The sequence below is a fragment of the Podarcis melisellensis genome (genome assembly GCF_964234715.1).
Source record: "Podarcis melisellensis genome assembly, chromosome: 5".
NCBI classification, from domain to species: Eukaryota; Metazoa; Chordata; class Lepidosauria; order Squamata; family Lacertidae; genus Podarcis; species Podarcis melisellensis.
Genome location: NC_138537.1, coordinates 41,376,731 through 41,592,473, shown reverse-complemented (window position 1 = coordinate 41,592,473; position 215,743 = coordinate 41,376,731). Strand labels below are relative to the sequence as shown.

The 215,743-nt window shown below is 46.8% G+C and overlaps 10 protein-coding genes and 1 long non-coding RNA gene across 18 annotated transcripts; 5 read left to right on the top strand and 6 right to left on the bottom strand.

The window, feature by feature from the left end:
• The first annotated feature begins 8,384 nt into the window (after positions 1-8,384).
• CNNM1 (cyclin and CBS domain divalent metal cation transport mediator 1) lies at positions 8,385-26,461 on the top strand. 2 transcript variants are annotated; one of them, XM_081912381.1, is made up of 13 exons: positions 8,410-9,976; positions 13,219-13,362; positions 14,213-14,353; positions 14,761-14,930; positions 16,100-16,199; positions 17,692-17,739; positions 19,022-19,084; positions 21,848-22,014; positions 23,071-23,239; positions 23,553-23,669; positions 23,765-23,881; positions 24,180-24,288; positions 25,811-26,461. In XM_081912381.1, the coding sequence occupies exons 1-12, from the start codon at positions 8,461-8,463 to the stop codon at positions 24,257-24,259; spliced, it is 2,832 nt and encodes a 943-aa protein (XP_081768507.1). In that variant the 5' UTR covers positions 8,410-8,460; the 3' UTR covers positions 24,260-24,288; positions 25,811-26,461. The 2 variants fall into 2 exon arrangements, with proteins under 2 accessions (XP_081768508.1, XP_081768507.1); XM_081912382.1 differs by lacking the exon at positions 19,022-19,084 and having other exon boundaries at positions 8,385-9,976.
• Positions 26,462-28,370: 1,909 nt separating this feature from the next.
• On the bottom strand, positions 28,371-37,794 carry GOT1 (glutamic-oxaloacetic transaminase 1). The gene is made up of 9 exons (XM_081911959.1): positions 37,555-37,794; positions 34,268-34,449; positions 33,812-33,935; positions 32,862-32,974; positions 31,836-31,940; positions 30,828-30,978; positions 30,385-30,550; positions 29,742-29,884; positions 28,371-29,356 (listed from the first exon to the last, which is right to left on the bottom strand). The coding sequence occupies exons 1-9, from the start codon at positions 37,676-37,678 to the stop codon at positions 29,217-29,219; spliced, it is 1,248 nt and encodes a 415-aa protein (XP_081768085.1). The 5' UTR covers positions 37,679-37,794; the 3' UTR covers positions 28,371-29,216.
• Positions 37,795-80,715: 42,921 nt separating this feature from the next.
• On the bottom strand, positions 80,716-81,942 carry LOC309370965. The gene is made up of 2 exons (XR_014168769.1): positions 81,716-81,942; positions 80,716-80,872 (listed from the first exon to the last, which is right to left on the bottom strand). It is a non-coding gene; the product is annotated as an uncharacterized lncRNA (long non-coding RNA).
• A 65-nt stretch (positions 81,943-82,007) lies between these two features.
• On the top strand, positions 82,008-85,374 carry NKX2-3 (NK2 homeobox 3). The gene is made up of 2 exons (XM_081913237.1): positions 82,008-82,488; positions 84,521-85,374. The coding sequence occupies exons 1-2, from the start codon at positions 82,161-82,163 to the stop codon at positions 85,138-85,140; spliced, it is 948 nt and encodes a 315-aa protein (XP_081769363.1). The 5' UTR covers positions 82,008-82,160; the 3' UTR covers positions 85,141-85,374.
• A 6,796-nt stretch (positions 85,375-92,170) lies between these two features.
• On the bottom strand, positions 92,171-96,310 carry SLC25A28 (solute carrier family 25 member 28). The gene is made up of 4 exons (XM_081911560.1): positions 95,855-96,310; positions 94,893-95,121; positions 93,677-93,733; positions 92,171-93,124 (listed from the first exon to the last, which is right to left on the bottom strand). Exons 1-4 carry the CDS (start codon positions 96,293-96,295, stop codon positions 92,607-92,609), a joined length of 1,245 nt encoding a protein of 414 aa, XP_081767686.1. The 5' UTR covers positions 96,296-96,310; the 3' UTR covers positions 92,171-92,606.
• A 129-nt stretch (positions 96,311-96,439) lies between these two features.
• ENTPD7 (ectonucleoside triphosphate diphosphohydrolase 7) lies at positions 96,440-108,912 on the top strand. Of its 2 annotated transcripts, XM_081911551.1 has the most exons (13): positions 96,440-97,035; positions 97,297-97,398; positions 98,631-98,810; positions 102,784-102,989; positions 103,116-103,266; positions 104,592-104,695; positions 105,191-105,247; positions 105,621-105,769; positions 105,872-106,038; positions 106,318-106,642; positions 106,724-106,809; positions 106,979-107,140; positions 107,849-108,912. In XM_081911551.1, exons 2-13 carry the CDS (start codon positions 97,391-97,393, stop codon positions 108,075-108,077), a joined length of 1,824 nt encoding a protein of 607 aa, XP_081767677.1. In that variant the 5' UTR covers positions 96,440-97,035; positions 97,297-97,390; the 3' UTR covers positions 108,078-108,912. The 2 variants fall into 2 exon arrangements, with proteins under 2 accessions (XP_081767677.1, XP_081767678.1); XM_081911552.1 differs by lacking the exons at positions 96,440-97,035; positions 97,297-97,398; positions 98,631-98,810 and adding an exon at positions 100,432-100,656.
• A 394-nt stretch (positions 108,913-109,306) lies between these two features.
• Positions 109,307-112,191, bottom strand: ATP6V0E2 (ATPase H+ transporting V0 subunit e2). Its single transcript, XM_081911583.1, has 4 exons — positions 111,942-112,191; positions 111,124-111,171; positions 110,322-110,443; positions 109,307-109,828 (listed from the first exon to the last, which is right to left on the bottom strand). Exons 1-3 carry the CDS (start codon positions 112,043-112,045, stop codon positions 110,350-110,352), a joined length of 246 nt encoding a protein of 81 aa, XP_081767709.1. The 5' UTR covers positions 112,046-112,191; the 3' UTR covers positions 109,307-109,828; positions 110,322-110,349.
• A 1,514-nt stretch (positions 112,192-113,705) lies between these two features.
• Positions 113,706-120,147, bottom strand: COX15 (cytochrome c oxidase assembly homolog COX15). Its single transcript, XM_081911562.1, has 9 exons — positions 120,007-120,147; positions 118,635-118,822; positions 117,947-118,069; positions 117,541-117,727; positions 117,085-117,252; positions 115,977-116,058; positions 115,534-115,688; positions 114,954-115,067; positions 113,706-114,383 (listed from the first exon to the last, which is right to left on the bottom strand). Exons 1-9 carry the CDS (start codon positions 120,076-120,078, stop codon positions 114,252-114,254), a joined length of 1,221 nt encoding a protein of 406 aa, XP_081767688.1. The 5' UTR covers positions 120,079-120,147; the 3' UTR covers positions 113,706-114,251.
• On the top strand, positions 120,121-128,428 carry CUTC (cutC copper transporter). 5 transcript variants are annotated; one of them, XM_081911566.1, is made up of 9 exons: positions 120,121-120,190; positions 122,341-122,412; positions 123,428-123,487; positions 124,114-124,323; positions 125,541-125,576; positions 125,908-126,044; positions 126,816-126,843; positions 127,571-127,676; positions 128,015-128,428. In XM_081911566.1, exons 2-9 carry the CDS (start codon positions 122,343-122,345, stop codon positions 128,124-128,126), a joined length of 759 nt encoding a protein of 252 aa, XP_081767692.1. In that variant the 5' UTR covers positions 120,121-120,190; positions 122,341-122,342; the 3' UTR covers positions 128,127-128,428. The 5 variants fall into 5 exon arrangements, with proteins under 5 accessions (XP_081767692.1, XP_081767690.1, XP_081767694.1 ...); XM_081911564.1 differs by lacking the exon at positions 120,121-120,190 and adding an exon at positions 120,197-120,383; XM_081911565.1 differs by lacking the exon at positions 120,121-120,190 and adding an exon at positions 120,199-120,383 and having other exon boundaries at positions 125,911-126,044.
• Positions 128,429-130,160: 1,732 nt separating this feature from the next.
• Positions 130,161-162,185, top strand: ABCC2 (ATP binding cassette subfamily C member 2). The gene is made up of 32 exons (XM_081911530.1): positions 130,161-130,942; positions 134,987-135,160; positions 135,814-135,960; positions 137,552-137,686; positions 137,990-138,112; positions 138,443-138,498; positions 139,794-140,028; positions 140,562-140,737; positions 141,564-141,741; positions 142,259-142,513; positions 143,106-143,171; positions 143,587-143,724; positions 143,810-143,956; positions 144,511-144,595; positions 144,764-144,830; positions 145,112-145,238; positions 145,357-145,533; positions 146,312-146,479; positions 147,924-148,110; positions 148,890-149,016; positions 149,954-150,077; positions 150,654-150,873; positions 151,492-151,646; positions 153,545-153,700; positions 155,232-155,431; positions 156,197-156,323; positions 157,143-157,244; positions 157,340-157,483; positions 157,838-157,996; positions 159,129-159,295; positions 159,433-159,627; positions 161,257-162,185. The coding sequence occupies exons 1-32, from the start codon at positions 130,901-130,903 to the stop codon at positions 161,384-161,386; spliced, it is 4,689 nt and encodes a 1,562-aa protein (XP_081767656.1). The 5' UTR covers positions 130,161-130,900; the 3' UTR covers positions 161,387-162,185.
• Positions 162,186-162,544: 359 nt separating this feature from the next.
• On the bottom strand, positions 162,545-211,583 carry DNMBP (dynamin binding protein). Of its 2 annotated transcripts, XM_081911534.1 has the most exons (17): positions 211,464-211,583; positions 196,263-196,416; positions 193,938-194,060; positions 191,672-193,537; positions 172,754-172,947; positions 171,695-171,794; positions 170,046-170,193; positions 169,589-169,606; positions 168,623-168,822; positions 167,938-168,068; positions 167,746-167,850; positions 167,423-167,551; positions 166,598-166,930; positions 165,584-165,766; positions 165,220-165,418; positions 164,278-164,708; positions 162,545-163,697 (listed from the first exon to the last, which is right to left on the bottom strand). In XM_081911534.1, exons 2-17 carry the CDS (start codon positions 196,408-196,410, stop codon positions 163,512-163,514), a joined length of 4,494 nt encoding a protein of 1,497 aa, XP_081767660.1. In that variant the 5' UTR covers positions 196,411-196,416; positions 211,464-211,583; the 3' UTR covers positions 162,545-163,511. The 2 variants fall into 2 exon arrangements, with proteins under 2 accessions (XP_081767660.1, XP_081767661.1); XM_081911535.1 differs by lacking the exons at positions 191,672-193,537; positions 193,938-194,060; positions 196,263-196,416; positions 211,464-211,583 and adding an exon at positions 187,048-188,115.
• Between the last annotated feature and the right edge of the window lie 4,160 nt (positions 211,584-215,743).

The following is a 215,743-nucleotide window of genomic DNA, read 5'->3' as shown; positions in this document are numbered from 1 at the left end:
GCAGGGCTGTGTGTGTGTGTGTGTGTGTGTGTGTTTACACAATGTGGCAAAACAAGTCCCCAGTGACAGATGAATGCCAGATACTTTGAGTGTTATATGTGGAAGGAGAGAAAGCAGAAAGGCCAAGCATTGGCAGGATGGAAGGCATGGCAGAGCCAAGCTAGCAAGCCAAATGTCTCTGGGCACAGATCTCATGAAGAAACTGGCATCTACAGTAAGCCATAAGCCAGAAATCCCAAACTAACAGTTAAAAGAAAAAAGAAGGGGAGGTACCAACAACACTCCCTCCCCAAAATCCCAGGCAGTTTGGGTGGGATTGTGCTCTTGTTCACTTGGAGCAAGGGATGAGCATTGCTTACAGCTGACCCAAGCATAAGATGGAGATTCTTGATCCATCACCAGAAGGTTTCCTGTCCATGCAAAAAGATTGTGGAAGTGAACATGAACACATACGCATAATGACAAAATTATGCACCGTGAGAAAGATTCTCTGTCGGGTCATAAACCTCATTAAAACCACAGGGTGTAGTTTACCTCCAGGAATTGACCTGGTATGGTGTATTAACACTAGTAAGCATTCAGGATTGTGGTCACATGAGTTCACATATCCGTCACTGCTGTTCACTAATGAGATTATTGAAGGTAGAAGCTATCCTCCCCTCTCCTCCATCATGGATAGCAGTTGTTGATCAGTGATTTCATGTGCTTGGACTGAAGCAGTGATGACAAAGTGCAAAATGACCTATGGAAACTTGCAAATATTATCCCTGAGACCCCTTTTGCAATCCTATGCATGCTTACCTGGGAGTTAGCAGTACAGAACATAGTGGAACTTACAAGTAAACATGCATAGGAATATTTTGTATAAGTAACAGTCAAGTCTGCAGTGGGCAATTTACTTGAATTCTTGTATGGGAAAGATTAAGCCCCTTTCGGGGGACAAGAACTTAATTTGCCCATTCTGTAGCTCTAGGGCAAGCTCTAAGGCACCATAGATTCTAGGAGTAGATTTATTTACATTTTTAATCAGCAAACCAACATGTAATCATATTCACATTTACTCAGAAGTAAGTCCCACCAAGATCAGTAGGACTTACTTCAAGGTAAGGTAGCGTAGGATTGTGCCATAAATAAGTTTTTATAGATCATAAGTCTGACACACACTATATAATATACAACTTTGTTCAGCAGAAAAATATTATGAAGTCATTGCATTACAGGAATTCACACTTCTTCACATATGTTTGCTGTGCATTTATTAATGCATAGTGTATGGGGTTTTGTTTTGCTTTTTGCACAATCTATCTGATATGTGGTCTTCTCCAGTACAGCAGAGTAGTAATCCCAGAGGATGTATGAAAAATGATGCAACCATTCCTGCGAAGCAAGGAAAAAGCTTTTTAGCTGAGAATAGTAAAGAAATTCAGATGGCAAAAGTCAAAGGAAAAGTAAGACAGATTGAATGTTTTCAGCACTGGGATCTTAAATATGTTATCTGGATGTAAGTTCCATTGTTTTCAGCAGGACACACTTTCATGTAGTGTGTTTAGTTCTAGACATTGATACTCTTCCACAGTTTTTTTAGTTTTCCAGTTAGGGAAGACTTCTGTGAGCAACGTAACATCACTCTATTACTAATTTAATTGGTTTAAGCCTGCAGAGGCAGTACCATACTGCAATGTATTGCTGAATTAAAGCCAGAGCACTGTTTTCAATCACCCTCTGAGGACAGAAAGTAAAACTTAATTCCATTGATTTCAGTGTATCTTTTCTGAATGTGACTTGCTTACGTATCACCCAGTGAGTTTAAGTTAGCTCTTTAGTAGTTTGGTGGCTGTCCTTGTATTTGAGTTCTTACAAACCACACACAAAAACCCCAACACATCACTTCAAATGGCTCCAGTGTTATTACTATGACTTTTCCAGGCAACCTGTTTATTGAGCATTCATCCTGATTTCCTTGCACAAAGCCGATGCAAAGGTTAGATTATTTTGAATTGGTTTAGTAGGAGGTTATGTGACAATGAGCATTCATCCTGGTTTGCTTGCAGGGTGATTATATGTCTTTTTATTAAGGATTTTATTAAGCAAGGAAATCATCCCAAACTTTTCAGGGCATCTCCTCATCACTACTATCTGCCAGAAGTTAGTTAAGTTTTTCCTTTTATTTTTAAGTGGATTTGTTGTGCTAGGACAACAGAGCATTTAATGTACTTTAAGTGCACAAACCTAAATTTCTGGTATGTGTGTGAATCGCTCCTGGAAAATTCTGACAGCCTGGAGGCACCCTATGCATCCCTAACAATATTAATCTGAATTAGAACCTAAAGTCACTGTTGTGACCAATCACAGTCACTGCCATGGATCCACAGATTGTCAAGGCAGGTAGCAGCAGTTGCCAATAACTATTTTCTGTGCTTGTCTCTCCTTGAAAGGAGATGCATCACCACACCTGCCTTCCTAGGTCTTGAGAGCTCCTGTGTCTGTCCACAGGAGGGTGGGAGTGCAGGCCTTTGGCTAATTAAACCACCTATGACCTTTTAAACTGGATGTGTTAGTTATAGTTTTGTTAGTTATTATGTTATTTATTTTTGTGTTTTGTACTGTAAACAACCCTGTGATCTTTGGATGAAGGGCAGTATATAAATTTAATAAATAAAAATGAAAAATAGAGCACGGAGAGCTGTACAAATTGAGCTGTCTAAAGCTGCTTGATGGGAGGGAAGCTGAGATAGTGCACAATACACATGGAACATAGCTGTTACTGCAAACTGCTGTACGTGCAACATGGCCCATACTCTGTACCTCTGCCCCAGATGTAAAGGTTTCACCACCACAATCCCTTCCAGCACAAAAGAATATAGATGGAAATCTAATTAACTGTACACATTAGATACTGCTCTCTATTGGTCATCTTTCTTGGCTGTTGATATCCCGAGGCAAGGGCAACATGTCTGGAAAAGTTTGTATCCTGGGCTGTGGGCACAGTGGAAAGGTGATCTGTTTAACTTGTTGTTCAGGCTATTTACTTTTTGGTATGTGCAAAATGTTAAATTGTACAATAGCCCCTTCTGCAGTTAGCATTACCATCTGTCACTGATTATATATTTAAATTGTAGAACTAAATGAAACCCCACAATTTCCTCTCCTTAACTTCCCTATGAGAACAGACTGCCCTTGGCCACTGTCCCAGATCTGCCCCACAACTTGTAAGGCACTGCCCAGAGGACTTCCAGATAAACTGCACTGCAGCTCAGTCCAAACAACAAAAAAGATTTTGGAATGTGCATTCAGGAAGCTTCCCTTTCTGGGGATGTCTGTTTCAATCTGCTCCCTAAAATAATCCTTACACTAGGGGCAAGCAGAAGTTAGATTGAGATCTGCTAAAACGCTGGGTAATTTGCAGTAAGGGTTTGTGACCCCCAATTGCTTATTGTTTTAATTTTAAAAAGGGTTAGGGTTGTTTTCTCCTAAATTAAGTTGGCAAAACTAAGAGTTTGGGAGGAAAACAGCCGTAGACTTTTTGAAAGGAGCAGGAGCTCAGTTTATCCTGCTGAGCTTGCGCTCTGAGGCATCCCATTATCTATTCCAAGCTTGTGTTTCCCTCACCTACACTTTTCCACCTGGCTTTGATGGAACTTGAGATTCCAGCAAAAGATAAAGTAGATATTGCAAACTGCTCACCCCTGCTATGCACTGTTCCTCTGAGTCATCTACAGAGTTTAAAAGAAAAAGCAAACACATGCCAAAGAAAGAGAGGGCGTAAGTTGTTTATCCCATGTAGAGGAGAGATCTCATCTAGTGGAAGGAAGGTGTTCAAAAACTATTTCCCATCTTGTTTTGTTATACAAGGCTGGAAATACTGCTGTCACAGAGCTGGCGGTATTTTGATACCTCAACAGGAGCCTTGATCACATTGATGCTGTGGACTGACAGGCAATTGTGAGCAGTTGGTATTTCATTAGTACTTGCACTACATTGCATTCTGCAAGGAGATGGTTTATTACAAAGTCTCTTTAGCTATGAAGGGTATTAAGACAATGAAATACTTGAGCTGTGCTGATTGTCAGGACAAACTAAGGCTATGAGTGACGTGCTCTAATGAAGATCATTTTTTCCATCTCAAGTCCCTGAGAAGAAGGGATATAGCTTAGTGGGCATGCTCCATAGACTTTCCTGTGTCCCATATTAAAACACTTTTTTCTTTTTTGGCCAGAATTTCCTATTCTCTGCCCTCATACTTCATTGCCTCCTTGTAAATACCTTTAAAGTACTTCTTTTGTGGGCAGTTTCATAAAATGAATTGTCACTTTTCAGTAGATAAGTACTGATTCCTTTGGGAAAAGGTACTGCACACTCTGTGTTAGTTCAGCTTCTTCTTTTCCCCAAGTGTGGGTTATCTGATGGGGAATTTGTGCAGTTGGAAAATCTGCCATTAAAAACCCCTGAATCTTCATTATTTATATATATTGCTGCCATGAAAAACATTACTTTCCTTATACACAGAGAGAGATGAATGCAGGCAAGGATCAACCACAGCTTTTTGGTTCTGCAGACACTCTTATTTTTATTGATTTTTCCTGTAAAGACTCAGCCACAATGGAAAATTATTCTCTTCAACACAAGCATCACAACAGTTGCTAATCAGGCTCCCTAAAGAACTTCACAGCCCACTCTTTGAAAACCACCAGATCTGCAGAGTCTGTGTTATGGAGAAAGGGGGCCACCTTATGGTTATTCCAGCTATTTTCAATATACAGAGTGGGAAAGGGAGGCCAGAATAAAGGCTCAAAGAAGGGAAGGGGCAAATGTTAAAGCGCAGCCCATATCTTTTAAAAAAGGGAATGCAGCATCAATAAACTCTAGTACAGCTGCCATTATATTGAATGTAAAGCTGCATCTTGTACATTCAGCAATACATTCCAATAACAAAACCTGTGGTGTTGCTGTAAACTATGCAGCAAAAATTATTTTTGGACCAAAAAAGTTTTTTTCTCCACCTCCCCCCCCCAAATACTTCACCCAACATACATCCTCATGACGAGTTCTGGCAGATTCAAAAAGCTTGCTCCCTAATTTGTGACAATTTGGTTGGTCCTAACAAAGGGACAAAACAGAAACGATTTAATCCATTGTCATGCATGCAACCTCTGCTTAGCTTACCTGGTGGGTTTCCCTCCAATAAAAACTTATCAGCTACATAGGTCAGGTAAAGGCAAAGATAAATGACCCCTGGTTGGTTAAGTCCAGTCAAGAGCAATTATGGGGTACAGCACTCATCTCGCTGCAGGCTGAGAGAGCCAGCGTCTGTCCACAGACAGCTTTCCAGGTCATGTGACCAGCATGACTAAACTGCTTCTGGTGCGGAAGCCAGAGAGCACAAAAACGCTGTTTACCATCCCACCACAGTGGTACCTATCTATCTACTTGCGCTAGTGTGCTTTTGTACTGCTAGGTTGGCAGAAGCTGGGGCAGAGCAACGGGAGCTCACCACCATCGCACGGATTTGAACTGCCAACCTTCGATCGGCAAGCCCAAGAGGCTCAGTGGTTTAGACCAGAGTGCCACCTGTTTCCCTATGTACAGAAGTAGCAAATGACACTCCAGGAGATGGTATTGTTGTCACAGCAGTGAAATTAGCAGTGGTGCTTTACTCTGCTCATCCCTGCTCCACTATACCACTGAGCTGACCTGAAGGCAAGTCGCGTGTCACTCATTTCCAAAGATTCTGGTAAACTGCAGTGGTGCCTTGTAATTCATCAGGTATCCTAAAAATAAATAGCATTATCTTATCTTAAGGAAAGAGGTCCAACTAAATAACTTAGGGTGGCATTCAATTACATTTTTTTGAGCTAGCACAAGGATTAGGAATAGTGCAAGGAGAATTCCACCCCCTCCCTCGTGCACACCCCGCACCATTCCATAATCTGCTCTGGAGGGTTGGGGGGGGGAATCCCAGAACAGATTGAGGGGGGTACAGGGGAAGGAGAGGGGAAGATCATTCCATTGCTCAAGGAGAAATCCTTGCACTCACCAGTGATCTGCTTGACACTACACTGAATACATCCCCTAATGTCTCTCCTTGTTCCATGGATTCTCTAAAAACTAAAGTAATCAGCAATACAAATTCACTGATTTGTGTAACTGCATTGGGAACACCAAAGATTGTGCCCTGGCCCAGGTAAACAACTGCAGTATGTGGATGTATGCATTGGCTCTGGTCTTGTCTGAACTTTTCACTCCCCACTGTGTCAGGTGCACTGTCTAATTAAGTAGACATAGCTTTAGTTACAGATAGGTAGCCGTGTTGGTCTGCCATAGTCAAAACAAATTTAAAAAATGAAGTGTGCATGCACACAAAAGCTCATACCAATAACAAACTTGTGAGCTCCTGTTGTTCGGTTCCTGCTCCTGCCAACCTAGCAGTTCGAAAGCACATCAAAGTGCAAGTAGATAAATAGGTATCGCTCCGGCGGGAAGGTAAACGGCATTTCTGTGCGCTGCTCTGGTTCGCCAGAAGCGGCTTAGTCATGCTGGCCACATGACCCGGAAGCTGTACACTGGCTCCCTTGGCCAATAAAGCGAGTTGAGCGCCGCAACCCCAGAGTTGGCCACGACTGGACCTAATGGTCAGGGGTCCCTTTATCTTTACCTTAAGGTGCTACTGGAAGGAACTTTTTTATTTTGTTTAGACATAGCTTGTCATGTTTCCCTGCTCTGCCCTAAGTAGTGGCTACATAAAGATGCAGCCCTAAACAGGGCAGAATGCCATTCCCCTCCACTAATAATAATAAAATGGTCTAACAAGATGGTATTGCAATACGTTGAGGTATTTCTTTGTTTTTGTATTTACAATTATGTAGTATATTATGAAAAATAAAGGGTTTTCTTCCTAGGAAAAATAATTAAATTGTACCCTGATCTTAAGCATCTTAACTTGGAAGTATTCCTATTAAATTCAGTGAAACTTACTTCTAAACACTTATATTAAATCCTGGAGATTTAGAAAGACGGGGACAGATTTAGTCTAACCAGATTAGAGATTAAACTGATTTCATAATACCAGCAAAGGATTGAGGCTATAGTGAATCATCTAAACTAACATGTTTTTCACAAATGTGAATTTTTGTTAGCAAGACAGAATAACTTCACAAAGGACTTTGCCAGATATATATCTTTCCTAAGGGTGAGCTAGTAATACAATTCTCTCTTGGCACTTTACTGGCAGTAGCATTTCAAGCAATGCCCTCTTTTCCTTAGCTGCTAGGGGAAATGGCACACCTACAAGTAAAAACATGTAATTATATAAGGTGTCACTTTAGCACTATTTATCTATTTCCTTACATCTGTATCCCACCCTTTCTTCCATCCCAAGATGGCAAAAATGAGTTCACCAGAGAAAATGAGCTCGCAGTTTCCAAAAAGAAAGGGACCATTAGAGAGAGACAGTGGCTGAAGGTGCCTGTAATGTCCTGGCATCCAAATGGCGCAAGCAGATTGTGAAGTAGGACCTCGGATGTGCTTCATGTCTGAGCTTTTATAGCCTCTTTGTAGTATTTGCCTTATTAACAGCAAAGCACAGGAATAGATCAAGTCACACCATTGGTGGGGTACAGTTAAGGCTATGGTTTTCCCAGTAGTGATGTATGGAAGTGAGAGCTGGACCATAAAGAAGGCTGATCGCCGAAGAATTGATGCTTTTGAATTATGGTGCTGGGGGAGACTCTTGAGAGTCCCATGGACTGCAAGAAGATCAAAACTATACATTCTTAAGGAAATCAGCCCTGAGTGCTCACTGGAAGGACAGATCCTGAGGCTGAGGCTCCAATACTTTGGCCACCTCATGAGAAGAGAAGACTCCCTGGAAAAGACCCTGATGTTGGGAAAGATGGAGGGCACAAGGAGAAGGGGACAACAGAGGAGGAGATGGTTGGATAGTGTTCTGGAAGCTACCAGCATGAGTTTGACCAAACTGCAGGAGGCAGTGGAAGACAGAAGTGCCTGGCGTGCTCTGGTCCATGGGGTCACGAAGAGTAGCAGCAGAGATCCACGGCACCTGTACTTTTGCTGTACACCAAGACGCCTTCTTAGACGGCCAAATGAACTCCTTGGACAACGCCCTCCCTTGCCCCGCGACGTCACAAGGGACCAGGCCAACGGATGACGGACGGAATTTCGAACTCCGACTCGAAGTCAACGATTTGCATCCGCCTGAATCCAGAGAGCGCCGAGCAATCTGCACGCCTCCCGCCTCGCCCGCGCACGCTCTCGGTCCTGGACAGCGCGGGGGGCCGTGGGCGGGCTAGCCGGGCGCCGCTCGGCCAATGAGACACCCCGAAGGGCTGGCCGGCCCGCCCCGCGCCCACGTGGCCCGCCAGCCCCCCCCCCGCGCCGTCGCTGCAGTATCACGTGCGGCCGGTGGCTGCCCTTCGGAGCCCTGCTCGGAGCCGCGCGCCCGGGATGCTGAGGATGGTGGGCCAGGCTTGGAGCCGCTTGGGGCCCGCGCTGGAGCGCCGCAGCGCCTGCTGCTGGGGCCGGAGCCGAGGCGCGGTGCTGCTGCTCTTCTTCTCGCTGTCGCCGCGGCCCCCTGGCGGAGCGGCGTGGCTGCTGGGGCTACGGCCGGAGAGCACGGCGCCGGGGCGCGTGTGGCTCGAAGGGGGAGCGCTGCGGGCCGTGGAGGGCTCCCGCTTCTTGCTCCGCGTCTATTTCCAGCCGGCGGCCGAAGGCAACGCCAGCGACGGCGGCCCGCGGCAGGAGAGCGAGCGACGGCTGGTCTTCGTGGAGCAGCCGACCAAGGCGGAGCGCTGCCCGGAGCGCAGCGCCTGGGCCTCGGATGTGGAGGTGCTGGGCCCTTTGCTCCCCGGAGGCTCGGCCGGCTCGGCTTTGGCCGAGGTGAGGGTCCGGGAGCCGCGCAAGGGCGAGTCGGGCGCCGGGCCCGAGGGGCGCCGCTTCTCGCTGTGCGCCTGGGACGGGCGCGCGTGGCAGCTGCACGGCGCGCGAGGCGGCTTCGTGCTGCAAGTGCAGGCGCCGGCGGCGGGCTTGTCGGCGGGCTTGGTGCCGCTGCCCGCCGAGGGGTGGCTGCGGGTGCTGGGCGCGCTGGTGCTGCTGGCTCTGTCGGCGCTCTTCAGCGGCCTCCGCTTGGCGGTGCTGTCGCTCGACCCGATGGAGCTGCGCGTGCTGCGCAACAGCGGCTCGGCGGCCGAGCGCGAGCAGGCGCGCAAGGTGGAGGCGGCGCGCGGCCGCGGCGGGAGCGGCACTTACCTCCTGTGCACGCTGCTGCTCGGCCAGGCCGGCGCCAACGCCGCGCTGGCGGGCTGGTTGTGCGCCTCGCTGCAGGCCGTGCACAGCCCCTTGCCCGAGGCGAGCCAAGGCGTGCCCTGGCTGCCGGTGCTCATCTGCACCGGGGTCGTTTTCCTGGGCGGGGAGGTGTTGCCCTACTCGGTGTGTTCCCGCCACGGGCTCGCCATCGCGGCGCACACGCTCTTCCTCACCCGCCTGCTCATGGCCGCCACCTTCCCGATCTGCTACCCGCTCAGCCGCCTTCTGGACTGGGCCTTGCGCCAGGAGCTGAGCATCTTCTCCACTCGGGAGCGCCTGCTGGAGACCCTGCGCGCCGCGGAGCCCCATGACCTGGTGAGCGAGGAGCTGGCCATGGTGCAAGGGGCCCTGGAGCTGCGCACCAAGATGGTGGAGGACATCCTGACGCCCCTCAGTGACTGCTTTATGTTGCACTCGGATGCCATTCTGGACTTTGCCACCATTTCCGAGATCCTGCGCTCAGGCTACACGCGCATCCCGGTCTACGAAGGCGAGCGGCGCGACAACATTGTCGACTTGCTGTTCGTCAAGGACTTGGCCTTTGTGGATCCCGATGACTGCACCCCACTGCAGACGGTCACCCGCTTCTACCGCCGCCCGCTGCACTGTGTCTTCCATGACACTCGCCTAGATGCGCTGCTCAAGGAGTTCAAGACGGGTGAGGGCCCGGGGCCCCAGCCGCTCGCCTCCCGCCAGCATCACATGCCTCTCTGCTCCCTGCGTGCCCTGCTTGCGAGGTACCCTGGGACTCCACATTGCCCCCTCCTGCACTGGCCTGCCCTCTTGTCTTAGCTTAGTCTTGTCCTGCCTAGGTAATGTGGCTGGACTCCTGGGAGAGGTGCAAGGGTGTGTGTGTGTCTGTTTCTGTGTTCTTGTCATGCATGGCTCATGCAATCCTAATATTCCCTAGATCTAACTGAGTAAGCAATGCTCTCCTGGAGCTGCTTGAGAGGGAATGCATTGCTGTGTAGGCCTAAGGCCCTCCCCCCAAAAAAACTCCTGCACCCAGTGTGCATAAACTCATATGTATTGAATATTCTGCTCTTAGCTGAGTGATTCATGCATTTGCCATTTAGCCCTCCTTTCACAGAAGCCTGAACCTGGTCTGCCAGTTCTTTGCCTTCAGCAGCTCTTGTAAGGAAGATGACTGTGCTATAATCTGCCTATTCCAGCTGAGTGTTAGGAATATAGCATGATATACTTGCTGTGGGCATATGAAGCTACCAAGTCAGACTTTGGGTCTATCTAGGTTGGTACTGGTGGCGGTTCCCCAGGATCTTGGATAGGGTTCTTTATGGGCCGGTTCTCAACAGAGAGTCTACTGAAAATAGCCCCTCCCATGTCATCTGTGCGCATGCCTGCAGTTGCAGTTGCAAGATAGCTGCAAAGCAAATAACCCAGCCCTGGCTTCTCTTAACACCAATTTAAAATATAACAGAGAACAGCACCTCTCATATCATATACAGATCCACACCAGGCGTTTAAGGCATATTTGGTCCACATTTCAAGGACATGACTTCCCTCAAAGAATCCTGGGAACTGTAGTTGGCTAAGGGTTCTGAAAATTGTATCCATGAGGGGAAAGCTACAGTAGGAATCTGCAGCTTGCTAGATACCAGGTTGTTAGAGGGAAAACAGAACAGACAAAGGTGCAAGAAACAGTAGGGAACAATACAGCCAGTAATCCAATGTGGTGCTCCAAATGCTGTTGGACTTCAGTTCCCATCAGCCCCAGCAAGGGCGGCCGATAGTCAAGGATCATGGGAACTGTAGTCCAACAAACATCTGGAGGACCACAGATTTCCCATCCCAAGTATAGATTGTCCAGCTAAATGAAAAAGATGGGCCAAATATCACTGGACTTAACTGGGATTGTGGATGAGTAGGTGGCATCCTGTCAGTGCCCAAAACTATAACTTATCTTCCTGATAACTTTTCAAGACATAGAGCCCATAGTCCCTTGCTTTTGCTTCGTAACATGGTTGATTGTGCCATGGGTGTGCAGTGCTGCTGTTAGGAAGAGAGAACAAAGGTTATAGTTTTACCATATAAACATCGCATCAGACAACTTATTTTGTATTCAATACCTCTCATCAGTTAGCATTGTGCACCTTAATTGTTAGGGATATGTGAGCACACTGAACCAGAGTAATACCATGTTTAAGATTTGCCCGGTGGTGGTTCTACTTAGTCATCCCTGAGTGATGCTAGGGGTCACTTGGCTGAGTTGCATCTGGTTGTGCCAGACACAGGCAATCTAAAGCAGCTGCCCTTTTGAAAGGCAGGGAGTTTTATGTTTGGTCTTGAATTTGGCTTATTTAATCTCCAGGTGTGCAGTACAGGCTCCCCTGATGCTGTTCAGCTTTGCTCTGGCCATATGGAAATCATTAATACCCATTGATGTTGTTCAGGGTCACCAGCATTCACAATTTTATTGTGAACCTTGTGATATCTGGTGCCAAAGCTGCAGCAGCTGAAATTGTGGGAATTTTGCCCTATATGTTTTTTTTTGTTTTGCTTTTTTAAGTAGCATTTTTTTAGATGTTGCCTCTGCAGTACAGCTGAAGAAGTTCAGAAGCCTTGGAGCAAACAGCAATAACTGCTTCTCTCAAAAACTGATGAGGGGTTTGGTACATACATACATTGAAATGTACCCAGTTGTCTGAGCAGATGGAATGAACTCAAAGGAATCCTCACACTTAAGTTAGTATTAAAACAAATAGGCACACAGTGGAAGCTGCACCTTTGAATGTTGTCGTGTTGGTGATCAGAAAGCATCAGGGTGGGTAGGAAAAGCTTAACAGACCCAGTCTTAACAGATAATGGGTCTGCACTGCTTAACAGCAAAGAGACCAAGGCTAAGCATTTATTAGATCTATGCATCTTGGCTCTCATTCACATCCACTTTGCTGAGAAATATTTGAAAGCAGCTTCCAGAACTACCCACAGTATGGAAGCTAAGATGCAGCCAATGCGAAATATGACATCTCATGGCCTGTCTTCATTGTTCCTTTTGATGAAGCTGAGCACAATCTTGCTGAGTCATGTTCAGCTTGCTTTCCTCTCAGTAGTGCTACTTCCTAGCAAATTATTCCCCATTTAGATGCTTTGAATGTTCTCAAAGCACCATGCATGGAAAAGAGCAGCTGCCAGCATTTTCTTAGAGTTAGGCGCAATGCTCTGGGGGAAGAGAATCATATAGAAAATGAGAGGTAAGTCTAGAACCTGTTGTGTTTCTTCCCATGATCATTGAAGCCTACGTTCTTTGTTTCAGTGCTCAGGCCCTGTTAAAAATGGAACGTCAGGGTTTGTTTTTTAATCACATTAAAATAAAAATCATATGATTAGCTGTTTCACACGCCTTCTGAAGTAGGAAGCGTAGTCAGTTCCCAAAGCATCTTCCTGGGCACCCATAATGGTTCCATGGTTGTTTATTGAAGAGTTCTTGAATTAATGGCCTTTTCTGTAATACTTTAATCTTGATTTCAGTGTAAAAATAGGATGGGGCATCGGGTTGGTTCATTGCTGAAGGGCACCTGATTGTATGTTTTGTATTGTCACAGAATCAGTGTTTCCTTGACATTACTCTTTTCCTTCACACCATTATGGACCTCTCACCTGTACCAACTATCATGACACCTTCCCATTCAGGTCACAGCCCTTTCATTCCACAGCAAATAAGATGTATTCCCTAGACCTACATTGCTTACCTGTCCTTGGCACGAATGGGATAAAATGGAGTGCTTTTGCTTTGCATACTCATTTCAGGAGAGGATTGCTACCCAACTGAGCACTTGAGTCAACGGGCCCTCAAATATTCTAACTCCTTTTTGTTGGGTGCAGTGGGGCAGTTCACTCGAACTACTGCTCAGCCTGCTTGTGTTCATTCTCTCATTGCAGGTAAATCACACCTGGCAATTGTGCAGCGGGTGAATAATGAAGGGGAAGGAGACCCCTTCTATGAAGTGATGGGAATCGTCACGCTTGAGGACGTTATTGAAGAGATAATCAAATCTGAGATTCTGGATGAGACAGACCTCTACAGTGAGTATTTGGAAGCACAGAGGTGACTGCTCCCCTAACCCTCAAACAAGCATCTAGAAAGAAGCAACTTCAGTCAGAACCAGTTTTAATTTTCTCACTGTGATTTTATGAATTACTGATTTCGCTGCGTGACAGAAAGTGGAGCTGCTGCTTCCCACAAAGGTCTGAGGCAATGTTCCTGCATCATAACTGTTTGGCTAAAGGGTGGTCTACTAAGGGCTTAAGTAATGAAACACTGGGAAAGAGCTGTAGGTGGTCAAGGAAGCCATGTCTTCAGACTTTGTTTCAATGTCATGATTCAGCTCTGAGGCACAGAGGAATTAACAGATAGCTCCTGAGGTTGTACAGAATGCCTTCATCTCGCCACAACTAGTTTCTGCACTTCTGTGCTTTCATGATGTGCATCTTGTCAGACATTATAAAATAACCACTCTGTGTTGCACTTGAGAAGAAACATTGGAATGGAACATCTTATGTAGTGGGAACTCCTCAGTGTGCAGAGCCGGGCAAATGTGTGTCTGCATTTTACTGGTCATTGCCATATAAAAATATCAAGATGGCTCAAGAAATCCACAAATGTCACCAGTCTTTGGAACTCTTTGAGTTTGCAGACAGGAGGTTCCAGTTTCAGAACTCCACCCCCCCCCCCCATCATGTACTCAACAAATAAAAGATTTGAGGAAAAGGAAGAGGAGTTGCATACACTTGAAATCTTCTAGCTGTCTATCTAGAGTCTCAGAAATCATCAGTTTTGTTTTGCTTCCAGGTTCAGGGGAAGAAGAGATGGAAACAGGGCACCATTTGTAGATGAGCAGTGCCGTAACTCTGTTTTTGCTATCCTGACTTTCAGCTGACAATCGGAAGAAGGAACGGGCTCCCCACCGGGGTCGGAAACCTCATGACTTCTCCATTTTCCGACTTTCGGATAGTGAGATGAAGGTGAAGATCTCCCCGCAGCTGCTACTGGCCACCCACCGCTTCATGGCCACAGGTACCCAGCCCTTCCAAAGCACTTTTAATGATGAGGGTCCAGTCCTTGCCTTGAGCCAGTGCTGTCAGCAGCCATGATGCCTTTATACCTCAAGGAGCTATACTCAGCTTTCCCAGCTCAAGATTCGGCCTGCTTTATGGTACAGTGGAAATTATTTGAGCTTCCATTTTTTTAATCTGGAGAGAGAAGTTGATGGGTGCAGGGCACAAATTTTGCCATGGCTAGCAGCCTCCCTGATAAAACTAAGCCAAACCTGCACCACCTGAACTGGAGAATTCCCTCTCTCTCCTTGAGTTTCCATGGCAGCCTTGGTCACCATTTTGGGTTGTCATTGGCAGGTCATAGAAGGTGTAAAGCCTGACCACACTAACCCCGAAATGCTTTCCTTTCCCATTGTTCCCTTGCAGAGGTCGAGCCCTTCAAGCCCCCCTATCTCTCAGAGAAGATCCTGCTGCGGCTGCTCAAACACCCAAACGTCATCCAAGAGATGAAGTTTGACCACAAGAACAGGCGAGCCCCTGAACATTACCTCTTCCAGCGCAATCGGCCAGTTGACTACTTCGTGCTCATCCTACAGGTTGGTCAAACATTCCTTGAGAACCCATAGTCCCAGAGGGACGATAGCACAGCTATAGTATAGCACAGCTACACCCACCCTTGGATCTCCAAGGCCTTACTTCCCCAGCTGGATTTTAAAAGTACTGCAGCCTAGATCAAGGAATAAGGCGTTGGATTCCAGTTCTTTTGCACTAAAGTTGACAATGCTCTAAATTTGCTACCGGCGAACCACCCGTAGGAAGTCCTCTTAAACATGGGCGTAGCAGGATTTATTTGGGGGGGGGGGCAGAGCCCAGTTATCTGCAATGCAATTGGTAAGTTAAGTATTTTTATTTATTTACTTGATTGGGGGCAGCTCCCCCGCACCCCCTGGCTACGCCCATGGTCATACAGTTACACTGAGTCATTAGATCAGTATTACACTGGTTGGCAGTGACTCTCCAGGGTTTAAAGCAGGAGTCTGTCCCAGCCCTACCTGGATATGTCGGGGATTGAACCAGAGACCTTCTGTGTCCAAGGCAAATGGCTCTACCACTGAGCCACAACCCTTCCCCACACTTTCATCTGCATATTCAGCCTCATCTATAATAGGTGGCAAGTTTAGTGATGTTTGTAAGGTGGGTAGAAAACCAGCATGCCAGAGCCTCGCCAACAGGTAATACTTACCTCTTCTCTCTGTTTTAATAATGTTGTTTACAAATCAATATTGGGGGGAAACAAACATCTTGTTAGCTTGAGCTAGGCTTATGGCAGCCAACCACTAGATACTCCAGTATACTTTTCTCCCTGCCCAAGGCTGGCTTTTATCCTTAACCCCCAACCCTGGAATCATTCTTCCTGTGTCCTTTCTGTTGATGCTTCAGACTCCTATCAGGCAGTCACTCCAAACCTATCAGGTATGGACTCTCCTAGTTTGTCCAGGGGCCCTCACTCCCAGCTTTTATGTGTCTCCCATTATCCTGTGTTTTTTCCTACTGATGCCCCAATAGCCTTGGCTCATACCTTCTGCTACCTACTTTTATGAAGGAACACCCACACGTATTTGAGTAAACAGCCTTTGTTTTGGTTCAAAGTAGTTTTGCTAAGATGCACTGGCTTTGTTTTTCTTTGTCTTTTTTTTTTAATGAATGGCCAAAGATTGTGAGGACAAGGGTTGAAGTGCCTTTCCATTGTTTTATGCTTCTTCAGGGGAAGGTGGAGGTGGAAGTGGGGAAGGAAGGCCTGCGTTTTGAGAATGGAGCCTTCACGTACTACGGAGTCCCAGCTATCATGGCTGTTGTCTGCTCAGGTAAAAATCTAGAGCCAGCCACAGAATGAGTTGAGGGAAGCTCCAAGGAAGGGGCTTTTGCTGATGGCTGCGTTTGGCTTTTCACAGAAATGCAGAATTAGCAAATTGTAGTAGGGCAGAAAGCGAACAAAGGAAGAGGGGGAATGCAAAGGTCTGAAAGTAGAGCAGAAGTAATGGAGAAGTCTTGGTAACTGTGCTAAACAAGCCTGGGGGCCAGCCAGAGTCCTCCCAGCCTGTCTACCTGGCCTGTTAGGATTCTTCCCCAGATAGCACCCTCCTTGAGGGTCCCTGCTTGGCTGCAGTGCTTCCTTGAACTCTGATAATGCCTCTTGCTTCCCCAGATGGAGGAGAGAGAGAGGTGGAGGAATGTGTGCAGAAACTAGCCTACTGCACAAGGGTGAAATTTAGGTTCATTGCTCTGCCCTCTGTTGAAAGGCAGTACCCCCACCCCTGCTGAACTTGGCAGCCTTTCATTTCTGGCCCTTGCCCTGAGCTTTTTGGAGCCGCTAAGCCCACACCGTTGAATGCTCTTCTCCATAAGGCCTAAACGCTTTTTCCAAGTACAGTGTTTTGACTTCAGGTACTCATGAACTCTAATTCTGTGTTGCCCTTTAATTCTGTGCTGCAGCCACCTGAGCATGTACAGTTTGAACAGCCTTGCCAGAGGGAAATGGTCAGTGGTGAAGTGGAAGTCACTGAGCTTCTGGACCACTGAGCTTCCTGTTCACATGGTTGGCAGCAATCTATATGGCTTCTCATGTAGATGTGGAAGAACAAGCCCCTCCCCTCATAACATTTTTGGAACTGCAGTATGGGAAACAGTAATGGAAAGTCAGAAGGAGCAGTGTCTGTGAGATGGGTCCTTTCTTATCCTTGTAAGCTGGCAGACTTTGTGAGATACATTAAAAGCATCGCTGTAGCAGGGACTGCCAATCTCTGGCCAGTCCAGGCAGGCTGCAGCTGCTATGGCTTTCCATTGTTGGGATGCGTCCAAGGAAACGGGGGCAATTTGCAGGCCCCCAGCTGGCTCCAGCCCACCAGCCGGTAGCCGGGCGATCTCCAGTCCTTGGCACAGCATAAATCAGCGACCCACAGCTTCAGAACTCTTCAGAAGCTGGAGCACACTCTAATCAGCAGAGTAATTAACTCTTCGCGACGGAAGGGCGGACAGAGGCATATGTAAAGCATATTTACAAGCAGTTTATTCAGCATAGATCAAGACAAAGAAAACATGTCTGCTCTCCTTCATATCTAAGAGCAGGAGGCACTAAGCAAAAGCTATACACAAAAGTTCCCAGCAGGCTGTGCTGGAATGTAAACAGGCATGTGACATACAACAATCCACATATCTGTTTCTCTTAGGTGAAACGGAACATCGATATCCTAACATCCATACCCTTCAGAGAAAGGGTGTCTTCCCTGTACTGTGTAGGGCTGGTACTACAAAACTCTGACTTGAGACTCACCTTCCATCTGCCTCCTGTATTTTCAGATAACGACGTGCGCAAAATGAGCAGCCTGGCCGGGTCGTCTTTCTTGTGTACGTATTTTCTCCCTGACCTAATTTTTTGCTGATGTGGGTGGAATGGGACTGCTCAGGCAGGACATCCCTGAAACACCCAGTCTGGATAGAAGACTGGACCTCCTACCACTCCTCCCTGTCACATCCCCTGCCCCTTTTCACCATCCCCCTTCCCAGCCCAGAATAGGCAGTCCTTGTTTTCCCAAGCTGCACCCAGAGACTCTGCTGGCCATTATTTTCAAGGGTCATAACCTCAGCCGCATCCAGCTCTTCATCCCACCTTCCTATCTCTTCATTCTCTTCCTCTGCCTCTACAGCCAATCAAGAGGCAACGAAGGGGAGGAACCCAAAGCCCCTCCTGCCCACATCTCTCCTGTTCTGGATTCAGAAAAAGCTGGAGCTGGTCCTGCACATACTTAATATGTGTGGTAACTTGATCAAGTATGCATGCATTGTGTGTGCATAACAAATATCCCTGCTCACATGCAGAACACCCACCGTCTCCCTCATGATAGTAATGCTCCACGCAAATAAGGAAAAACGGTAGGAATAATAGTTATAGCCCCTAACCTTGGGTCCATAATCTCTTTTGAATGCCCAGAAACAGTCCTCCTCCTGTCAGCATACCATAATATATATTTTTGGTGCCGCCCAGTGGTGACTGGCGGAGTTGCATCATGGTTCTATAACAAATGCTCATGACGTATTTATTAAAACCTCTTTTTCCATTTGTCCCATTATTTCAAATCATGGGTTCAAGAGGGTTGTTGCTTCTTCTTTTTCTGGTCCCACCAGCTTTACCCAGAATTGGAACAAATGTCAATCTGCAGATTCAGCAAACAAACAAAACCCCTCTAGCACCTATGATTTGAAATCGCAGAGCAAACAGAAGTGTGGCTGGGCCCTAATTATGATGTTAGGTGAGGCATTGTGTCTGTGAAATAATATTGGTAGCATACGGAGTGAAATCTCTTTTCAGGGTCCTTGTTCTGGATATACTCTCCCCCCCCCCCCCGTCCCAGTCTGGAGAGGGTTCTCCATAATATAACCCTACAATACTACGGATACCTAGGCCCTGATCTAGATCTGGCAGTTTGCCTGCCAGACCTTCCTACCTGTTCACTTTATAAATAGCTGCAGGAAAGTCAGTTCCACTCTATATCTGTGAGCAGCTTGCAACTTTTCGAGCTGTAATACTGTCGTGTGTCCAGCCTAGTTCTTTTCTGTTCCTTCTAAACCCTTTCCCTTGCTCCTTCCCCTGCCCCCTGGTTTTTGTCTCCTGATTCTGGCCCCCCTCTAGTGCCTGTGTCCGTGTCTCGTACCTTCGCCTTCAGCAGAGGGGAATCTCTGGCTGGCTCCCCAGGTAACTGTATACATAGCACCCAGCAAGAGTTTCCATGCTGCTGCCTGCTGATCCTTTTTCCAGCCCTGCACATTGGAGTATGGAAGAATACACACTACACTATCCTGCAACCTCATGATTCTGTGCTTAAATGCGAACCCTTCCTCTAATTCCACATATCGGCATATACTCTGCATGCATGCAAAAATGAACACTCTTCATATTTTTGCATGTGCTGTGCTTCTCCACAACTGTTACCTATTTGCCTGTGCTGAGTGGTGATCTACATCAAAGGCTGCACATAAAACACCAGGGATAGCCCATTTCCCATAATTTATCATACACAAAGAGGAGCTGCAAACAATAAATATTGCATACAAATATGCATGTGTGCATATACAGAATATGTTCATACAGATCCATATACAAATGTGTGCATATGCAGAAATGTGTTGTATATGTTTCTAGAGATTCCAAGGAATACGCTCAATTGGCCAGTTCCAAAATTAGGGTCTAGGGACATACCTCCTTACTAGATGGGTTGTGTTCTCACTATTGCAGCTGAGCTGTGCATGCTTTCACGCTTTGACAATAGAATTTCAAAAAATGTGCATGGTGCCCAAATTAAGAGGGACCTTCTTACATGGGGGAAATGAGCTAAGAAAGTGCCAGTCAAAGAAGAGGGGAAAAGCATGGATTGCATGTGAAAATGGTAAATATGCATTTCCTGTGTAAATCTTACACAAACAGCAGTTAAAATATTAGGAAATTGGGATTGCAGGGAGCTGTTATAGGGAAATTTTGTGGAAGCAGAAAGGTGCCTTTTTTTAAGTCACTGTTAGAGACATTTCTGCATCTGATGATGTAGACTCTAGTCTCTGAAAGCTCTTGCCATAAATACTCATTAAGGGCCACAAATCTCTTCTTACTGGAGTAGGTATCCTACAAGGTGTTTGATGTGCTATGGCTTGCAAGAAAGGGAAGGGAAGGGAAAGGAAAGGAAATCAAAGAGACAAGAAAGATTAGGATCAAGGGAATTAGAAAAGTGGAGAACTTGACATGAAATGTTGCAAGATAAAATGGTCAAAAGACAGGGTGGGGGTAATGCTGCAGAAAACACGAAGCTAAAAATATGAATCTTAGCTAGTGGAGAGAATGAAAGAATATAGTGTTAACCAGCTTTGTCAGTAATAAAACAGGAAAGTGTGGTGTTGGCAGTGTTGTAGAGGAAAATGATAGTAACAAAGGATATTGAAGGAAACTCCAATGCTATAGGCTGGTGCTCTTCATAGGCAGGAGAAACACAATCTTAAATAGGGTGTAGGCATTGCTTTTTTTCACCTCTCAGGTGGGTTCCATTACCATTCATAAACAAGGGAGAAGTTCATGGTGAGCTCTCCTCCCTGTACTGCACAGGGAAGTCTGAGGAGTGAGTGGAAGAGGAGAGAGGATGCTTCCTTTTCAACTTTCAGAAACCTCCCTCCTTAATACATTGTAATAAGTTGCTCAGTTTGGCAGCTGATCACCAATGCCTAAACCAGCCCCTTAAGCACCATAAAGCAGTATGGAGGGAAGGTTTCATCATGGAGTAGGAAAAGGTCTCCTCTGAACAGTACTAGCAGGTTCCTGTTCCAGGCTGACTGGAGCCCTGGTTAAAGACACTTCTCTTAGCATGTGGGGATCACACACCTCAACATGTTGATGGGTGCCTGCTAAAACAGGCAGAACTTCCACTGAGGTGCCCGAATTTCTACCAGGAGAAGAAATTAAGCAGATCAACAACCCACTTCTTGTTCTCAGAACTGCTCAATGCTGCCCAAACTGCTGTAGACAAAGGTGCCACTCAAATCTGCAAAGTGTTGTGTTTATGTTATCTATAAAAGCCATCCATTCAGTGACTCAATAGGAAGCAACACTGTTACGTGCTCTCAGGCTCATTTGGAAAACCTGAGAGGGTTTCTGTTCCTTGTCAAGCAAGAGAGAGCCAGCAGTTTCTCCAGTTTTTACTTCAATCTCTTTCTCTATTCCCCATCAAGCCTGCTTATTTTTGAAGCAGGCAGAGCTACAGTGGTGACCTGAATCCACATCATGTGAATAATCCCTCAAATTTTCCTCTTGCTAATATCCTCTCTGCGTAGTCTTGCAGCAAATCAGCTTGAGAGGCATGGTGTGGGCTTGCGTGCTGTTGGCTTTTTTGAAAGAGCAGATGTTGGTTTAAAGCAGAGGTGGATGGGGGCAAAATCCTTCAGTAAGCAAGCTGCTCTCTCCAACCCTGCTGCCTGTTGTATTTATTATCTGCCGTGTCCCATCCCAGCTCAGCATTCTTTCTCCTTGAGCAAGTCTGTGACATTAACCCCAGAAGCTACCCTGGTCAGGCCAGCCCCATTGTTAGGCAAAGTGAGGCAGTTACTTCGGGTAGCAGAATGGAGTGGAGAGCTGTTCCTCCTAAGTTGCCCAGCCATTCCCATCTGCATGCACTTCATGAAGCCTGCTGCTTCAGGGCCAATAGAGGACCCTGATCACATCACCATGATTTGAAGATTCAGCTGTCAGCCTAGTTGACAGCTGTATGGAAACAGAGAGGGTACATTTTGTCCTCCGCCAGCAAAATCTTTTGGGCTGAGACTACCCTGGATTTCATGGCTGGAGGTGATTGTGGCCAAATTTACATGCCAGACTTGAGGAGGGACTTGAGAAATGCTTCCCCGAGAGCCTGCACATTAGCCATTGCCTCTTCGCTGTGAGGGATAATAGTTTTGCTCACTGCTTCCTCTTTGTCTCTAGTGAACCAGTCACCATCCCGCTGCAGTGGATTGAACCGCTCGGGCGAGTCCCCCATCCGAGAGCGCAATGACTATGGAGGCAGCAGTACCCAGCTCTACAGCAGCAGCAACAACATCTACACGCCAGATTACTCCGTGCACATCCTCTGTGATGTGCAGTTTGTCAAGGTATCTGCTGGGCTGGGCGACTGGAGCAAGTGCAGACTCCTTGCCGCTTCTTTGGGCATTTTGTGGTACAAGGCTATTCTGTATGTGAAAGCTGTTCATTAGTTGAACAGTCAAGTAGCATCGACAGCGTGCAGAACAGAGAGCTGATGCCTGGTGAGATTTCAGTCTTGAATTAGGTGGACGGAAATGAAAAGGCAGAGCAATAACAACAACAACAACAACAACAACAACAACAACAACAACAACAATAATAATAATTTATTCCACCCATCTGGGCAGCTTCCAGCAAAATATTAAAATACAGTAATTCATCAGATATTAAAAGATTCCCTAAACAAGGCTGATAAAGGATGCAGGTGGCATTGTGTTAAACCATAGAGCCTAGGACTTGCCGAACAGAAGGTTCGCAGTTCGAATCCCCACAACGGGGTGAGCTCCCGTTGCTTGGACCCTGCTCCTGTCAACCTAGCAGTTTGAAAGCATGTCAAAGTGCAAGTAGATAAATACCGGTAGGTACCGCTCCAGCGAGGAGATAAACGGCGTTTCCGTGCGCTGCTCTGGTTTGCCGACGACTGGACCTAATGGTAAGGGGTCCCCTTACCTTTAAACAAGGCTGATAAAGGTTTGATAAAGAAACAAAGATGGAAGGGAGAGGGTTGACGAATAGCACATCACACAGAACCTGCAAGGCTCTGGGCTTCTGTAGACCCATTTGTTTTGAGGCAGGTTCGGGCATCCTTGTAATCCTTTGGTTGCTGAGACACAGCTGTCTTTCCCTGAGGATGGATGCTGCTGGACCAGACCAAAGATCTGCCTAGTCCCAACACCCAGTTTCCTACCAGGTGCCAATGGGAAAGCCACTAGCAGGGCATGAAGGTGGCACAGTTTTAAAGATAGCGAAGGCAGAGGAGATGTTGCAGTGAAATGGAAGAACTTCCAGTAGTTGAGTTGCAAAGGGATGTGGACATGGGTTGTAGCAGAAGATGTAAGGTGGATTTTGGAGATGATGAACAAAAATGAGTCATCTGAATATGGGTCGCTCTCTCCCATGCCCAGATCACACGGCAGCAGTACCAGAATGCGCTGGCTGCCAGCCACATGGATAGCTCACCCCAGACCCCTGACATGGAGGTTTTCAATGATGCCGATTCCACAAAGGCACCCACCGTCAGAGGCACTCCACAGACCCCCAAGGACGACCCTGCCATCCTCCTGCACGAGAGAAGTAGGTACAGCTTGAGGCATGTTCTGACCTTGCGATGGTGTACAGTAATGAACACCGTGGTAGATCACATTCACTGCCGATTTTGACAAATTCTGCATGTGTAAATTGCTTGTGCGCCCATCCTGGAGCAAAGGCTCAGTGTGAATTAAAACCAGGTCAAATGGGAGAAAGCTACATTAACTGATAACAGCCCACCTTTGACTTTATCCCTGGTCACCCTTCACTGAATTGTTGCCACCAAGTACCCCACACTTAAAATGTACACTTGTCCTGACACACTTGCTGTGGTGGTTTCTCCTTCTGAACCCTGCAGTTAGCCACTCAGACCTGCATCTTAAGAGCCCGACAGACTCCGTGTTCCTGCACATGGAGGGAATCCCTCACATCCAGGAGGAAGTGGCAGGCTGCCTAGAGACCGGCACGCAGCAGAGTAAGTATGTTGGGAGCACGGTGGCATTTAGGTGGGTCAGGAACAGGGAGAGAAGAGTGTTGTTGTACCTTATCTTGGATATTGTTGCCTTACAGAAAACGAGGGCTGCCTTTTCAGGCTGGAACCTGAAACTTCAAACAGAGAAATGGAGATGAGCATATCTCCAAGTGGCCCAGAGGAGCCCCTGGGAAAGAAGTTACTCCGGACCCTAAGTAAGTCACATCGAAGACCCTGGAGGGGGTAAATGGGGGGGGTAGTTGACACAGCTGTGCAGTTATGACCACTTGAGTGTAGACCGGCTCACCACTGGGGAGGGATCGTTGGTTGCAGGTCCTAGGGAGGAAGCTACTGAGAGGGTGTAGATTCACCAGCCACCAATCTGCTTGAAATTCCCTGAGCCTGTGAAGTTGCGCGCGATGTGTTAGGCCTGAAGAGTCTTGTACCCTCCCATTAACATTGCCATTTAAAGCTGGGCGCTGGTCTGCAACAGTGTACTCCTTGACATTGCAGGTGGGAGGAGGAGAAAACCGTCAGCAGATAGCGAAAAGAGTGCAGATGATAATTCCAACTTCACACCTCTCATCACATGAGTGGCAACATGGCCTTGCCCCGCCCACAGGTGAGTGGCATGTGTTGCTGTGTTCTTGGCACTGCTGGTCTCTCATGAAGCTATGTACATCAGCTGTGAGCTAGGCACACAAGTCTCTGCATGTGTGTGTGCACACACACACACACAAATACCATTCTGTTAACTTATTGGTATATGGGATTTTTCTATTTCTGCAGTACTTCACCCCTTTGCTGTGCAATCCCAGTACTGAAGCTCTGTTGTGCGGTGGTGTTTTTTTTGTTTTGTTTTGGTTTTTTAAAATAGCATGTCTCATTTCATGAATGTGTACTTTGGTGGTGTTTTAAAGAAGTATGTTAATTGTGCAATTCTGTGCTGTGCAAAACCAGTTAGTGTTCATTCAGTTCCATGTATTCTTGAGAGGGAGAAATTGGCTTTATGATAGTATCACATTAAGAATATGTGGACCAACCACAAAATGTGTTTCCCCAACCCCTAAAGGGGAATTGTCTTGTCCATGGCTCCAGATATCTGAAAGAGGAGTTATTATATTTTAATGGTTATATTTTATATGAGCACCCATTATCACTGGTCAGCCTTCTCCCTGCTGTCCTATATTGCTCTAGCAGCTGCCAGCTCCAGAACTGAGTCCTTTAAAGCCGGAGTTCCCAAAGTGTGGTCTGCAAGTTTCAATAAGGTAGTCGACAACATCTGTAGATTGTGGTTGAAGATGGGAGACGGCATATCTATCACGTTAAATATTCCTATTGCTTTCGATTGATTTTTCATTGCTGCTTTTACTGTTTATATTGTATTATATTTTGTACATTCTGAAACCGTACAAAAGCAGCAGTGAAAATGCAGATTTAAATTATACATCATCTAACATATCATATTACACTTATTGCAACAAGTAGAAAAACCAGGTTTTTCAAGACCCTTAGCAATTTTGTAGTGGTCTGTGGGGTAAATAAGTTTGGGAACCTGTTTTTGTTTTATGGGAGGCACTCAATTCTGGAGGTGGTGAAGGCATTTCCTCCCCCTTCCCTTCCATATGAGCTGTCAGGTGTTTGAGCAAGTGAATAATTTCCCCCTTTCCTCCATTTCTTTTCTGCCCCATCCCCAATTCACACATGGACATTCCACGTCTTGAGGTGCTCTCATTAGCGCTTTAGAAATTTCCTTTCTCCAATCTCTCCTTTTTAGGCTCAGCTACCATCAGCATTCTGCAAGCTCAAGTTATTCTTGGGTGGTGGTGATGGTTTTTAATGTACTTCCCATTCACCAGCTTTTATAGTTCTACAGACCTTTATATCATTCTCAAGAACCTGTAAGCCGCCATGTTGTTTTTGGAGTGGCCACATTTTACTTCAAAACCAACAGGCACTTGAGAGGAATGTGCTTAGGGCACACTTGGCTCTGTGCGCAATGGCCCTGTGCTTTTTCCCAAGTGCTGGCCCTGGCCCTGAATTATCACATAAATACAAGGGGCTGCATGAAACACTGTGCTAGAGGTTCCCTGCCTCTAGTTTACTGTGCTGAAAAGCTGCTGTTGTTTTTCCTCCTCTCTCAGGTCTGCAGCATGACAGCCGACTGTGACAAGATCCATGTGTGCGTGATGGCACCTGCTTCTCTGTCTCACATCAACTATCCCCTACCTCCAGGGCTTGCGGTTCAGATGGCAGCCCTTTAAGCTTGAGAGGTGGCGCCAAAACGCGGAGAAAGCTGAGCAAGGAAGGCCCAGCAAAAGAGGTGGAAACGAGAAGGCGACCGCGAAGTGGTGGTGCGTGTGGCTCCCTGTGGGTCGTCCTAGCAGGGCAACGTCCTCACCATCTCAAATCCTACTTTCATGGGGTAATGCCCAGAGGGAGGGGGTGCCACACGGTCAATCCCCCTTCCTGCTGGAAGTGCCTACCCTTCCTTATGCATGGTCCAGCACAGGGGGCCCCAGTGCATGTTTGTGCAGCCAACAGCATCGTACCATCTGCTCCCTCTTGTATTCATGTCTGTCTGGTCATTATCCCAGATCTGTTGTTCCAGACCCGTTGCTGTTTGTAACCAGCACCAGCTGGCTTTGGGCTGGCAGTCCGAAGGGCAGGTTAGCGCACTGCTCACCTGTCACCTGTGCACACTGAGCAATCTTGTCCTCCAGGTTCAGACAAAAAAATGTTTTGACATCAAGCGTCTGTCAGGGAGAAATAAAATGTTCTTGTTTTACATTAAATCAGCCCCTTTCATGTGTAGCTTTTGAGTATGTCTTTGAGAAAGGGGCAAATGTACATTAAAGGTTCTGGTGTGAGGGGGCACCAAAAGCCCTGGTCTTAACATTCCTGATGTTTAGTGGTCAAGCTAGAGATCTGAGTCTAGCAGGAGCCATTTTCAAGCAGGTTTTGTAAGTGCAGTATTTAACTGGCGAAGAAGTGTGGCTGGCACCACACAGGTTTGGAACGATTTGCCTTTTTTCCCCCGTGTCCAGGCATCTGGGGTGACAATTCCCTAGCTCCTCCTTATAGCCTTTTGTTTCCAAGTGAGAAGTGGCTTTTCATGCTAACTCCAGGTCTTGGGCAAGGCAAAAGCATGGAAAACAGGACTGCACTGCCTTTGCTGTAGCCAGGAAAGCATTGCTTCATTCTCTTAAATAACTGCCCTACTTCTCCTTGCTTATCATAATCCCAAGGGACACCCTTTGTCTTCCTCTAAAGCTTGTATACTATCTGTTAAATTTCTGCTCTGAAGAATACCAGAGTTTCCTTTGCTTTATCTCTAGGTCAATACATTAAAATACTCAGTTCCATTAACTCTTTGCAAAGCAACACTTTGGGAACCTCAATCCCAGGGGCCAGTTGTGGGCTCTAGTCCTTGGAATTCTCCCCAGGTCACACCCTGTCCTCAGCCATATCTCTTACCAGCCCTGCTTTGAACCCTCCTTCAGTGCCTTTTGCCTAGCTGAAATGTGTTCCTCAACTCTGATAATGCCTATTTGCTTGCTTAGAGGGTGGGTGGGTGTAAGTAGCCTATTGCAGCAGTTAAAAGGGAGCAGCCTGCTTGCTGCAGGATTCACCTTAGCTACTCTGCTTGCTTTTACCTCCGACTCTGCCCACCAGTGACATGTGCCACCCATCCCCACCATTGCCCAGAAGGGAATGCTGCTCTCAGGCAGGAAAAGGCTTTTCACCCCTAGAGTGCAGGTAAATTCTCATCCTACATCATTTCATACTCAGTTTGGTTAATGCCAACTTTTGCAGTCAAGGTACCAAGATGTTCTGCTCTCCTCTAGTTTTCTCAAACTGGAATATATCCTTTATTGTAGCTATTATTTTGTAGAATTATAGAGTTGGAAGGGACCATAGGGGCCATCTAGTCCAACCCGCTGCAATACAGGAACCTTCTGTCCAAGGTGGGACTCGAACCCAGTTCTAGTATAGAGTGGGGCTAACTTGGCGGAGCAGGAAAATGGCTTTGGTAGGAACAGAGGGATGGTTGCAGCCATACAAAGATGGAAAAGCAAATATGATCATTATGTTCTTCCCACTGAAAAAGAGCCGTTGAAAGATTTTTCAAAGTAGAAGGATCAAATTTAGGAACTTTTGGAACAATGGGCAAAGATAGTGTGCTCCTCTAGAGCAGCAGAGAGCTGCACACACACAAACATTCCATGTCTCAAGGTTCAAAGCCTGCCTCTTCACTCAGTTTTGCTGAAGCAAAGGCAGCAGTGGCACCAGCTCTCTTTGCAGATCATCCCATGCCTCAGTTTGTATGGCAGAAAGAAGCTTCAGGTGCTGTAGACAAGGATCAGGAGTTTGTGGACTCTGAGCATCACCCTCACCCACTACGTCAGCAGTAACATCACCCTTCCCTTCTAGCAAACTACACTCCTGATAGTCCATTCATCAAGGTTTCCAGGCAGAGTATCTCGTTTCAGAGCTACCACAAGAGACTCACCTCTTAATCTGACAACTGGAGAGACTGAGGCAGGGAAAGGTCATTTCAAGTCAAGTGGAGGGTAAGAATAGGTGCCTGGATACAGTAATGGGTTGTTCCAATGGAGGTCGAGGATCAAATACAGTTTTGTACACAACAAACAGCTCTGTTCCTTTCTCCACAGCAGCCCCAAGTTGACCAAAAAACAGGTATGGCATGAAGAGATGTTTTATTGGTTGTACAGACAGAAAAGGTGGTTCTTAAGATTACAATCTTTGCTTGTGCAAGGCTGGAAACCAGGAAAGCAGCACCAGCCTTGCTCCCTGAAGTAACCCGCGCAGCTCATACGAGGAGACCAGTCATTTTTGGTACATATCCCACAATGCCCAACCCTTCTACTGGAGCAGGCATGGGCCAGAGAGGATTGGTTACATAAAGTGCAAACGGAGATGCAGACAAGGCCATGTGCTTGGATTCCAGAGTTAGGTGCTGTTAATACCAAGTGGACCCCAAGAAGGAAAATTCCCACTGCCACCTGCTCACACACACAAACCGAGGGCCATTTAAAAGACAGGAAGAAGCTATACAGACAAAAGTGCTGTTCTCAATCCATATTGAGCAAAGAGGTATGGGAGATTAGCTCCGTTGGTGGAACAGACAAACTACGTGTTACAGTATGGAGGGATTCAGTTTTTCTTGTTTCATAGGGCCAAACTAGATGTTACATGCAGTTGTGTGTTTCTTTCTTCCACTGTTTTGGGTTTTTCAAAAACTTAGGGATGCTGGGGGGGGGGGGGAGCAGCTTAACCCTTTCTCACTCCACAGCCACCTTTCTACTCCATTCTCTCTAGCCAAAGGAAGAAATGGACACTGTTCTCCCACACTGAGGCAGTGGGAAGGGGGCTGGTAGCAGCTTCAGAGAGTGGTAGAATTTTAACCAGAAAAGTGGCAAGAGGCAAGAGGTGTTCTGTTTCTTTGCCTAAAACTCCCACTTTCCAAAGGCTGCTGTTGGTTTTAAAACAACCCAAAACGTAGGGGGAAAGTTACATGCAACCGATTTACTGGATCGTGGTGACGGCCTCGTGGATGGAGCTGGCAACGTAATCCAGGTTCTTCGTGGTCAGGCCACACATGTTTATGCGGCCGCTGGCCATCAGGTAGATGTGTTTCTCCTTGATCATGAATTGTACTTGCTTAGCTGGAGAAAGAGCAAAAGGAAAAATGGTGTCAGGCATCTCATCAGGTACCCAGAGCAGCCTTTACTAAGGTTTGCCGGCTGCAGCCAAGGTCATAGCAGGAAACGATGCTGGTAAGCAACCAGAAAGTGGATGCAATGTGAAGAGATCCTGTGAACTGATCGATAAAGGAAATGCACAGGTAGATCTCTTCATAGTGGAGAGCTGTGTAAAGATGGTTGCTTGGACTTGCAGTGGAGGGCAAGGAGGTACTATTGAAGCCAGAACCATTTTTGTTAGATCACCACAAGCAAAGTCAGGAAAGCTGCTTCATTCCGTGCACCACACCCCCTCCTTCCTGCCCAGGCTCTTCCGATGTATCTCTACACTGCCCACAGCTGTACTCACGATTGAGGCCAGTGAAGCTAAACATGCCGATCTGCTCCGTGATGTGATTCCAGGTGCCCGGTGTCTGCAGCTTCTCAAGACGAGACCTGAGCTCTGCCCGCATCAGCAAGACTCGATCTGCCATGGTCTTCACATTCCCCTTCCTGTCGCAAGGGGAAAGCATTAGTTCAGTCCAGCACCAGTTTTTTTTAAATGGCTGGAATAGGGAAGTGCTGGGCAGTAAACGGGGCCCATGATCACGGCAGGGATCAACTTAACCCCTCCACTTCTTGCTGTTCCTTAGGTAAAGGGGACCCCTGACCATTAGGTCCAGTCGTGGCCGACAGGGGTTGCGGTGCTCATCTCGCTTTACTGGCCCAGGGAGCAGGCATACAGCTTCTGGGTCATGTGGCCAGCATGACTAAGCCGCTTCTGGTGAACCAGAGCAGCGCACGGAAACACTGTTTACCTTTCTGCCGGAGCAGTACGTATTTATCTACTTGCACTTTGACGTGCTTTTGAACTGCTAGGTTGGCAGGAGCAGGAACCGAGCAACGGGAGCTCACGCCGTCGCGGGGATTCGAACCACCGACCTTCTGATCAGCAAGTCCTAGGCTCTGTGGTTTAACCCACAGCGCCATCCGCATTCCTTGCTGTTCCTTACCACTCATCAAAAAGCTCTGGAGTCGTGAGTGTCGTAGCCACAATACGTGCGCCCTGCGAGGGGGGGTTTGACCAGGTGGTGCGGACAATCTTCTCCATCTGAGACAAGGTGCGCTGCACATTGTCGGCATCCTTCGCAACAACAGTCAAGTTCCCCACGCGCTCATCTGAGAGAAAAGAAAGGAAAGTCAAGCCATAAGCCTTAGGCCCGGTGCAATAGCCCACAGGGCGAAAGGAAATTCTTACTACCCTTTATCTGAATCTTTACTTAGTTATATCCCACCTTGTAGTTCTCCAACAACAACAACAGGTTCTCATAGTGGCATGAAACAGCAAAACCATACAATGCAATAATTGTTCTTTTACAGGCCAAAATAAGAAAGCAGCTTAACATTAGAGCAGAACAAAATCCGAGAAGCAGGGAAGTTAAAAGAATATACGCACTGTACAGGCCAAAGTTTTTGGAGAAGGACTGAGCACAGAAGAGTTCGAAGCCTTCAGAAACGAAGTAGCGGACAGCCCAGGCATCTTTGTCCAGAGAACCCGAGGCAAAGCCTTGGTAGGCAGAGTCAAAGAAGGGGAACAGGAACCGGCGCTGCAAGGAATGAATAATTAAGGGGAGAAGATTGGTCTTTGGCACTAACTTCAGGGCAGTGGCGTAGCGTGGGGGGTGCAGGGGGGGCCGGCCGCACCGGGCGCAACATCTGGGGGTTAGGGAAATCCACTTGTTAGGGGGCGCAAATCCACGGGTTAGGGGGCGCAAATTACTTGCCTTGCCCCGGGTGCTGATAACCCACCCTACGCCACTGCTTCAGGGCATCCTCAACTGCCATCCCTGAAAGCACATGGCTGCCAAAGACCCGGCCTTCTCAGTGATGGTGCTCTCTCTCCCCAGACAGGTTTCCTCAGCACCTACTTTATTGCCCTTTTGGGGCTTCCCAGGCTTTTCATTTTTACATTTACATTTTCATTGTTTTCTTCTTTTTCTAACCTGCCCTGGGAATAGGATTAAAGTGAGGTATTAAAACACTTAACAGAGGAAACCAAAACCACTGGTTCCACACACTCCTTCACTCAGCAGTATGGAACCTAGTGTATTTGTGGCTATAAAGAAACCTATTTAAATTTATTTTAAAAATTAAAAGTTGTTTCCTGGCGGTGTCTACTGGTTAGGGTGTCAGTAGGTCTGGCGAGATATAGATATAAATCCCCTCTCAGCTGCAGAGCTTACTGGGCAGCCTTGAATCAATCGCTGTCTCTCGGCATCCCCAATCTCATAAAGTGGTTGTAAAATTAAAACTGCTGGTGGGGAAACTATGTACCATTTAGCTGAGCTTCCTGGTAGGAGAGCAGGATAAAATGTAACAGTACTAATAAATTAATTCAAAAACGCCCAGAAATATGGCTTTGGGCACAGACTCTGGGAGTACCTTGTTGCAGAATTGCTAATACCTTCATAACGGCAGCAATTTGTTTCCATTGCTCCTGTGTGGGGTCTGTGCCAGTTGGGTTATGAGCACAAGCATGGATGACGAAGATGGAGAATTCTGGAGCTTTCTGGGTAGTGAGAGAGAATAAAACCCAGTCTATTATTATTATTATTATTATTATTATTATTATTATTATTATTATTATTATTATTTTGTATGCTGCCCATCTGACTGGGTGGCCCCAGCCACTCTGGGTGGCTCCCAGCAGAATAGCAAAAACATGATAAACATAAAACATTAAAAATTACCCTAAACATCAAGTGGCACTAGCCATTTATGTTTGAGACTCACTGATGGGACTGTACAATAAAGAGCCAGATAGAAGATGCTGCTTTCCAGATGAACACAGAATTGTAGAATTGCAAGGGACCACAAGGGTCATCTAGTCCAACCCCCTTCAATGCAGGACTCTTTAGCCCAACGTGGGGCTCAAACCCATGACCCTCAGATTAAGAGTCTCATGCTCTACCAACTGACCTACTCTATATTATGGATAAGACTGATATTCTATGTATATAAAATAGACACTAACAAGACAAGGCACCCTCACATAGAACACTGCCACCTACAATGACACACATACACTTTTACAAGACTAGCGTGGGCTGTGATTCAAAGAACTCCACACACATCAGGCTTTCCAAGCTCTCCAGATTTCCCCTTCCAGCTGCAGCTCTATAAAGGGCCCCCTGTTTGGAATGACTGTTCAGGAGGCATGAACAGATGTGGTAGGCAAAGCATCAGATCCACACAGGGAGATCCCCCCACAGCTCTCTGAATCCCACTGAGTGAGAAGATGGGATTTCTGCATGGTGCTGCCTTGCAGTCAAGAGACACAGACTATCCTAGCAAACGTTTGGCTAGCCAGATGTTAAATCCAATATTACAATAGGCTAGAAATGTTGCTCCCGTAGAACATCTACACAGTCCCTATTCAGATTTCCTTCTAGGTTATGTTACACCCAATCCGTAAGGACATCTGGCTCACCTCCAAGTCCTCCAGGAATCCCTGGATGTCCAGACCCCTGTTTGCAGCATCCCAGTAGCGATAGGTTCGGATGTCCTTGAACCCAGCATCCGTGAAAACAGAGTTGTGGTTCTCTGGGGGGAAAGAAGAGAAGCATTCATCATTCAGCCAAAGCTCAAGCTGTTCAGGATTAGAAGGGATTCTTTAAAAAATGCCCCAGATCTGTTTCTTTAGAATTGCCCACCAGGGCTAGGAAAAAAGTATCTCACCTATCCTGTCCTTCACCCTATAAATTGTAGCCTCCACATCTGCTCCCCTTTCCTACCTTGAGAGAGAAATACTGTGTTTCTAGATCTGTGTTTGGCTTCTTACCTTCATGCAAGGGGCAGGGGCGCTGCGTTTTAGAAGCCACCCTCAGGTCCTCCCTAATCCACTTGCACATGACTCAGGCCTAGTCTGCAATGTGAGCCGAGGGGGCGGAAAACAGACTAGCAGGCTTCAAGCAGCACTGTATTTCTGTCAAAACTGCTTGATGCCTCCCCCTTCCCCGTTCCTCCCCCTCCTTCTCTGGTGCCCTGTGTGCTTTCTTCTCCTTCTGTATTGTGTGTATTAGTTTAGTCATGGTTACAATTATTTAGCCAATTCTTCCAAACCAAAGGAGTGTGTGAGTGTGGGGGGGGGGGAGAGAGAGAGTGAGTGTTGGGCTTTCCCTACTGCCATAAGAGAAGTGCTGAATATTTTCATTCTATGTGTGTGTATCAATAAACACCCTCATTTTAAGGCCTATGTGAGTTCCTGGGTAAATCTACTAAGATGTGCTATTGCAACTGTCTAAAGCTTCACAAGACTCCTAGAACATGAATGTGTAACACATGTCTACTGAGGAGGCTTGCAAACAATGGGGAGCCCAGCTTCCCCTCTCTCTCTACCCCAAACCATGCCAAAAGTGCCAGCCAGGCCTTGGCACTCACCCCAGGAAGGAGAAGAGATGTAGACAGGGGTTGCGGTGTTGTTGGTTCCATTGTACCAGCGTCTCAAGAACTCTGCTCCAATACGGAGAGCCCCTGTGCCCCCCAAGGACTGGACACCCCCCACCTGGAACAAAGAGAAAGCAATAATTAGAAGGCAGGTGCTATTTTCAGCAAGATGCCTGGACATCCTATAAGCAAGAATCTAGTTTCCTATAATAGCTTCATTGAACTATACTGAGATCCTTACCTGTCCCCAAATTCCTCTGTTCCAATCAAATCCCAGTTTCTACATATGTGTGTGTGAGCGAGTGAGGGAGAGTGAGAGAAAGAGATTATAAGCCCCAGTGCCAACCTATTCCCACCCTACCTCTTCCATGCCATCAAGCTCTTCTGTGTTCAATAAGGCTTAACTTGCACGGATGAAGTTCATAATAGGAGTTTCCTCTTCAGGCTCACCCTGTTCTCCTTGATGGCTGGGCTGTCGTCTCCTAGGGCAATTCGTGAGGAATTGGAACAAAATTCTGGCAGGCCCAGGATGGGCAGGTACTCATGGTTCAAGCTGAGGTCCTTGTTAATCATCTGCTCCACTTTCCGAACCACTGGCAGGACCCATGGCTGCCCCTCATCTGTGCGATAGGCTGCAAGGTGGAAAGGAAGGGAATTGTTCTAGATACAGACACACATCTCTTGGCCTAACCCTACCTCTCAGGGTTGTTGAGAAGATGGAAGGGGTAGAGACATGTGCCGTGCCTTGAGTTTCTCAGAGGAGAGGTATGGTACAAAATAAAAGGATGGACCAAAAAGGCTTACTGCAGACAGTTTGTTCTCTCTCTTACTCCTTCCAGTCTCGCTTGCCAATTTTCACTTTATCCTTTTGCAACGGGATGCCTATCTCACACAGGAGGTCTCCAATGCAAGCGCCATTCCCACAACCCCTTTGCTTACATATTCAAATCCAAGCACTTTATTCCAATTGGAAAAAAAAAACTATCAAATATGACAGTTTGGTCACTGCACCTAGCAAGATTGGAGGCTCAGGTACGTCGAGAGCTTAATGGGATCTTCAGGCCAAGAACATGGAGAGTATGCCTGAAGGCAGCAAAAGGGCTAGCATGGCCCATTAAAGAGAGTAGACTTCAAATCCTGAGCATGAGCTGCAGAGCACAGGTAAGAGAGACCACAAACAACAACCGACAAGTATTCCAGAGGATACTGGCAAAGAGGGAACTGGCAAGCTGGCTTCTAATTAGTTTGCTGAGGGTCAAGCTTTGAGCTATTCACCTGCAGGAGGTGCAGGGACTTTGGGGCAAAGGGGAACCAGGCAACCATAGATTTTACAACTTGGGAGCAAAGGGTAATGCTTTAGAAACTGCAGGACTGGCAGGTAACTAAACACTACACTCAGCCTGGTCTCTGCTGCTTAAGGGCAGAGTCCCTTTTCCAGTTCCTGCAAGGCCCCGGCATTAACTTGCTCAAGGTCGTGTGCTTCACCCAAGCAGAACATGGGCACCGGCCCAGATCTCCTGACAGCTGTAGCCCAGTCATAAGAACATCAGGTGCCAAAAGTCTAGGCAACATCACAGTCCCCTACCTGAGGGAAGCCAATCAGTAGCAACTGTAGAAAGTACTGGGGAAAGAAGCCCAAAATAAAGGATACACCGAGATTGTCACAGGACGCAGAATAGAGATGAAAGAAGAAAGGGGGAAATGAATGCAGGAGGGACAGTGCAGGTAAAAAAAGGGGTAAAGATCCAAAAAAGTCCTGGATCTGACAACATTAGATTAAGAAAGAGACAACAATTCCTTTTATCTCCACAATCAGCCTGACCCATTTCCTTGTTTTTATCTTCACGGCTTTAATTTGTTTCCATCTGTCATTATTGGACTTCTGACTATAAACCAGGGTACATAGCTTCATTAGCAATATTGCTTCAACATTTCCAGTATTGGTAGAAGTCCCCCTTTTAGGCACTGATCCTTGTAATACACAGCCCCTTTGCTAGTAGCTCTACCTCTTTCTGAATGGCTCTCTCAGATCAAAGTATCAACAGCAGAACAGTGCCCATATCCATATGAGTCTTTAACACCTATCAAAAGCATCAATTTTGGCACCATCCTTTTGTATTCTGCAGATCTGCTATGATCAACCATAGAACCCCATGTTAATATTTATAAATGGTACAGACAAAGATCTGCAGGTGAGATGAAATACAAATACAATTTCCGTAAACTGAACTTGGCTGTGAGAAATTACATGCCATAAAGTATAAGCAGTATTTAAAGATACAGAGCATTCTTCTGTCTGCCTGCAAATAAAAGCGTACAAATCTTCCATTCAGGCAAAACAAATTATATGTGCAGAACCCTATAACCACAACCCAATCATTACATGTAGTTTCCTGCTGAACTTTCTCAGATGTTCCTTCATGAATCCAATGGCAAAGGCATGAGAATAAGAAAGGGTGCAAATTGCAGGAGGCTAGTCTCTCATCCCCACAACCTACCAGGGTGATTATCTTTAGGGGTGCTTCCAGACAACCTGATTTATCCGGATTTGGTTGCAGGGAGATTAGAAGACATGATTAGTTGACACTGCATCAAAAGCCAGTGTTATTCTTTACTTTCCAGTGCTTTCCCCCAGCACACTCCTTATCACAAACAGTCTAATATTTTGGGGAAGCATGTTTGTGGCACAAAACCTCCCAATCAAACTATAAATGTGCAATCTCAATTTGCCAATATGTGATCAAATCTTTCTTGAAAATAATGATAGTCTAGAAGCACCTTGGATTTCAACTGTGTGCTCTGCAGATCAGGGATCATTGAGTGTTAGCCATTTTTTATCTACAGAATTGGAAAGTATTCTGATGCGCATTTTTCCCTGCTAAGCCTGAAAGCCATCAAGAGAAGTAAAGAATTTTTCCAGAGGTTGCACAGATGGTCCCAAGGAGTTCAGATCATCAATGTAATTAAAATTGTAAACACACACCAATGCATGTTCAACTGAAAGCATAAGGGCTTTTTCAGTAATGGTCCCTTCTACTAGTGCTCTTACCATTTGATGGCCAATGCTGTTTTATGGTTGCTATGCACATAATCATTGCAGTTTTGTGCTGCTGATAATATTGTTGCAATGTTATACTGCTTTACAATTTTGCATGTTTTTAAATTGTTGAGAGTCACATAGAGACCATTTGGTATTAGGCAAGGAACAAAACGAATCAAACAACAACAGATCAACAGAAGCTAGATTCTCTAGAGTCTAGACTTTATGCAGGATTTTGAAAGTATAGAAAATATGTCTGAATCAGTTGATTGTGAAACATTCATACAAATAACAAATTGTTTTCATCGCTGCCCCCAATTGTCAGATTCTTGCATCCTTCTCAGATTCCCATCGATTTCTTTTCAGACAGAGCTCTTCTGTGCCTCTTTGACAGATGGGTGGTAGGCAGAAATTCAACAAGTGCAAAGGTTCCCTGGCACGGAGCTGCCATTGTAGAGAGGCCATCAGCTGATGGATTTCTGCCTGTCTCACAGCTGCTCAAAGGCTCAGGAGGACCCCTCTTTAAAAGGACAGGTCGGTGATGGGCACCCTGCCTCAGAGAACGATAGCTCCCGTCTCCCCAGGGCTCCTTGGGATCAGATTTAGGTCCTTGACCCCCCCCTCCAAGTTCAACCACCCGTTTCCGCCCAGGAGCCGCATCCACGCGTGCTTCCCTCCTCCCGCCCTGCTCTCTTACCTCCCACTCCCAGGTTGACCTTGCGCGGGTCCCCATCGGCGCGGAAATCCGCCGTGAGCTGGAACACAGCCACGGGCGGGGCCTGCGGGACGCTGGTGAACACGGATTTCGCTCCGGGAGACATTGCGGGACAATATCAAAGCTGGAACCCCCCGAACGCCGCTGCCTGGAGGAGACGGAGAGTGTCACCTTCACCGCAGACGGAGGCAGAGAGAGAGAGAGAGATGGGGAGAGCGAATCCCCGCTCCCCAATAGCAGGGAGGCGCGCCCTCCCGCCAATCGGAGAGCCGCTTTCGAGGGGGGCGAGGCGGGACAGCCAATCGCACGAATTTTGAGATTGCCGGCTAATGGAATACCGCATACGAGGGAAGCCCCTGAAGGGTAGCCAACCACTGCCTTCGAGAGGCGGGACAAAGCTACGAATAACCAATCCCTCCGGGGTAGGAGAAGGAGTCATAAAGCCTATTGTAGAAACGGAATAGGTCGGGTTCTCATAAGGCCCAGCTGCAGCCAGATGCTCTGCCGCTAGGAAAGGTGGGAGCGCGGGGTTTGGTTCGGAGCGAGGCGGGGTGCAAAAACCACCTGGAAAGCTCCCCAAATAGTGGAGGGTCAACTGTGTTTGCTCTTGGGAGATTATGTGGGCCGAGGAGAAGGCGCTTGTTTTATTAATTAAACAAACTAGTATTATTGTAATAAAAGCCCTAAGCGGGTTACGAGAAATGTTAAAGTTATCAATTAAAAAACAGTTACAAACCTCACTTTCCCGAGAGGAGTTGAACCCATTGTAAAGTTACAGCCCCTACTGTGGCTGTAGAGACCAATACAGGAGAGACATGTTTTGATGCAGCTTGTGCTGATGCAGGTATACCATGGTGTTTCTTCTCTCTGTGCTCCTCCCAGAGGAGCGGTCATTTCTCCTCTAGTCACTGCTGTGAATACACGACATGACCATTTCCAGACACTCCAGTTGTCTGCAAGGGATTCCCACACAGCGAGGTTAAGGTTGCCAGCCTTCCTGTCACTTTTGCAGACATCTTTGTAACAGAGTTGGTCTGCCAACAGGCCCATATAGCACATCCTTGGGGATCCTGCCATCTTCCATTCTATGGACATTACCAATCCCGCATAGATGTCACTGAGCCAGAAGAAGCACAAACATGTTGGGAAGGTGGGCTTGAGAGAGCACATCTTTCTTTGAGACTCTGTCCTGCCATGTGATGCCCAAATTCTTCCTGGCGCAGCACATATGGAAAGCATTGGGGTGTCTCTCCTAGTGGGTGTAAGTTGCCCATGACTCACTCCCATAAAGCAGTGTGCTCAACACACAAGCTTGGTAGATGTTCATGGTATCAACTGTTAGCATCACATTGCTCCATACTCTTTTGGAGAGAAGAGCCATAGCTGCCTTACCAATATGCTAGTCTAGCTCAGCGTTGGTGGAAAGGTTGCTGGTTATGATGGAGCCCAGGTAGACAAAATAATCTTCCACCTCAAGCATGCGGTCACCAGTGCTGATGTGTGGTGTGCTGGAGATGTCCTAACCCAGGATGTTGGTCTTCGTCACACTGATGGTGACGCTGAACCATTCTCAGCAAGCACCAAAAAGAACACCATGAAAGTACATGTCTAGTGTCAACAACTGCCACCTGCAAGGAAAGGAAACTCAATCTACCACGTTTATCTTTTAAAACTTCTTTAGCAGTTGTATCTTAAGGGCTTTGGGGGCTATTCTGTGTGCACCTGTGACTGACAATTGTGCAGCACTCTCACACACCATATTCCACTATGTTTCTCTAACCATTTGAGTGTACAAGACAATTATTTTAACTATGATCATGTACATTCCCTGCTTCCCAATCCATTTTCCTTTTCTGTTGCAGCTTTTTCAATTATAAACCTGAGGGCAGGGATTGTCTTGTCTGTAGTGAATCGTAAGCTTCCCTGGGAGCCCTTTTTGTCTGAAGAGCAGGATAAAAATTATGTCAATAAATAAAATATTTGTTTCTCAGAAAGCAATATTTATGGGATAAAAATAATTACATATATTGATTGTTTGTTTGCTTATGTATTATTTAACAATTATGAAGCACCTGATATCATCAAAAGACGTGGCATCCCTGCTCTCAATCTTAGTCTTGTAGATACAATATAACCGTAGTCTAGTAGATACAATACAACCGTAATAAATATTTGGGTGGACAATGTGTTCACCAGAACTCTTCATTCGGCTGGATGTCAGGCAAAGCAGGATGGGGGGGGGGAGGTATTGAAGCCACAAAGTCTGCATTTATAAGCCTTAAAGTGTAGCAAGTGATAGTAAATTTAGAGTGCAATATTACAGCCTCTTAACCTAGACTTCTGAATAGACACGTATAGGATTGCACTGCAAAATGGATTATACTATACTAGGTGCTTTTCAGGTTACACCTAGGACTACTGGGTAAATAAGCAAATGTCCACTTTTTGTAACTATAGGACTCAGCTATAAACAACATGATGCAAAGCCAGGGTTCTGTTCATATAGAGTTATCTCCGTAAGGTCACTAGGGGGAGCTGCTGTACCATCTTTACTGCATCAGGACTGCTACAACATTCAAAGCAAATGCTGTATAATAACCCCTTTTTATTTCAATTTATTTCTATGTTGTTATTAAATAGTGATTTTATTTCTATAGCAGCTCTCAATTCTTGCTAAACAAGAGCCAGATAATGCTCATGTTCATTATAAATACTAACCAAAATTAAACAATTAGATTTTTCATGCCATACTCAGTCTATCAGAAGAGGCAGATTCTAGCTTCCTTTTGGAGTTGAAAGTAAATCTTTCAGCAAGTTGGCCTCTATCTGCTACTTTTGTTGCTTGTTATCCCCAGGCTTGATCTAATTAACAACATGCATATCTTAACTAGATCTGGAACATTAATCCGCATTTCCTGGAAGCAGATTATCCCCTACTCCTTTAAAAGTAGAATTTTTTTTCCTTTCCAAAGCAAAGTGAATTCCAACTAGCAGTATTCCAGGACACAATCATTAAACCACGGCTATGCACAATGGTATTTTGTTTTTGTTTAGTGGGGATGGTGTCAGTTACTGTGAATTTGATGTTCTTTTTGTTTGCTCAGGTCTATACTAAGCACTTGCCACATTATCTATAGAGCCCTGAAATTCAGTTATATCTACTAACTTTTGGGAAAGATCAGTTTGAGAGTGATACATGAAATATTTCAGTTTAAAGTGGAACACCTACCCTTTGTTAACCCCCTGCTTATTGACATCATACAGGACCCTTCAGTGTGTTCTTTTCAGTGCCAGATTAAAACATTTTTGTTTAGGCAAGCCTATCCAGACAAGTATATGCTGATATGTTTTAATCTGATTTAGTTTACTGCTAGTTTTAACTGTTTTAATTAGATGACCATAGAATGGTAAGAGTTGTAAGGTACCCTGAGGCTCATCTAGCCTGACCTCCTGCTGTGCAGGAATCTCAGCTAAAGCATCCATGACAGACGGTTTTCCAACCTCTTATTAAAAATCTCCAAGGAAGGAGAGTCCACCACCTTCCAAGGGATTCCATTCCACTGTCAAAGTTCTTCCTGATGTTTAGTCAGAATCTCCTTCCTTGTACAGTGGTACCTCAGGTTAAGAACTTAATTCGTTCTGGAGGTCCGTTCTTAACCTGAAACTGTTCTTAACCTGAGGTACCACTTTAGCTAATGGGGCCAACCGCTGCTGCCGTGCCACCAGAGCACGATTTCTGTTCTCTTCCTGAAGCAAAGTTCTTAACCCAAGGTACTATTTCTGGGTTAGCAGAGTCTGTAACCTGAAGTGTCTGTAACCCGAGTTACCACTGTAATTTGAAGTCACTGGTCTGGGTCCTACCCTCTGGAGCCAGAGAAAAGAAGCTTGCTCCATCTTCCATGTGACAGCTCTTTAGATATTTGAAGATGGCCATTCTATCTCCTCTTAGTCTCCTCTTATCTAAGCTAAACATACCCATCTCCCAATTATTTGCTTTTAAGTGTGTTTATTGAGAAGTTTAATATTTCTTGTAAGCTGCTGAGAAGTTTTGTGACAATCAAGCAGTACATAAATTTTGTTAAATGAAAAAAAGGAATGAAGTAATCCAGTAGTATACCTTTTCTATGTTAAAAATAGTATCCTGCTAATTGAGTTAGTAAAGTCATGCTCATTGCTGCTTCTGAAAGACTGAGCCACCAACTCCAGGTTCTGCCAACACATTAGATTTTACATTAGTATTGTGGTTCTTTGTCACCTAAAATCTAACATGTTGGCACATTATTCTTAATAAAAGTTTAAAAATTATTATTATTATTTTAATCCTGCTACAAAAAGTTTGGACACATGAGGAGCACAGATCCTGCAATAAACAAGGGAGGGAATGGACCAAATATAAATTATTAAGCTTGTGGCATCTTTAAGGAACCCTAAGAATTACATTAAGAATTTAAGAAGCTGGGATCTGGTACTTTGACACATCAGTCTAAAACTAGGTTTGAAGAAAAGGGAAAGGATGTTGTAAAAAAAAAAAAGTTTGAGCCTGTGGTTTAAAGTTTAAAGGTTTAAAGTGTTAACAGAATATTTAAAATTGTGTAAGTATTTAAGATTCCAAATTGTAAGTGCCTAATTATCTATTACTTGTGGAAGTGGTTTTTCATAGAAATAATAATAATGTCTACTAATTTTTTAACGGATAGAAGTATTTCCATTGACTGGTTTTACCTCCACCCCTATAACCATGGCGTACTAGAAAGAGAATCAAACTTGGATTCTTACAAAACTCTTCTTTCCACAAAGTTGTGCATGTTTCTATAAAACAAACATGCATCTAAAAATAGTTTCAGATGAATCCAAATTAAGATTATATCTTCTGTTCCTGGGAGTTTTCTCAGAGACTTGATACACAGAACGTAACACAAGCTTCTGTGATTAAAATTCAATCTCCCATTCCCAGAGAGATAATCCCAATTATGGACTGGCCCTTGGTTCTTAAAAAAGAAAAGAAAAAAACTCTCAACAAGAGATTACAGCTTTGTAAGACCAAGCTCTTTTATAAGATCCATCCTCTTTGCCCATATTTTTGTTTCCAAATATTTTTTTGACAGACTGGAAACCATAATTTAGTCTCCTTGCTACTTCTTTTGCAAGTTGAAGGAAAATCCTAACACACCAAATCATGCTAAATGAAAATGTAGCTTAGGAAGTTTCTTTACCCTTCTATTCATATCCTCTGCTGCTTAATCAACACATCATGGAACCTCACAATGAAATTATGTAAAATTTGGGAAGTGCCTTTGTCAGGAAGGCCAGCATGGTGTAGTGGTTAGTGTTGGACTAGGACCTGGAATTATATTGGGAAAAAGCCCTGAATGTAATAATAAATAAGGTGAGGAAAATACCTCCACTGGTTGTGCTTGTTTAAAACTTGGGGGTCCCCACTACTCTCAGTGATACCCTCAAGATACGGAAAGAAAAATGTTGGGATCCTGCCCTGCAGTCAATCTATTGTTCTCTTTTCTGCATACCAGGAGAGAATCACCAGGCTCTACAGATCATTTGCAAGGGAGATCCCTAGATCCATATTTTGTGTAGACTGATAGAAGTCTTTAAATTGTAGCCTTTGCCAAGACTGTTGCAGAAACTAATTATATTACCTTCTTATAACAATAAGTACCCAATTTATTTCAGTACCTTATAAATATGCTTCCTTGAGCTAACTGAATATTATAAACCCATCATGAACTTTGGGTGGTAACCAATATTGCTTGCAATATTCAATAAGCTTAATCTTATGAGCCATGAAATATCCTGTCTTTGTTTTTGTTCTTTCAGTGATGTAATATGTTAGTTTAGCTATTATAGCAAACTCCCACACTTACTCAATCCACTCACTAATAGATGGTATTGTTATTAATCTCCATTTCTTTGCATATAAGATTCTGGCTGCTGCCAGCATATGAGAAGCCAGTTCCTCATGTTCTTGCTTCATTCAGTAAAAATAACAATGGCTCTAGCAATCCTTCTTCAGTATTACTTTTTCTCCTCCCCACCTTGAAAAAAAAAGCCTCCTCACAATTCCAGCACATCTTGGGGGAGGCGGAACCTCTTTCCTTTTCCTGACATTTCCAACACGTATACAGGTGATTCTGATTGATATTACGTATTTTATAATATACCACCTACTCAGCAGCTTATAACAATTCTCTCTTAACTGGCATATAGTGGTACCTCGGGTTACATATGCTTCAGGTGACATACGCTTCAGGTTACAGACTCCGCTAACCCAGAAATAGTACCTCGGGTTAAGAACTTTGCTTCAGGATGAGAACAGAAATTGTGTTTCGGCGGTGCGGCGGCAGCAGGAGGCCCCATTAGCTAAAGTAGTGCTTCAGGTTAAGAACAGTTTCAGGTTAAGAACGGACCTCTGGAACGAATTAAGTACTTAAGCCGAGGTACTACTGTATTCAAATAAAATGTATATGCTTTCATCCATAAATTTATCCAAATCTCAAATGGAATATTTGCTCTCAGGCTTTGAGCCCATTTCACCATGTAAATTAATTACCAACAATGACAACAACCATCTTAGCGGTTCCTCACTTTAGAACCAGGTGTAGTTGCTAGGATATTAAGACAGTACTGGAGGAAACACATACGCAGGTCCCCCCCAAACTAGAGGCATTTAGGCCCTCCGGTAATGATGCATGTGGCAGTTTGCTGCAAGAACTATCATTCCCTACCCCTCAAGCTCCCCACCCACTGTACTTTAATCTCGCACTCGTACACAAAGGCTGCCATGGAAAAGTTTGTAAAAAGAGAAAACATAGAAAGAGGCCCGGAGGCACCTCTGCCCCATAATCTCTTGACTATGATTGACGCAGAGAAATGACCTGCCAGTCAACGTGAGCATTCATATACCTGAGCCGAGAGAGAGGGAGACCCTCCCCCCCACCCCACACACTTACAGAGCCCCACCCTGCAGCAATGCCCTGGCAGGGAATCCATGTTTTCACATCCACCATGGAGGCTGTGGAGAGAGACTCCCCACAGAGTGGAGAGGGGGCCCAGAAGAGGAGAACTGGGTGTAGATGCAAGCTCTCTAGAAAGCAGTTTCTGGTTTGTCACAGTTGGTCAAACCTGCAAGGACATATGAAGCACCTGCTGGATCAGGCCAATGGCCCATCTAAGTCCAGTATCCTGCTCTCACAGTGGCCAGGCAGATGCCTGTGGGAAACCTGCAAAGAGGACCTGAGCACAAGAGTGCTATTTCCTCCTGGGGTTTCCAGCGACTGTCATTCAGAAACATTACAGCCCCTAATTGGTGAAACAAAATAAAATAAAATAAAATAATTCCTTCCAGTAGCACCTTACAGACCAACTAAGTTTGTTATTGGTATGAGCTTTCGTGTGCATGCACTAAGGTCTCTAAGGTGCTACAGGAAGGAATTTGTTGTTGTTGTTGTTTCGACTACGGCAGACCAACATGGCTACCTACCTGTAACTCCAATTGTGGACACAGAGCATAGGTATCATGGCTAACTCCACTTCCCGCAAAGCACACCATTTCCATCTTCAGGTTAAATTGCAATGACAGCATTATTATTTACCTGTAGCATTTGCCTGACCTGAAGCTTTACGGAAAAGCCATCCATGCAGATTCTTGTTGCCACTGCCAGCGATTCCAGGTAGCATCCATCGAGCCAATCTCCCAAGTTGTGACTTCCAAGCAGACCACAGGCAGATCCACACCACAGATTTAAAGCATAGCCAATGCACATTTAAAACACATGGCTCCCCCCCCCCCAAAAAATACTGGGAACTGTAGTCAGTTAAGGGTGCTGAAAATTATAGCTCTGTGAAGGGGAAATTACAGACCCCCAGGTTCTTGGCAGATGTTATGTCATTTAAATGTGCTTAAAGTTAGCTCTTAAATCAAAAGCTGCAGACACTTTTTGTAACTGGGAGACAGCTTCAGCAGCACCTTAGCAGTGAAATGTTCCGAATTAGGATTCCCATACTGATGCTCCAAATAGTCCTTGTTCACAACAGGTGGGGAATGGACTAAAGTCCAGCCTGCTGCACAAGGCACAGACAAAGATGGGAGATTGAACCAGTGTCACATCAGGGCAAGGGCCACTCTTTCTGAATAGCAGCTCACAGTCTCAGCCATAGGTGGTGCTTCCAGATCAGGAATTGGCAACTGTGCTTTCTTTGGACCCAGTGAGTCAATCTCCTGGTCCTTCCCGAGAAACTTCAAAGGAAGCAGGGGCAGCCCAATATATTTTGTTGCCTGAAGGGCCAGAAAATGACAAAATGGCAGCACCTCCCAACCACACAGAGAAACCAACTGGACCATCAGTTGACTCTTAACACTAGTGACAGGATAGCATCCTCCGCTGCACTCTACGGCAAAGCAGGCCAGATTAGGAGGCCGGGGAGAAGCCATGTGGCTGTCAATTGAGCACCTGCAGCCTGAGGTGGTGGTTGCTTAACTCTGCCAAATGGTAGAGCCGGTCCTGGAGCTCTATAATTTTGCCAGGGTAGTGTTGCCCTGTCCTCTCTGCCCCAGCCTCTCTCAGTTGTTTCCTGTCCTGGGGTTACATTACTTGTAGTCATTATCCTCTCTTGACAGCTCCGAGGTAGCTGCGTTTCTTCAGAATCTGGGTGACATTAGCATTCCTCTGACCACAGCTGTTTTCTGGCAGATGGGTCCAGACTAAGAAGAGTGGGCTGTCTTCATTCTCAGACCCCAAGGTCAGGTCAGGAAGCTTTTTCTGCTGCGATTCCCCAGATTAGCTGATCCCTAACAACATGTCCAGATCTGCAGCATTAACCCTTGGTTGCCACACGCACACCCGCTAACCCAAGATTTTATTGAAAGCCTCAACTTTTGCATGAGACGGGGATCAGAGATGCTAGTATACCGAAAGGAAAAGTACTGCGAAGGGATGGTTAGGGAAGGCCTTTGAAAACACAATGAGTTCCTAGATAACATAGAGGGGGGGCATTCTTGTGCACTTCATCCATGTACCATCTTTTACAATAATTATGGCATAATTGGGATACCAAAGGATGTAACTCTTCTTCGATGTGTCCCCATGACCGAGCATCACATAATGTGCTGTATTGGGGGAGGAAAACAGGGGAGGACAGTTCTGGAACTTCTTCTGTGTAGAAGTGGTGATGTCCTCTGCTAGAGTGCCAGAGTAACTGATGCCCTTGCTCTGGCAAGTGAATGGGGTTTTGAGTTTTACTATTGTTTGTGCCGTATCAGTACAAAGTCGGAAAATAAGGTCATATGGGCACACACATATACATACCTATGTATGTATGTCCCTGCATTTTGGGGGTGGGGCTAAGGGGCTACCATGATGAGCTCCTGCATGCCATTTTTACCACTACACCACTGATCACAATGGTTAACAGGGAGGGGGAATACCAAGGAGATCTCGGGTTCAAACCCTGGTATGTCTACCTAAGAGAGCAAGCAAAAGGCCTCTGCCTTGGGCTCTGGCAAAGCATTCGTATGGAACCTTTTAGGTTTCCAGGTGCATTGTGGCCTGTTTCTTCCAACCTGCAGAGTAGGGAACTTACATGTTTTTGCAGCTGGGGGAACTGACTCTGCAAGACAGTAGCTTGCCACCGAATGCCACCCAAATGAGTCCATGAACTATGAGGCTTTGACACCTGTTTGGGTAGAAGACCACATCATGAAGAATTTGTATCTGGTATCTGGGTTACGGTCAGAGCTCAGTGGTAGAGCACCTGCCTGGCATGTAGAAGGTCCCAGGTTCAAATCTAGGGTTGTCATATTTCAAGAAGTATAAATCCAGACACAGCTGCCGAGCTTTTTTCCAGTGATCATCGAAAGTTGTTAATCAACTCCTAGTGCTGTCTCAATACAGTTGCATGCTTCCATTGTGGGGCTCCATTGAAAACAGCTTCTGCACATCAACCAGGAAATGATCTCTCCAGACAAGGGAACAACTCTTCTTACCTGTGCTGCTGCGATCTGCTGGCTGATGCAGGCAGTTGAATGAGCGTGCATACTCTTTCTATTTCCCTCCCTCCCACCCCCTTTGCATGGCCCGGGGTACTGGCAACCCACACTACACCACTGCACTGAGATGGCTGTGCTTTTGAACATTGCCACCACGTGAGCAAAATATCAGCTGCATGTGGGAAGTTCTTCTCAGCTGTGCCACCCCTGCGGGTCACTTGCTGCAAGCCAGCTGACAACTAACACGCTAGCTAACCTTGATGTATTTCACCCCACACTTGTTAACCCAGACTTTTAGCAACAAAATTACTTGTGCACAAGGATAACCATGATTTTTGTGTGTGCTTAAGGAGGGAATTATATATTAGATCAAAGAGGGGAGAGTTAAAATGAGGAGCAAAAGTGTCGCTCTCAAGCAGCTGAATAGTGGCACACTTTAAGAATTCTCCGGCAAGAACTCATTTTATGGTCTCAGACAAGTCACTTACTTGGCAGCTTTGCGTCAGACGAGCACAGCAAACAAGATGCATGTCCTGCCATCCAAGTTGGCCATAAATATGTTACAAAGCACGGAGCTGCCTCAATTTTTGAGCATACGTGACATTCTCATTTGTCATGAGCGCTATATAAATAAGCAAATAACTCAGATGCATGGAGAGTTATGTCTGCTGTGTAAATAGTTACTTACATCATAATTGTTTCCTGTTTTATGATAATGAGTATGATAAAAACTGTTCTGATGTTAATACCATTAATTCAGCGGTGGGCAGAAGATACACTGGGATCTACTGGTAGATGTCTGCATGATTTGCAGTAGATGTTTCTGACTCCCAGCTGTCATCCCCCACCCCGCACAAATAATTCTGGGCCCTGTGGTTTGTTAAGGGTTGCTGTGAGGAATAAACGACAGTACCCATAATTCTTTGAGGTGGGAAATGTGCTTTAAATGTGCTTTAAAGGTATAGTGTGTATGCAGCCTAGTAAATGATAGTCCACTGCCTTCTGAAACAATCTGTTGGACTACCACATGTATAGTATCATCCGGACGTTATTCTTATCGTTTAGTCAAAATCCCCTCACTTCTCATTTGAACCCATTGGTTCAGGCCCTACTCACACCTGAGCAGCAGAAAACAAATTTGCTTCACCATCTTCATCCTTTCAGATATTTGAAGATGGCCATCATATTGACTCATAACTGACTCTTCTCCACGTTAAACATACCCAACTCCTTCAAACTTACATCAACTGATTTGTTCTGCAAGAATGCATCTCTCAAGGTTATTCCTGGTTCCTTTTCCTTAACTCTGATGCCATGGTGACATTCTCTTTATACTGTGGCTGCAGTAGGACTCCAATGCTCAATGAAGACCAAACTTTGAACCAAACAGATGCCCACTCAGATTGGAGCTCTTAAGTTCTTATGCCAATGGAGGCCTGTGCCATAAGTTCTTTTAGCTCTCCTTCTTGGAAACTCAAGACATAGAAGAAGGCTACGGGTCCCTCACTCCTGATGAGTTTCTTGGGGAAGAGACCTTCCCCATCCTCAAGGGTTATTGTGTTTGAAGTAGGAAATGGCTAGGTGGGTTTCTAACAAGGTGAGCACGGGCACCTCTAACAAGGTGGCAGCAAGCATTTGCAGAAGGATGCCCTTAGCAGACTAGGCCAATCTCCACAGCTGTCTTTCCTCAGAACTAGCAGTCCAAAGGCAGGCCAAGGCAGGCCATGCTTGGGATAGAAATGGAGGAGCGAGAGCTCCATTGTCCAGGATTCCTCATTTGTATATGCCTGCTCCAGGACAAGAACCAGAGACTCAAAGAGAGCAAAGCTCCAATGTGTTTACATTCCTCTGCCTGCAAGTACTTTCTCTGTGAAAAGGGAAGGGTGGGGAGAGATGGAAGCCACTTCTGTGGAAAATGATCATTCAGGATAAAAGAACCCCCTGATCTGGGAATGAAGCAACCTTGTGGTTTTGCGTGCAATGGCAAATATTTCAGTAGTGGCTGCATACACCACTTATATCAGTGGAAGTTATTCCCCCAATATGAGCCCATGGCCAGCCCCACTCTTAAACTAAGTGAAACGCCTGTGTCAGGTGACAGATATAGACCATCATTTCTTAAGTTGTTGTTGTTAATTCACAAATATGTTACATATAAAAACTACTAGAATTTTTTTTAAATAATGTTTTAACACTTTTTCAAATGCATTGCTTTGGATTTGTTTGCAAACCTGGGCTCCTTCAGGAGGAAGGGCAGTATGTAAATTCATCAATAATAAAATAAGTAAATATGTGTGATATTCAAATTTGCAGTTCAGAGCCTCCCTTCATTTTATCATTTACTTCTTTCTCTATCTAACTAACTAGAGTTATATAATGCTTATTCCACAGAAACTGCCAATTAATTTACATAAAACAACATAAGACATTCATTAAAATATACTGAGAAAACCAAGCATTAAAAACAAGTTGACCATAAAATTTGTAAATAAAATTAGCAGGGGTTTTTTTTTTAAAAAACCCAAAGTTACATTAAAAACTACATCTTCTAGTTGAAAACAAACAAACCTTAAGTTATAAATTGCCAGACAAAAAAAATCCAAGTTTAAAAAATCGTTTTAAAACCCTTCGGTTTTGCCCGTGATTTCATAGGTTTCTATTTGAATGCTGTATTTGAAAGGTTCAAAAGAATGTTCAAACTTGATTCATAAGTAAGAAGCTTTATTCAAACTTTTTTGTCTTCTGCTAGTGACTGGACTGTGTCTACAGTTAACACATAAGAAACAGGAGGAGTAAAAACAGACAAGCAGAGAATTGAGATGATTAGATAGCTGAGTGTATCAGCAGGGGGATAGACAGTGACTGGAAATATGAGCATATAACAAGCCAATGAAGAAAACTGGCGGATAAGGAAGAATCAGGAGTTTCCAGGCCAAGGCTGCACTGGATCCCAGGATTTGTCTGTCATCGCTTGAGGGTGATGATAGCTCAAAGGGTTTACAGAAGCTGCAAGACTTGGAGGCAGTGACTAGAGCTGAAACAATAAGCAATCTTGTGTGTTTTTTCTCTATCTCTGTTTAAGCCACTGCAGGAACCTAACCAACTGGCTCTTTGGCTTTTCCATACTGAAAGTTGAATCCACTTGAATGGAGTACTCAGAAGATCACCCAATGTTAATGGTATTTTTTCCAGCACTGCAGAGTTAAACTTGATCTGATGTGATAGATACTGGTAAATAAAATGGCTGCGAATCAGAAGTGAGGAAAGTGCTGTTACACTCATGTCCTGCATGCAAGTTTCCCCATGGCATCTGATTGGCCACAGTGAGAACTGGTTGCTGGACTAGATGGGCCTTTAGTCTGACGAAGCAGGGCTTTTCTTATGCTTCTATGAAGCTGATGTCTTCCTGGAATCTCCTGATGGAAAAGAACAAGCAATGTTGACTTAAGGGCAAAGAGAAAGGTCAGGATCTATTGCAAACAATTTTCTTTCCCATGCACCTGGAATCAAGGGTCAGAAGACAGGGTGGGGGTTACATGTTTTCTCAAATTTTCTGGGGGTGTTTTCCTCATCTTTTTGGGACAAATAAGGAAAAATTGGAACCAAATTGGTTTCCCCCAGTGTTTCCATTTCCTCACATCTCTAGTGTGGGTGAGGTAGAGTTTTGATGCACTAAAGCTACAGGTGCTTTAATCCACTTTAGTTGGGAATTTCTAAATTTCCTTGTATATGCTGGAATCTCTGCCACAAAATACTGACAGACTGGAGGCACCCTATGCATTCCTAAAAATATTAATCTGATCCTAAGGTGAGCATTATAACCAAGCACTGCCTTGGATGCACAGACAATAGCAGTTGCTGAAAATTACCCCCACTTTATCCAATAGCCAATTCCTCCTTTGTCACAACCTTGCTGCCCAGTCTCCCATGTGAGGTCTGACATCGTCTGTGGATGATCCCTGAATAGCACACCCAAATCCTTATAGGTAGAGCAGGCAAGAGAGGGAGCAGAAAAAACGACCAGGGAAGGAACTGGCGGCAGAAGCTGCAGCTTGCCTCATGTTCGACATCCTTGGTAGTTTCAAAGCTTCAGTGCGGTTCTCTGGCGTGAAACCTGCAAACATTAGAGAGACCAATATATGCTCGGGGGGGGGGGGATCTCTGAAGGGTCCAGGAGAAAACTGGGGGTTCTTTCAGAAGCTCAGCTGAGGATTCCAGAGCTGGTGCTGGGAAAAGAGATGTCGAGGCCTTACTGAAACTAAGACTGCACATGGTTTATATAGTATTAAAAATAAAATACCCACATCCCCTTGTTTGGGCAGAATCAGCCCAAGCATTTAGTCATCCAGGAATTCAAACAAAAGTAGCCTTGCCCTTCTAGGGGGTCGGGCCGTGGGTGGCCATGTCCATCTAGGCTCACAAGCCATGCTGGGGTCATTCACAGGCCTCATGACATGGCGTCACCAATTATTTACCAGAAATGTTGGAGCAGGACATACAAAGGGTTTTGACATGCAGAGGCATCTGGGGAAATAGCAGTCACTCTGAGACTAAGGGATGGGGCCCTCCACAGACTTTGAATATTCCCATTTCTTGGACTGGACACAAGGTATATATTGAGGTCTAGAGGCAACCTGTGGCTTACCAGTAATTCCCTTATTAGGAACTGGAATGGTGGAAAGCATTTGATGCTAGAATGATTCCATTGCACATCACAACGATGTTTTTTATGTGTTGGTGGTTTATAAATACATTTATAAACAAAAATTAATTTAGAATAAAATAAAATGTATTTTGCTTATTCTGGTCCTGGCACAAAGCTGGCACCACGCTAGTTTGGATGACCCCTAGCTTTGCATTAAAGGATCGGGGAAACGCATCATAGCTCCAGATCAATGGATTCCTGCTGAGCTCTATTTCATCTGGAGATATTCTGCAGCCTACTTTGCCACAAAGAGAACACACTTCGTGATCTTAGGAGCAATGGGAAGCCATCTGCAAGTGAAGATTCCTCACCCTAGAGCTACTGCTAGTTCCCGGGGGTCCTTTGGCAAGATGCTCTCAGTAGGCACCCCTCACCTGCTCTTCCTTGCCACTGCTGTCACAGCACATTCCCTTCCTTCCCTCTCTCTCTCTCTGGCCCAACTGGCACCACCAATGGGTGTTTCCTGGTCTACCTCCTCACTCCTCTTACTGCTCACTAGGAAAGGCAAGTGAACCAGCAGTAGAAGCAAGGATATGGGCACAGCAGAGCCAAGAGGCTCTGGGGACTGGCAGTGCCCCCCCCCAAAAGAGCACTATAGGCTTTCCCTGATGCAGGCCCTGCCTAAAATTATTCTCCTGGGCAGTGCTGGGGGGGGCACTCTGGCTACCCAATATGAAGAAATACTGCCTGCTGAAAAGTGAAGGAACCCTGCAATTGAGACAGTGCTGGTGTGGAACTGGAAATGCATGAAGGAAACAGATGAATTTCAGCCTCCCTCCCCTCTCCCCCCAGCCCAGTCTCATATTCCCTTATGGGTGGGGGGTGGGACTGCATTGTGTGCTGTTGCCACTGCATAGAGGTTGAGAAGTTTGAGAGCCGCTTGGCTCTGGAGAAGCCTGTTCCTGTGTTTTCAGAAAACAAAGAGGTGTAGCATGACCCAGGAAACCTGGTGAGATCCCATGAGATAAACTCCTGCTGGAATACAAAAGCACTGACATGTCCCTCCCTCCGAGGCTGCCACATTCCCACAAACACAGCAATGCTTTGCTGGCAGGAAAGTGCAGTCCATGTTCCCGAAAGCCAAGGGCTAGTTATCTCCACAAACACCTGCCATGCACTGCCTAGATGCCAAACTGATCCTTGACATTCATCTCTACTCAGGAGGTTTGCTATGTTTGGATATTTTTTAAAAGTTCCCAGCACGAGCTGAGAGTCTCAGAACATGTGAAGAGTTCCTATCCTTAATAAAGAGAAACCTGGCTGTGTGAGTGGACCAGGTGTGTGCAATGAGGTTTCTCAGCAGAGGGGAGAATGCACAAAATACTTTAAAGACCGAAATTTTTTGACACCATCAATAGAAATGTATAAAACCTATAAGCACAATATTTGGCAGAGTGTTTTACACATTGCAGACTATAGCTTGCCTTCCAGTCCTTCAGCCATATTCACAAGATTCTAAAATGTGGTAGTTAAGCACTTTTCTGACTCCCAATGGTTTGGACGAGTGAATAAAAAACACAGGCTAAAATCCCTCCCATTTAAATACATGGGATTAGAAAGTGCTTATCTTTGACTAGGTTATCCTCAAAGATGTAGAACTAAATGATTAACAAAGCTATAATTATGATAGTCAAATTGGAAAAGGAAGGAACTTTTGCAAGTTAAGGATTTGTTTAGGCCAATTCATGTTTCAGAGAAATTGTCTTCTGAAACACCCTAGAATCATGGTTTTACAATATCACAGCAGTGGAGAATGGGAAGGTGCATGTAACAATTACCGTAAGCTTTAAATTATTTATTTTTTAAGCTATGTTCCTGCTCCGTCTGCTGCCCAGGTGCTAAGTATTTCTGGGCAACTCCAAAAACCCTGTCCTTCCTTCTTAGGGTTCTTTATCTTCACCCCAAATTTGGACCTAGACAGACTTTCAAATAGAAGATGCCTTCAAATAGAGAACACCCCTCTATAAAGTAGGACACATAGCCTACTGCGTGTGTGTGAAACAAAAAGAGGTTGACAGTTTGGAAGATGAGAGTCGGCTGAAGGTCTCTCTGGGGACTTTATGGAGAGTAGAAGCTTCTTCCTTGAAGGAGCCCCTCTTTGCCTTCACTTATGCTTGTTGGTTTCTAAACAAAGCAATTGTTACAAGCAGGGCTTTTTTCAGCCATAGCTCAGCTCTGGCATCTCTCAGGTGGATGCCATTGTCATTCTAAGAGAACAAAAAAGTTCATTGTGAGCTCTGGCACCTCTTTTGTTAGAAGATTAGCACTGATTACAAGCACATCTTAATTTTCCAATGCTGTCTTCCATCCAACGGGAAATTACCCCAGTAGCCCTGCCCCTAGAACGTCTCACCAGATGGGAAAGTGGGGCACATGTAGCAATAGGCATGGTAGCCATGAGCCTAACTGATGGGTGTAGGACTGTGAATCCTACACAAGCTTTGCCTGAGATCCTAGTGGGAGAGGATGAGCCAGATGGTGAGTGTCTGACATCTCTCCCATGTCCCCTAATAAAATCACGTCACAAATACTCGGGAAAGATCTCAGTAAACACCAGAAGAAAAATGAAACCATGAACCATAAGCAGGATGGGGACTGTAAATAACAGACCAGGCCAAAGAAAACAAGCAACAACTGTTTGGGAGATAATGTCAAGATTATTGAGGGAAGGGACCCACCAGCTGTTTGGGAGGCAGCCCAGTGCACACATACACCCCTGGCTGCTCTGCATCACACATGGATTCTGAAGAGCACATTCTGGAAGATGTTTGACTGGTTAGCTACAAACTGAGCCGCTGCTTCCAAGAACACCTTCCCTTCAGGGACCATGCATAGGTGCTTCTGAAGTTCTCCCCCTACCAACCATTATACAGTGGTACCTCTGGTTACAAACTTAATTCGTCCTGGAGGTCAGTTCTTAACCTGTTCTCATCTTGAGGTAAAGTTCTTAACCCGAGGTACTACTTCTGGGTTAGCAGAGTCTGTAACCCAAAGTGTTTGTAACCCAAGGTATCACTGTACCCTACACAGGCTGTTTTTATGAGATTGCAAAGAGGAAACATGATCGTTCCACCATGCAGAGCTGTTAGAGCTGCAATCCATGTGCAAACTTTGTAGGGAGAAGAATATGGGAACATGACGACCTTAGCACTTGAAGATAATTCAAAACATGTTCTATTGTTATTCTCCATAATACAGTAATAGACTTGCTGAGAGTAGAAGGGGCTATCTCATTGCATGTAAAGCACAGCATATTTCTGTTAATTCTTGGATTGCCACCATTTGTCACAACTGTTTGGAAGAACTACTTTGAAACTAGCCCTCTCCAGATGTCCTTTTCTAAACATGTAAAGGAGTCAGTGGGAACGTTGGGAGTTAGCCCCACCTCTTTGATGATGGTGGTGATGATGATGACGACGCCGCACATGCCGGCAATGCTCCACAGTCAATGCAATATAGGCTTGATCAGAACAAGGCCACTTCAATATGTGTAGGGTTTTCTCCATTGAGACAGAAACCCTGACCAGTTAGGGTTCACATTCTCATGTTTGAAACCCTACATGTGTAGAAGATGTCCAGCTTCAGGCTAAGTCAACCGCATACCTCTCATTTTTATGCTTTAAAATTTTTATTAAATTTGATTTTTTAAAATTGTTGTAAGTCTTCCTGGGTGGTTCCAATGCATTAAGAAAGAAAGGGGTATCCTCAGTAAGTAGCTAGAAAATTGAGGAGCTTGCTTCAAAACACATCCTCACTTCTCTGATAGAGAAGCATCAGAAAAGCAAAATATTCTTACCTTTTTTCTGAATGTGAATCTTTCAGAGAACTGTAGGTAGGACCTGGGAGTCATATTTTCCTAAAACATGGATGATGCACAAGTCCTCTGGAACTCTTTGGTCCACATCCCTCTTTCTGTATACCTGAAGGAGCGCCTCCACCCCCATCGTTCAGCCCGGACACTGAGATCCAGCGCCGAGGGCCTTCTGGCGGTTCCCTCATTGTGAGAAGTAAGGTTACAGGGAACCAGGCAGAGGGCCTTCTCGGTGGAATGCCCTCCCAGCAGATGTCAAGGCAATAAACAACTATTTTACTTTTAAAAGACAACTGAAGGCAGCCCTCTTTAGGGAAGTTTTTAATGTCTAATGCTGTATTGTTTTTAATATTCAGTTGGAAGCCGCCCAGAGTGGCTGGGGAAATTATTATTATTATTATTATTATTATTATTATTCTGCACTGGGGAATGTGGAATGAAGAACCCTGCCTTAGGAAGGGACTGATCTAGCCCAAGTGAATTAGTTCTGTGTCTATCCTGCCCTTCATCTAAGGAGTTTGAGAGCTTAATCGGTGAGTAGGGAATTAAACCTGGGCCTTCCCAATCATTTATTTGACATCCTGATCACCACACTAGTTTAGATGTCCTCTGTTCTCTTCTCGGTCTGTGATTTGATGTTTTTTATTAACTAAATCAAGTATTCATGATAAATAAGGATCTTCTGCAGACTCTAACACAACGTTGGTCATTACCCACATTCTGTGTAACAAATCGACCACCTTGTAGCTATAAATATTCAGGCAAGCGTGGCAATATAATCTCCATTAACAACACCGAGAGATAGGCAATGAAATTGCCTCTTAGATGTACAAGCATGAAATTCCAGAGGAGAACAAGATAAAGAAACAAGTGTCAATGTAATTATGAAGAAGACCTCCAACTAATGGCTGTGAAGGGCACATTAGCAGTACACAATGAGGAAGTAATACGGTGCCAAGGGGCTTTCTATAGCCCTAGTCATTTGGTACATTAAATGTATGTCTCTACAGTGGCTAGAGTAACAGAAAGATGCCAAGAAGCAGAAAATCCCAAACACAATGAGAATTTGAACTGAATACACTATCAGGGCTGGCGTTTGTTTGGTTTGCTTGTTTACTCTTCATTGTATCATACAGCTAAGCAGTATACCTGGTGAAAAGTTGTACAATTCATTAGCAAAAGAAGAAGAAAAACACTCTCTGATGTGAGTTTCATATTTTCTAAAGTCAAAGTATTTGAAACAAGTTGTTTTTGTTAAAAACATGACTGAATTTGTTTAAAACCAGCCAAATGGGAATGTTAAAGGCTGCCTACACAATATACCTTTAAAGTACATTCAAAACACATTCTTTCCCCCAAAGAATCCTGAGCGCTACAGTTTACCTCTTCCCAGTTACAATTCCCAGTTATACAGTTACAATTCCCAGCAGCTCTTTAAATAGCTACAGTGAGGAATGTCTTAAATGTGCTTTAAAAATATAGTATGTACCCAGCCAGAGTAAGGCCTGACTTTGCACATTGTTAAGACTGTCACTGCTGCTGATGGCGTGAATAAGTGGTCATTCCTTAAAGCCCAGTGTAAATGATATATTTTCACTAATCCTAAAATATCTGAAGGAACAGCTTACTGTCCTTATAGAAACTGAGACAAATGTGGCCTTCAGCACATCCTTCTCCAAAAGATGGTGCCAGCAAGGAGGGAGAGAGCATCTGAACATCTCATACACACACCCCACAGACTTCTCCATCCATTGTTCAGGCAACCATTGTCACTGTCCAAGGACATTCCAGCCAAGCAAAAGCAATCAAGGAGGCTGCAGAGCAGGAGTGCAGCCTGGGGAGAGAGTGTGGCTTTGAGAGAGTCCTGAGGGTCAGACATCAGATCTGAGGTTCCACAGCCCTGTTCTCAGCAGCTTATTTTACAGTTTAGGCCAGGGGTCGGCAGATTTTTTCAGCAGGGGGCCGGCCCACTGTCCCTCATACCTTGTGGGGGGCCAGACTATATTTTTGGGGGGAAGAATGAATTCCTATGCCCCACAAATAACCCAAAAATGCATTTTAAATAAAAGCGCACATTTTGCTCATGTAAACACACCAGAGAGGTCCCACAAATAACCCAGAGATGCATTTTAAATAAACATTCTACTCATGTAAAAACACACTGATTCCCAGACCGTCCGTGGGCCGGATTTAGAAGGTGATTGGGCCAGATCCAGCCCCCAGGCCTTAGTTTGCCTACCCATGGTTTAGGCAGCTTCCTATTCACCTTGCCTGAAGCCTCTTTTGACTTTGGCAGAGCAAGCTCAGGCTCTTAATGCAGGGCCTGCATCTCCATCGGCTGAGTGACTCAGTCTCATTCCTAGAGCTTCACTCAGCGCTCCTTAGCCTCCTTGAAGGAAACACCCATGTCTTCCCTTTGTCTGATGAGAGGAGATGCTGCATTTGGCCAATTGCTGGCAGAGATTGACAAGAGAATGTCAGCAAGCCCAACTTCTCATTCAGCCACAGGAGAGAGGCCCCCAGGCTATCATCCCAGACAAGCAGAATCATGCCCTGCTCCTACCACAAAGTGGGAACACTCTGCTCACTGGCATATATATATATATACCATGCTCGGAGGAATATCCCTGCCTACCATTCAGGGGAGAAGACACACCCTTTCCATTGGCAACCTAGATCATTCAGAGGGGGGAAGCTGTGCAAGGGGGAAGCGGTTGAAAATAGCAGCTCTCCCTCTCAGAACTTCGCTATTCAAACTCTCCCATGTTAACTGCATGAAGGGACAGAGGAGAAAGCAGAGGAAAAACCCCAAACTGCTATGAATCTGAACTCTGATACATCTGATTTCAACTTGGGGAATGGAATAACAGAGGCTGCACACAGCAGAAGTTAAAATATCATCCTGGATAGCAAAGCAATTTGTGAAGAAGAAGTGGTTGTTGAGAGGTGTCTAGTGGGCATTGGAAAGGACAAATACGAGGTATGTTTCATTCAGATCAGACCTATAAACCCCTGGGGAACATGGAAACAAACAGGAAACGAGGCCTACAGTATTTTAAAAACAAACTGTATTTAAAACCAGAATGAATGTGGAAACAGCTCTGTACAAACAGTGAATTCTTGCACAGATTCAAAGGTGGAAAGTTGGTAGATAGCCATTGACTGAACAAGATGCAGATGACTAGCTTGTTTAGGAAGCATCTGCTAAGCAAGAACACTGTAGCATGGGATTAAATTAAATGTTCAGATGCCTGACAGATGGGTCCTACACTAGAGACAGGCATCATACACACAGGTAGGGATATAAGAAGCTGCTGTTTTCTGTTCTGTCTGAATTCATATCATGAAGCACTGTTTCTATTCCACTGCAGTTCATCTTCCACCACAAATGACATTATTCATCTCCCTGTCCACAGCGGTGAAATTTTGTAACCTATGTAAATTACATAACTTATTTAATTTACATTGCTCTTACATTCTTCCACCCCATTCATTTCAATGCAAAGGAAATGCAATGCAAATAGAGGGGCATAATAAATTGTATATATCATTTGCAGACTGAAAGCAATAGCAGCAGCTAGTCGTGATCATATTTTCTGGATTGATTTCCATTCCAGACATGGGACAAAGAAGTGAACACCAGCAATTTCCACCCCTGTTTTCATTGGAATTCTCTGACATCCCTAACCACAGATGCATGCAAATGTCAGAGATGCAACTGTTATGCTCTTATCCTACTTAAGCTGAGATAGTATAATCAGTATAATCAGACAATGGCAGGTGCAGGGAAATTCAAAATGAGCCAGAATGCAGGTTAGGGAATAGCAGAGGTAAGGAGCCTCTCCATATGCTGTTGGAATACAATCCCCATCACCCCTAACCATTGATCATGCCAGGTGGAGCTGATGGGAGCTTGAGTTCAACAACAACAGGTGGACCACAAGTTCCCATCCCTGACTGAACTCAGTTGGATTGTGACGTAAACATGCACAGAACTGGGCTATTAGGCAGATAAATATTTAGTAGAATGAAACTGAATTCAGTGAGTGAATCACAGAAGGTTAGCCTCTAAAGAGAAGGTCTGTAAATCTGAGATTGCCAAATCAGACTCTGGGTCCAGAAACTGACAGTTCTGTTAGTCTCTGTGAAGATATATAGTGAAGTAAAACAAAGGGCATGCCCATAAATATTCATTCTTAAACTGACAGGGCTGTATGGAAGGAGGAAATCATTCTGACTGCCATTCACCAGAGTCTTGAGTATTAAAGTTTAATCTACATAAAATGCTGTGTTTGAATGCATTGTATTTAAAATGCTGTAATTGAAGTTTATCTTAGGCCAGGCATGGCCACTGGTGGAGGAAGAGGAGTGCAGGGGGAGCATACCGCCCCCGACAGCGCAACCCCGGTGGGGTGCCATCGCGGCTGCCCACCCCTGTCCTGGGTGCCACACCCCCAGGATGCACGCCAGCCACGCCTCCACCTGCTCTCCACCCCCCCCCCGGTCCCAGAGCATGAAGCTCTGCCACTGGGCATGGCCAAACGTGGCCCTCCAGATGTTTTGGGACTACAATTCCCATCATCCCTGACCACTGGTCCTGTTAGCTAAGGGTGATGGGAGTTGTCATCCCAAAACATCTGGAGGGCCAAGTTTGGCCATGCCTTAGGCAAAAAGCTTCCACTCTGGCAAATGCGTCAGAGAAAGCATTTTCCCATTAGAGTGAGATAAGCTACCTGATGACTCATCTCTGGAGACAGGAGCTGCAGTGCGCTCACAGCAGGAAGCTTGAGAAACTGTGTGTGTGGTTGCTTGGAGATGGCAGGTAGAAGCAATGGGTTGCAGAGATGTTCTGCAATGATGAACAAGCTTAGGATTTCCCTCTAGGACCAGAAAGAGGAAAATTTACTGAACCTCATAAAGGACAACCTCATTGCTTGCTTGCTGTGGATTGCTTTGTTATTTCGTAACATGTATCACATTGTAAATAGTATTTAAGACTGTTTTGCAGTAAAGCTTGGAAGCGCATTCTTGCAGTGGAAAGAATTCCAGATCAGGGATTTCACTGAACAACTCTAACATTGAGCAGCTACCAAGAGTGCTCATCATTCCAGACGCCCAGCAGAATTTAATTCTACTCACCTGCCAGATCCCAGTGGGTGGAGAAAGAAAAGAACTGAGCTGGTTCTGCTCATTGTACCTGAACAGAGGTGAGGAACTTCAATCCTGGGGGCCAGATGTGACCCTCCACACCTTTTTATCTGGCTCTTGAGGCTCAAACTCCACCTGAGACACCTCACCTCTATCCAGGCATCATCCCTCACCAGCCCTACTTTTTGCCTGACTAAAGGCCCTTGAACTCTGATGATGCCTCTTGGTTGCCTGGAGGCAGGGTAGAGAGGGGTGTGTGAAGAAGCTGCCCTACTTTACAAAGGTAAAATTTGCATTAGTTACTTTGCTCATTTTTGCCACACATGGGCCCCGGAAGGCTGCTGCAATGAGAATGTGGCCCTAAGTTTGGAAAAGGGTCCTCACCCCAGTGCCGGAGCTACAACTTCTTGTCTTTTCTTCCCAAGACACAGACACCCTAAGAGAACTTTCCATCTTAACTGGCAGACATCTCAACTTTCTAAAGGTTCTCAAACAGCAACAAAATGCAGCTTGCAGTAGAATTGCAGAGGGAAAAAGCAACACACGAAGAAGAAACATTGAGCATCAGAGCAGAAAAGAAAAGGGTGGGCAGTGTTAATTTGCAACAGAAGGAATTGCATCTCCATCACCATGTGCCACGCCTACCATGCGGTCTATTATTCTGTGTAAACGGATGGAGTAGTGCTGCCATCTGTCCTGGCATTGTAAAATGGTATTTAGCTGTTGTAGCTGAGACTGGCCCTCATTTCTACCAGCACCAACTCCTGGAGTGCTTTTGCAGGGGAAAAGATCAAATTTAAGGGGAAATGGCTTTGTGGTCTCATATAAAGTCCGTATGAATGCATGGCCCTTTCATAATTACAGCATGTTGTGGGAAACCCATTTAATGTACAGCTGCGCTATAAGGTGCACAGGGTGATAAAGGAACTGAGGACCCTGTTTCCTCTGTTTGGGCTGATGGATTGGACTCCCTGCCTCCAGGGCTGACTCAGCCAAAGTTAAGGCAGAGGAGGATAAGGGTATGGCAGCACACTGTTCCATTGGAAGCAAAATTCATCTTGCAGTTTCCTTGACAGATGAACTCTGTCCACGATACCAGGACTCAGAGACCGGCACTCCCTGTTTGACAGAAGACTGCTGCACCAGAGAGGGATTGTCATTGACAGCCATTAAACAATAGAGAGTATTGGTTATTTATTTGCTAAATAAATCAGCACGCCCTGGAAAGAGGTAATTTAGAGCAGCCCTTCCCGAATCCTGGCTGTCCCTTCAGCTGCCATCAGGCTCCAGAGAAACAGCAGCAAACTCTCACGCAAACAGCCTATTAAAAAGGCCTGTCAGAGGCACCTTGACCTGCAGACTCGCTCTGGTCCTCAGCTCCCCAGCAGCCCTCCCCTCACATGATCTATTTCCCTTGCCATTTTTAGAGCTGCATTATGTTCGCTGCAGGAAACAGCCTCTTCCTTCTTATAAACACAGGCCTGGGTAACTGACCAGCAGCCCTGCCACTCCACAGCCACTCTCCGCCCATCCATCACATCTTGCTGTCACCCTGGCAACATTTCTCTCGGATCGGTCCAGCTCCAGAGATGGCGGGGGGGGGGGGAAGCAGCCCGATTCCAGCCTGCTGACTAATTCCTTGGAAACTCCTAGATAATACAATGAGAAATTCTTTCCAGTGGCTTCTAGAATGTCCCTGGAAGGTCACCCAAAGGTTGGTGCAAGGACACGGTGGCTGATTTCCATTCTGTCAGCAGGATTTGGGCAAAGTGCATTTGTGGGTGAAACCATGTTTGTTTCCTTTCGTACAGGGGTGCCATGCTATGTTCCCAATTAGCTAATTTCTGAGGACCCCCTATTTTTCAAAAGCCAAGCCATGGACCTCCTGGACTTTAGAAAATTTTGATAACTTTATGGGAGTTACCTCTGCAAAGCAATGTTTTGAACAAAATGTGGGGTGGCCCCTAATAAGCAACAGATTTTAGGTATACAGTGGTACCTTGGGTTAAGTACTTAATTCATTCCAGAGTCCGTTCTTAACCTGAAACTGTTCTTAACCTGAGGTGCCACTTTAGCTAATGGGGCCTCCTGCTGCTGCCACGCAATTTCTGTTCTCATCCTGAAGCAAAGTTCTTAACCCGAGGTACTATTTCTGGGTTGGCGGAGTCTGTAACCTGAAGCATATGAAACCCGAGGTACCACTGTACTAAAAAAACAGACTAGGGCTGAGCGATACCTGGTTTTCAACATTGTGATGTATCAGCAGCTAAACATGGTATTCTGATATATCACGATGCCTAAAATTGGAGATCAGGTGTGGGGATGAGGGAAGGAGCAGCTGCAGAGATCAGATGGGTGCGAGGAGAAGAGGAAGTGGAATCACCTCCATCGCATGGATTGAATGGGAGGGGCAGCCAGTGCTAGCAGTCAGGGTCATAGCAAGGGGGTGGTGAGGTGGGTCCCTGCCAGGGGACAGGCAAGGGGTGTGTGCAAAAATTGGCTTTAAAATATGTCCAGAAATATGTCTATAAATTATTGCCTCATAAGAAAAGGTTTTAAATGGAGGGTGAATTGAATGGGGGGTTGGAAGAGAGGCGGAAAGAAGAGCTAATTTGTCAGTGGTTGGGGGCGCAATCTGGACAGTTCTGCCAGGGGTGCAAGATCACCTAGCTACTGCTTTGGTGGCAGCCGGTGAAAGTGCAGATCCACAGTGGCTGCTGCTGCTTTCCTGTGGACTGAGAAAAGGTGCTTCACCTCCATGCCAGGGGAAGGTAGTGCCATGGTGACTTAAAGTGAGGGTGATCAGCTGCCATGTTCTCCCTCATCATGAGAGGAAGGGAGTGCCTCACAATTGGCTGCCCTGTTTTCCCTCAGTGTGAGGGAAGGCAGGTCAAATCAGCAGCGTTATCAGCTGAGATAATACTGCGATATCAGCGATGCCTTGAAATTGGCTGCACTGCTCTCTCTCATACGAGGAGCAATATATCGCTGCATGTTGCCTGGTCAAAATCATTATCATTGTGTGATTTCAAAACCGATTTTGGCCCAGTATATTGAAAAATTGCAAGGTGCTAAAACAGACCATAAAGTTTTTGATATTACCATGCAGAAATGACAAAAACTAGTTGGGGGGAGGCAAGGGATGGGGCCGCAGACTCCCTGGGTGCGTTCTGCAGACTCCCAGAGGTCCCCGGACCCCTAATTGGGAACCACTGGTGTACACAACCAAACAGCCAGTGACTTTCACACAAGGATTTGTCCTTGTGGTGCAGGTTTCTGACTTCTGAACAAATACAGTACAAGATTTTAAATTGCCATGGCATAAAGTGAGGTGGATGGGTGGGGGAGAGAGAGACTACTGACTAGTTACAGAAGCACCTTGAGCTCATGGAGAGGTGAGATGTAACAATGTTAGGAAATTGAGCTCAAGGAGAAGCAAAGTGGGGATGCAGTAGGAAAAACTGAGAGAAATAAAGCAGAATGGGATGAGAAGTTAATGGCATAAATAAGAGCAAAGCCACTTTAAAAAGAGAAAGGCCATAACTCTGTACCACGTTTTGTTCCAAGAAGTTGGTTGCGAGCAAAAATGTTTTTTGCTGATATTCTAGGGCAGCGATAGCCAATGTGGGGTCCCACAGATGTTCCTAGATTGCAGCTCTCGTCAGCCCCATCCAGCATGGCCTAGTTCACAGCAGCTGGAGGGTACCATGTTGACTATATCTGTCCAAGGGCCACCGATCAAAATGTCTACTTTATGGGAGTTTGCTCTTGTAACCAACACATTTAAAGTGACATGGAAAGCTACTGGTGTCTTCTTCACCACTGAAAACTACTTTGCATGGCAGGAAAGCATAAATATTATATGCAGTTATTCAGAAGGTGATGAAAACAGAGAACAGTGAGCTGCAAGTTTCTCAGAAACACGTATTTCCTCTTCCCTTTGTCCTTTATATTGTCTGCAGGGATCCTTCACATCCACAATGTATCTGAAACGATTCCCAGGAAGTGGCACGTAATGTTGGTCTGTTTATACTGCAAATTAAATTTAGCTACCTTCTCTTCTGCATGACAAACAATTCCTCGGGCTTTCGAGCTTCACAGCCTGAGAGCCAAACCATGACTAGGATCTCCCACTCTTAAAAAAAGATATTAATAGTAGCTTCTCTCTGCACTGTTTTCTCAGTGTTCAAAATACAGCCGTTACTCCAGGTGATGCTCGTACATGACTTGAGCAGGTTGATGTACACAGAGCAGAAGGGTTGCCTCCTTGTTTTGGTAGGGCTCCTGTGCATTTTACAGCTGCATGACATTCTGCAGGTGAAGCCTTCCCCATCATGCTCCCTAGTGAGGATGGCTGGACATGTTGACCTTCCTTGTGTTGGCTGGGGGTGATGGGAGTTGTAGTCCAATGCCATCTGGAGGACAGCAGGTTGGTGAAGACCGCTGTAGAGCAACAGAGCCCTTCAGTTGTAGAAACTTAAATTTCCAGTATGCAACGGAATCCCTTTCAGAAAATAGTGATGATTGAGAGTTGCCTCCTTGTTGTTTTTGCTGCAATAAACTAGCCAAGATATGCCCCTGGAAGTAAATAAATATGCCACTGAGTTACAGCCCTTTCCCAATCATAGGGACCACCTTCTTTCACTATTCTGAATGTGGCAACACTCTTGGTAGTCACCTGAGGTCCTTCTCTGGATCTCCTGCACCCCGACAATTTAGGCAAGTGGGTAAACAGAACAGGGATTTTTCCAGCCATTGCCTCTGGCCTTTTAACTTACGCAGGTCTGGCCTTCCAGCATTATGTCAAAACATTTTTGTTGTTGTTCAGGAAATTTTTCTTTTTGTCTGCTGCATTATTTACTGCTTAGCATTCTTTCTTTCCTTCTTCCTGCTGTTGATTTTATTTTTATGATTATTTTTATTGTGTTTCATTGTCTCATTGTTTTTACATCTGGTTTTGTGTATGTGTGTGTGATTGTGTGAGCCTGTTTAGATAAATAAATAATGGGCCAAGCCTTATTTGTCCGTAGACTTTTCATATGCCCCTCTTAAGCATCTGGAGCCAACCATAGACTGTGTATTATGTTGCTGCTACTTAAACGGCCCTTCCCTTCACACTTACCTGTACTATTTTCACCTGGGATTCAACCACATACCATCAAATCCAGGTTGCACAATTAAAGCCAATTGGGGGTCTTACGCAACAAACATGCTTCACCGAAAAATAGGATGTCTTGTAATAAGGAAAGTAATGGGAAAATGCACTGGAAAACGCTTTGAAGCAACATCATTTTAACTCCTCGCAAACAAATCAGAGTGAATCCTCTTTAAATAGCCAACATCATCTACCCTTCCTGCAAACAAATCAAGATGGATGCTCAATAGACAGGATGTCTGGAAGCACCAGCTAGAGGAATCAGGACTATAGTTGCCTCGTGAGAAAGAATGATGGGCAGAAGGACCATGGAGGCAGAAAATACTCTCCAGCCATCTCCAACTTCTTCAAGAGAAGAGAAAGGCGGAGTCTCTGAAGCAGCATCTGGCAGAGAACCCACCAACTACTGTACACACAGCAAACTAAGCTGTGCATTTTATTGAACAATAAAACACTCACCAGGTCATTTACATTTTTATTGGCTGAAATTCCCATCCTTCCCCCCCCCCCACTCTGACAAATGCAGACACTGTTCTTCCAGTGGTTTCAACAAACTGGTGCCAAAATCAGCCTAGTTCAGTTTACTCCTTCCATGCAAATTGCAGGGTTCCCCTTGCTCCCCCTAGGGCTGCTGCTCTGTACCTATTAGCCCACCACCACCACTGGGTTCCTGTACAACTGAATGAATGGCATAAATTCTGTGAATGCTGCCTTTCCAGGCAAGAGAGATGCAGCAATGGGGAAAGCTGACTCTGTTGCCTGCTATGCAGCTGTTGAAAGCACAGAGTCCTTACGTTGGCAACTCACATCAACCATTTCTCATAGGCCTCCTAACTTCAACCACTTGGTTGAGGCTGGTGAATGCTGAGTGAGCAGCAGGCAGCTGGGTCCTCACGTATTGTAGTGTGCTTTATGGGAACTGAGCCTCAGACACTGGAGAGCTGTGATCTAACAAGCTGCTCGGATGTGATTTACGAGCAACCCTCTTTCAGAAGAGGAATAGTCTTAACGGGCTTTTAACAGTCTGTAACTGGGAGGCTGCATGGAGCTTGCATATACAACTGGCATGAAATATTCCATATAAAATCAGCCAGCAGCGGCTCCCTGGTGCAGGCATTTCCTACCCTGCTTTGACTCAACGACAACGTGACCTTTTCGCACTCCTGTAATTGGATTTTGAGGACAGCTTTTACACATCAGCTCTGCCCACCGTCACTAATGTTATTGCAAGCACCCTTAAAAAGCTCTCTGCCCTAAGTCCTATTCAAAAATTTCTAAAAATAAACCCTTAAAAATAAGGACATTCCCAGCCACCACAAATAAATCGGATTCAATCTGACATTCCTTTTTCCCCTACAAGCTTCTTATTGCATTTTCCAGTTTGCACAGTCCAAGGTGAGCAAAGAATCAGTCAAACGAGGAACTGAGAGGGTTGATGAAACATATCTACTGCTTCATCCTTTAAGTGAACAACTGGGAGACTCTCTTCCTTAAACAAAGTCTCTCTCTGCCCCCCCCCTCACCCCAACTTGGCTTTCTTTCTGCTTTCTTTTCTCTTTCCTTTTCTCTGGGATGTGGTTTGAGGGTGGGTGAGATGCAGGTTTATCCTCTTCTGGAAAGGATATTGGATATATGCTTATTTTTTATTTATTGTACTTATATTTCACCTTTTCCTCCAAGGAACTCAAGGCGGCCTTCATTGTTCTTCCCTCTCCCCATTTAATCACAACTGCCCTGTGAGATAGGTTAGGGCTGAAAGGCTAAAAGGGGATTCTATATTTATACTTGTTTTCACTCAGGCCTCGAGTTTACCTGTCTTAGTCCACACCTTGCACTCTGCCAATCAAAGTCTTGAACTTTTTTGAATCTGGGCTTATGTTCTCTCCAAGCTCAGCATGGAAGATGCATCGGGGGCCACAGCAAAGATAACTCAGCAGAAGATGCAGTTGTGCCATGTGGATTTTAAAAGATAGCACAGCAGTGCCAATGGATTCTGGTACTGAGGAATTTTCTACCCAGTTGCCTGCTCTGCAGAAAGTAATATTTCCTTACCCATCAAGGAACTGATATGCTTGGAGACACCCTGGTTTGCCTCTCCTGGCCTTGCTGTTCCTGTGCTTTTTCACTAATGGCCAAAGTAGGTGAGCCAGAACTACCAGATGGAAGAATTAGAAGTGGTGTAAAGCTGAGCCCAATGTTGAAGGAAGAATATTAACCCCATTTCCCAACCCGTAAACCTCATAAGCCATTTCTGTGGTGAAATGCTCTCCTCAGAGAATCTCGCCTGGTACCTTCCTTACATATCTTTGGACGCCAGGTAGAAACATTCCTCTTCTCCCAGGCCTTTGGCTAATTAAACCATATATGACCTTTTAAACTGTGGTGTGGGGTACAGTTTTTGTTTGTTACTATGTTATGTATTTTTGTGTTTTTATATTGTAAACTGCCCTGTGATCCTTGGTTGAAGGGTGGTATAGGAATTTACTAAATAATGATAATAATTTGCATGACCAGTAACATTAGTTTAGGAACAAAATGGATAAGGATTATTAGTATGTAAATTTGGTCTGATTTTTTAATTACCAGGAGCCAACATAAAGCAAATAACGCCACTAGTAGCCATCTTAATTTCTGCTGGCTGAGAATTGACTGAGCCAGTGTGAGGGATTTACACTGCTGTATCTACAACTGGGTCAGGGAGAGAGACTTCTACCAGCATAGCCCCAGCTGAGCTCTGGCTCAGTGGGGTGGGGGTGAGGGGGTGGGAAACAAGACCAACCAAATCCAAACTGTCATCCCGACAGATCTTGGGTTTGGACTGTGCTGTTATTATCCTCAGTACTCAACAGATACACCTTCCTTTGTATAGGAACGAAATCAGTTTTATTTATTGTTTTACAACTGCTGAATGAGCTAAAGAAAGAGCCACAGCAATGAATCAAAGCATGGGCTTCTTCTCCCAAGACAGCTCGGTTTAAGAAGCAGCTTCTTGGACTGTAACTCCAGAGAAAGCAAGATCCTCCAAAATGCAAGGAGAGATCATCTCAGGGGGCCTAGACAGGCTTGGGCATGTGCAACTGCTGCTTATCCCAAAGCCTTTAAAAGGCTGGGCCTTACGAAAGAGCTCATCTCACTTAACTCATCATATTGTACATTTCTAACATTTTCTAGATAGAAGACTGCAGTGGCCCGAAATGTTTGGTGGTTACCCTGAATAATTCTGCCGTTTGTGATCTCCATCCAGATTCAGGCAAGAGAAAGGCCACTTGGTGGCATCTCTCAGGAAGAGATTTCCCATGTCATTGACTGTCCCTTCCCCAATGATGTGTTAGGAAATGTCCAAATCGGAATGCTGTCAATAAATTTCAGAAAACTTGAGAGTGGTTTTTCCAGAACTGATATCCTTCCAATTAGCATGAAGAACTGGCTCAGCATTTGGGCTGGGCTAGATATGCCTCAGGGTTAATTGAGTGGCCGTTCATGAGAAACGTGCGGGCTGCCTTAGGAGACCAAGGTACCATGTTACAAGCAGACACATAAACACATTGTATGAGCTGAAGAGTCTATAGCAGGGGTTGGCAAGGTTTATCTCACCTGGGCCGGTTCACTCCAGTGGAGATCCCTCCGGCGTCTGTGCAGACACAATTTACAGTGTCTGCACATGCACAGACACAATTATTGGCGCTGCGGAAGCGAGTCGCCATGCCATGCTGCACCGTTTTAGTGCAGCACATGGGAACTCGCCGAGCGAGTGGCTCAGTTTGGGGGCGACTCGTGGGCTGGTTAAACAACCCCTGTGGGCCTCTTGTGGCCCATGGGCCTTAGGTTGCCTACCCCTGGTCTATAGCAGCAGAAAACCTCAGGCTTATACAGGTTTTTCTTTCTTTAGTACTAAAATTGAACTGTCCTGGGTCCAGCAGTCATAACCCCAAAGCAATGGGACAGTGGGAATAGCCTTGCCATGTTGCACATGTAAGTTGTTTTAAATGTTTTAAACACTGTGTTTTAATAGTTGTAATCTGCCATGGGATCTAACGATGAAGGGCAGGCAGATGATGATGATGATGATGGTGGTGGTGGTGGTAATAATAATGATGATAATGATGATGCAATGGGTTTACATATTTTCTCTGTCTTGTTAGTATTGCTTAAAATTTCTAAGGAAAAGAATATGATCCACTGACTTTTGCTGCTGCTGCTGTTACTGTTCAGATGAGCGTATCCATAGGAATGATACAACAAGTAATGTTTGGCTCCTTTAAAAGGTCAGTTCTTTTCATTTAAAAAATTAATGCAGAAAGTTATAACATAGAGTCGTGTGTGTGTGTGTGTGTGTGCGCGCGCATGTGCATGTGTGTGTGCATGCATGGTTGTGTGTGTATGTGTTGCTTCTTATCTGTGATAACACAAAAATGAATAAACAGGTGATCCTGACATGCGACTATAGTTCAAACTGCATAAACTATTGCAATAAGGGGCCTCATTTAGGAAATCGTTTTTCTAATTCAACACTGGGTAAATGAGATTTCTCTGCAAAAGAAAGCAGTTGAACAAAACAACTGAGTTGACTTGGAAATGGTTCTTAATCTTCTTACTGGTGCCAGGATCTGGATAGCATGAAACCGGGGTAGTGGGCTCAGTAGAATATGGAACATAGTAATATTGCCTAAATTAATATAGTACAGAAGAATGAGTAATGACAAGCAACTGAATATTTTTGTGGAAAGTCGGATTTTATCTGTGATGTTTTGGAATAAAACGTTTCAGGACCATCTTCAATCTTGTCACTCCTTTGCTTTATTTTAATCACAAACATAGATAACTTCTGCATAAATACAGATGTATACGATTCCTTTTTAAAATAACAATGCAGAATGTTATGGTGCAGACTGCGTGTGAATTCTTCATTATCTGTAATGATAACGCAAAAACTGGTCAGCAGATGATCATGACATGTGACTCCACTTCAAACTAAACTACTGCAGTAAATGGGCTGGTTTGGGAAATCAGGTTTCTAGCTCCGTGCTGGGAGGAATCAGATTTCACTGTAAAAGGTACCAGTTGGGGAAACTACATTTTCATCTTCGGCAATAACTAGGACAGAGTGAGGCAGCAGGTGATGTGAGGTAGGAAGCAGTGGCAGGAAGGTGTTGGGGGAATCAGCTGGTGTGTGCCATGCGATCTGCTCTGTCTCAAAGAATTATGAGCATTGTAGTTTGTTAAAGGCATGCGGGTGGCCCTGTGGGTTAAACCATAGAGCCTAGGGCTTGCAGATCAGAAGGTCAGCGGTTCGAATCCCCGTGACGGGGTGAGCTCACGTTGCTTGGTCCCAGCTCCTGCCCACCTAGCAGTTCGAAAGCACTCCAGTGCAAGTAGATAAATAGGTACCGCTCAGGCGGGAAGATAAACGGCGTTTCCATGCACTGCTCTGGTTCGCCAGAAGCGGCTTAGTCATGCTGGCCACATGACCCGGAAGCTGTACGCCGGCTCCCTCGGAGGTCACGACTGGACCTAATGGTCAGGGGTCCCTTTACCTTTAGTTTGTTAAAGGCTGCTAGGATTGTAACTCTGTGAGGGGTAAACGACAGTGTTCAGAATTCATTGAAGGTGGGGAATGTGTTTTAAGGGCATATATTTTTATCTATTAGTGTTACACCCCACCTTTCTCTTCCAAGGATTTCAAGGTGGTTCTACCTGGTTCTCCTCCACCCCATTTCATCCTCACAACCTGTGAGGCAGGTTAACCTAAAGGATGGTGATTGGCCCAAGGTCACCCAGTCCTAGGTCACTCCCAGGTCATAGTCCAACGCTCTAACCATTATGCCACACTGGCTGTCCCCCTCGAGATCCTGCGGTCGGCCCACATGACCAGTGTTCTCTGCGGAGGTGGCTGCCAGAGGGGCTGGACTGCCTGGCAGCGAAGGCGCCCACCCGAGGGCCTCCCTGGGCTTCGCAGCAGTTGCTGCTGCTGCTGCCCCCCGTGGGCGCGTCCGCCCGGACGCTCCGTCCACATTCCCTCGTGAGGTTCCCACATAAATCAGCGCGGGCGGAGCGCCGGGAAGGGCACTTTCTCATCGGGCGCTGCTGACAGGCAACGACAAACAGACCGGCCTGAGAATAACCACGGCCCGGGCCGAGTTTACACAAGGGCAGGCGCTGTGTAAATATGGAGCCGGGATGGGAGGGAGGGCGAGCCAGCGCCGCCGCCCGCTCCAGGCGAGGTCCTTAGACCCACTGGACGGGATGGGGGGAAAGAGGGGGCACGGGAAGGGAGGGGACGCTCCAATTTATCTCCTCGGGGGCCTGGGAGAGACAATGCCCCGACGGCTGTGGCCACGGAAGTGCAATGCATTAAAATCCAATGGGGCTCACTTGCTTCAGGCCGTGGGGACACGTTCCAGCCCAAAGCAAAGGGCTTCAATCCGGCCTGGTCCATGGTCAGGGGTGTTGAGAGTTGTGACTCTCCAGGCGTTGCTGGACTCCAAGGCTGCCAAACCACTGCTGCGCTTTCAGGGTGCGATGCTGTGCACGTTTACCTAGGAGTAAGCCCCTCTGAACTGAAGGTCCGGTGAGGTGGTAGACCAGGCATAGGCAAACTCGGCCCTCCAGATGTTTTGGGACTACAATACCCACCATCCCTGGCTAGGGGTCATGGGAGTTGTAGTTCCAAAACATCTGGAGGATCGAGTTTGCCTATGCCTGTCATAGACTCCTTCTTTGAAGGTTTTTGAACACAGGTTGGATGGCCATCTGCCATGGATGCTTCTAGTTGAGATTCCTGCATTGCAGAGGGATAGACCAGATGACCCTGGGTGTCCCTTCCAACTGTGCAGTTCTATGATGCTATGATTCTATGAGCTGTGGAATGCCCTCAGGCGACAACAGGTGGTGGTGGCCCCTGCCCTCTGGAGCGCCCCCGCGCTCCTCGACTGGGAAAGCGCTGGGTGCTTCCGAAGTCCATTAAACACCTCCTCTCTGATTCTACAGCCCTCTACTAATGTTGATATACGTTGTTGTTGTTATTGTTGAATAGCCGGATTATTCTCCCTTGGTATAACAGAGTCCTTATTTTGTAACCTTGTCTTATCTAACGATTATGTTTTAGTCGCTACTTTCCACGCAGCCACATACCCGTGGTTTATTTAATGTTGGTTTTGTTTCATGCCAGCTGTTGTTGTTGTTATTATTATTATTATTATTAAAAATGGAACGGTTTAAATGTTTAAATGTGCTTTTATTTCTTCCTTCGTAAACCGCTTCTCGATTTATTTGTAATGGTAAGCGGTATATAAAATATAAATAAATAAACTGACTGTCTACAACCTACTTTTGAGTAAACGCGCGTCAGTTCCCGCTTTCAGGGGCAAAGGCTTTTAAAGTATCTGCTTAATTTCCCAATGAAATCAATGGAAATTCAAAACTCTTCCCTTTGGCCAACGTCTTGCCAACCCGCTGAGTGAATTTTAGTGGGGGACAGTTAAGCCAATATCAAACTGGGGGCTACGCCTGGGTTTCAGTCCGCATCGCCTGCCTTAACTGCTCCAGGGATGCCCGCCAGCAATTGCTCGGACCTCGTGGAAGTCTTTTAAATGCGAGGAGAGAGCAGACTAAGCCAAACGAAATTCGCCAAAGGAAGTGCTGCCCTAGTCGCTTTTTAAAAACTAACCAAAGGAACCAGCTCCAAGGTGAACAATGCTAGCTACGAAATAGAGAAGCTAAAGCCCATTAGGCAACCGCTATCCTGAAAATACAGATACCTGTAATTTAAAAATGGTTCTCTTTTGCCTTCTAGCTTGCGTGAACAACATTCACACGTGTATTTACACAGTCCGAGAGCGAAGGAGAAAGAGATGGGTGTCCCTTTCCCATACGAATCTAGTTGCTTCCAAACCACCAGATTTTCCCGTACCTATTTGCTTGCATGGGAAATCACATTTTGCTGTGGGATACAATCACTGCATCGTTTTAGCATTCCTGCTTAGATATCTGAAGCAAACACCTAGTGAGGAGTTGTTCTTCCCCAGATAAAGAGTTTAGGTTCGGGTTATAAAAAGTCAAAGGGTCCTGATAAAGCAGCGACCCGATCTAATCGGTGCTAAGCATGGTGAAGTCTCCTTGTTTTCAATGGGCAATCTTTATACCTCCTTCAACTGTCGCTTTTGAATCAGTAGGAGAAGAAAGCGCTTAATTTTCTATCTTCTGCATCGCGCGGATTGTATCGCTCTGACAATTTCTATACCTTAGTTTATTAATTACTTCCGCCTTTCCATACAATGTGCTGAAGGAGGTTTGCAATGAATGTCAGTGGCGCAAATACTAACCAATAAAATAATAATAATACATAAGAAGATTCGTGGACCGGATTTGGAAGGAAGAAGCCTCTGGAAGATGGTGCAATCTCTGAAGGTGCGCGTGGCTGCATTAGATACGTGGGGCTGTGGGCGCAGAGGTCCCGGGATTGTTGGGGGGCAGGGGGAGCTCAGTCTTCCAAAGGGCGCACATTTCAGAATTCAGATGACTTGACAGGGCTAAGTCACCCGAACAACTTTTCCCGACCCTGCGTTACTCACAGTTTGCGCGCCTTAGACAGCAATCCCATGCATACCGACCCAGGGCGAGACTCGAGTCAACACCGAACACCGTGGGACTTTCTTTCGAGAAAGCATAACATAGGATTGCAGGCACAGAATTAATATCCCCGCCCTTCCAATTAGGAGGGAAGTTCGAATTCTCGCTGAAGATTTTTGTGAATGGGTAGCAGTTATTTTTAATTAAGTACCTCTAGGGCTGCAACGGTAGTCCAGCAAATTAATCCACTGAGAATATTTTGATGAACTAAAAAGATGCCTCAGATTAATTGGTCAACGTCGTGTTTGTTTTAATGTATTATTACCATAATACTGCAGGAGGCAAGCGCTATTTTAAAAGAGGCGCTGCCTCCTGCGTGTCAACGAATAAAGGGGTGCCTCTTCTTAGGGGAGACGTCTGCTCAACACACGTTGGCACATCTAAACAGAAATATAACATATATGTATACATTATATAATGGAAACATATGACCAGTCGAAAAAACGCCGTCAGTTTCAAGGGAACTTTTGGCTTCCAATAAACCCTGCTTAAGATCTACCTTGCCGTCTGCTGGAGAGAAATCGGGGCGATTCTCTGTGCAGCCCTCCAAGATCGGCTGTTCTCCCCAGATTGTTAGACGGGGAGGGCCGAAAGAATCCTGGCTTTTCTAAGGCCACCTAGTGAGATGCCTCGTCTCGCGTTCCTGGCTTCCAAGTTTACAGACCCGCGGAAGCTTCCCAAAGCTGATCAAAGGTGCCGAGCTCCCTAAAATGGGGGGACTTGGATGTTGTTTGTTTATTTGCTTGTTTGTTTTGGGGCCATTAGCAGCCGGACGTGTCGGCTCTGCCGGGTCTTCTCCCCGGCCTGCGGGGCTGATGGAGCCATTAGAGGCCACGAGGGTGGGGGATCCCTTCTGCGCCGACAGGGCTTCCTGCTCCGGCCGCGGCTCCAGCCAACATCCCCCTCGCTTGGGCGGACTCCGGCTCCATCCATTACCTTAATCCCTTGTCTAAACAGTGCGCAGCGCGGCTGGGACAACGAGGCAGCGCTCAAACCAGGAGCGGGCAGCGAAAAAAAGCTAATGGCTCGAGACAATAACCATTAGGAGCAGCGCCCTCCGTGTGTCCCCCCCCAAAAAAACCCACACCCAGCGCGAGGAGGCGCGCAAAGAGGGAGGCTTGGAGACAAGGGGAGCGTGGCTTCTCCCACACCCCTCTCCGTCCAGCCTCAAGAGTTCGGCAAAATGGTAGGGTTTTGTTTTTGTTTTGCTTTTGAAGAAAATAATTTTTAAAAGTAGTACGATTTGAAGGTTTGAGATCCGAGGTGGGAGAAAGTCGGCGACGCGCATAGATGGGATCCAACAACAAACTCTCCAAGCCCTGGCGAAGAAAACAGAGAGCCTCGTGGCGCAGTTTGGTGCCTTTCAAACCAGTGAGAGTCAAGCAGCTGTATTTGAAAAGATGCAATCGATGTGCGCAAGAAGGTCAGAGATATCCGGTGGGATTCCATTTCTTTTTATTTAAAAATAAAATATAATGATTAGAATATCATATATATGTTTTCCTGCAACTCAAAATGCGAACGTTAATGTCCTCTGACTCTCGAAAGATGTTCAGAATTTCGAAACAGCATTAAATTTCTAATGCTAGCGTCCTAAGCTGGCCTACAAGGGAGTCGAGGTAATGAGTCCTAATGTAAACCTCGGCTTCCTTCGGGACTTCCTTCAAGTATGATCTGGGTCAGGGCGCAAAACAGAAGGGAAGATACAGTATTACGCTGGCAGTTCAAGTCAGTGCAAATAATAACAGCAACGTTTACACAGCACTTTTAAAGCGCGATCCTACGCATGTTTGCTACATGAAAGTGATTGCGCTTTACCATTGAAGTACGCTTCCGTGGCTTTTACTCCCTAGCTCTTAAACATGCATTGATCTTTACTGACAGCTCGATATTATTGTCCCCATTTTGCAGATGCGAGACTGACGCCGAGAGGAGGGCAGCTTGCAAAAAGCCACCCAGTTAGTTCCTAGCATAGGTGAGAGATGTGCACCAGGGACTTACCTGTTCAACAAATACCAGGCGCGCGTGATCAGAGCTCTGTATTCTTTCAATATCTGGTTTGTGTGAGAGAGTTTTCGCAAAAAGCCCGCGATGCTCGCCTTGTTTCTCGCTCATTTATCCCTTCAAAACATTTATCCAGGCCGGCACCAAATAGCAGGAGGAGCCCAGCGCAGGGCCTCGCGCGCAAAGAACACCGTCTGAAGGGCCAGGATAGCTCCCCGGGCCTGTGGAAAGAGAAACTTTGCCAGGAAGAAGAAGAAGAAGCTCTTCTCAAAGTTGAAGGGAGTGGTTACAGCCGAGCCTTGGTTTGGAAAGAGCCCGGAGGTGCCGCGGAGAAGGGTAAGCCTTGGAGAAGGAAAGGGGGCCCGGGGACGTAACGAGCCTTGGAGAGAAAGGGCTGGACGCAACTGAGCAAACTCCAGCCCAAACCACCCGAGCAGGGTGCTGTCCTTTCTGCGGCCTGGGCTTACTCTCTGCAGTCCTCGACGTAAACCATCCAAGCTTCCACGAATCCCCCGCCCCCCTCTCCAGATTGTCCCAGGCGAGGAAGACACGTTATTAATTTTACGAGTACTTTCAAAATATCTCCTCTGCACGTCTCCTCGCTGCGGTCGACGGCGCGGTTACAAAGGACGTTTGCCGGGCCAGAGCTGTGTTTTGTTGTTGCCGTCGTTGCTCTCCAAAGGCAATGCAGGATTTCTGCTTCAGGCAGGCTGCCCGTAGGCAAGCCCCAAGGGGCCCGGCGGGAGAACGCGGCCTGCCCCGCGCGAGTCTCTGCCCAGAAGCCTTGGAGCGCGCAAATCCTTCTGCCCAGACGCCAGCCTTTCCCACCGCGTTATGCCGGCCTGGCCCGGCGGACAATCCAACTGTTCCAGCAACAGCTCAGGGGGAGGGGGGCAGTCAGAGACAACAAGCCCACCATAACGGGGTCCTGCGTTCGGTTGGGAAAGACCCACTGGCCAGACCTTGTTTCCCCATCCCATGGCGGGCTGCTTGGCTTGGACGCCTTCCTCCACCCTGTCCCCAGACCCCGGCAAATGAGGACCAGGTAGCCCTGAGCAAGACGGCCTCCCTCAGCAAGCAGGAGGAAGGCTGCCGGGAGTAGAACCAGCGGGATCTGGGCTGGAGTAGGTTAGTCTTGGCCTAGGACGGAACCAGGAGGGGCCAAACCGCGAGGCTTTGAGCGAGGATAAAGTGCACATTTTAGGTCTCCCCAGGAGATGCTATCTGGATGGATATACTCCAGTGAAAGAGAAACAACAAAGAAACTCGCGGCACCGGATTAAAGGCTAACACATTTATTGAAGTCTAAATCTCCTTGGGCCAGAACCCACTTCCTTAGATGCACAAAGTGGTTTCCTAAGTGGATAAGTATATATAGGCTGAACGCAGAGAAAGGCGCGGGGGCGGGGAGAGATTGTCGCGGGGAGTTGAGCTTAGATTTTTTGGAAAGGGAGACCAGAAGATCAAGCAAGAAGCAGTGGTAAGTGGGTCACGGTCTTATCCAGAATCCAGATGACTGCCGCGTGCCAGCCCGTATTAACTCGGGCAGTGCTCTTCGGGGGCCAAACAACATTAGCCGGGCCCGCCATGGGTCCTTGCTCTGCGCCGCCTTCTAACGCGATGCCTTCTGTCGTCTGCCAACAATGCCCCGCTGCTATTGGCTTGAGCCAGACGGGTCAGTCTCCGCGCAAGAGAACGAACGGACACAATCCAGATACTAAAAAAGGGGAACATCCTCAAACCAGGGAGAGCGTTTAGATCCCCACGAAAATGCTGCGGAAAACCTCAAGGATCTCCACATACTGACGACGACGCTTCAAATGTTGTTCCCGGCATAAAGCTGCAATAATCGAAATTAATTAGCTAATTTGACGCTGTGGACCATCTCGGAAGTGGTCAGTTGGCTTCAAAAGTTAATTAGATGCTCTGAATGAGGTGTCAATTGATAGCGTAAAATCATTTTACACCATCGATCTCCAAATGACTATTCATCACCAGGCACAAGCTGGTTGTATAAGGTATTCATTTGACCAAGTCCTGATGCCCAGGGACGGCTAACCTTATCCGGCCCGCGGGCCGCATTGACGACCAGGCCTCCCTCCGAAGGCTACATGCCAACGATGTATTCGCTGTGCTTGCTTTGACACATCTGCTGCTGTTTTGCATTGCCACGTATTTTGTTGTGTGCCTGTAGGTTAATAAAAAAACAACCACAGCATTTATTTACTTTTGCATACACACACACACCCCGCTATCGGCTTAGGTGACCCGCTTCTTGGGCGTCTCAGCGTCTCTGTGGTGAAGACCCAAGTCCCAGAAAGTTTTTGGCCACAATGAAAGCATCCCCGTGTTTAAGATCCATGGGGTACTTTTGCTTTTGTTGCAACCAGTTAAAAGGGCTTTATAACTTGTCCCGTGAACTAGGCTGTTTTCCACTCAATCTGCTGCTGTAGATTTTCAGCCGATCCTAGGCCTGTTTACTGAAAAGGAAATAGCGCTGTTGTTCAACTGAACTTTAAGTATTCTTCGGGCTGCCGCCTAAGCAGCAAATCTAAATTGTCAGGAAATATCTGGCTCGAGAGTTGATCGCGTTGGCTTCCACAATAATGCGCTGCGGACAAAAGGTAGGCGCAGATTGCCGTGCCCGTGTCTCCTGGTTAGTTCGTCTACTCAGAAGTAAACGCCAATGAGTTCAGTTAGGAGACATTCACGGTAGAGGGTGTGCAGAATTGCAGTCCGAGGACACGTAAATACTGAAGTTTTTCCTTATCCGATGGTAATATCTACAAGTTTTGCAATAAACGTTTATAATGAAGAAATAATAGAATATCATCTAACCTTTCAGTAAACTAATTTCACCGTGAACTAATCGCACTGCAAGCTTATCGTTATTTATTTGCATCAAATCTATTTAGAGGAATTGTTCAGTCAACGTTCCATTTTTATTTTTTATTTTCAGCCTCGAAAAATCTGTTCCACACGTTCACCTCTACTTCTTTCAGTCCTTAAACGAACGAGGATTTTCGGCGTTTCTTGGGCTCCATCAAAACACACAAATGGAGGGGCTGTGAAGCCTCCTTGCCTCATAACAAAATTTCTTGACAGGCTGGCAAAAACCCGAGGCAGTCGCAAACCTCGTACAATAGAAAGAGTGTCTTCCGTTTATATTGCACAGACACCGAATATGAATGCTACATCGATGCTGTATTGCATTGACTAAGCGATCACCGCCTGATAACAAGAGGGCACATAAAAATCCGTTGGTTTCAACGGGTACATTAACTCTTTCGGATTGAAACCTCGTGGCTTATCCGAGTCGAGGCCACCCTCGAGGGGAAACCCCTTGCCCAAGAGTCCCCTAATAAAAGATAAAAGCCTTCTTTAATCTGTTATTGAGTGGAACGGGAACTTCCACTGGGTTACCGCACTACTTACAGTGCTCAGCAGTCCCCGTCCCCCCCACCCAAGAAATCAGGAGCAGTGACTTGATGGCTTCTTATATTTGTTTGGGGGGGGGGGACGGGGACCGGGGCCTGGGAACAATCCACCCCCCTTACCGGGCTCCCCGGCAGAGCCTCCCTAAGCTGCCCTTTGCCACCCCTGTTACTATTCCCCAGAGAGGACGGAGGGACCGGCGCTTAGGGACAGTGAAGGAGCTTCGCACGAATTTCAGAAATGGTCATTGACACTAATCACGAAACCCTTTCGATCGCTTTTATTTTAAGAGAGCTCCCCGGAAGAGCCAGAGTGGTCTACCTTCTTTTGGGTTCCCTGAAAGACAGACAGAAGCGCTCGCCGGAGCCCAACAAAAACGCACACCTTTTCCTCGCGAATGTCCCCGGGGAGCCACTATAAGAAGAAGAAATAAAGAAAATTAAGATGCAGGAGGAAAAAACGAAACTCAAGAGCCCTTTTAACTAACCACAGACACATAATAGGAGCAAGAAATAATAATAATAATAATAATAATAATAATAATAATAATAATAATAATAATAATAATAATATCCCAGTACGTAAGATCACGAGCTTAGCTTTGAAATGCCGCTTTCGCAGACTGTTTTATATCCATGTTATACAAGCCATCTAAGGTGGTGGCCATAACCACACATTGCAATAATACTCGCCTCTGGATAATATTACTGCTACCTATTACTACTATTATTGCTACCTATTATTACTACTTCTACTACTACTACTAAACACATGCATATCTCGTCCTACGCCCACATTGGTAATGCTGCGTCCTAGGGTTTGTCTTGCCAAAGGTATGCGAAAGATCTGCTTCTCCTCGCGGGCAGGTGACCGCCGGAAGAGACTTGGTGCTCCCTCCACAGGCCAGTTGCCAAGCGGATGTTGAATGTTCAATTGGACAGATTACCTTGGCCCTGTCCCTATATTTACTGCGCCCCGCGACAGGACATCTCACCCCACGCACACCTTCCCGCGTTTTCTTGGTCCCATTTGCCCCAAGAAAAGCGAGTTTCCTCTTGAGCCCTTTCCCCAAGGAGTTCCTTTTCTTTCAATTCCTCCGAAGTTTAAAAAAAGAAAAACCGCGAGTGGTAAGTCCCCAAGGGACGAGACGGAGGTAGATCCGGAACCAGAGGAAGGGAAGGCAGTGGCAGCGCTGTTGTCCAGGGAAAGGCGGAGGGGGGGGGGGTTGTCTAGCCATGGGGAGGGGTTGTGGGCTACCTCGGTTCGGACTCCCCCGTGGCGCGGATTTTTCTCCGCCTCCTCTCGCCCCCGACGGCTGTGCGCCAACCTGTGTGACCCGACGGCGTGGGCGCCTCGCGTAGCCTGCCTGTGCAGCCCAGCCTGCAGATTTCTCTTTCCGGCAGGGTCTCTCTCTGTGTGTGTCACTTAGGGGGCCGGCTCAAGGCTCCCCCGCCTTCCAATGGGGGCGCAGCCCGCGCCCCAGCCCGGCCCCTCCTCGCCGTGACGCGCCCGCCCTGGCCGCAGAGGCGGCTCCGAGTCCAGAGGCTGCAGCTGGTCGGCGCAGAGGCTGCGACTGCAAAGGCGGAGCGGCAGCCTTCCCTTCGCATGGACGCCCCGTAGCCGGGCTTGGCTGGCAGGGCGCGGCGCTCCTGCACCCAAGCCGGCTCGCTCCCCTCTTTCCCACGCACCCGCCCCCCTCCCAATGATGCTCCCCAGCCCCGCCACCTCCACCCCCTTCTCGGTCAAGGATATTCTGAAGCTGGAGCAGCAGAGTCTCGGGGGCTCCCTCGAGCCGCCCTTCCCCACCGCCGCTGCCTCCTGCCTGCTGGGGTGCCGCAGCTTCTCCGACGGGGAGGACGACGACGAAGACGACGAGAAGCTGCCCTTCCTCAGCTCCATGGCGGCGACGGGGAAGAGCGCCGCGGATGGGGGGCTTTCTCCAGGGAGCTACGTACAGGCGGTGCTGCGGGGCACCTGCGATCCCAAGGCCCTGGCAGGAGAGGGAGAACCGGTGCTGGATTCCGGAGCCGGTGAGTACCACCGAGAGCGGGATCAGGACCCCAAAAGGGAGGCTTTGTTTGGGAATCGTAGGGCCAGGCGGGCGCCCAAGTCCCTCTCGGAACGCGGAGCGATTCCCAATCTTTCACATTGCCAGGATAACTAATTCCGAAAGTTTCCCCTTCTGGATCGCAGCGTGGTTGCGCGTGTGTGGCTTGGAACCACCGTTTCTCCAGCCAGATGGGATGCTGAAAGTGGGACACGCGACATCCGCGTCTCCAGGAGCACGTCGGTAACGGTTCAGCGCTGCTCAGAAGTGCTTGGGCACCTCCAAACCCAAGTCGCTTAGGCGGACGCCTCTTCCCTCCGCTGCAAAATATTTGTGACTCCAACTAACAAAGAATAAGAGGATAAGTCCCTTGGAACTTTGAAGGACTTACTTCCGAGTAAACGTGCTTAGGCTGCTGTCCGCTCTACACGTCTCTGAGCCTAAGCCTCCCTGAACACAACGGGACTTGCCATTGGGTAAAATGCACCGGATTGGGTGGTCACACTGCAGCCCTCTTCGTCTCGGATGTAAAATCTTGCTCAGTTAGTCCCGCTTCCCCATTGCAAGTTTGCCTCGGAGTGCATCCTAATGCCCCTTACTTGAGAGCAGGTCCTGTGGACCTGGCTTACAAGAAAGCGTCCTGGGTTCAGCCGGAGACTTAGGCAGAAAGGGGACGACACGTTTGGCCACGCCGAGCCATCCACATCCCAAAGCAGGCAAGGAACCGCTCTGAGGCCCAGCCTGGCAGCCTTGGTGGTCTGGCGGCAAGGAGAGCCGCCTTGGTGGAATGATGGTGCCGCTGGCTCCAAGCCCCCTTTAGGAAAGCACCCGGGGTGAGGTGGAGCGGAGTGGGGCGGTCAGAGCGCGAGGGGATCTAGTTGGGGACCCTTCGCGCCAAGGTTTTGTCCGAGGCGCGGCAAGCAAAGCTTGTAACGGGCCTGGCCTGGCTTCCCTCCCTCCCTGGAAGGGAGGAGATCGTGTTCGCACTGCGGGATCTTTGGGGGCATAAAGACTACCGTCTGCTTCCTAAATGGGCATAAATCCATTTCCCAAGTCCTTGCTTCCTTCCGGCTGCCGTAAGCAGTCCTGGTGGCACAGGGGGGAAAGACACACACTTCGCTCCCTCAAGTTTTTCTCGAGTTGGCTGAGCTCCTGCAGAATGCCAGGCGGCGCTGGCTCCTTCGTTTGCAAGGCCGGGAAACAGCGGCCATATTCCGTTGCGGAAGACTCAACTTTCTATATAATAATATTAATACTATTGCTATTAAAAATACTTTGCAAACCGTGTTTCTAATTTGCTCCGCCTTTAGAATTACAGGCGCGCTTTTCTGCTGCAGGCTTATTTTGCGGAAGAATAGTTTTGGGGTTGTTGCAGCTGTGTCTTTATGCCCTTTAAGGCTGCGGTTACACGCAGCCTTAACCTTAACCTGGGCTCAGTTACAGATAGGTAGCCGTGTTGGTCTGCCATAGTCAAAACAAAAAAAATCCTTCCAGTAGCACCTTAAAGACCAACTAAGTTAGTTCTTGGTATGAGCTTTCGTGTGCATGCACACTTCTTCAGATACACAGAAGAATACACTGAAGAAGTGTGCATGCACACGAAAGCTCATACCAAGAACTAACTTAGTTGGTCTTTAAGGTGCTACTGGAAGGAATTTTTTTGTCTTAACCTGGGCGTAAGCCCCATTGAACAGAGCGGGACACTTCTGGGTTAACCTGCCTAGGAGTGCCCTGTAAGACACCGACGGAATTATCTTGTGACCTAGCATTCGGTGCATTAAAAAAGAAAACGAAAAGAGATGTCGGCCCCTCCAGGTGCCCGCGCAGCGTGTTCTCTCCTCTCCCTTTAAATAATGTATTAATCTGTCTTGAGAAACGCGTAAACAAGAGGTTTCTGCAAGGTGATAAGGGGCGTGGGGGGTGTCAATGTGTTGTACCGGTCCCTTGTACCACGAGCGAGCGCAGCACGCAGCTCCCCGGTTCTTGACTGGAGCATCTCTCTCTGTCTTCTGCAGGGAAGGAGCCCACGGAGGAGTCGTCGGAGCGGCCCAAGGCGCGCGGCCGGAGGAAGCCTCGGGTGCTCTTCTCGCAAGCGCAGGTCTTCGAGCTGGAGCGGCGCTTCCAGCAGCAGCGCTACCTGTCGGCCCCCGAGCGCGAGTTGCTGGCCAGCAGCCTCAAGCTCACGTCCACGCAGGTGAAGATCTGGTTCCAGAACCGACGCTATAAGTGCAAGCGGCAGCGGCAGGACAAGGCCCTGGACCTGGGCGGCCCGACGGCGGGGATGCCTCCGCCGTCGCAGCAGCCTCCGCCTCCGCCGCGCAGGGTGGCCGTGCCCGTGCTGGTGAGGGACGGCAAGCCCTGCCTGGGCGGCTCGCAGGCCTACAGCGCGCCCTACAACGCCGCCGCCGCCGCCTATCCTTATAATGGCTTCCCCAACTACGCCTACGGCGGTTCCCCCGCGGCTGCTTACGGGGCCGGCTACGGCTGCAGCTACCCGGCGGCCAACAGCGGGGGCCCGTCGGTGCCGCCGCCTGCGGGGCCCTACATGAACATGGGCGGCTTCGCGGGCGGCGCGCAGCCCTTGCACCAGGGTCCCGCGGGGCCTTCCTGTAGTCAGGGCATCCGAGCTTGGTAGCCCCGTCCGACGAAGAGATCGAGCAGCGAGCGCGGTTCAGAGCCACGAGCCCAGTCCCCGGTCGCTGGCTGGGGCCCGGCGAGGCAGGCGGGCAGCCGGAGAAGCGGCGCTTCCTCGGACGGGGAGACCCGATCATGCAAGAAGGTGCGCCGCGCTAGCACAGGGAGCGGCTCCATCCTCCACCCTCAGCACCTTGCCAGCCGACAGCCAGCCGTGCTGCAGTCCACGGTGCTAAACGGCGGCACTGGCTCTGCTGGACACTCTTCCCATTTAGACTCTCTTCCCGCACTCCCGGCGGAGTGCCCGCAGCCAAAGCTCTCCTGGGGAAAGGGGCGCGGCGGGAGGCCGAGCAGGGACGGGAACGGGGGGGGGGGGGGAGGCCAGGCTCTGCCAGAAAGCAGCTTCGCTTGTACAAAGCCAAAGCCGGGGTGGAGGCCGCCGCGAGCCACCCCTTTTTGTTGTTGTCGTTGTTGTATCTTAAAAGTGTATCGATGTAGCCACCGCTGCAAGGAAGTTAAACGATCCAATAAACCAGGTGCAATATCCATCGCTTTGCGCTGGCGGGGCGGGAAAGACAGGCGAGCGAGCGAGCGAGATCTGGGTTCCTCCTCTGGCATAAGCGTCCCTTCCAGGTAGAGCTCCTCTCCTGTTGCGCAGGTGCTAAACAAACCACGCTGCGCACCTAAAATGCGCAAGTGTTGCAGGAAAAGTCGAAGCCACAGAGCCGCTTTGCCATCATAGACGGCTGTCTCTGAAGCTGCTCCCTCCTTCCTCCTCCGGCACCCATTTCCCCCTGCGGTGCAACAGAGTCCACCTCAGATCCATGCAGCTTCTAACTGTGGGACAGTTATTCCTCCTAACCCAGCAGCCGAGATAGATTCATGCCGCCTCCAGCAACCCGGAGGCACGGAAAGTGGGGGGGGGGTGTAATCCGGACTAGCTTAATCCGGAGTCAGTTCCTCCGGAGGGCAGGCAAGCCCAAAGGAAACCCGCCCTGTCAGGACCCGGAGCTGCCTCAAGTAGCTCGAAGGCCGCGAGGGCTGCGGAGCGTGCGGCTCTCCAGACGCGGCTGGACTACAACTCCGAGCACGATGGGAGTTGGAGTCCTGCAACCTCCGTAGCCCGCAGGCTCCCGGTTCCTGAAGGGAGAAGGTAGGCCCGTCAGCCCGTCGACGGGCGTTGGAAGGGTCGCCCACGGTCCCCCTCCGCCTCCCTGCGGCGCCAGGCCTCAAGCTCCTCCGTGGCCTCGGCTCTCCTATCCTTTGGAGGCGCCGCGAGGCGACGGGCTGCGCGGCCGGGTACCTGCCCGCGGCCGGAGGTGCCTCCTTCCCTCGGGCCTTTAATAGGTGGCCAGCCGGCCGCTGTAATCCCCTTGTCCCGGGCGGGGAGAGGGTGCCAAGGGGCTGAATGGGGCAGCGCGCGGCGCGGAGAGGCCCATTGTGGCGGCCGGGCCGGCTCTGAAAGGAAGCGCCTGGAAGGGGCCGAGAAGCGGCGCTTATTGGATTGGGGGACAAAAGGCGGGCCGAGGGGGGCTCCGGACAAAGGGCGAGATTGACGGCCCGCGCTGCCTCTCCCGCTGCGCCCGGGAGGGCGGGGGAGCTGCGGTTTTGTTCCCCTTTTTTATCCCGGGGGGCGAGCGGGGGATTAGGAGGCGCAGTTCAATGTCGGATCCGCCCCCGCCCTGAGTCGGGGTCGAGGAAGGTGGGGAAGCGGGGCAGAAGCAGACAGAGAGTGCATATCCCCCCCCCCCCCAGTAAAGGAAAAGCGCTGCTGTGTGACTCAGGCCTGACGTGAAGAAATGTGCCTGGGTTACTTAGTGGTTGGAAAAAGGTACTCTGCACATGCTTGAAAGACGCCTCGCCGTCAGTTGTGCTTTGGCCCCGCCCCTCGAGTCATCTTTACCTCCCTTGCTGCGGGATAGATGGGGTAGCCTTCGTCAAAGGCACCGCCGAGGACCTCCCCTCTCGGTCTGCCTGTGCTGGGGACCCAGCTCACTGGGACGGGCAAGGCACGTGGGGAGTGTGTGCCCGCCCATTCCTTGCTTCAAAGCAGGGTTGCCACATTGAATAAAGTCTGGGGAGGGAGTAAGCCCCGCCCCGCATAACCGATCACATGATGTGGTGCACGCACACATTTGAATGGCAATGCCCATCCTTTGGGGGAGGGAGCCTCTCAAGTATTTTTTGGGGGGGCGAATACCCCCTCGGCCCCTAGGAGTTGGCTCCTATGCACATGAATGGCCGCGAAGAGATTTCTTACTGCTTAGAGTAGCCGGACGCAACTGCTGCGCAAAGGGGAGCTGCTTCGAACCTGCGCGAGCTGGGGCGTCTTGCTCCGCAAGAGACCCTGCGGATTGTAGCCCCGGCGGGGACCGCGAACGAACGGCAGCCGCCGGAGGTGAGCCCTTGGCGGTTAAAATGGTCTGGAACAAGAGCCTAGCGCCGAAGGTGTCAGGTTAGCCAGAGGAGGCGGCTCCATTAAGGGTCAATGGGGCGCTGCCTCCACACTTGCAATCGGTCCAGAGCGTACAGGTTTGTGGGGTTTTTTTTGCTTCGGTTCTATCTACTGTCTGGGCTTCCTGCTTGCTTCCCTGCCTGTTGTAGATGGGCACCACCATCCGCCCGCCACTGAATTAGTTGGCCAGGGAGACAGAATGAAAAAAGTACAGTAAGTTTGGTGAACATGGAAGAAACCACCAGGGGGCGCACCCAAATAGACCTCCCACCAGAGGGAAAACTTTTAGGGATCTGCTTATCACTCCGTTGGTGGTGGGGTTACTGTAGGAGTCGCTTTGCCTCCTTTCTTTAGGTCTTGGCGATCCCGAGGAAGTTGGGGTGATGGGAAAAGAGGCAGTTGTCACTCCCATAACCCTGAATCACAGTCTGAGTGTGCTGTGAGGCAGTTGGCAAATGACACACATCCCTTTGACCAGATTTTAAACCTCTGCGATGCAATTGATCAGTGCCTCTGGTTATTAACCAGAAGTTGGTGGTTCCAGCCAACCCAGGAACAGCTGTGGGTGAGATTCTTGCATTGAGGACATTGGACTAGATGACAGTCGGGATCCCTTCCAACGCTACTCTATGATTCTATGATTCTACCCCTAAAGACGTTGTTAAATAAATAAATAAATTTTTATTTATACCCCGCCCTTCCTGGTTCAGAAAACCGGGCTCAGGGCGGCTAACAACAAATTTTAAAACACTTAAGTGATGCAACAAAACAGCATAAAATAATGTACAAAACATGAATAACAGTAAATTCAGAATTCAAAATCAATTTAGGGGGAAATCCATCCAATAAACATTAGATGATCACCAGGGCTAGCTGGCTAAATTAGTCCTATTTGGGCCAGCGAGGAGACCAGGGGAGAATTAGACGTAAAATGTTAAGGAGGAGGGGGGCAGAGGAGAGGGAGGGAAGGTTTCTTCCTGAAGGGAAAGGTGTTGAAGGAGGTGTTGAAGGAAATCAGAAAGTGAGACAAAAGTTTACTACTGTATTTATTAATAATACATAAACTTGGAATAGAATGGAAGGGAAATAAGGCTGCACTAATTATAATAGAATATGATCCAGATAACAGATCCTATTCAGCTAATTTCTTCTGCCTAGTTGATTCTCCTGCTTTAAAGCAGAGTAGGGAACCTCAGGCCCAGGGGGCAAATGCAGCCCTCCAGGCCTCGCTGTCTTGTCCTCAGAATACATCATACCCGGCTTTGCACTCCAGATGTTGTCTGCATTGAACTGCTCTGACTTGCAGCTGCTCTCTGGAGTTTTGCATGGGCGACATCCTCAATCCCATCTAGAGATGTTGAGGACTGAACCTGGAGTTTTTAACTGGCACTGCTCTTCTGTCTTTTGCAGCAGCCTGTCAGTAATTAAGCAGGTAAAGTCCTCCCCACCATTTACCTTAGTCCCAGGGAAAGAGGGGACGGGGAGACTCCCATTGCCAACCAAATTTCTGTCAAGGGGTGCCAACTTGAATAAAATACCCTCATAATCAATCACATGACATGCACACACACACACCATTTGAATGGCAATGGCCATTAACTGGGGGGGGGGGGGGAGTTGGTGCCTCTGTTAAGTCACTACTGCAGGATGAGGGACTTGGAAGTTATGTACAAGTTCCAAGCCACGTCCATAGTTTTCCTGAATTAGCAAAAGCCATATGCCAGGAATTCCACTAGTGTGCAGGTACTCTGTTTTTCCTGTTGCCCTGCTACCCAGATCTAAGCCATGGCTTGACTTAGCATTATGTCCATACTGAGGTTCATGGTTTGTCTTGCTCCTGACAATGCACAAACTGCAACTAGGGGTTGTTCTTGGCTTACAAATTGTGGTTTTCTTGCAGAAGACAAGCCACAAGGCCAGGCTTGGATAGAACACTAAGCCAAGCCATGGCTTAGTTTCAGGAGTGTGGCAGCAGGATTTCCCACCTGTACCTGCATGCTTATGCATTCTTGTTTATTCATGGTTTGAATTACATGTGAACTGGGCCACAGATAAAATTTTCTCAAAATTAATGTTTACACCACCTCAAAGTTTGAGGGGAAATGCCAGTCAGGGAGCACCAGGCTCTTCTCTGCATTGCTGCAACAGGTGAGCCTTCTTGTCAACTTTTCTTAATTTCCTGTCAAAGTCTACCCTTCCAAGACAGGTCAAGTCAGCAAGAAGCACAGCTAGCAAAACCATGTATGAACAGGTATTTTGAACATAAGATCTATTTGCCCTTTTGGTTCAACTTCAAAGCTCTAAAACATCAGTTATCTCTCCATCACTCACATAACCCTAATGCAACAGAAAGTATGCATTAGGAAATCTAAAATTTGGCTACATCCATCATAAGCCAATGGAGACAGATGTATTGTTTTGAGGTTTCACTTTCCTTGCTGCAAAAGGCACACATAGGAAGCAGACAGGCTTTTCAGTAAGACACTGGCTCAGTCAGAGGTTTATATTTGCCTCATTTGTGTATTCTTCCTCTTCCTAAATGACACATTCCAAATCTTGGGATCAAGAGTAGGAGGAAAGATTGCCACACTTCCCCCCCTAAGAAGATGAAGCCCATTAACACAGTCATCTTTGTTGCCCATTCAAAGTTAAAAGTTACCTGGAACCTAAGTGCCGTACTTTTGGAGTTCCTGCAACATAGGCGCCGACTCCATGGGGCCTGAGGGGGCCCGAGCCCCCTCAAAAATTCTTTTGGGGGGGCTCTGCCCCCCAATAATTTAAGAAAATTATTACCGTATTTTTCCCTCAAAAAGAGGAAGCGGCTGCTTTCCTGCATTCTGCCTCAGGGTCTTACTGCCCACCCTCCTCTGTTTCCTTGCTGTGTTTGCTCAAACGGAACAAAGAGCAGGGAAAGCCCCTCCCCTCCAGGCAAGCAGGCAGGAGGGAGAGAGAGAGAGAGAGAGAGCGCGTGCAAGCTGGCTGGCTTGGGTGGGTAGGTGAGGGAAAACTTTTACCTTCCTTTCCTCCTTGCCATTATACCCCTCCCCTGCATTCTTAGCCAGCTGCTTCTCTGCACACCCCTCTCGTGCTCCTTGTCCGTTCTGTGTTTTTCCTTCCCTCCCCACTTAAAATGTGGTTTAAAAGCATGGATCCACATGGATCCTCAGGATCTTTGCATTGGGTCACCCCAAATTCACCAACAGATCACATAGCATGTCCATGGCTACAGCCTGCCCCCCAAAAATCACGCACCCACTGTTGCCTGGGGCTGCAGTGGTGCAAAAATGTGGTTAAAAAGCATGGATCCACATGGATCCTCAGGATCTTTGCATTGGGTCACCCCAAATTCACCATCAGAGCACATAGCATGTCCATGGCTACAGCCTGCCCCCCAAAAATCACACACCCACTGTTGCCTGGGGCTGCAATGGTGCAAAAACGTGGTTACAAAACATGGATCCACAGGGATCCTCAGGATCTTTGCATTGGGTCACCCCAAATCCACCATCAGAGCACATAGCATGTCCATGGCTACAGCCTGCCCCCCCAAAATCACACACCCACTGTTGCCTGGGGCTGCAATGGTGCAAAAACGTGGTTACAAAGCATGGATCCACAGGGATTCTCAGGATTTTTGCATTGGGTCACCCCAAATTCACCATCAGATCACATGTCTGTGGCCACAGCATGAAGCACAAAAATGATACATCATTAATATTCACCGCCCACGGCGGCAGCCAATCGGCTGCCGCAAAGGGCGGGCCCTCACAGGTTCACTTAAGGTCGGGGCAGCCCGGGGCTCGCCCCTTTCGTTCCCCCAGCAGCAGCGGTTTGGAGGTCTTGCCCCCCCCCCAATATTTTTTATAAGTCGGTATGGGCCCCCCCAATATTTTTTATAAGTCGGTGCCCCTGTCCTGCAACATGGAGGGGCCAGCCTCATAGGAAAAGGCAAACAGAGAATGCATGCTTTATAACTGCAGATGGATAAATGGTATTCCCCAATATCACCTGTCTGCCTGTTCTCAAACTATAGCCTGGCTCTACTCTACATTGCTACTCTGTCTGGTGTGACAGAGGATAATAGGAACAAGAACTATTTTTTTTACATATGTGCACACATGCACCTGTGTCTTTTCCATCACAGTATATATATATTACTGGAGGACACTGCAAGCCAGTTGAAAGAACACCTGACTGAGGCAGACACTGCATCTTTTCCCCTGCTACTATAAGAATGTGTGTTTGAGCTATGTTGGTAGGTAAGAATACTGCTGAAATATATATGGGAGGAACAAGAATCACCTAAAGCTGTCAGTTGTCTGGTGCCGGTATCCTGTAGGAACATAAATGCTCTCCAAATATAATGACAATAGAAAGCTGGTTCTTCATGGATCAATATTACTCATACAAGATGCGGCATTATATGATACTAATCTCACTTCTACTCTCCCACCTACCACAAGAGGAAACAATTTAGACCATCCTGCTATAGGTTGGGCTAACTTACCTGTAACAAAGCCCTATAGCTGCTAAAAAGAGAGCAAGAGATAAGGAGAATAATAGCAAACAAGGGCTGTGACGATAAAGCAGACTTTATTGGAGGTGCCAAGGGCCACAACAATCAAAGCCTTCCCAGAGAGCATGAGGTTTGTGTGTGTGCTACTAGACAACAGCTCAGCTAACACTTCCCCTGCCTCCATCACCACGTTGTCGTAACAGCAACCCGTTCAGGGTATGCAGGTCATCACCCCAAGTTCCAGTGTGCTCACGGTAGCTCATGGTAGTCTCCACCTCTTTTAAGGGAATACAACTCTTGGGGCAAGGGAGATGCTTGTTAGGTGACAGGCTAGAAAAGGGCAGGCCAAGCTGCTGCTCATTGTGTACTATCCATTTGGGAGAAGGATGATGGGCTGTGCAAAATGCAGCAGCAGGCAAGAGGCGGCATCGTTATTCCAAAGGCTTGCTTGTCATCTGAGTCTGGCACCAGCCAATCCAGCGGGTGGAGTCACATTTCACTTCCCGGCCAATCGTTCCTCCTTTCGCTTGGTAAGGAAGTATTTGAAGAACTCATACACAGACCAGGCAATGGCTGTGGAGGGCATCTGGTAAATGACACGTGCTTGTACCCCTCGAAAATAGGCAGTCAGCCCACCCACGCGGTACACCGTCCTGAATGCATGAGCCATGCCTGTAATGTGCCCACTGATGTTGGTATTCAGTGCCAGGGCCTCCTGGGTATTCAGCAGTGTCTTGCAAACGTCCAATGGGGTGGTGGCAGCAGCAGCAATGGCCCCTGCACAGGCCCCTGCCACCATATGGGAACTAGGGTTGTACTGTCTGTGAGGATTGAGGTGTTCCTGCAAAGATTCATATGCCATGAAGTGGATGGCCTGGAAGGGGATATTCATAGTCAGCTGAGTGGTGTAGCTTCGGTAGAAAGCTCCTGCCCCTTCATTGCACCATACAGCACGTACACAGTCTGTTGCTCGCTGGTATGGAGAGTTGTACATCTGCATTCTCTGCTTTACCACTGATCACAAGATGACAGCAGCAGCCCAGCCATGGAGACGAGAGAAGGGCAGGGAGGAGCAAAGAAAAAATGTATAAGTAAGTGCAGTGATCTGAACAGTGTGCATTCTATGTAAACACTTTAATAGATTCAGGGGCCCCTGCATCCCTCAAACTTGCCTCAGTGTGATCTATCTACCCACCCAGGAAATCCTGCAGAACTCCACAACTCATGAAAAAACAGTAATGCCCCAATTCTGGAATTGTGAGGGGTTACTGAAATGTGATCTGATTATTTCTACACAATGTAGGGAGCACAAATATGAAAGACAAGTTGCAATATTGTTTTTATGTCATTTTTCAACACCAAGAGCAAGGGCAGACACACAAATACCTTCTTTGCTTCAGCCAAAGTATTGTCCACCACCCACCCGCTGCATCCAAAGAACCCTTGTAGCAGGTAAGGCTGCATGTCTGAACTGTATCACAAGCAACATGAAAGCACCCCCTGGTGACAAGAAGGGAGCAGCACAAGCTGCATGAAAGTTGCAGGACTGCTGGGAATCAACATTACCTTCTGCTGGGTTCATGGCTGCATCATGAAGCAATGTTGCCACACAGCCTGCTGCGCCTGCAAAACAAGGACTATTACATGTGAAAAGTGGGAAGAAGACCTAAGGAGCTCTCACAATGTGCCACCGGAGGAGTGTATGCGAGCAAATAGGGACACCCCCCTCCCCAAGAGAGAATGAAAGTTCATTGAGAAGATAGCATCAGTTTTCAGAAAGGGAATATCAGAAATATTCAAGGCTTCAGTGCAGGCAATATTTATCATATTAATCTCGACCCACATTGGAAGGATTGAGGGGGGGGATCAGAAGACTAAGACTGCAATCCTAACTCCACTTACCTGGGAGTAAGTCCACTGAATTAAATAGGACTTACTTCTGAGTAAACATGGTTAGGATTGCACTGTAAATTATCTATCGTCTTTAATTCCTAGAGCAGAGAAGAGCCAAGACCGTCTTGCAGCTATTTAGGATTCTTCCGCCATCCTGCTAACACATCCAACAAGCTTCAGTCAGGCGAGTTAGTTCCAAAATTCTAGGATCTCCAGCTAATTGGGTCTTCCTATTATCTGTCCAGACTATCAGAGATGAAGGAGCCTCAGAAGCATGCTAGTGTGAAAAAGTAAATATAAGCAGACCAGACTCTACAACACGTTACAGCAAGCTTGGGGTTCTCCCCACTCAAAAATGAGGATGCTAAAAGGACAAATGTAAGAGCAGATACGAACATGAACATATCTGGGACAGCTGCTTCAAAGGAAGAGCACTATATGAAGTCAAAATGAAATACAAACAGCAACACACCCATTCTTCTATCATATTTCAAACTATCTTCACAATACAGAAAGTTTGTCTGCTCTGGTGGAAACTGCAGCTATCTGCCCCATATTCCCACAATCCCTTCTCATTCACAAATTCCTTTCAAAAGTCAATGGGAAATCCTACATTCCTAATTATCATGGTTAGATAATGCTTGGAGTGAAGCGGAACACAGCATCAGGGAAGAATGTCAATAGTAAATAGGATTCAGAAGTTAGCAATATAACAGCAGTAAGAAAGAAGACAGGAGTGCCTGGCGTGCTTTGGTCCATGGGGTCACGGACACGACTAAACAAGAAGAAGAAGAAAAAACCAGGCATCCAGTTCTCCATTTCACTAACAGTCCTAGCTGGGAACATAGGGACCCTCAGGGTGGGGCAAGGAGGCAAGAAGGGACAATACCGTTGGCCACGTGACTATTGCCCCCAGCATGGATAATGTCGGTAAGTGTCTTTTTCAACTTTTCGTAGCAGGCGAAATACAAGGCATGAGCAGGGCCTGCCCCTGTGGCTGTGATGTTCAATCCACGCATGGGTCGCCAGATCCCTTCAGTCCGCACGATCCGCCACAGGGCCTCCAGCACATTCCGGTAGCGAGCAGCAGGTTCCGGTTGCAGGCTCTGCATCCTTGTCTGCCAGCGCAGGGAGGGGAGCAGGTTAGATATGCCAAGGGACTTAGCCTAGTAAGCGCTCCACACCCAGCTCTCCCAACCCAGGACACTCCTTCCTTTCAGAGCCATTCAGCTGCATTTGATGGCTGCACACAAATGAGTGCTCGCAGGCGACCTTTGTAGGTGTCTGCGGATCACCAGAGGGCCTTCGCGTCTGCCAGGACTCTACCATATGTACAACCCTCCACACACACCTTACCCCTTTCTCCCAACCCCATGACTGAGACCAAATATTTCTGGAACCAGGTCGGTCGCTTTGGCGGCAAAAGTGAAGGCCTGAAACGTGATCAAGGAAACCGATCTTGCTTCTTGTCAACTAGTGGCGGCAACACACAATTCTCCTGTCAAGTGATCGTTCGTTGGCACTTCTGCCATTAGCCAGCAAAAGAGCCGAGAACGTGTTTGATCCATCCCTCCCCGAAGTCGTTAGCTCCATCGCATTCATCGGGGGACACATCCTTCGCCTTTCTGTCAACTCTGGTCCCCCCCCCTTTTTGCTAAATTCGGATCTAGTCGGACCGTCCGGTGATGCGGATTAAAGTGCAACACTAATGAAGGTCGTGTGCCGGTTAACCGCTCTCAGGTCCTGCCCAGGGACTCCCGCGTCTCGTCTCAGCTCCCCGCCCTCCCCCGACTCCCGCCAGCACCCGCCCTGCGCCCGGAGGCGCCAGAGCAGCTCGGCGCCCGTGCTCACCTTGACACAGTCCACCGGGTACATGAGGCTGTGCTCCAGCACCCCCGCCACAGCCCCTGCGAGCATGTGGGTGGAGGCGGCGGAGCCCCGCGGGAGGGCCTCGTAGTCCGGCTCCGGGCCGGCCTCCGTGTCCGTGCCAGTCCCTCCCGCCCCGCCATCCCCCGCGGGCCACGCCCAACCCGCCCCTCCACCGTCGCCCCCGCCCAGCAGCAGGAGGAGCTGGCGGCCCGGCTCTGCCCCGCCGCGCTGCCCGGGCCCCGCCGAGCCGCCCGCCCCGAGCTCCATGGCACCGCCGTCGAGTCCGTTGCGGGCTGCACACTCGGTCCTGCGGCTCCCGCTCTGTCCGCCCCGCCCATGGATGTCACTCATTGGCCGGGGACGGTTTTCGCGCCGCCCCGAGCCAATGTCCATTGGTAGGCTGCGACTCACGCTCTCTTCCATTGGCTAACGTCCGTCCTGTCTCCCGCCTATCCAGAGAGGATATTGGGCAATACCTCTTTGACCTTTCGTTCGTTCCTCACCCGATTGGCTACTTTTCCGCTTTATTCGAGATACGTGAGGAAAAGGAGAAAGGTATTGGCTACGATGCCTGCCGTTCAAACTGACAGGCTTGTAATAAGGCTGCGCAGTTTTCTATGGTGCGTGGGGTTTGTTTGTGGATGTTGGTTGGCTTGCTTTCAGTGATGACGTTGCCGTGGGAAGAATATGCCTGTACATTGGTGGACCAAACATGCAGTGTGAGAGTTGACTGGAGGCTGCGAATGGGCAACAGGGCGCCTGCGCGTTCCCGCGAAGACGAGGCCCACAAAAAAAGGAGGTGTACGTTGAAAAGCCACCCTTGGGCCTACGAATTGGGCAATATACGCATGACGTAACGAAAACCCGCCCGAATGACCCTCGCCGGGTTGGCCCAGAGCTTGTGACGTGTTGGAAATTACTGAATGACACTTGAGGAGAGTATCGGGTCCCGTCCTGGAAAGCGCGGCGTGCCCTTCGGACAGCGCAGCTGGTTGGCTGCCCGCCGCGGGAGGCGGAGCCCAGGCCGACTCGGTTCCGTTGCGTCAACCTTACCCGGGCTCTGCCATTGGCTGCCGCCCAGCCCGGTCGCCCTGGGGACGTGGCTGGAGCAAAGGGCCGACGAAGTCGTGGCGCCGGACGGCGAGCGCGGGGCGAAGGGAGCGGTAAGTCGGGCTCTCCGGGGAAGCGGGGGGAAAGGAGCGCTGCCTGTGTGGAAGGGGAACCGCGGCACTGCGGGCGGAGGAGCCTGCTCTGCGGCCAGAGGCGCGTCTCTCTCTCTCTCTGTGAAGCTGATCTCAGCATGGGATGAAATGCGGAGCATTAATTAACGGACCAATTTTGTGGCCCTTTCAGGGGGTAGAGGCGGGAAGGTCGTCGGCGCTGATCCCTGGTTTAACCACTCCGTCTCTTCCTTCCTTTTTCAGGGTCCAGGATCATCCCGCAACTTGGAGGAGCCGAAAGAGATGCTACTTCCTCCTGGGACCCGCACTGGAAGCTGACAGACTGCAGGGCGAGCACATGGCCAGGTGAGGTGATGGGATTGCGGATCCCACTACGAATTGCCCACACGGTCTCCTTTCCGGCGTTACCGGCTTCCTCCTCCTCCTCGTCGTACCCCGTGGGCGTGGGCTGCTTCCCGGCTGCTAGGCAGGGCGGTGGCGACCTTGATGCCACTGGAAGAGCAGGTGCGCTGTGGGAGCCTTTGGAGCCTGGAGTTTGAGACCCCTGACCCACAAGCGCAGGGGGAGACCGACAAAGAAATGGAAGGATCTCAACAAAGAACTCTTGATCTAGATATTGCTTGTTGATTGGCATGGCTTTGGGACAGGGGTTTTGCATTTAGAACAGCTTTGCTGCAGGGATTCTTCCTGAAAGCTTTGGCATTGCCTTTTGATTTGTGCTCATGGCACAATCTTCTCTTGCCGCTCAGAGATTGGGATACACACAGCATTATCTACCCTTCTCTTCTGCTCCCTTTCCCCTGGTGACCCTAGTTACAGTGACGCTGTCAGCCTCTTCCCTTGCTCCCTCTGTGAGGCTGGTATGTCTTAAAAACCTCTGCTGTTACAGCCAACCTGGCTAGCAGCCACTTAAGTTCAAAGATCACAGCTTGGTGCTAATCGGTGCAGGGTAGAAGGGCAGCCTGAGTGTTTCCACGTGGTCTCTGCAGAGTATCTGTGATTGTTTCCCAGCACTTTAACCCCATTATTATTCAAGTCCCAAATGAATGGTTGGGAAAGGGGAAGTGGGAACGAAGAACAGAGTAGCAGAGGCTCACCTGCAAGTTAGGAAAGATTGAAAATGTACAATGCACTTCGTGTGTGCTCTTCCACAAAGATTTGTTAATGATTATGGCTGCAATCCCAGGGAGTAAGCCCAGTGAATATAGTAGGATGTACTTCTGAATGAACATGCATAGGCTTGCATTGTTGGTGATTAATTGCAAACTATTGCTAGCTGACTCAGTTGGCTTGTTTAGATGCAAGGTTGCCAATGCCGTTAAAATGTCCTTTTAAGACTGCAGTACTCGGTACTCACATGGGTCCCATCTGCTCCTTGTTACATTCCCAGCTGCTTTGGAAGAAGGATCCTCCTGTACCAAACTTCCAGCTGTAGGCTATGCTGGTTTAGCTGTGTATGTTGGAAGCTTCAGCACTTGGATTTCTAAGATCATTTTGTTGGCAAGGACCTGTGGATGACTGATGAGGCTTTGCTAGACGTTTAACAACTGTGTAATCTGATTTTTTCTCTCTTCCAGGATCAGTTTTTCCTGCCTGTGTCCAGCATCTTGGCACTTCACAGTGCCTTCAGTGAGCCTTTGTCTCCGTCAGCGGCTGGGCCTGCTGGGCCTCTTAGTTGCAGCCAGTATTTTGCTGTTTGTGGGAATCACAAATCTATGGCGTTGGAAAACTAGTTCTCGGGACTGGCAGTCTGAAAGGTGGGTGAATGTGACTGCACTGGCATGAAGCATGCTGAGATAAGGCAAAAAGATGCTTTCAAAGGAGTCAGTCGACTTCCATTGCTTGTATTTCCAAGTTAGCTAAGCTTTAGCAAAGCATTCTAAATTAATTGCTTCTGAAATGGCTTGTTCATATAGGTGAAAAGGCCACTTTGTACCCTACAAAACGCTTAGAGAGATTAGTTAAGAATACGGCACAGTACTGCTCTGAGACAGCTAGGGCAGCCAACAGACTTCTGAAAAACAGTATGTTCTAAAGTAAGGTACAGCAGCACAAAATATCTTTTTTGCACATCTTTGTGAGATAAAGCCAGATATAATTATTTTTTTCCTGCTCTAAAATGGAGGAGAGCTGCAGAAAATGAAATGGATTTAAGGAAGCAATTATCCAGCAAGACAAATTAGTTTATGCATGAAATGAAACCAACCCTAAAGGAAAGTGTTACGCTGTATGTTGTATATTAGGTGTCTTCAGGGTCAGAAAGTACTGTGTGCCTTTTAATCAAAGCTAAGATTATTCTGTACTTTGGGTGTTGTTGGACTCCCAGATCCCATCATGCCTAGCCAACATGACCAATAGCTGGGGATGATGGGAACTGAAGTTCATCAACATATGGAGAGCCAAGGGTACCTACCCCTACTCTAGATGTTGTTGGACTACAAGGCTCATTGTTCCTGACAATTGATAATGGTCACTGTTACTAACAGGAGCTGGGAGTCCTAACACCACCTGGTGTGGGGGGACAGGTTCCTCACCCTTGCTATACATGCTACGCATAATGTAGAATCTGGTTTCCTGGGGAAACTATGAGGAAGGGGAGAGTTAGTAGCATCAAACAAGGTGGCAGTTTCTATGGCACACAAAGTCCTTCTATCCCCCTCCTTTCCCCTCTGTTCTTCTACGATCTTGGTCTTGGGTTACAAAATTGGGCATATATTTCTGCATTTTTTGTGTAACACAAATATAGCAGTAGGAAAGGAGATGCTTGATGGAAAAAACTGCAGAGGAAATGGCAGGGCATATTTCACAGTTCCCATCCAACAGCAAAATGGGAGTGGACTGAGTTCAGCTGGCATTTTCCCACCAACAAAGGCTGAAGCCCTTTTAAGCTGGAGGGGGAGGAGGAAGATGCTGCACTAGTCCTGCTGGGCAGTGCTTTCACAGGGCTTCTGTTGGCGCTCTTCATTTAGTGAAATGTTGGGAACGAAGGACTATCAGCGTGCCAACATAAGAACCCAAAGTTTAACTGCTGGGAAGTCCCAAATTTTGCCCTTAAATGATTCCCAACCCACACATATAATGCTCTTCAGTACGTTTGCACAGGGACTGGCAATTCTGCTGCCAGTTGGTGTTCTGCAATTGGAAAGTGTGAGGTATCTGGCACAGAAGCAGTTGCTTGAGCTGGTTTGCCCACCTTCTTTTACACAGTCCCTGTTTGGGTATTCAGGCTTCACATGTAAGCAAACGTGTGAGGAGAAGCTGGAGAACTGTGCTGCCAACCCCTCTCCACAGCATCATCTGTACAAAGTTCAGAGCTTTCTCTCTCTCTCTTTCTCTCTGTGTGTGTGTGAAGTCCTGATTTAGCAGACTTCTGAATCGCACAAGGAACTGCCATGTGGAGGAGAGGCTTCCCACTTCAGACACCTCACTTTTCCCTATACCCACTCCTCTTAAGATGAATAAAATTTCAGAATGACTAGATGTGTGACTTGAAGTATTAACACCAGTCTACTGTTCCTAAAGAAAGGAAGTTGTCAATAAATATAACACCAGAGAGATAGGAAAGCATAAAAGACAACAAGCAACTCATAAAGAAAACAAAAGGTAAAAACAACAACAACAAAACTTCTTAACATTACTAACTGGTTCTTCATTGGTGTTAAATATGCTTGGCAGATTACTAAGAATTAAAAATTACTAAACTAGGAAGTAATTATTTACATTTCTGTCCATAAGATGACAAAGAACAGTTCTTTTAAGTCAAGGATGAAAGCTGATAATTTCCCATAGGCAATACTGCCTGTCCCCCAGATGTATCTTAAGAAATGAGGGATAGTTTTAAGATTCTAAGTTAGGATCCCCCAATCTGAACCAGACTTCTCATGGTCTGCTGGAAAATGACAGTACTTCCTCTGAAGCCAGGATTTTATTTGATATGCTAAAGAGGGTCTCTCCAGCTGTGGTTCTTTATAAGATTAACAAGTCTAGACTTGTTGATGTTATCACTTTAAAATGGGCCATTAAGATAAAGGTAGGGTAAATGTTTTGGCAAAAGCCAGCTATTTGCATTTGACAACCACCTTAAACAAGTCATTTTCAGACCAAAGGAGAGATTGGTAATTACTTTAAAAATCACATTTCCTCTAAACTATACATTCACATTGTATACATTCTCTCAGCTTCCCTTATGGCAGGTAGCAACTTGCCTTTAATTTTAAAAGGGCATTTCTGCTGCAGCTTTTGTTTGCATAATATCCAGTAACATCCAACATTTATTTGCATAACATCCTGCAGTAATTATATTTATTAATTATGGAATGTATATCCTGCTTTTCTTTCATCGTGGAACTCAAGGTGGCATATATAGGATTCCAAGGTGAGCCCATCCTGGCAATAATAATAATAATAATAATAATAATAATAATAATAATAATGCCCTGCTCATCTGGCTGGGTTGCCCCAGCCATTCATGAGATGCATACCAGCTTACCTTCAGCAGGTACATTGCTGGACCTGGGACCAATGCTTGTGCCTCTTCCTTCAAGAGCAGAGCTGATCCTACAAGATGCATTTAGCTGCATGGCTTTTATTTTTTCAATGTGATGTGGACTGGACAGAATTTTCTTGTTGGGACAGACTACCAATTACTGTACTCAAATAATGTGACATTCAATGGCTCCTCTAGAACTCAGACTCTGATCTACTTCTTGTCCCACTTGACACAGTTCAGAGGGCCTGGCACTGCCTCAGCCATGGTTGTCCTACCACATGGCAGGCCTTGGGTCTTCCTGCTTCTCCTCTTCCTTTGCCCTTTCCTCCTTCCATGAATGCTGATTAACAGATGTAAACAAAGACTGATATAGTGGCTTATACCTCAACTTTTGTGACCTGACCTTCTGTCTGTGATAGGTCTGGCTTCTCCTCCCTCTTGGATCAGATGCCATTGTATTTGTGCATCTCTTGGCTCCTGTGTCCATGGGGAAATCCAGCTGGAATACTTGGGGTGGCGTGTGGCATTTGTGAGAGCTGCTGCTCTAGCTGAGTGCCCAGGGAATCTATGCCCTCTTCTGCAAAAATCAGGATGTTGGAACATTTGGCCCTGTGGCAGTTGGCCATGGGATGGCCTTCTTCAAACCCTTGCTTTGTTCCACCGCTGCTGCTGCTGGGTGGGGGAAGCAGCAGAGGCTGTGCTGACTGAGCCAGAATTTCCTTCAGTGCAAGAAAGGGGAGCAGGATCAATAAGAACTGTGGTGGAATGAATTCTCTGTCTAATGGATCTGCAAAACCCACTAATTTGGTTAGCTTTCTTCTTAATGGCTGGACATGGTGTGGTCTCTCAGTCCTGTTTTCTGATTGCACCGATGAAATGGCACAAAGTGGGTAGGTTGGGATGTCTGCTTCAGTTCTCTGGTTCCTGGGGAGCTGAATCCAGTGCCTAGGGGGATTCCAATAACTTTCATCTGGTTTCTAGAAGGGGGAACGAGAGCCTCCGCAGGGACTAGATGCACATGCTGGGTCAGCATCGCTTGAAGCATTTATGGAGAAGTGATATAGGCATTTTGTGTTCCTGTAATTTCTATTATTGCTGTTGTGCAATAATAGACAGCCTCTGAAAGAGCAGAGCAGGCGTTTTATGGAATGCTGGATCTGCCTCTTTATTTTCTTTTAGGGGTGTGAAGACTGGTCTGGTCTCTAACTCTTAACTCCAAATCTTCCTCATTTCCCTTGCAGGTACCTGGAACGGTTTCATACCTTGGAGGCAACGGACACAAATAACCCATCTCTGAATTACGGGGTGGTTATTGATTGCGGGAGCAGCGGGTCCCGAGTCTTTGTATACTTTTGGCCACCACACAATGGGAATCCGCACGACCTGCTGGACATCCGGCAGATGCGAGACCGTAACGGCCAGCCTGTTGTCAAGAAGATCAAGCCAGGTTTGGATATTTCCAAATGCCTTTTTTGTTGGTGGCTGTGAACCCACAAGCACCAAACACCTGGAGGTGGGGAGAGTTGTTCTGTAGAGATGGCAGCTGAGGGACTATTCCCTTTTCATTGTACAGGGATCTCTACTCTGGCAGCCACTCCAGACAAAGCTAGTGACTACATCAGGCCGCTGCTCAGCTTTGCTGCTGCCTATGTGCCCAGTACCAAGCACAAGGAGACTCCCCTCTACATTTTGTGTACTGCAGGAATGAGACTGCTGCCGGACTGGTGAGTGAGCTATATTTTTCCAAGACCTGAGCAGAGTAGGCTTGGGACTGGGGAGCAGGAAGTGCCGGGCCTCTTGGAGCTACAGATGGACTTGCATCCTGAAGTGGAAAGGGACAGGGTGTGGGGTGTATCTTCACTGTAGCAGTCAAATACAACATTTCCTGTTTCCTAGAGTGGACACACAGGGGAATGTTGCTCCAGACAGGGAGGATTTCCTGTCATACCTGCTCTGGAGCATCGTCCCCCTGTGTGCGACCAGTCACACAGCCATCTTCCTCTTTTGCTGCTCTTTTGCGATTCCTCTGCTGGCTCTTAGCCAGCAGCACATGGCTCATTCTTACAGAGGATGGAAGCCACAAGGTAGAAAGTCTGAGGCCTAGCCCAGACTTCTTTTCTCTACAACTGTAACTGTGACTACAAAATAAAGCCTGCCTTCAGGACAATACTGTGAACTGAATGTAAGTAAACTTTATCATTACTTTTAAAAGAAGACTGTCATGTCATTATTCTTTTTAAGAGGGAACTAAAGGGGAAATTTACCAGGAGCAATCCAATCTGGACAAGCCAGACTGGATTGCTCAATTCAAATGATTCTAACAAATCCATCAACTAGCTTCCAGCAATGTGCAAGGGAATGTGCTCTGCTACTACTACTACTACTACTACTACTACTAATAATAATAATTTATTATTTCTACCCGCCCATCTGGCTGGGTTTCCCCACCCACTCTGGGTGGCTTTCAACAGAACATTAAAAACAGAATAAAACTTCAGACATTAAAAACTTCCCTAAACAGGGCTGCCTTCAGATGTCAAGGTGTTCCACAGGGTGGGAACCACTACCGAGAAGGCCCTCTTCCTGGTTCCCTGTAACCTCACTTCTCACAGTGAGGGAACCACCAGAAGGCCCTCGGCGCTGGACCTCAGTGTCCGGGCTGAACGATGGGGGTGGAGACTAGCTCACTAATGTGAGTGAGGAAGGATAATATTTAATCAATATATCCTCTCCTACTACCCACAACATTCCCACACAGGGTTCCCTAACTTGATAGTGAGCAATGGGTCATCTCCACCCCAGGTGGACTAAAAATTAACTCCTGCTTATGAAGTTGTTGTGGATGTTTGCAAATTCGTGGCTGGAAAGAGACCAAGTGAGAAGGGTGACTTGCACAGGGGGACAAAAGGACGGGTTTTTGAAATGAGGTCAAGTCTGCTGTTTAGACATCTTGACCATTCGGCAAAGGAGCAGTGGAGAGGGTGGGTCATTATATTTCAGTACAAAGAAATGGGAGTTGCTCAGTTTGTCTGCTTGTGGATCTTCACAGGCAGCAGACGGCCATCCTGGCAGACCTGGTGAAGGATGTGCCCTTGGAATTTGATTTCCTCTTCTCAGAATCACAGGCAGAAGTGATCTCTGGAAAGCAAGAAGGTAGGTGTTGGGCCAGAAAGGCTCGCTCACTCCATCATCACTGTGATGAGGCTGCATTTTAATATTTTAATGTTTCGATATTTTAATGTTGTATTTTAATCTTGTTTTTAAGTTGTATTCATTCAACTTGTTTTTATTATTGCTTGTTAGCTGCCCTGAGCCCGGCCTTGGCTGGGGTGGGTGGGGTATGAATAAATAAATTATTATTATTATTATTATCATCATCATCATCATCATCATCATCATCATCATCATCTTAGGGAGTTTGGCAAAGGGTGAAGGGAGAGAGGGGGGAAGGTAGGTAGTGAGGCAGCACTGCGCAGGATCTGGGGGCTTAGCTAGCTGTTACACCAGCTTAACTTGCTGTTGGCGGTGCCTGTCCCTTGGGGTTGTTCCCTCCCCTCAAACTTCACAGGGTGCTACTCAAGTCCTGTACCTTCAAGGAAGCCAACACTGCTTTTGATTCTCTTATTTCCCCCACCCCCAATTTCCCAGGAGTCTATTCTTGGATAGGCATCAACTTTGTATTGGGAAGATTTGACCACGAAGAAGGTGAGACTGCGGGGAAGGGACAGTGGAGTTGAATGGGTAGGTGGAAGTTTTCTCTTTTGGCTCAGTTCCCTCTTGAGGGAGGGAATCTCCAGCACAGTTTGCTCGATTCCCAGCAGGAATGGAGATTTGGCTTTCCCACATGACCTGAACTAAGGCCCCTTCCCATTTTGCAGTTTAGCAGGAGTGAAGGTGAGCAAGAGAGACTAGAGCGGATCCCCACTTCTTCCCTAACTTCTGCCCCCCCGCCCCCCAAACCCTAGACATTTCTAGTGTTCAGCCCAAGAGGTATGGGGATGTGCCATCTTCCATCTCCATCTTCCATTGCTTTGGAAACTCTCTCTATCTCTTTCTCTCCCTCCCTCTGGGATTGTAGAGGAAGATGCAGTGATTTCTGTGACCCTGGCTGGCCAGGAAGAAACCCTGGTGCGAAAGAGGACTGTTGGGATCCTTGACATGGGAGGTGCCTCTCTGCAAATCGCCTATGAGGTGCCGACTTCCACGTCCTTCTCTTCCCCGCAGGAGGTGTGTAGTTTGGGAAGGAAATATGTGCTATGGTCCAGGTTGGGCACTGTTTCTTACTCCCTCTCTCCCTCCCCCTGCCACCCTCCCCTCTGCTACCGACAGGAGGAAGCTGCCAAGAGCCTGCTTGCTGATTTCAACCTTGGCTGTGACATGCAACACACGAAGCATGTGTACCGAGTCTACGTCAGCACCTTCCTGGGCTTTGGGGGCAACTACGCCCGGCAGCGCTATGAAGAGCTGCTGCTGAATCAGACCACCACCCGCAACAGGTGATGTCCTCATGCTGCCAGGTTTCAAAAGGTCTGGCTAAAGGCAGCTCTGGATTCCACTGCCCCCAGGAGTTCAAGGTGTGGCATCCTGGGAGAGGGTGTGTGTTTATTTGTAGGAGGCAGGCTCCCTGAGTGATGAGATCAATGGGAGAAGTTTTTGATGGTCCGCATGCATACCTCTAGCCTGTTTCAGGGTGGCACAGAAGAACTCACCAATCATAACTTGCCGCTGGGGGTGTCTGTGTTTTCCCAACCCTGAAGCTTAGGCTCTCGTTGCAGGTTGCAGGGTGAGCAGCTTGGCGCAAATGCTGGGGTGCCTGTCTTGGACCCCTGCCTGCCTGTGGGACTGGAGGATGTTGTGGAGCATGGCGGACAGACCCTGCACATCAAGGGCCAGGGGGACTGGCAGTCGTGCGCGAAGCAAGTGCGCCTCCTGCTGGCGGGAGACAACAGAACCACGGTCTCTCTGCGCAACACCTATCAGGCACCAATTGACTTTGTTAACAGCGAATTCTATGGGTTCTCTGAATTCTACTACTGCACCGAAGATGTGCTGCGCCTGGGAGGACTGTACCACATGCCCACGTTCACACGCGCTGCCCAGGTGACTCTAGAATATGTGATCACTTTGCCAGGATAGGGGGTGTTGTTTCTGTGCCCACTCATGTCTTTTGCCTCCTTCCAGGATTTTTGCAGCCTGAGCTGGTCCTTATTGACTCAGAGGTTCCGAGACCACCTATACTCAGCACATGCAGATCTGCACCGTGTCAAGTAAGAATCCATTCTTCCTTTTCACAGAGAATGTGCTTGGTCCTTAACTCTTCTTCCATGGACGGTGAAGGGGTGGGGTGGGGGGGTAAGATTGCCCCCCAGCAGTCTTCTCAACTGATGAGCCTCAGTCCAGCGTATTTGTGATGGAGTCTCTATTCTCTGCTTGCAGGTACCAGTGCTTCAAATCAGCATGGATGCACCAAGTCCTACACGAAGGCTTTCATTTCCCCAAGGATTATTCTGGTCTGCGCACAGCCCAGTTGGTGTATGATCGTGAGGTGCAATGGACACTGGGAGCCATTCTCTATAAAACTCGCTTTCTGCCACTCAGGTAACCTAAATTGCTGCCCACTACATGTTTTCTCATCTTAAGAGTGGTAGAGTTCTTTTGGTTACTTCAGAATCAGTCTTTCAAACAAGGACTTCAGTAAAGAACTGGACCATGGCGCTTGACTAGGAGTAAAATGCCGGTTTTCTAGCCCTAATTAGAGTGTTCAGTCATCTTAATATGTGAACTTGGGAGTAAGCCTCACAGAGTTCAACATGGGGAGGGCTTACTCTCAATAAGCATGCATAGGATTGAGCTTGAAACATGGAAGAGTTCAGTACTCTGTTTAAAGTCCGAAGTTTCATTTTTTAAACTTGAGAAAGCAAGTGATCTGCCAGCGGTGCTTTTCTGAAAAAAAACAGAAAAGGAGAAAGCAGAGGCATGCAGAGACCTGGCATGTTTTTAAGAGGTACCTAAAGGAGAGACATCAAATGCACCCTCAATGAAGCACAGAGCCTGCATGAAAAGGAAGTTGATCCTTTATCAGTAGGCAACATGGTGTCTTAAATGTTAAAAAACTAAACCTATGTTTTTGACACCTCTCATCTATTTACAAATGGTCTGTAGGGCATAGGCCTGAGAAAAGCCAGGTATTTGGGAATCATACTTACTGCAGTATCTGGAATGCTTCTTTGTCTGCTAGTTGCAAGAGATTCAAGCTTAGCGCAGCTTCACATTTCAACTTCAGACTGATTTTTCTTTGTTTTTCAGGGATCTCCGCCAGGAGAGCATCCACCAGCCTCGCAGCCCTTGGCTCCGTCTCTCCTTTGTTTATAACCACTACCTTTTCTTTGTGTGCATTCTTGTGGTGATGCTTGCAATTGGACTCTACCTCTTCCGTCTGCGCCGCATCCACCAGAAGCAGCTGAACGTGGCACAGCTGGACCTGCTGTGGCTAGCAGAAGTGGTGCCGCTGCCCGCACAGGAGGCAGCCTCCTGACAAAAGAACTACCTCTCTGTGAACTCTCTCCATGTCTGCCCTATTGGCAGTGGCTTTTAATGGGCCAGAAGCTGTGATTCTCTTGCGGGCTAGTCCAGAATTCTGCAGGACTCCAGCCCAACCCCAGGGCCTAAACAGTGTCTGCTCAGACTTGCCCCCCAACCCAAGCCGCTCAACCCTAATGGACTCTAGATTTTCCTCTGTGGCTGAAATCCCCAGCCACTGTGGGAGAATCACGCTGCAGGCGCTGTGAGGCAAGGGAAGCTGATTTCTGGTACCCTTGACAGTGGGTAAAAGGCAGCATAGCTGAAAGTGACCAAAGAAACTTGATTTACTCAGGAAGGGAGGGAGAAGGACCTTGTGTGGCCAAGAACTGGACAGCTCTCCCGCAAAAGGAAAGAAAATGGTTCTTTCTGGTGCTTTACTATGAGCACGCCCCCCTACTTCTGTTGATGTCTGTGATAGGACCAAAAAAGGAGTCGTGCAAACAGGATTCCTTGAGGGTAAGAAATAACCTTTTTAAAAAAACCAAGGCAGATATTTTGCTGCCTTCCTTCACACTCCTCCCCACAAATACATTTTGCACACACTCCTTTCAAATCCCACATTTACCCATCATTCAGTGTGTCTCAGTGCTGTTGTCCCAGCACTGGGGCTTCCAGCAGTTCCAAGTTTCACAGAAGACCACCTTGAACTGTGGAACGCTGTCTCTGGTACTTGTTTTAACAACAACTAGCCCATAAACTCAATCAACTGTGGGCTAAGTTAAATTATGAATTTGTTTTCATACTTGAACTCCAGTTACTGTAGCAATAAATTATGCTGAACTGTGTAAGCAGAGTTTCTTGATGCTAGTCGTGCTGGAAGCTTGTTGGTTGGTGTAGCTGGTTGGTTTTACTAGCTGTAAAAACCATGATTTCTCACCTGTGCTCCAGAATGAGAACCAATCTACAATTGTAGGCCAAAGGAAAAGAACTTGCTTTATTGCTGTATGGTCCTGAACACAATAGGGTTACTATCATAAATCCTAGTCTGGAAATTTGCAGTGGCTTAGTTGCTTACACCACCTGGATAGTTTACTGAAGTGCTCCTTGTCAGGAAACACAGACCACTTTTGATTTCCCCCAATACCAATTAGATGCTATGGATAGAGGCTGGAGTATTACCCTGGCTGAATTTCAAGCACTTCTGGGCCCCATATTAGATCTCTAATAGAAGACAAAGAAAGCTCACATACTAAAAAAATTTATTTTCACGATACCAGTTTACACTCAATAAATACAAATACACAACATTATAAATAATAGTGGAAGGGGGAATTCTAGGCAAATGCATCCTAGTGTAGCAGCCTCACTGCTAATGGACAAAGATAGGGAGAGAACAGATTTATTGGGCGAGCATCACCATGTACATGTAAGGAAGGTGTCTTGTATCTTGCCCAAGAGGGTGTTCCAGAGCTCCATCAGCAATTATTCAATCTTAGCGTTCATTACAGGACTTTCAAAATGCAAACATTTTCCCTAACTGCCAAGAGAGGAATATTTAGTTACAACATCAAACCCAAGAGCAGATGCCACCAAGATGCATCAATTAAAACAGGTGGGAGATGGTTAAACAAGTGAAATGGTCCCTTCATATGTTTGGGTCTTAGCCCTATGCTGTGGGGAAATTTAGAGTGCAAACAAAAGATCCGTTGAGTTAGTACTGGAAAGGACAAGGGGTGGAGCTGTTATCTAGCATCAGAAGGAAGCCTAGGAAAAAGAGAAAAAGATTTCTTAGTATAGACCTTACCCCAGCAGGATAGAAGATATCTGGGAACAATCAACCTGTTGCCCTTTCAGTGAGATTTACCATAGCTACCTTTTACAGACAACGAGAAAGTGACCTGTCCTATAGAACCACAGAGTGGCAACACTATTGGAGACAGATTACAGGTACCTTTCTGGTTCTATTGGTTAAGCCAGGGATGGGACCTATGATTCTCATATGGCTGGACTATGATCCCTGACTGGCTAGATTGGATTGGGCTAATAGAAGTCAGAATCCAATAACATCTAGAGAACCATAAGTTCCCCAGCCCTGGGCTATGCCGTTGACAGGTGAGTCGGGCAAGGAACCCAGGATGGGAATCTTTGTAAACTGGAAGCAAGCAGATTCCTTGTTCTTACAAGCTATTAATGAGTTGCATCTAATGTATTTGTGTGTTAGTAAGGTAGGTTAGGTAGCGCTGGATAGAGAAAGTACCTGTTGAATTGGTTGGTAGTGGTGCAGTTCACTCCCACAGGAAGCGCACATACCAGATGGTCTCATTCTTAAGCTGAGGTCCAAACAGCGGGTTGGCCTGGGCCAGGAGTGCTATAAGCCAGCTGCAAGGGAAAGATAGGAAGGAGACATATAAAGTGGATCACAACTCCTTTTGCACTAGTGCTGAAATACAAAAAGTCATATTTTGCAAGTAACTGCTAGGTCATTTTTGCAAGTAACAGTTATAAAGAGGACAGTGTCACTGTAGGAGGGATATACAATCTAGGGAGCAAGGTCTTCTAGTTTTTTAAATGTACTATAAGGAGATAAGATCTGGTGCATTATGCCTGAGAGTGTTTAGCTTAGCACAACAGCTGAGCCAGACAGGATGTTAGGGCAGCTAGAACAGCCTAGTGCTTTGGTGTATGATCAGAGATGGTCTAAGGCTTGTTATGGGATGCAAAATCCACTCCTTGTTCATATATGGGGTCCTGGGAGCATCATGCATGAATGATGCTAGGACATATTGGAAGAGACAGTGTACCATGATCCAAGACTACCCAAAAGCTTATTTTATGAAAGAGAGGCAGGCTGTTTATGCACCTATGTGTAGAATAAGGACCTGGCAACTGTGAAGCAACTTGAGCATCTCCAAGGTGGTGTATACAGGAGAGCTTCTGCTATTTGGGATTCCTTCCTAGATTCCCAATATTCATGAAGCAGCCACTTAGATAAAGTTATGAGGGTGGTTGGTTTCCTGCTGGGTACAACCCACAACCCACCTCCCCTATGCAATACTCACAAGAGATAGCAGGAAATGGCTGTAGTCACCAACATGGTAATAATTACTCTGTGAAGTAAAAAAATGAAAAAGAAAAAAGATTGAGTAAAGCTGCAAGCCTAACCCTACTTACCTGAGAGTAAACCCCACTGAATATATTAGGAATTACTTCTGAGTAGACATGGATAGGATTGTGCTCTTACTGAAACAGTCAAGCAGGTCACACAGGAGAAAGGATTCCCAGATCAGGCACTCCTCAACGCTCTTCCTCCCTGCTCCCACACCCGGACTCCTATATACCATGTTCATAAGAGAAAAATACCCTAGCCCAGCCCTTTGGCTGCTATACTAGTTTGCTATTTGCAGGGTCGCTGGTGTTTCCAACGCGAGGTAGCACTCATAAATGTGATTTCCCCCCCACTTGGCAGTCTGAAGCGATGCAGAGTCCCCTGTTCACAGCATCCGTGGATCAGGCCTCCTTCAAGGCCAAAGGCGGCTGCGGAGAAAGAAAGCCTGCGAGTGTCGCACTTGCGGGGGAAGCGAGTGCTGGTCCCTTCTAAAGGCTTTGTGTATGTGTGTGTGTGTCATGTCATCTCCCAATATATCAATATCTCTATATAGTGATCTTTTTGGATATATAGGTCTCACATTATCAATCAATCATCTATCTATCTAGATATAGATATAGATATTCTCAAGGCCTTTAGCAGGGACCACCATCACCCTTCCCTCGCAATTATAGATCACAATGTATATATTGATCTATTTGGCGATGGCGATGACCGGGAGACCTGGCGATGGATCGGGCGGGCGGAGGCTGCGCGGGCGGGGAGCCTCACCCGCGGTTGGGCCCCTTGGGCACGAGCCACGGCCCGGCGATTCCCACGAGCCCCCAGAAGACGGAGAAGAGGATGATGGGCAGCGCGAAGCTGTGCGCCGTCATAGCGAGGCGGGTTGGGAGCGACCGACGGGATGAAGGACAAGAAGCCGCCGCCGCCGAGACCGCAAGAAGAGTGAGTCTCCGCTCCTCCCCCTGTCTCTTCCTTCGCTTCTGGTCCGGTCCGCAACCAATCAGAACTCCGTGCGCCCCCCCCCCTCGGTGTTTTTCCCCCTTCGCCACCCCGTATTTTGGAGCCTCGGTTCCGAATGGAGCTGTTTCGTACCGCCCCCTGCTGCCTCGGAGGGTGTATTGCGAGGAGCGGAGAAGGCAGGTCGAATCTTACTCGAGTCGTTGCAGGCAAGGGCATCGTATAGGCGTCCGCCGGGGTTGGGGTAGTTGCTCCCTCTAATGAGCCATGATCACCAGATTTACAGGTTTCTACTCTCCCCCTCCCCCTCCCCCCGCTCTACAGAAAGGTTATAGAATTTGTAGACCCAGATATGAACAAAAATGTGCAGGCACCAATCTCCACCTTTATTTTGTGAGAAGACTTACCCCTCCAACCTTTCAGGGTTTCTATCCATTTTAGGCGATTTCTATAACACTTAAAATATACAAAAAATTCCTCTAAGTGGTGTACAGAAAACAAGCTGATAAGAAAATTTTACGAATATGATGTTATGTATAAAAATGTTGCATTACTGCAACATAACTAATACATAGAAACCAGTATCAGTTCCTTCTCCTTCTGACACCCATCCCCTCTCAGTATCCGGGCTCTCACTAAGCGCATTCATTGGTTTCTAGCTAATGAATGAAGCAATGGATGACATTAAGGAAACTAGATCTAGCCAATTTAATACTTGAGTGAAACACCTGTGTCTCCGCTCTTGGGTTTGGTTTAAAGCCTTTTATGCCGGTCCTCACTGCTGGTGAAGTGAATGCTACCCCACTGAAAACAAGTCAGGTATCCAATACTGGCAAGTAATGTATAAAAGAAAAATGTAGCAGCAAAGACAGTAAGTAGTCCATCATCTTTCAAAGTCACATTTCATAGCAAAAAATGTCCCCCCCCCCCCCGCATCTGCAAACACTTTAAAAGATACTCTGCTGCCAACCTGCCATAATTATACCAATATTGAAGCAGGCTGGGCTGGGGCTGATTTCATGTTAGGCTCATTTTGCCGAGAGGCAGCGGTAGGGAACTGCAGTAGTGTAGTACAACTCTGAATTGTAGGGCACATGATAGGGCTTTTTAGGGAAATGAAGCAAAGTGGGAGACTGTGAAGTTGAGTTTGGGAAAGAATTAAGGGCTTCAGCAATGAGTGAAAAGCCATCTACCCATTGTAGCAGGTCAACCCACTGAGAAGGAAAGGGATAAATATGTAATACAAGTTTCTCAGGGTTCTACCCAAGTCTAGGAAGTCACCTGATCCATCAGAATTGTTAGATATGTTCTCTGCTGCTAGTTATGTTTATTTACTCATTTGCAACATTTACTCTCCCCCTCCCCTCCCCAGAAAAAATCCTTTGTGGATATTGATGTTAATGAAACGTGTTCCAAATCAACCCACTCATGTGCCTGCTTGAAAGCTGCCACAGGCATCCGGTTGGCCACTGAGAACAAGATGATGGACTTGATGGGGCCTTTGGTTTGCTGCAGCAGCTTCTTATAAAGGTACATTGCATAGGGACATTGTAAGAACAGTCAATTTTAAAATACTTATTGAGAAACTTTTTTATTAAATAAGGAAAGGACTGTGGGTCTTCTGCATGGTTAAATTACAGTGCACATTTCAATATTCTAATGCAAAAAACCCCATTCTGCTAAAGAAAATCCACAAACTATGCCACCCATCACCCTTATAATACAGTTTTGAAATGCCTTCATTTGCTGTTCATCCAAATTTCTAGGCCCACTCACCCATAATCCGTTGTCTATATCACGCCTACACAGAATGTAAAAGGCTCATGGCTGTAGCCTCATACAGACAGCTCAGCAGGAAGCGAGACACACTTCAAATGACCATCATTCTTGCCAGAGCCCACCTTGTCAACATCACACCTTAAGCAAAGCATGGTGATTCATGTTCACCAAGTTTTGCAACAAAGCAGTTGAACTCATGACGTCAAGGTGCTGCTCAGCCTCGCCTTCTGTTCAAATTAAGGCTTTCAGGAAGAGGAGCATACAACACATGGGGCAAAGGCAGCAACAGCAACCGTGAACCTTCAGCACTAGCAAAGAGGCTGGCTAAATAGGGAAGCAGGGTTATTTCGGGATCCGCTTCAGTTCATGCATCAGCCACAACGCCACACTGAGCAATACCAAGGAACCTGATTGATGAGTGGCTGCTAAAGGAGTTGGGACATACAGGAGAAGTGTGCTGATGCCCAGGGTAACCTGCAGAGAAGCAAGAATAAAATGAAGTTTCAGATGTAAGTAAAGTTTGCTTACAAGTATACCTGAAATGTAGAGGTATGTGCAAATACATCTGCATCGTATTCTTATAGCACAGAATTATACACAAAAGCTTCATAAGCAATTGGTATGGGGATTTTTATATGTTCTGTCTCTCTCCCACTGTAAATAACCTGCTACAGGATGAGGTAGCTGTCATAGTGCTTCATGATACAATGCTAATGAAACTGCACTGATGTTCCCCCTTTGCCTTCTCAGTTTAAACCCAGAAGGCAGAGAAGGGCAGTGACCATAGCACTGTGCAATATTTCCACAGAAGAGCACGACTGCAGCTCTATTTCCTCCCTTTGTTCTTCAAAGCCAAATAAATATATAAATAAAAATTGGTCCCCATCAATTTCAGTTTTAACTGCCTGAGACCAGCAACCAAGATAGCATTATCAGTGACAAGAAGGCAGGCACCTACCTGGAAGGAAGGGGAAACTTGCCATTCCATCAGGGGACACTACTGAGTGACAATTAAAGGGGTGTTTTAAAGGGCATAGTTAATACCTGGAGGTATGCCACAGCCAGTAAGGAAGCAACTGCCATCCTTGTCCTCCGTGGGAGAGGAATCTTCCTGGAAAACAGGTACAGACCTGTAATGGCTGCAACAGAGGAAACTCCCTAAAGGGAAAAGAGTAAATATCCAGTGAGGGAACCAGAGAAGCTTTGCAATGACAACAAAGAAAGGGCTTAGAAGTGGAGTTGGAAGGGATCTTAAAAGGTCATCTAGTCCAAAGGCAATGCAGGAACCTCACTACTACAGCATCCCTGACCATCCAGCCTCTGAAAAAGAGTCCATATCACTTCTGGGGCAGTCTGCTCCTCTTTCAAACAACTCATGTCATCATAATGTTCTCCTTAATGTTTAGACTAACCCCCCCCCTTTTTGTAACTTGCACCCTTTAATTAGAGACAGTGGAGATGGAAACCAGTACTTTAGGCATGCAAACAAGTGCTCTACTCTGAGTTAAGGGGCCTGCACTCCCACACTCCCAGTTACACTGCCACCTGGAATGAACACAAACCCAAGAACAGCAACCAATTAAAAAGAGGTGTTATCTAAGAGCATAAAGAGGAAGAAACGTACCAGAATTCTGTGATCAAACTGCACGGTTGTGGGATTCTCAAATATGTTCTTCAACTTTGGGGAAAAGGCAAGGAGATCATCAGGGATCCAGCGTTCCCCCATCTTGGGAAATGAATTGTATACAAGACCAGCATCCAGTCCTGCAACAAATGCCCCTAGAGTTCCAGAGAAGAGAGTCTGTCACACTTGGAAGTATGAATGTAATAGAACAAGCCACCTAAAAACCATCACGCTGAGAGTTTTAGGTCCTTCCCTCAAAGCCACAAAACGGTTCCCAGTGATGTTGTCTGACCAGCGTGAAGAGGAAGCATTTCAGTAACCTGGAATTGAAAAAGTCTAGACCCTTCCAATAGGAAATGAAGCAAGACACACACATCCCTGACCATGCTGCCTATTGCTTCTCAAAAGAAAGAGATTGGTGCAAAAGTGACAGGGACTTTTACCTGAGAGGGCAGTGAGAAAGATCAGGCCTGATGTTCCATGAGCAAACCTTCTCAGGCGCAGGAGTTGACGGGTTTCTGGTAACTGTCAAAACAGGAGGAGGATCACAAGAATATGCAATGGCCTTTTTATATATTCTAAAGGGAGTATGTGCAATGTGCAAAGGAAACTAGTGTTCCATAGACTCAGCATATACACACATTTCCAATAAGACTCCTGACCGAAGGTGAATGTATTTATTTCACTCTCAATGGCTACGGCAAGGACTTCTGCTCTTCTCACTCAGCTGTTATGCTGCACAGCCCTTAATGGACATGGCTCACATCCAATTATATCTATGAATCCAAATCTAACAAATTTTATAGAAATCACCAGGAGTTCTTGGAAGCAGTCAGATAGCATCTGCATGCTTGATTTAATCCTACTATCAAGTCACCATACCCAAGACCAGATCCACAGGCCTCAGAAGTATCTACTGCCTGGATGTGTAGGACAAAAGTGCACGGCAATATCTTCTGTGGCAGGGATGCGGCCTTGCTAGAACTGGGGAAGTTGTGGCAAACTGCACTGTAAGAAATGGAATAGCTCATCCCAGGCTGAATTCTTCTCAGTCTGCATTTCTCCTGCTATGCTTTCTTAAATAACTACCCTCTTAAGAGGCCATCCTACCAAGTGAACTATGAGGGTGCAGTGTTGTGTGGGCTCTCCTTTCTTCCCTTTTTGTGTGATGCTCCAAAGCAGTGGCTGTGATCACCATAAAGGGATTTGAAGGGTTGCCTGAGAATTGGCAACAGGCGCTAGTTTTGCATGTGATGCAGGAGGGTGTGCCTCCCACTGCAAGTTCATTGGCTCCCTCTATGCATGGGAGTGTCAGTGCTAACAGAGTTCTTGATTGGTAAGCTTTGGTGGTGTTTCCAGAAACGTTATCTCTTTGACATTTCCCAAGATTTGAAATTTTCCTCTTCTAGGCTAAGCACATATAGGATGCAGTGGCAGTTTGGTCTGCACAGTGGCAGTGTGCCTCCCTCCAAAGGTGCAATTGGTGTACAGGCTTTCTTGGCCTAACTGGGACTCAATACATGCCCCCGGTCTGCCTCACTTTTTGCTTACCTTGTGCTGCGGCAGCAGTAATGAGAGTCCAGTCCACAGGCTGTAGCAGTAAAGAACAAGTGCAGAGCCCAGGTGTGCGGCTAGACGGTACTGACTGACCCGTGGGATATCATGAGAGTCTGGCTTTTCCTCTAATCCACTTTTTACCATATACCAGCCCAATAGGCCCTGCCAAAACAAAGAAAAAGTACCATAGAGGCATGAAACTAAGACCACTTTTACTCCTGCCAATATCATGTACATTCTCTTCCAAGAAACTAAGATCTAACAACACTCCAAGCACCATGATCTGAAGCTTCTGCTGGTCTTCTGTGCACCAGAGACCTAAGATCACTTATAAATCAGTTCCTGGAGCGTACAAAGGATCAATGCCTTTCATGTTCTATCTCAGTTATCTTGGGCAGAGTAATTTAATGATTCATTTAACAATTTCAAGGTCCCAGTGATCTTTCCCACCTGGAAGCAGACAAATCCACAGAGGGCAACGACACGACCCTTCAGGGACCGGTTGAGGTAACCCTTCCTCCAGAAGTAAGCTGCTGGAAGGATGTAAGCCAGTCCAACAAGCCGTCCCCACATTCGGTGTGAATACTCCATGTACCAGATGAATTTGAACTCTGTCAGCGTCATGTTGTGGTTCAGGCTGTTAAGATTCAGAGAGAAGGTTTATAAAACAACAACAAACCCTGCAGTAAGGTGTAGTTGCCCATTCCCCTCTTTCCTTGACAAGTTCTATCAAGAAGTAGCATTCAAGATACTCTTTTTCTCTCATTTCCCTTTTGCTGGGATAGTAGACTAGGCTTCCCCCACCACCACCAATTTAAATTTAGTCTCTAGGAACTTTAGCTCAACCCATGCCTACATTTTAAATTCTGGGAATTGCTGGTAGTTTTGGAATTCTGCTTCCCACTCCTGCTGTGTCCGAGGAGGCTTCATCTCCCGCACGAGATGCCAGTCAACCATTGAAAGCCCAGACTCTGTCAGCCTGAAAAGGAAAGAACAGCAATGACATACCACTGAGGGAAGGTGATATCAGTGTGGGATATAATGGTGTGCGCATGTGTATCCATCTATCTAGAAAAGCAGAATGAAGACACAATGGGAAAATTTAGACACTGGGGGCAATGCAGATGCAAAGTCTGACTACACACAAAACATACCGGTCATCAATTTGATGCAAATATATATGTAATCACACCTTTTAAATTCTGAAATAGTCTAAATTAACTACCATACCTCAAAAGGTTGTTATGACAGTAAGTACAAAACATATTTGTTTGTTACCCTTTAATCCCACCTTTCTTTTACGGCCTGCATTGTTTGTCTACAAGTCATTTATAAAATAAGGGTAGACACAGGCATTCAAAGGGCAGAGAGATACCAGAAGTTAGTTTAGGCCCACACACTGGCATGACCAAGAGGAAGCAATGCACCTAGGAAGATCTCTGCTGGTTGCAGAAAGATAAAATCTATGACAGTTGGAGAACCATAGTGTCAAGGGTAAATAAAATATAGTAAAGGCTTGAAGAGGAGGTGCTAATTTTCCTTACCTAGTGACTCCACCCAACACCACAGCTCCGGCCACAGTCCCACTGCATATTAGAAGCCAGCGCCCTACAGCCCGGTTGGTCACAGCATTGGGGACAGGTGGTACCACCACTCTGGGATGGGAAGCAACTTCTGACACTACGCTGTGTTGTGACCGTCTCTGTGGGAGCTGCCACCACCGTTGACATTGCTGAGGACAGAGAAGGTAGTGAGGAGGGAGGCTGTTTATAATTATGCCACCCCACTAAACATACATTTGCAATTCATGATATGGAAGAGGAGAATTACTCAAGATGAATGAACTCTCTTTACTGTAAAGAGTTCACACCTGTGTTCACTACGTCAGAAAGGTTGTATTCAGTGCCAGACATTATTCTACAAAATGCAAGGACAAGGATAAAGGACCAGATCATCAACGGTGCAAGCACAGAAAAACTGGACAACAGGAATTCACTGAGATGCTCAGCAAAACTTATTTTTATTTTCAATATGTTCATATGTGTCCTGCTTGTGGAATATGCAGAAGCATTTGGCTGGCCACCATTAGCAGGTTTTCATATGTTATTAAAACGCTGAAAGCATATGGAGGGGAAAGTGTTCATGTTTTTACAGGGACTGTGTCCATGTTATAAAATGTGATGTTATATTCATAACTTATTTTATTTGTATACACTACTCTTCATCTAGGTGGGACCAGAGTAGTTCATGGTATAGAACATTAAAAAAAAATCCTATGAAACATTATACCTCTTGTTAAAGTTATATATAAAGAGAGAGAAAGCCTGCAACTTACACATTTAACTGGTGCACATTTAGCTATACACGCTTGGCAATTAAAAAAATAATTAAAAAGAGACCAAGCGTCCAAGGAAAAAGACTTTGGCAATCCCAACTGCCATTGAACCTAATGTGTTTTGACTATCTGTGAATTATGATTTCGGCATGATTCCCAGAATGTAATCCACATAGGTTGAGAGCTTACTGTAGGTATACAAGTGAAATATTTTGGCAGTCACCGAAACTCCTTGAGAAACAAGTTTTCAGTCTGTTCCCTTTAACGTGTCTGGTTGTGACAGGTGCAGACAATAGAGTCTGTAGTTTTCTTGAATATCCACCCATTAGAGTTCCACACGTGGAAATGAGGTAGCATTGATTAGCACCTCCCACAGTGCAAAGGATACATAAAGGGGGAAACTCCTGGCATTTCCCCCAGGAGCGTCTATTAGCGAGCGTGATAGCAGGTACGCAGCCTGCTCGCAATGCTAAGAAACGAGGAGCCGCGGGGGGTCGCTTCGTTTTGCAACCATCGGCCGATAGAGGCATCTTTGACCCGGTCCCCGTTGCTATGGAAACCAAGCGCCGCCCCTGGAGTACCTGGCCGGGGGACCCCCTTCCTCGTGGGGCCAGCAGCAGCCGGGACCCTCTTAGTGCCGCCCGCAAGAGCATCGCTCCTCAAGTTGCAGCCCGGAAGCGACTCGCTCTTGACACGGAAAGGAATCCGAGCTATTTCCGGAAACGCCGCGACCGCGCACTCTGTGACTGCGACGCCACGTGACAGGTAGGACGGCGCCTCCTCTCGCGTGTGCGCCGCCGCCGGGCGGGGGCCGAGGCCCCAGGGGTGGGCGGGGCTTCCTCCTCGGCTCAGGGGTGGTTTGGCGCAGAACTGCCGACATCCGCCGCGCCTCCGGAGCGGCCCCGAGGCGGAATGAGGAGATGGGACCGGAAGCAGGGCCTGGCAGAAGGGTGTGAGGGTGAGTGGGCGGAGGGACGGCCGGAAGGAAGCGCCAGGGATCCCGAGGGCGGGGCCGGAAATCCGGGCGGCTTCAAGGCCTCCTCCCCCCCCCCCCACAGATGCAAGAGGAGCCATAAATTTTAATACTGTTGTTCTGGGGGGGGGGGTGCCCTGTGCACACTCACGGCCGCTATGTGCATTCAGCAAAACCAAGTGGGATAGATTTTATTGGTATTTTTACATATCAGTCCTTTGTGTTTAAAACGTAAAACCCAATTGAGTCCAAAAGGGGTCCTTATTCTCAGGTGAGCGTCTGCAAGGTTGTAGCTATAGGCCTGAGGACTGCAATCTTGCCTGCACTCAGTTGGGCTTGCTTGCTCGTTTGCGTATTTATTTATTTAATTTCTATATTTTTAAGGGGGAGTTGAAGCGCTTTACAAGCTACATTGAAGCATCAATTAAAGCAATCCTGAATAAAATATAACGGAATAAAAACAAATATAAAGTGTACCTTCAAAGCGACAGAGTTAATATGAAACTAAAACATTACCTTAAAAGATTTCAAAACATAACAAAGGAGGTCAACTACAGAATGCACATTTAATGCACTATGTTACTGGCCAAAGTTCCATCTGTTGTTAGAGTTTCTAGAGTAAGTTCTGCATTTGCCTAAGGGAGACTCAGCAGGTTACAGGCTGGCCTTGCTGTCAGCTGTTCCCACGCATCTCAACTTCATCTTCCTGCTGGAGAACCTGAATTCTCTGAAATATCTGGAGAAAGGTGGAAGGGAAGTCAGCCCTGCTCAATTTAGTATTCTGAAAGGAGGAAAAATCTGGATCACCAGCACAGACTTTTTATTCAGAATGTAGAATGCTGCTTTAAAGTGAGTCAGACCATAGAGCCATCTAGTTCAGTATTGTTTGCACTGACTTGACAGCAGTTCTCCAGGGTTTCAAACGGAACAACCTAGCCCTACTTGGACTTACTGGGAATTGAACCTGTGGCCTTCTGAATACAAGGCACTACCGCTGAGCTGTGACCCATCCTTCAATCCTCCAAATTGGAGGCCCCCCACTTCAAACCCTTATTCCACTTTAGATTTGTGCTAATCTGCAGAAATCAGGTTCAAAAGTCTCTTCTAATGATGCAGTTACATTAAGGACCACCTACTGAATAAACTTGCCAGTGTATTAATTTCTCCTGTGCACCTGTAAGTAATGAAGCTGATGAAGAGTTGGGATAGCGGAGTTTTATAATTCTCTCTATTGGAAGGTTCACCTAGTGCTGTTTTTTTTTTTTTTTTTTTGGTGCCAGATCAACATTTTTTAATTGCACAGGTCTTTTAAAATATTTTAGAATTTTCAGGTTTTTAGTCTTCTGGTTTTTGTATGTGCCACTTTCACAGGTTTTTTTTTTGTTAATTATTTGGTATTCTGTGTTTATTATTTAATTTTGTATACTACTCTGGGAGACTAGGCTGAAAAGTGACTTATTTGGTAATAAACAAACAAACATATAAACACATAGACAGACAGACAGATCTGTTCAGACAATGCAACACAGAGAACAAGATCCAGGGAGAGCAAGAAGGCAAGGGGATCAGGAGTTACAGCAAAAGTAGCGTTCAACTTCCCATGTTTATTCTGTACCTGTTTTGAGCTGATACAGATCAAGCTTGGTTTCTTCTTTAAATTCGCATGGTGATACAAGTTTTCTGTCCTTATTGTGTGTACCCTTTAAAGCAGCTGCTGACAGGTTAAGGCTTTGTAAGGTTACTGGTGATGGGGAATCTATGAAGCTTCTGTTTCTGAGAGCTGGATGTGCTTGGGTGAGCAAGATGAAAGAAGCCAGTTAAAAGACAAAACAAGCGCTGGAGCTTGAGGTGGAAGGAATCGCCTCTCTCAATCACTGTCTGCCCCTTTTCTCTGAGACAGAGCCTGATTGCCCCATAACCTCTGGTTGTGTTTCTCTTCTAGGAATGGCCAATGGCTTTCTCATGGAAGTATGTGTTGATTCTGTGGAGTCTGCTGTGAATGCAGAGAGAGGAGGTAATCCCATAAAAAAGATGGAATATGAAAATACTTAAGGATCATTGAGGGGTCTTTCTAGGCCAGGACACCTCTGGGTACACGTGCTATATGTATTGAAAAGAGAGGCACACTTACTTCCCCAAGCAGTGTGAAACTGTTTTATGAAACCTTTTAGGCTTGAAAAGTAGGATATTAAATGTTATAAACTGTTCAGTAAGTAAAGACTTCCAAAGTTCTGAACTAGGTTAGTGACACATAGATTCAGGATATGCATTTATATATTTTAATTGCCTGCAACCCAATTACTCTAGCCTTTGAGAGTAGGGCAAACTGCAAATTTAAATGAATAAATGTCAACTTGCCTTGTCTTCAGCTGCCTTAACTACTTAAGTTGTCCTGCTCTGTTTTGCTGCAGTGCATTATAAAACATAGGCTGAGATACTCAAATCACCTATTAATTGATTTTCTTTCTTAGTTACTGCCTGAGTAGGGGTTGAAGTGTATGTGGTGACCAATCTCACTCTTGGCTCGAAAATTTCCAGCACTCCTACCTATTGGTTTATTTTATTTATTACTTAAATTTGTTAGTTGCTACTTACAAACAGTGTTTTCGAGGTTACCAGCATGAGTTTGACCAAACTGCGGGAGGCAGTGGAGGACAGAGGTGCCTGGCGTTCTCTGGTCCATGGGGTCACGAAGAGTCGGACACGACTAAACGACTAAACAACAACAACTTACAAACAAACAGCATCCCCATACCTTAACACACCCAACATAGATACATTAAAGCCAAGGGGGGAGGGAGGGAATACTTAAAAAAACACTTCTAAATGGCTGCAGATAGTTAAAGGCCAAAGGCCTGCTTATAGAGGAAGGTTTTTGCCTGGCAGCTAAAGACATATAATGATGGAGCTGGGCGAACATCCCTTGTTGGATTATAGCAAGGACCACATGGTTTCTTCATTATGTAGATCTCTGTTAAAATCTTGCAAACCACTTATATTCAGAGGTTTAATGTGTGACCCTGTTGCAGGTGCTGGCCGCCTTGAACTGTGTGCCAACCTCATGGAAGGAGGAACAACACCTACTATAGGTGAGTTGGCACATACAAGCCAAGATCCAATCCACCATTTCCCTGCAAGATGTAGCACTACTGAGCAGCCAAGCAATGTGGAGAAATGTTTGGACCTCTGCCCTCTAGGCCCTCTGCTCCTGGAACAGAAAGAAAATACCTGTTGTTCTGCTTCTCTTTTTGTGTTCTTCTGTGTCATCAGCACCTCCTGGTCTTTTTGCAAGATAGGCTGTTATTTAATCACCCTATTTCTTCAGCAGCCCCTTCTCCTAAATTCTGCAAAAAGGGTTTGACATCTGCCCTGTTCTCTTCTCCCTTGCTTCTCTTAGACCCAGTGCTGATGGTCTAGCTCTGGGATGGGGAACGTGTGGCTCTCCAGGTGTTGTTGGACTCCAACTCGCCTCAGCCTAAACGGTCAGTGGTCAGTTGATTGGCGTTGTAGTTCACCAACATCTGGAAGGCATCTTCTTGGCTACTCCAGACATAGGCAGAACTGAGCTAGATGGCTCAGTGTTCTCCCTTTGTATAAGGCATCTTGCTATGCTCCTACGTTCCTCCGTACCATGTTCTAGGTTTCACTTCTTGTCCATCTCATAGAACAGTCCATTACATAACTGACACCATGTCCTAAACCTGTTTGTCTGCAGGCCTTTTGCAAGTGGTGAAGCAGTGTACAAGGGTGCCTGTATTTGTGATGATCCGCCCCCGTGGGGGGGATTTCCTCTATTCTGACCGAGAAGTGGAGGTGATGAAGGCAGACATCCGACTTGCCAAGCAACATGGGGCTGATGGGTTGGTGTTTGGAGCCTTGACTGAGGATGGACGTGTGGATACAGAGCTCTGCACAGCGCTGCTGGGTGAGCAGGCTTTACTTTTCATAGGGCTTATTTGGTGCTTGAGTAGTGATTGTCGTACAGCGCCACCAGCTAATAATTCCTTGGTTCAAATTAAGAAATATTTCCTACAGGCAAGAGGCAAGATCCACGAGATACTAGAGCCTGCCTCACTATATTGAGCTATTCATTCATTCATTCATTTACAGTATAAGAGAAATCAATCCACCCTTCATCATGTGATCCCAGGGTGGGTTACAGTAGAATAAAAACAATGCAGCACAATTTATAAAAACATACCATGATGCCAAAATGACAACAGCGCTTTAGCACCAGTCGTGCTCCTAGAGCAGTCTACACCAAGCTGGTATCCTCCAGATGTTTGGGGCTATAACTCCCATTAGCCCCAGCTAATTTGACAAAGGCTGCTCTAGAGGGAGGACATTCCATAGGTCATTCCGTGAATGAATGAATTATTGAGATAAAGCAGGAGCCAAATGCTGTAATGGTTGGGATGAGTGACCTTTGTTTGTAAGAAGGGGCACTGTGCAGCTCTGATGGAGAGAGTGATAGGTAGCCATAAATTCTGCACAGAAGGAAGAATTATCCAGAAGAATAGGAAACTTTATTGAAAGAATGATAACTATGGTTTTTCTGGACCCTCAAAAATACAAAGAAAACAATTACTAGCTATTTTCTCTATTTAACTGAAACGGACAGTATATCTTCTGAAGAAAAATTAGTCTTGCTAGGTGAAGCCTGTCCTCTTCCTACATGTCCTCCCCCCACAGAACAGCACAAGGAGGAGGAAAGGTGGGGAATGTTCTGTGAGGCTAGCTGAAATACAGCAGCTAAACTATTTTAACCAGAAGCCAATATCCATTCACTCCATGGTTGATTATTCCACACGCTTCCTAGGGAGACAAGTGGATACATCTTTAGTCTACACCTGGATTACTTTCTAAAATAAGTGCATAAGCCCAAAATGTGTGAGGGGTTTGATACACAAAATGAGAAAATAAATGCCATACAAAGAGCTAGCTAGTGGGCAGTCTCAGTGGAAATGAGAAAAGATGATGAATCCATATTGCAGAAATGGTGTCAGATGACTACAGCTACCTTGGTTGAACCATCTGGAGAAGTTTCCTTTCTTTCCAGGGCCAGTAGCAGAAGCATTGCCTTCACAAAGACAACCCCTAAGCAAAGGTATACTAACCATCTGGGATCTGTTCTTTTTGCAGCTGCTTCCCGCCCTCTGCCAGTCACCTTCCACAGAGGTGAGTTTCTGCTTGCTGGTTTCCCACAGACATCTGGTTGGCCACTGTGAGAACATGATGCTGGACTGGATAGGCCATTGGACAGGTCCAGCAGACTCTTCTTACAGAGCTTGGAGTGGGGAATGAAAGCCGGACTGCCTACTTGCAGGACGTAGGCTCAGGCACAATGGCCTTACCTTGGTGGGGGGGACTATGAGAATGTTCTCTGGGAATTGCACATATTAGGTCTGTCTACCAGGGATTTGGGACTAGGCTAAAGCCTGGAATATGTCAGTAGATTTGCTTTCCAGAAGATTTGGCAGTAAAGACTGACATGCTCCATTTTTCTCAGCAGCTTTTGACATGGTCTATGACCCTTTGGCAGCCTTGGAAACGCTAATATCGATGGGCTTTGAACGGGTCCTGACTAGTGGCTGTGACAGCTCTGTTCTAGAGGGGCTGCCCTTGATAAAACGACTGACAGAACAGGTGAGGTGTCATCTCTACCAAATTTGTAAGTCTGATACACTTTTCTTGCCTACTTAAGAGTGGGCTATCCAAGGAACTGGACAGAGTGTGGTGGGGACAGAGAAATGCCAGCTAGCAGTCTTTCATGGTCTTCAGATGGGTGAGGGTTTTTCAACGATTAAGGATAAAAACTGGCCTCCCCATTGAATATACAGAAACTGTGCCTTGCACCTTCTGATACAATAGCTTCTTTCAGTATTGCGTGAATTCCCTTAGGCTACCGCAATAAATTAGCTCCCATCTTCTCTTTTAAGTATACAATATGCGCATGGCACACCCATATCTCAGACCTGTCCAGCAGAATGCACAACAGACAAAAAAGTCTACGAAGGAGTCACTCGGTTATTTTAAAGTTGCTTCCAGTCTCTAACACTGGGGTGAAGTTGAAGCAGTCCTGCTGATACTGATATGACAGCATATAGTTTCTGAAGTTCAACCATCCCAGGATGGGGGTGAAACTTGGTAGATCCTCAGTTGTTTGACTTTGCAGAGGTGAAATATACACAATGATAGACAAGTGTGGGAGCATACATTCCTAGAGGAGCATGTAAGAAACTCAATGTGACAGTATTACTTGGAGCAAACCCTTTGAAAAGCAGCATTAAAAAAATGAAATTAAATATTGCAAATAAATACATTCTACATCTTCCTTAACAGAATATTTGTGCTACCCATTTGGTGTGTTTTGTGCAATAAGCAAGACCACTAAACCCCTTTTCTCTTCCTTTTCAGGCTAAGGGCAGGATTGTTGTAGTGCCAGGTAAGACTCTGCAGTGAGTACCACTTGTTGGCGTAGATCAGAACTCTAGCACCAACCAAGCATGTTGTTAGGCAGCCCCACTTGCCCAAGTGGCAAGAAGTCCAGGAACAGAGCTTTAGGGTGCAATTCTCTTTGGATGAGAGTGCATGAAAGATTTAATCTTTATAATATTTATTTATTTGCAGATATAAAAACAGACAGAGTGTAGTAGAAATAGATGGACGTCACAACTGCTGAAACTGCATTAGGTTAAAGGAATAGTGTGGACACCCACGCACAACTCCTACCTGCTTGCAGCTGTAGACTCTTTGCCTCTGTCAATCCAAATTCAATTTGCTTCTAGCTATCTGTCCCTTCCTTAAAGTCTTATAGGTATGGCATTATGAAGGCAAAGATTTCCAGGCATCAAGGAACATTAACTAATGTTCCCTTATCGTGTTCCTGAGTGATCACTAACTGCCAGGCAAAACAAAAGCAGTGGGCCATTTGTGCTAATCAGCAGCTAAACTGTAAGATAATACCTGATGGGTATCTGCTCCCTTCCAGAGGCATATTTAGGAGTTCTACCTGCTTCAGAGCTGCGAGTGCAGCCTGCATTGACCCTAAAGATTAGCCCCTGGTTCAGAGCAAAGGGATTTCCCCCATCAATTTGATGACCCAGAATGTAGCTCTGTCTATTCCTGCTTAACTTCATGTTTGTGACTGAGTGATGGGTTCTCTCCACCAGGGGGAGGCATAACCGAGAGAAACCTGCAGAGAATCTTAGAAGGCTCTGGCGCCTCTGAGTTTCACTGCTCAGCGCGCTCAGTCAGAGACTCAGGAATGAAGTTCAGGTAACTGAGCAAGTTTCTATTCCTGACTTATTGAGGGGCCCAAGCCTTGCTTCCATCTTCCGATGCAGCTCCACCATTTGGGGTAGTAACTTGACTAAGAACATCTGGGGCACTGGAACCTGACAGGTGCATTTAGCTGGGAGCAAGGTTTTGTTGCATTAGGGATGGACTTGTTTCTGTAGTTCATAAGTTGCATATGCAATGGGTTAAGGTAGCACCCAAAAGGCAACATGACAGCAGATTATGGCCCAGTGGGTAGGACTTAGGATGGTTCTTTTTCCGGCTCTTCTAGGTCCAGGTTCCAGACAGTAATCAAAGACTTGTTGGTATTCTTTTAGAAACCCTTACACTACCATGGGGGCCTACCTCTCCACACCTGAATATTCCATCAAGGTGGCCGATGTGGCTAAAGTGAGGACCCTGAATGCAATTGCAAAGAATATCCTGTAGAACAAGCTACTGTGGGCCAGGAAGACCCAGAGCCCTGTGACCTGCGCAATCCATAGACTTAGACATTTCAACAGCATCCTTGCCAGCGCTTAAAGGACATGGGTCAATCAAATGAAGAAGCCTCTGCTTGTTTTTCTCCTATTCCCACTTGCTCCACAGCGTTTTTTCCTCAGATGTCGTAATGCCGTTTTGTCTGTGGGGAGCAAATGACGGGGAGGGGCTTAATTAAAGGGGTACTCGCCATCGGGCAACACTCTCCCTGTTAAGGTCTCTTCTCAAATAAACCCTGAAGCCACTCCGTAGCACTGTGGCTTTTCTTCCTGTAGAGGCCATGGCAAGACTTTGAACTGCTCCCAAAGGAAATGGGCCGGGGGGGGGGGGGGGAGAGCACATTTTGGGTGTTGCAGGCTTCCTTCATCCCACCTCAGTTTGATTGGAGTGGAAGACGACTACTTTGAAGTACATAGAGGAAAGTGGTAAAGCAATATTGCAATTGCAGGAGGAGGAATCTCTCTGAGAGGGTTAGAGAGCAATCACAATGTGACCAACCATTGCAATTCCATACACCTGACAGCAAAATTTCATTGTTGTCTGGTTCTGGATTCTGTCCTACAGAAGTCATTAGAGAGGGTGAAGTTTCTATGTAATTTATATAAAAAAATTATATACCACTATTCATAAAAATGCCAGAGTAGTTTGCAACAATTATACATAAAACCACACAACAAAAACCATATTGAAAAGTTAAAATCAGAAATGAGGTAGCTTTTACAGAAAGATGTATTCTTGATTTCCTGCATGAACCTGTTAATCCTTATTGGCAGAACATTCCACAGTGCTGGACTGATGATGCTAAAGGCTTGGATGCTTATTGTCAGATCTCCACCAATTTGGGGAATGACCAACGACGCTCCTGCAAATGATCTTAGTGACTGAGCTGGGATATAAGGGTTCAGGCGGAACGAGGCCAAGGGAAGCCCCACACAGAGCACATTGCAGTAATCCAACCTCACGTTTATCAACACATGGACTACAGTGGCCAGGCTGAAAGGTTGCCCTAAGGGCTTCATTTTCTTGCCCTTATGGCATTTGCCTCCATTTGCATAGCTTCATGACAAGCAGGGCAGCTCCTCAGGTAAGTTAACCTTCCAGAATAATCAGTATCTTGAGGAGGAGCAGAAGTTCAGAGAAGTTCAGAAAACGTTTGAGGTTTTATCTGGCTCTGGTAAGGGGAGTTTAGAGATTCATAGATTGTTTAAGAGATAGTCATGTGGTTTCTGCTGCTAAATGCCATTGTGGATCTCACACAATGACTCACAAGTAAAGCTAAGCCAAATCATGACTTGGCACAAATTCTCTGGCATACAGAAGAAGAGAGGTTGTGATTGCTCCTCTGGGCCTGCCGCTTCAAGCTAAGCCTGGGCCCATGTCTGAAGCAAGACAAACCATGCTCTTTGGCTTACTTTACAACAGCAGGACTAGAGAAGGAGAACCTGTGTGTCTGATCTATGAAATTCAACTCTGCCCCCCTCCACCTTTACAAATAAAAGTACCCTGAGAAAGGGGAACACCGTTGCAACAGCCTGCCATTAACACCAATTTGTAGGAAAGGAATTATTTCACCCTGTGGTAGAACCACACATTGGCCCTTCCCTGTGTCTCAGCTTAAGGCAGAATTGGGAGTTAGAAAGTTGTCCATTATGGAAAGGTGGTCTTCACTTCCCATTTCCTAAGGTTGTGTGCTCCTGAATTTTAACAGACTGCTGCCATACAGATAGGGACACTGTTTATAATATGATGAGATTTGATTAACTATCTAATAATTAACCACGAGGGATTTAAATTGCTTGTTCCGTGGACATTGGACCCTTTAGTCAGGACTATGAATCACAGTCGGTTCTGGGTTTATTGATTGTATAAAGAATGAGACAGCAGAATCTCTCTTGGCTTTTTTCAGTTTGTTTCAGGAGCACTTTGGGCAAGGGGGGTGGGAGACACAAAATGAGGTCAGTATTACTGCTGGTGGTTTTTGTCTTTTATCCCGAGTAGTATTTTCATAGTTCCCGGCCCCCCACCCCCCTCCAACCTGGTTTGCTCACTCTCAGACCACTTTTTGTGATTCAGTACTTCCCAGTTGAGATCTATGGATCCCCCAGTGCGGTACCAATCTGATGGGACACTAGAACACTCCGTGACGTTTGACTGGCTGTGTAGGATTACACAATGAGGATACCTAGCTGCTGGAATGGGGAAGACTCTGCTGCATACTTTCAGAAGCCCCTTGCCCACAGAAATCATGATGCAGAAGAACAATGGGGCAGAATCAGACCGAGACAGTCCTGGAAATCTGCGAAGGTGGAGAGTAGCATAGGAAATTCCCTAGTGTGGAAAAGGGGTCATGGTTGTCTTCCCACGCTTCCTTCCCAGGCATTATTCAACTTTATCACCACTGGGGAAGGGGGTCTTAGACTAGTGGTGAGTCAGCTTGAGGGATCTCATCCAAGACAGCACATGTTGCTGCCCACCAGAATCCACGCTGCCACCTCTCCTGCAGTGTCTCTGGCCATACCCAGGCAGCTCCTCTGCCTATGCCATCCAAGGTTCATGAATTTGATCCATGGGGCTGACTGCACACCAGGAGTTAACGATTAATGATCTGTTGTTGAGAAGCTGTGCCCAACGCCCCTCGGTTGAACCTGTGAGACTTTCGTCCTGCTCAGCCTCTCGGGCTGATAGATTGGTCGGACAAAGGCAGGAGGAAGAGGTGCCTTGCCATGGCAGCAGCCTTGGAGCAGTACTGTGGCTCAGTTTTCTGGGTGAGTGGCGGTTTCTCCCTGAGTGGATGGTAGCTCAGCTTCTGGCAGGGATGTCCCACTGTAAATCTAAAGGCCAGAGTGCAGTGGAATGTCCTGAATTGTGGGAGGATGGCTAAACGCCTCTGTTAGGGCTGTTTACTTTGAGAGATGGGACAGCGGTGGTGTGTTAGTTCTGTGTGCACGCTTAGTAAAAGCAAAGCCTGCAGTCTGAACGTAGCGAGTCTGGGGTTTTACAATGAACAAATACATCATCTTTGAGTTGCTTACTGCTCCAGTGGGTGCACTGAGCACTGGAAGATGGGAGAGAGCTGGACAGTCCTTGTGGCTTGTGAGGAGACCATTCCCAGGCAGAGGGCCTCCTCAGTGGTGGCACCTTCCCCTGTGGAGCACTCTCCCATCAGATGTCAGGGAGATAAAGACTTATACAACTTTTAGCCGGGAGAAACAGGCATTTGGAGGCTTTTTAGCAGGTTCTCCCCATGTTACACAATTTCACTTATACATGTGAGGGGCTGGAACATAACCCCTATGCAAGTGGAGGGGTCACCTGTATAATAATACAGTGGTACCTCACATTAAGTACTTAATTTGTTCCGGAGGTCCATTCTTAACCTGAAACTGTTCTTAACCTGAAGCACAACTTTAGCTAATGGGGCCTGCTGCTGCTGCTGCGCCGCCAGAGCACAATTTCTGTTCTCATCCTGAAGCAAAGTTCTTAACCCGAGGTACTATTTCTGGGTTAGCGGCATCTGTAACCTGAAGCGTATGTAACCCGAGGTACCACTGTAGTGTCTTAGAGGGCAGGAAGGCTCCAAAGCATTAGTGGAGATGTTAACACTCCATGTATGATACAATCATGACCGTTTCACTTGTAACTCTGACTCAAATGATTCACTGTAGAGAAAATAGGAGGGTTCTTTAATCTCACACAGAAATGGAAGATGGGGGCACAGTCAGGTGATCTACATTATTGGGCATGCCACATAGTACAGCAGAATGCAACTGGGGAGATCAAATGCTTCATTCCATATGTAAAAAAACCGCTTTCATGTTCATGAAATCTGTCACTGGAGTTTTGAATGTGGGCCTCTTCCTCCACTTCTCCCTCAGCTGAAATTAAGTCTGAAAGAATCACAATCTTCTGGTTGTGCTGTGTTTTGTGTGTGTATGTGTGTGTGTGTGTGGTGCCCACAACAAATTCTAGAGTTGACAAAGATGTCCATCGTAGGCAAAGGGCCCATAGGCTAAGTCTCTCCTTGATGTGTTAGCTTCCCAGAGAACATTTCACTTGGTTCCAGTCCTCTCCTGCTCCATTCTGAAGTGGTATGCTCCCAGGGCTTTTGGTACTTGATAATTATGACCATGTAGGTTAGCTGTTGACTTGAGGATTCTCCAGTCCTTTGCGTGATCTAGATCACTCCACATCCCTGTGAAGTAAATTTAAATTGTCGCACCACCCTGTCAGGTACTGGTTTTCTAGTGAATTGCCCAGATCTGTTTCCTTGTCATTGATGGAGAAGTCCTGGGCACCAGGAGATTTAAATTGCTAAACAAGAGCTAATGAGTGAAGCTGACTAAGCTGATCAGAGTGCAGCTGCCTTTGTTTGAGAGTTGTTGTCTCATCTACTGCTTGTAGGGATCTCAGGGCATTCCACCAGAAACAGAAATGGGAGCAGAAATTGCCACAATTTGTATGTTCACCCAAGATCAGGAACAGTAACCATGCAAATACAAACGATATCAGCTGTTGTTTATTTAAGTCCATGAATATTACATGCATAATTTTGTTTTTAATGTTTCCCTTTCATTAAAATGCATTGAAATCAGTTACATAATTCACTATGTTAGTTTCGGCTATAGCAGATAGCAAAACAAATTAACTTAGGTTGTAACTGAACTGTAGCAGAATGGAAACAGTGATGATTGCAACAAAGGCAGGACAGGGTGGAAATCGCTGTCTCTTTACGTCCTTAGCTACTAGTGGTCCTCTTGGCAAGTAGAGTACAACACTAACTTTTCCTTTGCAGTGAAGGATGTTGGGATTTCCCCTGATTCTGTTCATGCCAAGAGTCTGTTTCATACGTAACAGGCAGGACTCTCCCGGTGCCTCCAATAAAACGAGATTTTGTGTTTCTGAAATGGTGACGTCTCCAGCAGTTACTTCAAACTGTCAGGGCAAACATCAAAAGCCCATTGGTACCTGCTTGAAACCTGGAAGAACCACTGCCAGTCCAAGTAGACAGTACTGGACTAGATGAGTCACATGACATAACACATGACTGTTAACGCAGTCAGAATATTCCACTGATGTAGTTTCATTGGCAATTGGGTGTCTGCGGCACAGCTGAAACAGTGAGGAGTTGTGTGGGTGACACAGGAAGAGGATACATATTCTGTACTCCAGATCATGGTTTTGCCCCTAGTAGCAGTGCAACTGTACACTGTCCTGACCCCTTGTACAAGGAATTTATTTCCATAGATTTCAGTGGGAGGTTTTAATTTAAAACAAAAACAGGCACTTCCCCCAACAATGACAACAACCACCCTGCCCATATTGTCACAGCAGAGCAACCCCTTATAGCACATCATTACTTGCATATAGATCCCATGTTGACACATTACAACTCAAGAGTGTACAGCATGGGGTTTGATCAGCTTCAGGGGAGCGCAGTCCATGATTACTTCCAATGGTTGGCGAGAGCGCCGGAATTTGGTGTTGTACAGGGTGCCACTGAAATTTGAGACACCAAGGTCCACCACTGCCCTGTGTTTGTTTGTTCTGCTCCAAAATGGTCTTGTGTGTCACATAAAGGGACTCGATCCTCTTCCTACAGGGATGCCCTGGGGGCTGGCAGCAGTGGGGTCATTACTGGCTTTGCCTCCAGTGGGACACTTTCACATCATTTTGCATGTTGTACATCATGGGAATGTGTTGTTGTGGGGCTCTCTCCACTGTAGACTCGTTAGCTGTTTCCCCCATTTAACAATTAACTCAAAAGTTATTTACAAATACAAGCCCTAAAGAGTCATGCGAAAATACTAAATAATTATATTTGCTCTATTAAAACTGCTCAACCAAGCTGCATGCTGAGGTTTCTTTAAAGGGAACGTGGGCTGCAATCACTGCACTGTAAGAAACAGATTTTTCTACAGCTGTTTTGAAACGAAATCCAGTTTTGTTCTGCAGAAATAATGGTAAATGTTGAATTAAGGGGCAGAAAGGATGTCCAATCAGTTTGAGAGTTAAACACAGTATCAGCAATGTTAGCTCACACAACATGTACACCATAAACCACCCATATAGATATCCCACCAGGGTATCTCTAATTGATAACTGCTCTTATTAGATAGCATGTGCAACAAAGGTTCAATGCAATTACATGCTGGTAGTAAACACCAGTGCTGTGTTATGGTGAATACAAACATTGACTTTTGCCCACTTGAAAATGTCATTGGATTCTAACACAAAGCATCACTAACTGGCTTGATTGCAGGTGAGTCATACTGAATGGGTTAGCATAAGGATGAGTAAGGGTGGTTGTAAATCAATGGAACAAGAACACCCTCAAAACACCAGTGGAGACTGGAGGTGGAAATCAGTTATCCTGGGGTTGTGCTATGATGCATTGGGCAAATGCAGTAAATCTTTGGAAGATGTTATAGCATTGTAATGGGTTCTTGGCAGGTGCTGTGGTATTGGAATTGTGGCAATTGCTGTCAACGTTTACATGCTAATTGTCTGTGTAGATCCACAGTGGAACTTGGAACAGAGATGTAAGGCAGGAATGGGGAACCTGTATCCTCACCACCACAGTGTTGCTGGGTTGCAGCTCCCATCATCCTCAACCATTGGCCATGATGGTTGGGGCAGATGAGAGTTGGACTCCATCACCATCTCGAGTACCACAGGCCCTCCATCCCTGGTGCAACGCATAGTGGTGTGGGGCATGGATACATGTGAAAATAGGTAAGGTAGCACATGTGGGCTAAAGATCTTAGCAAGTGTTGGCATATGCCTTATTTTCTTGTTTTTGATGCCTCCAGAACTCCTCTTTCCTGGACCGGAATGATGCCGACCTGCCACTCTGCTTTGAACAGACTGTTCTGGTCTGGATCCCCCTGGGCTTCCTCTGGCTCTTTGGCCCAGTGCAGCTTCTCCACATCTGCACATCCAGGATGAAGAAATCATCTGTCACAAGAGTATACCTTATTAAACAGGTGGGAGAGAAAGGTGTGCCCCGGAGTTAGTAGCAGGGTGGAAGCAAAGGGCATGCAGATCAAAGGGCAAAGCAGTTCTCTGGGAGGTGGATGGTGGTGATGTGAGAAACCCTGAAAGGGTTTAAGTGAAGTAGGGATCTGTGCTAACTGGGAAATGTGGCTGGAAAGAGCAGGAAAGCCGGAGGGTGAGATGAACTTAAGTGTCCTCTGGCCAGAAGCCTTTGAACCATGTCTTGCTTATGTAATGCCGTCACGATAGTGGTGGTGTTTAGTATATACAGAATTGCTAGGAATCAAGTACTGTAGTGTATTTACTGTTGCTGTAGTTTGCGCTGTGATTGTTATAAAAAGGAATACTCAATCAAAACTAACAAACATATACTTATATTTATATTATAAATAACACAGGGATTTTCATGTGTTTTGAACCCACTTTGAGTGCATTCCTTGCAAGAAAGGGGCATATTGGTACACTTGATTTTTACTTGACGGAGGGCGTGATGCACAGCAGTGCTTCTGGGCCACTTGGCTCCTGTGGAATGTGGCTTTGCTCTGCATATGTAGCTTCTCCACGATGGGTTTAGAAGCTTGCAACCTTATTCTCCTAGAACGTTGCAGGTAGCAATCTGACACTTCTGCTCTTCCATTGTCAGGTGCTGGCTGCGCTGCTCTTACTGATGGCCCTTGCTGAAGTGTTTTTCACTGTTGCCGAAGACCTCGGAAACCTCCCGCACTCAACCCCTGTTAGCCGAAACCCAATTGTCCAGTACTTGAATCCAGCACTCTACTTCATTAGTTGGGTGAGAGCTCTCCTTCATCAAACCATGTCCTGTGCTGGAATTAAAGTGTCCTTTAAAAGGTCTCACCAGGACTTGTATTCACACACAGCCCAATGGAAACAGAAGGCTGAAACTGGAGTTGGCAACTCTGTGGTGAAAAAAACAAGTTTTTTTCACCACAGAGTTGCCAACTCCCGTTTCAGCCTTCTGTTTCCATTGGGCTGTGTGTGAATACAAGTCCTGATGAGACCCAGAATAATACTTTGAAGGGAGGGGTTACATTAGAGAAAAAACAAGGAAGAAAAGTCAAATGCTGCCCCCCCAAATGCCAGCACTCTGATCTTTTCTGATCTTTAAAGCAGCTGCCTGAAACAGCTCTTTCTTTTTTTAAGGGAGATTTAGGATGATAATAAATTTATTTATTTATTAACCCAAACCTTATACCACAACATAAAACGCAGACACTAGAACATAATAAAAAGTGATCCCACACTAATTCCCTATCATCAAACTCCCATATTTCCTAAGTACACCATGAAAAGAACAAACTAACAAGGACCATTAAGCCGCATGTGAGAAAACAACAACAACAACAGTGGCTGCCCATTGGCCCAAGTCCACTGGGTGGTTTAAAATACAATAAAAACAGTGGGACAATCTTAGTACAAATATTCAATGAACAAAATTTGTCCATCACCCTCATATTACTCTCAAAGTGCTTCTCCACGAGGGTAGATCCCTTTCGCATTGTCCCTTCAATGGCAACCTGCTACCCAAGTTGCATCATACACCTCAAGTCACATCTTATTTGGTATGTCCCTGAAGATGGGTACCTGTATATTTTCTTGTGTGGGGCATGTAGCAGATTTGAGATGAGGCAGCATTTATCAGGAAAATACTACAGGGAGAAAGGGTTAAAAACAACCAGAACTGACAACCCAATCAGATTCACACCTGCCCAATACCCCTTCCACTGGTATAAAAGTGTGTTTGTTAGATAGATAGATAGATAGATAGATAGATAGATTGCTTTTTAATTGTATTTTTATTGCTGCTTCTATTTCTTATATTTTATTTTATTGTAATTTGAGTTCTATCATCAAAAGCCATATCTTAAGAAATAAAAGAAGCAATAAAAGCATACAGCACCTAACACAGCACATCACAATTGCTACAACAGGCAGAAAAACCATTAAGTGGTTCTGCCAAGACCCTCAGCAGTTTTCAAGTGCTCTGCAGGGCTGGGTGGGGTGGGAACCACTGATTTAGTTTGTCACATTTAATTACACCCTGGCTAGCTGATCTGATCTGAGCTAGGAAGTGGAGGTAGATTTTTTTTAGCATTATACAAATTTAGAATTATGAAGGCAAAGGCCATTCTCTTATTTCATCAGTCTGTTTCCAGATCTCATTCTGGAAGCTCGACTAGAAGTCACAAGCCATGTTTTGAGCATGTTCAGTGAACTAAGAAGGTGGATCTTCTCAGGTTCCTCTTCATTATCAAGTTTGATGTCCAGCCTGGTGCCATGAGTTTACATCCCGCCTCCCTCCATTTCCTAACCCTGAAACCAACCCAGTCTTGCAAACTCTGGGCTCTTTTTCGCTACTGCAGTTGCTCGTTCTGCTGATCCATGACAGCCGCCGCTTCACCGTCCGCAGAGACTCGGGGACTCTCTTCATCTTCCTCCTCCTTTCTGTGCTCTGTGGTGTATTTCAGCTCCAGACTCTCATCCGGCAAGCAATACAGGTCAGAAACACAAGATGTCTATGAAAAACTAGGCAACCCAGGATGGCAAAGGTTGAGGTGGCCCCAGCAAAGCCACCTCGGGGGTTATTCAGCTCTGCAAGCCTGTCTGCTGTGGTTCACCCATTCTATTTCTCAGGACAGTCTTGAGGCAGGGGGGAGTGGGAAGAAAGACCAAAAAGAAGCTGCAGGAAGAAGTTGTCAAGGTGCACAGACTTTAGCCCTAACTGCTTGGGAAGAAGTGGGTCCAGCTCCACAGTTTGGTTACTTCCACTAGTATCTCCCATTTGCTTTCTTCTCTTGCAGGGCTCCATCACTGATGTGCCACGTTTTAGCTTCTTCCTTGTTTCCTATGGGCTTCAACTTATTTTGTTCTTCATCTCTATTGTTTCCGACGTTGCCCCTGAAATGAAGGAAGCTGCAAAGAAAGTGAGTGTCTTCAACTGCATGCACTAGACTTGTAGGATAACCTTTGGGACAGGAACAGCCATTGGTATTCTGCATGGTATCCCCACTTTGTATAGGTTCTTGGAGCGGGCTTGATGGGATAGGGAATGTTTCCACATACCAGCTCACCAGGAAGCTGGGTTTCATAGGCCACACCTGGCTGCCTGATGGACTGTTTGGTGGGAGTGGTCTCAAAAGGAACATTTGCCATATGTGTCTTGAAGGCTTCGTTTCAAAAGGTGACAGCCAAGTTAGTCACACTATTGTTCCCTGAATTTTTCACCTAGACATTCTGCCTCCCGTGTTTTTCAGAACCCAGAGATTGTGGCCTCTTTCCTGAGCTTCCTTACTTTCCAGTGGTATAGCAGGTATGCAAATCTGAGTGGAAAAGATAAGTGTATTACATCTAGGAGAATAAAGGTTAGGGTTAGGGTCAACTAATCTGTCCCATCATGCAAGGATTTCTGCTTATGAAACAGGACTTCCCCCTGCTCTCCTCCCTCTGTGCTTGTGGGAGAATTGCAGTCAAACCTAACAGTGCTAGTTAGTATATGAAGGGGTTAAGACCACAGAGTTCTAATCACTAGTGTAGGCTCCGTGAGGTCACACCCCCTCTTCTTCTGAGGGAGGAAGTAAAGCTTATTTCTTGTTCTCTCTCTCTCTCTCTCTCTCTCTCTCTCTCTCTACGCTGCAAATGTGGATGTGCGCAGATGTGCCCCAACTTAACTCCCATTCTCAGACATGTGTCTGAGGCTGCTTTGTAGTATTTTACCTGCATTATTTTACTGCTGTTGCATAAAGGAAAATGCATGACTGTGACCTCAGTTAAGTAAGTAAATCATTTTTAAACTTACTTCAGCATGTGGTCTGTTTCATTGCATGAGGGTAGTGTGGCTCAGCTGCTTCATGCAGCTGAATGGAAATGAAAAAACACATACCCTTTAATGGCCAGTTCCTATGCTTCATTAATCTGCCTAACAATGGGACTTACTACTCTGCTAACTGGGGCTCTCTATGTGCTAGCCCCCGATTTAAAAACAGACACCAGCCATTTTTTCTTTTGTTGTTATCCCACACATGTGGATCTCTAAAGGATTAGATATAGTTAATTTCCTCTTACCAGTTCCCATCAGTGTATACCCTGCACCCTCTGGGGAACCCTGAGAACAGATTTAAGGGGGCACCAGAGGAGGAGAATGTTCTGTTGTGCAAGGAGAAATCATTGTGCTGATGGAATGTCTACTTAGCACTATGTCGGATTCCCCCATATGGGTCTTTAGCTGAGTGTGGAGCAATTGGAAAGTGTGGGGAGCTGAGGATGGGAGAGCTAAAGGTAGCAAGAGCAAAATTCTCTGGATCTGAAATATTTGAATGGTGGGAAATGCCATACTGCAATGTAGTGTTTTAAACCAAGCTCCTATTTCAGTCTTTTATTTCCTCTGCTGTGTCTAACTAGAGGGTCTAGCCTTTTGGAATTCTTCATTCCGTTCAACAAGTGCCAACTGATGGGGAGCTGGCAGCCTCTCACTTCCTCCCAAAGCCCCAGTCCTTGGATACTGGGCTCATTTCACTGTTGTGCCTGAGCATGGTCAAAGCAACAAGTTAGTGGGGTGAAGAGCAGCAAGAGTTTTGAGCACCTGAGTAAATCTGCTGTACCTTTCAGGATGGTGCTCAAGGGCTATCGCAAGCCGCTAGAAATTGATGACCTCTGGGACTTGAAGGAAGAACATAAGACGGGGAAAATTTTAGGCTCGCTTGAGAAGAACATGGCAGCTAGAATAAAAAATGCTCAGCGGAAACTGGAGATCCGGCAACGGAAGAGGAAACTTCATTCAGCAGCTACTGACCAGCACATGAATGGCTTGAGCAAAGCCCAGAGTCAGGATGCATTGGTTTTGGTAACTACTGCTTACATTTCAGATCCAAATGCTGGGCTGAATGGGAGGAAATCTTACACACAGGATCCCCAAGCCCACTGCAGCTTAGAGCTTTTGGGGGGTCCGGTGACAATATCACTGTGCTTTATGGGGGGGGGGGGCTTCTGCACGTATCAGAAGCTCCATTTTGCACAATGTAGGAATCAGACATTTAGTGTTGCGGTCCCTATCCTTTGAACCCTGCTCCCCTTGAAAATTAGACAGGTGCTGTCTCTATTGTCTTTTTGGCATCTATTGAAGACCATCTTCTTTTGAGGAGCCTTCTAAATTAATAACTTTCCCAGTCTGCATCTGTATTGGAATATGTTTTTATAGTTTATAGCTTCTTGTTTGCCACCCTGGGGCTCCTTTGGGAAGTAAAGTGGGATACAAATTTATCAAATTAATAAATCTTAATAAATAAATACGATGGCTGGCTTTATGTGGCAGTTGCCCCACCATGAGAGTTGGGGCTGCTTGATGCCTGCCAAACCTGAACCCTGCTCTGAATTTAGGAAGAGAAAAAGGAAAAAGGCAAGAAGGAGGCAGACAAGAAAGACTCTCGTGGTGACTACGCGAAGAGCTGGCTGATGGCTTCTATATTCCGAACCTTTGCTGGGAACCTTATGAAATCAGTGGCACTCAAGATAGTGCAAGACCTCCTGGTGTTTGTGAGCCCTCAGCTACTGAAGTGAGTCCTCCTAGCTCCACTTTTTAATTCTGAGTTTTCCTGGTGCCCTAGATGGTGGGCGATGGGGTTTAAAGAAGCTTCTGATACAGGAAGATCTTGTCACTGGCTGGAAATCCATGTATACGGTCTGGACCATCCACACACTAATGAATTCCTTAAAACATTCTCACAGTTTTAAAGGCACAAACTATGTGCCTGAAGATTCCAGGCATAATTAAAACAATTTCCTTGCACTTCTGCTGTAAGATGGTGCATTAAGATGGCTTTTATAGATGAGGAACATTCTGAGAGAAAGCCAGGGTTTGGATCTGAAAAATGATTTTCCCAGGTTCAGGTTTTAAACTGTGGTTCCATTTTAGCTGTCTCATATTAGTTGTCCACTATAGGGGATAAGTAGCAGAGCTTGCTCCAGGGAAGGACATAGTTTGGTCTCTGCATTGAGGAATAGTGATGAGTTATGTTTTAGACTTAATTGAGATATATCCCTAAGGCTGCTATCACATATATACTTAGCTGGGACTGGGCATAAGTCCCACTGAGCACAATGGGACTTATTTCTGAGTGGACATGTATACTAAAATTGTCCACTGGAGACATGGAGGTGTTCAGGAGAGAGCCACAAAGGTTGCATGTGGCCTTTGAGTTGTCCACATGTAACATATGGTTGCATTGCATGAGCCTGATTGAGGAGGAGCCTGTAGCCTGTGTGTGGAAGAACAAGAGGCTGATGTGTAGGGCTTGTGGGAGGCGGACGTGTTATTGGGGTGTGGTTTATGCAAGTCTGAGTCGAATTTAGAGAGATGCTCATCAGTATTTTCTCTCGCAGGCTGATGATCTCCTTTGTGTCAGACCCAAATGCCTACCTTTGGCATGGCTACCTCTATGCAGTGCTGCTGTTTCTGACAGCACTGGTGCAGTCCATTTGCCTACAGCAGTATTTCCAACTCTGCTTTGAACTGGGCATGCTCGTACGCACTGCTCTTATGGCTGCCATCTACAAGAAGGTCAGTTGGGTCCTTCGCCTTTTGTGGGTGCTGCTTTCCTTAGTGCTGACCAATCAACTTGGACTGCTTTCCCCTGGATCTTGGGATGGAGGGATCCTTTGACATTCACACTTCTTCGATTTTTTGCAGTGCAGTTATCCAGCCAAGGAATGCATACAAAAATGCATGCACTGGGATAAAGTTTGCACAAAATGCATATATAAGTGATAATAGCACACACAGATGCATTATGTTTGGGGAAACAGCTTTTCAGAGATGTGTACATTAGGCAAGTTTGCATGCAAATGGGTATATTAGGAGAAATTCATACTAAAATGCTGATGGATTTTCATGGATTTTATTTTAAAAATTGCAAACCAATGTGGAGGACTAAATTGAATATTGGAAAAGTGAGAAACTGAGACAGGAAATTGCTGACAGATTTGCTCATCCTTAGTGCTTTGTGCCCTGGTCTCTAATGGCTATGGCATTATCTGGTACCCCTAGTTTTTACAGCCACTGTTGTATCTGCTTTCAGGCCCTTACTGTTTCCAATGCCACACGGAAGGAATCCACGGTGGGCGAGACGGTGAATCTGATGTCCGCAGATGCCCAGCGCTTCATGGACTTCACAAACATGATGCACCAGCTGTGGTCGGCTCCCCTGCAGATTGTGCTGTCTATAGTGTTTCTGTGGCTGGAGCTGGGCCCCTCTGTGCTTGCTGGGATTGCTGTCATGGTCCTGCTTATCCCCATCAATGCTGTGCTGGTTACAAAGGCCAGAGCCATCCAGGTGAGGGAAGGAATGTCCTGGGCGGGTGGGGAACCAGCAGTGCCTTTTTGTTTGAAAGGGCTGTGAGGTCAGTTCTGCTACAGAGGACAAATTCGTAGGTCAAGCGTGTGCTCCAAATGCTAACCTTGAATTTTGAATGTAACTGCCCTGTGTCATTTTTTGCACTGGGCCTCAGTGAGTAGATTTAATTCTATTAAAAGCAGCCTATTAAAAATAGTCTGTCCGGTTCATTTATTCAAAATCCTGATGTCTGATTATCCCAGGTTAATGTAGATGTTTCAGAGCTTAGGACAAGACTGAGCATTGTAATCTGTAGAAAACACAACTTGAAAAAAAAGAGACAATGCAAGTATTTGTGTGTGTGTGTGTATTACTGAGCACTGTAGACCTCTGTAGAATAAGTCCCATAGGGCACAGCATCAACCCCCCCCCAGCTTCACTTTCACAGATCTATTGGAGAATTAAGGGCAAAACTATGGCAATGTGGTGCCTCTAACTGTCAGAGACAAAGCACAAATGACTTGTCCCTGGGCAACGTATTATGTGGGGCTGGAACAATGATCAACTCCCTCTTTGCAACTTCTTTGCGCAGGTGAAGAACATGAAGCACAAGGATGAGCGCATGAAAATAATGAATGAAATTCTCAGCGGCATCAAGGTGAGTAGCAGAGGCCAGCTTGCTCCAACACAGTGATGAGTTGGCTGTATTGATGGAAACTTCAATGGATTTTTGTGTGAGTGTGACCTTGCATTGCTTGCAGCACAATCCTAGCCACGTCTACTGATAATTAAGTCCATTTGAATTTGGTTAGGCTTACTACTCGGTAAGTGGAGTTTGAATTGCAGATAAGGCAGAGGATAACGGGGAGTGTTGCCTCTGATCTCTGCCAGATGCCTTCCCAAAGCAGGCATGCAAGGTCAGCGCCTGCTTAGCCTTTGCCTGCAATGTGTGCATTGGGAAGGGGCTTGTGCTGGAAATGAGACATGGTAGGATGGAGCCCTGCTCCTGCTTTCCCTGGATGGAACGCTCTGTTGAACTGAGCCCCCATATCTGACCAGAAGCATCCTTTCAGATCCTGAAGCTGTTTGCCTGGGAGCCGTCATTTGAGAAACGAGTCGGAGGTATCCGGGCACAGGAGCTGAAGCGGCTGCTGCGCTTTGCCTACCTGCAATCCATCTCCATCTTCCTCTTCGCCTGTGCTCCTTTCATAGTAAGACAGCACACTATTTTTGTTCCTTTTGCTCATTCCTTGCAATGTAGAAGATGCCCCTCACCCTGTGACTCTCCTTCCTTAGGTCTCTGTGGTAACATTTGCTGTGTATGTGATGGTTGATGAAAACAATGTTTTGGATGCGCAGAAAGCCTTCACTTCTATCTCTCTGTTCAACGTCCTGCGCTTCCCTCTGGGCTTCCTGCCATTGACATTGTCCTCCCTGGTACAGGTGAGTAGGCTGGTGAGGGACCTATATCCTGTAACTGAGGTGGGAGGCGGAGCCTGACCCCAGTTTTGGTGCTCACACCCTGTTCGTAGAGAGAGGTGGTTGGGTCCTGGGTTGTGCAAATGGCACTGGGGCTCCCTTAGCTTTAGGTTGCATATCATAGACTCATTATCAGTCTGTATGGCAAATGTCTCTCTCAACAAGTCATGGAGCACCAGAAAGCACCAAGCTACTCCAGTTTTGAGAGGGTCTTTGGCAAAGCGCCCCCAGGCAGTTTTACCTGGCAAGGGAGGCAGCTATGACTGGCAACACTCTGATCATTCCTGGATGGCTGAGTCTGGGTGCTGCAGTTTTAATTTCCCATAATGCCTCAGCATAACCCCATGTCAGAGGCATTGAGGGAAATTGAAAGAGAAGCTCCCAAACCTAATCAGTTGGTGCTGATCATAGCTCTAAAAATGTTTAAGGTGGGCACAGGCATCATAATTGGATTCTGCAGGTGTGCTGGTACCCCAATCACTGCCTGGCATGCCTGACTTTGCCTCTACACCTTACAGGTCAATGTATCTACTGAACGGCTGGAGCGCTACCTGGGCAGTGAAGACCTGAACACTTTGGCCATATGTCATGAACCGAGCCCTGGTAATTGAAGGTTAGGGTTTGGAGGTCATAGCAGGCAGAGTTCTGAAGCGAATGTAGAAGGCTGGTAAAAATGCGCAAGAAGTCAGGTGCAACTTTTGTTCTGTAATGGGGTCAGAATCGTTCCTACACTGTCCTTGATGATAATGCTACCTTTTCTTTCTCCTCTAGGCTGTGCTGTGACTTTCTCTGAGGCCTCCTTTGCTTGGGAACAAAATTCAGATGCCACCATTAGAGAGTAAGTCACCATATACCAGACCAATTTTGTATGTATGTGGGGAGGAGATTTAGGGATATGTCTGTGATCCTTTGCGTTAAAGTTGTAAGCGGGGGGGGGGGGGGTGTGTGTTCTTTCTTACCCACTTGCCTGTTGGATAAGGCAGGGAAAGGTAAACCAGGCCTTGAACGATGAGAATGTTCTGGTAGAGTTTCTCTCAATCGGGATGGTTCCTTCCTGGCCCCAAAGACCAGTCCACTTCCGTATACATGCTTCTTCCATGTGCTACTTTTCTCCTGCAGCATAAACTTGAAAATTCCAAATGGGCACCTGTTGGCCATTGTAGGACCTGTGGGGTCAGGCAAATCCTCGCTGGTGTCAGCCATGTTGGGAGAGATGGAGAACATCAAAGGACATATCAATGTTCAGGTGAGAGGAGGTGGCAGCTCTGCTAAGAAGCCCCAGAGAAGCTAATCTCCAATTCACTGATTTTCCCAAGTACTATTGACTAGATAGATGTCTCCTCCTCTTCCTCTTGCTTCTTCAGGGCTCCATAGCCTATGTGTCTCAGCAAGCATGGATCCAGAATGCCACACTGAAGGACAACATCCTTTTTGGGTCACCCTTCGATGAGGCCCGATACCAACAGGTCATAGATGCTTGTGCTCTCCTCCCAGACCTGCAGCTGCTGCCAGGAGGAGACCTTACTGAGATTGGAGAGAAGGTGCCAACCTTGGGCTTAATGGCAGAAGGGGCAGGTGGTAATCTGGGGCGATGGAGCAAGTAGAACAGGGAGGGAGATGACTCTGATATATGCAGGAACAAGGGATGCTGTGGGTGATGGTCCAGCCTTGCAAAGAAATCTACAAAAGTTCCTAGCCAAATAGTAATGGTTACTAGTGCTCTTGTGGCCACATGTAGCTGTGTTTTTCTTTCATGGCCCGTTGAGAGCCTGGAAGAAAACAAAAGCATCCAACTCTGTTCTGAATTACAAAAACTTTCCATGGAGATTCTTAAGATGTCCAATGGATAGCTCAGTTGGTTGGAGTGTGGTGCTGATAACACCATGTTTGCAGGTTTGATCCCCATATGAGACAGCTGCATATTCCTGCATTGAGAGTTAACACTGATCATATTTGGTTATCTTTGGACATCAGTATGAGGTGTGGGAAGAGCAAGTGTTAATGTAGGCAGCTGTGCAGGACTAAGGGAGGGCAGGAGAATTGTTATTGGGAGAGTGCATAAGGGTAGGAGAAGTCCTGAAAGGGCATTTGAACGGATGGATGATTACGGGAAAATGCTGAATTGTTGTAGAGTATTATAGTATTCACTGCCATGTGGTGTGAGTTTCAGCAGGACCATCTTCATCAGTCAAGGCTGACCAAGCCAAATGCATTGGAGGGGGCTGCTTCTGACTCAAGTAATCAGAGCTCAAGCTGTTGCCATGCACTTGAACCATAGAGAAAGCTCAGAGATCCTAGCTTGGCTGCTTTCTTCTGCAGGGCATTAACCTTAGTGGAGGCCAGAAGCAGCGTGTCAGCCTGGCCAGAGCTGTATACAACAACGCAGACATTTACTTGCTGGATGACCCCCTGTCGGCTGTGGATTCCCATGTAGGACGACACATTTTTGACCAAGTGCTGGGGCCACAGGGGCTGCTGCAGCATAAGGTGAGCTCTTGCCTGCCCTGCAGACCCTGTTTTGTGAAGAGCAGATGGAGAAATGTTTTGTTTGTTAGTGCTACAAGACTGATACACCATTCTTCCAAAGCGAACAAAAATCTAGCCAGTGTGGAAGAATAGCATTACCGATTCAGGTAATTGAAAGCTGGCTCCAAAAGAAGTCACTGACTCCAAATGGTCTGTGACTGTTTTCTACAGATGAAAGCTTGCTCTGTCCCCTGGTAAAGAGTGTATTGCTCAACCCTCTTTGGGACTGAGGTCCATATTACTTGAATCAGTAAATTAAATCAACTGCATCAGCTGGATTTGGTGTTTGCTTCTGTTTTGTGATGCTGCCTTTCAATGTGTTCTTAGAAAACTGAGGCAGCTGGCAGAAGGCTAAGTTAAAACAAGCAAACAACAATGCTAAATAAAGAGGATTAGAAATTCAACATACGGCAATATTAAGATTCATGAAAGCCAAATGTCAGGACCTAACCTAGCTCCAAGAGTGGGTCCTGTTCAGGTAGAGGTGTTCAAGGATCAGAAGGGAAACAGATGTGGCCACAGATGGAGTGGAGGTCAAGCATTGGATCAAAGGCAATAGATGCGATCGTAGGTAGTCTGGAGTTCATGCAGATGACGATCCAAAGGCCAGAGGCATGTGTAGAGTCAGAACCTGGCAGAAAGGCAGGAACAGGGGGTTGATGGGGGTCAGGAGCAGATGTGAGGTAGCAGGCTGTCATTACAGTCCAAGGAAAAGGAGTTGGCAGAGATCTCCTCAATAAACTGCTCTACCTAGTGGCTTAGGTTGGTTGCAGTGGTTTTGTAGGGGCTGGCATGTTCCAGTTGGCTTGGAGAGTCAGCTGAGAGCTAGTGTGGTATAGTGGTTTAAGAGCGGTAGTCTCCTAATCTGGGGAACCGGGTTCGCGTCTCCGCTCCTCCACATGCAGCTGCTGGGTGACCTTGGGCTAGTCACACTTCTCTGAAGTCTCTCAGCCCCACTCACCTCACAGAGTGTTTGTTGTGGGGGAGGAAGGGAAAGGAGAATGTTAGCCGCTTTGAGACTCCTTCGGGTAGTGATAAAGCGGGATATCAAATGCAACTCTTCTTCTTCAAGCTGGAAGCTCAGCTGCTTCTCTTCAGACTGGTGCTGCGTCCTAGAAATTATAGCTGCTGGGAGGGGTTTCTGGTGCCTGTGAAGGAGGAGTGGCCATTTCGATGGGGAAATAGATATAGCATTTGTTTTTTTCCAAGCTGGCAGGAGGAGGATTCAGGAGGGTTAGTTTAAGTTAGCGAAGTGGGCTTTTTGTAAAGGAGACACAGGTGAGTCTACGGTGTGCCTGTAGAAGCCTTCCTCATATAATGTCGTAGGTCCAGGGTACGGAGTGGCTGGGGGTGCCAACTTCTTGATACTACCTCCTTAATTGTGATATGCTGGTTTGTGCCACAGACTCGGATCCTGGTGACTCATAGCCTAAGCTTCCTGGCCCAAGTGGATGACATTGTGGTGCTGGTGGCTGGAGCTGTTTCCGAGCAGGGTTCTTACAGCACCTTACTGGCTAATGGTAAAGCATTTGCTCAGCTGCTCAACACATATGGAAACCAACAGGAAAACAGTCCTGAAGAGGAAGCTACAGGTAAGAGAGCATTACATTATACAGCAGGGGTAGGGGAACCTTATCAGGATTGGCCTTTTAAACCAAATTTGACAGGTGAGCTGGGCTCCTCACCTGTCGCCTGACTTCACAAAAAAGCAAGGTGCTGCTGAAACAGAAGAAAATGTATTTGATTTAGTAGCATAATCAGGGAGGCGGTTTGCATTGGAACGTCTACCACAACTAAGGCTTCCCCCCCTCTAGCAGGGGTTTCAGTGTAAACCCTTTCCTGATTAGGAAGGGAGTTGAACTGAATCCTGACACATGGAGCAGGATTTAACTCTCCTAAATCCTGTTGCATTGGTTGCACATGCCAACTTTCCTGTGGGGAACTGGTTCTGTTGCTGTTGGCTGCATGCACTTCACCTGCAGCCGCCCATCAGAGCAATGCCAGCTGATTGACGTGGTTTTGAGAAAATGGCCTTGAGGTCCAAGGCGGTACCACTGGCAGGCTAAGATTGGCCTGTGGCCCAGAGGTTCCTCACGCCTTGTATACAGGGTTGAGGGACACTGATCAAAGTGACCGTCCAGTATGCATCTTGTGCTGGAGTGAGTCACAGTAAGGTGGTGCCATAAATATGATTTGTAACTTCCATGTATTAAAACTCCATTTTGAACAGCAACGAGACAACTCTTGTGGGGCAGGTGGGGCAGGATCCACCTAAGATAAAGACCGGATTTAGTGACCTTCAGACTTCATTCTTCCTGAACTTGCCTCCTTCCTGAGTTTCATCTTGACTTCGTCTTGACTTTTTTTTTAGTGGGGATGGAAGAGGACCTAGAACTGGATGGGGACACTGAACCTGGAGCTGAGGAGGTACCAACTGATGTGGTGACCATGTCCCAGAAGAGTGAGGCCAGTGTCCACCAAAAGGACTTCATCCGCAGGTTAGGCCTCCTATGAACTCACAGCCACTTTATTTGCTAATTTGCCTTCCTATTCTCCCCATCTTTTTCCCTGTCTTTCTAATATTTCCCTTTCCTTTCTTCCGTTTGGAATTTATTTAAGGCTATTGAGCAAGGCCTTAGGGTTGGGGTAGGTGGGGACCAAAGGGGCCTCCTCAAAACCAGAAGTCCTAGGGAAGTGTTGATTCCTTCCTAGAGTCTCGTCTATGATCCTAGCATCTTTCCTCACATGGCTAAAAAGCTCGCTCAACACCACCACATCCAGTCACCTCATCTTTCACACACTTGCCCAATCAACATCCGCATAGGGTTTGCAGGGCCTGGGATCGGAACGGTTTTGTCTCTGTGTAGCTCAAGAATGGGAAGAGAATCTGTGGCCCTCCAGATGTTGTCACTCCCATTCAGGAGGTATACTGTAACAACATCTGGGGTGGGTGGGCACAGGTTCTCTGGACTTGGCATAGCTGATACTTTGCTGAGTTTCACCCTGCAGCCGCCTTGATTCCAAAGTTCTGTGATGTTTTTCTCATTGGGCATACTCAGATTTTCAGCTTTATTCCAGAATCCTTGTTGACCTCAGCCACCTCTGATGGGCTGAGAAAAACCAAATTGGGTGATACAGGGCAAAACGATGAACTGGGATGTTGGGTCAACCCAATGTTCTCTTAGATTGATGAAGGGTTGCAGCACCAGTCACCAGTCAACAGGTTTCATGTGTCGTGTATTTTATATTGTCACCCTGAGGGCAGGAATCGTCTTAGAACTGATTTTTGTAAACTGTTCTGTGACCCTTTTTGGCTAAAAGGCAAGGTATAAATACTTTAGAAAAACAAAATGGCAGGCAGGGCAGCACAGCGCCCAGAGCATGTGGGGAAGGACGATAGAATCTCCGTCCCTCATCATTGTTCTCCTGTGTTAGCCTTAGTAACAGCAGTCACAGGTCGCTCACGATGTCACAGCGAATGAAGTTGAAGGAGAAGAAGCCAGTGACTGAGATAAAAGGACAGAGGCTGATTGACAAGGAGGCCATGGAAACCGGCAAGGTGAGAGGGAGGGGTCAAAATGTTCTCCTGCCTCATAATTAGGACAAATGAGGGTCTCAAAGAGGTGGAAGGGAGGAGGGCTGTGGAGACCCTGTCCCAGAGCTAGATGGGGAACAGAGAATGACCACCTTGCAGCAGGTTAGTTGAAGGACTCCTCATTCCATTACCCCCAAGGAAAAGGTGTAGTAATGCTGTATTAATTAATTAATTAATTAATACACCACCCTTCGTCCGAAGATCCCCGGGCGGTTCGAACAGAAAAATAAAAAATGAGAATACAATAGTGCCCTCTATTTTGGGTTTTGTTAAATTCATTCTTTCCTGTTAACGTGACGCTCAATTTTAAGAGACTTTGCAGTGTCCATTAATGAACCCTGCCCCTCCAAGGAACAGTTTAGTCTTTCTGTCCTTATATACTGATTACTGGACTGTTCCTGCTTATTTTCTGGTTAATTGAGTCATATGCCATAGCATATGCTGGAACGTAAGAGGTTTTCAAGGGCTGCTATTTCAGAGTGCGCGCAATGATCACCCACTACGGCACTCTGTGTCTGATAACAACCCTCTGCCTTGTAGGTGAAGTTCAGCATGTATCTGCAGTACCTCCGTGCTGTTGGCTGGTGCCTGTCAACAATGGTCTTGCTTGCCTACATAGGGCAAGCTGTAGCCACAATTGGCTCCAACCTGTGGCTTAGTGAGTGGACAAATGATGCTGCAAAGTATGCGAACCAGACCTACCCAGCTTCTCAACGTGACCTGCGTATTGGAATCTATGGGACATTGGGTGCTGGCCAGTGTAAGTCTCTGAAAAACAGAATCACTTGAGAAATGTAGAGTGGCCAGGAACTGCCCTGTGCCCTGTTAGTTGACAAACAAATCTGCTCCCAAACACCAAAAACCCGGAAGTAAGTGCTTCGGCTTTTGAACATTTTTCAGAAGCAGAACATCCGACACGGCTTCCACTTGAGTGCAGGAAGCTCTGTTCTTGAGCTGGTAGCAGTTTTCAAGGTCCAAAGACCTGTGAAATTTGGACCCACAGCTGAAAGCAATAGACCCATTACTGGGAACACATGGGCAGCTATCCAGGGTGGCATTTTGCAGAGGGCACCACTAGAGGTCTATAGAGGTGATATCATCAGGGCACAACACCAAGGCAAATGGAACTGCACCATAATTCACCTAGATCAGAGATGGACAACCTGTGGTCTTCCAGATGTCATGGAACAGAATGTCGTGTCCCACCAGCCCTATCCAACATAACCAATGATCTAGAATGATGGAAGTTGTTGTCAGGAAAAGCATCTGGAGGGCCACAGGTTCCTATCCCTGTCCTCTAGTACCAAATGGCCTAAGGCTGTTGATGCCAGTATCTCCCTACACATCAGGTCCTTACCAATGGATGTATTTGTTCCAGCTCTATTCCTGCTGACTTCAGCCCTTCTTGCTGCCCACGGTGCTGTCCGGGCCTCCCGGGTCCTACACGAGCGGTTGCTGTCCAACATCCTGCGTGTGCCCATGAGCTTCTTTGACACAACACCAACAGGCCGCATCGTGAACAGGTTTGCCAAGGTATGAGCTCACGCTCCGCGAAGCTTGCAGAGACTCAAAAGTAGTTGCCGAAGTTTTTAGCTGGGCCAGGAGGAATTGGCAAATGCCTCAAGCTATAACTTGCTGAGAGTGTGTTGGGAATGGGGCGCCTAAGCTGATGATGCTTCGAGATTCTTGTGGGATCCTATCAGGCTTAGCTTCCAGCCTTCCTTGCACAACTGCACATGCACTCACTGCAGATGTATAACTGTTTGGAGGCGTTACTGGACTCTCAGCTCCATCAGCCCCAGGCAACACAGTCAGTGGTGAGGGATGTTGGGAGCTGGAGTCCAGCAACATATGAACAGCACCAGATTGGCACCACCCTTGGTTTGGACCATCCCTTCAAGGTGCAGCAGCAGAAATAGCTTCCAGACACTTTTGCCAGTTGCCCTTGTTATAGCAGCATTTCACCCTAAGCATTGCAGTCCTGGTTAAAGCTAACCAAAAAGTTCGGGGTTGGGGGATTCAAGCTGAAATCATGTAAACATGGATAAGTTAACAGGCAGAGAAAAGATGGGTGCCTTTCATGGTTAGGTTTCCCTGGGCTATAATTTGTGTAACTTTGGTCTGTTTCCCATCACCAGCCATGACACATGTCTGCCAGCTTTCAGTAAATTGGGTGGTTTAAAAAAACATTTATTTTTAATCAGTGGGACCAAGATAATGGGAAAATAATCTCTCTCTCTCTCCCCCCCCCAGCCCCTGTAGATTTTTCCATTATCAATTTAGATTGTAAAGTTCTTTGCAAGAACCTTTCTGGAGACTTACTTATGTAAATAACTGTTTATACTGATATAAATAACAAAAATACTTTAAAAGCATAATATTGAATCTTTACAGATAAATTGTAAACAGATAAAAACATTAGCAGGATTATTGTAATAATCTGCAGTTTTATAAGAGTATATCCTTACAGTAGATAATTAAATGAGCAAGTTAAATGAATTTGGATATGCAGAGTATATTAAAAAATGAATTTAAGGAACCACAGAAAGAGGGGGAAAGAAGTCAAATTTTGAAATTTTAAATTGATTGGAGAACTAATGAAATGTATAAATTTGAAAAGTATAAATAAAAAACTAAAAAAGGAAAAGAAAAAAGAATCATAATTTCTTAGAAGAATTCAGACCCAATCCAGCTGCAATTTACATCCTCCACCACCTCTACTCCTGTGTGCCTTGCTCCACTCGGGGAGTTTCCTACCACCAGTCCTCCCTTGAGCAGAGAACGCGATTCACCGATCAGCCCTGAGTGTCTAACGGTGCACACAGAGGTCTCCATTATCTTATACACTGAAATGTATGAAATGGGTGCAGAAAGCTCACAATGCAAAGAAAAGGTGTGGTGCATGTCTATGGTTGTACCAATGGAACTTTCAAACAACAAAACCAGTTTGTAGGTTACAGAGAGTAAGAGAAAAATGTTTAAAGTTAAGGAGAGAGAATTCAAATGACAAAACCTAAGTTCATAACAGAAGAAAAGGGCACTGGTTGAATGAAGTTTAGAAGAATTTTGGCATTTCATGCTCCCCCCATCTCAGAATTTATAAACTACTCTACATTCAGGGAACACCCAAGCAGTTTATAGAGGTGAAACATATAAAACATAATACAGATCATAAAAAACTATTAAAACATAAAAAGTGTGTGAGAGAATTGCATAAAGTGTTTGTGTGAAATAATAATAATAATAATAATAATAATAATGGCAGAAATAAATGTAAGTGATAGTGATAGACCTAAAAGTGAAAGCTTTGCTTCCAGCTCGGTTTTGAACCACTCTCGTTCATAACTGGCCACTCATGAATCTAGGTTGTACAGCATGATGCTACCAACTCTCATTTCTTTTGTCAACTCCCTCCTCTCTGCCCCCTGCAGGACATTTTCACTGTGGACGAGAGCATTCCCATGTCATTCCGCTCCTGGATTAACTGCTTGTTGGGGATTTTCAGCACTCTGTTTATAATCTGTCTGGCCACACCTTATTTTGCAATTGTCATGCTGCCTCTGGGTATCATATACTACTTTCTTCAGGTGAGTTGGGGCCCAGCCTCTTTGGAAGCGGACATTCCTATTATTGCCAAGTTGCATCCATTCAGAACTGTTTCTTGAGCCCTGGGGCTTCAGCTCCAATACCTACCTGCTTTGCTATTCATTACCACTGAAGTTAATGGACATTACTAACTTAGGTTCATTAATTTCAGTGGGTCTCCTCTGAGAGAAACGTGGTCAAACCCTTAGTTCTGTGATGACCAGGGAAGTGCAGAGGATCAAAATCCTCAATATCAGAGCAGAACTATATTGCTATCCAGAATGTCAGTGCTCTTGCCAGCTGAAAGAAGAAAGCGACCACGAGACCAAGTGCAGAATAGAACACACCTTTCAGCTTGCAGCAGTGCAAACTGTTTTCTTTAAACTGCTTCTTGTTTCATAGGAGCTGTATACCTCTTCCTTCTAAAATACCCTACTGTAGGAGGATTCAGCTAATGAGTCCCACTAGTAGAACCCTATGCAATGGGACTTTTGCCTCTGTCCTCTGCACAAAACAGGCTCTGTTGGGATCAGGAGAACCCCCAGAATAGCACGCAGAGGAGGAGAGGGGGACATTTTGTCTGGCAAGCTGAAATGCTTGAACTGATGGAACAATTTCCATAGCTGCTATGTCGACTTCCTCCCTATATTAGTTATTTTTGAATGATGTAAAACTGCCAATGTAATACCATCAGATAGGTTTCATTTTCCAAACAGGCTTCTTTGCATTTAATGTGCTTACAAACAGGCTCTGTAAGTCACTGCAGATGCCAGCCCTCTGAAATCCATGTTCTTAAAGCACACCAGAAACAATGACTCCATCAAAACTTTCTAAAGCTCTCCTGGCATGAGCTTACTAGTGAACAACAGATTATGGCTAACACCATTGAAAAACTAATGCTTGGGTATAATAAAGCAAAACTTGAGCCCCAGAATTTATTTAGCATTTCCTCTCAGAAGGCAGACTCACCAAACACCTCTGAAGCTGTAGAATGGCATAGTCCTATTCTCCCATTGGCAAAATATTAACTAACAGCTGCAACATACCTGCCAACATTTATCCAATGGAAATAGGGACATCCTATTCAATGGTAATAGTAATTGTAATAATAATAATAATTACTATTTTATATATACCCTGCCCATCTGACTAGATTGCCCCATATGTTGCTTCCAACATTTTAAAAAAAATCTAAAAAACAAACATTAAAAAACTTCCCTATACAGGGCTAACTTCAGATGTCTTCTAAAGGTTATATACCGGTAGTTACTTTATCTCCTTGGCTCAGGGATGGGTTGCATACAATACCCTCCAACATTTCTTTGATGAAAATAGGGATGTCCTAAGGAAAAGTGGGACATTCTGGAATCAAATCAGAAACTGGGATGGCTTCTGTAAATACGGGACTGACCCTGGAAAATAGGGACACTTGGAGGGTCTGCTGCAAGCAATGGTTTTAGGAGTGAGGGATAATGGTAAGGCTAGGTCTCTGCTTTTCTTGTGGCTATCACTAGTGTGTTTCTCTCCTCCTAGCGGTTCTATGTGGCCACCTCCCGCCAGCTGCGGCGTTTGGACTCGGTCACCCGGTCTCCCATCTATTCCCACTTCAGCGAAACAGTGTCGGGGCTCTCTGTCATCCGGGCCTACGGGCACCAGGAACGCTTCCTGAAACACAACGAAGAGCTTGTGGACATCAACCAGAAGTCTGTGTACTCTTGGATTGTTTCCAACAGGTGAGGCTGTGATGTGGAAGGTTTTGGCCTATTCTCTAAATCAGGGAGTTGGGAACTTCAGGCTGTGGGGCCAAATCCAGCTCTTTGGGACTCTCTTTCTGTGCCAAAGACCTCTCTCCAGGCCACACCCCTCCCTCGCTCCATTTCAGACCCTGAATGGATTTTGCCAGGCTGGAATGTGTCTTTGAACTCTGCCTTTGGTTCTCTGCATGGAGGGTGGGTGTTGGGTGTAGGAGTGTGTGTAGAAACTAGCCTGCCGTACAAAGGTAAATTTTACACCCATGGTTCTGGCCACCTTTGCCTCTGCCCCTGCGCACCACTAGCACGTGGCCCTTGCAACTTTGCCCAGAGGGGAATGTGGCCCCCAAGCTGAAAAGGTGTCCCCAGTCCTCAAAAAGGGACCACCAGTCCTCAGACAACACCAGCAGGTGTACTTTTTTAGTTTGGGTGTTACTACAAAGCCTAAAAGCAGTGTACAGTTTTCTGTTGGCCTGGTGGAGCCTCTCTAGGTGTGCAGCTTACCCAGGTTACTTCAAAGTAACATGCCTTCCTTTCTCACATGACTCTAAATGGGCTGGTACAGGCTGAGCATTTGGGAAGCTGTGCTTAGGCATCACTGCCAGAAGCCAATTGTTAAAATTTGGCTCTGAAGTGAAAGCAGGAACACCTCTTCTACTCAATGGCAGTGGCTGGATTTGCGATGCTGCAGGTTGTGGTACTGATGGAGCACTCACCTTTCCCTTCCGCATTTGTTCCTCTTTACAGGTGGCTGGCTGTGCGCCTAGAATTTGTGGGGAACCTGGTGGTTTTCTTTGCAGCGCTACTGGCAGTCTTGGCTAAGGATACTTTGGACAGTGGCATTGTGGGACTCTCTGTCTCCTCAGCTCTCAATGTAAGTGACTGAGGCCACAAGCGGCCAGAATAACGGCTATACTGGGACTTTGTAAGGCGCATTGATACACAAGCTATGAATCTAGTGCCTAATTTGGGGGTTTTCTTGCAATTTATTTTTTACCTGTTTTCATAAACCATCAGGTGTTGAAAATAAAGTGGATTAGAGAGGGAGTCTTGTCATGAAGCCCAAGAGCTACTCACTACAAAGCTAGGTGCCAGGTTAAGTTCAAGGTGCTGGTATAGACAGATTGGGATCAGGATACCTAAAATACAATCTCACCCCTTATGTACCCCATCAGTGATCACTGCACTTCGCAGGTGAGAGCCTCTTGCAGATGGCGTCTTATCAGGTCTATTCCACACAATATAGGAACCCAGCCTTTCTTGTTATGACAACGATGCTTTGGAATTTTCTCCTGTTAAATATTTGACGGGCACCATCTCTGTTGCCTATCTCTTTCAACTCTTTCAATAGAGACCTTTCCCAGTCTGCATCTGTACTGGAATTTGTTTTTAGATGTTTTAATTATCACTTGTGTGTTTGCTGCCCTGGATTCCTTCAGTAGGAAGGGCAGGATATCAATTTAATTAATAAATGGTAGTAATGATGATGGCAAGCCTTCCTGTTGGGAGTGTGAGAGGAGGCCACTCTGCCTTTAAGAAGGGATTCTCATAAGAAGACATGCTCCTGCGCCTTTCTTCCTTGTGTCTGTAATGTGGCCAAATGGGATGCAATGGGCTCTCTTAAGTATGGGGCAGGGAAGGGGAAGGGCTGGAGGACCAGGGCTGTTTTAATGATGGTTCCACTGCCATGCAGATCACCCAAACATTGAACTGGCTGGTGCGGATGACTTCGGAGCTGGAGACCAACATTGTGGCTGTGGAGAGAGTGCATGAATACACACATGTGGAAAATGAGGTATGGGGAGCTGTGGGATGGGGTTTGCAAGATTGCTGTGCTGTGGGAGAAGTCCCAATGATTCAAACATATTTTGCCCATTCTTTCTCCTGCAGGCACCATGGGTAACAGCCCAGAGACCACCTTCTGGCTGGCCCAACAATGGAGAGATAAGATTTATAGACTACCAAGTGCGGTATCGGCCTGGGCTGGAGCTGGTTCTCGATGGGATCAAGTGTGAGATCCAGAGCAGAGAGAAGGTGAGGCACTTGGGGGGGGGGAGGTAAACAGCTGGTTGAGGCTGCTGAGAAGGGAAGGAAGCACACATTGGGAGAAAAAAGGAGTCACATGTGGGGGAAAGCTCTTATTTACAACATAGCAGATACTGTCCTTTATTTGCTGAGCCTGCATCCCATGGACCTGAAAACCTCTAGGTTGCTCAGCTTCCAAGAATAATTCTCTTAGCTCAAAGTTCAGAAGCAACACAGACCTGTCCAACAGGAACCAGAGCAGAGATGCAGCATCTTGTCTAGTTGCATGAATGAACCAGGAAAGGATAACTGAGAAATAAAAGCGATTTGGTTTATCTAACCCTTGAGATGCTCTTGCTTCAGGTTGGTGTCGTGGGCCGAACTGGGGCTGGGAAATCCTCGCTCACCAACTGCCTCTTTCGCATCCTGGAGGCAGCTGGAGGCAAAATCCTGATTGATGGGCTTGACATAGCAACGCTTGGACTTCATGATCTCCGCCGGAACATCACCATCATCCCACAGGTGAGACACCCAGTAAGCCTGGCTTGAAGGAGCTGAGGCCAGGCTTTGGATGCTTGGAGGGAGGGAGTGGAATACCGATATCAAGTTCTGTGTGGGGTGTCCTCCATTATTGCATTGATGCTGCTGATTCCCGTGGAGGAGGGCTTCCCATGCTGTTATTCCCCACTCTGGCTGACGGGTGGAGAATATCACATGGACCACATCAGGTGGCCAGTTTTTGCCCACATGCTGTGCATGGTGCTTTAAAACCCTCAGTAATCTTTTACAGCCCCCTAAGCAGCAGATGGGGACGTGGGTGGCGCTGTGAGTTAAACCACAGAGCCTAGAACTTGCCGATCAGAAGGTCGGCGGTTCATATCCCCACGACGGGGTGAGCTCCTGTTGCTCGGTCCCTGCTCCTGCCAACCTAGCAGTTTGAAAGCATGTCAAAGTGCAAGTAGATAAATAGGTACCACTCCAGCGGGAAGGTAAAGGGCATTTCCATGCACTGCTCTGGTTCGCCAGAAGCAGCTTAGTCATGCTGGCCACATGACCCGAAAGCTGTACGCCAGCTCCCTCGGCCAATAAAGCGAGATGAGCGCTGCAACCCCAGAGTCAGTCACGACTGGACCTAAGAAGCAGGTGATAATTAGGGCTTCAAAGTGCCATGCACTGCAAACCACTTTTTGACCCAGTCCATCTTTACTTGCCCCTCAGCTGAGGTCATATATGACATCAGGTGCACATGGTTTGGACAAAACAGTCTAGCAGGCCTTATTAGACCTGTGTCCTCCACTCCTATATTGATGAGATGGCAAATACCACCTCCTGTTTTGTAACACTGAACAAGGGGGCATGAATAGAAGGGGGTCATTTGCAGGGCCCATCATGAATGTTCTACACCCCCAAAGCATATATGGCTGCAGACCAAGATCATCCCTAGTGGAAGACCTTCCATGCCGGCTTAAACCGTAGCTTTTGGATCCCAGAGATGGGATGCTGAAGAACCTTGCCTACTTCACCCTGTCCACACTGTAGCTCCCTATTCAGCACTTGGGTGTGGCTGAAAGGAAGATCACCACTTTGTTTCAGCCTAGCCATGCTGCTGGTTCCAATCATACCTGCCTTAAGCCTCTCGTGCCTGTACCTACAGGATCCTGTTCTTTTCTCGGGGAGCTTGCGCATGAACCTGGACCCATTTGACCAGCACTCGGATGAAGAAGTCTGGCATGCTCTGGAGCTGGCACACTTGAAGTCTTATGTACACAGCCTGCCTGAAGGACTGTCCCATCTAGTGAGCGAAGCAGGAGACAACCTGAGGTATAGGAAGGGTAATACGGGCTGCTGTGCGGTGCTCCCATCCTAAGAGTTGGGAGACTGTTGGAAGAGCTGGTCCCTAGCCCCTTGCAGGCAGCTGCATCCATTTAGCTAGTGATGGACTGATCTTGTTTCCACAGCGTGGGGCAAAGGCAACTTGTCTGTCTGGCACGGGCCCTCCTCCGGAAATCCAAAATCCTTATTCTGGATGAGGCCACGGCAGCTGTGGATATGGAGACTGACTACCTGATCCAAGAGACAATCCGGAGCGAGTTTGCAGACTGCACTGTGCTCACCATTGCCCATCGGTTGCACACCATTATGGACAGCCACAGGTACAGTTTGTGGGGTTGTGGGCATGCTATGTGAAATCTGGCATGATTTGGAGTGGCGTTCTCTCATCATACACAGCTGTAATGGTTCAGGGCTTCATGGTCTCACGAAAAAAGCAGCAAAGGTTCCCTTGGCCCACAATGGATGAAGCGCCTACAGCACTTGTTTCCCAAACTTTGAGGTCTCTAGTTGTTTTTGGACTACAATTCCCATGATTCTTAGCTACCAGGACCAGTGGTCAGGGATGATGGGAGTTGTTGTCTGAAAACATTCTGGAGACCCAGGTTTGGGAAACACTGACCTACAGCAACAGTGGAATTGCATGGAGTAAACTGTCATTCAGTAATCATCCCACTAAAACTTCCACTGGGTGCTCCTAGAACTGACAACACATTTGGAAATCTAAATCCAGATAGTTTGTGGCCTGTACTAAATATCCTTACATACGTTGACACACAATCCTGAAGAAAGCCAATATTTGAAGTCCATCAGTGAAAGGCTTTCAGAATGGTTAGTGAGCATAGGAAGAATCTGTTGGATGAGGCCAAAGGCCCACCTAGTCCAGCATCCTGTTCTCACAGTGGCCGACCAGGTGCCTGTTGGCCCACAACCCATAAGCATGATCTCAGCCTGACAGCTCTCTCTCCAACCGTGGTTTCCAGCAACTTGTATTTAGAGGCCTACTGCATACAAATGGTTTTCTTTGATAGTCAAACAAGAGAAATAACTCAGCATGCAGCGCAGTGAAATAAAACTTTAGAAAATAAGCCTGTTGTTTTCCTAAGCCTGCATTAAACAAATGCTTGAAAAGCACAGTAAATGCTGTGCAGGTCAATTTTTTTCCTGGGAAAGCAAATCCCTTCTCAGGTTGGCTTTTAGCTGCAAGCACATAAACAACAAGAAGAACAATGGATTTCTAGAAACCTTTTAACAACATTTGGCATCCAAGACTGGGCTGTAAGTTGCTACAAAGCAGATCTGGAAGGAAAGCGATGACCTCATTAAATCTGCTTTACAGTAACCAATACTTCCAAAGGAGAATATAACAAAACAGAGAAGCCTTTGGAGCTGCAATGGCTCTATCAGCCCAACCTTTTGGGACAATGGTTGAGCCTGTGCTTCCCACTCAACTCAGCAAAACAAAAGTTCCTCTGATAGGATGATGACCTTTCAGGGTGAGCAATTGGACACAGAAATTGCTGTATAAAATATTGGATGCATTATTAGCTCAGTGACTCCCATATTTTTTAAAGTGAAGTGGTGAATTGTTAAGGGATGGAATACGTTCAACCCCACCACACAAGCCAGGTTGACCATCAGTGCCAATAATTATTTACCCAGATCAGTTGAAGGGATTCTTATCCTTCCCTCCACCCTCTGGCCACTTTCCCTTTTCCATTCCGGAAACTCCCTCTGGAGCCGCCCTGTTGCAGTTTCCACGTCTTTTCCTCAGGAATGTAGATGGCGGGGTCAGTTTTAGAGTTTCTGGTGTCAACTTTTCTTTTCCTGCGGTGGCCATACAGATTGACACCACTTAGTTTCTGACTGCTAACCTGGAAGGTGCTAGGAGCTGTGTGCAACTAGATATGGGTGCTTGTGCTCAATCTCAAATGTCTCTCTCTCCACTCCAGGGTGATGGTGCTTCAGGCGGGAAGGATTGTGGAGTTTGACAGCCCTGATCATCTGCTTAAACAGCAAAGCATCTTTGCAGCAATGGCCAAGGATGCTGGAATTGTAGGAAGCCAGAATACTGCCATGTAGAGGCAAGGGCAGCAAGACCAAGGCCAGCTTCACGCATACTTGTGGTAGCTTTTCCTGGACTTTCACCTTTGACTGGGTGCCAACACTGTCTGTAGCAGCAGTGATATTACGCCTGAAGCACAGATTGTATCATCATACAGTTTCTGGGCACGCTGCACTCAACCAGCTTGTATCTTCACAGACAGCTACCTGATATTTTCTTGGCCCTGAACTCAAGCACTGCCTATAAGCCAACCATGGTTCTGCAGAAGGGGTGCACTTTTACTATCGCCCTCCAAGATAGAAAAGATCAACGGAAGCTCTACCATTCCTCCTTTGTTTCAAGACACAGCGCAGAAGTTCCCATACAATTCTCCGTGCTATGAAGTAGGCAAAAACATGCTGGTGGTGTTTGGTCTTAACTGGTTCTGTTTATCACCCCCCTACCCCCAAAATGCATCACCTTCCAGATTGATGTTTCTTTGGGGATACCAGCAGCTTTTGTTTCCTCCTCCTTGCATGGGGTTTCACACCTTCATCTAGAGGTGGGGTGGAGAGGATTTAGGTGACAAATTAGAACTTCACAACACTTAGTACACGGAGAAGTGCTGGAAGGTGCTGACTAATAACTATTTGGGAATCTTGTCCCAAACAGTCCAGTCTCTGTACCCTTCTTTTAAATTTGCTGTCACAAGGTGTTTCAAATGTGGGGTGCACTGGCTTTTTTAAAAAAAGTTTTCATACCCTGTCTACTGACCTGAGTTCCTGAGGCATCTTATGTTGTATTTAAAATACAATAAAATGGACAATAATTACTGAAGCGGGACAAACATTTCTTGCATGTTACTGGCCCTAGACTTCCCCTGGTGCAGCAGGCACTGGGGAAGCAAAGTATGAAAATACAAGTTTGCTTTTCTTGCTATTGGGTGTTCCCACCCTTCCCAATATTCCAGAAGGATTTTCCTTGGCACAAAGGAAAGTTAGGCATAAGTGCTCTTACTCTTATAGGTCAATCTCCCATTTTTGCCAGTACTGTTACCATTCATCCCTGGACCATCATAATATTTAATTTCCTGACAATCTTGGTGTTTGTGTGCTCAGGTTGAGGCATGCTGCTTGCTGTCATAAGGAGAAGGGGTAATGCAAAAGGGGGACTGTGCATGAATCATTCAAGATATGTCAGAAAAAGTTTTTATTTACAAAACAGCAGCTCAGGAGGCACAATGCAGCTGTTATTCTCTGCTCTTTTATCTTGGAGCAGGAATACCCCCCCCCCCAAAAAAAAATCTGACTTGGGGCAAGGTGGTCCTAGCAGTATGTACACACACACACACACAGAGCGGCATTCAAGGTGTGCCACCAGACCCCACCTGAAGCTGCGTGAAGGAGCCGTTATGCACTTTGCAACAGCCAATGCCAAGTAACACTGAGAGAAAGGAAGCGCTCTCGTTTTCAGTAGCTAATCTCCAGCACCCTTGCATACAACATTGCAGTCTGCAGGAAAACAAAATTGCAACCTGTCTTTGTATTGGATCCACTACTGAACAAGAGGCCAGCCTGTAGTGGATCTTCAGTCTTGCAACTGTTCCATGCCATGATAGCTAAATGGAACATCTAAGTTCAGAGACAGCGAAGATTTTGCATACCAATTGCTGGGGGACAAATGGGCAGATGAGGGGCCATTGCCTGCAGGCTCTGCTAGTGGGCTGCTAGAAGCATGAGGATGGTTACTGGGAAGCAGGTAAGATGGATCCTTAGACTGATCTGACAGGGCACACCCAGCCCCCTGGGTTACCATTTGCCAGATGCCTCACAGTTGCATAACCGGCAGCTAGTCTGAAACTTGTTAGTCAAAGGAGACTAAACACCTACTTCAAGGGGGAATAAACTCCACACAGCAATGCTTGAGGCGAGGGGCACTGCCCCTCAGGACTAGGCACAGAGAGGTTCAGTCTCATTAGGGTAAAACAGCAGAACCCCCTGGAAGCACTTCATTCAACTTCACAGGAAACCTGGTCTGGCTCCCCCAAAATGTATCCAATTGAAACCATAGGGGAAGGGGATGGAGAGCACAAGGCCTCCCTCTTCAGCCTGGCTCCAACAGCGATTAAGGCAGCAGTTCCTGGCAACTCCAGACAAACATCCTTCACGTGTACTCAGTCTTCCGAATGTAGCTGGACGGCACGTAGCCCCGCTTCCCATGTGCCTCTGCCAACCACCACTCCTGGTTCCCCGTGATGTCTTCAAACTGCAGAATCCTTAGTCTCTGATTGGCGGTGACGCTCAGTTCATTTGAGTTCCGTCCCGTAAAAGTGTAAACAGCATAGTAGACCTCAAAGTAGAAAGAACAGGGAGGAGGTCAGTGGAAAAGTAGGAAGAAAGATGCCACACCATTCAAAGCCCCACAGAACATGTCCCAGGCTGCCCCCCTTTTTTTTTTACACTGTAAACACCTGCTTTGGGAATTTTGTTGTCAAATTGAAAAGCAGGCTAAAAATATCTTAGCCCATACAATTTGAATATTCAAAGTCCCAAGAATTAGCTGTATTGAATTAGATGGAACAGAACTCACTCTGGGCTTCCAATACAGTGATACTTCGGGTTACATACGCTTCAGGTTACAGACTCCGCTAATCCAGAAATAGTACCTCGGGTTAAGAACTTTGCTTCAGGATAAGAACAGAAATTGTGCAGCAGCGGCGCAGCGGCAGCGGAAGGCCCCATTAGCTAAAGTGGTGCTTCAGGTTAAGAACAGTTTCAGGTTAAGAACGGACCTCCAGAACGAATTAAGTTCTTAACCTGAGGTACCACTGTATGCTCATTTTCAGAGGAAGCCTTGGTTGTGCCAGCTAGCCAGTCGAATTAGAAATGGCCCATTAACAGAGACAGAAATATGCCTCTTCCCCACTCACCTGGTTCCCCTTAGACTCGCTGGTCCTCGGCCTCAAGCTGCCATTCTCCAGCGAAGGTGTCGCCCTGGCCTTGGGCCGGGCCGGAAGCCCATTGCGTGGGTCGGGGTTACTGTATCGGCGGGATGCCGGAATGGCCCGGGGTGGCTGAGCAGAGTCTACAGGACCAGTCTTAGGTTGTTCAGCAGCATCCACCTCTGAAAGGGCCTGCAGGGAGCTCATTAAATCCCCTTGGAAGCCCGAGTCCTGCGGAGGTTTCTGAGGGCTGTTTGCAGATGCGTTGCTCACTATACTGCTTGGCGTGCTGCTGCCACGAGATGAGGAGCCGCTGTGCTCGGATTCACTTGAGGAATGGCTGCCCACAGAAACATTTGAGTGGCTGCATCGTGGGTTGTATGGCTTCAGGAAGGAGCTGTACACAAAGCCCTTGGTCACTGCAGAGGGAAGGTCGGAAATCAGAAGCACAGACAGGGCATGGCCAGTGCGCTGGGAAACAGCTGCATCAGGTGTCTCCCAGCACCAGGTTTCGGTATCATTGTGGACACTGGAACAACACTGAACTGGGGAGGTGGAGAATGTGCACTGCAGCTGTGCACGCATAAAAAGGAAAATACTTGTGGCATTTTTAAAGCCATGTGAAAGGAAAAGAACTGGGGCCTGTAGAGACTCAGCAGCCTGCTTAGCAGTAAATATAGCTCCTGAGGCCACTAGGGAGAGTGATAAGCAGCTGTCATTAAAAGAGGAATTTGAAGCTCTACCAGAGTGACTTTGATTGATATCTGGAAAGAACAGGTGGTTCCTTTAGAAATTAAAATAAATGCACTTAGCGGCAGATTGGGTGGGAGTGTGGAACCTGCACAAATTAAAGAACAGATACAGAACAAGCTCCTCCGGACAGGAGGTGTCCCACGGTTTGCCTGGAGTCCAAGAGAGGCCTCCACTCACCTCCATTGTCAATGAGCCAGCGGTTCTGACTGCCCATGGGGTCCTTCTTCTTAAGGACCCCCACCAGGTCACCCTCCAGCAATGAAATGTCCAACTCTTGAGCGGCGTTGACGTTGCGCTCAGCCTGGAAGAGCTTGTCAGGGGGGTACCGAGATAGCAAGGCGGCGCGGAGGTCGTCTGACTGCAGCATGTAGCTGGGCTGTGAGGGAAGCAACAGCACCAAACAGTGATGGGGAAGGCGATGCAGTGACACGCAGTGCTCTATGCCTGGACCTGGTTCCTCAAGCCAAGGCCGCCCACCACAGGACAGTGCCCATGTTGAATGAGGAGTCCCCCGCCCATCGTTGCCCCCACAGTTGCTCACCATTCCCAGAAGCGGCTGCCTCCGTGCTGACTGGCGCTCCAGGCTTTTCCTCTCAAAGGGCTTTTTGGCAGCGGGGGTGCTCTCAGGGAAGAAAGTGAAGACCTGCAGCTGCTGGAGGACACGGCTATGCTCTTCCTGGAAGATGGCAACCAGATTGCCCTCTTTGCCAACCACCTGCAGCAGCTAGGAGAGAGGAGGGAGGCAGGGCCGTCAGAACAGTGGAAACGGGGAGCCTGGCTAAGCACAAGAGACAGGCCACTATGAAGCCATGCTCCAGGAAGGGAAGACCCAGAGACAGCTCTAGAAACCCAGGACCTGGTGCCTTCTTTTCCTTACTAATAGAGCCCATTATCAAGAGTTATGTCCTGTGTCAAGATCCTCATCCCAAGGAGCCTTCCATTTCAGAGGGCCTGTAAGGGAAGGGCTATAGCTCAGGGGCAGAGTACAAGCTTCGGATACAAAGGGTCACAGGTTCAATCCGTAACATCTCCAGGTAGCGCTGAGAAGGGCTCCAGCCTAAAACCCTTGAGGGCCACTGCCAGTCAACGTAGATAACACTGAGCTAGATGGACCAATGGGTCTGACTCAGTATAAAAGGCAGCTTCCTTTGCTCAACAGTGCCTTCCTGTTGCCATTTCCCCCAGTGGCATTTACAGCCTGGGGCAAAGAATAAACTCATGAGAATTCAGAGATTGTTTAAGGCACAACGGTCACTCACAACCATCGGACTAGCGGAGGGGATTTGAGGATAGAAGGTCCAAAGGCACTAGAGAGAGAAAGCAACAGCCAATATGAAATCCCAGCACAGAAGGCAACTTTTAAAGAGCGCTGTGCTGACCTAGTGTGTGCCTTTTCCTCCTCCACGCCAACTGGAGAGGGCATTCATTGAAAACATAGAGCAAATGCAATGGGGCAGCAAATCAGGCAGCCCTATATGCTCTTTCCTTCTGACCCTCGCTAGTCTCCAATCAGGATGGGCAGCCTGCACGGTCCTGGCCTCTCCTGCACACTTACGGAAAGCAGAGGCTGCAGCTCCTGCAACGCCAGGTGCACAAAGTCACAGTGGGCCTCCGCGTAGCCGCGCAGGCAGCTGGTGAAGAGCTCCTTGGCGCAGCACTGGAATTTGGGCAACTCATCCAGCAGCTGCGTGTTCAAGGCCTCGTAATTGTTGCGAGCTGACTGCAGTTCTTCCAAGGTCCGCTTGTCCTTCAGCCTTTCCGCTCGCTCTGTGCATGTGTGGAAGTCCAGGAGCTTGTCGAAACGTTTCTGCACGAGTTTGTGAGGCCCGGCAAACATGTTCAGCAGCTGGTTCAGAGGGGAGAACACCAGCCGCTCTGTGCGCTCCTTCTGCAAGGGGCACAAGGACACCAAAATAGCATGCTCTTTCCCCCACACGTTTCTGTAGCAAATCATTATTTTGTTATAGTTTCAGTACAAGCTGTACTGGAGGAAGGAAGGGTTTTGTTTCTATCTTGCTGCAGAAAATTCCTTGGGAGTAAGAAGAGGAGGAGGAAGACAATACACATTTGTTTGTAGTGTCAACAAAGGCGGAAGGGCACCTGCTCTGCCCAGTACCACTCCATCTGTATTTCAGGAGAAAGCCCATTTTGCAATATCTCTTCTATCCCAGCTCCTTGCCACAAGCTCTCCTCCACCAACCAATGGCTTCATCACCCTGAAAGCTCCTCCCCACCTCCCGCTATGCCTTTCCCTCATACTGAAATATTTTTCTAGCCTCTTCCAAAGTTCTTCTCCTTCTGTTTCTGCAGCCAACTGATTCTGTGCCCAGAAAGTAGGAGGAAACACCTGACCCAGGAAGGAAGCAAAGACCTCACTCACGAAATCAGAGAAGAGCTGGTCGCTGATGAGACGGTGGACCTTCTGGAACTGTTCCAACTCAGCACTGCCTTTCTCCATGCACAGGTCCCACATACTCAGTGCTGCTGTCACTTTAACACAGGCAGACTCCTGAGGGCAGAGAGACACAGACCTCAGCAGGGCTAAAGCAGTTTGCAAGCCCTGCAAGTCCAGCCACAACCAGAGCCAAGATTGTGACGCAGAAACGTCTGCCCAAAGCTAGCCAAGGCAGGACCCTCAAGGTCCCCTCAGTCCCCAATTCTTCACAAGGTCCTGTCCCATCCCCTACAAATATGTTTATTCACCCGGACATGCTGAAGGTAGAGAGAAAGGTCCCGGATGAAAGATTTAATCAGCCGCTCCTGCATTCGGAAGTTCTTCTCGGTCTCTTCAAAAGCCTCATCTTTGAGCTGTAACAGGGAGGAGGAGGAGATTTGATAGGTACCGTGGAGCTTGTGATGGATTCCCATAGACATGTAGCCAGAGTCAGCATTTACCTGCGGTGCAAAACCTGTGAGGTGCTTGAGGTGGCTGCTGACGCGATTGGATTTCTTGATGATGGAATGGAAGTTGAGCTTGGAGATCTTCTCAATGAGGCTGTCGTCATCAGTCTTCCGGTACTTCAGCACTGAAAGAGAGTGGTGGAAGCAAGAGTCAGCTCCCAAGAGTCGTGGAATAACAGGGTGTGGTGAGGGACAACAATGGTCACCTGGTCTAATCCCCTGAGAGTACAGAAGATCCATTAAAGACTGTGCCATCCTGGGGAGTTTCTCTCTCAGCCCAGACACAATCCTCTCTCAGTTCACTTCTAGCCTACAGTACACCACCACTTCCAAGCACCAGAGGTAAGTGGCTCATTTGCCTTTCGACATTTGTCTCTTTGTAAGGGAGCAATAACTGGATAATGCATCCTGCCAGCTAAGCATGACTGGGTTAAACCAAATGGACTTTTGCTATTACACCCAGCAGCCACTAGAAGGTGCTTCACCTTTCTCAATCTCTCCCCCCCCCCAACAGCCAGCCTGCTGTACACTCAGTCTCCACAGACGGTACCCAACTCTTCCACACAGGGATGCTTGGCTGCTTTTCATCTTCCCCATGTGGCTTACTCGTTTGTCTCAAGCGGGTGCTTGTGCTGCTCCTCCCCTTTCCCCACATTGTCTCCCCTGCCCCACAGCTCACCCAGGTCCTTTCGCCTTTTGGACTCATTGATGTTGCAGTTGATCTCCTTGACAGCAAGGACAGCTGCTGCCAGGGGAGCACGGTCAGGATGAGACTCAGGTGTGGCGCCCAGAAGCTCCATCAGCAGCAGTGGGTAGCGCATCACACGCTGAACGGGCTTGATCAGGAAGGAGCCCAGGTCAATGTAGTTGGTGCAGCCCCTGAGAAAAGGGGTGGGGGAAGTTAGCACAGAGGATCCCATATGTTGTCACCCACACTCTCAGCCCACAAACACTGCACCCCAGGAAAACCAACCCCCACCTTCCAACTGCTCTTTGGCTTATGTGCATGCACATGTGAGATGCTTTGTTTAAAAATGTTTTTACTAAATCGCCTATGCCACCTTGAAAAGATATTCATCTTTTGAAAGGTAGCCTACACATTTATTAAATAAATACATTGGGACACATACGGACACTCCGCACCTGTCTTCCTCCCCCAAAAGACTATATATCATCAGACAACATAAAACCAGCTCATCTCATTCGTCCCAAACTCAGTCACTTCTTCATCCTCTTCTAGCTGAACTCACAATACCTGGATGGTTGACTAGTTGTTTCCTAAAAGCCAGCCAGCCTAGTAGCATTCCTGCCCCACATCTTACTCAGTTCCTTCCCCATCCTGAGCAGGCCAAGATGGTCACAGCAGTCTGAACTCCTTATAATCTCTTACAGCCCTCTCTTCCCACTCCTGTAGGAACCCCATTCCCAGACATGCTCCTTGCTCTTGCCTCAGACAGAGATGCACAAATACTCAAACCCTTGTATTCTGGTCTATGACCATAATAAAGATTTGAATGATTGACCCAAACCCTTACTCGTACTGTACATTTTTTTGTGAGTAGGTAAGGAAACAAAGAGAAATCAGGCACAGAATGTAACTGGGGAACAGCAAGAAACAGACTGATGGTATAAAAAGGTCACTTACCATTCAGTGTACAGACTCCTGACAGGAAAAAAATAAAATAAGAAAAAGCATTAGAATGGTTGCTGCCCGCTCCACCTTCTAAGCAAAAGCCTAAGATGCACTCAAGCTAGGAAACTCCTCGCCTGGGGGGAATGGGAAGCTGAGGATGTTGCTGGACTACAATTCCCACCATCCCTGACCATGAAACATGCTGGGAATTGGGAGACTGACAACATCTGGAGGGCCACACTTCTGCCCTATTTTGGTTGAGGGTCAAGTCTGGAGGACATGTTCAGTGGTTGGGCAGCACCTGAAATTCTGTTCCCAGCACAAACCAGCGGAGTCCAGTAACAAACAAGTAGGTTCTTCGGCTCTAAGTGGGAAGGAGAGGGGATCAGGGCCAAATTATCCCTCTGTGTCAAGAGCACAGCAGTTGGGTGGGATTGTGAGAAAGGAGCCCGGGCAGCTGCCCTCTCACCTGAGGCTCTCCAGGGACTCCAGCAGATGCTTCTGGACCCGCTCATCCTTCTCATAGGCCTCCAGAAGGGCAATGGCCTCGTCGTGGTTCTGGCAGTAGACTTTGTACACATCCTCCAGCTCAGCCCGAAATGCCAGGAATGTTGGCCCTTCAGGGGAGAAAAGGCACATGTCACTCAGCAGCTCTCTTCCTGATGGAAATGGTTCTTAATGGCCAGCCAGTAAAAATATTCCCCTTCCCAAACTGCAGCAAATCCAGAAGGGTAGGGGAGCAGACAGGGTGTCACCCAATACTTACACATGGGCGCCCAACAACACATCTCTCTGCCTTTTTACATACCCATGGCTATACTGAAATTGAGAGATACTCTTATGTATAAGGCCCTCAAGGGCTTGGGATCAGGATACCCCAAAGATCTGCCTCCTCTGATATCTACCTGCCCAAACCTTAGTGGCCCTCCTTCACATGGCCCAGGCAGGTAAAGTGAGGTGAGTAGCACCTTCTTTACAATTTATTCATCACCAGATGAAGTTCTTATTCTCCCAGATTTTTAAAAACTGAGATTTTAAAATCGGAATTTTAATCCCACTTACTGCATATTTGGGTTTTATGTCGCTTTCTGTTGGAATTTTTTATGCTGCAGTTGCGCCGTGTACTACATCATTTTATCTTTGCGAGCTGCTCAGAGAACTGTGTTATTGGGTCATCAATAAAAATAAATGCAACTGCAGTGGCTTGTGAGCATGAGGGTGGGTTTTGCTTACACTCCCCAGCAAATTGCTTTCCCCTCTTCCATCCCAGACACCATGAAACGAGAAACCAAGAACAGGCTGAAGGCTAAGCAACTGCCATATTTAGAGCCCCCAAAGCAGGAAGGAATGATTCCCTCATGTCCTATTGACTGGTGACCCATTAAAAAACCTTTCCTTATAGCTTGATTCACTTACTCAAGCCATCTGGAGTTACTTTTGCTTGCAAGCAGAGAAGAAGGTGCAATGCCTGCCTTGGGCTGTACTGTGCAGAGTCACTTGCTTAACCTCTGATTTTAATGTACTTCGATATGCCAGACTCTATACAGATCAGGCTGTAGGCTAGCAAAGGAACAGTGACTCTATCCCAGCCCTACTGAAGCCAGGAGACCTCAAAAGAGAAGAAGAAGAAGAAGAAGAAGAAGAAGAAGAAGAAGAAGAAGAAGAAGAAGAAGAATAGTAGTAGTAGTAGTAGTAGTAGTAGTAGTAGTAGTAGTAGTTTGGATTTGATATCCCGCCTTTCACTCCCTTTAAGGAGTCTCAAAGCAGCTAACATTCTCCTTTCCCTTCCTCCCCCACAACAAACACTCTGTAAGGTGAGTGGGGCTGAGAGACTTCAAAGAAGTGTGACAAGCCCAAGGTCACCCAGCAGCTGCATGTGGAGGAGCGGGGAAGCGAACCTGGTTCCCCAGATTACGAGACTACCGCTCTTAACCACTACACCACACTGGGTCTGGTTATAAATTAAGGAAACAAAGGGAAGTCAGGCCCAGGCATTGGCCTTGTTGGAATAGACCACTTGAACTGTTGCCTTGCCTATGACCACTTTAACCAGCATCCTTTGCTCCACTCTTATTCCTAGGGTCAGAGATGCCCCAAAGGTTTGGGCAAAGCACCTACCAACAGCATCTGCAGCTTTCAGGGTGCTCAGCAACTGCTTAGAAAAGGCAATGACACCGTGGATGTTTCCAAACAGCCCCTCACAGTCTACCTGTGGCACCTAGGAAGCAAGGGAGTGTGTTGAAGCAAAAGGAAATTGTTTTCACAGAGGACTCTTATTTACAGATAGGCTGCTCCCAAGGACACACCCTGCTCACACAAATGAGCTAGTCCTTGGCAGCTTTCCTTCTCTCTGAAGACACAAAACATTGTGGGAGAACACCAGAGTTCTCCAGGTCTTGATGCCCAGTGACATCCCAGTATATACACAAACTGGCATCAGCACTGCCAGCATGAGCACCCGCAGGCTTGAAAGCAGCCCTTCTAGCTCCTAAGCGTCACCTAAATGGGGAACCAGTAGCTCTCCAGAGTCCAACTCCCATCAGTCCCAGCCAGAAGGGCTAATGGTCAGGGATGACGAAAACATCTGAAGAGCCACAGGTTTGATTTTGATTTAATATTTCTATTCCGCTTTTTGCAAAAACAAACACTGAGCTCAAAGTGTCTCACAAGAATCACAATAGCAAAATAAAAAGCAATAAATTAAAAACAATAAACCTTACAATCACTGTACTATCAAACAAAGTAACATAAAATAAAGCAAAGTAATTCAAAATATCGGAAAATATAAAACACCATTCATCAAAATGATTAATACAATTCAATAGGGTCATAGATTCTCTATCCCAGACCTAAACAGTTGTTCTCTGCACCCACCACACCTTCCAGGGAATGTCATCCATCAGAACCTCCATTTCACGCAATATTCTGTTATCTCATTTTTATCCTCCAAGGAGTTGAGGGTGCATATAGCACCCCCTTTCCCCCTCACAACAACCCTTCGAGGTAGGTCAGGCTGAGAGACAGTATGCTTAGAATTAAGGGCAGATATCTCTGGTTAAGCCCAACCCTCCATATCCAATGGCTCCAAATAGTGCTAAGTCACACCCCATCCCTGGCAAAAAAAAAAAAAGCCAACTGAAAGCCCACCATTGGCTGCCACAAACTGGCCACTCCCACCTGTGCCTCCTGCAGCGGCACCAAGACCATCTGCACAGACATCTCAAGGTCCCGGATGTAATCCTGCTCTGTCTGCAGCAGCTCTTCAATGACCTTTGCCCTCTTCTCCAACATCCTTTGCTCTGGGTTAGGAGTGGTGGCTGCAGTGGCCGCAGACTCTAGTGACGCCGGCTGGGAGGAGAGCAGAGTCATTTCTGAAAGAGAAGCAAATGGGATCAGGACAGAGCATCCGAGCCAACAGCTCCTTATAAAGCAGTAGTGGCAAGATGGAAGTCCATGGGCCAAATCCAGCCTACAGATGACTTATCAGCCGGCTTCCTAGTGGATGAAAGAGGCTTTTAGTTCTGGACAGCCTCCTCACTGCTGGCTTCAGGGTAGGAGGAAAGCGCCAGAAACACACGAGCAATAAAACCCACATGTTTCCGGCAAGTCTCCCACCTTCTGAGGACAGGGTTTCCCGTCAGTGATGACTAGCTGGCTGTGGCACGTAATTGAGAGGGAAAAGGGAAATAACTTGCCCCCTTGCCTTTGTGCTAGTTACGGATTTATTGCAATTATATCCCACCTCTTTCTCCAAGCAGCTCAAGGTGGCATAGGTGGTCTTCTCCCTCCTCATTTAATAACACAACAAGCCTGTCAGGTTAGACTGAGAGGCAGCTACTGGCCCAAAGTCACCCAGTGTCCCAAGGTCCTGGTCTAATATTCTAACCACTATACCACACTGGCTACACTCTAGGTTAGACAAAGAGGTTATCAAGTTGATTGACCACAGCCGCATGGCCACACATCCCACAAGTCAGGGACACAATATCTGTGGAAGGCTCTAGCCGGGGAGGGCGGGGTATAAATAAAGTTTATTTATTTATTTATTTATTTATTTATTTATTATTATTTCCTCCAATAGAGGCATGTCATGACGGAGCCAGTCAGAAGAGAGGATGCCTAACCAACACATTTTTAACGCATGCTTTTATGCCCTACATATTTCTCACTGGGTTAATTGTATTACTTAAGAAGATTGTGCAACAATTGTGGGCTGCTCAGCTAAGATTTTTTTCCCCCAATCCAATGCACTGCAGCCACCACAAGGCAAGTAAAACATCTGAGGGAGGGTTTGTGGTTCAGTGGCAGACCACAGACTTTGCATGCAATAGGTCCAGGTTCAATCTGTAGCATTTCCAAGAAGGGTGAGAGAGATCCCATCTGAAGACCTACAAGGCTGTTGCCAGATTGATGGGCCAATGGACTGACATGGTGTGTGTGTGTGTATATGTGTATACCTATATACACACATACATATATGTGTGTGTGTGAGAGAGAGCGCTTATTTTGTTCCCAACATTTGAGGTAATTTGAAAAAGGTTTTAAAAACAATACGTGCCCCACCCTCATACAACATTTCAGTCACCCCATGCTACACCAGTTGTAAACAAACTAGTATAAGAGCAATAGGGAGGAGTTTGCAATGTATGTCATACAAAAAAAGGTGTGAGAAAAAGATCAGAACACCTCACAACCCAATCCTTTTATTCAAAAGCGAGGTACACAAAGTTCAACAGGCACTGCTCTCAAGGAAGAACATATAGGTTTGAACCCTCAGGCTCAAAAAGGAGGATTAAGGCTGAAATCTTATACCCACTTAGCTTGCAATATATATGCCTCAATGAACTCAGTAGGACTTACTTTTGAGTACACATGTATAGGATTGCACTGTAAGAGAATAAGGTTTCATTCTGAAGAATACAAAGTTCATTTTAAGCCTTTCCACTTAAACACTGCATTGGCATAGGAAGACTGGAAAAAGAAAATATACTAAGGAGCTTATTCATTTCTTTATATCACTCTAGAATGATACAATACACCAGTTATAAATTAAATTAGTACATGGTGTCTCTCAGATGCAGCTGACCTATGGAACTGTCTGCCACCAGAAGGCACAATCACCAACAGTAGCAACAGACAAAAATGAGTTTGTAAAGGATCCAAGCAAGCTAACAAAAATTTCAAAACATTGAGAGCTATAATAATTAGAGCAAATGCTCACCACATATTCACAGGCAGAGTTGTTCACCTGTCACTTTAAGCTATAGGGCAGGGGTAGGCAAACTAAGGCCTGGGGGCTGGATGTGGCCCAATTGCCTTCTCAATCTGGCCTGACGGAATCAGCATGTTTTTACATGAGTAGAATGTGTCCTTTTATTTAAAATGCATCTCTGGGTTATTTGTAGGGCATAGCAATTCATTCACCCCCCCCCAAATATAGCCCGACCCCCCACAAGGTCTGAGGGATGGTGGACCGGCCCTGAAAAAGGTTGCTATAGGAGTCGTGACTTATTAGGGGAAAGAATGTTCCTGATTCTTTCACATGCCTATGGACCGGAATCAGGTACTTTAAGGCTGCTGTTTTATACACGCTCACCTATAAGTCCCAGGGAACTCCAGGGGGCTTACTTCTGAACAGACAAGCATAGCATCCTACTGTAATAGCACAAGAGGAAGACATACAAGGCTCCTTGAAGCAAGTGGATCATTATGTGCCTGCTGGAGGACAGGAAATGGAGCTGGATAGGTCATCCATCAGTTTGATCCAGTAAAACTAAAATTGTGTTTACTACTGCAAGACTCAACACACCACTGTCGTCTAGGGAGACTATCCTTTTTTTTTGCAACCATCTGCTAAGCTAGAAGACATCCCCAGCCCCCAGATCACTTGGCGTGCCTTGCCTGATTTTTAAACAAAGGCACCCACGTCCACTGGAAGGGGAGGGGGAGCTACTAGCCCCTCTTAAAACCACGCGATGGGGAAGGGTTAGGAAAAGCGCAAGTTAAGGAGGAGTTGGAGAAATCCTTTCATTCCACAACAGCAATGAAGTCCGTAGTAGCAGTAGAACAACAACAACAACAACAACAACGGGAGTTCTGTACACAAAAGCACTGCCGGATGAACTTTCGACAGCTAGTGCCCACTTTGGCAGGGACACAAAGCGACCGGGAAGGCGACAGGCGTCGATCAGGAAACAACAGCGGGGAGTTATGCAGAGTGAAAACCTTGCAATGCGCGGCTCAAGCTCTTGCCGGCGGCTGCGGACTCGCGGCGAACTCGAGAGGCAGCATTCCACGCCGCGTCCGTGGGGCTAAGGCTGCGACTTCCCTCCCCGCGGCGGCAGGAGAGAGGGGAGAAGAGGGGGCGTGGCTCTGGGTAAGAGCCGTCCAGGCAGGTGCTGGAGAAAGAGGATCGGTTCCGATGCAGCACCGCGCAGGATAAGAGCAGCAGCTGGGGAGAGATCGAGAGGGGGACCCCCAAAAGTAAACCCATCTCCGACCCCTGCCCGCCAGCCCCTCCCCAAATTCCTCACCAAGCCGAGCTCAGAAGTCATCCCCGGCCCCACCTGCTGCTGCTGCGGCTCCAGATGGGGGCCCATCACGTACGCAACCGGCAGGGTAGGCGGACGAAGCTGACCCCAGCCAACCCAGCCCCCGGCACCCGCCACTTCGGGTATTAGCATCTCAATGGTCTTAAGGGAAGGAGCGGCCACCCGGGGTCGAGCAGAGCCAAAGCCCGGTGCTGGGAATCCGGAGTGGAGGAGGACCCTCCCTCCTTTTTGCAAAGGCGCCTCCCCAGTCTGGCTACCCAGCTCCGGATTGCGCTCGTAAAGTCCCCCCCGGCTGGTTCTTGGCGCAAAGTCTGCTGCGGTCAGAGCGAGCAGAAGGCCAGCCAGCTGAGCTGTTGCGCCGAGGGAAAAGGGAGGACGCGGGAGACAAGGGACCAGGTGCCAGGCAGGTCCTTGCACAGCTCAGCACCCCTGGGACCGCAAGGCAAAGCTAAAAAAGGAGGAGGAGGCCGGGAAATTGGCGGCAGCAGCAGGAAAACAGCGCCGCCCATACCTGCATCTTCGTGACCCACTGCCGTCTTTGCCCTTCCATGCAATCACGGCCAAATCTGGGGCACAACGAGGGCGTGGCTGCCTGCCCGGGAGGCGACAATAGCAGCCCTCTTCCCAGGGCGAATGGAATCGGAACTGGGAAGAGGCGCCTAAAACAGGTGCCCATCCAGTCTGGCGCAGCTCGTGGAAGTTCGGGCAGGCCAGAGCCGGCTCCTGGTTTTCTATCTCACCTGCTGTTGTCTTGACTCCGGCCAGCCCCCTGGCTCAGGTTCACAGGCTGATTCCTGGGGCCCAGCAACCCCCAGGCCTGGCATTTCCCAGGCATTTGCTCTTTTTTAAAGGGAAGACATCCAGCAGACTCTTCCTCTCCCCGCAGCATTCCTTTGTGACCCATCAGCTCCAACCGCCGCGCAGGGAGAGAGAGAGGCACTTGTGCAATGTTTGGTTAGGCAAACAAGCAATTCACAATACAGTAGTAAGCAGGGATGCCAACGGAAGGCATGCATTTCCCTCTGTGGCTGCTGAAGAAAACTTTATCAAGCAGAACAAGCTTTCCCTCTTCCCTCCAATTAACTCCTTCCATGTATTTATTTTGACCCCCCCCCCACCTGCAGAACAGGCACTTCTCAACAGCGATATATCTCCCTCCCCAAATTCAAAGAGATTGTGTACTTTTGCTTGTTCTTATGAGATAAAGATGTTCCATTGCCTCTGTGTTTAAACTGGTCTTTAAAAAAACACATGCATTTATTCTCAACAGTTTGGTAAACAAATAAAGCCGACCCCAATGGGCACATAATCAGCTGGCACAATGAACAGGGTTGATGTACCCCACCCCGATCTAGGTGCCAGATCTCACGATTCTGTTAGCATGAGCTGAATTTTGATGAGCTGAGCCCATCTCTGTGTCTCTGCTACTGGCTGGGCTGTTGTTCTCCCTGGGCTGGAAGCTGATCAGCATGCATTTTAAGTCCCACTCCCACTGCCTGTGTGACAAACACTGTTCTTGGCAGAGGAACACACATGCATGCCCTTTCAACCATAAGCCTGCTGTGCATAGTGAGGCAGCCCAAAATGCTAATGCGTCATTCCACAATAGTATGACAAAAGGCTGGAAGAAGGCCATCCCAAAAGGGCAGAATTCGCAAGGCACTGAGGCATCACAGTGCTACAGTGTGCTTTACACAAGCGCATTGTTCATTCATGGACTGCTCCTCACTTGCTCAGCAACTCGCTTACCACCACCAAACCTTGCATCTCCCACCACTCCTGGGCCTGTTTCCATAGCTGATAGATGGGACTAGAGAGGGCTGCTCTTTGGTTCTGTAGTCCCAGGGGCCTCGTGATATCTGGGCTCTTTGCCTGGGGGGGGGGCACTAAATTCCATCCAGAGTTGCAGCGCTCCATCATGCTTCTCTGGTACAGTTACTATCTGCATGATAAGATCAGTGCTAGCTCTCCAGCAATAGCTAAAATGTTCTCTACATCTGGGTGCTCGTAGGCAAAATAACTCTGTGCACCACAAGGTCCTCAGAAAGATTTTCAGTATCTGTGGAGAAAGAGCCACAATCCTCTCCCAGGGACATTGACATAGAATCATAGAATTGTAGAGCTGGAAGGGATCTTGAGGACCATTCTAGTCTGACAGCCTGCAATGCAGGAATATGCAGCTGTTCCACATGGGGATTGAACCTGCAATATTGGCATTATCAGCACAACACTCTAACCAACTGAGCTGTCCAGGGTTAGTGGCTGGCTCAGGGAGCCCAAACCCCAGGTATTTTGCAGCAGACTGCATCTCTCCTGTCCTCCCCACTCTTAAAAACTAGAGTAGCTGGGGTGTGTAGCAGAGGACAGTAATGGTGAGACTCCAGCCACGCACTTCCTTAATTTCATGGTACATATAAATGTGTACAAATTTGTGTTACGGGCCTATGCCTTATACTATACGTGCCTAGAAGTAACCTGGGTGCACGTGTGTCAATGCCACACATAGAACTGCAGGGTTCCAAGCCCCAAGATATTTCACATTTTCAAGAGGGAGAGCACGCCTCCAAGTTGCCTTTCATCTGGCTGACTCTGGTGCCTTTGATGGCTGTATGACAGGGTGTTTCTGAGCTATCACTATTTTTGGACAGGATTCAATCACATACTGCGCAACAAACCCCCTTCCCCTGAAGAGCAGACTTGCGATAAGCAAAGTGACAGAAACATGAGCTGGAAACCGTGGATGGTGCTTGATACAACATCATCTAACCTCCCTGTGAACAAATCAGAATGGAGAGCAGACATCGTCTAGTCTCCTTGCAAATCAGGATGCATGCTTAATAAACAGATGCAGTTTTGCTCATCATTGCACAATATATTTCCTTGATGGCACAGGTGTCTCGCCAGAAAACAAGGCAGCAGAAAACAAAGCAGATCCCTTTTACCGGAAGAACCTAGGAAAGATTTCACTGGCTAAACAAAAAGCTGATGGGGTCTCCTGGCCCAGACAAGAACATGTTGCCTTTGGGGGTGGGGAGTGCAAACAGGGCTCCTCAGAGGCCCCCTGTTGTTGCTGCCTCAGCCACTCACTGACTGCCCTGCCCATCCTCTTCTCACTCACCTCCCTCCTTTTTTCAAGCATCCAATAGCAGGTGCATTGTTTGCGAAATCCAGGCCAAGAAGGTGTGGCCCCTGCTGGAATGCGCAAGGAGACTGTGTGGTGCGTAAGTACCCAGAAACAACGTGGCAGCCCAGCACAGTAACCGCTGCTGCCTCTGCAGAAAGTAATTCCCAGGGCATCTGGCCAGCGCATGGAAACCATGACCCAGAGGACAGAGGACATTCCATTGGTGTGACATACAAGCTGCCACCATTTCCAAATGAAAGCAAGTTTCTGTTTCAGACTTTGCTGCTTTGTTGCCTTGCAGCAGCGGAGCAAAATAGAAGAGAAAGCAAAAAACAAAAACAGCCTCAGGAGATTACAGTGGGAGGCATGTAGAAGAACCAGACAATTGATAAATAGCTGAAGCTGGCACCCTGGTCTGTGACTCAAGAGCCTCCTGCCTCAGATACTGGGGTAATAAATTCATGAGAGCACATGTGGGACCTGGAACGAAAGAAGGCATTCCAAAATGCTCCAGGGTTCCAAACAGCCAGGCACACCCCTTTCCAGAATATTCTGTTCTGTCACCCACTCCCTCTTCTTCCCTGCACCAGTCAGACAGTCCTCACCATCCACATTCAGGAAGGAAGTTCACCTCCTGATGTCACTGGCCCAGCCTCAGTCAGCATGGCGAACCACTGGGGATTATGGGAAGTTCAACCACACCTGGAAGGCCTCAGCTTCGCTCCAAATCTCCTGGCTCCTCCTCCCAGCAGCTTAATGTAGATGTTCAAAGCCAAGAGGGACACAAAGGCTGGAATTCTCAAAAATAGTACCGCTGGGCAGAGCAGCAGTCACTCAACACTATCATCTGGGACCTGCCTGATAAGTAGAAACAGAACCACAGCAAAGTATGCCTCCAGTTCCCAGTCTTGTCAGACAGCCCATGAGCCAGATAATTAAAAACAACCCCAAAGTCCAACGTAAGTGGTCTCTGAAAGCAGCTGAGAGATGGAGAGGAATCAACAGTCTTATACTCCCCCCGTCTATTTCTAAGCCTAGAAGATCCACCAAAATGTCCAAGGAGATTTCAGAACCAAATGTGGACTTAGTTGTTTATTACATTTGTATCTTCCCCTTCCTCCCCAAGGAGCTCTGAGTGGCAAATATTAGTAACCTTAAAATCAGTAACTGCATTTTATTGGTTTTAAATGTTTTCAGATATTCAAAATGTTTTGGGTGTTTTTAACTGTTTTGCAAGGTTTGAAATGCATTAGGGAGGGGGTTCCACAAAAGGGGAATGACCACCAAAAGGCCCTGCATGGGTCAGCTGGACAGTATCTAGAAGCCATCAGCGATGGAAAGCCTCTTCCCTGTCAATGGGCTGCATTCCCTCAGGTGACATCTGTCAGGGGCTTTAACTGGTAGTGTGTAGGGGCACAACCAAAGGTGGGTGGGGCACCTGTTCTCTCTCTCTCTCTCTCTCTCTCTCTCTCTCTCTCTCTCTCTCTGCTACCCCTTTTCCCCATTATCCACTCTTCTTGCCACTTACATGAAATTAAGCCGGGGGTCACAGGTTGCCCACGCTTGCTCTAGATAACCAGTTTCACCCAAAAACTCATGGAGCTAAATGACACAACATAATCACCTTATCCAAGAATGGCTACTCTGAAACTCACTGAGTTATTCATGTCATAGAGAGTTGAATCATTAAAAAAAACAAGGAAAAAGTTCCAGGTGGCATAACTGGTAGATTGCTGATATGCCTCATAGTGTATCATGACAACAAGGTTTGATATTGTCCCCTATGTTTTTCAACATCTGGGTGAATCACCCCAACTTATTCATAGGCTATGTCCACATTCTCAGCTGGCATCGACTGACATTAATCTAAACACTGAGCACTAACCAAAGCCCTGAGCACTTCCTGCACCATTATGTGTATGAGTTTGGTTGCCTTGATTACTGTGAGCATGTCTATCACCAGACAGCTAAAACAGGGCTAGGGGAACATGTGGACCTCCAGATGTTATTCGACTCTCATCAGACCCAATAGGTAGGAATAATACTTGTTGTTGAACAACATTTGGAGGGTCACAGGTTCACTACCCCAGGGACTTTCAACAACAGAATGTTCCTTGTTGACTGGAATGCTCTCTCCTCAGACTTTGGAAGGGGAGACCCTTCTGAGAGCGGGAGAAGCAATGTCTGAATATGGGAAAGACAAAGTCAGATAAAGCTGGAGTTCAGCTGGGTGGAAACTACTGTGAAAGCTGCAGGGGTCCACAAATTTGTTCTTAGAGCCTGATGCGGGATTAGTAGTTGGGCAGCCTGTTTTGAGGAGCCTGTTTCTCTGTTTACAAAACCTGTGCTTGTATATTGGTATATAAAGAGATCACAGACAGCATAAGCCTCCAAAGAAAACTAAACCCTGTAACCTTGCCTCTGGATTTCTGATTGTTTCAGGAAGTGGGAGAACTTAGCATTATACTTAAGCATTATATTCATTAACCTCTTTGGGCCTTTTGTAGCCAGGCTGGACTAGTGAAGTGTTACAGAAAAATATAAACAGTGCAGAGCCAGATGGACAGACGGCTAAGGAAGGATTAAACTTTAGTTGAGAAAAGATTAAAACCGCCAACTTCCACTAGCTAGTCTAGCGAGGAGCAATAAGGGTTGCACCCATTTGCTCACGGGGAGAACCAATCACCATTTCTGCATTTTTCCTCCAGCAATGGATGACTAAGAAGTGCCTAAACACTTTGCAAATATTGGAAGGGCGAGAACTGTACTTCAGGCTGCAGATACCAAGTTGCTTGCTTAAAGAAAATCAAGATAACTCTGGTGGTTCTGGAATGTGCTGGTGGCATGGCAGGGAAAAGCTAAAGGGAAGGCTAGCTAGATATGCAGTGCTCCTCACAATGGGATATGCCTAGCATGAAGCATAGAGGGCTGTATATAGAGCAGAGCCAGCACTGGTGCAGCAGTAGCTACATTTCCTCCCCCAATGTGCCCCCCAAATCTTCTCCAGTGCCCCTCAACCTTCTAGAGCTGAGTTGGGGGGGTGCGCTGCACGAGAGATGAGAGATGGGGAAAGGTCAGTTCCACTAGTGCAGCCCTTGCACTCTGTGCACCCTACCATGGTTCTGATAACTCAAGCATGCAGCATATGTATGTGAGCCCTCAACAAAATGCATGACATGGCAAATCCTGGCAACAAGGCTGGCCTCTGCCTTTTTGTAGCCTGAAGCCAAGGCTGAGGTCATCATGTAGCCTGAAGCTAGTTTTCTGTCTACTTTCTGACGATAACTGATTCGTCAAAGCAGAGACAGAGATGGAGAAGATGGGCTGCTGACAGGCAAGACCACCAATTCCCTTTTGAAGAACTTCTTTCTAAGCAAGACAGGACACAAGCCCTTTCCTCCTGGCTCTTTTAAAGGCATGCACAAATGTAACATTTAAAAAACAAACAAACCAAAAACAGATTTCACATGGATTTTTCTCCCACTGAGCCAGACTGGCGTCCCTCCCGCATTCATAAAGCAATTGATAGGCAGACATATCAGCAACTCAAACACTGATTCAGTCATTGGCATGGTACCAAGTGAGGGATGCATCTATTTCTTGTCTGTGTCTGTAGCACATATTTATTCAAAAGTTTGTCCCATTTCCATGTCAATCTGTGATGATGATTATTTTTACACACAAAAATGTGCATTATTTCTGAATGCATTTCCCTCATAAAATAGGTATTTTAGTACACATTCCATCTTAAAATGCATGCTTCACTATGTATTTTATCCAAAATCAGAGGACTGCATCATTGAATTTTGAGAAATGCAACAAAACAGAAGAAATGTATTATCTGCCTATGGAAGTGCAAGTCAGAATTTGTATGTTTCAAAATGCAGAAGAAATGACACCCTGAGACCTGCTTACTTGCACCTCTCCTCCTATGTTTCCAGCGAGGCTATTTGCCTTTATTTTTTGCTAAAGCATCTTCTGTATATTTATGCAATTAAAACTGCATTTCCCTCCTAACTCTCACCACCCTCCCCATTTTTTAAAAGCTGAAAAGCTGCTCCAGGAAGGGAATTACGGGAAGGTGGGCTTGTGAGATCATAAGTTCCAGCTAATTAGCTAAATGCCCACCCAGCTCTTGCAGCAACTGAACTTAATCCTGGAGAGAAGATTGTACAAGACTGAACAAAACGTGTTGAGTAGGCTTCACACTGTCCAAATGATGTGCATTTGAGTGTACTCTTGGGGTTCTCACAACCAAGCACCATCATCTATGGCACCTAAACTATGATCCCTGCAGCCGGATTAGGCCTTTGTAACATGACCAGGTCTCCTCAATTGCTCAGATCAGCAGGGAAAGGTGCGTTATACAAATGTAACTTAATCAGCAAGACAGACTCGCCATGTAAATAGCCACTTATGTCACTTATCCACTGTGTTTCTCTCAGGGAGCACACATAACATTTGGAAGCTAAATACGTACCAGTAGTCAGCTATGGCTCCCCAAAATGTATCCAACCCACGTGTTTACATACAGCATTAGTCAAGCCTGGACATCAGACATTCAGCAGTCTTGTTTTCTACATATTTGTTCAGTGGGAGGGTTGACTGGATGGGGGGGGGAAAGAGATATTTGACAAGTGGGGGAAATCTTTGACCCTCCAGATGTTGCTGAACTGCAGTTCTCATCATCCCTGGTCATTGGCCATGCTGGTTAGACCTGATGGGAGTTGTAGTTCAGCAACATCTGGAGGGCCAAAAATTCCTTAAGCTTGGCTTAGGGACTTAAGTTTTCCAGCATCCTTATTTGCACAGCTCTAATTAGTGTATTAATTAGTGTAGGGACGCAGGTGGCGCTGTGGGTTAAAGCCTCATGCCTAGGACTTGCCGATCGAAAGGTCGGCGGTTCGAATCCCTGTGGCGGGGTGCGCTCCCGCTGCTCGGTCCCAGCGCCTGCCAACCTAGCAGTTCGAAAGCACCTCCGGGTGCAAGTAGATAAATAGGGACCGCTTACCAGCGGGAAGGTAAACGGCGTTTCCGTGTGCGGCTCTGGCTCGGCAGAGCAGCGATGTCACGCTGGCCACGTGACCCGGAAGTGTCTCCGGACAGCGCTGGCCCCTGGCCTCTTAAGTGAGATGGGCGCACAACCCCAGAGTCTGGCAAGACTGGCCCGTACGGGCAGGGGTACCTTTACCTTTACCTTTAATTAGTGTATTGCAGACTCTCTTGTGTGTCTGCTTTCTGACCTCTTGTTCACCCTTGAAGAATGTCAGGAGCCAAAGTTTATGTGGTTAAGTGGTACCCAGCCCTGCCCGGACCAAAGGTGCATATGACAGGTCTACTCTACAGCGTCTGCAGCATATCAAACAAATCCCACATATTATTGCATCCACCAACCATACATAGAATCTCCACGCTGTTTACTGTAGGTTCCTTATCAGCTGAGCTCAGCACCAGCCACCGGACTCCATCTGCAGCTCCCTCTTCCCTGCTACAGCCGCCGGCTTTACTCCCTAGAGATTTCCAGGATAGCAAGGTCTGTGCTTATTTTGCAAAGTACAGAATTTGGTTTGGCCACCAAATTTAACACCCTGATTACTTCCATCAGCCTTTAAAGTTAGTTTTTTTGGAAAGGCATTTTCTAGACATTAAGGCTGCTAAAAATAAATTTTCGTGTGCCTGAACAGAGGGGAGGAGCATCAAGTAAAACTTTAAGTAGTCAGTGACTGGGACTTCTATGTCCTTCATATTAAGTTGTTGTTGCTGTTGCTGTTGCTGTTGCTGTTGTTGTTGTTGTTGTTGTTGTTGTTGTTGTTGTTGTTGTCTCAAACCTTTTTACAAAATAGTACTAACAAACACATCCCACCCACTGGAAGAGGCCACAGACATCTAAAGTCCTGCAAAGGCAAGGTTGAAGGTCCAGGTGAAAATAAACTTTTTATCTGTAGCTATTTAGCACTCCCCAGTGACTAGCAGAGGCATTATAAATGAGCCCCAATAAGCAAATTTGCTTAATATGTACACAGTTGCATGCAAAATTCAGTTTTTTAAATCTGGGATTTCAGCTGAATTTGGGATATCTTAGCTCAGATTTCTTGTTTATTAGTACAGATTATCAATTGCCTGATGACAACTAATTCTGCTTTCCCTTTTCTAGCCCAGGGTCCAGCTGATGACAAGGCTGCAGGAACACTAAGCAGCAGAGGCTCCCACTAACAGCAGCAGCAGCAGCAGTCAACAAGCCCGCCCCACCAGTTTTCCACTGTGCCAAGTTTTGTCTTGCTACTCTAAAGGCCAAAAGGAGTCTGCTGGGGAGGGCGACGGATGTGCAAACCCAGAGGGTAAGAGCCTTCCTTTTGCTAAAGTTAAGCACTATGCACACCGATGGTGCTATAATAGCAACAACATTCATTTGCAACACTCCATATACACCCCACATTTCAGCATAATTGCTGAAGAACACAAGTGGGTGGTTCCTGCTGCTTTTGAACACAGGAAAAAACAATAACCTTGCTTGACCTGAGGCAACTTCCACAGAAGCTGTAAGATGCTGCTGCTGCTAGCTTGAGATGCTAGCTTGAGATGCAGAGTAGAATCCGACAGAAAAACGTGTCCCACTGCAATTCAGCCACCTTTCATAAGGAATACAAACTAACCACACCAAAATGGGGAAGGGCTGTCGTTCAGGGGTAGAGTATCTCTTGTGCATGGAGGAAGTCCCAGGCTCAATCCACAACATCTCCAGCTAAGGCTGGGAGAGACCCATGCCTGAAATCTTACAGAGCTGCAGCTGGTCAGTAGAGAATACTGAGCTGGATGGACCAATGGTCTGATTCAGCAGAAGGCAGCTTTCCATGTTCCAGAAATGGCTAGCCCAAATATGCAAGAGTTACTGCAAAGCCCGTAAGCCGCTCCTACTAGGGCAAGTGCAAACATGGCCACCACAGCACTGAGAAACCAAGGGACACCAAAGCAAAACCTCTTGCAGCAAGAGTGTCCCACTCAGACATATTCTGCACTTTCCTGGAATTGCGCACGAGTGTCACTCCACAAAATTCCAGGAAAGTGCACAATCTGTCCCTTGGTTTCTCAGTGCTGTACGGCCATGTTTGAATTGCCCTAGTAGGAGCAGCTTACAAGCTTTGCAGTAACTCTTGCACCACGTAACAGCATAACAGAGATGCAAAGGCTGGTTTCAAAGAGCTGCCTAGGGTCTAACCCTGTGCTTGAAACCTGAGCATCTAGGAAGCCAGGCTCACACCTGGGCAGGGAGCATGGCAGGGAGCCCCTGGCAGGGCAACAGCGCATTGCAAACCTAACAAAACGGCACAAACATTCCTGGCATAAAGGACTTGACTGGCAAATGCCCAGCCCAAGAGGGGAAAAACAAGGCACAGCCACAAAGGAGAGCCTAAGGAGAAGGCTGTCAATTAGCACACACTGAGAAAACAACAATTAACCTTCATAATATCCCAGATGATTGACATAACAGGTGTTTTCTTTTCAAGTGCTGCTGTATGGCTGTAGCACAATGACAGAACACCTGCAGAAGATCTCAGGTTCAATCCTCGACATCTCCAGGTAGGGATGGGCAAGATCTCTCCCTGCAACCCTGGAGAGCCACTGCTGGTCAGTGTGGACAATACTGCACTAGATGGACCAATGACCTGATACCATACAAGGCAGCTGGCTGTGATCCAAAGCCCTGCTGTTTACATGGGGCTGGCTGACCGGAAAAGGTGTGGAAATCCAAGCACATGTAGCCTTATCACCACCACACCTTTCCCTGTCCAACCTACCTTGCTTTTCTTTGACGTGGTGCCTCAAGGCGCTGGGAGCCGTGCGCCGATACAAGCTGTTCCGCTGCCAGGCTTCACCCTCCCAGTCCAGGCTCCAGTCTGACCGCCCTGTGCGTGTCCTTGGACATCCACCTCTCCACACCTGCAGTCCCGGTGCTCCAGACCGGCCAGCCACAGTTTCTGCTGCGCCAGAGTCCTCATCCACCACGTTATGTGGCTTGGCCACTTCACAGGCAGGCGCCAACTCCCCACTGCTGCGCTCGCATCCTAACGGCCAGGACACTTGGTCTTTTGGACTGGCAGAGATGTTTCTACAATCCACAGTGCTGTTCTCAAATGTCCTTCCAGAATTCTGGGCATCGTGAAGGAGGTCTCCATGCAGCACATACTGCCTCTCCTTCTCCTCCTCCCGACATTTCCGATGTGTTCTGCTGTGCTCCACGTACCTCTCACCTGCCTTCTTAAAGTCCGCATCCAAGCGTTGATCAGCTGTGCACCAACCATCTCCCTTCCCATAGTCATCGTCGCTGCCACTTTCTCTCCAGTGGTTTGCACCCCAAGCATCCACGTTCCTCAAGGCTTTGATGCCAGCATCCACGTAAAAGCCATCTTGATACCAGCTGTAGGGCTTCCTGCAGGCTGCCCTGGTGGCTTTCTCACTGTCTGTGTAGTAGCCAGCTTCCTCCAGGTGACCATTGCCTACTGCCTCGTGCTCTTCGTACTGCTTGTTCCTGGTTCTCCTCCTCCGGTCGGTATATTGTCCACCTTCCTCCCCACAGTCCCTGCAGACTCTGGCCATTTCGCGGTCTCTGTACCAGATCTCCCCCTTCCTGAAGTGACCACAGGCTCTGCCCACTGGCCTGGTGGTGCCATACAGTTCTCTGCTCCTGCGCTTGTTGTCCCAGTCACAATCACTGTTCCGGCCAGTTCCTCTGGCACCATCTCCTTTCCTGGCGGTGGAATTGTAGTCCTCATACTCCCAGCTGGGGAACCAGAGGCTCCTTGCCTCGGGGTAGGTGCACATGTTCCTCTTGGCGTGCCCCCACCCCCTTCCCCAGGGTTCAGTTTCTTGGCAACATCCACCCCCCCACACACACCTCTCCCCACACCTCACCCTGGGACTCTGCTGACTAAACACCAGCAACAGAGAAGCAGCATAACCTTCGTACCCAATAGGCAGCAAGTCCAGACAGCCTCACCCACCTGCTGGCAAGTAATGAATAACCAGAGTCCCACAGATGAGAGCTGTGGATTGGACAAGTTCCCTGCCCAAACCGGCTTCTCTGCTTTCCAATGCTGAAGGCAGCAGCCAGTGACCTCTCTCTCCCTCCCTCCCTCTCAGGGCTCCTTAACACAGGGAAACAGAAAGCCTGTGGCTTAAGTGGCCACACCCCAGGAGTGCTTCCCTGGGGCAAAGGAAAAGGGGGATAAGCATGGCACTGGGGAACTACAGGCTGGACCCACCTGGGCTCCCTCTGATCTGCTCCTGGGAGAAACAAAGCCACCCTTGGTTTTTAAAGGTAGTGTTCTGTTTTTTACTGCTCTGTTTTCTGTATGGTTTATTTTTATGGACACCACTTAGAAATGCCAAGGATTAAATGGTGCCTGAATACCTTAAATAAGTAAAATCAATAAATATATAGCCAACTTGTATATAAATAAAATCAATATATATACAGCCACCCTGGGTCGCTCAAGAATGCACAAAAACGCACACAATTTAAAGCTGTTCTGATTCCACACATACATCACAAGACTGTATTGTTTGATCCGTGAGAGCCTTGAGAAACCAATGATTTTAGAGCCCCAGGCTCTAATAGAGTTCACATTTCAGGTCAAAAGTATTTGCCCCTAGTCAAGCCACTATTTCACAGATTCAGTCCCGGTAACTTGAGAAATATACTGCAAGCATCTAGGAATTTGTATGAGAAATATTAAGCTCAAGGGACAAAAAACCTAGTTCAGCAGACTTCAACAGCTTGTGCAGGAACCTGGTAGCCTCAGCAACCAATAGTTTTCATTTCAAAAGAATGCAGAGAAAAACCTGAAACCATGTTGGCAGTTTTTGCTAATTAGAGAAAAGGAGGGAGGGAGGGAGATATCTGGGGAGGGATTTCAAGGGTCACAAAACACAATTACCAGCCACTCCCCTTGGATCCCTGCCCATATTTTACCAAGACTACTATGATATCCTCAGCACATTTTTTCACATATAACTCAATCCTGTTTTTCCAGTTCTCTCTGACCCCTCCCCACAAAAAGAGAATAAAAGCAATGCTGTCAGCAGGACCAGAGTGAGGACAAGAAAATGCACAGGACTCCAGCATCCTGCTTCTTCCTAGAGAAGCATCCTTGATTTTGGTGGCCCTGTTTTGTAAACCGCCAATGGTGCTGGCATGTTTTGCCTTTCACCTCAGAACAGCTGACACAGGCTGTGTCTGTCAGTGAGGCTGTTTACTCATCCAAGTGGAGTAACACCTGTGGAAAGGAGATACCTGCAGGACTGAGAAAAGGCGGCAGAGGTGCCCTGAGGTGGGTGGCCAAGTAATGGAGGGAAGCAAATGACAAAACTGGTATTTTGGAATATGAGTGTGTTGTAGTGGTTAGAGTGCCAGACTAGGAACTGGGAGACCAGGGTTCTAATCCCTACTTGAGCATGAAGCTTACTGGGTGACACTGGGCCAGTCACAATCTCTCAGCCTAACCTACCTTATAGAATTGTTGCAAGAATAAAATGGAGGGGGAGGACTACGTATGCAACTTTGAGCTTCTTGGAGAAAAAGTGAGGTATAAATGTAATAATAATCATAAAAAAACCGGAAAGACAGAGGGAACAATATAAAATAAAAACAGTCAAGAAATATATTTTATTTTATTTTATATTGCATATATATAAATATAAATTTTTATATATAAAATTTTTTATATTTTGTGTATATATATATGTATTGTATACACACACACACACACACACACACACATATATATATATATATATATGCTTTCGTAGATTTTCACGGGTACAGGAATGCAGGTTTTGGTGTCCTCGGGTGTCTTCCCGTGTAAAAGTTGGGGTGTCTAGGCGACGTTTCGACGAGGTCTCACTCGTCATCTTCAGGCTGGTGCTTTCGGCTTCTTGTTACTGGAACAGAGCAAGATCTCAGTGTTTGAGTTCCTATAAATACTGTTGAGGGGGTGTGGTGTATAGCCTCCAATGTTCTGGGCAGAGAGGAAGTTCCCAGGCTAGTGTGCCTTTTCTTCTTCACCACAAGAGAATAATCATGGAAGCCATCGAGATAGAGAAACACCCTCACAACATGAACAAGCGTGACGACACATCCCGCTTGCCAGACATCTGGAAATTAGCCCTCCCCACAAAAACTGACACCAGATCCAGAGGCACACAGAACGCTATCACCAATCAACCACACCAGACCCAAACCCAGACCCTCTCCACAGATAAATTACAGACACCATCCAGTAGCCAAACCATGGTGGCACCTCCGGATGCTGCACCCCCCTGCAATCCCTACACAGATCTGGCTGACACAGGCCACAAAACCACAGCTCGCCCCTATACACGAAGCCAAGCCAGAGCACAACTAAGTGCAGTACAGCCATCTTCTCAGAAAAACTCTTCACAAAGTTCAAGAGGTCAAGACACAAAGACTTTAGCAACTAATCCACACCTAATGACCCACCTAAGTGGTACTCAGGATATCACTCAAGAAATCACTCAAGATATCCCTCAAGTAATTAAGGAACAAAAGAAGAAAAGGCACACTAGCCTGGGAACTTCCTCTCTGCCCAGAACATTGGAGGCTATACACCACACCCCCTCAACAGTATTTATAGGAACTCAAACACTGAGATCTTGCTCTGTTCCAGTAACAAGAAGCCGAAAGCACCAGCCTGAAGATGACGAGTGAGACCTCGTCGAAACGTCGCCTAGACACCCCAACTTTTACACGGGAAGACACCCGAGGACACCAAAACCTGCATATATATATATGTATATATATACATATTCTTTTTTGTTGTCTAGCTCAAGCAAGGCGAAAGACCATTCTTACTATGCTGCCTCTGCAGGAACTGTGTGAGAAGAGGGAAGCTACACATCCTTGAGCATATGCACTGAGTTTAGGAGCAAACTGCCTGTCAAAATGCTAGTCCAGTGGCAGAAAGTTCCAAAACAATGTCTGTGCGGGTGCAGAACCCAAGTACAGGTCTGCCCAGAGACCACAAAGAACAAAGGGGAAAAACCTGGGGGACAATAATCATGCAGTTGTGGGAGACTTAGAGGAAACACCAGCCAGGAAGCTGCGCAAGAAATCTATCCTCTCTCTCCAACAAGAAAAAAACAGCAAAATGAAAGCTCCTGACTCCACCCAGGTACCAGTAAGTCTAGTGCCACCTAGCAGCTAAACTATACGATGACACTATCCACACGCAAGCAAATTTACCCAATCCTTTATTCACTCAAAGAATTTGAGAAAGGGTTCCTTTTAAGTGCATCTTCCCCAAAGCCCAAGCAGTAATGTCCTCACACACTGGATTACTGGTAGCAAATTGCATAGCATTCTACATGTCAGAACTGATAAATAAAGAACTGATCTGTACTTACCTTTCAGCTCTTGCAGTTCCAAGTGCAGGCTGGACATTTTGCAGTCGCAAAACTCCAGGTTTTCCAAAGTCTCGGCTCGCCCAAGCCCACCCTGTGGCTGCTCCAGCATTGTGCTGAGCTCCGCACGGGTCTTGCTGTAAACATCCAGTTCTCGCTCCAGTTCCTGGATATGGTTCAGCAGGAAAAGGCACGGAGATGCACCTCTAGGCTCGTCGCTGCTGCCTTGTCTCTCTTTGCTCCCTGGCTGCAGTTTGGCAGGACCTGGGCTCCTCCTCTGGCTGCTGGGAGGTGGAAGTGGCGCTGGCCTGGACGGCCTCACAGAAGTTGGCAGAGCCTGAGAGGGAGGTGTAGTTTTGGGGCTGTGGCCTGCAGGCGAATGAAGTGCGGCAGAGACTGGGGTGCTAGGCCGGGGAGGCGGTGGCCGCAGCACCTTCCTCCTCGGTGGAGTGTGCTGCACCGAACCGCGTACGATGTCCTTCTCAGAGCTGAAATCCAGGATAGAAAAGTGCCGGGAGGTGCTATCGTGCTGGGGGGTCCCGCAGCTGCCATGGCTAATGGGGCCTGCCAGGCTCTGCTCAAACTGAGCCAGCTGCTCTGTCAGTTTGGAATCGAGGTCTCCACAGCTCTCCCCATGGAGCACCCCTTGGGGGCGCTCAGCCCGAGCACCACGACAGACAGGCCAAGTATCCAGGCCCTCGTGTGTCCCACTGAAGCTGGAAGAGCGGGATTTGGGCTTCCACCGCTGGATGTCCACGTAAGCAGCCAAGTCCTCGCAGCGCATGTTCTTGTGGGAAGGACTGTGAGCCTCTCTGTCCCACTCCAAGGACTTGCAGGCCTCTGAGTGACTCCATGAGGTCCTTGAGCTCTGGTTGGACTCTGCGTTACTCACCTGACCACAGAGTTGGCCCTTTGGCTGAAGAGCAGGCTGAGGTATGAAGGAAACTCCATTTACAGCTTGGATAGGGTCCACTGAGGGAGAGCTTGACCTATGTGAGGGAAAAGATTCCAGGCAGCCTTCATTTGGGCGGCTGAGCATTTCATTCTCTTTGAGCTCAGAGTCCAAATGGTCTTCATGTACAGCAAGGGGGCCAGGCTTCTCCTCAGTGCAGGCCGGGCTCTGTCCAGGCTCCTCCCACATGGCAGGAGGACCTGCTTTGGGGGTGCTGACCACCTCAGAGTCCATGTCCTTTGGCAGACACCCAGATTCCCATTTCTCCCTAGCTGGAGAACTGCTCTCCTCCAACCTCACAAACCTGTGAGGGAAGATCCCACGTCTCCCTCGAAGCTCCCCCTCTAGCCAACCATCTTCCAGGACTTCCAGAATCCGAATCCTGTCTCCCACCTCAAAGTCCAGCTCTGCTGACTCCAGGGCTTGGAACTGATAGAGAGCGATCCCATAAGGCCCCAGAAACTCCTCACCGTCACTCCATGCCTTCTCCTCAGGCTGAGGGTATGTTCCTTTCACCCCATTAACACTGTGGATTTCTGAGGTCCCGGGCTCCTCTGGACCAACCTTGGCTTTTAGCGGACCCAAAAGCTCTACGAACCCCTCAGGGAAGATACCTTGGCGACCCCCAAGCTCTCCTTCAAACCATCCAGGCTCAGGGATCCCCACAATTGTAATCATATCCCCTTCCCGGAAGTCTAGCTCCTCCTCCAGCTGGGCTGAGAGGCTCATCAGCGCTCGGGCCTGGCCCAGGGCATAGGGTGGCATCTCCAGGGTGGTGCCGTAAGGCGATCGAGGGCCAAAAGCTGAGAGGCAGAGTTCTCGCACGCATGATGAGGGGAAGAAGCCTCTGGCTCCCAAACAGCTTCGGCCTTGGGGCCAAGGAGAAGACGCAGAACCATCCAGAATCACTAGGTCTCCTGCAGGGATAAAGGATATGAAGTCAGGGGATTTCTAAGGTGTCACCTACAGCACCCCCTTGCTTAGAACCCCTCAGGGTTCTAACACTAGGAGATATAAGTAACCCCAAATCCACAAGGGCTCACAGCAATCTAGATGGAACTTGCCAACAATGGGCATCGCAGGGATAGGAAAGGTGGGCCATGGCTACTATTCTGGGCACTTTCTTGCTATCCTAGGTGCTCAGAGCTCAACCCCAGCCATGGCAAATGCAGCAGAGCATGAAGTTGCCAGCAGTAAAAGTCCTTGGATCATTGTAGCTGGAGTTCTGGGGAAGAAGACACTAGGAAAGGGGCTCTTGGAGAGAAGGACCAGGCTGAACAGGCCCCTCTTTGACTACCCGATGGATTCCACCAGTACCTCTCTGCAAGCTGAGGCTGCCAGGCTCCTGGGAAGTAAAATTGCTGGTGCAAACAAACAGCTTTTCTCCTTGTTTCAAAGCAGGAACTTCCATGGGTTCCACAAAGCTGCTGGGAAACTGTCCTAGAATGAGAGAGAGAGGGAAAGAGAGGGAGAGTGCACACTGTCAATAGCAGGGAAATGTTCCCGTGGATACAGATTACACAAGTGCCTCTGCACCAATACATCCCACTGTTCTCTAGGACATGCAAGCATCTCTTTCCAGGGACTCAGCAAGATTGGTAAAGAAAAAGAGTTTTATATGCATTGTATATGCAGTATAGCACCGTGACACCAGATGGCACTGTGGAGTCTAGTCTTTCCCAACTGGATTTCCAGTATGAGTTTACAATGTGTTTAACTGAATCACTTCTTTGACATGTCTAGATCCAGCCCAGGGGTCTGTAATTCTCACTGAACCACCCTTCGTTAGGTCAACCAAAAGGTCACAAAATAGCACGTAAGCTTCCAAGTTCTGCAGGAATCTTCAAAAGGGGTGAAGAACTTTCCCCCATTCCATCTGGCCAAATGAAGAGTTCTGAAGAAAACTGTAAGATTTAATTTGAACTAACCTTTCTGAATGGCCTTGTTTAATATGTTTTTTTTCTTTCTTGGAAAATGCATCTTTTATAAAAGACCCATCCATCATGATGTGTTTTCTTTTAATGAATCCACCCTATTCCTGTGACTAATTTGTTTTAACTGTTTTTAATACTGATTTTTAAGCTGTAACCCACTCTGGGACTTCTTGATGGTGATGGACTGGTATTATTATTATTATTATTATTATTAGTTGGGAGCCTGTCTTGGTAAGCCAAGAGGCCGATCCAGATGTCAGAATCCATTCAATACAAAGGCCACATCCTAGCACCTAGACAGCTGTAGGATCCCAGACCTGCATGATCCTCTTCTCTCCAATGAATAAGCCTTTTTTACTCCAGTTTAAACTTCAGCATTGAGAACAAAGTTGAAATGATCCATTTTATTTTAATGCATTGAACAGATTACTTCACGGTATGTACCTGGAACTTGAAAGGATTTTGAGTTGAGGTGATGAAAATCCCTCTATGCTGACATGTTACCTCCAGCTAAGAAGGCCTTGCAAAACTTCCATGTTTTGCAACAGAAGGAGGCAAGACAGGACTGCTACTACAGATCTGGCTTTAAGCTTTGCCCTGTGGTGCATGCAGGACAAGAGTCCTGAGGGAGAGGGAAAGGAAAGCTTGAGAATGGCACCCTCTCCTGGCCATGAAGCATTCTCTCTCTGGTATGTCTCATTTACACTGGCAGTTGCTGGACGGCTATACAGCTTGCTTCAGGCTCAGTCTCTGGGTTTACAAAAGGAGAAGTGAAATTCTCAAGCTCCGGTGACCTGCATCCTGCCGACTTGACAAGAAAGCAGCCACTTTGTTCATGCCACAGTAATGACCCTCATTTCCAAGCTTAGAGCAGTGGAAATGATGAGGGAGTGAGAGCAGGGACTGGCACTGCATCTTCTTCTTTCCCCAGGGCTGAGGGCAAGAGACTTCTCCCCAAGTGGCCAATTGCTAATGACAAAAACTGGCACAGCTAGGGGAGATGTACACTTCCACTGGTAGAGACACCAAATGAGCCTTTTCAAGGCACAGGTCAAAAGGCAGCTCTCAAGGGAAGACCCAGCACTGCAACCAGGACACCAACTGGCTTGCTGGTTTCAGTGCTTTGCCATCTGCTATATTGTTCAGGGCCCTGTTGTCATGCTAATCCCACAATATGAGAAGCCTGAGTATGTTGAGACACGCATCTTTTATTAGACTGGCTGCCTTGTTGAAGGAAACTGAGAAAAGCGAGCAAAGCAAGCTTTTGGACATAGATGATAGGTTCCAGCTGAAGGTTTTGAAGACCTTATACAGAGGCCACATCAGACCACTTCATGTGGCGGCTGCTCGTATAGTATCTTCCATTTGTGTGTAGTTCACCAAGTTCATAATTGAGCCCATTTCCTTCATGGCACAGCAAATGCATATCACACAGGGAGCTCTTATTCTAGTGCGTTAGTAAATGCAAAATTGATCCTCAACTCCTTAACTGTGTTGTTTATCCCTCATCTTCTGGAGAGACTGCTGGGGCCACCAAGGAGATATCCGAGGCCTGTTTCTGGTACTTGGCTGGTATATTCAAAGCTCCCAGTTAGAAGGGGGGCATTTACATAGCTTTAATCCCCACACACCCTGAGTTTTGCTTCATGCTGGCTTGCTTCTAATTCAACCATTCCTATGAGCCCAGCGCAGGCCTTTTGACTCCCACCTGTGACTCCTTCCTTCTTCCCAAGGAGCCAGAATTCGTCTATGACTGCCAACACTTCTATGACATCCCCCACAAACAGCGGCAATTCTTCGGAGACACTGGGGCAGAAGTCAAAGACAGCCCGTACCACAGAGCCTGCCTCCATCATTAGGATCTGCAACGAAAGGATACAGAGTCAAGACCTGGGAAACAGTTATGTCATGTCACAGACTGCAAGGGGAATTTTACATAGGAGCAGAGATTCAGGAGCAATAAGCAACTCCAGAAGTAGCATGGAGGTTTGCATCAGTCTGGATACAATGGGAATGGAGAATGTATGACCCTCCGTATTTTGTTGGGCTACACCTCCCAATGTCCCTGACCACAGTGACCAGGGCTTATGGGTGTTGGGAGTCTAACAACATCTGGAGGGACACATGCTTCCCATTCCTCAGATACAAGATCACATTTGTGTAGTATTGCAATCATTTGCACCCAAAACCTGTGTGGCCATCCTGTATCTCAAGTTCAGCACAAGGGAGCTCCATATGCTCTATCTTCTCAGCCAGCTCCATTCAACAGGACTGAATGGAGCCACCACTAGACTGCTATCCTTTCCTACAAATATTTGTGGCCAGTGCTTGGTAGTGACCCTCATTCTTTAGAAACACTTCACAGGAAGAAGTTAGACTTTGTCTGAATGGCAGTCCATTCTGACTCCTATTTTTTTGACCTGATTCTGTCCTACCCTTCTTTTCTCCTTACATCAGCTGGTAGGGTATGAGAATCTTACACACAGGGTCGTAGGTTGAGCAAAAGGTTCCTGCGTTGCATTGCAGGGGATTCAACTAGATGAACCTTGTGGTCCCTTCTATGATTCTATGATCTATTATCCTTTTCAACGTTTCTTGTATGTTGACCTTCAGCCCCTCCTCACTCATTTTCCCATGCTTTGCCTTCAAAGATTAGTTCTTGATGAGTTTAGCTGTTCCTCCACCCTGTTGCAGCTTCACTTTTGACCTTGGATGGATTGGTTGGCAACCTCCATATCTTATAATTACATGCAGCTGCCAGTTTATAGGAATTGGGAAGCAGTGGGGGTGGAGAACCATAGTTCAATGGAAGACCACTCGTTTTGTATGTAGAAGGTTTCATCCTCGCAACTCCAGATTTATTTATTTTGTGATACAGTACCTGATGGTGGGAAAGGGCCTCTGCCTGTGAGCTTGAAGAGGCCCTGCCAGTCAGAGCAGACAATACTGGACTAGATAAGACAATGAGCCTGACCTGATATACGGGGGCTGACTACATCTCTATGATTATCTGGTACAGGTTTTTGATACTGAATCTGACCCAACTTCCACCAAGCCCTGGGATCCTGCAATGCCTCCTGCAAAGATTCTCCTACAGTCCAAACTGCCTTGATAATTCACAGGGAGCAGTTAACTTCCTTGGTAAAATTCCACCCAGCTCAGAGGGCTGTTCTCCATCAACTGCATTACAGGAAGGGCCATTTGTCCTTGTCAATGTATTTATATTTCACATTTCCCACAAGTAAATCTGTGCTCAAAGCAGATCACACACAAAAAACAAAATCTAGCTGCTATACAAAATACTACATAAGTACAAAATACGACATATAATATCACAGCAACACAACACTAAGAAAGTAATAATCAAAAATTAGCTCAGATGGTTAGAGTATGGCTGCAGGTTTGATCCCTGTAAGGGACTGCTGCATATATATATATATACACACACACACACACACACACACACACACACACACACACACACAGAGTGGTGCCTCGGGTTACATACGCTTCAAGTTACATACGCTTCAGGTTACACACTCCACTAAGCCAGAAATAGTTCTTCAGGTTAAGAACTTTGCTTCAGGATAAGAACAGAAATTGGGCTCCAGCAGCGCGGCGGCAGCAAGAGGCCCCATTAGCCAAAGTGGTGCTTCAGGTTAAGAACAGTTTCAGGTTAAGTACGGACCTCCGGAACGAATTAAGTACTTAAACCAAGGTACCAGTGTGTGTGTGTGTGTGTGTGTGTGTGTGTGTGTATACACACACACACACATTACTGGACTAGATGATCCTCCGGGTCCCTTCCAGCTCTACAATTCTATGATATACATATAATTAGCAGTTCATTTACCATATATAAACATTTAAGTAAGCATACAAATAGGTCAAGATCAAGTATCTATTTGGACTTCATTGCTGGGGAGGTGTTTCTCCCCAGCCCCAAACAATTTTGTACTTGTAAATGAAACAAACAAAACAGGCACTTTCTTTTTTACCAATGTGAGGGGAAAAAGAAGCACAACACTGGTGCTAGAAAGCTCCTTTGAAAACATTCATAGTCCAGACTATGTGTTAGATCCAGACAGAACTATCAGGACTTTATTTTTATCTCTCTCTTTTTTTAAAAGGAAAGGGAGGATTGCACAGGTAAGTCCAAAGTATCAGCTGTGACAAATAGTATCATAAAAAGAAGAAAGATGAGTGACCCTCGTTCATAGATGGTGTGCAAACAGATTGGATACTGTGATAGGAAAGAGAGAATCAGGCAAGCGACTTCAGTCCCACCACCGAACAGGCTCCTCCTCCAAAAGATGAACTGTTTGGGCTGGCATTTTTCAAATGACCAGATCACCAGAAAGTTTGTTGTGTGAGAAGGCAATGGAAGTGGTGGGCAGTGAGGAGGGGGTAGCCATTCTGCACCATTCCCCCTAGCTCCAGAATCAGGCTGTGTGAAAGGAACCAAGAGTGCAGGGTCAGGAGAAGGAGGAATTCCTGTCAGGAAGGGACAGCAAGATGGAACGGAAACTTAGCATTTCCCTGACGCACAGAAACTGGGCTCTGGGCTGCCAACGACCAGCAAGCTATGTGCAAATGGTGACAGGCACAATCTATACAAAACCCAGGAAGCAAACCCCTATATTGCCACTTCAAAAAAAGGGGGAGGGTTTCCTCCTGACCCTAGTAGGGTGACCAACTTTTTTACGGGTTCCTGCTCCTGCACCTGCAACAGCAACTCGATCAGCAGATGTTAGCAGGTGGTAAGGCTGATCCCAACACTATGAAAAGGTTTGTTTGCTGTTTCTGCACATCAAACTGCTCTTAAAAGCATAGGAGGGCAGGATGCCCTTTCAGGTCAGCTGGCAACCCTATGTTCAGTACCTTTAGAAAAGAGAAAACCAGCTCTATCCCAGGGCACTTAATGGGGGCAGGGGTAAGCCCTGTATGCTAGGGATACAGATTACCTGAGCCCCATATATTGTGAAAGCTGATATACTGACATAGCTTTGATTCCTGCGTTGGAGCAGGTTAGACTAGATAACTTTGGGGTCCCTTCCCACACTATATTTCTATGATTCTATTCCCCATTGCTACCAACATCAGAAATCAACAGACACAGAAAACATGGTTACACATTAAATGACACACTTGCCTTTTCTCAGGCAATGAAGAGTACCGTATGCTACCCCCCAAAAAACCCCAAATCCCCCCCTGTGATAAGCATGCACCTCAGAGCAATGTCCAGGGCACTAAGTGCTTAGATTTGGGGAGGAACAATTGGGATTGTTTTTATAGAAGTGTGTGCATAAACCCATAATACAGGATGGGTGAGCGAAAGAGCTAGAGGGAACAAATGTGTTTTGCTGATGGCATTCGTTGTTTTATTATCAGGCACTAGCAACTTCACTCATGGCAACAATGTGAAGCTGGCATTTCTCAGAAATGCTGCCTTGGCAATTCCCAATGTTTAAGCCCCAGGCAAACCCAGAAACATGCCATAGGTTACACTTCAAATGATACTCTCAGGCTGCAGAATATGTACACTGAGTTCTTCCCTGGACCTCTGTGGAGCACATCAGATCAACACTTCCCACCCCACCAACCTGTAGACTTGCTACAGGTATCTATCCTAGAGCATCAATAGTGAGTGGGACCATTTTCCTGCATGTCTCCTGTATCTCAAAACCCCAGGAAAAAGGTGAAGTGCTCACTTGCAAAACGGGGTGATGAAGTTTCAGATTCTGATGCAAAATGCTGTCTATTAAAGCAAGTTAAGGAAGCAGCGCAAGTTAAATGTTATACTGTACCTCTACCATTTCAGTACAAATGAATGCTGCAAAATAGCAATGCTTATCCTTCAATATCACGGATCTGAGCTCAAAATCAATAAAATGCTGCTGCTGCTGCTCTGTAGAAGGAAAAGGAGCAAACTAACAAATTTCTGCGAGCTGCATGTTCTTATAGCTCCCACATCCCTCCATGAAGTCTGTGTTTTGCAGTTGTCAAGAAAGAAACTGTATAGACCAGGTTCTCAAGAATCATGCCTATGAAGCTGTGTACACACTTCAGTTTACTCTGCTTCCAGTGGTTTGGAACATACAACATTAGCTGCAATACACACCTGTCCTGTATCTAGTCTGACATTTCTTATGAAATACTGAGTTTTTATAAGTTTAGCCCAAGTCAGCTTTGATGTGAATTAAGAAAAAGAAGGCTCTATCTGTGTTTTAAGATGGCAATGTGTACGCAGCTGAAATCTCTCAAATTAATGTCCTGAAGTTCTTTGAAACAATTTAAAATGCCCAACAGGGTTCCATTCAGTTTCACTAATCCTTGTTCATGAGCGTCTAGAAATCACCACCACAAACACAAAACACTTCCATGAAGTAGCGTGCTAAACCTTAATTATTCACTATACGGCAGGAACAAAATACATTCTTTGCCCATTTGTCTTAATGCAGGAATCTGTTACATGCTAAGAAATCTCAGCCCACTTTGCACTGAGTGATGATTAAGCACAAGCCACACCTTGTGTCTGTCTTGCCTAGAAAATTGCACAGGCCAAAAGTTGTTTGTTTGTTTTTTTGCAATAACATGCTACAATGTAGAGAAACCAATGTTTAAATGGTGTTAAAACGCAGAGCACAAATTAACACAACCTGTCACAAATAAAGCCCAACATCACAAGGTGCAATCCAGGACAGAAGAGGAGTCCTTGGCAGATTTGGACAAACACTCAGCAAAGAATCTGACAGACTTTAAAACAGGATAGGATAAAAGATCTGGAATTTGAGACGGTAGAAAAAGAAAGGAGAAAGGAACCACCATACTGTATAGATATAGGCAGAGAAAGATAGTTATTTATATTTATATATAAATGGAAGAGCTGCAGCTCAGTGGTAGAGAATATATTTAGCACGCAAAAGTCCCAAATTCAGTTCCTGACATCTTCAAGTTGAGCTAGGAAAAATTCCTGCCTGGAACCATGGACAACCGCTGTCTCTCAGTGCAGACATACTTAGCTAGATGGACCAATAGCTGGCTCTTGGCATAAGCAGCTTCCCTTTCCAAGGAGGAAAGGTCTCCTCCACTACTGTAAACTGACAGGAATCATATCCCCTTCCTCAGAACAGAATTTGTTGTGACTGTCAAGAAAGGTGGGGAAAAACAACTGGGGCTTGAGACAATGGGGATACTTTGGCATGCCTTGTGGAAAGCAATTAATAAATAAAGCAAACAAATTAATGATAATAACTGGATTTGGGAGCAGTTCCAAGCCTGCCATGAAGCATAAGTTATGCTGATTCCCCTGCACTCAAGGGGTTCTGATCCCTAATAGCAATAGCTACTGTCTTCCAAGTGCCACTAGACTCAGGTATGCCCTCATCCATAATACACCCAGGTAAAGAAGATGCAGCTTCTGGTTTGACATTTTCACAGCAGCTGATGCAGCAGGATGAACGCTGAAGAAGAAGCCCTGGTGATGCTCCTGATTAAAAAAAGTTCAGTCAGCTGGACAAGGCATGTGGGTGTTAATGAGTAAAGAATGTCCTAAATGGAGGAGGAGGAGGACTGCTGAGATAATGCCAGGACATTCCTTCAGTTACTATACGCCATGGAGAAGGAACATGTTAAAAGGGCAGCAAACAGCAGCAACAACACTCTACATTCTCTACCACACTCTCATGTGTAAGGTCTGCAAAATAATGAAGAGAAAGAGGGTCCACCACAAATGCAACACTTCTAGTGTTGCCACAAACCATCCCTAGTTCTGCTGGCAGTGAGGGTGGGGAGAATAAGCAGGCAGAAACCTGAGATTCTTTCCCTCTTGCAAGATTATTTTAATGCACTGTGGAAAGATCTCCTCCACTTCTGGCGGACTGACTCAAAAGGGCTTGCTTATTCCACGACCGGGATGACAGCGGAGTGTTGTCTTCTCAGGAACATCTGCCTGCCAAGCCTTGCTCTAAACTTATGCCTGGAGGGAGGAAACAACCTTCCAGCTCCATCCGGGCTGCATCATTAGACAGCCCTGCCTTCTGTCCCAAACAGAAAACTGTTCCCAGATTCCGTGCTTTGAGCCTCCTCCCTTTGGCCAGCCATATCCGTGCCAAGTGTAACAGCCCTGCACACGCTGCAGCAGGAGGCAACGATCCAAGGGAAAGCGTTTTCACCCACCCACAGGCCTGGGGTCACGGATGAGTCACACGCCTTGCTGGCTTACCAGCACCGCTCCCCTTTACCTCTGGGAGATCTGCAACTGAACAGAGATGATAAAGGGAAATGGATCTACAGTAGAAATCCATCTAACATAGCAGTACAGGGAGGCCTGTTAAGTCAGCTAGAAGTCTCTACTCTCTTAGCAAGCCTCCATGTGGCAAGACTCTCCTGCTTCCAGTCCCCTCAGTGTCCAACATGGTGTAGATATCTCTCTGGTTCTTTAACTGCTTTTGGAGGAGGAGGAATCCCAGCCGCATGCTGCAGCATGCACAGAAAGGAACCCAGCACAGTACATATCGCCAGTACGGGAAAGCCAAGCCCATGGCCTGAGCAGCCAAGTTAAGCAAAAGCTGTATGAAAGAGTCAGCTACAACCTGGGCTGAACGTGAGGCTGTTCAAACTGCATTTGGAACCACAATTTGGGGGGTTCTAGCATAAGTCATCTGGATAGCCATGGTTGGAAATATAATCCTGGATTCAGGGCTATTTTTCTAGAAAAAGACATGCCAGAACTCACCATGAACGGCTCTCTTATTCTCCTATAATGGCAATGGTGCCCACCTGAGAGGCGTCAGAACTGAGTTTCGGTGAGTTCCTGCTGAAAAAAAACACCCCTTGGGTTGAGGCATCATCAAGAAACTGTATTGCTGTCGCCTGCTTGTTAGTTAGTTAGTTAGTTTCGCCCCCCAAAAGGGGAAATTACAGAATAGGCAGCAGTTGGAAAGGTTATCAAAGTGATGCTATTTTTTTTTTTAAAGGCAGGTTTTGATCACCTCTTGTACAGGACATAGGATCTCTCTTTACCTCAGCTAACTGCCTTTGTAAACCAACCCCATTTGTCACTGAAAGACAAGGGCCTGAATCTGGAGCAACAGTGGACGCCTGCAGTTCTCCAAGTATCCTGTCAACATCCGAGAACAAAACATGCTGAAAGTAATCCAAGCAGCAACAACAAGAGGTTGTCAAGGAGACCTCTGACTTGGACACTCTCACAACTGTGTCTTCCAAGCTGGACCAGAGAGGAAACAGCTTCACAAATGTGTCACAGCCGCCTGTAGATTTCTCCCCTTCTGGGTGGGCCATAACTGGGGGCATCTGCTGTTCCTTCATCGGCAAAAACAGCAACAACCCTCCTGGGTCAACACTCCAGGACTGATAGATAGGAAAGAATTGCTTGCCACATCAACCAACATAGCATGAGTCAAATGGACTGAATAAGTCCAGCTAATTTCAGCATGATGTTTCAGCCACCTGTGCTCTAACCATGACCCCAAATTCTTGAAGATCTCAACTCCCTATGTATTTGAAGGAAAGGGTTAGAGCACCCAGAAACCCTTGCACCAATGGCCAAAGTCTGTATAAGGCAGCTCCTTATAGATTTCAGGTGCCATCCAGATGTTGCTCCCATCCTCCTTGACATTGCCTTCATAAACTGGGACTGGTGGGAGTTATAGTCCTACAAGTTACCTATCCCAACCAATCAGCAACTTTTCAGCAAGGCCAGTGGGCTGGATTATGGTACCTTGATACCAAATATCATGTCTTCATTCCTGATCAGATCCTGATATTTGAGGAAGTGCAGCACAACACAGAGAATGTCTGGCAACACCAACAGAGAGCCCTTATGCCCTGCTACACATTCCTACCTCCAGCAGTCTCATGTTTAGAAATGCTTATTTTTAGGGCTACATTTCCCCATCCATCCTGGCTCTTACAACTGACTCTTGCTTTTATTTTGCTTTTATTTGTTTAGTCATCTTTTTTTAAACCCAGTTTATACCGCATTGCCAGGAAGGAACAATGATACACTCACCATATGGCTGAGCCCACCCCACTGACCTAGATAGAAAGGCCACAGAGACACAGGCCTGAGAAATAGCAAAGGGAGATGCCTCTTCCACAGCAGGGAGTCCTAAGCAGTGACAGAGTCTCATGCGGAATAAGGACATTTTCCCACCCGGGGAAATAATGGCTCAATTTGCCCCTCAATACATAAATCGTAATAATAGACTTGGAACTTTTAGGAGGGAGTGCTCCTCTGCAGCTACTAGTGCTAGGATAATCTCCCATCAGGCTCTGTGTCACAAAATTAATACCAAATGTATTGCTAAGTCAGACCTAAGATCTTGCATCACTCAAGTGCCAAAACCAGAAAATCAAGGGTTTCACAAGTACAATGAAGCCTATGTTCCCCATTCCACTGATATTCCGCTCCATACAACTGGACCTAATTTTCTCAGAGGGGCTGATGACTCAACTGTACAGCAATGCTGCTAGAAATTGGAGGATGCCAAGGGAGATCCTCAGCTGCAGATTTGATGCAAGCAGGAAAGATGGTGCAAGTAAGTCCCTGTCATCCTTATTCATTTACAGAGAACATTCAATAGGTACCTTCCACCCTTGGCAGTATATTTAAGAAAGCCAAATCACGCCTCTTCAAAGCCTGCCTCATGTGGCAGCTTCACTGCATCCTTCTAGCACCGATGAGGGACCGTATCCCAATGAATGCCTTAAGCCTTTACATTTGGGCTCTCTCTGAGTGTCACTCTGAGTCTGCAGCGGTTTGTTTGGCTAGTTCATGCCATACATATACTTTGGCTCTGTTCCTGAAATGCACTGAGAATCTATTCTCTTCAATTTTTGGGTGCAAAGCCTGCCACTTTAGTTTCTATCTGCGTGGGCACCGATGTGCCAGTGGTGAAGCTGAGTGTTCCATCACAGGTACAAACTACCATTGCAAACAATCCTGAAGCAGACCGAGAGTGAGATGCTGAACTGTACTTTGTGCCCATGACAGAGCATTCAGAAAAAGATAACCACTTCCACATAGCCACGAGAAATGCCAGCTCAGCCAAAAAAGCTAGGTCACCAGATGTGGCCCAGAATCACATCAATGAATGAAACTAAGCATTATGGAGTAGTATATATTTTTACTTCTGTTGATAACAGGCTTTTGGAGGCTCTTGGAGCTTGCCTAGAGGCAGCACATGTTCCTAGATACAAATTATATATTCCCTTCCCATCTGCAATCACCTGGATTTTAAAAGCCACACCACAAACAGGTGACATCAGCACGTACAACCACAGGAAGCTACTGATGATAAGCTGGGGAAGGATTTACCAAACTCAAGGCAGAACTAGCTTTGTCATCCATGCTCCTTGTCCTACAAAGTTCTAAAGCAATCTCCTCTCCTGTGCTGTCATGAAAACATGAGTTCACTCTGGTGAGAAAGCTCAATGATATAGCTTTCACCCATACTAAAAACAACTGACCATAAATCTACAGATGGAGCTACCTAAGCCTGACTTAGGAACACAGACCTGCCTGTAGCTTTTGGGTGACAAAATTCAGTGCCAGTTTGTGTGCTGGCTCTTCTCAAAGTCCTGAATGGACAATGGCTACAAAATCAAGGTCATGGTGCTATTGAAACCAACTGGGCAGTGCAATCCTAGGCACGCTTACTCAGAAGTAAGTCCCACTACACTCAGTGGATCTTACACCCCAGATCACAGCCTGCATTTCAAGAGCTTGTTTACTTGTGGCGGGAAAACATCTCTACATACTGCAGTGTACTGAAAGTCTCTTAGAAAAAAAAATCAGAGAGAGAGGTGGGGAATGTTATAAACTCACAGTGCAATGCAATGTGACTATTTTGAACACCTATTTAATAACATGTAAGTACCCTCAACGCGGGACACAGGTGGGCGCTGTGGGTTAAAGCCTCAGCGCCTAGGACTTGCCGATCGAAAGGTCGGCGGTTCGAATCCCTGCTGCGGGGCGCGCTCCCGCTGCTCGGTCCCAGCGCCTGCCAACCTAGCAGTTCGAAAGCACCTCCGGTGCAAGTAGATAAATAGGGACCGCTTACCAGCGGGAAGGTAAATGGCGTTTCCGTGTGCAGCTCTGGCTCGCCAGAGCAGCGATGTCACACTGGCCATGTGACCCGGAAGTGTCTCCGGACAGCGCTGGCCCCTGGCCTCTTAAGTGAGATGGGCGCACAACCCCAGAGTCTGTCAAGACTGGCCCATACGGGCAAGGGTACCTTTACCTTTAAGTACCCTCAACAATACTGTCAAATCCCCTAAAACTTCAAAGGGTTAACTTAAGAGAAAGGGGGAACATGGGGATGGGGGAGAAGAGAAAGGATAATAAAGGAAGACAATAACTCAAAACCTGTTTACCTGGAAGAAAATCAGCCAGCCTAACTGGCTTCCAAGTCAGTATACTTAGGGTTTAGGAGCACAGCACATCCATAAGCCAGCTAGTTCGGCACTGTCAGCAATGACTAGCAGTAATTCTCCAATGTAATACTCAGATATAATGGGAGTCAAATCAAAAACTTTACCTATGTAACACATGAGCAGTTCCTTTATGCCAATAAGTAGTTTTGCAGTCAAAATCTGAAAGCCACAGAAAGACACAGTAGGCAAAACTCTTGAGAGCACCGGGCCAGTACAATTCACCCAAATAACTTGTGCATACTAGAGAAAATATTTATGGAAGTTGCGGGTGACAGGGATTCAAACCGCCGACCTTCTGATTGGCAAGCCCTAGGCTCTGTGGTTTAACCCACAGTGCCACCTGCACCCCATATGACTATAAGTAGACCCTTGTAAATCCTTAAATAATAAAAGGGCCCTAATAATGAAGGAAGTGGGGGTTTGGATAATAGCTGGGATAAAGGACACTGTGTGACATTTGTCCAGATAAAACAAAAAACATTGCAAGAAGGCTAGCGCCTATTTAACAACGGACAAAGTTGGGAACTGACAGTGTAATCCTATGGCTATCTACTCAGAAGTAAGTCCCACTGAAGTCAGCAGGAATTCCTCCTGGGTAAGTGCCTATAGCACTGCAGCTGAAGATGGGTCACATGATATAATGGGGGCTCTACAAACCTTTTAATGACATAAATGTTTTCATCTGCACATACCCTTAAGAATGGCACTGCTGCAAACATTCAGATTGTTGATCTCCATAAGGACATGAATAAGCAATGTTGCTTATTTGGTGCTGAAAGCCTAATGCTTACTTTAGGGCATCTTGGCAAAAGTGTTGCTGTGAAGATTTAGGAAATAGCTGTACTGCTGTTCTCAGCACTGATGTGGCCCACCCGGTAGGCTTGACAGCTGCTCTTCGCAGCAGGTCCATATGGCAGAGATGCCCCCAAGCTCTTATGAAACAGCTTGAGCCAAGTAAGGCCAGCACCAGCTAAAGCTGCACGCAAACGCAGAGGAGAGCGCTTTACGTGGGCGCCGGTGACACCGTTCTTTCCACAGCGAGAGGAAACTTGTTCTGAAGAACGCACTCAGCAGAGCTTTGTGGTGAGGCCTACATCTCTTTGCAACCCTATCCCTTCCAGACTACTGCAGGCTTCCTAATTCCGAAACTCAAGTTTAAGAAACCCAGAATTCACTCTTCCAGCATCCTATATGCTGCTATGATCCTTTTCTAGTTAGATTAAAATATTAGGCCATTGAATAAGCAACGGCTGAGCCTTTTGCCAAGGAAATGACAAGCACAGGGAATATGAATAGAGATAAAAGCAGCATTGCAAGGAATGTAAAACTGAAGTTGCTCAGGCTCTGTTCACAGGTTGTAGAATTCCTACATGCAAGTCACATATAGTAGCATGCGATGATTCTACACACAAGCGCAAGCCGGGCTTCAGATTTTTTGGGTGGCATGGGCAAGCTGTTCAAGGTGGGCACCCCCAGTGCCAACTGCAGTCCCCATGCCAGTCTCTCCCTCACACACTTGTGGATGAACCTTGGTGCTGCCACCAGCTTCTCCCCCTGTGGTTGTAAGTGAGGGGGCTGACCCCAGTGTGGGTGCCAAGCTATTTTGCACCCTTGGTAAGGCTAACTACTTGCAGCAACACCACCACTCAAAAAAAATTGCTAACTTCAGTTTTCAAAAACAGATGTCTTGTACAAATGATAAAATTCTTCAAAATATAAAACTACAATATTATCAGAAAGCTATAACTGAAAGCTATAACTAAGCTATAAGCTATAACTAAAACTAATCCGTATAAAACTGTGCTCCGCAAAGGTCAGTACTGCACCCCTTTGAGAGCTGTGCCCAAGGCAGCTGCCTAGTTTACCTAATGATAGTACCGGCCCTGACTTATTTTCATTTATTTATTTTTATTAAATTTATATACCGCCCTCCATCACAAGATCTCAGGATGGTTCAAAGAATAAAATGCAGAATAAAAACAAGTAAATAAGTAAAAGAAAACAGCAGAACAATAACCTCCCTTCCCACAGACACATTAAAAAAGCCATAGAATATTAATCAACCAAAGGCCTGGTTGAAAGCATCTAAACATGTATAATAAAGGTGACAGGCAAGCCTCTCTGAGGAGACCATTCCGCAAACAGGGAGCCACTGCAGAAAAGGCCCCGTTCTCGTGTTGCCACCCTTCATACCTCTCGGGAAATGAGCACAGAGTCCAAGGTCAGATTATATGGGGAGAGGCTCTGTAAGGAGCAGGTGCCACCATCACGTAACCCCATAAGTAAGTGTGGGGGAGTTAGTGACTGCAGGAGCACTCCACTGAGACGCCCATAATAGGTGGCCTGTATGTGGGCTAGCCAGGGTGACAGCCCCAGTAGGACCTCCCAGGGCATCTGAGCACTGGCAGATGCCACAGTACGATGCCAGGGCTGCACACACAGATTGTCATCTACACACAGCAATTCCCACACAAGTGGGATCACTTTTGCACTTGAGGACCACATAATTGACGTGCAGGAATTTGGTAATGTGTGAAGCGGGTTCCAGGGCAGAAAGATATGTATCTAAGTTGCACTCTCCCATGCTATTCCCAAGATGCAATTAGGTGACATTTTAAATACTGATTTTAAACTAATTAGAACATGATAGATGTTCAGTAGGATTTGCTATCCTGCGATGTGCAAACCATGAGTGCTGGACTATGACCTGGAAAACATGAATTCAACTCTGAACTCCACGGTGGTCTCAATGTACATCCCATTATGTTAAAAGGCAAATTGCCTGGAATATGGAGAGCTCAAGAGACCGACCTACTTGTTCCAGGGAGGTTCTTGGGAGTGAGAAGAATCCAGAGGAAGGCTGCACTGTTGTGTCGGGCAGGAAAAGAATGCTCTTATTTGCTGAAATGTTTCACTTATCCCATCCCAAAGATTCAGGGCAGATACACAAAGAAGTATGCACAATCACAACTAATAATAGACAAGAAATGGCAGTACAGTGGTACCTCGTTTAAAAACAGCCCTGGTTACAAACTATTCGGTTCACAAACTCTACAGTTACAAACTATTCGGTTCACAAACTCTACAGTTCGGTTTACGAACTGTAGCTCTAAATCTTGCAATCTTGCAATCTTGCAATCGCAGCTCAATATACAGTGGTACCTCGGTTTACGAATAATCCGTTCCAGAAGTCTGTTCTTAAACCGAAACCGTTCTTAACCCGAGGCACACTTTCCCTAATGAGGCCTCCCACCGCCAATGTCCTTCCATCATTCGGATTCTGTTCTTAGACCGAGGTAAAGTTTACAAAGCGGGACACTACTTCCGGTTTTGTGGACTTCGTAAACAGAGCTATTCTTAAACCGAGGTACCACTGTACATATAACAAACAAAAAACCATAAACACAAAATCTTTGACCTTTTTTGGTCGAATTTAGCTGTTACCTGATAGCCTATAGTAGATCTCCAATCAACAAGAAAGCCCTTCCTGCTTCTAATATTTGAGCATCTCTCTACATACCTGTTTCTAGAGTCTAACCATAGGATCTCTCTCTCTCTCACACCAATGGCGTAGTGTGGGTTGTCAGCACCCGGGGCAAGGCAAGTAATTTGCACCCCCTAACCCGTGGATTTTAGCACTCGAGCGAGGTAGGGGCAGAGAGCTGCGAGTGTGAGCGCCCCCCCCAGATGTTGCGCCCGGCCCCCCTGCACCCCCCACGCTACGCTACTGTCTCACACACACTTCCCAAAAAACCCAAAAGATTCTGATGTAACTTTTCCTTCTGTAAGAAAAGGCCGTCCCATGAGCATCAACTGTCATACTGGAATCCGCCCTAAGGGACATGTCAGTCATGGGTCGTCTGTACTTGGGTGAAGGAGGGTCGGAATGAGTAGCCAGAGTCAGACCCGCTAAATAACAATGCTGTCCCCAGAATTCCTATATAGGGTGTTGTCACCTGGGGGCGGGGAGCAAACTAGTGTTCCTAGGAGTACGGACCATCTCCAGTAGCCAAAAGCAAAATCGCCTAGGTGCGATCCAGACCAGGACCGAGGAGGTCTACCAGGGCGTAAGACCCCTGGACCCAGGGGAACTGTGGGAAACCATGGTGATGTCCTGGGCGCGCAAGGGCGCGCGTGCTGCCTTAGGGAAGCCTCCTCCGACTCGGAAGCTCAGCCTGGTGTCCCTAAGCCAACGGGGCGGGATGGGTGGGGAGCTGGCCAGGATAGCAACCCGCGATCTCTCGCTGCGGATGGGGAGACCAGTTGCCCACGCAGCTCAAGCCGCGGAGGGAGGAGCCGGGGCCGCGTCGGAGAAGTTTCCACACGAGCCCCGGGGGCAGCGCTTTCTCGAGCGGACGGGAACGAAGTGGAAGCCCCGACGGCGCAGAGGGAAGGGGGCGCCCAGGCCGGGCCCTTCCCGCTGCCGCGATGTCTCCCTCTCGGCCCCTACCTGTTGCGCGGTCCCTGCAGCCGTCGCAGCCCCGGCAGATCGCCCTCTCGCCTCGGCCCCCAGGAGCCGCCGCGGCCCGGAGCTCAGCTCCGCCCCGGCCCCAGTCGCCGCCCTCCGCAGCCGGCTGTGCTCTGAGCGCCCCCTTCCAGCAAGCGGGTGCAGCTGGGGCCGGAATCCCGCTCTCGGAGCCAGCGAGGCAGCCGTTTCCCACGGGCAGGGGGCACTGGACCAGGCAGAGGCGTGTCCATTGCTGGAGATCTGGAGGCCAGGGGCGGCGGGCTGGGGACGGCCGGGGGCGCGGGGGCACTCTGCACATGCTCCGCTCCCTGTGCCCCCCTCCGCTCCCTGCGCCGAGTTTCTTTGCCTTGCACTGAAAACTAATCCCAGGGCTTATAAATCTTGGAAGGGGTCCCTGTGTTTTCCCTCTTTATTTAGCACCCGCCTTTGCCATACTGCTGGGATGTATCTTCACCATCGTTTTCGAGTCCCAAATGAATTGGGAAGAAAATGTATAATTGCCGTTAAAACCGAGAACTCTCCACCAGGAATTCGAAACTTTGCAGTAAAGACGCTGCACGTTCTCCAAGCGCTGGAGAAATCGCATCTTGCACAAGCCAGTTAAACAAGTAGACAAGTTTGCTTTATGCAGCTGTGGCAGGGATCTCAGACATGCCCCGTGGGGGTTTTGACTATTTTCTTTGAACAAGAGGCTCCCTCCCTTCCCCCGCCTATGCCACTGCTCCCCAGCTGCTTTTTAAAGCCTGCTCTCTTTCGGAAGTGGTTTGCTACGCTGCGTGGAAGGCTGCTGCTTCAGAGAGAACAACCAGAAAGGAGCCTGGGAAGAGGCAGAATGGGGAAGTGACATAGCTCAGCTGTAGCACATCTGTCTTCTATGCAGAAGTGTCCCAGCTTCAGTTCCAGGCATCTCCAGGTAGTTTGCAAAGTTCAGATGCATCACATTATTTATTTACTTCCTTCACTGAGACCAGAAATCATCTTCTGCCTTTCTCAGCAAATGCCAACTCAAGGCATTTATGCATTGCCTGGCAGGATTCCATTAAAATGGTAGTGTTCCTGAACTGCACATTTGTGCCTGGTACCATGTTCTGCACATGTGTGTGCACACAACACAAAATACAGAGTCTTAGCATTCAAAACTGGGTTGCCCATGGTGCCAAATTCATTACAGAACAGAACCCTAATTGTAATCTATGTCAGAAATATGAGAAATGCAGTGCTACCTCGGGTTAAGAACTTAATTCGTTCTGGAGGTCCATTCTTAACCTCAAACCGTTCTTAACCTGAGGTACCACGTTAGCTAATGGGGCCTCCTGCTGCTGCCACGCGATTTCTGTTCTCATCCTGAAGCAAAGTTCTTAACCCAAGGTACTATTTCTGGATTAGCAGAGTCTGTAACCTGAAGCGTCTGTAACCCGAGGTACCACTGTGTAACTGTTTTCTTTCCTTTGCTGGGCTTAAGGATCCCTATTTGACTACCCTGTGATATGGGATAGTAGTGGCCATCTTGCCATTTATGGAGAAATTCAAAAAGAAAGAAGGGTGGAACAGCCTATAAGCAGCAGGCATGCAGCCTAACGCAGCAGAATCCTATGCATGATTCAGAAGTAAGTTTCACTGTGATAACACCACACCAAAGCAGGTGGAAAGGAAAACAGATGACATCAGAAGCAAAACTGGCTCAGGGACAACACTCCGTATATTAGCTCTCTAATGTCGCTTCTAGATTATCTGTTCATTGAGCAACACCTTCCAGTGCACTTTCTTGTCACTTTCCTTACTGCAAACTGTCTGATTTCAGGGGGGAAGTGGGTTTGCTGCACTATCCCTAAAGTGTAGTTGCGATGACACCCACATCACTGACACATCCAACACTGCCACTCCTGCTAACTCTCTTGGTTTCCCCCTTTCCTCCCACTGCCTTGGACGATGGATGCATTAGACACAATAGGCTTCAAAGGCCTATCCAATGCAATTTATTCCATTGAATACTTATTTTTATAAGGTAATGCCCCCGGCTAAAGGTCTTTTTATCACACTTTTCATTCCCCAGTAGGTCAAGGATGGGGTACCTGTGGCCTGTCAGATGTTGCTGCGCTGCAACTCACACCATCCCTTACTATAGACTGTGCTGGCTGGGGTTGATGGGACGCCAGCCGCTCTGGAGGGCCAAAGGTCCCCCAACCCTGCAGTACGGTAGGTCATTGTTCCTAGTGTGAACACTCATGACTCAGCTCTTCCACCCCTGCAGTAGGTCATTGTTCCTATTGTGAACACTCATGACTCAGCTCTTCCGGATGAGTCATATAATTAGGTTGATTATATGGGAAAGAGTAGATGACAGTAGATGGGCTTCCCCAGCCCTCTGAAGCAGATTTTGGGGGTGCATGGGGGCTATAGGAAGGAGGAGAGGGAGAAGCCCCCTTGCACAAGCAGAAACCTGCTTGCACTGTGTTGGATCTCACCCGCAGTTTATTGTGGGAACAAACCATGTTGTTTCTTTTAGTAAGGACAGATCCAGCTCATCAGGTATACAGTTATGTACAGTGTGTGCCTGTTGTAAATGTTTGTGTACGCTGTTTTTATTTCTTTGAAACCATTTGAAGGATAAGTGGGGAACAATGCAAGGCAAAGGACCATGACACAAGAATGCTTTGCATCAGCAATCTCTGTGTTTCCAAGCGGGTTGACCTCCAAAGCCTCTGCATTATATATTGCAATGTTTAACACTATTTGCAGAGAATGTGGGACACCTATGCAAATGAGGGGCAGGCAACAATCGCACAAAGACCTCTTGGGAAACAAAGAGGACATTGCTGCTGCTAAAAGAAGGAATTCGCACCGTTGACAAGTGTGGTTTTTGAAGACTTTTTCTCAAAGAAAACTGAGCTCCAAAAATGGTTGTTGGGAGGTTCTAAAAGTTGAAAGTAATTTGTAAAAGATGAGCCTCTCTTTCCTACATCTTTAATGCTAGTTTCACTGTGACTGGTTTTACATGCTGTGTTTTCCCAATGAGTTCTCGTCTGCAGTAAATTAATAAGGTAGGAGGACTCCCTATCCTTTCCAGGATACATAATCTGGAAATTGTGAAGCCCAAAAGGTTTTTGAGTTGGGTTATCAAATAAATTTGTGGCTGATCAAGAAAGCCAGTGTGGTGCAGTGGATAGCCAAGGTCCCTTTATATGACTTTGGGCAAATCAGCCTCAGTTCCACATCTGCAAAATGTGACTAATAAGGGCCTGTATCTTAACACTGTTCCAAGGCTAGCAAGCATTATACAGATTACAAAGCCTGCTATAGTTTCCATTATAAGGCACTTACCAGTAAAAGTGGTATATAAATCACTGCACTGTATAATGGCTTATAAATGATCATAGCAGTTAACACTAGTGAATACTTTATGCGTGAAATTGCTGGGATTGGGGTCTCCCATCCAAATGGCTTCACACTGTCCTCATATGAGCCAATATAGTTGCACCTCCAGTTCAGAATATCAGAGGGAGGGGCACAAGGTTGTTATTTTGGCTTTTTCTTTTTAAATAGAAGGAAACGCGACATACTGGAAACATTTGAAAAGTTAATTCACATATCCAGGAACCTTAAAAGCATCCCATGAAAGCCTTCCATACCCGTGATCAAAATATTCAGTGGCCAGCAGAGGGCAACATGGTCTTTCTCATTCTGATGCAACTGAGGAGCACAAGTAGTCTGAGGTTGTGCAAATGCCATACCTATAAAGCACATTTGAAGCAGATTCTTTCCTTCTAAGGATTCTGGGCACTGTAGGTTACTTCTCACAGAGTTACGATTCCCAGGAAACCTTTAAAAAACTACAGTGTACAGAACTTTATACAGTGGTACCTCTGGTTGTGTACTTAATTCGTTCCGGAGGTCCGTTCTTAACCTGAAGCACCACTTTAGCTAATGGGGCCTCCTGCTGCCGCTGTGCCGCTGCTGCATGATTTCTGTTCTCATCCTGAAGCAAAGTTCTTAACCCGAGGTAATATTTCTGGGTTAGCGGAGTCTGTAACCTGAAGCGTATGTAACCTGAAGCGTATGTAACCCAAGGTACCACTGTACAGGACTTTCATTGCACTATGTGATTATGGTCATTGCATTTACCATTTTTACGTATCTGAAAACTGAAGCTGATTAAACTTAAAAATAATACTTGTTGGGGAATATACATAAAATTGCCCACATTGCACTGTGTGTGTATCTTGATGTTGTCATATATATTTTAGCAAGCAGCTTTTAAAATT

Coding starts and splice junctions, on each gene's coding strand:
- CNNM1 (XM_081912381.1), top strand. CDS start 8,461: ATGCTGAGGATGGTGGGCCAGGCTTGGAGCCGCTTGGGGCCCGCGCTG. Junction 14,354..14,760: donor CCACCGCTTCATGGCCACAG/GTACCCAGCCCT, acceptor GTTCCCTTGCAG/AGGTCGAGCCCTTCAAGCCC. Junction 23,670..23,764: donor AGAGACCGGCACGCAGCAGA/GTAAGTATGTTG, acceptor GTTGCCTTACAG/AAAACGAGGGCTGCCTTTTC.
- GOT1 (XM_081911959.1), bottom strand. CDS start 37,678: ATGTCTCCCGGAGCGAAATCCGTGTTCACCAGCGTCCCGCAGGCCCCG. Junction 30,979..31,835: donor AAATTGCTGCCGTTATGAAG/GTATTAGCAATT, acceptor CATTCCTTGCAG/CGCCGGTTCCTGTTCCCCTT. Junction 30,551..30,827: donor CAAAAACTTTGGCCTGTACA/GTGCGTATATTC, acceptor CTTTTCTCTCAG/ATGAGCGCGTGGGGAACTTG.
- NKX2-3 (XM_081913237.1), top strand. CDS start 82,161: ATGATGCTCCCCAGCCCCGCCACCTCCACCCCCTTCTCGGTCAAGGAT. Junction 82,489..84,520: donor GGTGCTGGATTCCGGAGCCG/GTGAGTACCACC, acceptor TGTCTTCTGCAG/GGAAGGAGCCCACGGAGGAG.
- SLC25A28 (XM_081911560.1), bottom strand. CDS start 96,295: ATGGAAGAGAGCGTGAGTCGCAGCCTACCAATGGACATTGGCTCGGGG. Junction 93,734..94,892: donor CAATAGTCACGTGGCCAACG/GTATTGTCCCTT, acceptor CTTGTTTTGCAG/GCGCAGCAGGCTGTGTGGCA. Junction 93,125..93,676: donor AGCCATGAACCCAGCAGAAG/GTAATGTTGATT, acceptor TCTTGTGATCAG/TGGTAAAGCAGAGAATGCAG.
- ENTPD7 (XM_081911551.1), top strand. Junction 106,643..106,723: donor CGTTCACACGCGCTGCCCAG/GTGACTCTAGAA, acceptor GCCTCCTTCCAG/GATTTTTGCAGCCTGAGCTG. Junction 106,810..106,978: donor GCAGATCTGCACCGTGTCAA/GTAAGAATCCAT, acceptor CTCTGCTTGCAG/GTACCAGTGCTTCAAATCAG.
- ATP6V0E2 (XM_081911583.1), bottom strand. CDS start 112,045: ATGACGGCGCACAGCTTCGCGCTGCCCATCATCCTCTTCTCCGTCTTC. Junction 111,172..111,941: donor CCCAAGGGGCCCAACCGCGG/GTGAGGCTCCCC, acceptor TTTACTTCACAG/AGTAATTATTACCATGTTGG. Junction 110,444..111,123: donor GCCATTTCCTGCTATCTCTT/GTGAGTATTGCA, acceptor TTTCCCTTGCAG/CTGGCTTATAGCACTCCTGG.
- COX15 (XM_081911562.1), bottom strand. CDS start 120,078: ATGCTCTTGCGGGCGGCACTAAGAGGGTCCCGGCTGCTGCTGGCCCCA. Junction 117,253..117,540: donor GTGGATTTGTCTGCTTCCAG/GTGGGAAAGATC, acceptor TTGTTTTGGCAG/GGCCTATTGGGCTGGTATAT. Junction 115,689..115,976: donor CTTTCTCACTGCCCTCTCAG/GTAAAAGTCCCT, acceptor CTGGAACTCTAG/GGGCATTTGTTGCAGGACTG.
- CUTC (XM_081911564.1), top strand. CDS start 120,338: ATGAGGAGATGGGACCGGAAGCAGGGCCTGGCAGAAGGGTGTGAGG. Junction 120,384..122,340: donor CCTGGCAGAAGGGTGTGAGG/GTGAGTGGGCGG, acceptor TTTCTCTTCTAG/GAATGGCCAATGGCTTTCTC. Junction 126,045..126,815: donor TAAAACGACTGACAGAACAG/GTGAGGTGTCAT, acceptor CTTCCTTTTCAG/GCTAAGGGCAGGATTGTTGT.
- ABCC2 (XM_081911530.1), top strand. CDS start 130,901: ATGGCAGCAGCCTTGGAGCAGTACTGTGGCTCAGTTTTCTGG. Junction 137,687..137,989: donor TCATCCGGCAAGCAATACAG/GTCAGAAACACA, acceptor CTTCTCTTGCAG/GGCTCCATCACTGATGTGCC. Junction 140,029..140,561: donor GTCAGGATGCATTGGTTTTG/GTAACTACTGCT, acceptor CTCTGAATTTAG/GAAGAGAAAAAGGAAAAAGG.
- DNMBP (XM_081911534.1), bottom strand. CDS start 196,410: ATGATGGAGGCAGGCTCTGTGGTACGGGCTGTCTTTGACTTCTGCCCC. Junction 166,931..167,422: donor ACCAGCTCTTCTCTGATTTC/GTGAGTGAGGTC, acceptor TGCCCCTTGCAG/AAGGAGCGCACAGAGCGGCT. Junction 163,698..164,277: donor GCGAGTCTAAGGGGAACCAG/GTGAGTGGGGAA, acceptor TTCTACTTTGAG/GTCTACTATGCTGTTTACAC.